Genomic DNA, 244,496 nt, shown 5'->3' with positions numbered 1-244,496 from the left:
CGGCACGGTCGCACAAGCTGTGAGACACAAAAGATCCTTTCCACATTCATTCTATCAATGTCGTTTATCCCTCACTCTTTCCTTTAAATTCTCATTAGCGTATATCGTTTGGAAACAACATGAAAAGATTTACTTGCCAACCCCCATGAAGACGTTACCCTCCCTGATGTGGCTCATTCCCCAATACTCGGCACTGCGAGTGGTTAATCGCTGTTTTCTTTTTAAGCCGTCTCTCCACTTTACCTCTTAAAACCTTCAGATGGTAATGATTTTCAGTGTCTGGGTTGATCTCGTACCTCTCCGGACCATCTGGAACGGTCTAGTCTAAACAGGTTTTTTTCTTTGATTCAATCCTCAGAGCCTTTCATGTCTCTACATTGAATTCCTGTCCTATATATTCAAGTAAACACTGTGCAAACAGAGCGCATAAATACAGTGTGAGAATCAAAACTATTTGACTCATGAGAACTGTGAGTGGGGTGAATAGGCAATGAAAGATTTTGAGGCCATTTCACGGGACCAAAAATAATACATGACCACAGGACATATCGGAATAGTGTCTGAACTAGCACCTCATGAGTTTGTTCCCTCTGACGGAAATTTCAAGTAGGGAATCATAATTTTCCTTCACATCCTCCTGTCATGCAAGAGGATCTAATATTAGTCCTGTTGTGGGCATTAACTGACTTTTAGGTGCTTTTACGTGACCTCATGGGTACAACCAGACACAATATCCTCTTTATAATAAATTATACAAAGGGACATTTCAACCAAAAATAAAAAATTCTGTCATCATTTATTCACACTTACGTCATCTGAATACCGTAAATGACTCTTTCTTCGGAACACAAAATGTATTTTAAGAAATTACACTGTGGTTTTGCGTCCACAATGGAAGTCAATGGAGGTCCAAGTCAACATTCTTCAAAATATCTTTTGTATTCTGCAGAAAGGAGGAAGTCATACAGGTTGAATGACATGAGAGAGTAAACGATGAAAGAATTATCATTTTTTGTTGAGCTGTACCGTAAGATAAAACCTCTGAAATATAGTGGATTGGGATGAAGAGAAGGAATTGGAAGGAAATAACACCCTCTACAACAATAAAACATACAAAGAGTCGCAAAAGTGAGATTCTAGGATGAACTCTTTTTGCAAACTTTAACAAACCAAGATCTCGTTTTACAGTACAAAGGGATAATGCCAAATATGGACAATTTAAACAGAAACCTTTAAAACAAGTTTTGTTTAGTCTTCATGTTAAATGAACAAATGAGCGTCAGAATTAGCCTCTCAGCTGTCTTATGTCTACACCATGACTTGGCTATACTATTCATAGCAACAAAATAAAAAACACCATTATACACAAGTGTATGTGTAGGATTCTTTGCTCTTTATAACAGGGTTCATAATAGCAGGCATAGAGAGAAAAGAGCGAGTGTCTCAGTCCCTCTTGAGCTTTTGTATGGTGGTTATGTAACAAGGAGATCCTGTATTAACAAGAAAAACTCTCATTCTTTTTATTTATCTTTCTGTCATCTGCACCAGAGGACTTTCTGCAGATGACAGAAAGACAAACTACTGTATGTTTCCGAGTCTGACATTTACTGTGGACTCATAATACTTGTACTGTACGTACTACAAACTTCAGAACCACACTTATGAGACCTGTTTGTTGGAACGCATTCCCCTTTGCCTAGTCACAATATAGCTTTCTACACAAGAGCTACTTCACAAAAGATTGTTGTTTTTACCCCACATGTGAGACTTTGTTGAATACATTCTACTCATAAAACTGAATGATCCAGCTGGAAAGAGGAGGATATTGCTGGTGCTTTGAGATTCAGCTTGGTATAAAAAAACACTTTTAAACCCATGCAAACCTTTTAACTAGATTTACATTCAGCACCAGACTCTTTGGGGTTGATGTTTTTAGATGACATGACCAATCAAATAGTACACGAGATTTAAACTTTAAGGGGCGGTTTCTAGGACAAGGATTATCTTAAACCAGGAATAGGCCTTAGTCAAATTAGAATATTTAAGTTGTTTTAAAAAACATACTTTAGAAAATACATAGCAGTGTGCGTCTCAAGACAAAACAATTGCACTGATATACACTTCCAAAAAAAATTAAGGGAACACCTAAATCACAGAGTTTTAACTTGAATATTTTGCACATTGAGATCTTATACAATTATACACTTTTCATGATGTATCGAGACTTAAATAATGTGATAATGGTCAATAAGAGCCAAAATCATAAACGGATTCAGGGAAGGAATAATAGTAAAATCACTGTAAAATAATGAAAATACTGGTTGATTGCATTTGTTTGAAGTACATCACAGTAACTCAATGTTAATAAGTATTGTGAATGGCCCCTTGTGCTCATATGAACTCCCAACAATGTCTTGAAATACTGTACTCCTGGTGAGATTGCACATGATGTCCTGGGGATCTCGTTCCAGACCTGGATTATAAGTGAGCTACTGGACAGTCTATGGTGCTACTTGATGCCTTCGGATATATGAGATCCCAAAGGTTCTCAACTGGATTTAGGTCTTTGGAACGTGAGGGCCAGTCAATGGAATCAATGCCTTCGTCATCCAGAAACTGCCTGCAGACTCCGGTTACATGAGGTCGGGCATTATCATGCACCAGGAGCGCTCTGCACTGCACCAGCATCTAACAATAGATCCGAGGATTTCATCCCGATACTTCACAGCATATGGAGGTCTGTAAGACCCTCCAAGGATGGTCCTCCCCAGACCACCCTTCCTGTTGCCTCTCCAGTGTACCTGTTGTCATTTTCATTTGCCCCAAAACAAGTAAAAATGGTTCGCAGTCATTTATGCTTCCTTACCGGGTTGATCGATAATCCTTTAGGTTAACTGGCTTGGTGTTATGCTGGGATGATCAAGTGTTCCCTTCATTTTTATTAGCAGTCTATTTTAAGATGTCAAGTTGTTTATGATCAAGACCTCGCCAAATTAGTCTGGGACTAGATTTAAGCCCTGTCCGGAACTTTTCCCCAGTAAATTTAGTTCAAAAGCTGATCAATGTCACTTAAGTTAGTTTATTATAAATGAAATTGTAAATATAACTTGTAAGAATACAACATTTTCAATATTTAAAAATCAACCTGAGACACCCGCAATCAACAAAATTGTTTAATGTTAAAAAAAGGCTTTTCTCTAGGGGGCACAAAGGGATGCTCCTTTCACAAGGGGGGCTCAGACTGAAAAAGTTTAAGAACCGCTAGATTACAAAACAGTCCATTAACCGATAGGTGCAGGCATATGAAACTGCTCTTTAACATGGAACATATTTCTTGAATTCTAAGCCAACTTGGACAAGGTTTTCTCATAAAAATACATCGAATCTCCCAGCCTTCACCACTTCAGAAGGCAGGAATGCACCGTTCCAGACACCCAAACAGCACAGTGTTCCAGCCAAACTGCATACTTGAAATGAGTGACCTCACACCAAAGCTCCAGAGCTCTGTGTATGCAAACACGTTGTTATGGCAACCAAGCAGTCAGAAGGACAGTGAGAACATTGATATGAAAATCCGCTCAATCACCCAAAGCACTTCATTACTTGGGCCCTAAACGAAGCTAGCAGAGGACCTCTGATTCTTTATAACCCAAAACAGCTGTCAGAGAGGGTCTTCAGAACATATGCCGTTTGCTTGGAAACCGATTGATCTTGTTCTCAGCTCTTGAGTTGTTATGTCTACAGATAAAGTTTCCGATGTTTATTTTAAGAAATAAAATGCTCACTGACGTACAAAATGTGGATTATTTAAGAGAATCTCGATCAAGCAGAAGAACAAACATGGTAGTGGGCTTAAAGAATAGTCTATTAGAGTCTGGCCTCTTTCAAAAAGAGCATTCATAATCAATAAAGACAAAAATCTGATTTTAATGAACATTTAAAACATTGGACAACGTTGGCATTGATGAGGAAATGCTGTATTTAGTGAGTTTCATTTGAAACAATTTATGATTTTCCAGAATTCTTTAAAAACGAATCCATGTAAAATTGTAATTTAAGAGGGCCTTTAAAATCGTTAAAAACAACTCGATAACAGGTCAATAATAATAATAAACTTTATTAGATAGTTACCAATATTATCTACATCACTTAATACAAAGAGAATGCTGCTTTGCAAGCAGTAAGGATTTAAAAACGGAGTCAAGAGATCCCCTCATGCCCAGCGAAATGACTGCCAAACATGAACTACATTTACACATCTAAAAGACCAGGATGAAAAAAATGGAAACAAAATGACAATAGTTGGCGATCGTTCTTCTCTGCATTAAGTCTTAAAAAGATGGTGACATCAACATTTCCCCATGACATCAGAGGACACTTAAATCAATGACACCACACAGCAGTGTCTCTATGCAGTCCCATAAACAGGTTAAAACAGTCTTTTTATGAATAAAACAAGCTAAATGTTGTTGTGTGGGACTTGGGGAAGCTAATCCTCTTGACGATTAATGACTGCTACATAGTTTCACAGTGATCACATTCTTTGATTTCATATAAAAAGGACTTTAAATCATGGCTTTCTTTTAACATACCAGTATCGTGAGACAGGCACTTCAAATATTGCATTGTGAACAGAGAAAAGGGACTTATTGACTAGTTGGACAATTATGAAAGCTAGTATAAATCACTAGCATTGATTGTCATGAATTCCACCCTCTCAACCTCCCACCTCATAGACAGGGACGTCAAATTTTTTTCCAATGCCAGGCGGTCAGATATACAACTAATAGCAGGCTATTTTTTATCTAGCAGGATTAAACCCATCAGCATATACTGTGTGGGTTGCTTCAATCTTTTTTTAACCCCACAAGTTCACCAAATCCAAAGTTGACTCCCCTACTACATTATACGGACCGGTAGGATATCATTCATAAAATTTTGCTACAAAAGGTGCCAATATTAATATCCAGATATTTCTGCTGGTTGTAAAGTCCAAAAGGTCCTGACAAGCTATTGTATTTTGCATTGAGTCTCAAATTAATGATGTGATACAAGAATGCCTAAAGTAAGCCAACAATTCTTTAAAATAAAAAGCTCTTAAAAAGACAAATATCTGTTAGCCATGATTACAGAGAAGGTTCTTGTTTTCTTCCAAGTATCTCCCACGGGGTTCCAACATAAACTTTCGGATTGAATTTCCAGGATATGAGCAAAGCAAGGAAAGACTTGCAAAGATTCTTGACTGTAGAAGTGTTAAACATGAGACGCCCTTGATTGAACTTTTTTGGTACCATACGCAGTGATTCAGAATGGCACCACACCAAAACGATTGAAATATTGTACTGAAACAGGCTTGCCAGAAAGAGTAAATCCCAGAGACAAATACAGGCGAATGCTATGCCTTGAACTGTTGAAAAGGCACTACTGTCATCATTGGTAGAGCAAGTAGTTCTTAAGGAGGCAGGTAATGGCAGTCCATGGATTTCACACAGTCGCTCTCTTCCCAGTGCCACCCGAACAGATCGTCTACAGAGGTCCATTAAGGGCAGAGGTTCAGCTGGAGAGACAAAGATATTTATTAGAAACAAGTTACAATCATTGTGCCAACCTTAAATAGATTTGTAAAAGTTTGTGGATAAAGAAAACTTTGGTTGGTCACATAGTCATACACCAAGTAACGACTAGGTTGGTTTCACATTTAGTTCGAATGCCTGGTCCAAACACTAGTTCGCTTAAATCAAGTTTATAAAGAAGTAATAATTTAAGAAGCAATAGGTTTAGCATTGAGAGAAAACCAGTATAGATGATTGCATGCAGTTTTTGTTTATATGAGCATGTTTGTCAGCGTAATATTAAAAGTCTCAAATGGAAGTAACAGTAAAATAAATCAAAAGTCTGCTCTAAAATCATGCAGTCGATGTAGAAATGACAAAATAAAAACATTTTGCTTTTGCGGGTACTGCAGACATGAGAAGGGATATAAAATACATTTCTGTCCAATTTACTGCTTAAATTTTTATTACTAGATGAACCACCGATTTTGCACATGAAGTCTCAAATTTCCAAGTAAATGCCATTTTCTGCATAGCCGGTTTATTTATATGCATGTTAACGCATGAAAAACTGGTCTCTTTGTTGAGCTGATTTATGATAGATAACCATTTATTTTGCGCGTGTAAACGCACTCATTGTGTCACATGTACACGGGGTACAAAACCTCCTTAAAACACTCCCTAATGAGCCGATTTGGAACATCAATATTCACACTGCCCTAGTTTTCAGCTCCAGGTGCTGTGCATTTCAGTACGCTTTCCACACACCAGCACCTGTTCGGACATTGAGGTCACTTCATAAAAAAGCACACTTTGGCTAACAGGACGCTAGGGAAACTAAACAGAATGATGTTAAGGATAAATTAGAGTGCCGTTATACCTCGTTTGAACACAAGCATGACGAGGAATGCATTAATGCGACTGACAGAAGACAGACACTCAAAAGGAAGCCAAAGCCTTGGAGTCACAAGGCTGAGTAATACTCTGGCTTCTCGTCTTGCTCTCAGACGCGATGAGAATTCTCAAAAAACTGGAACACCTGCATACTGAACTCATGAGTTATGGACAACAGTAGCGACACCTCCCAGTTTCAGACCTCCATTAAATGTTGGTACAAATGGCTTGCGTAATTCAGATGATAGAGGGCATGCAAAAAATTATCCCATGAAATACGTTGTTTTTCACCATAAGGCATCATTAGCAGCCAGGAGAACGTTTCTACGGACTGCGGCGAGTTACTCAACAGGAGTCATGTCTGGCGTTCTCAGGGACAGCTGCGAGTCTGGCCCCTCACCTGCATCCTTTCATTATTTGACCACAAAATAATACGGTCATGAAAAACATCTTTCGAAATTGATTCATTACGGCATGCTGGATTAGAGGATGGAGGGAGTCTCATGCAATCTGACCGAAGGCACATTATAAACACAAACCCTAGTTTTGAACAAAAAAAAGCTTGACTCTGCTCGTTATAATGGCCATTATAAAGTGATATTTTTAAATATCACCCGGAAAATTCTCAACGGTGAATAAATGTTTTATACCCAATAAAAATTCTCAAACAATGATTTTAATATTTAACAATGTAACCAAACACCCTAATGTACATAAAAATAAATAATTTCATAAATTAAACACTTTCTACATGGAAAATCTTTTTTCATAGTAAAATACCTGGTCACAATGAAATGAAATATAATTTAACGAACAACATTTCAGTCCCATGACCTTCATCGGGTTAAGGTCGTGGGACAAAAAAAACTTTAATATTTTTTATTTTTAATAGCCAAGTTAAACAGTGTGCCAGAAGTTTCCTGTCTTTTTTATTAATAAATTAAACCAAAAAAATCTATAAAAATGTCAGTATTTTAGGATATATGAAGTTTGTTTATTATATTATTTTTCTGTTAAATGGACAAAAAAAATTAACAGTGGAGTCTGCTTGTGAAATCATGTGAAAAATGAAAAGTGGTTAGTTTAATGATTAGCTTCCTGGATGTGAGATAAAGAATGATGTCATGGTCTTATCAGGTAAATAAAGCTGGCTTCATTTAATTAATGGATGAGAGAAGTCTTTCGCAGTTGCACAAGCTACGCTCGCTACGTTTAACAAACCACAAAGTCCACATTGTTATACAGAGAACTCCACATTGCTAAAAGTACAGACAGCACAATGCAAGTGTGAAATTATGGTACTTACGATCGAGTCCATTTATGTACCGGATTCGGATTTCACAGTGTCCCCACACGGCGCTCACTACAGGGTATAGCTTTCTTCCTTTGAGTCCCCTAAAAGCAACCCCCAAGTACTGCCCATCGACAATAAAGCTTAGCGTCCCCTCATCCATGTCCAGGACCACCAAAAACGAGTCTGGGACGATAAAGGTTTCATCTGGTTCAAGAAAAGCTGGATAGGTCCTACTGGGCTGGTTCTTGCCATCGTGATGGAGTTTGTTGCGTCCCAGGTCCCAGCCCCAGGACTCGTTATTGTTTCCTACAAGTGCAGTGTATCCTACAGAATGCAGTGGGGCCTCACCCGTCGCTACACCGACAATGGCATGTGTGCCCCGCTGGCGCATGGCCCAGCTGATCTCCCACACGTGCAGTCCCCGTGTGTATCCCACTTGACCCCGAATGGCATCTGTGCTCTGGGCAACAGGGTGCCGGTGAAATATGAGTTTATTCTCCTCTTTCACAAAAATGTTGAGCGACCGGTCGTCATTGTTCCAGGAGTGCTGGACTTGGACGTCCTGGGAGGATGGTGGCATATCTAACAACATATCCAGACGGGAAGGTTTGGTGTAATCCAGGGCCTGCAGCTCTAGTTTGAGAGGCCGAAATGCAGGGTCCCGCATGTCCACAGTTTTAATGCCTCCCGGAACCTTCTGCCCCATGCTCTGGGTGGTTCTGACAGCACCTCGTTCCCCCTTCAGTCTCAAAGTGCAGCAAATGCCCGAAAAGAGGTGCAGCTGGGGTCCACTCCTTCTCCTGTGCACCTCCACCAATCAGGAGGCCAAGGTGACTGTTTTTGTCAGAAGTTGCCAGGAAACCAGGTCAAAGCAGCTGCTGGTTAAACTCACCTGGGAAGATAAAAGCGATAATGAGTGCAACATATCAATTTTCCTATTGTTGCCTTTCCACAACACAACCATACATGCAAGTTATAAAAACATGAAATGTAGGTAAAGTAAAAAATATTTTGAGAAATGTCTCCATGATTGTTTTCATACAATAGAAGATAGTGGGCTCCCGTGTTGTATGGTACCACTTCAAAATATCTTTTGTGTTCTGCAGAACAAAGTCATACAGGTTAAGAATAACATGCAGTAAGTAAATGTACGAATTTTAAGTTCCTTTAACGGGACAGTTGACCCAAAAATAAAAAAATTGTACTAAAGAGTTCCGGCAGTCACATGACCGATTCGGTTTACACGGCCATACTGGCAGGCATTAACCAGGTTTCCGTCGCACTTCAAAATGCGCAAATTGAAATGGCACAATGACAAAACGCCCAATGGAAACACGTTAATTTCACCCCGGGGTGCTTTTAACATGCATCTATAAAGAAATGGATAGCTTTCGTGACCTGCAGGATACTTATAACTACAACTACCTCATCAACTTATCCTTCTCCAGCGACTCTTTAAAAGCCTGGAGTGGTGAAAATTTACGTGAATTTTTTTTATGGATATTCAACTTGGAGTCTGACGGATTTAACATGCTTTGTCTTCATTGAAAGGGTAAGTCAATTGTCTTGTTAGCTTCAATAATAGTCATGCTAGCTGTTCTTGTTTGTAGATAGTCAGCATAGCTATATCACTGATCTTGTAGGTTGAACATTCCCAAAAAACGAAATGACCCTATATTGAAGCCATGGGTGGTGGTCAGACACGATGGGGTTGTGTTAGGAACCCACTGTGATTGCACAGCTGGATTTTGCAAGTATTGCTCTCATGTGTCTCGTTTAGGATTAGGCATCATAGCGACCGGAAAATATAGTGGTGACATGCGTTTGTTAACACGTTATTGCAGTTAACCATTTATTCATCTATCGGGGATTCGGGATCCTTTGGAATAAGATAAAATAATTTGCCCTTTGCTCCCCTGCCTGTTCTGGCGTTCTAAGCACAGCAGCTGTCAACCAAGTTCAAACAGTACGATTTGTAAAGTCAAAACAACCTGGCTTTAAATTATTGTTTGACCACTTTTAATTCCAATACCGCTCGTGCGGTCCCGATAGCCCGCCAAAATGGCAGAGTTTAGGTTTCATGACGTCAACCTCCAGAGCTCTATTGACTATTCGCAATAGGAATAAAAATTACTATGGTCAAGTCAATTGGGACCATTTTGGGGTGAACTACTCCTTGCCCTCTCCCAAACGTGTGAACTACAACCCACAATAAGCATGATTTATGCATTACACAAGCTGATGTTTAACTTTGTATTAATATAAGCACAAATGTCCGCACATTATCTGCTTTCAAATGACAATGTAAAAAAAAAAAGTCGCTAGGAGGTGCAAGAAAAAACCTTGATTGACAAGGTTTCCTTGACCCAAGGTCAACCAATATCTTCCTTACACTAAATCTCTTTCCTCACAAACAGCATAAAACTGTTAATGTCACAAAAAATGTATTATCCTATCAGTCACATGCTCAATGGCTCACTTGTATTTACGGTCTACACTTATATTTACTAGGCCAAAGCTCTTCTCAGAGTCCTATTACATCACATGACAAGACTGAGGAGAACAACCTCTTGCTTCACCACAACCTGCTGCTGTCGACTGAATCACACAATGCTCTTTAAAAATAGGAAATAAAGGAGAGAAAAAAGACAGGGCATTTCCTTTTATAAGCTTCTCTAGTCTGAAGATAACAGGAAAAGCAATAAAGCATGGCTTTAAAAAACATAATATACAGTGGAGCTGTTCTCATGGATAACCACAAATTCCGGCCGGCAATATTAGACCAGACAAGGTCAGTGCAGGCTAGGTAAGAAATCATTAAAATGAAGAGAGAATAGACAGTGTTGTGCATGTGTGTGAAATCCCCTTCTAAAGTCCTGGTTTCCAACACAGATTTATATAAAAGACTGGATTGCATCGAGAACGCTGAACCAACGGCAGGAGGTGAAGCCACCAGAAGTGATAGCAGTGCCATTGCTTTTATTTTTGATCGTCCTTTCGATTAAGATAATTTAACCGTATAAGGCGTTTAGATATAAAAATAAGGCCTGGTCTCATTAATATACGACACTATCATTTTTATTATATATTATCATTAATGTTTAAAAAACTACCTCATTACTCATTCACATGTCTGAAAAACATTTCAAAAGTCTAATGTACAGCATGGCAATGAGCAAAATGGCTAGCTGAAAACAGGGTTCCAGAATGAGGCGCTGAAGGGGCCCAAGGGTAATTGAATTGTAGACAAGAGTTCATTGAGGAGCATCTCAGCTCTTTCTCTGATACAAGTAAACAACCTTTTCAAAGGGTCACACCTCTCCGTCACTGCACCACCCGAGCCAGAGAAGCACTAAGAAGTGGGTGGCAAGTTTGTGAATCCAAACAATATAGTTTTCAATGGCTGTCCAACCTTTAGTAAGTAGGAAACATGTTAATTTGCACACCCTTTATGCTTGGACCAATTAAGCTCCGTGGCGGAGGACCAACCCAGGCAGTCTTTAACAGAGCTGTTAGGACAGTTTTAAATGAGCAATCACGTTGTCGTGCGATACCCGGCAGAGAGGTGATGTCATTCTGCAACATCATCTCCACGCTTTGTCTGGTGGTTTTGCATGATGCTGTCTGGCGAGTCATATGGTGGTGACACCATGATCTGTTTTTGTTTTTTCATTTTGGTGCTTATGAGCAAGAGCGTTGCAGCTGGTTGGCGGTCTCTTCTCTGTATAGGGCTGATTGAAATGCGGAGGGGGCTCTGGGGATTTGTCAGGCCAGGGGAACAGTGGCAGCTTTTGTCTTGACCATCAAGATCACATTTAAGACTTATTCTAAACCTAGACTAGTCCTACCCACTAAAATCTGTGACCTCCTGAAGCCCTAACCTTTGCCCTACTTGGATAAGGGGTGACAATGCCAGGTCCCTTTTGAATGAACTATTGACACCTGGATCACAATACAACATTATTTTCACGCTTTACGTTTAGCCTATTCTTATTCACAACTGTGGTGCTTTGCTGAAGTACATTGATTTCGGAAACTGGTTAAATAGAATGTGTGCCTTGATTGAATGCTAAAGAACTTCATCTGTTCGGTGACGAAAATGCACAAATGATGGACTGTCTATGTACGTACTCCGTGCAAATTGACAGACAGAGCAGAGTCAGGGACATGATCTTGGACAGGTTTTAATCATGAAACTGAGGCATCTGGCAGCTAGCTGTGAGAGAGGGCAATACTGAGAAAGCCAATGACGACAAATCATGGTGTCAACCCAAATGCCACACAGACGCTCTATTCCAGGGGTGGGGAACCTTGATCCTGGAGGGCCACGGTCCTGCAGTGTTCATTAATTACTTCAGGATTACTAGAAACGTCACGAAAGCTCCGTTTGATTTAAACTCTGCAGGACAGTGGCCCTCCAGGACCAAGGTTCCCCACCCCTGCTCTTTTTAGACAGTAGGCATACTATGGTATGGTGTGTAAAATGGCAAACAAATAGAACTTTAATTTAGAATATAAAAAACTCCCAGATTCCATCTAGGTTTTCAAATGGAATTGGGCGTCTTCTATAAACACCTCATAGTTATGTGAATCTGAAACCAGCATAATTATACAGATCCATTTAATTTCACCTCAAAAGTTTGGTAGGTGATGGCCAAAAACCTGTTTCCTAGAATGAGTGCTTATATTCTACGGTAACTATATATCTAAATAACCAAGTTATGGTATGTAAAGTCAAACCATGTCACGCCACAAATGTCACATCTTTTAATAAGCCCCTACTTCTACTCGGGTTTGCTTGTGTCCTCTTGATCTGTGTGTTTCTTCACGTCCAACAACCAGAGATGCAGCACTAGTTAGTCATGCCTACTTATTTACATACCACAATACAAAATGTAAAAAATCTGATGCAGTCAACAATTTATTCCCTTAGTTGCAACAGTACATTTTACTAGAATGTAGTTCTAAGAAAACTAACCATTTAGTACAATTTAGCCATTATGCTTTAATAATTTGGATGCATTAATTAAAAAAAAAATTATCCTGTTATCTAATGCATCACTAAGCAATTATTACTAAAAAGGCACTTGAGATTCTCAATAGTTTATGACTCAAGGTCTTATGTTGAATAACTTAGTTTCTACATTTTGAAGAACAGGTTCTCAAACCCCAAGCAAAAATTGGAATAGCTTAGGAACGAATAAACTATGAATCACAAAACATTGTATTTTAGAAGAGAGTGCCAAAATGAACCGGACTCACCCAAGATAACACCAATAATATCATTCAGTTGTCTAACAGGGCTGAGGACTCGACAGACAGCTGTCGAGTCCTCAGCCCTGTTAGCAGTTATGAGAGAACAGGATCGCTCTGATCTATCACTCATCCACTTGACAAGTTCAACAGCCTTATAGGCCAGGCAACAGCAGGTGCCATCACGACAGAACTCAACCGCCCTGCTGCAACACCCATAGGACACACCAGAACCAACATATTCTAATAATATGTATGCAGTCTGACAGGAATCTCCTGAATGTGACTGGTTTGTTTGAAGAAAGTGATAATGACTGACTCAAATTTAACTCAAGTAGACATAACAGGCCTATGTGGAGACCAAAAGTGAAGTGATGCAATTCTTGGCTTGATGGTATATACTAGGGATGGGCATTGAGAGCAAAAATAATATTCGAAGATCGATGAGAACAATTCGAAGCCTATTCGAAATTCACACCCCTCCCCCCATTTAAGCTTCAAATCCGTGACGACACACTGCTTTATCGATTATGGAATAGGCAATCTTACATAAAGCCATTTATTAAGATAACGCGCTGAAACAGTCATATATTAACAACCGAATGACTGCACTTATTAACAGTAAGTCAATCAGCATCAACCGCTCATAATGCTAGGACATTTCCTTGTAAAATATGAGCATCGACATTTATACCAACTCTAAAACAGCAGTGTGATTGATCAAGGAAATATAATAAACGCGTTAAAACAACCGAATGACGTCATTGATGAAAAGTCCGGAACGATTTCATGAATTAATAGCTCAAAAGGCTTTCATTTCTATTGTCATGAAAGTTTCTCCAGTCTGGCAGTGATCGTATTTCTAGACTATCAGTTAACTCAGGCTGTACAAACTCCATAAGATTTTTAAAGCCCTCTCCTTCGACAAAGCCGATCGGAAGCATATCATTAGGGATCTTCTTCGTAATTAAAGCCGTTATTTGCTCCGTCCGTCTGGCATCCAAATTGGTTGGTCAGACCATAAAACTAGCAACTGATTGCTGACCTGTGTATGGACCTGCTGGGTGCTTCGCCCTCAAATGACTGTGCATTGTAGTTGTTGATCCATGATTAGCCAGCTTTGCATTGCACTGCACTTTATACGCATACATTTTATTAAAGGACACCCACACAGAACTCATTTTTGACAGTCTCAATTTATCGTATCCGTTATGCCAAGCATGTCTACAGTGTGCGTAACATCTTTAAATTTTTTTGTGAGAAAATGTTTTGCTCCACTGTCTCTTGACTGACAGCCTTTAGGTTTAAGGTGTGTCGTTCTTGGCAGTGCCACGCTTTGGTTACATGAACACGTTTCGCGTGAAAACACAGCGATTTTTCAAGATCGCACACACTATTCGAAATTCTATAATTAAAAAACGAATCTAATATTCGAAATTCGTGACTCATCCCTAGTATATACACCTTCATATCACCCCAGTCAACTTAAGATGTAGCATCTGCATTCATTTGCGGCTGTTGTGTCAACATTCACACAGGCAACTGTCCTGTAGATTTCATCCTGTACTCGGTCAACTGTGATATTTTAACCAGCATAACCCATCCAACTGGATTTACAGTCCTTATCTTACAGGTAAAAAGGTGAGGCCAAGACTTGCATAATCAAGTCTCGAAAGAAGTTCTCCAGATATTACAAGGAACTACTTCACTTGAAATTGGAAAAGCCTATGTCAGTGTCCAAAACTACCTACCACTATCCTGTGTAAAAATGAGTGTTGTGTCCGTGTGTGAAAAGCAGTGGATGGTCTAGCTACCTGCTTTAACCCAAATTTCTCTATATGCATCAGGTGGATTTTCCATTCCTTGATAAGCCAAAGTTAACAAATCATAATTTAAAATGAGCTGGGGTAATCATTTCTTTTGAGTGATATGGGAACAAAAACTTATTCTTAACGTAAAATTGTACCCGTTTAACAAAAATCTAGGTAAATTATTTTTGTTTGAGTACTAGATGTTTACTGCAGGTCACATGACAAAAACAATGTTGTAATATGTTACCCTGGATCACAAATCCAGTCTTATGTAGCGAGGGAACATTTTTAGTAAGAGCCAAAAATGCTTTGTAAGGGTCAAAATTATAGATTTTTCTTTTATGCCCAAAATCATTAAGATATTAAGTAAAGATCATATTACATAAAGATATTTTGTAAATATCCTTTTGTAAAAATATCAAAACTTAATTTTTGTGAGTGGATGACCAGTAACAGTGCCTCTTATCACCAACTTCAAAGGCAATTATCTCAATATTTTGATTCCTTTGCACCCTCAAATTCCAGATATTTAAACAGTTATATCTTCATTCTCCACCAGATATTATCATATCCTAAGAACCCATACATCAATATAAAGCTTAATCATTCAGCTTTCAAATGATGTAAAAATATAAATTTCGAAAAAATTACCCATAAGACTGGTTTTGTTGTCCAGGGTCACATATGTCCACATAACAATGTACATATATTGTGAACAAACACACAAAGTTAATAACAAGCAGGGCATTCTAGAGCCGAACAACTGAAAGCATGGTGCTGAAATACAAAACATTCACATACAGTAATTATGTTACATAAAACTATGTAAATCAGCAGGAATAAAAACAGATTGTGAAAAGCTCAGCATTCATTTGTTTACAGTTACTGCTGTGTCAGGGCTTAATGTATTGTAATCCTCATGAGTTATTTCACTAATTTAGCAAAGTTACGTAAGCAAATGAAACGCTCGATTTGACAAAGCCAACAGAACAACAGGAGAGCATGAGGTGCAAAGAGTCTCAAAATGATCCTAATTGACACTCATTCAACGGAGTATACAAGCCTTGCACTGCATCAATAATAAGATATCAAAGCGATTCACAGGACCTCAATCACCCTTGGATAAAATGGAAAAATAGATATCATCCATAACAAAAAGCTTTCTTCACAAAAAGTTGATTCTGGTCTGCTAAAACATGGGATTTAAACCAGATAAACATGTGCTGCATGACTTTAAAACAGCATAAACCAGAGGACTTTGCAAGTTCATCAAAGAGAGAAAGATAGATAACTAAAACAAACCAGTGGAAAAGGTTTCTTGGCAACCATACAAGATGCCTGAGCAAGTATTAAAAAAAAAAAAAAACTTTATTCAGCAAAAATCATAAGGAATGTCTAGTTTTACTCTTAACAAAGCCAATGATTTAATCTTAGCATTTTCAGTTCAAGGCAAGTGTTACAGACCCCACACAAATACATCGCAACCATTCACTGATGTCTGTAAAAAAAAATAATAATGTTTTAAGAACTTTAAAACTTACAATTTCAAACCCAGGCCATGTCATTAAATATTACTAGGGATGCACCGGAATGTTTGGCAACTGAAAAACAAATAATAATTGGTTTAAATTTTACAGATAATGACGTGTGATTTAAACAAGCAGCAACCAGCGCAGAGAGAGACATGCACACTTTATGCAGCAGACGTCTCCACAGTGTGTAGCGCATTTTGAAGGGACACAAAGACCCGTAACTTGTGTACTCTAAGAGAAAAAGTAATGTATTGTTTTCTAAGCCCACAAGGTGTTTTACGGTTTTACATCCAGACACACATAAAATTCAAACGCCCATATAAACGTTTCAATATACATATTGTCCCCAAATTCAACACAAGTTAGAAATTTTCATTTGAAAGCCCTGTACAGTGGTGGCGTGCACACAGTTCTCTGTACTAGACAATTTGTCAAAGTAAGTTCTCTGCATCCCGGCCATGAGTGCAAATTCGGAGTAAACAATCAGCTTTTGTGGGTGGAGCTTGGAGGGGAGACGTGAACTGCTTGTCAGTCAGAATTGCTTGCATGGATGCCGTTTTCGTTTATACCTTAAAATGTTGAATGACACTTTTTAATGAAATGTTTAGTTGTAGGGGTACAGAGTACAGAAGGCCTACATTATTTCAGCAATCAGTTATAGGCCTAATATTGGCCGTTTAAGGGAGAGGGCTCAATTTTGTGTATACATTTATTAATTTTTGCTCAATTTTATTTTAAGTTATATTGTATCATGTTGAAATGAACATGTGCAAAGGTATGCTCGCTTTACTCCTGCTCAACGAGCGCCAAGCGAGCTCAGCTTTCATGGGAATAAATTGAAAACGCTCGCCCTGCTCCGCAAACGATGCGAATACAACACTTCAACCGCAATAAACAAAGAAGAGACGCAACAAACATCTTGTTCAGTTTAATTTCATCAAGTTTATCGAAGTAAAACCAAGCATTGCTGTTCGCTTTCAATATGCTCTTCTCTGTGCTCCGGACTTGGACAGCAAACTCTCGCAACAACTAATCAAATCTCTGCCCAGCTAGCACATGTACATCAGTAAGATGTCTGCTAAAGATCCGGAAAACAGCAATGTCTTATTTGTTACATACAAGTAAAGAGTCTGAGGATTTTAAGTATTGGGTGGTGGGTCGCACACCAGATGCAAAAAGCTCAGGCGCACAAACTTGTCTAGGGCATCTCGGTTATTAGTGTGGACGAATCGAGAGGTATTCCCAAACAAATGCATCTTGCGGCACTTCTGCGTTCAGTGTGCGACCCCCTTAAAAATTAAGATAATTTCAGGCAGGAGCAAGGACCCTATTTTTTTATTATAAACACTTTCCAGCAGAGATAAGTTAGGACCCGTGGTACTATGGCAAAGGCTTTTAGCAGAGATGTTGGAGAGCAAGATTGTCTTAAAATCCCCCGCAAGGAGTTTGATGAGATTCAGATCAATGTGGGAGTAACATTGATTGTAATATTAGATCTGTAACAGAACAGTTCGAGTATCCTCGTTTATACGGTTTATTCCTTTACCCAATTATTTGCGAGGTTTAAGTTTTTATAAAGCATAGCATTGTATGCCTGTGCAACACAGCAGTTTGAGAGTGGAGCAGGCATGTTGATTGGCATTGTAGTGGGTTTGTTTGTCGATTTAAAAACATTTTTTTTCATAAATCGCTTACAGCACCTTTAAAGTGTTGGCCAGACATCTTAGTGATACAGCTGAATATTAGCGTTTCAAACTATTAACAAAACACAAACAAATCATTTGCATGAAGAAGTGAGTATCAACCACAGACTAATCTGAAAACCACAGGCCCAGAAAAAAAAAATGAATCAATCAATGAAATGTGACAAGTTTTGCTTGTTACAATAAAACTGTTAAATTGATAGAAGCCACCATTGACATTACAAAACCTTAAGGAGACAATAACCGTATTGGCACGGTATACCCCAATTTTAAAGGAGGTCAAACGCTCAATCTTCCTGAAAACATCACGCATCACTGCAGAAGACTTACCAAATCCGCGTTAACCTGTTACTCTAGTCAATGCTAACTAGTTGCAGGACAACAGGTTAGTATTATTACAAAAAGAATAGAACTTGTTTGTTTGATTGTTCAACAGAACAAATAGCTCCACGCCTAATGCTCCAGTTGTTAAACCGAAAGTAAAGCATTTGTAAGCATACGTGTTACTACCCTAAAGTACAACTAAAAACCTTACATTTAAAAATCACAATTCTCGTGCAACTTAGATACTTCAAACTTACGTGTGCATCGAGCTTATAGCGGCTAACGTTTACTAGCCTTAAGTACAAATATAACGAAAGGGGGGCACGCTAATCTCTTAATACTGCTTCCATTAAACTGGGTGAGAAATTAAGGACGACCACAAAACATCTTTGTAAGTTTTAAGAATAGAAATAGTAACGATTAAAATGTGAATATACAGCAATAAGCTCACCAACAACCACAGGAAGTAACATTAGTTCTTGTTTAGTGCACGCTAATGAATTATTTACATCGAGACACATAAAGAGGCGCGTGTGCATTTCAGTTCCTGCTTTAGCTTGAGAAACTTCAGCTGGTCGAACACGTCGACGGGATGTTTGCTTTTGACAAACCTTGAAGGGAAAACGCGTTGTGTATGCGTGTGAACACACACACACCGACTGGACAAAAGACATACACGTTTTATTAAACTATAAGAAAGCGTACCTGCAACTGAAGCACGCCGAAAAATACACCATTGGCGAAGGAGTGGAACCTCTTTCAGTCGATATTCCCGTGCAAATCCATGTCTATATATTCTCTTCGTGTCTTGTTAGCACAGGGTTGTATTTGAGTGAAATGATGGCTGCTACAGCGACAGAAACATCTCTCACGTCACGTGGTCAAATAGCTCCCAGCTGCTGCTGAACGTCCCTCCCAAATGAGCTGAGCTGTTGTTGTTAAGCTCATTTCCCCTGATAAAGCCTGCTAATTGTGCACTACGTAATGATGCTAAGCAATCTGAACGTGCATGTCGAACATGTGCTTGCTTGGGAGTGTGTTTGCATGTGCTCCGTTTTATTTTCATTTTAGATCACTCTTGGTAGTTGTAATTGCTAGAATTAAATTCTGAGTAGGCCTGTGAGGTTTTTGTGGATACCATTACGAAACAAAATATATAGGACTTTATATATTGGTAAAAGTAATGCTATTTATTAAATAATACCATCTCATATACTTGAACCAACCGTGTGCTTATATTTTTTTAATATATGAAAAGCAGCAATTACTTCTGTATTATTCTATACTTTATTATTCTTTCTGTATAATATATTTGGATATTGTAAGATAACGATGAATTATTCTATATGTTTTAACAGATGTTTCATTATTTAGTGTATTGGAAAATATAGTTTGTGTGAGGGTATATTAAGCAGTATAGTTGTATCTTGTATCTTCCCCTGTATTTGCAAGATACAAAAAGTGTGTGCGATGTGTTGTTGTGCTTTAAGCTCTAATAATTTTCAATCATGTCCGTGACCAAAATCGACATTGAGGGGCTATTTTAGTCAGAACAAGGGTTGATTATATGGGTTTTTGGGTGTTGGATCCCCCCACACACACACATTCACACTCAGCATATTGTTACCATCTTTCTTTGAGTTACAGTTATGCTTGCTTTCGTTTTTAGTTTCAATCTGATTGCACCCAGACCCTATCTGTTGCACCCTTTTCAATGGTGACAACATTTCCATGCTTGAAGACACTGATTCATGCGGCTGCTCTCTTTATGACTCAACAGACAGCGAGGCACCTTGGCAACTCTTACTGTCTGGAGAGTGTGTTCTCCTCTGTAGACCTTATACTATATACCACTTCTCTTCAACTCTATGTTTGCAAGTGTCTATCCTAAATTGTTTTGTTGGTATTTGGGTTGGATTTAATAATGACCTTAAAGAATAGTTCATCCTAAAATAAAATAACTATTCTTGTGGCCGTTTAAAACCTGTATGACTTTCATCTGTTGAATACACGATGAGAAAGATTTAGGAATGTTGATGGTCTTATACAATGAAAGTGAATTAGAACAGAGGCTTTCACCCACATTCTATCTAAGATCTTTTGTTCCCCATGTGTGAAAGACGTGATGTTACATAAATTATACACAAATTAAGGTTTTCGGTTGAAGTATTCCTTTATTTCCAAAACACACCAGGGGTTTGCCGCCCCTCAGGGAGTTGTGAAATATGAAAGTGTTGTACTGTCCCCTTGTGTTCAATCTAGCTACTGACGTATCCAAATTTGCTTAAAAATGCCAGAAATCATTTTTTTCAATCGGTAAATGTAGACCAGAGTTTGCTTTAGCCCATGTTTAGAAAGTTTAAGTTTTTTGTGTAACACAGCCCAAAAATGTTAGTGAGTCAATGATTACAGAATTTTCATTATGGGGTGAACTGTCCCTTTAAGTAAGGTTGGATAATGCCAACCAAAGCTGGAAAAACATTGACTGCATATACTTACCATGAGCCTCTGGTACCTTGGCTCTTAAAAATATAAAAACGTATTTATCTTGACTCCTTCTTTCCTGCTCATAAACTAATACAAATCATACAAAATCTTAGTGGAAGAAGTTGCTGTGATCTTAGAATAATGCTGCCAGCTGTTAAAGGGAGTTTCCTTAAAATATTTAGTAGATTGTTGCCTAGAGGAGCAAAACAATAAGAAAACAATTTGAGTTCCAGTAAGTTAATGATTTGTGCATAGGAAAAAAATAATCCAAAATGAAATGTTACGTGTGAGTGATTCAATACTGAATCCATTTGGAAACTACTTACATAACAAATTCTCCTGCGTCCTTGAAAGCTACTTTAGATGTTTAACACCAAATAAAATGTTTTTTTTTTCCATGGTCTGATTCGCTTTTCAACAGCAAACATACAAATGTGTCTTGGCGCTGTGTTCCTCACCTGCTGTGTTTCCTCAGCAGAGCACCAAACATCATGCACAAGAACCTCATTCTTTTTGGAAGTGGGCTGAAGGAATGCATGCGTGAGTTACATTTCTTAAGGAAAAGGAAATTTACTGTGAGCTAATTCTACAGACACACAACGTTCTGACATATTCACTCTCTCTGAGTCATTCCTTCTGCAGGACAGACACATTTTCTCCTGCACAGATTCTGTTTATTTTATGTGCAAGGCATAAGTGAAGCCATGCTGTGAATTGAAGGACTGACATGATGTCAAATACGGATACAGTATACTGTAAAACAAGTTGCTGTGATGTGTTGTACAAAGGGATTTGTTATCAGCCAGGTCACGCTGAGATGCTTTTTAAACAGTATTGAAGTAGTTACTGTGCTGGGCTCTTATTGGCTGCCCTTCTTTTTGTCCAAATTATTCATTTTTATCCATTATCCCTATTCTTTATTAATTCATATTTTCAATTGTAATGAAATGTTTTCAAAGTTATATTTATTTTTACAGATAATTTCAAATAAATGCAATTGCAATTACATCATATGATAACAAGAGATATATTTCAGTCAAGTGATCCTAAACTTTTGAATGGTAGTGTGGTTAAAACTGTAATATTTTTTCAGTCAACATACATTCAGATTTTTCACATATTTCACATATATACACATTATGTAGGAATAATTGTTTACCCTGCATCTCAAAAGGGTGGTGTGAAGACTTCATATTTTCCTAGTTATTAGCCTCTATATTCATTTCTATATAGTAGTTATTAGCCTTGTGGCCCCATTAGTCAATAAGGCGTTAGTCAATAAGAAATTGTATTGTAAGATGATGAAAATGTGCTTTGGTTGTAATCAGGTTCAGGGTAAGCAACAGAACATGGATTTACTTTCAGATCCAGGTTTAAAAAAGCTCTTTTGTGCCACCTTGTGTTTAATTTTGCATGGTACAGCAGAAGAACAAATATAAGTCTTTCCCAATGTCTTATGTCCTATAGAAAACACACAGAATACATGTGTTGGTGTTTTTTTTTTTAATTAAAACTACAAAAAACATTTGTGACCCGCACTATCATCTAAACGTCTAGGCTTTTTAATGATAAAAGTATTTGAAGTATAAACTGCTGTAAATAATGTACACTTTGCCAGAGACGGTCCTTTTACTTCAGTGCATAAAACACCAAATGTGTTTCTGTGTTATATTGTCTGAAAATAGAGGAGGTAATGTTAGATTATTGTATACAACTTGCTACTCAAGGACAGGTGATGATGTTTAGATTCACAAATGTTGACGGAAGTAAAAACAACACTGTTCTTCAAAGTTGTGTAGAAATACAACAAGTGTTGAATTATTAGTTTAAAATCATTATTTGTTGTTTTAACATATCTGTTTTTTGGTGGCTCAAAAAATGCTCCCTGACTTGTAATAGAGCCTATAGCTTTAGATAGAAGCATCTGCTAAAAGAATAAATCTAAATAAAATACAATAAAGTGATACAAATTTGAAGGGCCACAAAATTGCACTTAATATGATCGAAACAGTTAGACTGTAACCATAATATAATTACTTTGGGTGATACATTCTGAATAAAGTTTCTGTCAAATGCATTAAGGTAAAAGCCGTCATAAACTGATCAAATTTCTGCTTGACTCCAAAAAAGACAATTTTTGGAGAATAGTTTTTTATGATTCTACACACTTAATATCTTCAAAGGTTCATTTATCAGTCATTCATGATGGGATGAAAGGTGCTGTAGTTTTGAAGGTTATAGGGCTCACTTTACACCGCTGGCCGACAAAGAGGGAGTGTGTGTGTGTCCTGAATTAAATTACCCAGCACTCAGCTGTCTCTCAGTGAAATTCACATTTTCCTGTGCAGTGCTAGCACAATATGCTGAAGATGCTGATTACTGCCTGAGAGCATGCAGACGCTGCTGCGTACAGGCCGCTTACACCTCCTCTTTTTCGCCAACCTTTTAAAACCTGTAATTTCAAAGTAATCAATATTAAGTCCCAGCAGGCAACCCGCAAATCACCCGCTCTCTAAAGCAGAGAATGTGTGTCTGACAGCGGCATTGACAACCTACACTAAACTATCAACCCAGGACCAAAGAGAGCGATTGCACCATAGAATCATTTGTTTTGTGCAGTAAGAGGCTTCTCTCTGCAGAAAGCACTTCAGGAGCTCAGTAGTGCATAACCGCATGTTATTAATCCAATTAACTGAGTTTAAATAAATGAATCTCCTTTGTTTACTAAATTCCAAAAAGGTTAAAAATAAGAAAAATAAATAAGCAAATAAATTAAATGTAAATACAATAAAACGATAAATAATAAAAAATAACCAAAACCTTTTCTTGATTGGTGTTTTATTTTTTTAGTAAAAATATCTTGACATCCTTAAAACAAGATAGCCTGGGAAGCTTGGTTTAGAAAAAAAAGATTTGCATTGTGCATTGTGCATTAACTGAAAATAACCTTTAAAACATTTGATTATAAAAATGTACTTGTACAGTAAAATGCTCGAATTAACATAAACTAATGTTAATAAAAGATGTAGAAGTATGTTCATTGCTAGTTCATGTTAATTTATGCATTAACTAATGTTAACAAAAACAACCTTATTGTAAGAGTTTCAGCAATAATTAATGATTTAGAATTTTTATTGCAGTGTATTTTCGTCTTTATGTGATTGAATTAGAGGTTAATATCTTATCCTTGAGATTGAGGACAAAGTTCTCCAGTAATGCGTAGTGATGGTGCTCAGTGCTGCATTGTGGAGGTAATTATTACCGCCTGCCCAAAGCAGATACTTGAGCTTTAGGCTAAAGCCAGTACAGCACTGCAGCTGAGTGTGTGTGTTTGTGTGTGTGTGTGTTTGCGTGCGTATGTGTATATGTGTGTGCGCCCCTGCGCCCCTTCCTCTGTGTGCATGCAATGGGACAGTTGTATGTACTGTGTGAAGCGCAGCAGTGCTGGTTAAGGGCACGTGTGCTCTGGGACATGCTGCAGTGGAGGCATCCCCCTCAGTTCAAATCGTTGCTCATTTGTCAAAGTGCCTGCAGGACCTGAATGCTGCATTGCTGCTGAGAGAGAAAGGCAATCAGCTTTTCACCATGGATGGGGGTGGAGGATAACAGGAAGGCCCTTTCCAGGCAGCCTGCGTTGAGCAGTATCCTTACTTTTACAGTATGGACACAGAATTTTTTGGAATCATGTGAAGGTCACTGTATAAAAGCACAGCAAATATTATGTGCAATAGATTGTTATTTCTTTATTCCTATGATAAAGATAGGACAACTTTTTTTTTTTTCTTATCTCTTATTTCTCATCTCTAATTTTTTAATCTCTTTATCTGGCTTATCTACTTATCCCCATATCAGCAGATTGAAGACCCGTTTACAGCGTGTCTTTAGTACCACCGCCAATAAGGATTAGTATAAGAGCCGCTCTGTGGATACAGTCCCAGGTGCAAGTGTGCTGATCAGCTCAGCTTTGGTGTTTTCTCTATACAGCAGCTGGAGCAGGTGCCAAGTGTGTGGTGCAATATAGCCCAACGTTCTGATATAAAGATCTTGGTAATGTATAGAAACAGACAACAAATTATTTTTGTATCAAATTGTTATTGGTATTGTAATCATCTTTCATTTAAACAAACAAAATGATAAAGCGAAAGGTGAAGTGAGCATTGCATTTTTAAGGACTGGTGGGGCTTATGCTTTTATGTGATATGTCACTTCCATCTGGAGTAACTAGTTCATGGTTCTTTTTGACTTTCTTTCATTAGATACCTTTACATCATTCACCATTGAGTTGTTTTGCTATGACCAAATTGGACAAAACAAGTATGTTAGACCCAGAGGTGTCATAATGTGATGTATTAATCATATTTAAATAGCGTTTATTGAAATCTGAAGTTCCCTGTAGATATTTAATGAGCTTCTTGCAATTTTCATTATCTCATTATGTGTCTTAGTTGCATTTAACTCCTGTCTCAGTTGTACACTCAATTGAACAGACATGTGAAACGCCTTGTGCACCACAGGTCCATCGACAATGCAGTTTACATACAGCTGATCATGATCACTAAGAGAGATAAGATCATTGATTTCGGATTCCTTTAAAAATGACACTTCACCCAAAAATGAAAATAATGTCATCAATTATTCTCCTTCGAGTTAAAAGATACGGACAAAGATATTTGGAACCAAACAGATCGTGCCCCATATTGACTCCCACAGTATAGGAAAATTTACTATATCGTCTTTTTTTGTTCTGTTGAACACAAAAAAAGACATTTTGAAGAATGTAGGACAGCAAACAGTTCTGCAGTTCACTATGGTTTATGGGGCGCAAAATCTGTTTGTTCATGAGCATTCTTCCAAATATCTTTCTCTGTGTTCATTAAAGCAAAGAAAAGTATATAGATTTGGAACAACTGGAAGGGGAGTAAAGAATGACAGAATTTTCATTTTGGGTGAAGTATCCCTTTAATTCAGATCTGTCTTTATGAATTTATGGATAAGTTGTAAATTAGTCAAATTTGTTTTGCATCATCCTGTGATGAAAAATAAATAGATTTGTAAGTCCTTGTAGCAAGCTGAACCCTTCCCTTATTATTGTAAAATACCACCGAATAGAACAATAATAATAAACAATACTAAAATAAACAATCAATAGAAAAACCACAAGGTATGATATTCATTAAAAATTTATTTTTCTAAATGCACCTAAAGGAGTGCATTTATTTAAATCTTAAATGTTAAATCTGTCAGTCTCAGAATATTATGAAAAAATCCTTAAACGGCTTATGGATTTTGACTGACACATTTTCCTTCGAAATTAAAATGTAGCCTACTTACTGTGGCACATTTATGCAAATCTATTCTTTGCAGGTCATTTCGGGCAATACCGTACTGTCCCTTTAAGTATTGTACTGCAAAGTGTTCTCCCTTGATATGTTCCGCAAAGCAGCAGTTCTGTCCTAAGCTTCTTTGCAGTACTAAATTAGAATGTACGTAATCTTCTTAAATCTTATTCATTCTCATTTATTCAAGTACTAAATATTATTCTAGGTTAGTTTAAGCACAAAGGTACAATAACGTCTTTTAGTGTAAGTGGTATTATAATGCTATGTTTTGCATATGACCTGCTTTGTGATTGAGACAGAGTTCATCTGCACAAGCTGCATCAGCCACGACCCCAGGATGACTGGCTGCTATAATAAAGGTCAAAGGAGCCCCGATGCTTTTACCATTTCACGCGATCTGAGAAATAAATGTTCAGTCTGGAAAATTTAACTTCAAAAAGAATAATGTTGCTTGATAAAAAGATTTTTCACCCTAAGACTGATGCTTTTACGTTTAAAGACTAGAATGACATTTAAAGGCCTATATAAAACTGAGCCAAACCAATTACTCTCCCTTAGATAAAGAAAATTCTCATTTAAAATCAAATTTATATGAACACTACATGTAATTTTATTCTAAACTCTTAAATTTTACGTAATTTCTACACCACCCCTAACAGCAGCGTCAGCACTTTTTCTTCGCTTCTTTTCATTCATTGACCGCTGTAGAATTTGATCCGGCTGAGGTCTTCCTGCTACTCCTCCACTGTCCTGTAGAGGGAGTGAGAATGTTGTGTGACTGATCATATGAGCAGCTTCACAGTCTAGTGAGTGTGATGCTGTTTTCCTTTGGTCAGCAAATACGTAATTATCATTGACATTCGTGCATATCGTTTAATTACACATGCATGCATATGTATTGCATCTATGCATCAAATAAGCTGCTTTGTAGACATGCTTTATACTCCATCTCCATCTGTTTACTTTAAACACTGACTGTGCGGAAAGTGCTGAAATGCAATTATAACTGAGAAAAGCCGCAGTGAGAAATGCGAGTGAATTGAGGAATAACTCTCTTCTTGTTGTGACTACATCAAAAATAGCAGCGTGTTTATCTTCACTTAGTTTACCCTGTGCTTTACACAGATCATGTGTCAGACTGATTTGAGCATGTAACATCAACTTTAAAAATCAAAGTACTGCCTAACAGATGTAGCCTAATGAGAGGTTTTAAATGAGGGACTCACTTTAACACCCTAAAAACACATTAAACGGATGGAATGCCAAATATTTTGCCGTCGATATTAAAAACTCCCCCCAGCTCAACCCCTGGTCAGTTATTTGGACTTTGCTCCAAACATTCCGAGATCATGATTGGCTAACATTAGGCATGTATGTGATTGAAGCTTTGATGGCTCAAAGGGTCAGACTTAATTTTGTGGCATGAAGCAGTCATATACTTAAATCCACCTATTGCGGGGGGAGGCCAATCCATCATTAAGCCGTTAATCATGCCGACTGCAGGCCGCCATTCTTCACTGCACACATGACTCTGACACCATAACAATCCACTCCAGCCGTCCACCTCTTCGAACATGGCAAATGAACATGTTGTCATTATGTTTTCACTAAGTCAGCGTCTCTTCGGACATTGAGACAGGCCACGTGTTTCTGACATCTTTGCCGCAGACATTCAAGCAATCACAAACTGGTCTTACCCTGCAGAAAGTCATAGTTTCAGGCTCTTGTTTTAGTTCAAATATGTTAATATGCTACAAACAAAATGTATTTAGTAGAAACTGCAGAGAACAAATAACAATATTAAAAGTTATAGTTATCAAAACCTAATTTTAAAATACATTGACTAATTGTAAATGCATAAAGGTCAAATGAGGTTTTTAGTTTTTTTACTTAATGTAAATGTAACTCTGCAAATAACACACATTATAATATTCTGAATAATATACAAAAAATCACTAATACACTTCAATCAGTGGTTCTCAAACCTTTTCTTGTAGAGTGCATTGCATTGCGGCCCTCGATATAAAAACTTATGATCTTAAACTTAGAATTTTAATTAAAACCAAAACAAATTCTGTTCTACAATGTTCGAACATTTGGTTGGTGGTTGATTCTTCTGATGTTTGATTGCATAAAATGTATGATAAATTTATATATTTCATATAATGTAATGCCACAAAATCTGTGGCCCCCTGGATCCATCTTGGGGCCCCCCGGGGAGGCCACATCCCCCAGTTTGAGTACCACTGCATTAAACAATTGACAGTTTCTGACAACCCCAAACAGTATTTATTCCAGTTAAATTTCATCAATGTACATTGCATCGAGAAAAACACAAATAAATAGATAATATATGCTATGTAGTATTGCACGATGTATTTTAATAGCATATATTGTCTATTTATTCATCTATTTTTTTATTATAATGTATGTAAAGCTGCTGTGCAACCATGAACATTTATATAACTAAGTTATTATAAAAAATTGAATTGAATTGAAAAAAACAACAATGGTTGGTGTTTACCTGCCCTCATATTGTTTCAAATATGACTTTTATTGTATGAAATAAATTTGTAAGCAGCAAATTTACTTTGTTTTAGAAAGAGCCTCTGGAATTTAAGTATATTTTTTGTCTGTACTGACAGATTGATTTAGCGTTTTTAAGCATTAAAAAAGACATGAAAATGTCTTGCATGGAGGATATATTATCTGTAAATGAGTCAAAATATTTAATGCGGCTTTAATGGAAAACAAATATACTGTAAAATAATATATTATACATAATAAACTTGTTTTATTTTTAGTAGATTGTTGCAGTTTTCTTTGACAATAATTTGAAATAAAATAACCTACAGTATTTCCCATAAATGCTCTTCAAAGCTGTTTCCTCAGCTCATGTGTCAAGGTGCTTAGCAGTTATAGCTACGTAAGATCTGCTGTAGTTGAAGCCTTGGAGATATCTGCCCTGTTTTAAAAAAGATGCACAGGCTTAATAAATTCATGGGTGGGGTGCATTTACTAACCATGACGATTAGTTAATCCATTCAGCTGGTTGTGAAAGGAAAACATATAGGTTGAATAAGATAGGGAGAGGTGGAGGGAAGATTTTGGTTGAAGCTCTGCTGGAGGACAGCTGGTTCTGTCACAGTAAAGTGGAGCCACAGATGGGGTTTTCGGTTAAACTTTCAATCTGGCTGGAGAACACCTGAGAGTTTGTGGGAGATGAATATTAACCTCTGTGATCTAATAGTAAAGTAATCCGAACCAAATGTGCATTTGTTGGAGTAATACAGACCCCCTGACCACACAGAAGCAATGTACTGCCAAGAATGGGTTTAATATAAAACTAATTTCACCAATTTTGTGAAACACAGAGGAGCCTGAATGCAGGCTCATAATACTCTTTGAAAATGTGAAAACATTCTGCCGTGAATATTGGAAACAGGATATGATGTCATGCTGCAGAGAAATATAGAAATTAAAATAATACAAAGGACGTATAGCATGGAAGTAACACATTTTTACTGGAAATCAAAACCCTTGACCCTGGTGTTGCTATCATGATGTACCAGTTTTACATATTATAAACTCATTAACCAATCCCATGGTTTTACTGTGATCAGTGCATACCTGACTGAAACCGTGGTGATGTGATGCTCTCGTGGGTATCATTCCTGAGACATGCAGGGGCGGAAGGGCACACTCTGACAGCTGACTCAGAGCGTCAGGTGAGGTGTGGGGTAATGTGATCAGCCATGTAAAAGGGCCCTTCACTCATGTTTTTTTTATCAATGGGATGCCATTACCCAAATGTACTGCTCATGAAGGAGATGCTGGTGAAGGAATTTTTCTCCGTGTCAAAGTCAGCAAAGAATTCTCAATGGATAGATGCATGGAACCAGAAGTGAGCAAAAGGCCGAGATGTAGTGGTTAACCAATGTGGGTTTGTAGTGGCTAATGATGAAACCAATTTCTAAAGAGCAGATTGGCCAATGTAATGTGTGCACAATTTTGTGTGCACAATTTTATTTAAAATGATATTAAAATTAATTGTTTTAATGTATTAACTTTTTCAATTTTACTGTGTGTATGTATATATATATATTTATATAAATATATGTAGGCCTATGTATATACTGTACGCATGTATATGTGTGTTTATATATATATACATAGGCCTACATATATATATATATATAAAGATGAAATATATATAAATATAAAATAACATATTTATATTAATATAATATAATATACATATACATATTTTTCTTAAACATTTTTAAAATAAAGTAAAATAATTACAGTGTAACTAGATCAATTGTTGTATGCTAGAGTATTTATATTATAGTTATAATCTGTTAGTGTACTACCAAATGTTAATTTTTCTTTAATTTATTTGACCTCAAATTCAATAAATAAAATATTTTTAATTGCAATTGACAAGCCTGTAGCACACAAGACAAGAAGCACAATGGCACATCACGTGACCACGTTTTTAAATATCAAACACATTGTTTCATATCAGGGTAAATACTGTACATCTATGACACCTTTCAACATCTGGTGGCCCTCCTTTACAACTCTGAAAGCTATTGGCCTAAACGTTGCGAACTTACGCAAAGGTACCACATTTGCTAACTGACCAATAATGCACAATCGTCAGCCTGTGCCAATAATCTCAAAATATATTTTCCTCTGTGGCATCACCAGGAGTAATCATCCAAGCGTTTCGCCCATGATGCCCCTCTTTATTTGATGTAACCGAAGAGCTGGAACAAAATAAACACCATAAATAATTTGAATGGTGCAGTAAGAATGTAAAAACACAATTTAAGCCAAAATAGCATCCATAATCAAACATGTTTCATTTTAATACCATCCCTTACTCCCCTTAGTATGATGTTGCGTTTGTAGGGCTTCGATGATTTGCAGAACAGAATGAAAAGTGCATTCGCAGTCAGACAGATGTGCAAGATCAGCACAGAGCTCTTGCACGATCCTTCTCTATTCCACTGGGCTATCTCGCAGGTCACCAATCGATATGGTTATGATGACATCTGCCATTTCTACAAAGACCCCTCACTGCATGCGGTCTACATTTGTATATGATCCAGAAGTCATGCACCTGACAATGCAGTCTGAAATCATGCATTTCCCAATGTTACATGATCGCATGAGAAAACATGTAATCTGGTTGCCTTTTGGTACAGAATGGGATGCGCTAGTCATAACTACAGTAAAAGCTGTTGGGCTCCAATCGTTGAGCTTTATAGAAGAAGAGGGAGCACGTAGAAAAAAAATCCGCTGCTGGGTTACAGCTCCAGCTTTGCTGATGCAAAGAGTTGAGATTGATTTATTGGACATGCACGGAGAGGGCCGGACCTCTCAATACAACCTCTCTTACAAGTTACGGTAATGTCAGATCTTGTGATGTGTAAGGATTCAGAATGTACGGTGGAGGACCCTTCTGAACGGAACATGATGCAAGTTTCAATCATCTTGATTGTCAAAATGCTTTGTGGTCTTCCTCCGTCCAATATAATGTTGCACACCGCTGGTAATGTATCTCTCTCACTCCCAGACAGTTGACCTGCTGATTGCAATGGAAGCAATGATACACCTCAAACAGCGCCAGATCTTGTTTCTTAAGATTCTGGTTAACAAGGGTTTCAGATGTCTGTATTTCTTTATTTCTTTTTTCCCCTTTCCGTTGGAATAAACATTTTCTTACCTCGCTGTCTGGAGTTGCCTTATAGGTTTTATGTTTCGCTAAGAAAAATATACAGGGAAAAATGACAAAATAGATCCCTCGACATCTCAGTTGTTTCTCACAGACAACACGAAGATGCAAAGTTGACTTTTGCTTAAAGGGATAGTTCACCCAAAAATGAAAATTCTGTCTAACCCTCTGATCATTTCAAACTTGTCTGACTTCTGCAGAACACAAAATAAGCTATTTTGAAGAATGTTGGTAACCAAACTACGGAGGTGACCGCTGACTTGCATTGGTTTTCTCTCAATACAATAGAAGAGAATGAGTTTCGCCATTTGGTTACCAACATTCTTCAAAATAGCTTATTTTGTAGTCTGCAGAGGAATGGAAGTCATACAGGTTTGAAAGAACAAGAAGGTGAGTAAATGATGACCAAATTTTCATTTTTGGGTGAACTATCACTTTAACCAAAATTCTAGATTCTCATAATTATTTTTTTTGGAATCTCAAGAAAACATAATAAACTTTATATTGATACTTTAATACTTAAGTAAACTTCAAATAACTATAACCATAAAGTACAACATCCCTTAAAAAACATCCCTTAATTCATCTGTGATCATTTTAATATCTACCTCACAAAATCACCCATGCTCACACACAAGTAGCCTCATAATGTGTAATCCAGTGTCGCCCGTGAAGATGGATGGTCTCTGCACAACGAGTAACACACTTTAGTTTCAAAAAGGGTCACCCCTTTAATCCGAAGGTATTGAGGTAGATAGATTCGAACCCCCCCTTCTTAGAGGAATGTCTTTGCCAGATGCTGCGGGGGAGGAGGGGGGGGTCGTCACAGTGGAAGTGGGGGTGGCGACGAGGTGTACACTGACCCTGGAGGTTGCGTTCCCCTTTAAAAGTCACAGCACACTCGGATACGCAGGGCTCATGCAGGAGCTGCTGCGGCAGTGGAGAACACTGCTGAGCGGTGCAGTTTGTGCTGCCAGTGAGCGTGCAGAGAGGAGGAGGGGGAGAGAGATAGAAAGAGAGAGAGGGCAAGCGAGCAATAGAATGAGACGCGGTGAGAGAGCGAACAATGTCATTCCATTCGGCAGCAATGCTGCAGTCAACTTTACGCCACGGGAGGAGAAGACACAGCGGGTTGTGCATCCCGAGAAGAGGAAGCTGAGTGAGTATGTGGAAGTTTGTCTTTCTCTACAGGGCTAGAGCATGGATGTAGAACTTTTCATCCATTCGTGCGGGGGTTTAGACTGTCGGGGTGTTTGTGTTGTTTTATATGTGGGTGGAAGAATTGTTTGCTCACCTGCTATCAACACAGTATTCAGTCTTAAAGGAGCCTGGCTTCTTCGACCTATACGATGCATGTTCTTCTGTAGTGTTCTGCAGGGGGCCGATGCCGGCCGGTCTCCCCGTGTGTAACTTAGTACTGTAACACGCAGGGGTTTCTGCACAGCAGGTGCATGTGGGATTCCATCCAGCGAGAGCACTTAGCAGAGGAAGCAAAAGACGCATGAGCCCGAATTAGGATCTCTCCAAGTACAGACGCCTATACAGGCATAAATAAAAGATGTAGGCCACACGGATTCAGCTGCGGGGACAGGTGTCACTCATAGGCTACTTTGCTGCGCTTTCATGCGTAGTATTGTCTGCGCCTCAAAAGTGTCAGGGCTGCAGTCCGGTATGCGCGGAAGAGAAAGAGTTAAAGCTCTTGGAGCAGATGGGAAAGTGGAAGTCACATTTTAGGATGGCCCGGGGAGGACCGGGCGCTGCGTGAGTGCGTAAGTTAAGACTGTCACCGCTGCTCTCGGACAGACGATTTTGACAGGAAGTTTTACAGACAGGTGCATGAGGAAAGAACCTGTGTGGTAGTGAAAGTACGCTCGTGTGTTTGCTTGTGTGAGGTGCTACAATTTTCACTCTACAGTGATTGCTTCACACTCTCTGTGGGACGTTGCAGCACTTTTGCTAACTGTCCCATACAGGAAAGAGAGAGAGTGAGGGAGAGGGAGACTAAAATAAAGCAGCGAGGGTAATCCATAGACTCATAACTCTTTCACTGCAGGTCTTTCTCTGCTTCAGCTCTCTCTCTCTCTATTCAACTCTGGGCTTTAGCTTTTTAAAGAAATACAAAATGATCTATTGTGTAGCACTCTTTAACAGAAAGGGGGTTTCCTCTCAATAGGATAGGTTGAAGTTGGACGTCGTTCCCAACAACCGTTTGGCACATGCCACTACTCCACATGCTACACTCGTCATTACCGGCACCGTGAACCCGGTAATGATGAGTTCAACTCAGGTAACACGCACGACTCGGACACCCCCGGTGAGCGTTGAGGAATGGCGTCGGTTGCGTATAGAACAGGATTAGATCTGTATACAGCAGGAACGCGAGCAGTGATATACATCACTGTCAGATCCGCTGCCTGACATCATTAGCAGAAACTGCAGTTTCTCTCCGCTCTCACCGAAGCCGGGGGGAGGAGGGGGGGTCTCTGCTGCTCAGCCAAAAAGCATATTGCCGCACTCACCTGATGTTCTCAACACCCATCCTCCCATATCTTCTCCCTTTTCCTCCTGCCCCTCCACCTCCCCCACTCCTCTTTGCATCGTTCTCTCAAGAGATCAGCCGCAATGTGAACGTCTTCCAAAACAGCGGAAAAGCTACACATGCAGCACTTTTTTGCCATCGCGAGAAGTTAGTGAGGGAAAACGACAGAGGGGCAGAATCGCTCCCCTGCAGTGTCCTGCAGCAGAGTTCCTGCAGTACTGCTGAAACATGGCAGCAAATGCAGCCGCAAGAAACGCAGGCAGTGCGAGAGTCACGTGAGAGAGAGAGATAGAGAGAGAGGGAACATTGCGAGAGTCTGTTACACTCGACTGGCCGTGTAACTGAGTTTGGCAGAGCGAAGTGTGGATATGTCCTCTGTCCACACAACTCTTGATAGAAAGGGAGAGAGAAAATAAGAGAAGAGATATATTAGACGGCTATCCCCCATCCCTCCCCCCAGCCCAATGGTGCATTGTCCCGTACTAGTGCTCTAGTTCCGATGATGTAATCAATGCAGCAAGCTTTGATCTAGCTGGAATAGGAATGGCACGCTTGCCCTCCGTTGACTTTTAACCTCTTATACTATGTGAGCATGGCATACATTTTTTGTCATGTTTTTGGATCACCGACCAAAGATGCAACGAAGAATAGTTGTAAATGGTTTTATGGTGACGCGATTAAAACGAGACACCAATGCAGCAGAGAGTAGGCCAGTGAAAGCCCTAAGCTAAATGTTTGGTGTTCTCTTAACAGCCACTGCAGCAAATGTTTTCAAAAAGCCGTCACTCAGCCATCACCCTCTTCACATGCTCTGGCCTCAGCCTGTGGATGCTACGTGGATGCTGCATGGCACTCTATAGTCAATCATTCACAAATACTAATGAAATGGGTTAGAACAGACATCACAGCGTGGGGTAAATGAATCCGAGGAGGGATAAGTGAGAGATCTCAATGAAAGAATGAAGGTGAGTCACAGGACACAGCGTGCTGATGGAAATGGAAACGCTGGCGTTTGTGACTCTGCTCTTTTTATTGGTAAGGTCATCAGTCTTGGACTGCTGCAATCCGGTGAAGTGCAGCACAACCACTGTAACATACAGTGATCCAGACTGCAGAGAAAGAGAGAGAGAGAAAGAGATAAAGAGAGAGAGGGGCCACAGTGTTACATTTACTGTAATGGTACACTGCAACTCGGGCTGCTGAGGAACTTTATCTGGAGCCGTGTGCTTATGGAGCGTTATATTGTAATTTAAGGGTTTGGGTTGCATTACTGCACAAATCAAAGTGTGGTTGTGTGTTCAAAATTCAACTGAGGATTCAGGTAAGTGTATGATAACTATTTGATAATCAACGCTTTATTGATAATTTCATGTAAATCAGATCAAAAAATTGCGGAGTTGGCATGTTTTTGCAATGGAAAGATCGTTCTTTTGGAACTTATGCCTGAAGTGTGAGAGCAGGATGTACGGTTTGGTGTAGAACTTTGGTGCAGTAAGACCTTCAACACCAGAGGGAGCAGTATAAGGTCCTGCGACGAACTCCCTCGAGTCGAGATGAAGTTTGACATTGACTAAGCAGCGCTGTTGTATTTCTTTACTTAAAACTTTACATACTCATTGTTCACTTGTATCTTTAGTTGGAAAATTACTCAACGCTGATGCTTACTAAAAATTATGAACAATTATGCTGTGACCTTACATTTATTACATGAATTATTGTTTAGATAATATAGATTCATTTACATTTGACACACAGTTTTACAGTATACATATACAAATGAAATGTTATGCTGGCAATCCCTAGACTGTACCAAAACTACATTCATTTCAAATACTATGGCTAAAATATATAACTAAACCAAACATTTTTCATCTAAAATTTTAAAACTGAATATTCACATTTTGGAAGATTGAAATAAACTAAAAAAAATCTCAATTAAAAAAAATGTATACGTAAATTCTATCATTGAGTTGTAGGCCTATATTCTGTTATAATTAATAACTGAAACTCAATTATAAATGAATACATTAATCATAAATATGTGACAAACATTTGTACATTATCATAGTTTTAACACTTTGAATAATACCATTATACTACTTTGGCATTTTTATACATTTAGAAAATACTGTCAAAATGTACCTATTGAATGGACACAAAACCAATTCAAGTGAATGGATGCCGGTTAACAACATTCTTCAAAGTATCTTCTTTTGCAGAAATAAAGTCAAATTGACATGAGGATGAGTAAATGATGAGCAAATTTTTATTTTGGGGGTAACTTCATACAAGTCTGTCGCTGTATTTTTCTATTGGACAAGTGACTCTCTAAACATGCTCATAACAGTCAGAAGAAGGTGAGATGTAATGTGTCCTCTCAAGCTTATTTCTCTTCTGTTCTTTATGCTCCTCCTCTTTAAAATTCTCAGTTCTGAAGCAGACCAGAGGGCGCTGTGCAGAGCAGGAACATGCCTTGACTTGTACTGGCTTGTCAGTAGGAAGTTGGGGCTTGAGGTCAGCATCAGCCGTGTGTGTTTTCTCGTCCGTCTGACCTGTGAAAGAGGACAGTACCATACTGAAGATACCGGCTGGAGAATATCTGAAAACGACTGAAACATCTTGAAAAGGTAAGTGTGTCACTCCCCAGGTGTAGCTGGTGTAAGAATAGAAGTGCTTTTATGTCTTATTGTATTTCACAATGACAGTAAACTTTAAATTGCACTGTTAATGGAGTACGATGGATTTATTTTGATTCATGAACTGCACTTAAAGTCATTATCTGCATTGGTGTCTCTGTCTTAACAAACTTTGACATAAATTAATTTCTTTAAAAAAGAGTTGTGCCTGTCCTGCATCTTAATGTAAGCTGCTATGGTGGTTATGCACATATTTTATCGATGTCTTCTTCAATGACTCTGCACTCATCACATTCGGTGCTCTGGCCTCCATTCGTGAACAAATACTGCTGACCTTAAAAATAGAGAAGATCGATCTGAAGCAATGGAGGGATCACAGGCTTTTATGACTCAGTCTTTTGTGATGTTCAAGCACATATATGGACACTGTTGACTAAAGGCATGTGGATTGTGTTTCTGATTAAACAGTTTCCTCCGCTTTGGATGTCTGGACGATCCCCGTCCTCGCTCAGCTCTCTGATGGTGTGACCCCTGAGACATACGGTGAGACAGTTTGTCAGATTTGTTTTATGGATTAGTCTGTACGTTTATTTGGTGGCTACCAAAGTGGTTACTTCCGTGAACAAGTGGTTAATTCACATAAGCACAGCTCCTTTTGCCAGCATCTGTGTGCTGAAAGCAATGTATTTCTATGGCTAAGAGGTGGGCTGTTTGAATTATTAATGCTTTTCAGCTCTACAAATAGAGCTTGCATTGATCAACAGTCTCTTGAGTAAACCGATATTGTTTAGGAATGCAATGTTTGCACTTTGTCTCCCCATATAGGTTTGCAAAGACTTTAGGTTCGTTTTTTTTATTTTTTCACCTGTCAATACTTCGAGATGATCTTTTCGTACAGCATCTCTTCATTTTCTCCCCTCAGTGTCGGGAAAACTACTGAAATTACAACAGCTTTCCAACCTATAAGCTGATTATTTTAACTAGTTAACATTAAGGCAGTAAAAAGTAGTTTACTAAACTACAAGTAACTAACAAACACTAGCTATAATTAGATTGAAACTACTGTTCTAAAAGGGCAATATCACTTATAAATTAAAAATAGGTAATCTATATATATCTATATATACTTAGAATGTTACCTCATCCTTATTTATACGGGGGTCAGTGTAACAGCATTAGAGTGGAACACGTACAGTTTAAAACTACAATACATCCAAATGTATTTATATTTAGCGTATAATTTAAAATAACATTAAAGAGATGTATCTTCATTGTTAGTTTTTTCTTCTAAATATTTGCTGTTACACCATAGGACACATGTTCATATTTGTCAACTACACATATACAGTATAAAGGGAATATCCTATATTTCCATTTATTATTTTTTTGACTCATTTTATGTAAACGTGGACGATAACATCAGCAACATATAACTAAAATCCTTATAAAAAAGACGACTTGAATTGCCGTGCAGGGACTTAACATGCACCATCCAAACATACCAATTCACTCGAATGGGACTTTCCAACATATGAGAGCATTTAGCAGAGCCTTTGGTTATTGCCGCAGCTTCCTCGGATATAAAACTGACAAATAAAATGTGATAAATACGCAGCTTGTTACTGGAAATCTGCACTAGTTAGAAAAAAATGCATTACTGTCGCTCAACTGAGAAAATGGAGTTTTAGTACCATTAGTTCTAATTAGTTATACACTGACGCTGATCCTCTTCAGTCTTTAGATATAAGACTGAGAAATGTAAAATATTTAAGACAATTCTAATTTGATATTCATCTCTAGGTCTTGTTATTTAGTTATATTAAATATGAGTTGATGTAAAGACGACATTTTCAGGTTAAAAGTATACTCATTAAGTCATACAAAGTATTGTAAGTATTTAACATTAAAGGACGACACAGCCTATATGGATAGCAGACAAATATACCATTGTGTCGTATTGTGTGACATAGCAAAGAAATTAAAACAAAATGTTATATTATTTGATATCATTGATATTTAAATTTAGCCTATAAATAAGAATAACATTAAAGAGATGTATCTTCGTTGTTAGTTTTTTCTTCTAAATATTTGCTGTAACACCATAGGACACATGTTCACATTTATTTCTCAACAACCCATGTACAATATAAAGGGAATATCGTTTATTTCCATTTAATAGTGTTTTGACTCATTTTACTACATAGATACACACTCTGAGGTTTCCAATGACTGAATTGAAATTTGAAGTTAACAGTAATGCTACATCCAATATTGAAGTTCTAGGTACTTTTCTAAGAAAATCGCGGAAGTTGGGGGTTTTTGGTAGGTAATAAAGTAAGTGGCCAAACAAAGGAGCAAACATGAAAAGATTTGCTCGGTGACATTCAGCAGTATACTTTCACTTTAAGATGATTAAGTCTGAGGAATGAAATGACTGCTGTACTATAGACAGAGTGACAGACCCACGTGAGAATGAGAGAGAGAGAACAGCACCTCAAAACAAAGTATTTATTTTACAGAAACCTATTCAGATGTCCCGAGGACGGGTAAAGACTCAATGTAAGCAGTAAGGTGATTGTCTGATTAAACTTATTTTACTATTAATTCTGTAAACCGTCCTTCCTGATCTATTGCAGAGTTCCAGACATTAACAGTAGTTATGTCCTGTCCAATTCCCAATTCAGTTTTATAAGACTCTAAAGAGCGGTTTCCTGGACAGGGCTTTAACCCAGTCTCAGACTAATTTAAATGTTGTTTAAATGAAATGTCTTGATCGAAAACAACTTGCACTTGAGTATCTTCAAATATACCATTGCGATTGTTTAGTCTTAAACTGCACATAGTAATGTTTGTTTGTCAAATATGCTTTGAAAAACACTTTAAATATCCTAATTTAACTCAGGCCTAGTCCTGGTTTAAGATAATCCCTGTCCAGGAAACCACCCCTATAAATTTAAACATTTTATTTTACAGTCAGTTGAGCAATTGCTCTACGAAAAAGACACACTTTGTGACCACTAAGCATATAGAAAAACTCATTAATCTGATAATGTAGTTCCTGTGTGTCTTTTTATTCTTAAGTGTGTCAGAGGTGTACAGGCAAAAGCCGCTGCCGGCCGGCAGGTGTGTGTGTTGCTGTGTGTTTTCCCCCATGCTTCCTGAAAGCCTGTATTAGAGATTACATCAGGCCCAAAGCAGACAGGAATTCCTGCCATCATGTGGCCTCAGCAATATAGACACAGGGACACAACACTGCAATTTAGCAACTGCGGCAGAAACCGGATCACGAGGCGTGAGTTTGTGTCTGAGCGTGGATAAGCGGGGGTCTGAATGCTTTAACAGAACACTGCATGTGATATGATGGTTTAAATCAGGCATTACCTCCACACTGATTTTAACAGCACATGTGAATCATTCCGCTTCGTCTAAAGATTGGTAGACAGCTGTTAGGCTGTGTTGTACATGTTTACGTTTTTCTGTCCAAGCAGCCTATCGTATTTCAGCAAAGGAAGGCATCAGATGTGGTCTAATGACAATTTTTGGCTGACAGGATTCAAAGACTTTAATCTGATAACACGCAGCAGACTAAAATCAGGTATGGATTACTGACAGGGCCAATGGGGCGAGTGCCCAGGGGCCCTTATACCATGAGACCAACGGGGACCTGGGCTTTAAGGTTTTGCGCTATCCAGTTTGGTATAGAAAACCCAACAACAATGAAAACAAAAGTTTATCTATGTTTAATATATGGGTCCCATAGCCTTTACAACGCCTCAGTAGATACGTCGTAAAAAAATGAAATGATCAACAAATCTGGCAACATACCTTTTTGTTACTTTAATTTATTAAATTAAATTTAACTTATTAATAATTAACGTATTAATTAAATTACAGCACATTCAAATAGCATGTGCTAATTTGCTTGATGATTTGATGTTTACAGGGACTGTAATTGATTTGATTTGACATGTGTCACAGGGACTTTATGGTGAGAAATATTTTTTATTTGTGTGATGCATTAAATACGTCTATATTTGACAGTTTATTAAAGACGTTTGTTTCAAACGCCATAATTTGTGTAGCTGCAATATGTGTTGCCAATATTAGACTTCTATAAACCCTGTACAGATTATGTTTAGCGTATTTTTAGGCATTTGACGCAGAGCGAGAACGGTTCAAATATTCTTTATCATCTTAACTTTCACTTTCTATAACTGTGAATGCGCAGCTAAGGGAAAGAACGGAAAAATTGCGGGAGGGGGCCCTTGGAGGTAACTGGGCCCGGGGCCCTATGAAGTCATAATCCGTCCCTGACTAAAATGACAATCATGATGTCATTTGGCGTGCCTCCTGTCATGTGTTGTATTGCACAAAACGCTTTTGGTGCAATGTACACATCAAGTAACTATGAGCCAGCCAAGCAGGACAGACAGGTTGTCAACCCTTTAGAAACATAAATGATTTGCATATTATAAATCTGATGCACTTTGGTCATTCATTGTTTGTCTTGTATTAAAATAGAATTGAAGAATCATTTAAATATAAGAGGAAGCCTTTGCATAATAGTTAAACGTGACGTATTTTCAAGATTTTAAGAATGTTTCAGTAGAGAGAATAAGGAAAGACAAATATGTAGGTTTAGGATAAAGAAAAATTCATATAAAAACAATGAATAAAGTAATATTTTCCGTTTGGGTGAACTGTCTCTTTAAGTCTTTGGTAAAATATTTAACAGCTTTATTTTAAACCCACTAGGCAGGTGGAAAACTTTTGATTTACTGTTTGCTTTTCTGTGTTAACAATAAACAAATACTCCTCTTTTATATTACTTTTAGCTTTTCAAACTTTTTCTAAATTTACTTTCTGCCCCTCCCCCCCATCCCGCAGTGACATCAGCATGCATGCGAGACCGCAGTCAGTGCAGGGCATGTGAAAATAGTCTCACTAATTACAGGTGTGTTTGCTTAGACTCAGATAGCACTGCGGACGCAACGGAAAATTATATCAGTTTCTGCAGAATAGAAACGAAGATAAAACACAATCTCTTGATGTTAAATTGTTTTAGGCAAATGTATAGTTCAAGGGTTAACATATGGTACATTCGGTTGACAAGCAGTCACTACATAACACAAAGGACACTAACGTGGCCGAGTCACAATGCTCCTTATTGCTTTAGTGTGCATCTAAATACATGAATGACTAAACCTGGTGTAGATTAAACTAACCTACTTCATTCCAATATGCGCTGATAAAATTTTACCGTCATGGGCAGCCAGCCACACAACCATTCTTTCATTAAACCCTTTCTCCCCTTCACATATTCGTTGTCTTTAATTGTGCATTCTCTTTATCGCTGTTCTTCGCTTCCGCTCGCCCACGCATATGCTGACTCTCTCCCACTCTGTTCTGTGTGAGCAGAACAGCCTTCGTCCTATAACAGCGGAGGCCCTTCTTCTGTGGCATAGCCCTTAGGAGAGAGGCTGCCTGCCCAGAATAGCTTCACTGTGGGGAATACCAACAGACAGGGCCTTCACAAAACTTCCGTAGGTGAACAACAAATCACGGCCAGGGCCAACTCCCACCCTCTTATCTCACCAACATATGACACACTCATATGTTGCTCTTTGGCACACATTCGTTCTATAGGCTGAACCCTTTGAACCTGGATTCAGCGGGTATATGAGAATAAGTGAGTCATGGCTCTATTTACGGTTCGGGGGGGTGAGCATAGGTCATATTAAATAATAAAAAAGGTGTGCTCTCCCCTCCCTGGGGTGTGGCGGTCAGAATTATTCTAAATGGATCTTAGTTTTTACGGGATGTGTCTTCACTTTTGGATGTGAGATTCAGAAGCTGTTTATGTGGTAGCTTAAGCAAAATGAAAAAACAGGTGGTCTCCAAACCAGGTAACAACAGCCAGACCAGTTGAACAGCAGCTTAGACCAGCAGAAAACAGTGTGGACAGGCCAAAAGACCCAGTTCAGAACAGTAACACCCTAGGCTGGTTTAATATGTTTTTAAGTAAAGCTTGATCTTGGAAGGTGTCTCGTGATTTTAAAGGTAAGCGAGTTTATTAAAGGGACAGTTCAACCGAAAATGATAAAACTCTTGTTATTTCAAACCTGTATGACTTCTTTCTTCTGCAGAACCCAAAAGAAGATAATTTGAATAATGTTGGTAACCGAACAACGACGATACCCATTGACTTTCACTGGTGTGGTCTATACAATAGAAGTAAATGGGTACCGCCGTTGTTCGGAGGGTGTGTAAATAATAATAGAATTTTGGAGTGAACTATCCCTTTAATCTTGTGTCTGTCTGTATGATCCAGACGTCTATGATGCTGAAAATTACATAATACATTTCAACTCAGAGACTGAACATGTGATATTTGGTACTTTCTACCCTGAGTCATACACAAAGGAGTCATTCCTTTCAAGACTTGCGGGAATCGGCAGGCTCGGCAGAAAATATGAGAATGCTACTACACCCATACTGGTAGTTGAAAACATAGTAAAAAAGTACAATATTTCTTACACAGACACACAAGACGTGAGCTGTAAATGATCATCGTTCCAAATCTCACATTCCACACGGGCACGTGTTTTATTACACTTGTTCCAAAATGTCATTTGTCTGTTGAACGCTTCAGTTACCTTACACAGTATGTTTGGGAACTCCGTTCTCAGGTGTATTGTAATAAACTGGAAGTATTGGATGTTTTCTCTGTTTTCAGGACTTTCACCTATCACCGTCATCTCTTGGAAACAGAAAGCAGAAGTAAGATTTATCATTAAAGGGAAATCTGCAACCCTACCCAGCTGTAATAAAAGGACAGTGGACATTCCACAGAATGGAGTGTTAATGTACCTCGAGCTGCGCTGCGGGAGAGTCATATCTAAAGAGCCCCTACAGATCATTTGGATTGAGGCAGAAAGATGCTTTAATGATGGAAGGAGAGACCGTGAGAGATGGGGGCACTGCTGTGAGTGGTTCTTTGGCAGTGTCTTAGCTGGTTGTTGTGTGGAGTGAGAACGAAGCAATCAGCAAGTATACTGCCGCAGAAACTCGTCACCTTGGGAGGCCCATCCATCCGACCTCGCTCACGCACTCAGCCGCCCACCTACCAGCTCAGGCTGAGGAGATACAGACAGAAACCTCTCTTCTGTCTTCAGTCATTCCATCCGCTGTTATTGTGAGAGCCAGTTTTGGTTTTGTCAATGCTTAACAAAATTAACAGCTGACGAATTTCACACAGAACATTTTAGAAAGCGAAAGATTGATGGTTACAGTATGTTTTGTTTACACAGTTTAAGATTAACTTTATCCAAATGCAGTATTTGTTTACTTCCTCACAAGATAGACGTGTTGATCAGGGGTGATTTAGTCATATGTTATTATGTATATCAGCTGACCAGATTTCGCAGTTTCAGTATTTCTATGTGCGTGTTTTATCCTGTTTGTGTCTTTGGCCTATATTTAGACTTCTGTCTGATGACATAGTCAGCTGTGATGAGTTCATCATTAAATCTGCTAATGGACCAAAACATATATTTTCACCCTAATGGCAAAAATAGCAGCAGACAATGCAGCAAAGTACTTTTCCTTCTGGTTTGAAAATATGTTTGTGGAATAATTAGGTATGAATATATATTTTATTTTTATATGCACCGTGTAATTGTATTTTAATGTCCAAGAAATTGTCAAATACTAGTTTTTTGATGTATTTTATTTTTATTATACTGTATGTTCTGTGGCTTGACATTTTGTGTGAAAGTAAAGATTTATTTTAATTCATTCATCAGCATTGGGTTTTAATTGTTGATCATAAAACATCCGGTTAAGAAAAATATCTTTAACACAATTAAGATTTTAAATACAAAAGTGTGTCAGTAAGTCTACGTGATTCCAGAACTCATGAAATCTGTTTATAAACACTACCTTTGTATTAAATCTTGGTTTATAAAACATGGCAATGCGAAAGAATCATGCCTTTTAAAAACTATGTAAAACATATACCATATCAATTATCTTACTGTAAAAGTAACATACATTAATCTCTATAGTATAAATATATATACTGTACACACATAACTAGTCAATCCAAATAACAGTACGAGTAACCTAACATATTGTCATTTGCTGAATTAGAATTTAATTCAACAGTATTTTGAATCGTATTTGATTTAGTTTATCTTAAGGTCTACATATGTCCGTGTTTTTAATTTCCATGTATCTGTGATAAGAATCTGAAAACCTAACTGCCTTGTTAAACCAACCTTCTCATCCCTGCAGGCACACGCATATCAGAATACAAAACAGATGTTTTACTTGTGTATTTTGTTCCTTCTACTCAACACCAAATGTCATAAAAATATATTAGCCACTCGACACATTTAAATAATAATGATGCTATTGGCCAGAGGCCTTAATTTAGGAGCAGTTATGAGAATTTACATAAAATACAAGCACACATGCATTTTTTACTCACTTTTTTATCTTCTCAGGAAAGAAAGCCTCTTCCCAAATTGTGTATAATGTTCAGTATTTTTGGTATCAGTACAGGGTTTAGTTTTCGATTCACTTAATAGGACCAGTTGTTATAAACTCACTATTTCAGCACAGATGAATTGCCCAATAGGACATTTCCCGCGCCTTATGCAGTGGGAAGCAGTCAAGAATATAAAAAGAGGAAAGGAGGCCTGAGGTTTCGCTGGTTCTTTGGGACGGCATCCTCTGTGTTTTGGCATAAATGATTCATAGCATACTTACATTTCCTTGACATTGTTATAGGGACATCTCATGAGTTGTGTGTCCCCATTTTGGGACACACAACCTGAGTGAAAGATGGCTTTTGGTGCTTCTGATAATACCCGTTGTATGGTTCCCATCAATGCGACACATCGTCAGTTGTGCGTCCCAACCTCATCGGCCCTTTATCACAAGACACCCTCAGCCAAGGGAGGCCCTGGATGTGTTTCGCATTGTTACAAGGTCATGTGGCAGAAGCAGTGGGATGCTATCACTGCAGCTTAAAGGCACCACAGTCGTTACCTTCCGGCCCTGAGAATCAACCGGCAAGCTTCTGGTCACGAGTCCGACTCTCTAACCATAAGGCCATGACTACCCAAACCATTAATTCTCTCGGTCTCCCCTGTCCGGTATGGCATACCATCACAACACATTACCAAAATCAACGCGACCACACGTGCCAACCAGTTATACCCCCACTGTCTCCTTTAATGCATGCTTTGATTTTATTACCGATGCATGCCAGAATGATTCTTATGCATAACGTGCACTAGAATAACAATCTGAGTCCACATCATCAAGGTACTGATAAGAAATCTAAGCATGGTCTTTCTCAGAGGTGAAGCATTGACTTTCCTTTGCATTCACAGTCCAAAAGATGAACCACACTGGAACTGTATGCAAAGACAGGCTTGGAAGTGTACATATCGCCATCTGATGGTGTATTATAGTGATTGCAGATGTATTTAATTTTCAGTCGTTTCAGTCATCTTTCACACTGCTTATAAATGTGAGAATAATAGTCTATTGTATGCCGGTATACTAAAAACCTCAAACTTGAAAACTTCAAGCACAGCATTTTTTCTGTCGTTTTTGTGTAGTGTGAGACGCAAATGTATGATCTCTCAACACAATAATAAGTTGAACCATGTTTGCAATACAGCTATGGTAAGTCGAATAGCAATAAATCTGCCAAAAAAATGAAATACAATAAAAAGCATAATAATAAAAACTTAGTTTGTTATAAACTAACAAATCTTCGTCTACAGGTGGCGTGTGGCAGTCAGTCCTCACCTTAAAACTTCAGATTGAATCTTCGACAGTTTAGTAACGTATATAAGTGTTCAGTTTACAACTTAAGTGTTAAATGCCATTGATTTATAAGAGGAACGAGCTACGATTACAACAAGTCGTTAAAAGAGTAGTTTAACATGTTTTTGACTTGTCATCGTTGGCAGTTTCACCGTCTCAGCGGTGGCGATGTAGCTGACAGACCGGTTTTGTTAGTGAAGATTGTCACGCCGCTGGATCTTAAAGTCCGCCTGGTTTCGCTTCTGCATAAAAGTGGTATCTCGGCAACAAGTGGATTTAATACTTAAGTGGATTTAATACTTTTAATAAGGCTACATTTTGACAGGCATTCCGTAGGACGAAACGCTGATAGATGAATTAAACAGGACTGTATTGCAACACACCGAAAGTATGGCCGAGGCGAACCAGACGGAGGTGTATGTTTACGAAAAAGTGCTTATCTTGCTGTCATGTGCGCTTTCCTTCCTAGGATCACTTTTAATCATATGGACGTATGCGATATGGCTCGATCTAAGAACTCAACCGCGTAAACTGCTCGTGTATCTGTCTGTCGCTGACCTGTTGTCCGCGCTCTCGTACTCTTACGGAGTTTGGAGGGATTTTGAGACGGATTCGGTAGACTGCATTACGCAAGGAGCGATTTCCACGTTCGCAAACACGAGCTCATTCTTCTGGACTGTGGCCATCGCCATCTACTTATACATTTTTATAGTGAGGTCCAGCCAGAGGCAGGCCGATAACTTGGTGCTCTATTTTCATCTAATCAGGTAACAGAAAAAAGTCCTTATGATGTCTATTTCAACTTAGGAAGGCGTATATTTGCTTTGTCATTCTCTGGTAATTTTGTTATTTTTAAAAACTATTAGGCTAATTATTTACTTTAATGCTCTTTGTTTACATTACCTTGCCAAGCTGGGGTTTTATTTTAGTTTACAGTGCTTTTATTTTTGTGTATATTTATCTGGATGAAGATATGTTAGAATAAAAGTTGAAAAGGATTTATGCTTTCATATGCAATATTTACCCTTAAAGTATCCATTAGGAATATATTACATATACATTTTAGGCATTTGGCAGACGCTTTTATCCAAAGCGAGTTACATTGCTTTATCCTATGCATTTTACATAGGTATTTGCAATCCCCTGGATCGAACCCACAACCTTAACGCAATGCTCTTACCACTGAGCTACAGGAAAGATATATATATATATATATATATATATATATATATACAGTGTTGGGTGTAACTAGTTACTGAGTAATTAGTTACTGTATTTTAATTACTTTTCCCTTGAAAAAGTAAAGTAAGGGATTACTCATATGTTTTCTGTAATTTAATTACACTTACTTTTGATGTACTTAAACTAAATACTTTGTGAAATATATGCGTGTGCAATAGTGTAATTGACATCAAAATTCAAAGTCTTACTTTAAAATCTGTGCTCACATTTGTAATATTTTGGTCAGTTAATAATATTATTTATTTGAATGAATTAAATAAGCCGTTTCATGTCTATCCTTGAATCACTTAACTAATCAAGGTCGATGTAGGATATAGAAAGTAATTAGTAATGAGTAACTAAATACTTTTTGGACAGAGTAATTTGGAAGGTAATCTAATTACACTATTGAATATGTAATGAGTAACTAGTAATTAATTACTTTTTCAGAGTAACTTACCCAACACTGTATATATATATTTGTCACTATATATATATTTGTCTCTTGTTGTAATCGTAACGCATTCAGTGTTGGGTAAGTATATATATATATATATAAATCATGTTTGTATTACGTAATCATTGTGTTTTATTGTGTTTGTTAGCTCTATTATGGCTTAAATCAAAACAAGCCAACTGCTGTTTGAAATTTAATGCGTTTATGAAAGCTGATGTTTTTCTATGATTCTCATCAGCTAAGTGATCTTGTGATTTGTCTGTCTGTCAGTTGGGGTGTTCCCTTCGCCATCACTGTGGCAGCTATCTCTCTGCAGAAGATTGGTTATGATGCCTCCGAGGTGTCTGTTGGCTGGTGTTGGGTAAACATCCAGGCTGAAGACCATGTGCTGTGGATGCTGCTCACGGGAAAAATCTGGGAGTTCATTGCCTATGTCACTTTGCCAATCCTTTACATCCTTATAAAGATGCACATTCGCAAAGCAGTAAGTCCACTTTCGCTCATCATATGCTTGATCTTAGGGCTTAGCAGAATTCCTTAAACTTGAAAAAACATTTATGTCACATAAATGAGTGCAAATAAATAATACCACACATTAAAGCTTTTTTATAGATTTACTGGAAACAATTTTTTCAGTTGCTGATATTGATAGGTCAAGTAGTGCAGGAGGTTAAGACATATGGATGTACAGTGAGGGAAAAAATTATTTGATCCCCTGCTGATTTAGTAAGTTTGCCTGCTTAAAAAGAAAAAAAGGGTCTATAATTTTATGTGAGGTTTATTTTAACCGATGGAGACAGAGTATAAACAAATCATGGGAAAAAATGTTATATAAAGGTTATAAATTGATTTGCATTTTAGGCAGTGAAATAAGTATTTGATCCCCTACCAACTAGCAGGAATTCTGGCGCCACAGATTGGTTATGTGCCTATATGGACCACAGATTAGTCCGGTTACTTTAAGAAAGTACAGCTTGTTATGTATATAACATAACAAAGATGTCTGCCAACAGAATCTTTATCTTCCATTTCAACCTCTCCACCACCATGGATCAGACCAAATAGGTTTTTAAGGATGTCAGGGATAAGATTGTAGACCTGCACAAACCTTGAATAGGCTACAGACAGAAGCTAGTGAGAAGGAGACAATTGTTGGTGCGGGTATTTGGAAATTAGAAGAAATACAAGTAACTATCAAATGCCCTTGGTCTGGAGCTCCCTGCAAGATTTCCCCAGTAGAGTAAAGATGATCATGAGAAAGTCTAAAGATCAGCCCAGAACTACACGGAAGAAGCTTGTTAATGATTTCAAGACAGTTGTGACCACAGTAAGTAAACAAACAGTTTTATCGCTATAGTCTCAAGGTCCCAGAAGGTCCTCCTGCCCAAGAAGGCTGCCTGGCTCGTCTAAAGTTTGACAATGAACATCAAAATGATTCAGAAAAGAACCCTAGTCATATAAAAAATCTGTGAAGGAGGCTAAAACTCCAATTTGCTAAGCGACTGCCAAGAAACTTTAACGATCGACAGAGGAGCGGACTATAACGTATCCTGACAAATTTGCAAACCTGTTGATCCCTATCAGAATTGTTTTACCTCTGTGCTTGCCAACAAGGGTTTCTCCACCAAGTATAACTTTTTTTTTTCTCGGGGATCAAATACTAATTTCACTGACTGAAATGCAAATCAATTTATAACTTTTATATACAGTAACATGTTTTCCCCTGATTTTTTTTACATTCAGTCTCTATCAGTTAAAATAAAGCCACCATAAAATTATAGGCCCATCATTTCTTTGTAAGCAGGCAAACTTACAAAATCAGTTAGGGATCAAATAATTATTTCCCTCACTGTAAACACAGCCATTAATAAAAATTGAGAGACCTCCAAAACTATTTTCTAAATTAAGTATTTCTTGGCAAGTGTTTTAGTAAAATGAAATTTATTTTGATACTGGTAATTACATTTCTTCCAAATTCCAAGTAGAATATTTTTTATATGCAATTATTTGCAAAAGAAATTAACAGAACAAACGGTTAAAAAAGATGCAGTTTTTGCAGGTCTTTAAAACAACGACTTAAAAACTACTTTTATAAAGTTTATAAAACAAGTTTATATAATTCCTGAGGTTTGTTTCAGTTTAAATTCAACAGATACTGCACTGGAATTTCCATAATAAATGCGGAAATGCAGATTAAAGTCAAAACTGGAGTGATCTCTTAAACTTTTCTGCGCCTGTATATAATCTTCAAGTTAATGATGGCCAGTAATTTGTAACCAAGTTGGTACTAGGCTGATAATATCCAAATAATCACCAATTGAACGGCCTGGTTTCTATAACAGTCTATCATTAAATGCCTTACCATTAAAGCTCAAGTTTATGTGTTTAAGCAAAATTATAATAATAAAAAATACATTTTACCCACGGAACACATTACGTTTTTGCCAAATATTTTTTGGAACAATATAAAAATGCTGCCGTGTCAATGTGATCTCTTTTTAATGTCTCTGTGACATCTTTAAGCATGCGGCCCTGTCTGAGTACCGCCCCATCCTGACAGGCAGCCCCGTCTCTCATTCATTGTCTTCAACGGCAGACAGGAAGCTCACCATCATCCCCATCATCTTCATCCTCCTCCGCGTGTGGAGCACCGTCCGCTTCCTGCTCCTGCTAACCGACTCCCCCGCCAGGCAAAACCCAGTACTGGTGACCTTGCACGTGAGTACGGGACTCTCAGTCGATTGTGCTCGGTTCCGCTTAGTTACCCCAAAATTAACTTAATTTTCTCCTGTTTGCCTCCTCCGCATAAGTGTAATGTATTTTTTTTGTGTACTTTATCAGTGTAATTTATCAATACTTCATTCCTTTCAGCAGTCCAGCTGCTCTAATGAAGTGTTCTGGTTTCTCTATAGGGAATAGGGAACACCTTTCAAGGAGCGGCGAACTGCATAATGTTTGTTGTCCTCACTCCCTCGATTCGATCACGGCTGGTGGCTCTGCTGTGCTGCAGAGGTCAAAATAGAGTCTGGAACCCCGACTCCGTGTCCCAGAACAGAACAAGCGCATATACTGCAAATACGCCTGCAAACGCTGAGGAGAACATCAGCCCCCCAACCTGTGAGGAAGATGGGGAGTAAGAGTCGCTGTAATGGCATCTATTTGAAGATGCTCAAGAAACACTTGAAAGCTGGATGAAGCGGAGTGTGGAAATTTATTTTGAATGGTCATCTGTAACCGAGCCAAAACTGAACCTTCTTGTTTGACCAAGTTCCTAAAGGGATAACAGGGGACTGCGGTCACATGCACAAAACCCGCAGAGCGCAAAACACAAACGCACTTTATGTTACTGGTTTAGCTCAGCACTTTAGACGGGAGGCTCTCTGTCTCCGACAGCCACTCGAATCTGTTTTCATATTGCTGCCGCAGATGTTTCGTGTTCATTTAAATAGAAATGAGATCTGTAGCTCAGGGGAAGCGAGGATACAGCAATTTATTATCTTGTGACCAAAATGGCAAATGTACTGTGAAGTGTTTTATACAAGAGATTTTTTTTCTCCCAAAAAAAATACATGAATACTGCAAAGATGCCTCAGATTTCTTTATATTTACAAGGTTTATGTGATCAATATTTAAAAACATGATTTATATGTATAAAATACAGTTTTTATCTATGCATGAAGGCTATAGTATGTCTTCCCTTTATACAAGCAGACGCGTTCTTTGTCAGAAACGCTTACAGTATGTACTGTATAATATATTACCTGTATTTTCTTTGTGAAATACCAATGACAGAGTTTCATGTCTTGATTCAGAACACATGCCACAACATGTACTTTTGTTCACAATGCCTTTGAAAACGAGCAGGAAGTGAAAAGGGGGGGAAGGAATGTTTTTTATTATTGCACTTAATATGTCTATACTTGGCACTACATGCACACAGTTGTTTAACCAACGTATTTTATTTCAATAAAGTGATTGATGTCCATATTTGGTTGATGTCAGATTAAAAATATTGCATCAGCAACATTTAGATGTGCTTTACGGATGATAATGTCTGAATGGGTATGACGTATAGTCCACCAAGTAAATTATTCAAGTATTGGTCCAGTATTTGGCCTCATCTTTGGCATGTAGCTGTGTAAATGCAGATGTGTCATGGCATTGGCTTATATGCATTTAAAATGAGCTGAGCTGTGGCTGAGTCTCTGTAAATATTTGATAATCCATGCATTGTAACCTACTCGATCTACACCAGTTTCACCACCGTCAGGGTACAAGTGAAACTTCTCCATCGCCTGTGCATGATACCAGGTCTGCTTTCCGTGTGTAAGAACAGGAACCATTCTGATAAAATCTAGCAAAGGGTGCAGGATAAACACAATAACAAATCATGTTTCACTGGTTGTAGAAGGGGATGTAGCAGCGCTGGTTATATATTGTGCTATCACTGACCCTGAGGCAGCATCAGTTGACAGCCTGATCTTATGACTCCCTCCTAACAACAGCTTATTGAGGGGGTGGAAAATAGCTCGACAGTCGGTTTGAAAACATTTGTCATTATTTGTGGTGTAAAGACAATTTCAGTTGTGGTAAACAGTCTGGAACAGAACAATCTCTTGATCTACTTCAGTGTTTTTTTGGCTTGTCACTCAGATTGTCAGATTATCAACAGAAGTGTTTTTATTCTGCAGTACATTATCTGACAACGCTGTCAAGTATTTATATATTTTTATTGTATAAATATACATATGCATTTGTACTACGTTTCCTACTTAAAACTTTTCCTACTTAAAACCATAGTAGGAACCATAGGAAAACCATGAAACAAATTAATCATAGTAGGAACAATTATTATGGTGCTCAAAAGTGCCTTAGAAGTGATTGCTTTCCCACATTCTTCAAAATATCTTCTTTTGTGTTCAGTAGAACTAGGAAATTTATAAAGCACATTTTCCTACTATGGTTGTCAGTGGTGGCCAAGAACTGTTTGGTTACAAGCATTCTTCCAAATGTCTTTCTCTGTGTTCATCAGAACATATAAATGTATTCCGATTTGCAACAACTTCAGGGTGAGTAAATAATTACAGAATGTTTGTTTTTGGTTGAACTGTTCCTTTTTGGTTTATTTTGAATGTCCAAATTATCAAAAAGCCTACAAATAATACAAAAATTATTTCCAATGTACATCAGTATCTTATATTAGGTTATGTTAGACCCCATAGTACATTGGTGTGTGCATTGACTGCAGAGCACAAGCACCTAAATTAGAGCTTTATAGACCTGCACAGATCTGACAGCATGGACACAAACCCCAGCGGGGTGTTCAGCCCTCGACCTGCTGAAATAAACAGCTGAGGATCTCTGTTTAGCTTGATGAGGTACAATCAATTTGATTAATGAGTTGCTGAAGGAGGAATAAGAATGGGAAAAACTGCAGTGCTGCACTGCAGGAGGGACTGGATGATAGTCGGACAGAGACCCCTACTGTCCATGTCATGCTCTTGTTCTTAAATGTGGCCTTTTTGGTTAATTTTAAAGAATGTACATAAAAATATACCTTATATATATGTTTCAGTTTTTTTAAATTTGATTGAAGAGTTCATCAATAATGGTTGGTAAAGGCTAGTTTAGATATATTAGTGTGAGCATGGTTGTAAAAAGTCCCAGCTAGTAGAAATTATGAAAGGTATGAAACAAAATAGAATTTTGACTTGTCAACTATATCATAAATACATTAGCTGTATTTACAAATTAAATTATAATGCAGCCAATATGAAAATTTACCATCAGTATTTATTTGCATCACTTGACATAAAAATGTACAAGAAAATATCCCGCATATGATTGCCAAAAAATATCGTATTCATTTAGTCCACAAAATGTTGCATATTCTATTCACTCATTCTAATAATTAAAATATATTTATGTTGCATTTATGTTGCAAAATGTATGGATGAATGTTCAGAAATCATTTTTACTTGGCTTAAAAAGTTTATTTTTAGTAGATGACATTGAATAATTATTCAATTACTTACTCCAGCAATTCTTTTTCTGCATGTATAGGAGTTGATAAGTTACTAAGAGTTTCTGCTATTATTTTCATAACTCGGGTGTGAACCGGTGATCAATGGGGTCTTAATTAAAAATATGCAAATATGACGGGTGATGCATGCCCAATGGAATATGAAGGTCTCCTGGAGGACAGTGATAACCTGAAAACATCCCATTCAATTTTATATTAATTACATCTACATGATATATATTTAGTAGACAAGCATAATCCTACAACTATTTACCAACGGCATTAACACTTCTCACCTATAGATGGCGCAAATGTTCTTTGTATTCACAACTACGAAGCCACACAATCATCCGAGTTGTTATCGAGAGACGGATGCTCCCTGATAGTATTAACTTATCCTTAAGTTCTTTAGATATCTGCTGCCAGCAATGCAATCTTTTATTTACAGGAAAAGACAAATTATGCCAAAACTAATAATATTCTAACAAGTTTTAGTTTTATCGTGCATAACATTTGAAAACACAAATTAAAATATTTTTGGGTTCATTATTTCATAAGGACCTTACCAGTGCCAGCAGCAGACATGATTACTTAAATTATTTCTACCTGGTTATATGACTACTTTATATATCGCTTTAGTAGTGACTGAACAACTATAACCTTTATCAGGGTTGGATCCAAAGTCCAGGGTACAATATAAATAAATAACGACAGTCAGTCTTTTTCACTAAAGTTATTTTAACTATCCAGGTTTGTTTAAAGCATGGAGAAAGAGATAAAAGCAGAGATTGTTGAGAGGAAGGGGGTGAGTACTGCATTTTTCTTTTGCAAAATAAAGCCATTCTTAATTCTGTTCTTTCTATTTTAGTTTGGAAACAGCAACCTTCACCTTTGGTCACTTTCAACATACTGTAGCAGCTTTCATATGACTTTTTGTATATTGCTCTATTTTAAATCAGGAATGTTTGTAGAATTTACAATGTTTTTTTCAAATGTCTATTATTTTACAGAAGTTGACACTGGTCTTGGCTTTAGCTTCTTTGATCTCTGCATTTGGTTCATCTTTTCAATACGGCTACAATGTTGCTGTAATAAACTCACCTGCCCCGGTACTGACTTTTTCTATTCTATTCCTATTTTTGTACTGCTAAATGTAAAATAATAGTCTAAAACGTTATTCTTTGATTAAAAGGAAATGCAGATGTTCTACACCCAAATATACGAGGATCGGTATGGTCCAATGACAGACAATTTTCTGACGCTCCTGTGGTCCATAACCGTCTCCATGTACCCACTCGGTGGGTTTTTTGGATCTCTCATGGTAGCTCCACTGGTGAACAAATTAGGACGGTAATTTTACAGAAAGTAAGTTTGTTTATGAGCTGTATCGGGCCTTTATGTTGACACATTTGTTGACGTGTTCCATTATAGAAAAGGTACACTTCTGTTCAACAACGTCTTCTCTATCGTTCCTGCTGTAATGATGGGTGTGAGTGAAGTTGTGAGGTCTTTCGAAATCATCATTGTGGCACGCTTTCTCGTGGGCATCTGTGCAGGTCAGTAGATCTTTTCACCCGTCAGACAGTATGGATCATGTTTATGTGTGCTCCAGTGTGCTTTCTCCACTAGGCCTATCCTCTAATGTAGTCCCCATGTATTTGGGCGAGCTCTCACCCAAGAATTTCAGGGGTGCCATTGGGATCGTGCCTCAGCTCTTCATCACTATTGGCATCCTGACTGCCCAGGTGTTTGGCATTCGCAGTATCCTGGGTAACAAAGAAGGTAACATTATTTAAGTATGAATCATTTGGGAGCTGTATTTATGTCAATCTGTATTTAACTCGAAAATGACATACTAATATTCAGCTGTAATACAGTTTACTAAAGTAGAGATTTTAGACTCACTCTTTTGTTCATGGTGGTGATGTGTAATGTTCTCTCTTCAGGCTGGACCATCATGTTGGGTCTCACGGGGATTCCAGCTGTCATAGAACTGCTGCTTCTGCCCTTCTTCCCAGAGAGTCCACGCTATATGCTCATACAGAAGGGGGATGAAAAAACTGCCAGGAAAGGTACAGAAGGAGATATTCCGTTTAAACACACAAAAAAAAAAAACATCTCACAGCAGAGTTGAACCAACAATGAGCATAAAGAGAGATGCAGATGATTTGTAAATGAGAATCTTACAGCATACAAATAGCCTATGTGTAAAGAGGTAATTTAAACAAAATGATGAACACTAACACTCTTAAATTATAGTGTAGCGTTGCTTTACACATCAACATGAGATATGTAGCCTAATTGAACCGGTTGCATTACACACCAACATGAGATACTGTTCTTAAATATTTAATCTGTTATTTGCGATGTGTTTTGATCTAAATGCTTCAAAAGCATTAACACTTTGATGTCTTCTGGTTGTGTTGTAGCGCTCCAGCGGCTGCGGGGTTGGGAGGATGTGGATGAGGAACTGTCTGAGATGCACGTTGAGGATCAGTCGGAGCGAGCAGAAGGCAGGCTGTCTGTGCTCAACCTCCTCACCTTCCGCTCACTGCGCTGGCAGCTGCTGTCTATAGTCATCATGAACATGGGTCAACAGTTGTCAGGCGTCAATGCCGTGAGCGCAGCTTTGAAACAAGCAATTTACGCAACTAGTTAATTTCAACACATTACCCTGTTGTGAAATCAGTTTCCTGAAAGCTTCAACAGAATTCAACAAGTTGGCTTTTATCTTGCTTTTCTATCAAAAGATCCTCCCTAACAGTACACGCTGGACATATAAGTGTATATGTCACAACAGGTTTCAAATATGTTTTGTTTGACTGAATCCCTATCCCATATTCAGATATATTACTATGCTGACAGCATCTATAGCTCAGCAGGAGTGAGGGAAGATCACGTTCAGTATGTGACTGTCGGAACAGGAGCTGTGAATGTTTTCATGACAGTAGCAGCTGTAAGAATCTTCATTTATCATATAAATTGTTATGACACTTAAAAACCTGATAGTGATGTTTATAAATGTGTCAGTAGGTGTTTATTGTGGAGAAATCGGGCAGAAAGCCGTTGCTACTGATTGGTTTTGGCATATGCTGTGTAGCCTGTGTCCTTCTGACCGTAGCTCTTCACTTTCAGGTATAACAGTACACCCAGGTTCAATAAAGGCCAAAGCATAACATTATGAATAATAAAACTAACTAAAAGAGTACTTTTGGCATGACCTCTAAATTCTTGTTCTCTGAACAAATGAGTATTTCAAACGTATCTGGATTGACAAATTTTGACCTTGAGGTCAATGTGAAATGCAATTCTATTAGCACGGCAGGTGTACCGTACAATAACTGCTTTCAATGTTTCACCCCCAGACAAAAATGGATTGGATGCCTTATGTCAGCATCGTTTGTGTCATTATTTACGTCATCGGACATGCTATTGGCCCAAGTGAGTTCACACCCATAATACTACATCAGTCAGTTTGCTCACTACATCTCTATGAGTTCGCTCTCTCCTCAGCCTGTTTTATTCCTTTGTGGGGAATGACAATAGATTTATGCTGCAGTTCAGAGATTTTACATTAAAATGCTAGAGTGAGCACAAGAGGTTGTGCTTTAAAGTGGCTGTAAAACAGATTGTAAAAGCAGCAGTGTGGTTCAAGCAATCTTTTCTCTCCTATAAAAAAACAGTGAAGGTGTTTGATGACAGAATTTCGGGTTTTCACGGAGTGTTTTCTCTTAACAGGTCCTATTCCTTATGTTATCACCACTGAGATGTTCCGGCAGTCATCTAGACCACCGGCGTTCATGGTGGCTGGCTCCGTTCACTGGCTTTCAAACTTCACAGTCGGCCTGGTCTTTCCCTTTCTAGAGGTCAGAGTTCAAACAAAGCACTGATAAATATTTATAGTACCGCACTGTATTGGAATCAGTGTACAAATGAGGTGTTCTGAAGGTCCTCTTCTTTATAAAACCTGCAGAATAATCAAAGCACATGAAAGTGCTAGAAGGAAAAAATGTGTTCCTCATAGCTTTTGTGTATCTACAGAGGGGTCTGGGTGAATACAGCTTCATCATTTTTGGCTGCATCTGTCTTGCCACACTTATCTACATTTGGTTGGTCATCCCAGAGACCAAAAACAAGACCTTCCTGGAGATCACCAAGCTTTTCGCTAAGAGAAACAAGGTGGAGACTGTAGTGGAGGCTGGAGATTCAGCGATTAAAGAAATTGGAGCGGAAAGCGATGAACGTGAAATTCACAGCACATTCCTATGAAGGCTGATTGGTTAAAAGTAAATTCAACTCAACTTCGTTGTGGCGCTGGTCGCTTCCGGTGTAGACACTGCGTCTGACCTGACCATGTTTTGCTTTAGTGGGGTTTTTTCTTTAATTGCTAATGCGACCTTTTTACATCATAGACTGAACAAAATGAAGCAGTGCTTTGTAATTGGTTGCCCTAAATTGGTATTATCAAATTGTTTACTTAAATTTAACGCCTGACAGCTATTCAACCTCTATTATATACCTTTGTATTATAGTTATATTACATTATCAAGATTAATTTGTTCTGACACAGTTCTTGTCAGTTTTATTACCATTTTTCTAAACTATACCGATTAAATTGTGATCATTTGAGAAATGTTAAAGGTGTCTTAATAATTTTGAGTTTGACTGTATACAGCTGAGAAACAAATGAAAAGCTCAGTCCAGTTTGCTTTTAATCAGCATTTCTAGATGTATTGTCATTCCAGGGTCTGTTGAATTTCCACAAAATCAAACCACATGAGTGACAAAGTCATCCAACAGCAATAAAGACTGACACGACAAGACACATGAAAACTGTGATAAAAATCGAGGTTTTTACAGTTGTTTTACTTTCTTTAAATACGTGTACAAATATTACTGTTGCATTTCTTAAAAGTGAATATTAACTTGTTTTCTGTTATTTGTACCTGTTTCTCCAGTTTTCTGCAAATAAATGCAAATAGAAACAATATTTTTATTTGAAATTTGGGAGTATTACAGAGTATAATTTTACCTTAACACCTTCGATTTGTTATCCTAATTTTCTCTCCAGCTGTGTGTGTGTATTTTTTGATGTTATATATTTTATATTATGTTGTATGTATTGGGTGTAAAACATCAAACACAATTGACAGTCTAAAAATTGTTTTTTAAATGTTTTAGATATGGTTTACATTTTTCATTTGAGTAAGAATACATTGAAATGAAAGTACAGAGCAATACAGAGCAAATCAAATATAATCTTCTATCTTTCCATTGCATTTGAATCCCCTGGGTACCGAATACAGTACAAGTTAGCAAAGCGAGTCTCACTGATATTAACAGTCGTTTAAAAACAGTTCAGAATGTGTTTAGCAGTGGGGTTCTCTCTCAGTGGCAAACCTGCTCAGCAGACAGCTGAACTCCTCCATACAGACTGAGCTGTGTAATACCCCAACTCAAAACATTCCCTTTCACCTTTCCATTGCTACACAACATTTGCTCTTTGATCTCTTCCACAGTGAGCACATGATCCCACACGTTTACATCCGTCATGTAACCAACGAAAGAATCAGTAGCCGAGATACCTAAAAAGCCATCCTGGTCCTTTCCCAAAATCAGGGTTCCTCCAGATGGAATGGTATACCTTGTTTTGATATATCGCTCTTCACCCACTAGTCCGTTCACCCACAGCTCAGCCCCCCCGGTATGTGAGGCCCAGGTGAAGCAATAGTGTGTCCAGTCATGGGATTGGCGGTCGAAGGGTAAATTAACAAACTCATTGCCGATCCAAAGACCCACTTCAGATCCCAAGGAGATCATGAGTTCGTTGTCGTTGCGCGAGGTGGAGTAGGACAGCACCGTTAGGTCGTTTCTGGGGGGCGTACGGACGTTCATGCAGACTGTGAAGGACTGAAGGGTCATGGGTTGGGTCAAGTTCACCAGGGCATAAGTCTCCAAATTCTTTTCCGGGAAGTACAGGACCAGCGGGAATAGAGTTTGCAGGTCTTAGAAAAGATAGCAAATTTATGTCAGAACATATTTTACATTTTAAATGAAAGTGTTTGACAACTTTTATAATGATAAAAAAAACTCACCCCTATCTGGAAATGGTGGCCCTTAAAAGTAAACAATAAATGCATGTCAAATTTTGTTTGCATATATACAAAGACAGCTTAAAATTCTAACTTGAGGATGTTTAGTTAAAGGGTTACAGCTTTACCTGTCTATGCATTATAATATGAGATAAAACTGTTTTAAAGGGGTCATATGGCGCGAATATGTGTTTTTCTGTGTCTTTTGTGTGTTATAAGTTGTCCATGCATGTATTAGAAACGTGAAATTGCAAAAATGTAATTGTCGGAACAAAAGATGCATTCTATCTTAAAGCGAATGCTCACCAAGACCGTGCTGAAACGGCAGACACAAATCTACGTCAGTTCGTGGTATGATTTGATTAAGACCGCCCAAATGTATAGAAAGTAAGGTGGGCGTACCTGTCAGTACAATTGCTTTGGAACCTGATGTTCAAAATATGGTAAGAGGAGTTGAATTACCGTCACACGCTTGCGGTATTCGACCAATCACTACGCACTGGCTAACTGGCCAATCATAGCACATGCACCACGCTTTTCAGAGCGATGAGCTTCATAAAAAATCTGCGTGTTTCAGAGAGGCGGAGCAAAGAGGAGATACAAACATGCATGGTATGTGGAAAATACAGCGTTTTAACCTTCAATCGTGTATACAGATTGCATTACATCTAAAACAAACTATAATATTTGTTTTAGCCGTGTCATATGACCCATTTAATATCAAATATATTACACACTTCATCTTTATACACCTGCTATGTCACATGAAAAGACCTTGATATGTTTATACCTGGAAGCATCTTTTTGTCCAGCGACACAATGAGATTCTCTATCTTTTTAAGCTTAGACTCGATCTCCTCCTGACGGCAAAGTCCTGCACAAATCAAAAGAGACGGAGATCATGCTCAGGCAACGCACACCTGACACTAAATATTTCTCAGAGCGGCTGGAGATCTGCCCTCACCTCCTTTGCCAAGACGTGGGAGGAACGAGGACTCCACCACTCTGTCATTCAGAGGCTGAGCCATGCGGTAGTCATTCAACAGGGTTTTGTTTTCATGGTCCATTAATGTGCTCTCTAATTTCCTGATCTAAAGGTCATCGCATTCACAGTTAAGGGAAGTGAAAAAGAACACAAATGCTTGTGGACCTTTTTAAGGGGGAAAGGGAGGACGCACCTGATTGTGGGAGAGGGTGATGGGGGTATCAAACACAGTCCACAGAATGCTTTCATGGCATGGAGGTGTAGTGAGAGAACCCTGATATCGGAAAAAGTGGTTGAGGTTCTCTGGGAGCATGGAGCGCACATTAAGGTTAGAGATGTTCATGGACTGGTCTGTAAAAGTGATAGAAAAACACCGTTCAAATAACAGAGTACATATAGGAACAATATTTTTATTTTGCATCAGTATTTTTGTTAACTGTATAGTTCACCCGAAAATGAACATTTTTTCAAACCTATATGACTTTCTTTCTTCCATATAGAACACAAAAGTAGATATTTAAAAAAAAGTTTGTTTTGTGCCCATACAATATAAGTAAATGGGTAACACAGTTGTTCGGTTACTGAAATTTTACAAAATATCTTCTTTTGTGTTCTGCAGAAGAAAGAAAGTTATACAGGTTTTAAATGACAAGACGTTGAACTTTACCGTAACCTTAATAAAACATTTTTTTCAAAAAATTGTTTAGTATTTCGAGGTTTCAGAAATGTTGTCAATATGAAGATTTTCAGATTTAAGCAATTTAACTTGGGGATGAAAATATTAAATTACTTAATAAACTGAGTAAAGAGGACCTTAGTACATATTAAAAGCAATGGAATAAATTACTAAATAAGTTAAGTCACTTTGATATTAACAGTGTATGGGAATACAAGTGCATGGATGTTACATTAAAATAATTCATTGAATTAGGTACTTTAGAGATGTTTAACACAGATGTTTTACATTACCTGCATACTTGACTTTTGCTAGGTTTGCAATAAAATCACTGTAGTACGTGTTCTCAAAATGCCCATCCTGAAAACAAACCATGTATGTGAATTGTATTACTATAGGCAATGCTCACACACAAAAACGTACATAGAGTACTTAACAATGCTTTAAAAAACACACTATGCCACAGAGTTGAAATTCGTTTTGTTATTATTTGCATAAGCAACTGATTGAGACATTTTCAGATTAAATCTCATAAACAGGTTTCAAGAATACACCATTGATGAAGCCCAGCTCTTACCCAAGCAATTCCAGAATGACATATTTCAATTAAACTTGATATGACAGCATAGAAGAATGCCTGTGGGTGTGTTGCTAAAGCACATGGGTGATAAGAGCACAATGCCAATGAAAGCTTCTGGCCTGCAATTTTGTGGCATCAGAATTTTACCCAGTGCTCCGACACACAATAGTCTGATCAATTAACCCATTTAGTTCAGAGAATGCGAATGTCTAACTTCACTCATGCTGCATGCTTCGGGCAACATGGGGTCATTGGTCCTGGCCCAGCTCCTAAAAGACCTCATGTGATAACATGAATAACATTCAGAGAGACTCTTTGACCATTTCAATTTTCAATTTTAATATGTTGTTATGTAATTATTTGTGGATCATTTTCAATCTCATGAAGGGCAGCATGGCACAAAAATGATCTTTAATTCAAAGGATGAAAACCGTTAGTGTATTTTTGAATACACTTCCCTTTGACAGTCATCTTACCTCATAGAAAAATGCTAAAACTGCTAGACCATCTGGTTTATCTTTGGCTTCTTTGAAGCTGCTGTATTTCTCAGAGTTGTAGTGAACGATATGGAGCTGTCACAGAGAAGTCAAACAGCATCATATAACAGCGCTGTAAATTGTGTAATGTGTGGTTTAAAACATATCGCAGATCTAACATTATCTTCTGTATTGCTACAAGGAGGATTTCCTGTTTGAGTAACTCAAAAAAAAACATTCTACATATAACATGGTATACCATTAATAATCGTATATTATTTGCAAAAAAAACTCTTTTTGCAAATTAACTCTTTAATTTCACATTGTAATTTTAGAATAGGAGTCTGCACTTGATTACTATGCATATATAGGATAACTTAAGGTGTGGGGTACAAATTCGGTCAAAAAAATGTTTACTTCTGCCATATAGCGGATGCCATCCACTGTATGCTCTGATCCACTTGCTTCCATGTCCCAGCCTCCCCAGTGCAGATGCATTTGGACAGCAGTGTAGCGGCCTGGAAATCCCTTGGTGATCATCATTGTGTGTGGCAGCTCAATTTCCACTTGTTTCAAAAACAAGGAAATATTAATGGAGAGAAAACTAGCCCAGGCTGTAAGCCTCACATTAAATCAGCTGGAGGAAAGCATGCATACAAAAACAGATGCTCCAGTAGTAAAAAAAAATGATATACTGTGTGTGTATTTTTGCACGTTTACTGAAATGTTTTAGCAACTTTTTGTCACTAGAGGGCGATAAAAAAGGTCGAAACAGACGCATCTAAGGCTCTAAACGCAAATCTTTTTTAAGCATTTTTGACTGAAGGTGTAAATCTGATCCTTAAAAGCTTAAATCTAAAAATACTTACCTGAATGTCCGTTGTTTGTCATGACAAACTGACCGTGCATCTCATCATAACCAGACAGCTCGAGCTTCAGCATCCGTGGATTATATCGAACTTTTCGCCGCTGTATGTCAATTGGAGACTGTTGATTTTTACCGCAGTCTGGAAACTTTTCTGCCCAGTGTTTCTGATCCAGTTCTCCGTCTGTATAACAGTATAATTCACGTATATTCGCCACCAGCAACGTAAATGTTATAGACATGAAAAGAATGAGAGAAACCCGATCCGTAATTGCTACTTTACATGTGTTTTACATATTTTGCTGCAAATGGTAAATGAATGAAAATTGTGAAATGTAATTAATGTAATAAAAACGAACATTTTTTTGCTTTGTTACTTTTGTGTACAAATAAATTTATATTCTTTTATATTAGTAATTTAAAAACTTTTTTATGATTTTACCTGACAAAAGTATTATCTAATCCTTACAAAAAGATGCATAACAGAACTCGTAAGGTAGGCTTTATTTCAAATGTATTTTAGTTTTTATTTTGCTTTCTATTTAAATATGAAAACAAACACTTGCCTAAGTATGTCCACTTTGCTCCATCTATTCCAGCCGATGCAAAATTCACAAAAGTGGCATATAAGAGCACTTGAAACAGCTCCATTCTGACAACAAGCCCACACTGTGAGTCTGAATGTGTTCGCAGGATTGAAAAGAAGTGCTGAGAGAGTGTCACATTGATCCAACGGTTTACACCCAGAATGCCAAAGGCGTGTAGTAACATGGTAATGTACGGAAGCTTTGACGTATTGGAGTTTGTTGGAGTTGTAGTGGCTCTCAATACCAACAGGACTAGTTTGTTCAGTAGGCTACCTCTCAAATTCCTCTTTCTTTGTTTACTCTTGAGAGATAATCCAGACCCTTCTTTGTAAATTGTTATTCTTTTTTGTTCTTGTGTTGATAAATGAAGTCACTTTGTTAAAGCTTTTACCCCACAGGACTGTCAAACAAATCCAGACGAAGTGCTCAGGCTCATAATGTTTTTCTTTATTTACGAAGATTTATATGTATCATTAAAATTGAAGAAACTAAACCAACTTGTTATGTCAAGACATGTTTACTCTATAAAGTGATTGTTCACTAAAAAATGAAAATTCGATCATCTTTTAATCTTTCAATTTAACGGGTGGAGGCACCGTTCGGTTTCTAACTTTCTTTAAAATATCTTTTGTGTTCTGTGGAAGAAAGAAAGTCATACAGTTTTAAAATGACAAGAGTAAAATGTAAATGATGACAGAACTTTTTTTTTGGGTGAACTATTCCTAGAGTAAACTTGAGAAAAGAAGTTGGTTTATACCACTAACAGTTTTGTGACATGCTGAGAAAACGTCTTTTTAAAATATTTTAGAAAGAACAGCACTTTCTCTTGTCACTTTAAACAGACTAATAAGCTCTTTGCATTGCCTTACATGCACTGTTGTTTATTTCACTGGTTTGTACTACATCTGCCATTACCGATCTTCTTATTTGTTTTTTAAATATCCCTGCTTGTAATAGTTGTATTTGACATATATGTATAATCTGTATTTATCTGTTTTTTTATATATATTGGTTTGAGAGTTACGCAATTTCAATCAGCTTTATGTATGTACTATACATGTGGCAGAATTGACAATAAGCAGACTTTGACTTTGAATATTTACTTTACAAGTTGTTCCCGGGAAGTAAAGATATATAACTTAGAGAGGAGGAGAGTTTCAATGATAAACAATAAATCAGCTGACAAATCTGACATGACTATGAATATAAAACTTTTCTTGCATACATACATGTATAATGTGACAAATGAACACTTAATTACACAGCTTTGCTTATAGAGTTTGATGGTAAACATTCAGTTTGACATTCGGTTAAACTGAAATCACCTTACCTTCTGTTTACAATAAAAACATGCTCAAAATAATGTCTATGTGTACATGTAATCAATTGGTTTACATTTATTGTTTACCTAAAATATGTTGAAGAAAATCAAACAAAAAGCCTAGTGAAAATACAAAAACCCAGAGTCAATTGTTTGATTAAACTCATACAGAAACCACATTAAACAAGATTAACTTTTGAAACATGTCTGGAATTTGCAAAGATAACAGTAACACGAATGCAACTTCTAAAAACATGTTGTGAGGCTAAAATTCAAGACAAGACCCTGTAACCTTTATTCCGCGTGATACGAGTAGAAATCTAGATCTACTATCCACACAGTACCAACAGTGATCTATGATGGTGGTACTAGCGTCATGCTTTAGGGATGCTTAACATCAAGATCAACATCAAGATCGAGAATGACCCAAAATTCATCAACAATGTAAAAAACCATGTTATTATTTTACATTTAATTGACATTGTTGTTGATCTCACAGATAGTCTGTGATACTCTTTAGTTTGCTGAACGATTTCCCAGAAAGGAAACATGTACCTTTCATCAAAGCTGACAGTTCATAAATGTAAATAAAAACATTGAAAACTTCAGAATCTATAAATCTTCTGTACACTGTACAGATAAATAAGGGTACCCGGTGCACATGAAGGTACCCCTAGTAAAGATAAAATTGAGAAAGAAAGCAATGTGCTGAAGAAAATACAAAACATCATTGTTTGATGTGCATGTGCAAAGTGTCATCTCATAAGGTATTGATTTTTTAAAGCGGCCATTCCCCACGATCGCATTTTTCAAACTTTAGTTAGTGTGTAATATTGCTATTATAGCATAAATAATACCTGCAAAAGGATAAAGCTCAAAGTTAAACACCAAGCGAGATAGTGTCTTATACAGAATTCACTTTTCAAGGACTACAGAGAACGGCTGGAATTGACTACAGCTCTCTACTTCCCGGGTACATGTTGTCAGTATTCCGGGTAGTGTTGTCAAAAAAATCCATATTTCGATACGTATAGATCCTGAAAGTCTGAGCGAAGAACTAACTATATGTGTGTTTCATCGGACCAACCAGTTAAATTCAGGTTTGTTTTTGGCAAGTGTATAACAATATAACTATTTGTATTAATTCATTTAAATTGATATTAATCTATTTCATTTTGTTATTGTATAATAATTGTATTGAATAAACGATTTGTTGAATTTTTTGTATGTTCCTCTTATTAAATAAACAATTTGTTGAATGTGTCCTGCAAGTGTTTTACACAGTGTAGCAGTGATTATTTAAAATGATTTATCAGTGCACATCATTATTTTTTAATTAATCTGGAGTTATAATCTTTATTCAAGAACGTTAAGTTCCTCTCCCCCTCTCAAGAAGAACTCTCCACCACATGACGTCAGCAACAAAAAAGAGGAAGGACTATAGCCTACTGAGTGCCCAATGGCCAGGCCTTTTTAGCCCTCCCCTCTAGGCCCAATTTACAACAAACAAATCAAGACGGTTAAGGCAGAATAAAGCCCCGCCCTATATTTTTATTCTAATTTAAGAGGCTTTTTCACTCGGATACACGATACGGGGAAGTCAATTTGAACTTCCGTTTCATCATGGTGACTTTAAGCAAAACGTATGGTACATTGACATCTAGCGGTTGAGCTTGGTATCGGAGTCTAAATTCAAATTATTTTAGACGAGTTTTGCCAAGAAACGGTTCTTCTCGGTTCCTTTTGTTTTCAGAATAAATTACGGGCACTCTTTTGTTTGTAAATGTGTACCGGAAGTAAAGGTGGGGGGTCCCAAAAGTGCGCATGACAGTACCGCTTGTTTATGTAAAATGAGATGAAACTGAATTTATAATAAAAATGGGACATTTCTCTTGGGTGTACATTTAAAAAAAAAACTCTAAAGTTCTTAATACTTCCACTCAATCTATATGTATGCGATCGTAGCATAAAATACTCAGTGGATAGCAAACATATTTTTTGCATATTTGCTGTAGGTACTTCTTGGGATTTGAAGTAAAAACGTCTTACGTTTATGTCATTCTATGAACAAACACCAGATGGCGCAATAGTCATCTTTCTCAAGGTCATTCCTTGATGTGAGACCGCCATAGTCGATGCTAGAAGCAGCACAGCATCACTTGGTCCATCGTATGTGTTGTAAAATGGGTAGATGACCAGGGGATGAAATTTGCTGTACTCGGTGTTGTTAATAAATGATGTGTCTCAATGTTCTAAACTAATGCAAAGTAATAATCTAGATCTAACAGGAAAATTAACAAAGAATTATGTGCATAGTGTTTTTAAATATTATATAATATTAGTATATTATAATATAAATATTAGTATTTTGGTAAAATGAAGAAAACAACAAACCTGAAATGAACTATTATATTCTGCACCATGATGCCCAATTTTACAATTTAAACATATATAATATATATATATATATATATATATATATTTATTTATTTATTTATATATCATTATAAACTGATGTGTGATGGAAAAAGCCAAGTGAATAAATGTTAAAAGAATACTTCAAAGCGGAAAAATGCCCAGTAATCGTCATTGATGGAAAGCTCTCTATGACGCGTCACTGGCAGTAGGTGATGCTCCGCACGTACTCCACATTGCAGCATTCTCCACTATAAAACATGAAACTTCTTCCATTACTCTATTAAAACCACTAATTCTAAACATACACCCCTTCAACCCCCAATAACTGCAAATGTATTTATTTTATAAACTCATGTCAACTTACTAAAAGCTTTTAATACATAAATAACATTTTTCCGCATCCCTGTAAGAAGGCGGTGTCGTCGTGATCGATGAAAACGTGCCTTTCGCCATGCGAATTCATTACGGTGCCACGTGATACGCGTCGGACCAATCAGAATTGGAGAAATGCGCAGCGCTTCCTGGTGTCCTACACTTAACTGCGCTTGAGACTAGAAGCTTCTGCCCTCTCTGCTCTGCACGATTGCACCACGGTCAGGATTCGTCTGCCCTCGCACTGGTTAAGGTACAGCGAAAACAAGCAAACTGTTTATTCTTTTGCCCTTACAAACAATTAGAAGTATTGACGTTACCTCGTAAACCGGAAAATATGTTACATGTCCATTTTAAATCAGTGGTATGGATGGTTGACCGTGTTATGTAATACTCAAGGTGATGCTTTGGTTTGGCGATACGCTTTTGAATCTTTTGTATTTTTGTGCGATAAACTCATTTTCACATTGTGACCGCGTGTTGCTTTATGTCATAGTCATGCGAGTTATTTTTAAGAAGAGCGAGAGAGCTGGTTTGGTAGCCAGGTGTCGTGTTAAGTTACGTGATTTAAACGTCATTTAAAGCCAAAAATCACGTTTAGTGTAGACATTGCAATATATGTACGTTTCAATTCGACTTCTGTAAGTTGGGGTTTTATTTCCAAACTAAATCTACGGGTGCTTTGACAACGGATATATGAGAGGCCTGTTAGTAGAGGCTGCACAATTTTTTTTTAACTGAAATTCGCTTGTCGATTTTATTCATTTTGTCTATACGTCACTAAGCCTTTAAAATCGGATTTTTATTAGAGTAAATGGGTTAAAAGTGTCGGAGTCGGTAAAAATAATATTGCATAACTAAAATTACGAAATAGTTTGAATGGTCATTAGATTTTCATATTTTAGACTCGGTTAAAACTGAGCACATTCTCTGCCACAGACCGGGTTGTCATTTGTGACTGTCAGTCTGAGTTAACCCCGCCCACTGTGTTGATCCCAGTAGGAAGATTCCAGACATTTAAGGCTACAGGATTTTCCATTGGTCTAAATGAAGTGGATGTCCAGTATCTTGACAGGGCAGGAAATGGTCTTGACTTGTGAGCGGTTATTGTTTTCCCATGACAGCGTAGTTACACACAAAATATGATATACATGTTTTATCTGAATGCAACACCATAAGTGTGAGAGAAATCATCTGGATCGTCTTGTAATGTTGTGTGTCATCATTTGGCAGATGAAAAATGACTAGGATGAAAGTAAAATGTATGCTAAAGAGTGTTTGAGTCTTGGTGCATAGTTCCCAATATAGTTGCATTTTTGGGTGAATAGGTGCTGACAGCTGAAGGATTCGGCTTTTTCTTGGCTCATAAGTGACATATTCAAAAAGCTACTCTGTTTACTCCGCTCCCACTGCCCCGTTGTTCATCTTAACTGTTTAAATGGAGTCGATTACACTGTTTGGTCTTCTTTTGACTCCTTCAACCGAAACAATAAGTCAGGGAAAGAAAGAATACTGATGTAACATGGAGAAATACTAGAGGTGAATGTGGAAGTCCCTACTTGTATTTGACTCTGTTTAGAATTGTTGAGTCATTTCCGTCTGGCCTGCATTGAGATTTTTCTTGAGTTGTAGATAGCGAAGTCCTTTAGCCTTGTTCAGTTTTTCCTAATATCAAAACGAGCTTTGTCCAGAGATGCAATGTGAATGCAAATGTAAAGTGTTTTTTTTTTCCTCATAAACTGTGTTCTTGTATTCTAAAGGCGTTTTCCAGATTTGTGTCATTCTACGGCTTTCAAAGCTCTTGTTTTATCCTTTTTTTTTTTTCTTTTTTTCTTAGAAACTGCAACATGTCCATCCTAAAGATCCATGCTCGTGAGATTTTCGACTCCCGTGGAAACCCCACGGTGGAGGTTGATCTGTACACCAAGAAAGGTTTGTAAAGAAAAAATGTTAAAATGTACAAAAAATATTTTCTGTTTTTCATTATAATAGTGAGTTAGTGGAAACAAATCCGAACCAAATAAAACTATCAAAATAAATTTATTTGTATGATCCATTCAACCTTTTTGTAAAATATGACAATCTGCCAAAATGTCATCCATATAAAGCACTGTTCAGGATGGCAGAGCTGCACATTACATGTTTAACATCAATACAAAGCGACAGTAGTTGACATTGCGTGCTGTGTTACTGGAGCGTACCAGTTCCGCATGGGTGAGCGTCAAAGCTCTTCTATGCCTGTGCCCTCATGTTGGTGTCCAGTAGCATGGAGTTGACATATAAGGTGGAAGGTGGTTATAAATAGACAGCGTAATGTATACCACTTGGATAGCATTGCTACAGTATGCACAGAAACAGGGAAGTATAGAGATCGACCTCTTGCAAATGGTTCTATGATTTTTTTGCAGATTAAAAAATTCGCTGATGCATAATATGCAACAAATCAAAGGAACAAGAAAACCAGGATTTTGCTTTTGTAATTCCCTGCACACTAGTCTGCAAACAAGCTGATAGTTTGGCCTCTAACACAAGGCCCGAATTTTAATGAAGTTGAACTGAATGGCTGGTTTAAAAGATTGCGTCTGGCAAGAGAACAAAAATGTGAAAATGATCTCTTGCCAGACAGAATTAAACCGAGGGAGGGAGCTGGCATACTGTCTGCAGTTAAAATGACGGTTGTATTTTATTAAAACCAGTGTTTGTAGTGTACATGTCATTTACCCTCTGGCTGGCATTACTGTACTATTCCCTTTGGCCTCTAACTGGAAAAACAAATGGGGACAAGTCACCCAGATGTGTCTGTGTTTATTTAAGTACAGCTCAATGGATGTGTTTTGGTTAAACAGTGTGAAATGGGGGATGTTGATTAATAACCTAAGCATGACTTAAGTTACATTAATGATGGTTAGTTGAAGACTTATAAAGCAATAGTTGATGAGACTCTGGTTAAGCTTTAAATCTAGTTTATCTGCAGGCTCTGGCATTAAATATGCTTAGTGTAGATTTAACAAAGTTGGACAGTATGGCACACAGGTAGTGTCTTAGTTTGGTGGATCATGACTGAAAAGCTCTCTTCAGTGCGTTTACATGCACAAAATAAACAGATATCTATCAAAAATCAGTTAAAAAAGAAAAAAAATTCATTCGTAGTAATAAACCAGCTACGCAGAAAACCGTGGAAGTACATGGACATACATGGAAGTTTGAGACTTGCTGGCTTTCTCGCGTGCAGTGGCGTCATCGTCGATAGTCTGTTAAGTAATAAAAAATGCAGTGGGAAAACGGTCCGAAGCTGTATTTTCATATTTCTTCTCATGTCGTAGTACCTGCATATGCAATAATAGTACTTCATTTTGACATTTCTACATCAACTGCATGATTCGAGAGCGGACTTTTATGTTATTTTACTATTACTTCCGTTTGGGAGTTTCACTACTGAGCTTTCAGACATGCGCACATAAACTAAACTGAGATAAAACTGGTAAAGGCATTTACATGCAGTGCGAAATCTGAGTAACTGGCCAAAAACTACCTCTACCCCTATAAAAGAAAACTTTCACGCATTTACATGACCTTACATATATCAGCTTATTCAGCATAATCGCCGTAAGACTTTGCATGTAAATGCGCTCAGTGATTCGAGTAGGGAATTGTGGCTACTTATTCGTTTTAAGCGAAACGTGCAGGATTTTTTGTATGTGTTATGGTGTGAATGGTTAATCATGATAACTGCTCAACAGGACTCTTCAGAGCTGCAGTCCCCAGTGGTGCTTCTACTGGCATCTATGAAGCCCTTGAACTCCGCGACAATGACAAAACACGTTATATGGGCAAAGGTTTGTATTTTAAACATTCCAGTTATATTTAGTATTAATATACAAGCATATTGAAGAATGTATATGTGTAATACTATTTCTTTGCCCTTTTTAATTGCTTTTAAAAAGAATTAAAATCAAGCATAATTCAATAGTATACGTGCAAAGTGGAATTATGTTTGTTTAGAAATATACACATACATAGTGTCATGTATATTTCAGTTATCCTCATAATCTTTTAATAAAAAACTCTAAATATTCTATATATTTCAAAAACTATTTTTTTCTTCCTTCTTTTAAAAAGTGTAAATCAAAATTTTTATTTGCTTATTTATTCTAGCAGCACTTCAGTGATCTCCTCATCTTTTCTTTTTTCCTGTTTTCATCTGATTCTTTTCTCCTCTGTCAGGGGTGAAAAGAGCTGTTAAATATGTAAATGAGTTCTTGGCCCCCGCTTTGTGTAATCAGGTAAATTAGTGTGTTTATTAACAGAAATGAGGAACTTGACCCTTTTGATATAGCACAGAAGCATGAGCCCATGGGTTTGTTTTGGCGACTAACCACGGCAGGTATCTGTAGATGATCACAGATGGTTTCCTGGGGTTTTATTGATAAAACTATATTTTGCCTGCTTCTATGATCATCTAGTTATGTCTGCTTTGCATGCACTTCTCCTCCTCGGCCTGGGTCAGTGATGTTTTGCTTGTTCCCTGCAGGTGTCTCAAAAGCTGTTGAGCATATCAATAAAACAATTGCACCTGCTCTGGTTAGCCAGGTAGGAATATTTGTTTTTTGACTAACGTGATAATGTGTATTGTTGCTCAGCAATAGTAATTTTAAAAGGAAGTATTTTTAGTTTATGAGCGTCAGATCAAAAGTGGTAAGTCAGACTGAAGTGTCTCACTGTGATTTGATTTAATTCTATGCACTAATGTTTGAGGGAAAAAGCACATTAGTATTAACTTTACTATTCTAATCTCACAATGCTGTGAATGCTGTAATGTTGCATTTGTTTTGTGCTTTATATATGTGAATGAATTTCATCCAGTCTGACAAATGATTGATTTTCAGTAATAAATCTTTTGTGCTAACAGAGCGTGTCAGTCGTTGAGCAGGAGAAGATCGACAAGCTTATGCTTGATATGGATGGCACAGAAAACAAATGTAAGCATATCTGATACATTTTATTGTTTTGATTGCATTAGTTGGTGTAACATAATTTATTCAAGGCATTAAAGAAATGTATTACTGTTTTAATGAATGTGCCTGCTTGAATCCACAGCAAAGTTTGGTGCCAATGCCATCCTGGGTGTTTCCCTAGCTGTGTGCAAGGCTGGTGCTGCAGAGAAGGGCGTCCCCCTCTACCGCCACATTGCAGACCTCGCCGGCAACCCTGAAGTCATTCTACCAGTACCTGTACGCTCCTTTTAAAGTCATTTGAATAACATTATTGAAAAACATTATTTTTCTATTGTTACAAGCAGGAGTGAAGACTTCACAGATAAATATATATATATATATATATATATATATATTTTCATAATAAGTGCAGGAAAGGCAAAATAATTCTGCCAGGGTATGCTGTGCTGAGTTGTTTGTTTTAGATAAAGTGTCCCACACGGCAGAAAAAAGGATTATTGAATGCAAACTCTGGCACATATTGTCTGTTTTCAAAGGCCTTCAATGTTATCAACGGTGGCTCTCATGCTGGTAACAAGTTGGCCATGCAGGAGTTCATGATCCTTCCTGTTGGCGCCAGCACCTTCAAAGAGGCCATGCGCATTGGTGCTGAAGTGTATCACAACTTGAAGAATGTTATCAAGCAGAAGTATGGGCAGGATGCCACCAATGTTGGCGATGAAGGCGGCTTCGCTCCTAACATCCTTGAAAACAAAGAAGGTGAGACGGTCTAGAGTTTTAGAAACAACAGAAAAAAAATGATCCCGAATGCCACATGCATCAAATAATGTGAATACTGCAGTACTAGGAGTTGATGAAAATATATCCATACTTCCATATAGATATAAATGGTTATGAAAACAAACCTGAAGAATTACAGTTAGATCTGATAATTTACAACAAATTCACAGTTTTTATATCACTTAAGTACGGATTGCATTAGAGATTTCTGGCAGAGTCATCTTATCTTGGCTATTGTCCAGTACATGAAAACATTTGTTTTTTCCAAAGTTTTATGTTAAGATCTGGTGCCTTGGTTTAAAATGAAATTGATTGGGACCCAGTGAAGAACTGCAGCTGTGGCACACTCTGTGGGGAATGCTCATTGGCTCGGAGCATGAGACGCTGTCCTAACATCTGCTGATTTAGTCAAACACAATGTTTACAGTTCCTCACATGGTTGATAATCCCTCTGTGGACGTCTAAATATTTCTTATATTTGTCATTTTAGTTTTAATTTATTTGTCTATAAATATTCTGCAGGAATTCACATGAGGATCTTAAAAGGATTCATACGATCATCCCAAGCACTGCTTTAGGTTAAAAGCATATGTATATGTATAAGCTTATGCGTAAAACCATGTACCAAAGATTCAATCTAAATAAATCTGAAATTATTGCCTCAAAGTGTAATTTTGCTGTCACCTATATAAGATTTAGAAATAGTCATGGTTTGTTTAAAATGCTTACAGCTGTACAGTACATGGCTAGTTGACGTAAATACTATGCAAAAGTTAAAACAGTAAAAGATTTGCAAAGTTGCTGTCTTGCACTATGATCCCTTAAAATTATTTTAAATAATATCAATCAAGTAAAATATACATTTTTTCCTGATACATTGATTAACATTATAATGGTATTGTTAAAAAAAGCTTTTTTATGACGATATTGTAGGCTAAACTAATGTATTTTTGCAGCTCTTGAGCTCCTGAAGAACGCTATTGGCAAAGCTGGCTACACTGATAAGATCGTGATTGGCATGGATGTGGCCGCCTCAGAGTTCTACAAGGGCGGCAAGTACGACCTGGACTTCAAGTCACCTGACGACCCCAGCCGTTATATCACCCCCGATCAGCTGGCTGATCTCTACAAGAGCTTTGTCAAGGATTATCCCGGTCAGTTGCCCCTCATTGATCTTTAGTGCTGCTGTGTGTGTGTATATGATACCTGACCATACCGTGAGAGCAGCTAGGTGGACAATATGTTTTTAATGAATACAGATCCAGAATATTACTTAAACCGGTTTATTTTGGATGTCTTAAAAAGACTAAGATGTCTTTAAATAGGATTTACGGCATAATAATTCTACAGTGAATGACACTGTAGGGGGAACTTGCAAAGCAATGGCAGTAATGATTTGACCCTCTTGTGGCTAGTTGGCTGTTCCCTTGATACATAATGGATACAGTGTATATAAATAAACTTTAGAGTATTTATTAAACTTTACACAAACAATCATTTTATTGCACAAGCTGTTGTAGCACCAGCTTATTCATGATGACAGTTAAAGACAGACATTTCTCGCTTAAATAATTAGAAATGTCCTAAATCTTTATTTAATGCATAGTCAGTTACGCTTCTCCTTTTTTTTTAGTGGTCTCCATCGAGGATCCATTTGACCAGGATGACTGGGAGGCCTGGTCCAACTTCACTGCCAGTACCAACATCCAGGTGGTGGGTGATGACCTCACAGTGACCAACCCCAAACGCATTGCTAAAGCCGTGTCTGATAAGGCCTGCAACTGCCTGCTGCTCAAGGTCAACCAAATCGGATCTGTCACCGAGTCTCTGGAGGCGTGAGTATTTCTAATATCTAGAGCTAAACATGCGTGTTTGTAAGTACTAAATAAAATAAATGTTAGCTTGTCTTGAGTTATTTGCTTGATTTTATTTAGATGTAAGATGGCCCAGTCCAACGGCTGGGGTGTGATGGTCAGTCATCGTTCTGGAGAAACAGAAGATACTTTTATTGCTGACCTGGTGGTCGGACTCTGCACCGGCCAGGTAAAAATATACCACTGTCTAACCTTTTTTTATTTAAGGAATAAAACTACAATTTTTATTTATTTTCTCTTTAGATCAAGACTGGTGCTCCCTGCCGATCCGAGCGTCTGGCCAAGTACAATCAGCTGCTGAGGTGAGCTTAACTTCTGTTACATTTACATAAATGAGCATATAAAACTCTATATTTTCTTAGTCGTTAATAAGTTTTTAAAATACTTCTTTCTGATTGGTCAATATAGAATTAATAGTGCCAGTCAATACTTATTGCTGAGTTTTGAGCAAAATTTCATTCCTGGATTGATCTGGTTATTGCTTTTTCCTCGCAGGATTGAAGAGGAGCTCGGTGATAAGGCTCGCTTCGCTGGCAAGAACTTCAGGAAGCCCATCTGAAGCAGCACCTTTAATTGGTCTTAGTGTGTTTATCATGCTTAGTCTCCCACACATAACGCCAAGCAAAGTCAACTGCTGTAGAATGGAGACCAGTTGGAAACGCAGTGAATTCAAAGGTCCAGTTCTGTAGTCTATGACACTGAACACTGCTCTCTGTGTTAACCCTTCTTGCTATCCCATCTATGCTTTGTAATTCAAATAAATTAAGTCATTTAATTGTGTCTCTATGTCGTGTGAGAGATCTTTGTTTAGCTTCTTGTGAGTTGTAGTGATTCTGGTGCTCCACTGAGTATTTTAGCGCAGAGCTACTGTACGTTGTTCACTGTGGTGCTATGTGCACTACTATGTGCATTGTATTGCTTTTGAGAAGTGTTAGTTCTATATGCGTGGCATAACAACAAATAAATGATCCCTATTTAAACAAAAGTGTGAGTGAACGTTGTTATATTATATGAAGAGGTTTTTACATAAAACGTACGACTACATGCATATGAAAGTTTAATTAGCTGTTGTTTCTTCAGGGGATGGGATGCACATGAGATTTGCATGATGTTTTGATCATCATTATTTTCAAAAAAATATATGTCTATGTATATATATATCACACACTTATGATTAATTTAAATTATATTTGTCATATTACTAAAGGGTTTACAACGGCAAAAAAGTAAAGTTGAGGAGAAATAAACACTAAACGATTCATCCAAATAAAACAAGACCTCATAAGCACGGATTGTGTTTAAGAGTCTTAAAACTCAGAGCAATGACCACAGTAGAATATCTGCCAGTAGCCTAACATTAACACATATATTATGTTTTCTATTTTTGTCCTGGCAATATAACCAAGAAAATTAAATTTAAACAAACTATTCTTAAAGTGTGACCTCATAATGTTTATGATAGAAAGCACACTGCACAATATAAATTACTTTCTAATTTATACTTCATTCCTGACATTTAACAGTGAATCAATATTTACTGGTGTAAAATTACAGTAGGCTACTTACATTTCTAAGATTTAAAATTATAAATGTAAATGCCATATTGCATTTTTCTGTTAATGTTGTATTCTAGCACTCAGTGTATTAAAATATTCAGTGAAGACTCTTTCCATGCTGTAGAGCTTCCTATTATAGGCTTGACTTCTCTAAGCAGCTCAAGGTTTAGCATGAAAGTAAATATCACGATTTTTCCCCAAAAATAAATGTTGTATTTTGTGGAATATTACAAAAAAAGTTAATTAAATGTTAACTGTTGCTAAATAATATGGCATTAATATTTATAGTAGTATGTTGTAGTATGTTGAATTGACAAATTTATTGTGAAAAGTGGATAAGCCAAATTGAAAGTACGCTTTTGTGCCACCCAGTGGTCGTATTGCCAACATGTTTGTACGCATAAACAGATTTTATAGATTTGAGCACTTGTCCTCTGAGAATAGCCCTGTTTTTTTCCACGTGTGATAAGTTTTGTTCAGAGTCTCTTTCAGTATGTACATGTACATGTTATAAAAATGTCTATTGAAAGTTCTTGCCTTAATGCATGACTGAAATAGTTTTGCACGATGTGTTGTGGCACACTGCCCTCTGCTGTTACTTTACAGTATTGCAGAATCTTTCACATCATGTCACTTCCTTATTACTCTGATGCCAGGGAGTCTCTTTGGTGTCACGAATAAAATACTGTTGAATCAGCATGTATATATTTCTCACAACAATCTGCACAAATGCTTACCTGTATTAAGATGAATGCTTTCAAACAAAAACTCTTATAATAACTAACAAATAACTGATTAATCTTGTATTTCACAAGAAGTATTTTGCAAGAGTATGTAAAGCATCCTTTATATTTAGCATGTTGCTAAACAAACAAATGATGTTGTAAAACCAACAAAATAAAACAAATATTCTGAATTATCATTTAGGCTAGTGAATATGTAAAAATGTACAAATTCACCATGCAAATTAAAAACATTTGCAACTGAAAGGTTTGTAACTGTTCTACTTTGACTACACAAAATAAACTTCAAGCTCTGGCGTGATGAAAGAACATTCTGTCTTAGTATTTGAATGCATTATGATTGTTACTTCTTATCTTTTTATTTGATTACCGCATATTAATTGAATAATTCTCATCTGCATAGCACGTGTGGTTTTTCCTGCTTGTGTTCATGAGCCATATATGTCCCACTGGGAGCATGAATCCGCCCACAATATGATAACAATCAAATCACTTTTTACAAATCACACTGCTTTATTGTCTCCTGTACTCCAACTCCTCATTATTCTACTCATCACATTCATTCAGTTCCCTCAGTTCATTTATTTTAAAAGCATAAGGACATTTGCCCGAATAAAGTCAACCTGTAATGTACATTATATCTTGACAGTATGTAAGGGATTACTAATAGCAAAGCCTTAGATGAGCTGCCAAGACAAGGTAGACCAGCAGTGGAAATGAGATTCAAGCCATCTGCCTTGTGCTGGCAGGAATGATGGAGGTCTGGTGTTCAGTATCAAGAGAAGCCATCGAGCATTCATATTTCAACTTACAAAGGAAAAGGTGCGCCGTTTCTTTTTCTACCCAGGAACCTGTCTCTTAACCGCACTTGCACGTTTGGCTTTGTCTCTCTGATTACAGACATCTCCTGAATCCACGTTTCTTTTTCCACCCTCTCCTCCTGAAATCAATCACCACGTTCTTCTTCTCCTCCAATCAAAACACCAGGTCAAAAATTCTCTTCCTTCCCCCATTTTTATTGTTCATTCAGTCTGTCATCTGCAACAATGTCACAATCGAATAACAAGCCATCCGTTTCCCACACAATATCTTGGAGTGAGCCTCTTGATACCTTTATCATAATGAGAGGAGAAAACCGCCAGCTGTTATCATTACACCGTAACACAAAACAGTTAGACTTCAGCCTGTTTTTTTTCTTCAGCACAGTGATGCCACAGCGCTTCCATTTATCATTTCTCTGCTTTCTTTCTTTCTTTGTTGGACAATGCTGCATATGCAAAACATCCGAAAATCTGCATCCTCGGAAATTTTCATAAAAAAATGAATGCTCGTGCAAGCATTTTTTATTGAAACTATACATTTTTCAACACATACATTTAATAATTTTGTTATGTATCTCATTTTCAGCGACTACCTCAATCGAAGGAAACTATTTATAATCCATATAATGCATAATTTCAGGATCCAGTTCATTTAACCTTTACATAGCCTATGCAAAACGTGCAACACATTTACACTTACAATCTATTAAAGTGCAAAACAGGTGCCATTTACAGTATTCCACTAACCCTTCGATAACCTTAATTACAATGTTATTAAAAGTAATGAGGGACTGTACAGTCAAAAGATACACACTGTTACTGACTGAGAAAAAAAATGTTGGACGTAAAACTCAACGACAACCTCATTCGAAGGTTTACATTCATAATGCATATAATGCATAGTTAATTTACCATTTACAAAGCCTATGCAAAACGTGTAACACATTTACACTTACAATCTATTAAAGTGCAAAACAGGTGCCATTTACAGTATCCCATTAACCCTTCAATTAAACGTACGAGGGACTTAACAGTAAAAAAAAACAATGTTACTGACTTAAAAAAAATTGTTGGATGTAAAACGATATGATGATGTTTTTGTGTGTTGATTGCATCCATGACAGAACAGCGTAAGGTTAAGTAGAGCATTCAGGGCTCAGCGGTCGTGTTCAATGACTCACTGTTGAATAAATCCTTTGGGACTGACTGAAGCACCCTTTCAGAGAAGGGTGAAACACAAAGTGCGGGAGACAACGATATAAACCAATCATTTCCACAGCAGGGTGCCACACACTCGGTGTGCTTATATGCACACTGGAGAGAAATATTCTGCTTGAGCGTTTCAAACATAACGCGGTCCCTTTAAGACCGGGTGTTTAACGCAGCGCCGCACGGAATATATATACACAAACCCCCTTGAGATTTGAGATGAGTGGTCCACGAATAAAGTTTTTAAGGGCAGATTCTTACATCTTAGCATCCTCAAAACTTCGGTTATACTCTATCATTGGATTAAAGGTCACGTCGATCGTAACAAGGAATAAAACATGTCTTTGTTAATGAAAAATTATTAAAATATTGTGAAAATGATATGGTGTAAGACTAACAATTCCCGTTGATGCAAATCTGAAAAATCATATTTGATTGTGACATCGCGTGCATATCACTGTTGTCTGACACATACACGCAACGCTTATCACACGTAAAAATGCACTCACGCGGGTTTTTAAATCACAAAACGATCACTCTGATTGGCTGGAATGTCTCGCTCTGCTCGCGTGTAGCCAATCGCGACTCGCGACACTAGAAAGTGGGCCGAGCGTCTTCACGCGCACGCTATTCTCCTCGCAGGAAGAGCGGCTTTTGCGCGAGGGGGGGGGGGGTTGTATTTTTCTTACTGAAGAGAAAAGAGAGAGAGTGAGATAGAGAGAGAGAGAAAGAGAGAGACAACACTGTGTCCCAACACTGACCCGTTACCAACACTCCTCACCACCATAAATATTGATGACTGACAAGCATATCATTAATATCGGTGCATTAGGTTTGTAAAACGACTCCAAAACACTTGAAGCGGCACTTGACTGTCATCCGCTAATCGCCGCTGCTGCTCAGTTACAACCTCTCAAAACACAAAATCTCTGATGTTGTAAAGAAGGATTCCAGGTAAGTTCCGCCTTTGACCGTCTCTGTTTACGAGAGATGATCGTATTTGTTTGTGGCTCGTGTAATTAGCCGAGTGTGTTAATAATCACTGCCGCTGTGAGCTGCTGCTGTTAGGGAGTGTTATGGTTTATTAACACGGGAGATATTAGCTAGCAGGCTAACGCCATCATCATCATCACCATAATTCTCATAATCTGTATGTTCCAACGATCACAGTGCCCGATAGATTCATGCATATTTGAATCATTCACGTATCGTTAGAAATATAACAGCGCGCCAGTCAGGCAGGTTATGACAGCAGGTGCAGATGCGAAGTGTTATTGGAGAGTTTAGACAGAATTGAACTTGATAGTTTGTCTCGTGTTATATGATGTCTTGCATCCGAGTCACGAGCGCTTTGTTGGCAACTTGTGCGCGCGCTTAGGCACGCACGCACGCACCTCTTATAGTGTGCAGGTTTTAATTGCACTAAGCATCATTAAAGCGGTCTGCTGAAAATTGTCAAAAGCTTTTATTAAAAAAACTGAGGTTGACCGAAAGAATCAGCCTTGCCTGTCGTGTGTTTTTATCAAGAGTGGTTGCTAGACCACATAGTTTTATTATCAAATATGTCCTGTGGGGTCAGGTGCCTGTATTTGCTCACTGTGTTTGCTCTGTCTGGCTTGTCAAAGGTGGGATGTGTGTGATTTTTTATGGCCGGGGTTTTTAAAAGAGTTTTTGTAAGTGTAAAACAAACTGTCTGTTAATAAGCCAGTTTTTCGAAACAATTATAACAGGTGGTTGACAATTATAACACGCTTCCCTTATGTTGGGGTTTTTATTTTGTATGTTTGCATAAGAACAACATTTCTGATGTAATAGTGTTGTTAATGAGTTATATGTAGTAATAACAAAATCTGTAGGAAGACTTGATAGCACATGTTTGCATTGTCAGTAAAGCCTCCGTATGTTGGATGATGTCATACGTTATTCTGCTTACATTCTGGAATCAATAAAACCAGCTGATTATTCAAATGCGAGGCCAAGTTGTTATGTCATCATGTCCATTGTCCCCATGGACATGATGTTTCAGATATAAAATAATTTTTGCTGATGCTATAGACTGTTTAGCAACAATATAAACAAACGATACTGCGCATGCACGCTTTTGTGGCCTTAACTTCCAGTACACATCCACAAATAATCGAGTCCCTGATTATTTCTTAAAACAGGCACAAAAAGTTAATTATATTAACTAGCAAGTTAAAATTGTGTCTAGCCAGTATTATTTTGGGAGACCAGACAAACCGTTACTTGGCTAAACTTAAATGCGGCAAAGTTACACAATACAATCCCCAAATTGTTTATAGTTTACATAATAAAATAAACAACAATACATTTCAACAAATTGTTTATTAAATACATCTTTATATAGAAAAATATGAATATAAGGTGGTTATAAAAATAAATAGTTATATCACAGCCACTGGCCAGAACGATCCACACACATGGAATGGAAGTTAACTTTGGACACTTGGACCTTTCTAAACCATCTTTAGATGCTAACACTCATAAAAGGATTGCTTAGTAGGTTAAGTGTGGAACGGTTATAAATATTTGTCTCAGCTGTTTTAATAAACATAAGATGTTTTCACTAGAGTTATTTTTTCAGTAGTCATACTTAAAGCACTGCTCACTTAATTGGAAGTGGGACTGAATAAGGTCATAATCATGTCATTGTTTTCTTGTCTATTCAATGTGCAGTAAACACAGGCTGAATTGTACAGCCACCTGCCACTGTGAAGCACTAACACCAAATGGCACCCCTAACAGTTTGTGATTGGAGGAGGGAGAAGTATTAAAAAGTATTTTTTGTAGTGATTTTTCTCCTTCCTGTCATGAAACAATGAGTAATTTCTTTCATTGAGTTTGTACAAGGTTGGATAATACAGTACAGTACTTAGGCAAATTGCTTTATTTTGCTACTCCGATTTAATGTGTGGGGCTGTTTTTCATTTTTTTTCCATGGACTTGTTAGTATGCATGGCTTTTTTTCTCTATCGTTGTTTTTAGTGTTACTTTTCGTTCTCACAGCCTAAATGCAATTGAGGCTTGTTGGTAATTCATTTATTTAGTTTTATGGTTGGTTCTTAGCTGTGATTTTCAACACTTTTCTGCCTTGGGTTATGTGCTTATCTAGCAGGCAGAAAGAAAGCAAAGCGAAGCAACCAGGCTAGGATTATCACACTTGGTCGTTTTGCTTCCAGTAATAACTGACACCTAAGGCTTGTGTGATATCATTTAACAAAACCCGCACGCTGCCTTTTAATGACAAATTTATTGACCACACGACCGCAGGTTCCTGTTTGTAGCTTCTAAAAGCGGCATATTAGTGTTTTCTGCACAGGCATTCACAGGCTATGCTTCACCGCAATATAAATCACATTTTCTCTGTGCTTGTGGTCTGAATTGAATGTGATAAGTTAAAAGGCCTGGGTACCGTGAAATAAAACAATAACAACATGTCTTTCTATTACATTGTTTTTGCTGGGTGCACGCAAGAGCTAATAGTGCCTACAGCGTGACTAGTCCAGTTCACAAGCGTGTACTGATGTAATAACGTAGTTAGCGTTACACATTCACGACATGAAATAATTCACATTTTTTGTATATTGAGTCTGACTAATACATAAACGTTAATGTGGTTAAAGAAGCTTGGGAAAAATGTGAAAGCTCAATTGCCTGAATAACGTTGAGCCCCCTTAGTCAAAGATTCGGAGGAGAATAAAATCACTCATTTTGCTATTCTCTGAGTGTGGGAGTCTTAACAGTGTAGGAGAAAGCTATTAGTAATCATTCTCTGCTGGCTAAAGGGCATGAGAGTACTCTCAAGGGTATCACAGAGCAGCTATGTAAACTGTTGAACAAAATCAGTGTCACACTGACTCACAGCTGTGCTCATTTTTCAACCCTAAAGGCGACGGGGCTATTGTATTCGCCATCCGTACAGGCCTGGCTCGGCTTTTGAAAACAGGTTAAAGCGCAGCACATCCTTCTCATTGCAAAGCGGCACTCAATTCCGCCGCGTCCCGCCTTTTGAATCTTGTTTGTCGAACACCTTCCAGTCAGATTGCCTGTCATTTTCATATTTCACCATAATAGTGATGAAGATTCACTGCAGTGCAGTGCCTCCGCCGTTGGCTTTTAACAGCTGAGAGGGTTCTCATGGATGAATAGCTCAACAGTCACATCACTGCATCTCCTTCATTAGTATAGTTTAATGCCGAAGATTACCGCTCATTGTCGAGTGAAACGTAGCCCGCTGTGTACAGTTGCACCTTGCTGTAATATCCACATCAGTCAAACTGTCTCGTGCAATCTTAGATTCTTGCATTTTCTTGGAATAGAGGCAGCAATCGGAAAAAACGCTGACAACAGAAGTAATCCAGTTAGTCTCTTTGGCATCGCATGTATCCATCTTTTGAGCAAGAGTGTGCTCCGAATCCACCCGAGAGGGCAATTTAGGGCAGCTGCTGCCAGGGCCAGTGTGAAGCAATCAGAGGGAGAGCAGTAAATAATGGGTTGTAAATGGAAGACATTTCCTATGAAGTGTCAGTCAGGCGACTGGAGGGGAGATCCCATGTGGATGCTGCTGTGCTCTTCTCTCTGAGCTGATTTGTCAATATTTAGGCAGGGAGAGTCTGCATTTACATAATGCTCCATCACACTGACACATTCGGTTCCTCTTGATCCCAGACTTGATGCGTGTCAGATAGTTGACTGACCCTGCGTGAAGCTCAGCACAGGCTTGAATGTGTGTTAGCATTTTTCCTGACAGTTTCAGAGAAACGAATACAAATGTTTTGAATACGAATGATTTTTCTTCTAGATAGAGGAAAGAAAACATGTAGGCTAGCATTTTATTAGCTTTCATTTTTAACGGGATAGTTCACCCCAAAATGAAAATCCTGTCATCCTTTGCTCACCCTCAGGTTATTCCAAATCTGTATAGATTTCTTTGTTTTGCTTAACACAAAGGAAGATATTTGGAAGAATGTCAGTGACCGAACAGATCTCATCCCCCACTGAATCCCTTTTATTTATTTATATCCCTACTATGGTAGTGAATGGGGAATGAGATCTGTTTGGTTACTGACATTCGTCCAAATAACTTCCTTTGTGTTTAGCAGAACAAAGAAATGAATACAGATTTGGAGCAAATGATGCCAGAATTTTCATTTTTGGGTGAACTTATCCCTTTAATTCAACATTGAACATTTTGCTTTCCTGTAGCTAAGTGGTAAGAGCATGGCGCTAACAATGCCAAGGTTGTGGGTTCGGTCCCAGGGGATTCACACATACTTAGAATCAAATGTATAGGATAATGCAATGTAAGTCGCTTTGGATAAAAGCGTCTGCCAAATGCATAAATGTAAATGGAATGACGTGCTGTTAATGACATTCAGAACCATTAGTAGAGCAACAAAACTAGCAATGTCTTCTAGCGGTTAAGCACCACAGCGTCTGGTGGCATGCAGCGATAAAGTCACTGGTGATGTGAATGAGATTTTTAATTAGTGATATTTTTTACTAGAGAAATTGCCTGCATGTTTTTTTATTTAGATAAGGCAGATTTTGTCCTGAGAGATGTACGGTAAAATTGTTCTTTAAATTAGATAAACCCCTAAAGCTATACTCAACCTCTTTGTTTATTCAAAAGAAAGAAGTCGCATCAGTTAAGGCTGTGAGTTTTCTATCATTTTTCTAAAGATGCGCCCAGTCAGTTAATTTAGCTTTTGACCTGCTTGCCATTAATCGTGCTTGTTTTTATGGCGTGTAACTGATCGCTGCCATCTGTGTAACCCGGTAGGTCGTTCTTTACACTGCCGTTGTTTAACAGTAAGGTCTGCTTTGATTTTCAAACACAACATGACTGCAAATCACTGTTGTTTGCCGAAAATCCACAATTCCTCCTTGAAAGATCTGATGCCCTGGACAACGCTGTCATAGTCCTTCCAAACAGCTCCTGATAGGCCATTCAAATGCTGTGTACTCATTAAATTTAACAGTCTGACAACACACACTGACAGCACGCATAACAATCCCGCTCTTTCATTCTTCTCAAAAGATGTTTTCTGGCGCGCGCGTGTGTGTGTAGCACAAATGCCAACAGCAGGGTAATTGGCTGCAGCACTGCTTTCTGCATCTGTTGTTTTAAGATATTACGCTGACACTCAGGGCAGCCTGGCAGAAATGAGACAGGCCTCCTTTCTTCCTCTCTGACACCGAGAGGCTCTACGTGTCTTGAGCGGGCCTGATTGTCTTGTGTTTCTTGACAGTTCTCGAGAGAGAGTCATGCAAATCTATTGCATGTCATTTTTCTTGTATGTAAGAGAAAAGACAAATAAGTAGCAAGGCCTGGCGAGATTATGTTGTAAATAGATTTTTTTTGTTGCTTAATCATCATCTCGGCACATGTAGGAGATATATAGTAGTATGTTTACAATATGTAGAAGATACAAATATTTAATTGCACAATAATTATAGGAGCGTCAAACTGTCTATCCCACTAGAATTTTGAGTGATATTTTCGGCACAAAATGAGAAAATACAAGATAAACACAATTAAAGATGAATTTGACTAATAGCATTATTTCTCCACTATAAAAGTAATTGATACCAGGATAAAAAAGCTGCCGTGTATTGCTTTGGCCACGATAACCATGAAGTGAAAACCTGATATCGTGGAAGCCATAAGTGGATATTAAAGAAATTTGTGAGCATTACCCATCCCATATCTACCATACTGACATGAACTATAAGTGATGCATATGTTGCTTGCAAAACATTTATTTATTTTAAAACAGATTTTATATATATGCAATTTTAACATTTAAATTAGGAAAAAGGGGGTAGTTCCAGCTTCCACCAGCAGGGGCTAACAGGACCATGCCAAACCTTCAACCTTTGGTGAATATGATGTGTCTCTACATATTTATATACAACAGCCTAGTTCCCTTGTTATTCACTCAATAATGTAAAAGCTCATACTACAGTTTCAATCAACACTTTTTGATGTGAACGAATAAGGCTCACATGTAACAGAATGACATTTGCTTTGGTTTTATTGCTGCACTTCGCCGTGGAGTTCATACGAGACACTGTTTCACAGCACTGCTTTTCAAACGCCCGTCAGCTTAAAGCAACATGTTTAAGAATTATAGGACCCTTATCCAGATTTCTCCAAGATGTCCTCCCAGATCAGAACTGTGCCAAAGCAGCTGTTAAGGAATGAAAGAACCAAAGCATTACTATAGACTTCCATGACGTATAGAGAGAGCGCAAGGGAGGGTAATAGCAAACTGCTGTTTATGTTTTAACAGGGAACCTCATGGCCGCTTGGCTGCTGTTAGTAAAGAGGGAAACTAAGATGGTTTCTTATAAAATAATGAAACCTTATTGGTTTGTCCCTGCTGACTGGAGACTGACCCTGCTAATTAGACAAAAGATTGGTCGCTGTAATGATACGACATGGAGCTAACACACTTCATACCTGTGCTTTATTGCCTGGGTACTGTGGGTGCCGTGAGCGGATTATGTGGTGCCTCCTGGAATATTGCACATAGTTTGGTAATGCCCATCTTTCAGAGCAGTCATCTACAAGAGCAAAGCGTACACACACTCCCACAGTATACACATACACATGCTCACTCGAAGTCTGGTTCCAGTCTGGTTTGTCCATTTGTAAGTGCATTAGTGTGAGGAATGAGAGAGGCGGGGAGGAGAGGATGTATTAGCAAAGCCATACAATTTTCTCTGATGCATTAGCCGCAACAGCACGGACCGGGGGAGGAGAACTCGGGCTTCTGCACTGTGTTTGACATGTGCCTTTTAGTAACATCCCTTATAAACCTGCTGGCCCATTAACCAGCGCTTTTAAATATTGAACCAATTTGTTCAGCAAGACGTAAGTGTCTGGATCACCTTAAGCGCATAATGCAAAGCTAAAAGGACCACAGTAGCCTACACTATATTTTTACTATATACAGTTTTCTTACTGAAATATGAATTTTACTTGATGCTTGAAATTGCCTACATTTTTTTAATGTGTATATATAGTTACGTGTGTGTGTGTGTGTATATATGTAATCTATATAATCTATCTAATCACAAAACCAGTCTCAAGTAGAACGGGAACATTTTATTGACAAAAATACATTGTATGGGTCAAAATGATCGATTTTTCTTTTATGCCTAAAATCATTAGGATATTAAGTAAAGATCATGTTCCATGAAGATATTTTGCAAATTTCCCACCTTAAATATATAAAATCTTTATTTTTCTGAGTGGCTGGCCTTCCACAGTTCTCCAGATTAACAACTTCAAACGCAATTTTCTCAATATTTAGATTTTTTTGCACTCTCAGATTCCTGAGTCTTAAAGGGTTGTATCTCTGTCTCTTGTCATATTCTAACAACTCATATATCAATAGAATTCTTATTTTTTTGCTTTCAGGTTATGTAGAAATCTCAATTTAAAAAAAATTACCCATTAGACTGGTTTTGTTGTCCAGGGTCACATATATGCAATCTTATGCTCTATTAAAAATATTAATTGTATAAAATAATATATTATTAATTCATAGGGCATTTACAGTATATTTGTCAAAACCCAAGTGTGTGTACATAGAGTATATACACACACAAACATATACAATATACGTGTGTGTGTGTGTGTGTGTGTCTGTATATACATTACATATCTTTACATACATATAATATATGGATATCTTTTTTGGCCTACGTGTCTGTTCTATGGGTGTTCAAATAAAAGCCATTTAGTGTGAAAACAGCAAATTAAATGTTAAACAGTTCAGAACTGAGGAATTCCATGAATATAAGATGAAAATACTACTTCATCTAAAAACTTTAGTAAAAATGCATCCTACTTCAAATGTCAGCTAAAATAATGAGTGGGACAGGATTATTGCTTTATTGTGAGGAAGAGTTTGCTTTTGTCATTAGATACATGACAGTAACTTTGTTTTCATTTTCCACCAAGACATCTCAAGGAAAGCAAAATCAATATTCATCAGCTATAGGTTGTGGCTGACCTCCTTGTACTATTGAGTCAGGCTGTATACACAATCGACTGGTCCTATAAGCAGTGATGGATGAAATGAACGTATGTGCGGATAGTATACATACATGTGTAGGTCAAATTGGTTGAATGGAGATCTGATGATTATCACAGCATTACAAATCCAAATTCTTCTTCTCTAAGGTTGCTCAGAGATTCATGTGGAGCTCAGTTTATTATGCAACACGGTGCCTTCCTACTGGCCTTCATTTTATCCTCTTTGGGAAGAGCCTAACGTCAGATGCCGACATAAAAGCCTGGCATTGTTCATGACTCTGCCGTAAAGCAGGTCTGATAGTCATTTATATTAGCAGACCGGAGCTGGATTTTTACTGCTGTGCCCGCAGACCAATGATCAAGTCTTGTCTGATGTTTTAATGGCGAATGTGTGAGGATCTGAAGGTGTAAATTATGTGCTTGAGAAAGGGGGGGTAGCCTGCTGTCTTTGTGCTCTCTAATCAGTCCTGACTCATCAGAGAGCGCCGCGTCAAGATTCTCCTTTCCCTTGTCCTTCATTTACCCTTGCGACAACCACTTTCTCTTCACGACGTGACCGCTCGAGGCACATCGTTGTCGGTTAGACAGCACCTTTTTCTAAGATATTTAGCTTCATTTGCTTTGTTTTGAGCTGTGCGTGACGATAGCTTTGCACCTGTAGTTTTCCCGCTTATTACGGGAGAAGACAAGCAGGGAGAGAGGTACGGCGTAAACAATAAACCGCGGCAGCGCTATCTAATGGATCAATTTGTAATAAATCTGTTGCCTCGAGCTGTTGAGAGATTCAACACTGCAAAGGTGACTGCATTTCTCTGCCCCGAGGAAGGCAGCTCAGACGAGGTTGACAGATATATCAATGCATTTAATGAACCCACTGGTTCTGGAATGCAGGGAAATGTAGTGAAGGCCAGTAATTCACTTATCAAAACAAGATTTTCTCTCTTGCTTTTATCATTGAAGCGTTACCCTGGAGCTCTCTCACGCTCCCTCATCCTGCCTCTCTCTCGTGCTCTCGTTCTTTGCAGCCCTCTCCTTTTTCTTCTCTATTTACATCTTTTGCATTGTGGGGCTTTAATTGGACCGGATAGATGAGACGCAGTTAAATAACAAATATGCACACACACATGTTGAATATAGATTGATTTAAAATGTCCGCCGCTTCCAACGGCTGTAATGATTTCAGTCGTCATTCTGTATTTCTAGAGCGAACTAGCATGCTATCTGTTTTTATTATACTGAAAAGCTTCGCCATAAAATTGATGGCATCTACTCAAAATTTAGTGCTGTAGATGTAGCCGTAATATTTCTTCATATAATAGAAGAGCGTAAGTGGCGACGGTGGTTGTTTTGAGAGCGATGACAAGCTCATTCGACACCCACCGTTTTATAGGATACTCAAGGGATTTCATGTGTCACAGGGCGCTGCCTCATGAAAAAAACATTAACGGGCGAAATTAGACGAGAACGCTTTAAAGTCTAAGTCAACAGAAGTATTGATTTTATTCAAATGGCAGCATTAGTCTCGGTAATAAGTGGAAACGAGTCAGAGGGTCAGTTACGCCAGCATCTATAGATCTCTCGGTACGAACGAGAGCGTTGTGGCTAGTTAAAGGTTTTTGTGAGTTGTAGCATTCACATGTTTTTAAAACCATAACATTTCCCGTGAATGATATGGGTTATTGATGCTCAACTTTTGGGAAGAAACGAACAAGTGAAGACTGAAATGATTTCTGACAGGGAAATAAAAAATCGGTGTGAATTACAAAGGCTACTCATATCAGATTTCCTTGTGTTAATCAAGAGGATCATTATAGCATGACTACTTGATTTGTTCTGTCTTGTTTTGCAACAGCAGCAAAGCAATGGTATTAAGCAAAGTATTTTGTGATTTTTAGGCCGTGTAATTTGAGCCTTAGCCAAATTTAACCATCGAGTACGTCGTACTCCATTCAGACAGATGCACGGTTAGCACCGAGGTGTTACATTCACACGTTGCGCTCTCACATATTTTTGCTTTATTTTTCACAACATAAACTCTCGAGCCCTCTTATCTTATTTACACACCTCCCTTCGCTTATTGCAGTTATTACAGCGTTCCTCTTCACTTCGAAAGCACCTCTCTTCTCCATTCATCCTCCAATTTGAGGAACGACTGGCGCATCCGCGTGCGCTTTTTAACCGTTTCTGTCGCACGTTGTCATCAAGGGAAACACGGCGGTACGAACGGCCGCGGGCGATCGCGGATGAGCGATGGCTCGTGCTCTTGCTTGCACTTTCTTGTAATTATTGGAATTGATGTTTGCAGAGACGTTTCACATCTGTACGATCTGCAATAAAGAAGGAGGGAGCGCAGAAGCTGCTTGGCTGATAATAAAAGGCAATCAACCTTCCACTTCCCGCCTCTCTCGTGCAAAACCAAGCAGCAAAAATCCTAATTAACCGATCGGCCGAAAGCACCCGGCGTGTTCTAAGCTACTGCTGCTTGTTCTCAGCAGGCAGCTCTAATGAAGACACCCCAGCCAGACTGCTACTGCACCTTCTCTTCCATCCACGTCCTAATTGTTTCCCGTCTCTGATTACTGTTAGTGTTTATTTACACAGTGGGCCCAGAAATGTAAGATGTTTTTAGACATTTAAAAATGAATGAATTTCTTTGCACAGAGAACAGAATATGAACTTGTATATGCAAATAAATAGTACCAGAGCTTTCCTAAGACCTTAAGTTTCTATGCCACTTTTGTTATTGCTTTTAAAACCAACTGGTTCCAATTTCTAGTGATGTGTCAAACTCAGACTAGAATTGTCCTAAAATTATTTTATAAAATAAATTCTTTCATCATTTACTTACACTCATCATTTTAAACCTGTATGGATTCTGCAGAACACAAAAGATGATATTATGAAGAATATTGCTAACCAAACAACTTTGGTCCCCATTGATTTCCAGTGTATGGACACAAAACCCTGACATTTTTTCAAAATGTCTTCTTAAGTGTTCTACAAAACAAAAGTCATATACATGAAACGTAAGGGTGAATAAAAGAGGGCAATCTTTTTATTTTTGGGTGAACTATTCATTTAATGAAAAATGATGCTTTAGCGGGCGATCACATAGAAAGCACTTTTAAAGTTCGAAAACGCGCTGCTCTTTTGGTTGACTCTTTCAAAAAGAGCAGCGTGCAGCGGTTTTTTATGTTGCTAGGTAACCACCGAAACAGCTGTCCTGTCAGTCAAGGATTATAGCGCGAACGCTCTACTTGCTATTTACTATCATATTATCGGAGACATTAAAAGGTACAAGCAGAGGGCGCTTGCTCTGACCTTGCTCGGTTAACTCACGTTTTCAACTGACATTTCAAGTAACTGTAAAGTATTGTCACCACATCGGAAGGTCCGCCTCTCCTTTCATTCGATTGGACAATAGGAGAAAATGCACATGACCTCATGTGCTTTTCTGCTAAGGAGTTGAGTTTTTTCTGAGCGCCTGCGCGAAACGTTTCCCTGCCAACTGAAAACGATTCAAAAGATGCACGTCTAACAGCAAAAACTGCGTTCTGTCTGATCGACCTCTTTTTTATGCTTTACCTGTGACTATATTTACAATACAGCAAATATACTCACAACAGTTTCTTGCACTTTATTGCTTAAGTAGAGTGAATGCATGATTTAAATTCTTTCCGACTGTGTGTCTTTTGAAGATGATTTTGAGAAGGTTACAGTGATAGCGAATAAGAGCGGCTCTGCCACCTGAAGGTGTCTCCGGGGTCCGGCGCAGTAAATCAGCGAGCAAAAGCCAGCCTCCCTGATGGTTATCAGTGCTTATGTAAAGAGCTCCTTTCCCCCGCTGTTCTAGAGAGTGATGCAGGTGCGCCATTGATCTCTCCATTGATTTCCCACATCGCTGCCTATTTCTGATGAGACCAGAGTTGTCTCTCCTTTTTGTCATCGCCAAGTGTTCTTTGAATCCAACCCCGTCTGTTAGCAAAGGCGGAATCGTCTTGTAATTGAAGCGGCTGCGTAACCTTTTTTCTCTCCGTGGCGAAATTAATTATTGTCTAGTCGCAGGCAATCATTTCTCACTTCTAAAGCAAATTACACAGGGGCCGCATGTTTGCGCTTTGCCAATGAGTGGCATTTGATTCGTAGGGGCTGTTGTTCCTGGGTTTGGGAGAAGGGTTTGTGAGGTTTTAAGACGGCGAGTTTCCAGTCGGCCTTTTCTCTTGGTATTTACCTGTAATCCTGTTTTTATCTGCCTGTGGTGAAGGAGATGAGCCCAGCACCTCCCCACCAGCAGCATCGCTCTTTGTTTTAGGAAAGACTGAAGTAGCTCTAGGGGACAGCCAGACCGAAGAGCAGAAGAGGGGCTCTGCCACTTAGTTTCCCCCGAGAGCTTTCGCTACTGCCAGCCCGACGGCTGCTGCTGAGTCGCCCGGTGTCACCTGACCTGGGCGTAACCCACAGAGAGACCACATGCTCCTCTGAGCAGAATGCTAATTAGCAGGGAATTAAATTTCTCCCAGTCTCATTCATCTACACCGAACAGCAGGAGGTCTGTGTATTCTCCAGCGCAATCAGTTTATTGGTTAAAAAACAGAAGTCCTCTAGGAAAAGCTTTATAGCACAGCTTATCTGTTATTGAGCTTTAGAAATGCAGTGCTGCTACATGTTTTGGCTGTTCTGCTAGCTACTGTAATTAAATATTAGGAATGAATAAAACCATGTGTTTATAGACTAGTCTGTGGGTTGACCGTGACAATGATCAGATGTTTGTTTACAATATGGTGTGTTCAAAACAACTAGATGAAGCGTAACAGAAAGGTACAGAATGCTTTTACCAGTAACTTAGCAATGCAACTTTCATGGTGGGATATTTAATGCCTAAATATATCTCTATAGGTATATGCACATTTTTGTGCTTTAAAGTGACGGTTCACTTAAAAAAGAAGATTCTGTCGTAATTTATTCACCTTCATGTCAATTCGAACCAGTATGACTTTCTTTCTTCAACAAAACGATTGTATAACAGTGGCCCAATGAATGGAGAAATTTCTCAAAATATTATCTTTTGTGTTCACACGAGAAACAGTCATATACATATTTTGAATGACTTGAGGGCAAATAGATGATGACAGAATTTGTATTCTTGGGTGAACTGCCCTTTAAAAATAATTCACATCTCTAAATAGGAATAAACTAGTCAACCTAGTTGGATTACTAGACGATCATCGTTGCCCAAGATTCTCTGTTTGCCGCCATAATGTATTTTTTAGTTTTTCAGAATTTCTGCGCTGCTTACAGCATCAGATGTGATATTATTAGACATCCATGTTTAAAGGTTTAGTCCGCGCTCTCATCTATCACCTCTGTGTCGACTGTCAGTACACAAAGCCGGCTTTCTGTCAGTAATTATCATGTACGAGCTCATTGCGAACATGAATTAATAAAAGGGAGGCGAGGTGCCTCTGCCTCGTTTGCCTCACGTAGAGAGCGGCTTGTCTCAGGCAACCGGAGCAGCACGTCGTAATGAAAGCCAAATAATGCTCCTGACAGCAGCAGTTTAAATTTCACTCCTCACCCAGGCAGCTTTTTCACATTGCAGCCATCAGTCACTCCACAGTGTGCCCTAGAGTAAAGAAAAAGAGAGCGAGAGAGATAGTTCCTGTGCCTCACCCAGACTCGGTGTCGCAGTCTGCTTTGCTAATCAACGGCATGCGCTGTGAATTACAGAGTAAACAATACACAATGCTTTCTCTCGCTCGCACAAACACAATCACTCTCGCTCTCTCTTCCTCCTCCCGAGAGCTTTTTGTCTTGCCTCTGCAGCCGTGGAAACGGCAACAAAAAAGCGGGGGAAATAAATGGCAGATTTCTTTCAACGTCCCTTCTAACCTGCTTTCTTGAGCTCATGCCAGAGGAGAGCTTGTCTGCCTTGTAAATGGCAGCGTGGCGATAAGAATGATGAAAGGGGGCAGTAAGTGTGACCTTTCCTCCAATAGAACGATGGTCATAAGCGAGAAATGGAGAGGAGGAGAGAGGGCAAGAAAATGTTCAGAATAACACACTACCCGTATGGGATATATTATGAATACAGTGCGCTGTTCTGTATAAACGAAATACCCGGACGACCTACTACATTTGACAAAATGAGCAACGCACTGTACTGTGTGAAATGCTGTATCCCACAATGCAATACACTTTAAACTTTCATTTGCACAGTGATAGATGAACTGGGAGTGATAGGAGAATGATTTGTAACATTTCTAAGTCTTTTTCTGCCAGATGTTGAAGGGATTGTTCAACGAAAAATGAAAATTCTTTCATCATCTACTCACCCTCATGTGATTAATAATAACCTGTATGATGTTATTCTTCTGCAAAACACAAATGAAGATATTGCTGCTGTCCTTCTGAAAGCTTGTATCTCCATATTTCATGATTTAAATTTTTTGCCATAATCACCCTTTATGTTTTTTATGCAGTGAATTTGAACATACAAGGTTTTAGAAGCACAGCGGCGATATTTTGAAGAACATTGTAACCAAACAACATTGGCCCAAAGTGACTTCCATTGTGCTGACAAAACCCTCAAAGACATTTTTCCATAGAAGAAAAAAGATTTTAAAAGACATAAGGGTGAATAATTGGTCAAATTGTTTGCTCAAAATTAAATCCATCTCTTTGAATTTAAGCAAAAGTCAACTAATATAATATTATAAAAATAAGTCCAGCTTTCCTGTGACTCAGTTGTAAGAGCACGGCACTAGCACTGACAAGGTCATAGGTTCGATCCCAGGGGATTGTTCATTAATCAGAAACAAATGTGTAAGACAATGCAATGTAAGTCACTTTGGATAAAAGCGTCTCCCAAATGCATAAATGTATATATATATATACTGTCTTTGATGTTGTCATGTGACAAAGAACGTAGCTGTTTTACAGTGTCAGTAAATATTATTTAAAATAACCCGTTTTCAAAACACTGCAGTAGATCCTTTTCTATTCTGTATTGACTAAACTAGTATTTAATTCTGAACAGCCTGTGTCAGAGAAAGAGCTAAGAGTATTGTTACAATGTGTGCGCCTTTAATTGTATCAGATGCTGGAAATGAGAAACAATAACAGGGTAACAGTTGGCCTGTGAGATTATAATCTCAGGCTGCAGAGAAATCAGAGCGGCAGAGGGGGGCAAGTGTTTTATATTCTCTCCCAGGCTGTGATGGTGATGCTCACAGATCTGGCTGTTTTGTGTTGGTGTGAGGCGAGCTCTGCAGCACCACCTGATTTGACTTGGTAATGCGGCATTGATGAGTCTGGGGGGAAATCGGCCAGGGGAGCACAAATGTACTGCAAAACTGCAATGTTAAATATGCTGTCAGTTTTCTCTCAGCCGCTGATAAAAAAAGCGAAAATCGAGTGAGAGGAGAGAAGGGGGCGATATAGCCGTCAAGTGCACATGCCCGCAGCTGCCCGCGATTCCTAGCGGAGGCGAATGGAACGGCTAAAAAGTGTTGATTAGCCCCATCGTCAGCGCTAGGCTAGTAATGTGTTTCCGCAATAGTTGAGAAGTAACGGTTTCTCCTTGAGAATTATTTACAAGTTGATCAGGCAGGCCACTTCGGAGCATTGTTTAAAACATCATTGCGGAAGAATATTGAATGCGTTTAGGAGCCAATTGGAAATAAGGCCACGCTATTAATTCCTAGGATGGTTTTTAAGAACACGGTTTTATTGGTGTTGTGGCCTTTCTCTGCACTCGATCACACATACACTGTAGTTTTCCGAGGACGTTGGTGGGTGAGGGTATTGGCCTTGACTAAAGGTAATTAACTTAAAGATTAGGTGTAGTCAATTCCCAACACTTAGTTTATAATGGATGCACAATCCACCCTCCCACCTGCCACTATGCTAATGAAAGATTCTCTCTCTCTTTCTCTCTCTCTCTCTCTCTCTCTCTCTCTCTCTCCGTGTGCTATTCCAGTGTCTATGGCTGCAGTTATTATTAATGCACTCTGAACTGAAGAATGCTAGCATAGCTTTATCCCCGCGACAAGGTAGAAGAGGAGCAATAAAGCCCCGTCTGGATAAGGATCAATACAGGATATGACAGTCTTAATGTGATGTCTGAGCCCGAGAGATAGCGAAAGATAAAGGATTTGGGTGGACGGAATCACAACAGTAATAGCAGCACCAGCCAAAACATCACCACGGTCGCAAACCGTCCTATTTAGTCCTTTGATAATGATGCTTGACCTTTCTATTTAAGTTTGCCTTCGAGCATTCACATAGCCCTCTTGCTCTTCAGACCACAGCAAATCTAGATCTGTGCATGTGGTCTGAGGCCAAAGAATTTGTTTGTTTGTTTGTGTGTGTCGATGTCCCTGGATGTTAGCATCTCGGTTCTTTCGGCCGGTCCCTTCATGCTCTGCCAGTCCCAGGAGTGGATTGTTTCAAATTAGTATGCATTAGGTGGTTAGTGCCGAGCGTTTCATTATGCAAGATTGCACTAAACTGTCTATGTTATGATTAGCCAGTTTCCCCTAAATCAAAGCCAGGCACATGCTACAGCCTTAATCTCTTCATTTTCTCACTGGGAGTCGGTGCTGTGGAGGATAAAGGAGGGAGGGAGAGAGGATGGAGAAAAGCGAGGGAAAAAATGGTTACTGGAGGAGAGACAGTAAATTATCCGGCGTTAGATGAGCTTGCATAGTCAATGCGGTTAGTGGGAGGCGTCCTTGTGTTTAATGAAAAAAGGTAAAGAAATATTTTCAGGTTTTGTTCCAAGCAAATTTGTGCAACAAGCTCTTTTTTCTTTTGTGTTGTATCTTTCACACTACAGAGTACCCGCACCTAGGAGCCCATTACACAGTATGGATATCAAACCATGAATCATTTACGCAAGCCACACTCCCCTTCATTTTTAATGAGATATTATAGCATTTCATAAACAGAGCTTTAAAAAATTCTAATCGTATTGATCCGTGCAGAGAAGAGCCAACCTCGATTGTATCTCAGTCGTTCGCCTTTTCCCAAACCCTCATTCAGTCCCCCGCCGGGTTTGATTGACAACCCCTCCCGTCCCGCTTCTTCTCGTTTAATCAATTAATTCGGTCTATCACGGCTTCATTTTGCGTTCTGTAACCACGTTGGCAGCCTCCATCATCGCCCGCCCACATGTAATGAGAGGACATTTTAACAATTAGCGCAGGTGAGAGACGGCTGTGTTTAAAATGGTGCCGGCAGCAGCGTGCCTCTCTTGTGGAGGTGTGTTTCTAGAAGGTGTTTGAGGTTAATGTGCTGGAAAAGAGTGATTTCGGTCAATGACGCTTTCTACATTTGTCACTAAGGGAGCACAGGGAGAAAGAAATGAGAAAAGAGGGAGCCGGTGTGGGAGAATATAATAAGCCGATGCTCACGGCGGTGTTTTCACAAGCTGCAATGGAAACAAATAAGCATCTCTTTATAAGGCAGCAGACTGTTAAAACCATAGCAAAAACAAACGCACATCTCTCTTTCCAGCTCGCGCACGTTCTCTCTCCTTTCTCGCTTCAGTTTCTGTGTAAATATCATACTCAGTGATGAGGAAAAACTACTTGGCTCTGCACAAGGGGATTAGAGGAGCTATTTTATAATTTATTAATGCATGTCTGTGGCTGACACTGACTCGTGCTGTTTAACTTTCAAAACCGGATTGCGTCAAAATGAAATTCAGAAAGCGTGGTATGATGTGTTGTTGCGAGTAATTGATGCATAGGAGATAAGTAAAATAGAGATTCAGACTGTGTCAGATTTGTTATTCCTCTTTTTTTGTGTCTATTAGAGTGTGTTTACAATTTTTTGGGAATGTAAGAGAAAAGAATTAAATCACATAGCTGTTTTAAAAGCCAGATTAGACTCTGTAGCAAGAGGTCACGGCGTGACGTTTTGACGTTCTGTCATGCACTCACGTGACGCAAATTCGAAGCAAAATGCAAAATATCTTCGGACTGGCTTGCATTTCCGGTCAGTCGCATTAGCATGCCTATGAATGGAAGTCATTCGAGGGAAAAGTCAAGTGTGACCGCGCTTTAGGCCAGTCATTTAAAGGAACAGTTCACCCAAAAATTCAAATTCTGTCATTATTTACTTACCCTCAAGTTGTTCCAAATCTGTATACATTTCTTGTTGTAATGAGCACAGAGAAAGATATTTGGAAGAATGCTTGTAACCAAACAATTCTTAGCCACTGTTCACATAATTTTTTGTTTCGTTGATATTTTGAAGAATGTAGGAAAGCAAACAGTTCTGGGGCACTTTTGTCTACCATTGTCATTTTTCCTACTATGCTTGTCAATGGTTTTCAAGAACTGTTTGGTAACAAGCAATCTTCTAAATATCTTTCTCTGTGTTGTTCAGAACAAAGAAATGTATGCAGATTCGGAACATTTAGACTTTTTTTGTTTTGGGGTGATCTTTCCCTTTAACACAACCTCTCATTTGAAGTAGCTCACATGAAATATTTTCTGTAGCTTGGCATTTGGGTGCCTTCAGGGAAAAAAACTAAGTTGAATAATAATTTGAGAGTATAATAGTTGCATTTGGCTTGTTTTGCACGAAAAAGCTAAAATGTTAAACACAAACACACGTCCCACACATCCAAATTATTTCATATAATAATCCTGCCTGATCTCAAATTCACAAGCGGATGTTGCCATTTGTTTTTTGTTTTGCCGTAGTGTTTTCACAACAGCGTCAACAGCCTTAGTTGTGACCTCTTCCTCTCTGATATTTTCAAGGCTGTCTCTTGAGACCGCCCGTTTCTGACCGTGCCAGCGGTGATTAATGGGGGCACGGTCTACGCCGTATAAAAGTGGATTTACATGGAAGCTTATGGCACACAAGTGGATTAGCTGGCTTTAGAGGTGAACATACGTAATTGATTCTGATGTGTTTTTTTTGGCAAACAGACTCATAAAAATAAGCATTTGACCAGGTGCATTGACCCGTCCTGCCTTTCTGCCCACGTCATGTGGTCCTGAATGCAGCGCAGCCCTGAGGGGTAGTGGTCGTGTTGTCTAACCTCTGTGTTTGAATTACATTTGTGTGTGTGTTTGTTGTGGGTAGATGGTGAGATGGTTGCATACAGAAATGTGACTGGACTAGACTGCAAGTGACAGCTGTGTGGGCTCAGAACAAAAAGCTGCCTTCTTCCCACAGCATGTGCCCTACCCCCTTTCTTAACGTGCAGTGTCACATCTGTAGCACGGGGGAGGGGGGGGGGTTCGTGGAGACCTTTCAGCTGTCACAACGCTGTTCAGATGAGGATCCTCTTGGGGTTCTGCGATTGATGCATTTATTTATCTCTTTATCCTAATCAGAGATATTTAGAGGTAATTAATTGGCTTTGATGACATTGGACAGGACGTGATGAGGTGTCTGCGTGCGGCCGGGTGACATGGAGTCCTGGGCGGGGCGGTCTGCATCCTCCTTGTATGTAATTGGCTTTGACATCTGGTAGGTGTAGTGATGCCCTTTTTAAGCATTGTAATACCGTCTTAATGTCTGGAGGCGTTGGCTCTCTTGAGTACGTCTGTTTCACTGTTGTCTGTTCGTTCTTCCCATGTCAGATTAATTAAAGCTAAATACTTATGTGAGCGATCTTCACTGGCAAAAATAAATAAAAAAACTGCAGAATGGAAATTGTAGCAGGAGCAGTTATCTTAAGATAAAAGTTTATCATCACCGGAAACTTTGACAAGGAGAAAAAAGCAGCGTGCGTGTCAGCTGATAGGGATTTAATTGGATTTAATGTAAATGTCGGCTGATGATGGATGATATATTAACAGAAATGAGCTCGCATCTCTGCGTAATGAGACTGATGTAATAAGACAAAAGCATTTTACAGACAATTAAAAACAATTTGCACAAAGGTGCAGCATAATAAATACATACAAAACAAAGAAAGATCATAGTGAAATCACCTTAAAGTACATTACAGGATTAACAGTTATTAAAGGTCCAGTGTATGAAATGTAGCGGCATCTAGCGGTGAGGTTGCAAATTGCAACCAACGGCCCACTCCACCCCTTTTCTGAGCACTATGGTAGATGACACAGGGCTAAGATTTCATCATGTTTTCGCTCGTTTGCCGAAAAAGATACCGTATTTATGAAATGCGTTCTGTATAGCAGTTTGTCCGTTTGGGGCTTCCATGTAAGGGGACTCGTGTTGTATGTAGATAAAAAGAGCTAATTCTAAGGTAATGAAAACATAACGCTTCATAATGTAAGGTCTTTATACACCTCTGAAGACATAGTTAGGTATATTATATTTGCAAAAAACTACACACAGCACCTTTAAATTACCAGAGCAAAACTTTGTTTGGCCCAATGCGTCTAGATTTCATTTTGCTGGATCACTAGTTACACATGCTGTATGTTTGATTTTTCTTTGCCGTAGCAAGAACTGTCATCTCTTATAAAACGATTTCCTCAAGTTTGCTGCTCAGCATCTGTGTTTACTCGTCTGTGCACTGCAAGCGAAAAGAGAGATGAGGGGGCGAGAGACAAAGAGTTTGAGCAGAGGGCAGGACATCTCCATCTCTCCTGGATTCTTATCGACGAAGGAGGAGTGGATGACTCTCATGAAGCGCAGAGAGTATTTGATACCCTTTGATCAGATCAAAATAGTCAAAATTGTGAGCGTGGCCTGTCATCGGAGTGAAGTGCTCATCGTAGATGAATCATTTAATTATCCTCGCATCCTGTTTGGAATATGTTTACCTAAACAGTTGCTCTCGTTGGGGTGGTACAGAAGCCACCTGTTACGATTTCTTGCTTCATGAATCGAGTTGGATCCGAGCTGAGCGAGGTAGTGGAGGTTCTATTGCTGGGACTGATAGCAATTCTAATGTTTCCTCAATGAATTATGCCAAATAAATGCCACAACATCCGAAACCTAGAGGGTGCTCTAGTGCAGAAACACTGAATATGGGACAGAAGAAGAACGATTTATACACATACAAGGTGCGTCCCAAAATGCACTATTCTACGCCATTTTGTATTATAAATCATGTGAGCTGTGCGTTCACATTGAAAATTCTCAAAAAATAAGTGCACTTTAAGTATCCGGATGAGGCACTTTTTCAACCGAAAATATGAAGTGTGGATCTGTGGACACTTCACACACTCGACGGTCGTAGTTTCGCTAACGTAGCAGAAGGGAGAAGGGGATATTAGACGCTGCTCGAGCAAAACTCCTACAGAGTTATATCGCTTTAATCTGATGATGACTAAAGCAATGCTTGGCAAGACAGATGAAAGCTACATTAAATGTACAATGTAGAAGTAGATTTTTATTCACATGCATTGTGCCGTGCAATTCGTCTGGGAAACCGATATACTTCCGTTTAGTATAAAACCGTTTAGTTTTCCATTTGGGAGGATAGTGCCCTTCTAATGCCCAAACACTACATGGTTGAGTGCATAGTTCATTTTCTGTCATTTGGGACACAGCTACAGTTTTCTCTTACGCTGTTCTTCCAACCTTTTCAGGTATTTTTATGTTATAAAGTATATTTATTATGATGATGTTTAAGGAGTGTTGCTTTCACAAATGCACGTTATAAACAACTCAATCTCGTAGTGATTTGAGATCGAGCAGTACTTCCTACTGATCAAAGATCTGTAGTTCCCGGAATAGCTATGCATAAAACACAGAACCGGTTTCAGTATCGATGTAGACATATATAATTAGTGTGAGTCGTGATATATGTCGACAAACCACTTTAAAACGGGTTGGAAAACAAGTTCACGATTTTTGTGAGGGAGGTAAAGAGGGTTAAACACTTGAAGTACTTTATTTGTCCATTGAGAGAAAGCGATAAGTGCTCTGGAATAGTGTCACAGATGAACCTGTAATTTCAGAGGGTCATTGAAGAATCCAGGTGATGCGTTTGGCTTCTCCCTCAAGCTTAATGGAGAAAAATCACTCGCCGCCATTTTTAAGCACAGCACTCGGTAGATGTATAATTTTGCACCTGCAGTTCCTACAAGAAAGAACGCCCTTCCATCAAATGCAACGCATTTCATTGCAGAGTGATTAAAGGTTGGTTGGGATGTATTCACAAGCACCCCAGAACAGGCATTACTTAACCTGTGCTTAATTGAGGGTAAACTCCCCCGAAACAGCCTCAGCCCAGTGCTCTGCACGCTGATTCCAGGCAAAAATAAAGCTACTGAGAGGAGACCAGAATGGAAGCGGTTGTAAAAAAGAAATACAGAGCATGTTTTCTTTATCATTTTTACCTAACCGAAGAGTCTGAAAACCAAACCCTGGAGCCGATCTGAAATAGATGTGCAGTTATCAGAGAGAGAGAGACAGCAAACATCTGAGAGCAGAAAGAGAGGGGGGGAGGCGATGGAGAACGACAGCGGGCAGAAGGTTTCGACACTCATTGTTTAGGTGGAAGGTAGGAAAACAGAGAGTGGATCTAGGGCAGGAAGGGGCAGAGCTCTCATTGGTCCATGCGGTGATCTCCCTCTCCATATTTGTCTTCAGCTGCCTGTCTGATATCTGAACAAGCTTCCTAGTTATTATGAAATTATTGATGTTAGGCTTCGCGCTCCTCTCTTGTTGCGTAAATATTGATCTGACGAATATAAAAATATTATTCGCTCACCTTCCGATAATTATATCAGCGATGATGTGGATTTATATTTAGCAGTTTAAGGTGGAGTGGTTGATTTGGAAAGGTGCTAACTTTAGCCTGCTAGCACTGAAATTATAATCCCAGCCACTATATAATTCGCCATCCAAAACCACGCCTCCTCCAAACATTTGAATGTATTACGTAAATCCATGTAACTTATTGCAAACTAAATCCATTAAATTCTTCTCGAAGCATGTACATACCTGTCCAAAAGAAAAAGAGCAATCATAGTATTGTCTTTCAGACTCTTTGCCTGCCGGAGCTATCTCCATCGTGTAAAAACTGAACTGACGTTAAATCAAGTTTTTCCTCTTTCATCATCCAGACGATTTCTCGTCACTGCTTTTTCAAAAACTGACTTTTGTTTTGTAGATTTATTTGTTGTCGGTTCCGCAGGAAAGTTTGTTTGTTGCTGATCCTCCCTACATTGACACAGGGGACGTGAGCGCGCTGATGATGTATGATGTCTACGTGAACAGGGTGCGCAGGGGTATACAAAGTACGTTGGCTGAAAATTTACACATGACCAGTCACAGTGTTCGGCCAGAATGTTTTGTTTGGGCGAATGTTTATTGGCCCTACGCCTTTCACAGACGTTATATAATTATTAAAATATGAATTGACCACTATACTTCTTGATTGCTATCAGGATGTAATGAGATTTTCAACCAGCATGACAAAAATTGTTTCTGGACAGGATCACCTATTCTACGTTTAAGTGAGGGATGATGGGAGGCGTCATGACAGGTGCTGCATTCTCCTTCAACGCTTACTGCTGTTTTTTAATCAAGCCGGACCCGCTGGTGCCGGCCTCGGGCCGCGGCTATCCCAGCATCCCTCTGGAGAGTGCTAGATTAGGTGTCAGTTGCAAGGATAGTGTGGCACTGATGAGAGAGCACAAGGGATCATGTGATTGATGCGATCATGTGGTTAACCCCTGAGAAAAGGGTAAATACACTTGCTGCATTTTATTCTTTGTATTGGTCCCTATTGCACATTAAGATTTAAGGCGAAGCTATTTTGTCAACCGGTTCGATAAACTGATAATTAAGAGTTGATTTATTTCCACTTAATGTTAAAAGGTTTAGTTTTGCTTGCTAAAGCATTTCTGTTGCATTTTCCCTAAACCTCCTGTGTTATAGAAAAACTTTACCCAAAAATGAAAATTCTGTCATCATTTACTCACCCTCATGTTATTCCAAATCTGTATGCCTCTTCATAAGATATTTAGAAAAATGTTGGTAACCAAATGTCACAATCCCAGTCTGTGTTCCCCTGTAGTTTTTGGTGTTTCAGGTGTGCCTTGTCATCTTGTTAAATTTCCTGTATTTAAGCCCTTGTGTTTCAGTTGTCTAGTGTCAGTCATTATTTGATGTTTCAGTGTCCCTGCATTTTGGTGTTCTTTGTTGTTGCTGCTTTTGTTTTGTTCTTTGTTTTGTTTTATATTAAAATATACTGCATGTGGATCTGCTTCTCTGCCTGGATTATCATTTGTTACACCAAACAACGCTATCTGCCATTGTTTGGACACAACACCACTGAAACATTTCTCAAGATATTTTCCTTTTTGTTGCACAGATGAAAGAGTCATGTACAGGTTTTGAATGACATAAGGGTGAATAAATGATGACAGATGTTTTTATTCTAGTTTATACCATAAACCTGAACTGTTCACATACAGTTTTGCATCCTATTAAAAAGTGGTGTGCCATTCCTTACTACTTAGCAACTGAATTCATGATTATTTATCACTATTATTGTGTTGTAATTATTAAAAATATTATTATGTTATTATTATCAAAACTATATTAAAAAGTACATTTTAAAGATTTACATTGATGTAGGGACCCAAGTTGTATACAGGACACTTTGATCTCAGCAACCATCCACAACAGATTGTGATAAGCACCACTTAGTTTTCATTATACAATAGAAAAATCGTATTTGTTTCTAACAACACTTTTCATAAAGATCTGCATGAAAGCAATGAATAATTAAAGGCATAAGGTACGAGATGGTGGATTCTCTTCAGGGATTCTCTTCACGACGAATTATTCCTCTCTGCATTCAGAGCAATTTCCTTCATCATCTCTGTAACTGTCTGCCACTCTTATGCCTGGATTACGCCGGACGGATTTACGTAAGAAGTTTGTCATCATTGCCTGCATTAATAAAGAATTCCTTGGAGGTGACAGGTCCAGTGTTTCGGATATTTCATTGAAGTTTCAGGTTCCTTTAATTAGCCTGCTGCAGTATGTTCTCCATCTGCCACTGTGCTTCACCCTTAAACATCACTGGCGGGTGGGCAGGGGGGATGAGGAGGAAGTGTATGTCTCCTGACTACAAGAGAAAAAAGGGGGAGGGTGGTGTACAAGGGCCAGAGTTGTAAAGTAAAAAGAGAGTGACAGATAGAGAGAGAAAGAACCGGCAGGGTAGGGGCGTTTGAATGGGAGGAAGTATTTCTGTAGATGTTTTGTGGAGCTCTCTCCGACGCTTCCGAGGAGAGGTCAATGAGTCGTGCGAAGAATCAGGGAAGCAAGATTAAAAGAGCCATCCTGCGCCTTCATCGAGAGGATGAAGAGCGTCTGTGCTTGTGGCTGGTCTCATCCAAACCCTCAGGGCAACCATCTTATGCTTCACATAAGGGTGCTCTCGCTCTCTTTTTTGGTTTTGTGGAGGAGTTTGATTCGCAGGGATTGTTAAAGGGATAGTTCACCCTATTATTTTGTCATCATTTACTCAGCCTTATGTCATTTCAAACTGATATGATTTTCTTTCTTCTGCGGAACACAAAATAAGATATTTTGAAGAATGTTTTTAACCAAAAAACGACGGTACACATTGACATGTATTGGTTTTGTGTCCATACAATAGAAGTAAATGTGAGCCAATGTTAATTGGGTACCAAAATATCTTCCTTTGTGTTTTGCAGAAGAAAGAAAATCATACAGGTTTGAAATGACATGAGGCTGAGTAAATGATGGAAGAATTTTTATTTTGGGATGAACTATTCCTTTAAAGCACTGTTACTGCTTTAAATCATGCATCATATTTCTTCCTCCTTCCCACATCCTCTTCCTGTTGCCCTTCACTGCCAGCTTTACCGCCTATCACAAAAACCTTTCTGTTCTCTCAACACAGATTAATGCATAATGATGATCCGGCAGGAGTTTCGCTTTGTTTGGTGTTTGTTCTAGTCTTTAAAAGACTGGAGTTAGAAAAATTGGCTTTGCAATGTGTAACTGAAGTTATGTTAAGTAAGCGTTATGTAGCCTAAATGTTATTTCCCAGGGCACTTTGAGTGTTAACCTAGCGTGAAGTACTCTTGATGACTCAGCCGCACACACACATTCAAACACAGCAACTGCTCAACCAAGCAATCAGCAAGCTCACCGCTCAGCATTAATGCTGTTTGCTTGTGAGATTTGAGCCGAGCACTGCCTCATTTTACTTAACTTGGAGAAAAAATGTCATTTAGTTCTTTTCCACGTCATTTCAGGGTAAGAGCATGCTCAGTCTGCATTGTTTTTTAACCTTGACTGCGTATTCAAATGTATAAAAAAGTATGTAGCGGGTTTGATACTCCCTGTCCATTAGTTTGCATGCTAACCCCATCTTCATTTACGTAGCCGAGTCAATCGCTCTCATAAAAGACCCTGAAGTGGTTCGCCTTCTGCACCGTCACACAGATGTGACATAAGCGTCAGTGTTCCAGCCCTCGCTCAGCGATTGCGATAGAAAATAGCACGGCGAGGAAATGGAGCTGACCTTGGATCAGTCTCCGCTGTAGCCGAGGTGATGTATAGGCTCAGCTCACCGTCTGGCAGTAAGTGAAAGCCATGTTTTTATTTTCCTGCAGAGGGCACCGTGTCAAGGCGCATAAGCGGGTTCATTTCACCCCCCTCCTTCGGTATCTACTGCCGTGGAATGTTAAATGTCAACCGTTGGCCTGATTTGGTAGAGCACCGATATTAGCCTGAATTGAATAAGGGTTGGCCGAAAGATGATTTGAATTTATTTGCAGAGGGCTGTGCTGAAGGAGCGGGTCAAGCTCGGTGGGAATATGTTTGAATGACTTGAGCAGATCTTTTCTGTCTACTCTTTTGTGTATGTATCTTTGAGGGCTATTTGTAACTGTCAAATGAAAATTTGGCCGCCATCTGTCGTAGCCATATTAAATAAAAGGAACAAATCTGTCAACGTAAGTGCACTCCGTTCTGTTCCTCGTGTGTAATAGAAAGGAATTTGAATTTGATGACATTTTGTCATAAATATTGCTCATAAAGGCCTTCACCGTCGTGCTTTTTAGCATAGTTATAAGTGTTTTTATAACAGATCAATTTTGTTTGACTAGTGGTGCCTGCTAAGGCAAGCATCACTGTGACTATTGCTCATATTTAAGGTCAGGTGTTTGTTCAGATCGCTAACCTAAAGTATTTGATTTTAATACCTATTAAGGCACTGTTTGTGCTACCCATATTAATTATACTTCAGATAGAGAAGATGGGTGCTATTCATTTTCTAAGCAGCCAGACTTAAAATGTTCATCTGGCAGACAATTAAACAGGCAATTAAACCAAAAAAGGAGCAAAGCTTTATCAGAGCACCAAGATATTGTAGCTCTCGGGTTGGGGTCTTTTAAAGTGGGCCAGTAAGCATCCACCTAGCAACCACACAGAACACCTTAGCAACATGCAAAAAACAATGCACCGTCCCAATTCGCCTACTTATACTATGTACTGTATTGTTTTTGTGACGGAAAAGTATCTATATTTTATTGCCTACCATAGCAGTATGCACGCATTTGGATATACCTTCGAAAAGGAAGCGACTGTTGTTGCCTAGACGACATTGTGATCATTAACAGTCACACACATTAAAATACAGTTCTTCCTTTTGTTTAGGAAGCAATTTCTTCATTCATTATTTCTGATGTAATGTTTACTGAACACTTACATGTATTAATTCAATTAAGCATTACTTTCTACTACTGTTCTATTTTAGACCACTTTGTAAGATGTAAGTACTGGTCCGGGAGCACTTCATTTTTTATTTTATTTTTTAATCTTACATATATAATGAAAAGAATATTAACTTATCATTCGGTTATAGATGTTCAGTGCATATTGTTTTGTTCAAACGTTCGTGTAGCGTTAAAAAAAGGAAACAGGAAGTAGCGTTGTTTACCTCTTTCAAAGTGGTCTTTTACAGAAGGGCGTCACTAAACTTTTCCCTCTCGCTGTGAGTTGTGGAAAATCAGCCGTTTGAGTGTTTTGTTCATGGATCTATACTTCAAATTTTCACCGGTCATAGCAGACCAGCTGGGCACTTTGATAATACTCATTTCAACTTACTATGATTTGGGACATACTATTCTAGTTTCGAATACTATTTAGGAGGATTAGTACAAAATGGGACGCAGGGTTGGAATCAGGCCTGGCTCCAGAAATGAGATGAAAGGTGGGCCAGGATTCAGGAGGGGGGATTTGGGGGTTAACTAACTATATAATTTTTTTTTGCCCCAAACTATTTAATATAAACAAACTATTTACAAAAGAACTATTTAGCTTTTTGAATAATTTTTATGTGTAGTATTAAAATTGTATAACATTTTTATTTTTTCATTCTTATGTACATATTTACATTTCCTTTACATTTTAATATTTAGTTGCTTAAGATTTGATGAAATTTTTCAAAGAGCTCTTCTATCATATTCACAGCATTAACTAACTTTAGAGAATTCAGTCACAGACTCATCAATGTCCATTGAGTCCATGTGTTATTGCAAGAACTTAAAGTACACGTTTTTTCCTCTCAGGAAGCATTGTTTCGAAACCATCCCCCGTCGGGTAAACCGCTAATATTTTATCTTAGGGGTGGAATAATCCTTCATGTTTCATTTGGGGTTCGGGTCGGGAAATAATGCGCGCAGGAGGAACACGGATCCAGTAGCCAAGACTATTTCGACTCACCTCAGCTGATACGAAGCTGCTTTTACACGGTCCTGTGCTTATTTGTGTTCAAGCTTTGTCTGAAGAGCTGGTTTCTAATTGCAGTGCGCTTTGCAGCGTTGAGCATTCTAGCCAATCGTGTGCAACTGATGGACAGCTATAATGAGGACTCCATACTCTTATCACAATTTAAATAAACGTTTTCTCATCATGCTCCTGGTCCCTTTTCTGCATTAAGCTTTATTAAGCCTTGATGGCAGCTTAGTCTTGAACGGCTTTGGTATAATTTTACAGAAAAAGGTGAAACTTGTTAATATCACATGAACAATATAGGCTATTTTTAACAAATTTTGCTTAATTTAAAACACATTTCATAAATCACTTATCAAATATAGAATAGCTTCTATTAGCTAACAATATTTTAGTGTATTCACTAATAGTTTCTCTCCCGAAACTCTGAAATATTTAGTTACTACAGTTACTAGTTACTAAATATGCATTACCCAGGAATTCCTAATATTTTGTTGATTGTTGCGTGAGAAAATAACAACCTGCAAAGAATTAATAACGAGTAATAAGTTTAATCTAATTTAATAGATGTGTCATAAATGAAATATTAATATAAATTAGTAGTAATATAAATTAAATAGTAAAGCATATATAACTAGCCACTAGCCAACCCGAAAGTTGACTTCGGTCCTGGTGTGTCCGTCTGATTTCCAAAGACCATTTTGTACTCTGTAAAACATTTGAGCATCCGTTCTGAGAAAGATGAGAAATGAGTTGTTTGTTGAGAGTGCTTTATTTTTGCTTTGTGAGAAGCCAGCATATCATTTATTATTTGCATACATTTTGGTTTTAAGTATCATCAGGCGTTCACCTCACTGCAGTTGTGTCTGTCAACAGGGCTTATTTGTATTTCCAGTGTTGATTATCATCTCACAGCCTTTCCAGTCGCCACCACTTAGCATTCTGAATAATATTAAGTTACCATCTCACAAAGAAGAGCTAAATGAACACAGCACTTCCGTTTTTTAAAGAGAGACACTAAAGGGAAGACTGCCGTTGCGGATGGCAGGACAGTGTGTCGTTGCTCGCTGATGGATGTGCAGGGCTGTCTGCTCAGCTCACTTACTTAATAGGGAGCGGTAGGCTTGTCACTGCATTTTTCTCTTTCGGCTGGAGAAGATGAGCGCCATGCTTGGCTAAGCACAGAACAGGCAGTCCATTTCACAAAGGTTAGCGCTGGCCTATAATGCAGGCTAATCAGCAGGTAATCTGTTTTCTTTCTGTTAGATTTCCCAGGTCAGCAGTGACCGCAGCACACGTCTTGTGTAAGTGAAGCAGGGATCATGATTTCTTATTTTCCAGGCTTTTGCCTTTCTGATTAGAGCGTCAGGATGTTGGGTCAAGTGGAGTGAGGTGAAGGCAGATTTGTTTTTATTTCTTGGTTTTGATGTTTCTAGTTTTCCCCCAAGCATGGAAACTACATTTCTATCGAGCCGACCGTTCCCCTGAGATGCTCGGCAACCTGTAGGCAAATGGAGTGCACTAGTTGGGGTTCTAGAAAAGCAGCCGGCAGCTTTTGTCCAAGAGCGTTTAGCATTAAATCGCACTGATCTAGTTAAAACAGGAGCATTTAAACCTCTAATCTCAGCCGCCAGCCTGGAAAAAGCACCAAGCTTTTTTTTTGTACAATCTAGATTGCATTTTTGAATAATGTACGTTTTCTGATGGCTGCCGAGTTGATGTAAGAGGTAACATAGACAGTACTACAGCACAGCTAAGTGCTTGAAAATGTCACTAAAGCAGTGTTAAGGGAATGAATGGATGGCTGATATAATGGTGTTTGACATGAGAGCCTTAGTCATGAGAGCTGTCAGTAGAGTTTCAAATCAGCCAGAGACTCGGGGGCCGCGGCAGGCGGGAAGTGAAGAATTTGTAACGCTGATTTTGAAGAGGAAGCGAAAAAGGAGTTAGAAAGAGAGAGAGAGATGAGATGTATAATGAGAGTCATTTTGAGTCATTCACAGACTCGTTTATCTCTGCACTTTGTCAACTAAGATGCAGTTTAATTCATTGTGCTGTTTGTTTCTACAGTATCCTGGATTGCTCTCTTTGACATGAAATCATAATTGACTTTTTTAATGAACGCCCTTAGTCTCTTTGAGCCTCATTGACGAAACGTGAGCAGAACGGATTTGCAAGTAACAATTTCTCTTTTGATTAAATGAGATTTGTTAATCATGTGATTTATTTAAAGCGATAGTTCACCCTAAAATGAAAATTTTGTCATCATTTACTCATCCATCTTTATACATTAATTTGTTCTGCTAAACACAAAGGAAGATATTTGGAAGAATGTCAGTAACCAATCAGATCTCATCCCCAATTTACTGCCATAGTAGGGAAATGAAATACTATAGGAGTCAGTGGGGGATGAAATCAAGAGGTTGCTTTAGACTTTTGAACAAATCCATCATAATCTATTATTTCCCTTCACTATGGTGCAAGGTGGTGCTATGGCTAATTAGCATGTTTACTCTCTGAACTTACTATATTTTAATACCGTTTAAAATATTAATTACAGACAAATGTTTATGTTCATATGTCCAGTCAGTAACAATGACAGGTGCCTGTAAACGTTTTTTTCGATCACTCACTTAAGCTGCGGTTTGGTCATGAATGTGCTGCTTCTGCTGCTCACCGAAGAGAGGAAACGGCGAGAGAGACATTTTTCCACTCACTGAAAGCTAATGTTTATCCAAAAAGACGCATTTTTAAGGGAAAAAAACTGTGTAAAGACTGCACCACTGCTCGCCTGTGTGTTAACAGTACCTCTGATGAGATCTGTTTGTTTGCTGACATTCTTCCAAATATCTTCCTTTGTGTTTAGCAGAACAAAGACATTTATTTAGGTTTGAAACAATTGAGGGTGAATAAATGATGGCAGAATTGTATTTTTGGGTGGTCCTTTTAAGTGCCTTTTTATATGTATGCATATTGTCTTCAACAAGGTTTTTAACTCTTTTCATGCCTCTCGAAACATCTCATTTTTTGTCTATATCAGGCTATGTCCTCTTTTTAGGAACATGTATGTGCTCGACAGTCACGTTGCTGTGAAGTTTGTTGGTTTATTCTCATTCCATACTCACTGAGAGAGAAACATGCGTGTAGACAGAGAGCTATAAACATGCAGCTGTTTATAAGGAGAAAGCCCAATGTTTTAATACAGTGATCTAATCCTGGGAGTTAATAACCTTTATCTGGAGTAATTGCAGAGAGGGCTAAATGCTCTCATTCTGTGGAACAGATGTCCCAAAGGCTCAAAAAAGGTTCACCAGATCCGTGGACATTTCGGGTGTCGTGGAAACAATTCTTTTTTTTAAGTATTAAATGAAAATAGACCATATGTTTGGACATGCAATGGATTCAGAGGTTAGGCAAACAGCAAATGTTGTTTTCCTCACACTCTCTGCAGCGCTTCTGATTTGGATCAATACCAAAATGTCGGCTTTGGCATGATAAAATCCGCTGGTACCTCATTATCAATACTAAATCAATATTTTTTGCAGCAGACAGATGAAATGAAACTGGGACTGTAAACAGATAATTTAATAATTAAATGTCAACTATTCATAATTTTCAAAATCAGTCACTGAGCAAGAACATAAAACATCAATGTTTGAATCAACATTCAAACTGTCTCTTTTCCTCTTGATTCGCAACTGTAAGATTATCATTTTAATTTATAAATTGAGATTGAATTTCGTGAGTAACCCATAAATTCATTTGACTTTATATGCTTGTTTGTAAATTAACATGCAGTTTAATGTTTTAAACAGAGATGGCGATATAGAGGCAAATGTCAAGCATTGCAGCTTCAAAAAAATTAAATGCAATATTTGTGCTTAAAAAACAAATATAAAAATGCATTTTTGCACAAACTGATAACGCCCGTTTTAAACATTTTCAAAAATCATGTTTTTATTGTGTTATCGTTTTGTTGTTGGTCTTAGTTAGCTGTATTTGATGAGTTATTATTACTTAATCAAAACAACCCAACTGCAATTTAATTGATATTAGTTGGAATTCACATTTTTTTTAATGTTTTTGCAAATGAACTCTTAATTGTTATTATTAGTTGAATCCAGTGTTAAATTGACAAGTTATTTATTAATTAATAATAACTATCATTTATTGTTTCCAAAGTCAATGAGCAATCGTGTTAAATAATCTCAACATTAGGCAAAATAACAGTGATTATAATTTTTGTCATAATCGAGCAGTCCTACTTACACTTATAAAACAAAGATATTTATTGCTGTCGTCTGCAAACTTAAACGGACATTAACAAACATTTGTAATAGATCTCAAGCAGTAACACCTCTATTTTTAGTTGTTGAACGTTTTTATTCTGTGTAGCCCTACTGCTGATTGAAAGCTTGGTTTTTCTACATTTCCACAATGAAAACACACACACACACACACACACACACACACACACATGAATGGAACAGTCTCTCCTATGTGAAATGTTGAGGATTAGCAGTAAGTGTGTTTCAGCCCTCATAAATCAAGCCTTCCAGGTGCTTTCTGGTTTCTCTCTGTAAGGCTAATGACTGCTGTGATGCTCGGCTAACGGATGCCTCTGAATGTAAAATGTCACTGTTTTCGAACAGGTGCTGCGAGGCGAGGTCCTGATGTTTTTATTTGCACAGCTCTGGCCGGGAGGCAAAGACAGAATAGGCTACTCGGGGAGCTGGATTGGGAGTTAAAGGCTTGTAGGAGGGCTAGAAATCCGTGTGTGCGTGTGGTTTTTTTGGGGTGGGGGAAAACCGCGTCTCTAGAGAGAGTTTATGTTTGTATTCATTTCTAAAGTGTAGAACCAAGCGACTGTGAAAGCGGCCGTTGCTTAGATCTTACGTGCTGTTCTTTTCTCCCGTTTTCCCCTCGCCACATTGTTTTTGACAGGAATAGACGTTTTGAAATAAATCATCAGTGTAATTCCAGGTGACTCATTAATCTTGCGTTTGTTTCCTCGTGTGCATAGAGCCGCAATGGCTGGATGCTGTTTCTTCATTTATTGCCTGCATTTACTCACTTATTCTCTCATGCATTCTTGATTTATTTCCTTCCTTTCTTTTCTTTGAACTTCTTTTTTTTTGCTTTCCCCAGAGTGTGGTAGTGTGAATGCTTGTAAAGAGGGCTGCGGGTCCTTGGAGACGTCGGGGTAAAGGCAGTCGAGGTTAGTAACAGCATTACAACTGTAAATCCAGCTGTTCCTGTCCTAACATCTTCTTCTTTTCCACCCCTTGATGCCAACAACACACCTCTGTGATGTTTTCCAGAAACCCCCTTTGTTAGTCTTTCAACAATCTGTTTGACTCAATTGCTACATGCTCTCTTTTCTAACACATCTACTGAACCATAACATGGTGATAATATCTGTTTATGAAGTAGAGCATAGCGCTAGCCATGGTCTTAGATTCAAACAAAAAAGACCAAATGGACAAACGCATAAACCTTAAAAGCACCAAATGTCACTTTGGATGCATAGTTTTAATGTTTTAAATGTGATCGTGTTAAGCCCCGCCCACATTTTTTAGCATCAAAACATGACCACGTTGCATGCTGACCAGCATCTGTGACGGGTGCATGTGATTTTTTTGATGTCACCCCTACGGCGATATTGATAAAGTCCCATACTGAATCATTGGAGCAAATTGTGATAATAAATCCAGCAATGATATGGAGGCAGCACCTCTTAAAGCACCAGAGTGGCTTACTTAATGAGTTTGATAATTGGCTTTCCGTTGGCTAAGTCTTCTCCCTCTCCTTCTTTGTCCCTGTGTTTCCCTTCGCCGCCTCTTTTTCTGCCTTTATTCCAGGGATCCGCAGTAGTATGAAGTGATGGGAACGATTGATCTTGAAAGAACAATGACGACTCACTTTTTAACTCCGCAACGTGACAAAATGGGACTTTAACAGTACTGTAACAGTGGCACTTTGGGTGGTCCAGTTGGTACATAGTGATTTTTTTCTCTTTGGGGAAGCTGCAACATTCAGCACTATATGGAGAGAGGTGTAGCCCACACGTTTTGTTCAAAAGCATGCAGCTAGACGAAGCATAGCTGAATGGAGTAGAACAAAGGAATGCAGTTTTTTGCTATTTTTACCTTGACGCACCACCTTCTTGAGATGCTTAAAAAACATCAAGATGCAATGCAAACGTTTAACACGTGTAAGGAGGCTCGACATTCCCTAATACTTTTGATTTATGGTACCGTATCGTATACGTGACTTAAGGTCCTTTGCATTCACCATGCACATCCATATAGGTCAACATAAAATCAGAAATGATCACATTTACTTTCGTAGCATCAAATTTTCATGATCCAATTGACAGAAAAAGCTGTTGTTTCTCATTGAATATCCCGTTTCACTCCTCGCAAAACTGTAATTAAATGACCTGCGAACGCCAGTTCACATCGAAAGCCACTCAGTGTCATCTCTCACATCACCGCAGCACCTTCACATGCAATTTTATAAAGCGATAGCACGCAGATACGTGAGAAATGCCTTCTGACATGAAGACAGGCTACGAAGACAACTGTCATGATGTCTTTGCTCGAGATTTTCGCAATCGCTCACGAGCCCACACACATGCCTGTCCTAAATACACGCTGACTCCGGTGTTAAAAACATCTCTGGAAAGATGTCAGCATTCAGCATGATTCAGAGCCCCAGCGGAGTCACTGTGACACTTTTACACTCAGCTAGGCTCGTGTAGATGGTATTGCTGGGTTTGTTTTTCACCGTCTGGAGGAATGTACCTGCAGTGAGGGAGAACAATGCTCCCTCTGTACTTCCTGCGAGCATTTCAAGTGCTACAGACCCGACCTTCTGTCATTTTGTTTGCATTCCTCGTCGTGCGCCAGCAAAATCAGCTCGACCCTCCATTTGGGTCAGAGGGGTGAAACTTTGAAATCTTAGGACAGGGCGACAAAAGTGTGAAACCCGGACCTTGCCAATTGAGTATGATCTCATCTGCATTTGAATGGTTTTCCAGCTGGTAGGCTCAGTCTAGGGTATGATGAGTTCTGAAACAACAGTGTGAGATACTGCTGAGAGCATTTACTGTTTGACAATAGCCTTAACGCTCTGCTTTAAGCTCTTTGGCTTTAAGATGTTAATAGAGCGGCGGAATGTTTTGCTTTTTTCTTTGCTCTCTTCGTTTTTGTATTTTCAGCAAAACAGCAAATTTTTATATTGCTGGAGAACATTTACATTGTTAATTGCTTGGTAATCGATTGAAAATTTTCATCATCTCGGGCCGAGAATGGTATCTTCGAGTAAAATATGATTTATTAGTCACACAAAGGTCTTGTTTTGCTTTGGATATGGTAGAAACTTGGCTTCTAGAGCGAGAGGTAAAGAATGAATCACCAACAGCAGCTTCTGAATTTCCCGCTGCTGTGAAAGTCATCAAACTTCACATTCAAGCTCGTCATGAACACACAGCATTCTTTTTATAACCTCTGGGAGATTTTTGTGTCTTTGTATTTTTCAGGCTGTTGTGTGATTCCTCATTCTGTCCATCGGGTGGCAGAGTTAGAGACTTTAAACGTGTTTCTCGCACAGCAGACACTAGCAGTGTGATCTAATGGGTCTAGACATCAGCTTAAAGCAACGTGCTCCATTCACTTCCTTTTTCTTTTTAGCCTTTAAAATGAATGGCATCCCAGTGGTGGCAAGCACAAAACACTAAAGGTTGAATTTGTGAGGCATTTTATATGCATCAAACCAAATTTGCACTGTATCTTGGATATTTTACAAGGGCTGGTCATTATAGCAAAAATTTTAACATTTGACAAAAAGGAGGTATTTGTTACCATTAGTTACCGTGATAGTTCACCCAAAAATGAAGATTTTGTCATCATTTACTCATACTCTTGTTCTAAAGAACACAAAAGAAGATATTTGAAGAAAGTTGGTAAACGAACAGCGCTGACACCCTTTCACTTCTATTGTATGGACACAAAACTAATGTAGGTCAATGGGTGCCGGTTAACACCATTCTTCAAAATATCTTCTTTTGTGTTCTGCAGAAGAAAGAAAGTCTTACAGGGTTTGAGAGCATTTTTGGGTGAACTATCACTTTAAAGCATTAGCTAACATGAACTAACAATGAGCCATTTTAATTTCTCATCATTTATTAATGTTAATGCCAGTGAAATTATGCTTGTTTGCATCAACTAATGCAAAGTTAAAAGTTTTGATTTTAAAATTGAATTAGTATATGCGGAAGTTAACATTAAATTAATTTTATACAGTAGAAGAATCGCGCATTGTTGTTAGTTTACAATAGGTTTGTGTTATTAGTGTTACTGCTAAAATAGTTAATTAATCAAAATCATAATTAAACATGAATTTGTTCAGAAATTTAAATTGGGATTTGATTTCTCAACAAATGAACCATTGTAGCCAGACAGCTGTTATTGATTTAAACATCAGTAAGTAAAATAAAGTAAAATATAATAACAATAATTAAGGCATATTTTAAGTAGGGTTTAAATATTCAATAACTTATTGAATCATTTAATTATTAAGTATTTGGTATTAAAGTATTTTCATTAATAAGAATCAATATAACATTTTTATCGACCTGTGTTTTTACTTCAAATTTTATTTAACAAAAAAATCTTGTGTTATTTACTTGGTTTTAGTTATTAGTGTAAATATTTAAAAACATCTTTGGCCGATTTAATATGTTTGATAATGAACAGTAACAAGCACCCAGGTAAGTGTTTTTAAGAAGCTTAATTTTTTTAACTGTGACAAATGCACCGCAGTTCTTCCTGTGAAACAGCATGCTCTGAATACATGTGGAATCAGGGGATGAGTAAGTAGCACCTGGGGAAGATTCTGTGTGTGTGTGTTGTATCTGTCTTGTGAGTGAAGTAAAGAGAATAGAAGAAGGAGGGGTCGATACCCAGATGGGCTATTTACCACCGGCAAACAAAGAAAATTAAGGCATTCAAATAGAAGCTTCACAGCCACTTAAAAAGCAGCGCGAGCCCGCGTATGAATTTGGCCGAGCACTTGTGTTTATTTTCAGAAGTAACCGCTCGTTTGGATTTAAGAACGAGTTTATGCACGAGGCTGAAAACTAGTCCGCCTGTCAGGCATTTCGTCACTCGCTCTCAGCGAGGTCTGTACTGTGTAATTACGTGACAAGATACACGAAAACCTCGCCTTCATGTCCTGATCTGATTTGTTTGCGGGTGATCTGGAATTGTAAACGTGAATGTTGCTTTTTCCTAATGTGATGGTTTTTCAATCAATCTGTCCCCTGAAAGATTAATTTTTATGAGTTTGTGTAGCTTGGCAATATGATAAATAAACCTTGCTGAAGTGTCACAGGGTTTGAGGTTTCGTGAGCCTGCCAAATATGGACGAATGGCAAAGTAAACAATATAACTATGTAGGGCTTGCCACAGGGTAATCTTTCAATGAAATTGAGCGTTCCTGCCTAGCATCAAAGGAGGTTTGCTTTGCTCTTTGTTACGTTTATGATGGTAAATACCGGGTTGGAAGGCAGTTATCTCTTTAACTACTGTTTAAAAGAGGAGGGCTTTAATGTTTTGGTATTTTCTCCTATAAAGTATTTGTCAGTAAGTGCAGAGAATCTCAGAATACCTTTGATGACACAGTTTGAGAAAATGTTTATGTGCCAAGAAGCACATTTCTTTAAACTGTTCCAGACCTCAATCTAACAATATCTTAACAGATTCCATGGAGATTAAAACCAGTTAGGTCTCCTTTATGAGCAGAAAGCTAAGCTACACATCCTGTAAAAAAACTTGTAAAAATATAAAACGTTTACTATCCTGTGGGCAGTGGACAAGGTTGCTTATTCGTATGAATTTGTACGATCTTATTTGTATGTTTACGTATGTTTCGCTTTCGCACCAGTGACGTTAGGTTTAGGGGTGAGGTTAGGGGAGAGGCTTCCATATTGCTTTTTTCCTAATAATCGTACATTTTAGTACAAATTAACAACAAATAAGCCACCTCGTAAAATATTTACAAATTCTCGTGAGATCATATTGTTATGTTTTACCCCATTAGCCCCATTACCCCTCCTTCAAGCTTCAAAACTTGCAAACAGTCTCATCCTAAAAGTGGCCAAAATGGCACCCGATGAATTGAAGTCAAAATTGTCTCACGAGTTTCTAGGAGAGAGGCTGTCAGCAGATGAAGCGCGCAAGCCTGCATGTGTTTGTGTTTGAAAGGAAAAAGGAAAATGGGGGTGGAAGTGGCTGGTGTCTGCTGAAGGGAAGCACGAGTGTTTGTTCTTGATGGCAGACATCTGAGTGTGAATATGACCTCTGGTGAAAAAAGTGGGCGAGAAAAGAAAAAGCAACGGTGCTTGCTGAGCTCACCCTCCACTTTCAGGCGCTCCGGACCACTGTTATTTTGTACAACTTTGAAATTGTCTGTTGTAGGCAGTGTAGTTTCCTTAAAGACACACGTTTTATGAGTGGGGGAATAAATCCTGTCTATCCCTGAAATAGTGTGAAAGATTAAGTTTAATTTCTTCATGCTGGTTTTACTGCTCGATAACTCGCTGAACCTTATACCGGGAACGTTGCTTTGAATGTTTTTCTTTTTTCGGTTTCCCTTCCACTTGTCTGATGATCCCCGGCGAATGCATTAAATGAAGTTACTAGATATGAGTGCTTAAGGGGCCAGGGCCTCCCAGGCTTGCCAAGCGCTCAGAAGCTTGGCTCACTCAACCATGTCATCTTTTCTTTCTCCTTTTTTGTTGTTCCAGCTACTGGCTGACTTATTAGTATCGCACTGCATTTAAAATCAGGGGTTTTCTATAGTCTTCAAATACCTATTGAAAGACAATCAAACAAGAGGAAGCGTAATAAATCAGTCATCTACAGCTAATGCGATGAAGCCTCATTCTGTTATTAAAAGGAGATCAGTAAAGACGGTTGTAACAAAGAACTTTCCACGTGCTCTTACCTTTATTTTTCTCATCATCACAGAAGATTTTTACTATTAAAATAAGTATTAGTAAGTCATTCACCCTGGCAGTCTTTCGTTTATTCATCGAATTGTCATCTCAAGCCACCTTTGTGAGGGGGTCAGAGTACAGTAGCTGAGGCATTGTGATGCGGAATTGAATGCAGGGCAGAACTGAATAGACACAGTCAGCTTCCCAGATACATGCTTAGGCCTGTAGAATGCAGAATGCTTTGCTTGTAAATGCACCGGTTGTCTCCTTTCATTATCGGTTAATGGTGCCCAACTTGACAGGGCCATGTGATAAACAGAGGAGCTGTGAAATCCTGGAGGTGGAGTTCTCGTCTGCCTGATAATGGGATCTCATCTGCTGTTGCGAATGCGTGTGGAACAGCCATCTGAGTGCATGAAATGCAAAGCATTCACCCTTGAAATAATTTTGCTTCTCATAAACCAACTCGAATGGCTTACATTTCTCCAGAACGCCCTGCTCGTGTTGTGCGTGCTGCTCGATAAATACGTCGGAACGGTAGGTGTTTTACAGCATGCGTTAGCTGAAAATGTATTAGAGCCATCAGGGCGATTATGTTACCACTGCGTTTTGAGAATAAACAGTCGAAGGGCTCTGCGTTCACTTTAGTGATGTAATAACGAATGTCAGTCGTCCAGACGATGTGTTTCTTTGTAAACAACATCACAAAGATTTAATATCCATCAAATAAGCACAATCTATACATCGTTCTGCTTTCCTCTGGAACACGCACCCAACGTCGTGACTCATTTGTGAGCCGTAATTAACTCTCCGCCACCATGTCAAACGCATTGTTGTGTATTTTTCTCACGAGGCACTGGCTAATCTCCCATTGGCTGATAGCACCGATTGGTATCTCTTTGAAAACTGCATTCTCTAAATATCTTACTCTTGCACAGCGAGGATCTCGCATAAGCAAGTGACTCAGGTTTCCTGTTGGGCACATTGTAAGTGCTATCAGGGCGGCTCGGGGAGATAAATATGGATGCACTTGAGTAAATGTAATAAATACGCCTGAATGTGAATCTCAAACGCTTTCCAGGAGGGGCGGAGGAAGCCTGCTGGGGTGTGAGCGTGTGTGTGTGTGCGGTTGCAAGGCAGAGCTAAGGATTGTCAGGAGAAACAGAAGTCACACTGTCTGTGGCTTCCCTGGAGCTGGAAAACGTTTGCCAGCACTGGGATCACTAGGGACACCTCCTCCTTTTGAGAAGCTGACAGGCTACATGGTTTGCAGCACAATAAAGGGCCCGCAGTACACCAAACTCAGTTCCTATTGATCTTTGGCTGCCTCCGCAAATATATAACGTTGATGTTGGTTGGGGTGGAGAATATCCTGCTCTTTTGTGTGTGTGTTAGATTGTTACAACATACTAATGAAATGCTGTACCGTATTTGTTCTGTATGCAAACATAAATCAGTTGTGCTTCCTAAAGCACCAACAATGAAAGGAGAACGCATGCTCATCTTTGTTCAAATGCACAAATGTGAATAGGCCTACATGGATCTGACACATTGTCGAAAAAAAGAGTAATTAATTCATTATGTGAATATGCAAATGAGACTGTCAACCCAGCGCGCAACGTACGCGTGACACGCACTGGTTGTTTTGTTCTCAAGCCCCAATCGTTTGGCTTTTTACAGCGCGACAATTAAAACAGCGCGTTCATTATTGGTCACCAAAAATCAATAGGGGAATATGTGGTTTGTTTAAACGGTAGGATGTTGCTACTTGGGTGTGTTTATTTCCGATCATCTGGAAGGGTGGAGGTGGAGTCGCCCGCGGCATTAATATTCCTCGCAGCGTTCGTGTGAATGCGCGCGGTTACACCGGATTCAACATCTTGCTTACCGATGCACTTTCTTTACCGACCGTATCCCTACGGTTCGCGATCGATCACGACTCCCGCGCACTCGTCTGTCTCCGACGTTCACTTGAATCCAGTCCATGTTTTTGTTTTGTTCGCTTTTTAGAAGTGGTGTGCGGTGGAGGGGAGGGGGTAATTCTCCTTCACTAGTGCCTGGATAAAGAAAGACTAGGTCAGCCATGTGGATGCGTCTGTTGAACAGCTGAAGAGGAGGAGGAGGGGTTACACAGAAAGAGAGATAGAGAACGTGGTGTGTGCATATGAAAGAAAGCGCGAGGGGGAGAGAGAGAGCGCGCGCGCGTGCGTATGTGTGTGTGAAAAGGAAGCGGAGTCTGTAAACGGCGAACTCAGTGATTTACCCTCCACAAACTACCGCACCGTATCAAGCTTTACTTCTCCGAAAGCGTAAAAGCTTTCGGAGTTATCGCGCGGCTGAAGGAGGGGGAACCGCGCGCGTTCAGAAAAGAGTCCCCGGGCGGTGTGAACGCGCATAAATTAGTAAAGCGAGGTCGTCTTTTGTTGAGGCATTTTCCCGGTTTCTCATGTGTATGGACATAGGCTCTCTCGGGATAAAGTATCAGCCCTCGGGTTCTTGGATTTTGGCCCAGGCCAAGAAGTTCGCGGGGTCGCCTTGGAGGAATCAGACGCGGAATCGTGTTTGAAGTTGTTTGCAGCGGTCCGATCGGAACTTAGATCATCATACTGGCGGGTGAGTAGCGCCTCGGCGACATTGACTATGTGGGGAGTGAAAAAAAGAGAAAGATAGAGGGAGTTTAGAGGGCTCGAGTGGGTGGGAAGGTAAATGGGGGGATAGAGATGGAATGTTGGCAATTGCTGGAGGCTTAGAAGTTGAAAGCAGCCTGTTTTTTATTGCGTGTTTCGCTTTTGATTCCCCGTTGAAAGACAAGCAGTGTGTAATATTTTAAGGATGCTTTATGACTTCTAGTGAGCAGTCTATCAAGTTGGATACATTGTTGTTTCAGGCGTTTTTTCTTTCTTTGTCACTCGTTTTTCTTTCAAATTGGCCCAACCAAAGGCGGTTTTATAACCATCCTCAGCTATTTCAACTCTTGAAAAGTTTGTGTCCATTTTCTATTTTATGAAGTGAGGAGCTGGTATGCATTAAGTGCATTGTTGATGCTTTGGGTGGCAGCTTTAATGGTGCATTTAGACATGGAGGTGCTTTTGCTGTGAATCATCCATACATTAAGCGTGGCGTTTATCTCAAGTCTTTAGCATTATCAAGCACAATCTTTATTGGCATCCAGACTTACAAAGTAATCCACAATATAATCACAGCAGTGTATCTGGAATGAACCCCCACCAACCCCCTTTGCTTTCCTTTAGAGATTGGAAGTGATGAGTTAAGACCTTTTGTTTACTAAAAACCCGAGCAGAGCTTTCCGTAGACTTGCCTGACCAGTTGGTGTCTGGCGTGGGATAGTCAAGTAAGCCTTACTTGTCTTTGTTAACTGAAACACAAACTAATGACAACAAACAGGGTTGTTCGAACTCACTGTGTTATGTCGGTGCTAAAGACTAAAGGGCCTTGTCTGTTACTGGGGGGTAACTTGGGTGGTGGTTGGAAAGACTTGTCTGAAACAGTTTTTGTTTCACCGCCTGCCTTATCTGATCTTGTTCTCCATGCTGTGCATGTGGAGGAAGCAGCTTGGATTCCCTCTTTGGTTTAGTTGTCATACTTTAAATTCATGTGACTTTTGAATATGTTCATTTCCTTAGGGTAACTTGTACAGAGGCCAACATATTTGGTTACTAGCATCTACAAGAGATGTAGCTATTTATATTAGAGAAGGCCTACTCTTTTGTGCCATCAACCCATCCCCCACACAAGCGTGTCTTTTTCCTTTTCACTTGTTTATCATTTAATCCCAAGCAACAAGATGGTAATTGTTGAATCTGAGCTTTGAGGTTTCTGGGAACAGAACTGTTAGTTTTGTTTAGGGTTCCTGATAAACCCAGGGTCACAGACTCGTGTGGTCACAGCGGTCTGTTTAATCACAAGGATAAAGATTAAATGTTACCAAAAGATGAAATTGACCGGTATATAGAGTAGACACATTGACATCATTAATCTCTTATCAAAACATTATGTATAAAGTGTCTGTCCTAATCCTTCGGTTTATAGAAAATGGAGAGGAGAGAAGAAAAGCTTTTATAAACCTTGTTACACATGCCATGGCTTTGAGGGTAGCCTGAGGTGGAAGAAATCAAACATTTAGTGAAGCGTCTCTCCTGCAGAGGAACTAAAGAGTACAGCGAGAAACAGAATGTTTTTCATTGTCTTTTGTTACACTCAGGGAAACCTGTTTGAGCTAGATTACGTCCAAATACACATATTTAAATTCAGCCTGCTGTTAATTGAAATCTTTCACGTTTGTAGTGGCGCGTGCTTGCAAAGCATTTGTGATTTCTAAGCCAAACAGTAGCATGTTTTGATTAAAATAGAGAATTGTAAATAAGGAATCGTTTGGCGTTTTGAAACTTCTTGTGTGAGGTTTCTGTCATCTTTAGTAGATGGCTCTTTCTTACTCTCTTTTTAAACGACTTCTTTCTAACAACGAGCAGGCTGTATATTTTAATGTTCCCATTATGATACATCTGGGTGCCGGGCCTTCGTTTTCAGTGTGTGGGTGTATGATTAACTGTGTCATCCTTCTCCCTTAATAACTGCTTGGCTCTTTGCTTGAGCAGTCGAGAATGGCTGCTAAATGTTTAATGCCTAAGCGCACAATAACATTTAGGCTGTGTGTTTTCAAAGCAGAACGCGCACCAGAAAAAAAGCAGATTTGGTGTTTTGCGCTTAATTGAATCGAATCATCTTGGGTCTCGTTTTTTATTTTTTAAGAGCAGAGATACAATTTCGTCAGCAAGTGTATCTTAAGCATTCTTAGCATTGATTTGCCTGTGTGTGATCCCCCGCCTTTAAAAGCATCAAACGGCCGATAGCTGGATCAAAGACCGTGTGGCGGGGCTGACGGAGGGGTTTCTTCACAGAATGTGTTGTAGCGGATCAGTTGATGCGCGGCGCATGCTGAATGTTTGACAGGGCTTGGGCAGGCATGTTATTTAATCTGCTCGCATGATGGAACTGGCTGGTATTACACTGCACATCTACTCTCTAATGGTGTCGCATCTATAAGCTCAGTTGTGTGAGGCAAGGCAGGGTAATGTTATGCTTAATGAATTGGAGAAAGGGCAGAGGTGATTAATGTCATGTTTGAGCTTCCTGTTGCTTTGTGTTGTCAGAAAGCTGTGGTTATCACAGTCAAAACCTCAATAAATCTTTATCCGAGTTGCATTGGTAACGGCTTGATTGACTAAGAGCCTATTAATTTAAAAGTGTTTCTGGAAGATAGTCCAGAACGATTGTTACGATGGGTCGCCCCCAGCGTTTATAGGTTGGGCTTTGTGTCTTGCAGGTAGACTCTCCTTTGTTTACAAGAATGTGTTGGCACTTTCCCCTTGATAATAGATACAGTAACCACAGGCGCCTGCTCATAGCCCTGGTGACAAAGAGACCTGACACTGTCAAACTATAAACAGCCCAAGCAGCTGAGTCGTCTGAATGCTTCTGCAGCAGCAAGTACTAGCGGCAGATTGATATCGGTCTGGTAATAGGCTCGTCTTTGTTCGACTCATTCCTCAGGCTTCACGGGTACACGATACCGTTTTTCAGCAACATTCCCTGTGACTTATTTGTTTCTATTTCTCTTCTTTCCATGATGAGTTTAACCCGATCAACCTTTAGCAGTTAGCATACCTCCAGGACCGAATCGGCTCATTTATACGTTAAACATATATCTTTGCGGAAAGGAGGCTTGTTGATGTCAAATAAATGTAAACGCGAGGAGTGAGAGAAGTTAATGGGTATAATTGAAACAGATATTTTTTTAATAAGCCCTAAAGCAGCTGAGCCCTTGCTCGAGATGTCTCACACATGTTAAGTGAGAGGGGACATCTGGACCTGTTAATTCAGCACATGGTCATAAAGTGAGGTTGGGGTCCCACAGGCCCCACTGTTTTCCTGCTCTGTTAGGGATGTCAGATGGAGTCTTTACGTTTTTCTGCCTGGACACCCCTCCTTGTATTAACTCTGTTCTTGTCATTGAGACTCCGATGGAGAAAACACCCCTGAAAAATGGGCTGGGTTGGAGCGCTTCCTGCTTGGTACTAGTTCCAATATTATCAGACAATTTTTTGCATCAGTTTTTAAGTTGCTTAAATTTTTCCTCTTTTGTACTTTATAAATGTAATGTTTTTTTTTCTTCATCCAGCTTAAAGCTGATAAATATGACACTCAAAAGCAGAATCTAATTTCTGTGATTAGTAATGGTGGGTGGACAAGCGTTCATCAAGATCACTACATTACAGTCACGCTACGCTATGTTAGCAAGGGCCAATTGACATAAACATTGCTAAAAGAGAACAGAAACGGGGATTGTTAGCCAAAGAGACGCAAGAAGCCAAGATAGGTCATCTGTATGCAGAATGCAGGCATGTTTATTTTCTTTCAGAAGAATTGTTCATTTTAAGGGAGATACTGATTACTTTTCAGCTAGATTGCCACTTTTCAGCTAGATTGCCACTTTTCAGCTAGACCGCCTCTTCTCGGGCAGGTGATTTATTTATTTAAGGTGGTGATCTTTTTGTGACACTATACACATTGTTCTGAACAAACTAGGCCGGCTGTTGTTGAATAATGGCACAGTTGATGTATCTCTTATCAAATAAATCTGTTGGGCAGTCTTAGCTGGCAGAAGAAAAGACATTTTCTCATCCTAATAATGTGAAAATAGTTTTATGAAGTAGGTGAAGAAGTGCCTTGAAACATTTGTGGCTGTTAAAAAACCCTCACCTACAGCAATATGAATTCAGACGTGAAAAGGTTAAGCTGGATTTAAGCGTAACCATATTTAATGAAAGAACATATGATGGAAGTCATGCGCTCGTATTTGGTTGACTGATCTTATTAAATGCTAGCGTTCTGGGTTTTTTGTGTCAGTGGTTTTCCTCAACATGTAACGTGACTTTCTGTATTGAGTAATGGCAGAACTGTATGAGTTTAGGTCATCCCGAGCTTGGTGCCCTGCATGGGTTTGACAATGTTTTGGGCACCGCCCCTCAACCTCACACATACCTCTGCAATGGTCCAAGGCTGGAACATTGTATTGAATGCAGCTGTCAGGGTGGTTGAGGTGTGAACTTGTGAGAGCAAGGCCAGTTGCATGCCACGATGTCCCAGCGGTGCAGAGTGTGACAGTTTATCAGATGTCTAAGCTTTGTGCCTTCTAGACAAGAAAACAATGGCTTTTAGATGTCTCTGCTTGGCCCAAGGAAGTTTCTTTTCTTTCAAGAACTTCCATCGGTGCAGAAACTCAGTCTGTCTGTCTGGGGTGGCGGTGCAGAGGTTAAAGCTCTGTTCTTGTAACCCAGATGTTCTAGGTTCAAACCACATGGGTGATCTATGAGCAGGAAATTTGCTGTGCACCGTTATGAATATTTTGCCCTTGAGAAAAGGTACTTGTGTTATCTGCAGTGAAACTGTCCTTGTAGAAAGTGTAGCGAGTCGGTGTCAAAGTTATTTGTCAATTTGATGACTTGTACATCTTTTTGGTATCTGTTTCAAGTGCGGGTATGCTTTTTAAGTCTCCACAGCAAGAGCAAAATGGGATCAATATTTACATTCATAGGTAGATTATGATCGTGATGGGCACGTTTGTTTTTGAAACGCTTTCTCCACAAGGTGTTTTGAATTGCAGTGAGAAAACGGTCTGTCTTTCATCACAAACTTGAAAAAGCAGCAGACGCTTTTCTTTAACTAGGCCAACCTCAGCGCCAGGGTCAATAGCGCAGCCTTTAGGGAATTGTGGCTGACATGTTTGCCGTCAAAGATTGTTCGCTGAATCTGCCTAATTAACCTTTTTACAAGAATTCTTTCGGCTTGTTTTGCATTCATAATTTGTTTGGCAAACTTTCCTCAGAAATTTGACATGCGGTGTTCTGAAAATTCAATGTATTTTCAAAATAACGTTTAGTTTTGGGCTAAATATTTTCATGTGAACAGTTCATCAAAGAAATCGTTGAGTAACAGAAACCTTTTAACTGGAACATGAACTTCCTTATGTCACTGTTTGTGTTTGAATAAGCGAAACATGCTACTAATTAAGATCTTGTGCTTCGACATCAGAGTTTCTCATCTCTGATGTTTCACCGAGGTGAACAAAGGGGGCTGCGGGTCTCGCCACCTGCAAACCATTTTCACATTTAGCACAAGCCACTAAGACGGAAAGAAAACGTTTGACAGTTTTGAAACTTTCAAAGGCGGCGTGCTGACATGCTTGTACTTTCAGATCTTATTTTGGTGAGTAAACGTTTAATGCGAGTGTATCACAGCTTTATTTATGCATTAAATCTGCTGTTGCCTCTGAATTATACATTAGCCAGTAAATAATACATCAGCCTCCATTTCTCAATGATTACTGGCCAGGATACAAACGGCGCGTTTGCTGATATCCTTGTTGATGTTATAACTGGTTTAATGTCAGCGCTGTTTTCTGTGTCACTTCAAGATATTTTTTGCAACCGTTGTGATGCGCTTTGAGTAATAAACACATCATTGCATTGTTTTTATCTATTGCAGTTGAATGACCCCATCAGTCGATTGCTTGCACGTCTGGATTTTCTTCAGGTTATTGTAGTGAGACAGAGCGAGAAGACTGGAATTATGATCACCTACCAAACAGTCACTTAAAGAGGTCCGCTCGTAATTATTCGGGGAGAGGCATTTACTAGTTTTCCCTTTTAGCTTGACCTCCGTTTTAACCTGCGCGACTGGGCCGGTGTCATAAGAGCTACTGACACCTTTGATTTGATCCACTTCATTTGTCATCTCTTGCTCGGGAATAATTAAAGCGGTGGCAGGCTGTGCCCTGGGGAGCGCTCGAGCCTGTGACCTTTTTGTTCCCTTAAACATGAGCCAGAGACAAAGGCGCAGAAGAGCCAGCGTTGTGATTAGGAAAATAATGGCTCTGACAAGTTAGAGATTAAATTGTAAACAGGCTGCGAGACATATCGATACTTGCTGAGGTAATTGATTTCGCTACTACGGCTCCAGCGGCCGTAACCGGCTGTTAACGCCGCTTTAATGAACGTGAGGTTTGTGCACGAAGACCTTTGCTGTTTATTTACCCTTGTCGAGCGAGCCGTGTGTTTATCTTGGCCTTTTGCATCATGTTTGTTTGATTACAATAAATCGATGAGTCTTGAATGGCAACATTTGAAAATGACAAGCCTGTTGTGTGTTTGTGAAGGGGTGGGGGGGTGTAGGTGTGTCATTGAGAGGACAAAGAGAAAAGCTGGGGGGGTGAAACAGAAACTGTGGTCATAGAATCAGCTCAATGGTCGTGTTCTTCATCAGAGTGAAGTGGCTCCATCAGAGCGGGAGGGAAATTATACTCTATTGTTGCGATACACCACAATCCCACTCCAGTCGCCATTAAGCATCGCAGAGCTATTGAATATTTGCTTTCCCACTTGTCATCACCACTTTGTGTCAGGGCTAGCGTGTGGAAGACATCCATTTGGAAGCTCTTGGTTTATTCTTATCAAATCTCAATCGGCTGTGTTCGTGTGTAATTTGTACTTGTTTGTTTGTTTGACAAAGTGGCCTTGTCAGATTTCTGTACATTTTGCTTCTGTATTTTTTCGAAGGAAGTATTGTGCGCCAGTGTGCCACAGGGTCATGTGGAAACATGGCTGCCGCGGGGTCAGGTTATGGTTCGCCGTCGGGCTTGTGTTACTCGGCTGTGTTACGCATCGGTTAAGCACACATCATGATCTTGCCGTTCATTTAAAACACAGGTCGGACTGCGTTATAGTGAATTACAGACGTTTCTCTGAATTAATATGAACAATCAAAGCAATACAGGAGTGTTGTAATAGTTATTTGTATTGTTAAGCACACAAAAGCTAATTATGTGCTTAAAGATAGGGCGCAGTTCTGGGAACTGTCAGGTGTGTGTGTGTGTGTGTTTGAATTTATGTAATGTAGGGCTGGCAAATGATTAATCGTAATTAATGATATAAATGTTTGTGTAAATATAATATATGTCTGTGTACTTTGCATATTAATTTTGTAGTTATAAACCCATATACATACATGTGTATATTTAAGAAAATTATAAAAATAAATGTTAATATATAATTTAAATGATATGTTTAGGGAATATTTGCATGTATGTGTATGTGATAACAAATACAAAAAAAATCACAGTATACTGACATACATTATGTAAACAAAAACATTTATCATGGTTACGATTAATTGTGATTGAACGCTGAATAGACAAAATTTGATGTAATGTCAAAAGCATTTCTCTATAAATAAATCTCATGAAGAGGGTCCGTTTTGTTTTCCGTGTACTGCGTAGAAGGAAGCGCCGCCTGTCGCTGAATATCTTGGCTATTCAGTAAACGTTTATAAGATCTTTCTTGTCTTGTAGAGAGTTCCCAGCCGGTATATAGAGGCTCCGTTTGGAATTCAGCCTGTTCGCTTTGAGCAGCCATTCCTCTGGCAGGCCGTTCCCCATTGAGCTTTAAAAATATGTTTTTGTTGTCTGTCCAAGAATACCTGTGAAGTACCGTAGGTCGGCCTGAGGAGCTTTTGAAGCACGCAGGGTCTGCTGGAGATGCATTCGCACCCAACAGTAACCACCCACAAGGCTGAGGCATGAAATCTTTTCATCATTATACGCTCTAAGATGCCAAATTCAACCCGAGCCAAACGCTCACACAAGCAGCGGCAGCAGCCCTACTTAAATTTATGTTCGATTCACAATGAAGATCTTTTCCTTATTTGGCGAGGGCAGATCTCCTATTTTGTTTCAGCCCAGGCTGTTTAGATCATAATTTGGCGTGTTATGGGTACAAAGGGGCTTGGAGATGTCGAATTTGATACTGTAAATTCCCCCAGTCTGACTTTCTTTAGAAAGCAGGGAGTCTTCCTTATAAAAAGTTATTTCATTCCTTTGGTATTTATGAAGATTTCTCCGATAAGACCAGCAGAAAGCGTTTCCTCTTGGAATGTGGGCACTGGCTCGCGCCGATTAAAGGAACACTTGTAGGTAATCCGTCCGAATAAACCTCTCTCTGTTGCACGTCGGGGGGAAATAGAGGGTTACAGACATGGGAAATGGGTGCGCTGGGGAGGGGGCTTGAAAATTTTGATTTCTGAATGCTTATCACCTCTGTACAATCCGCCACTCTGCAAGGATAAATATTTAATGATGGGGAAGCTGAAATAGAGCCCTGGCAGACTGGGTTGAAATGGATCTGCTATTTATATGCTATACAGTTCTATAAAGTAATGGAATGGTTAGCCCAAGGTTATTAGTGTACGTGCTGTTGATTCTCGTGTATATTTGACTTTCTCGGAAAGGTAAAGTTTTACAAATGACGGCTTTCATATAAACAGTCCTAAAGCCTGAGGCAAGCTTGTCTGAATATCTGTTTAGATTGAAATGATCTATTTTCAGCTATTTCCTTATTGATTCTTTTTCATATTGATCCATTTGTCTAATGCACAAAGGCTACAGTCTTGAGTATTATTAAGCAGTGAATGTATAATCTCACACTCTCGATGGCTTGTATAGTGTTGCTAATGAACATGGCTGTTGGCATCTGTTTTTACTGAGCTGACTTTATGTAGGTTTTTGTCTTGCAGGCATAGCACTAGCCACCAGGGATCCACTAAAGTAACTGCGGACGGCCATTAAATATTCACCCGTATGATATAAATCCAGCATAATGTGAGTTTTCAGCTGACGCATAGAATTGTGTGGAATGTTTTGGAGAGCGGCAGTGTTTTGACAGTTGTGGGTCACTATTTCAACGGGTCAGTCTAATGTCATTGGAACTGGAGTGGCACGGGACCTCAGGCCGCTCCGGCCTCGTTCGTGAGCCAAGCTGAAAACGGATCCTCCTTACGTTCCCTCTCGTCTTGTTTAGACCCGCGATGATTTGGGCCGTTTTAGTGTAATCGAACGGGTTCCAGAACGCTGCGTGCTCTGTTAGCTGAATGAACACAATGGATTACATTGTGGACAGAATGTTTCCATTGTGGAGATGCAACTCTCCCCGGCACTTCCGAACGGGCGGATTGGATTACCAGCCCCTTTTCATAGCCAGTTTAGATGAGAGCTGATCAATGGAACTCTTAGCTCAAATCTAATTTGTTTTTCAGACCTACTTGCTAATGCTGATCAGAGATTATTTCTATATAAAATGAATCATTGATGTTAGTGTGTTTCTCAGAGCGCTTGGATTCTCCCAAACATTAATTGCAGCGAATCCACATTCATTATTGAATTTTTGATCTGCTGTTGCCACGCAAGGTTAGAGATGCGGTGGCTCGGTGGAGCGAGTGGCTCATTAAGATGTTCCTCTTAGTAACAAAGACTGTAAATATTCATCAGATCTTGTTTTAGGGAGATAACGGGACAAAACGCGAGCAGAAATTGCTGCGTAAGGCTTTGGAGCTACTTATTAATAATTATCCGAGCGACACAGCCGTTTAAAAGGGATTTCCTCTCGTTTTTCGTAGCAGAAATGGGTTTCCAGTTTGCATCGAAAGTCTGCTCGTTGCAACCAAGCCTCTGTCGTCTTTCATTAAGAGCGGGCTTGTCCTGCAGTCGCTGGGTTCTCCGTCATGCTATTAGCACAGCTGAAATGTGCCCGCTCCCTCTTAAGGGGACACAGGTTGAGCGGGGGAGAAGGGCCCATTTAACAGCATGATACATGAGGGGTGCTGGAAATCTACGTAGAGGAACTGCTAAAAGAAAGATCCGAAAAGGTCAGGCCACATTTCATTTCAGCCAAGCTTTTTATTAGCTCTGCATGGTGTGCTGTTTAGAGAAAATACAGTTGCTCAGCAGTCAATGGACTACTCATTTAGATTGACACATGTGTATACACTTGGATGAATGTGACTCTGTGCTGAACATGCTCGCTCTGTTTATGAGCTTGCCCATGCATTTCCAAGCTATTCTAACTTGGATGCACACAAACCTGCCCCTAGAGGTTCATCCATTGCCATTGCAAAAAATGCTATCGGCCGGTGAATGTGCTGCTAAATAATACGGTAAAATGTTTTTGTTAAATCCAGTGCGTGGGGTTGGCTCCCTTGAGAAATGGAGGGTTAATGCACGATATCGAATCTTTATTCTCCCGCCTTAGAAAGAAACCCCAATTAAATTTGTAGTAGCTTTATTTACTCTTAAGACAATTTGTAGCTTTTATTTTCTCAGACCTCCATTAACTACTTGTCACAGTCAAGCGGTTTAACCCGGTGCCTCTGGAAAACGGTTTGTCTTTAAATGTGGTCGCTTGGCTAGAAAAGCCACGTTGCATGAGCAGCCAGAACCCCACCACCCCACCTCCCACCGTGCTTTGTTGTAAAACGCCGGAGTATTTTCAGAGTCTGCATTGTGCGGACGTACCAAAGGCTGCGAGCGGTAATCTAATATATTACAGTTGTTTTACAAAATGATGAAAAATGGTCGGGCCTGTGTTTGCTGGAAGCCCCACACGCTATCTGTGAGGGATAAAGTCTCTATTTCACACATGAATGCGTTACGAGTTAATCTGCCGGCTGCCACTGTACACGGCTTTAAACACGACCCTGAACCCATTGTTTAGGTGCCTGCCGTTTATTTATCTTTTTTCTAAACGGGTGCTCTTACGTCACAGGACGCCTTTAAATAAACCAGGGTCTGGTTTGTGTACGGGTTGATAAGCACGCTCTCTTCCTGAGAGCATGCACGGTGCAGTAAAATGGCAGAATGGTAACGGTTCTAGTCAATGTATGTTTTATAAGCTGAGAGGAGAGAAGCTCTGATACTGCTTGTTTCAGCAGTGTTTTCATTACCCTCCAGTCACTTCCCCTCCTGCCTCCTGTTCCAGGGCACGGAAACAATCTCAAATCATGTTTACAATGTGGCGTGCTTTTAATCCGGTATGGAGGTAATTCTGATGGTTCTGTGCTTTATGTTGAGGACTGAGATTTGACACTAGTCAACACCGTCGGTGCCATGGCTTGCTCCAGACTTGCCGAATGTAAACAAACAGCAAATGCGTGTTTTGTGTGGCCTGCGTTGGAAATAGCACTGGAGAGCTTCGGCCTCTAAAATGTATATTTATATTGAAGCATAGAGTTGCTTTACATGGAGGGGTGGATTATCAAAAAGGGTGTTATTCACAGCAGACTAGAGCTTCTCAAAGACAGTCGGCTTGCGGTTTTAGAACACGCAGGAGAGGTGGCTGATCCAGAAACAAAAGCCTCTCCTAATTAGAGGTAATACCGTCCTGTGGTATCTGGGGTGGAGGTGCTTTTGGCAGGTCTGTTACGCGTGTTCAATGCCCTGCTTGTTCACTGGACCATCTGCCGCCGGTTTGCCAATACTGGGGGAGAGTGCCACCAGATAACTAAATAATTTAGTCTGAAAGCGATTTGACGCGTTGACCTAATGGCATCGGCGCTGCATCCTCATCATCTTTAACCTTATGTTCTCAAAGACGTGTGCGGAATAACATCGCAGTGAGAGAAGATGAGCTCCCGAACAATGAGCCTGAGCAGAGATCACTCCTCCAGGCCTTGTGTTTCATGTGATGATGGGGGGAGGTGGGCGACGCAGAGCTGCCCACCCATCCTCCTCCCATCTTCACCCTTGGTGAAGCGCTGGCCCTGACAGACAGTCACGGAGACCTCCCTGATCTCCCGTGAACACAGCTCAAGCTAAGCCCCTGCGTTTTTGATCAACTGGCCACCCTTAAATCTCCTTTAAATATTCTTTAAACACAATATCAGATCATTTTTTATTCCGTGTTTTTCAGCCGTCACCATGCTAACAGTCTTCCTCTGCATCAGCCATTATGTTGATTGTATTTTGATTGAGGGGGATGCACAGGCGCTGCTACATAATCTCAACCCATTGAAACGGTGAAAAGGCTTTTGTAAACGGCCGCATTCACGTCACAGTCATTGTATTGTGAATCAAAGTGGATGAGGGGAGGTGGGAAAAGTGTAACGTAATATCCTCTGTATCTAGGAGGGATTTAGAATGTGACGTGTGTGTTTATCTGCCATTGATTGGTTATTGATCCGGTTTGCTTGGGCAGGACGAGGCATGAGAGCATCTGCCGCAGAATGTGGGATCAACAATTAATATTTAGTTTACTACTTTCTTTGTTTGTTATACATACCTTCACCGACTTGAATTCTCTTTTTATTTTTATTCCTCCAGTGATATTACATTTAGACGTGCTTTTTAGCCGCACAACCCTAAAACCAGAGTGCTGGAATAGCCCCCCACCACCATACAGGCAAACTAGTCTGAGAGTCCTTGGTGTGGTTTGCTGTGTTTTTATGTTTTCCAGTGTGAAATTAAGTTACTCTCAGGCCCGATGCTGATAATAGACACGAGTGCTGATGGGGAGCTGGCCCCTCCGGGAAAAGTGCAGTGGGAATACACATACGCATACATATCCACTTACTGTGTATATACTCGGATTGCTTGAGCTTAGCCTTCAGCCTCGGGTTTACAGACTCGACCGGCGTTAGATTAGCCTTTTGACTCCAACCTTGATTTCAGTATAAAACACATCAACCTCTGCATACCTGTAAAAGGCACAGCAGTTCCACCACATTACATTAAGGTGTCGGCTGAATCATTTTAGTACTCTGGTTTATATAAAAAGTTTGGTTCCAAAATGAGAATGGTTTAATTAATTGTTTTTATTATGTCGTCATGTTATGTGTTAGGTAGCTGTATTTTTTTTTATTATAATTGGTTAAATCAAAACAAACTAACTGCAGTTTGATTGATATTAATTGGAATTAGGGGTGGGCGATCTAGAAAAAAAATTCAAATCACGATTTTTTCCAGATAGATCACGATTCACAATTTTATCGCGGTTCTTCTTCAAGTTGGTTTTAAGACTATTTTGCAAATTAAAGGGGCTTCAATACAGCCAAACTAAGTCCCCATATAAAAATATACTCTTTACCATTTATATTATGAAGAATATTTTAATCAAGTTAATATTTAATGCAAGTGCAAGACCATAAATCAGCTGTTAGCAAAAAACTTTACATTTTGAAATTTGTTTTTCATCTTGTTGCGGCACTTGGAGTAAAGCTGTGGAATGGACGTGGAGGATAAATATTTTTGGCTGGGTATTTCGTAACGTGGATCTACGACTTTGAGCAGTTTTTTAAAGCCCTCATTTTCCACAGTCTTTATGGGAATCCTGTCTTTGGCCAGGTAAAATGCGACCGCGTAAGTGACATCTTTCCAGCGCTTGTTCATTCTGTCATACGGATACGTGTTTTTTTTTTCTCAAATGGTTCTTTCGCTAAAGTCGTTGTTTAGGCCTTTTAGTTTCCGTATGCTTGGTTGTACCTGATTTACTCGCGTGGGATCCCTTTATAATTTGACTGTCGGCATACTCTTTCAGTCCCTTTTATTTTGAGGTGGTTAAAAAGGTTCGTTGTGTTGCCTTACGACGCTCGAATCTTACCATTGCCACATTTGCAAATAACTGTTGTTTGGGCCGTGTCAGTTGGGGAAAACCCAAACCATTTCATTATTACTGATGGAGAACTTTTTTTAGGGACCAAGTCCTCCGTTTTCCCCTCCATCTTCACTGACCGCGTCACTTAATCTTACTGAATTCACAAGCAACGTATACGAGCTTGTTTACATGGCGCAATCTATCGCAAGTATGTTGACGAATTCTATAGAACAGCACTATATAGGACGATTTAACGATTTTCCCGAAAAAGTGGATCGTGCAGTCATTTTAATCGTTCGCGATCTAATATCGTCATATCGCACACCCCTAATTGAAATGCACATAAAAAAAGAGTTTTGAAAATAAGTTTTGCAACAAAACTGTTCATATAGTGTTAGCATACTTCATGTTGTACAAGTACGATTGTAGCTAGCACAACTTACAATGTGGTTACCAGCTTATTCTATGGATGTGCGCTGAATTTATTTAGTGAGTATGATTCATATTTGATGATGGATTAAAGTGCCATGTTTATTGGAAAATATGCATATGAGCGTATATTCTGTTTTCCATTTGAAACATATGCAGCACTCAAATGAGAACAGTATTTGCTCTCATATGATGTCTCTAGGGTTTAGCACCTCCACTACACATTGTTTGTTTTATAAAGAAAACAAGACTTGTTTCAAGTATTTTACAAATGTTTATGATTTGCACTCGCTGAAGCTCTAATAGTCTAACAGGTAAATAAGCAGAAACCAAAACAACACATCAAATCTCATACTGCTAAAACAGGAATACAGATACATCTGTTCTAGGCTTTCTGGTGCCACACATTTCGTTCGTTTTGGAAATGTACTTTGTTCGTCCTATAAAAGAGTTCTTGATTTTAAGTTTTAAATTGAATTTGTCTGTGACCATCTGTAACTCCAGATGTAATTGTTAAAAGAGCTTATAAGAAGTGAGGAGCATTGGCTTGATCGTCACTAATGCAAGGCTTCAGTACCGGAACAAAACGCATAGATATTAGCGTGTGCATAATGTGAGCTAGACAGAAAAGTCTGCTTGAGAATTAGGCCTAGTTTTTGATCGCTTTTTCTTACTTTATTTCACTTAATGGATCAGACATGGGTGGCAATGCTTAAAGATCCAACAGCGTATGAACGCAAATTAGAACTTGATAAAAACAGTTGCTTTGGGTAGTCATTTATTGAGAAGCACTCTGTAATTGTTGGAAATAGTCAGTAGTGGCGGGTATGTTTTCGAGCAGGATGTGATTTATTCAATGCAATGTTTTCATCATCAACATGTACATTTGGACAAATGATGTTGTAAATCAGTGTATACAGTAGGGATTTACAGCGATTGTGATGTTTCATCATGTAAAACTTTTGCAGTTGAACTGTTCCAAGTTCACAATTAAGTGTTGGCTCGGTCTGTGCGGTGCTTTCATCAGCAGCAGTAGCAGAAATCTGTTTTGATTACTCTCCGCTACTGATGTTTTTTGGTTGTTTCTGTTGTGCTGGACCTCTGCTACAGAAGTCTGTCGTTTACTTTATTTATTTATCGAGCTTCGCACCGTGGCAGAATTGATTGATTTCAGCAAAGCCGTTTTCAGAATACCTCTGTTGGATAAGATTTGACGTTTGTCTGATAAATCTGAGTCGCTCATATTGCAGATAATGTTTTGTTTGATATGTTCTGAGGCTAATCTCCCTCGCAGAAAACAATCATATCTGACACTTATTTCACAAGTTTCCGTCCTTTCGCAAAGCCTCCGGTAATCCTCAGCAGGCAAATTTCTACAGTTTCATAATGAAAACTAATTCCTCGCATCTGGGATCTCCATAAATGTACATGTATTGTAGTGTGCTTTTTTCTCCTCGATAGAAAGATCTCTCTATTCTCTACTCGTTCATCGCTGACTTGGCGTTTCGAAAACTGTCTCCGAAATGAATCACCTGGCGGTTTCGCTTTGTAAAATGGCATTTGTGTTTGCATGTCCTTTCATTGGCTTTCGCCTCAAATCACAGAGATGAATGCGTCGTCCTATTGGCGTAATATGAGAGTGATTTAGGATGAATAAAACATGGAGCATGAAAGAATAATGTTGAAAAAGGAGTGTGTTTTGTAATAGAGTCCTGCTGCGTGCCCATTGTGAGGTGATGTGTTAATAGTGAGAGAGCAACTGTGTGGTTGGAGGGGTGAGGAGGTCTAATTTATCCGCCCGCTGAAGGAGAAATGTATTTTTATTTAAAACCTCCTGGCTCACACCCCTTGACTTCATTGCTGTAATGGAAATGGTAAAATAGGTGCTGTTGGCCGAGACCCCTGAAGCTTCTTTTTTTTAAACCAGCTTTCACAAATGGCTGATTTCTCTCCCTCCCTTCCTTTTTCTCCCTCCCTTTTCCATTAAGACAGCTGGTATCTTTCAAAAGGTCCTGCTCTGGTGATTGATGTGTAATGGCTTCAAGCCTCACCTGCCCCACAGCGTGTTATTCATCTGTGGGTACTGTTGAGAGGAGAACTTGCCACTGCTTAATTGGTCCCGGTCACCATTCAGAAGCCACATGAACTGCTGCATTTTCGCTGCTCGGTGCTATGAACTGCCTTGCAGTGGCAAACATGAAGCTGTTTGTCTGTTGCTGTTTGCCTGGTTATTCTCCTGTTGGTATAAATGAGACGCTCTTTGCAGGTGTCTTCAGAAGGTGTGGATTGCTGACCTTGCTGCGGTAGCAAGTTATTTATTATGTGTTGTGGACCGTCTCATGTAGGCAGTAGGGTTGTCATGATAGTCAAGTTATGTCGCTATACTGTATGTAAAGAATAGATTTTTATTTTATTTAATAAGGAACGCTAATTTTTGGTAATTTCGCTTGGTTTGTTTGTTTAAAGCATGCTAATTCAGATAATTATTTTGTATTGTATTGTTTTAGTTATTTTTATTGCCTTATTTTGTTTTGGCAGAAATATATTGAGTGGTCTCTGCTCTGACTAATGATACTACCCTAGCTGTGGGTGCCTGGGGTGTAATATAACATTTTGCCTTTTCCTTCGGTGTTTACTTATTTAAACCGTGATGTATTGAAATCTTTTACATTTTATCATCCTTATTGGACTTCTGCACTTTTATTACACTGAATTTACATTACCTTTTTTTATTTCTATGCTGTGAGTATATTAATACATTGTTGTGATGTAAAATATCTATCCCCACACTCTCCCCTACTGCTATATTTGCAAATTTTCTTCAAGACTAGTGTGTACATTAACATTTAAATTATTTAGCAGATGCTTTTATTCAGACCAGCTTACAAATGAAAATAAACAGAAGCATTTTATCACACCCATGCATTAGTGGTGTCACAATTACGAATTTCAGGAGTTAGTTGTTTTAGTTGCTACTATTGGCTCAATGCAACTTATGCATTTACAGCCTGCGCATGTGCACATGTTTAAAGGTCCAGTGAATTAAAGGGAGAGGCATCTAGGGGTGAGGCATCTACAGCTATCTCCATCCCACCCTTTCGAAACACTACGGTGGCTGACACAGGACTAAAATGTAGGCACGTTTTCGCTTCTTTGCCGCTTCCCTGTAGAGCAGATTGTGCTGTTAAGGTTACTGTACAAACATGGCGAATTCCATGTAAGGGGACCCGTGGTGCATGTAGTTGGAAATAGCTCATTCTAAGGTGATGAAAACACAACGCCTTATTTTGTAAGGTCTTCAAACACCTCTGAGGACATAGTCATCCATATTATATTGCATTTCTGTCCATAGATCCTCCAAAATATTACAGATTGGACTTTTAACGGTTAGCGCGGTAACTCACCATGAGGTGATTATTCGAGCCGTGACGTGGCAGCATAGTAGCATGAGCGTCGAGGTTAATGAGGAGAGCAGCACCCATGTCATTCGACATCGGCTTTCAAGATGACAGGCCGCCAACGACGCTGCGTGCCTGTCATAAGGTATTTTTTTCTTTATTTTGATACCTGCTCCATAAACACACCTTTTACACCGACAAACAGCCCAATTCTGTCCCGCTGCTCTCCTCCCGCAGGCTCCCATCATTTCCAAATTCACTCACCGTAGCTCTTTCTCACAATTGTCAGGTTTAGCTGCACCAGAGGCTGCAATCTTTACTTTCCGGTTTATCTGAAGAGGGGGATGCGGTGCGAAACCTTTCAAGTGTAGAGCCCTCTGTTACACAGCCATTTCACGCGTCCATGTTAGACGCCTCATTTTGTTATTTTGCTTTAGAAGATTGAGCTTTATTTTCATGAATGTTGATTTAAGAGGGAAGCGGTGAGCATCGTGAAAGCATTGTAAAAACAAGATTTGATCCAGAGCAGAGTTTGTTGCCAGGTTTGCTTCTCCATGCCTGTCTGCTCTGATTTCCACGGCTGATGGCTGTGCCAGCTGAGGTAGAGCCGCCTCTGGCCAGGCTGTGGTTAGTCTGACCAGCATGCACAACTGTCAAACGCTTTAGCCCTGAGGGATCTTCACAGGAAAAGCCTTGCATTGTGCTGGAGAGGAATTCTCGATGGCTTGAAATGGGTAGTCGTGCGAGGGTTTGTATAAGCCTAATACCCTGTAAAACGTGCAGCTGAGCCTATTTGATAATGCAGTGGGGAATCCTGTTTAGGTCACTTTGTGGGGAAACATAGTGGCGCTTTTCATCGCCGGGCAGAAATGAGCTGGGGAATAGAGCGGGCGGCTTGAAGTTAGGGCTCTTTTGATATAGCTGTGCTCGAAGCTCTCCCGAGCACACGCGTCATTGCTGCGGAGAAGACTTCCGATTGATGTTCCTTTTGGCACGTGGCGTCACAGCGCTGCTTGCGGGCTGTGACTGATTCAACTGATTGCATGTATATCAACAAGCCCTTCTTTCAAATATCGCTCATGGCTTGAAACTAGCATCAAACATCAAGAGTGTCTTGCATTAGAGATGACGTGTAATATCTGTATTTTTAGCATCACCAGAACACACCCCGTTTTTCATTGGTTCAACAATTAGTCCCGCCCCAAATGTATGATTGTGTATTTGCATATTCGACTATTTTCCATTGTTTAGGTTATTACGATTACCCGTCTTACACTTGTCATTTCCATTTTCTCCCTTCAGCTCTCCCGAAACACTGGGGTTGTTGGTGTGGCCAAATTTTCCCTGGATTTGATTGGTAAATTCAGAAGACTGAAGCCCAGGCTCACAGTCTACCTTTCACGGAGGCCCAGCCGTGAGAGGACAGAAGAAGGCACGTGGCGAATCATGACTGCCGATAAAGAGAAGGACAAGGAGAGGGAGCGCGAACGTGACCGGGACAGAGACCGCGACAAGCGGGACAAAATGAGAGAGTGCGAGAGCTCAAGGCCCAGGCGCAGCTGCACGCTGGAGGGAGGAGCTAAGAACTATGCAGAGAGCGAACACAGCGAGGACGATGACAACGAGACGCCTGGTGGCGCTAACGCTGAGGAGGCCAATAAGAAAGGCAAGAAGAAGTTGCCTAAAAAGAAGTCGCGATACGAGCGAATGGAGAACGGGGAGATCACTTCCTTCATTACGGAGGATGACATTGTTTACAGACCTGGCGGTAAGTTTAGTTTGTAAAATTCTTACAGTTGTGTTATGCTTCGTTTTTGTCTTGCTGTTCATAATGTATTATGAAGAAGAAAATGACAGAAAATGCATTTACCGCGTAATAAAATGTCAACCGTAAGAGATTTTTCTATTCCGTGACCTCCACGGAACGTAAATATGTAGGCGTGGTTAACTTTGCTCTCTGCAAGCTATGTTGAAAAAAACATGTAAATGAATTCACCCATGACAAATTATTAAATCAAACATTCTTTTGACCTTCTTTCAGTCTGTAGTTTCGTGATCCGCTCCAGGTGCAGGGATCTGTGCATGCATAAAAAAGCTCATTCTTGCGTATTTCAGAAGTCAGGAAGCTTTGTAAAACTGTTAATAGTTTAATAAAGTTTACCTTTTGGCGTGCCAAGGTGAAACCTTTAAAGTGGCGCACTGCTACCTCCCGTTTTGGAAGACATGTGTGGAGTCACCAGAGACTAGCAGTGCAAAAGGGAATGAACAAACCTAAAGACACTAAAAGTGCGCATCTATTAGAGAGTGAAAAGTAATGAAGACACATACTGTACTCTCATTGTTTGTGCATAAATTCATACTTCATTGTTTTACATGTTGTCTATCTTCCCACTGTACCCTATATATATATATGAAATGGCCAGAAGATAAATATAAATAATATGTCTGTTATCAGAACTTCATTTGATATCTTTAGTACATTTTCATAACATGCCTACATTTTAGCTATGGTGAGCATTTAAATAGTCAGTAAACAATAAATTAATTAAATCAATCAAAGAAAAATTAGGTATAAGATATTGAATTCTAATAGGAAATTTTTACTGTGAAATAGTGTTACCGTGAAATAAAATGACTATTGAAATCGATTTTTGGCTATTCCACCCACCCCTATTATGAAGTCTGCGTTACAGTATGAATAAAAATCGTTTTAAGTGAAGTTTGTAGCTTGACCTGCGGAGGAAAATTTGACAATTCTGTCTAGGGGTGTCCTCGACTAAGGATTTACATAGTCTAATCGCACAGTGTGTGTGGGTGGGGATGACAGTAGGTGGTTAACAAGGCTACACCGCAAAGAGCAGTGCAACACCGATGAACAAAAAAATCAAACATTAGTTTACAGAATTTGTTTTGAAACAGAATGTACCTGTATAATAAATGAAAAAATGCCAGAATCTAGTCACAATGTACAAAATAAATGTGTTTAGGTAAAATGTCTGAAATGCAGGGGAACATAAATTCAAGCCATAAGCCGGAAATAGTCAAATTAATAGACATTTCCCTGAAACATCACGTAACAATGCTGTGCCATACAATACTAGACCAGACCTCGCCTAAAACTTTTTTCTACAAACGGGAATACAGCACATTCATTACCACTGAACTACCAATAAAGTTACCGCATGTAAAGGAGGAATGCAATAAAGCGTCTCGCCATTTAAACGGCCAAAAAGTCCCTTTCTCCTTTTTTCCGGCGCACTCTTTCTCTGTCTTCCTGAAGTGCACGCTTGCTTTCAGTGCAGAGATTGCAAAGTTCCAAAAGTCTGCACCGTTTTTGCTATATGCTGTGATTTTGGTTATATTACTTATTTTGTTTTTCATGCAGCGCGAAGTTCAGTCTAAGAACTGAAGTATGTGCATTTACCGACAAAGTGTTCATTTATATTTATATGCCCAAACGTTCAGTAAGTGACAAATGTTTGGAAACTGTGTATACATTTATTTATGAGTCATCTGCGGGTGCGTCCAGAACAAGCTGTTTCTCTATACCGCTCTCGCAGCACATAAGAAGCAGAGAGACACGATCCTGCATTGGGTCATAGCCAGACCTCGCGCTCATATGCGCCGGGGGTTTCGTTACAAACCTTAAAAATATCCAATTTCTTTACATCATAAATAATATTTTTTTTGTGTAGCAGTGTGTACATGATCCCCATTGCATAACACCTCTGCAAAGATTCGACTGTGAGATTGGTAGTTGAATCATGGTGCTCCCGTCGAAGCATCGAATCTTTGGCTGTACTAATATTTTGGCCATTTAAAAAAGTAGTGTAGTGTAGGATAAACATGCCTCCTAAGCCCCACAAGGCTTTACTTATTAAATGTAAAAAAAATTGAGAACAAAGACAGTTTTATATTGGCCGCAGGGCTTGGCTATGTTCATTTACTGCCTCTTGATGAAAATACACAAGGAATATAGGTGCAAAAGCTTATTTTTCCTTTTTATACTTGGCATGCCAAAGCACACATGACAGTATTCTTGGTCTTTGCTGTGCAGGGCAACAATAAGTAAAGTGGTCCATATTAGGTCTTTATTAGGCGCTAAGATTGAGCCTAGACCAGAGCAATAACCTTTTCCTGGGTTGTAAACATGGCCTCTTTTTCACCTGCTGTTTAGAAATTGGTTGTACATGAGACTAGGGGGAAATGTCAACACTACAGCATCGGGTAAAGCACGCCTGCGTAGCGCAGCTGCCAAGCGTATGTAGTTCTAAATCATCCCTGCCATATCTTTCATTTATTTAGCAGCAACAGAAAGGTCAAGCAGTAGCCTGCTGCCAATGCTTAGTTATTTAATGGGAAGACAGCGAAAATTATAGTCAATGTGTAATTTCCAGTCTCCTCCTCCTAGTGTTTGCTTCGAGGGGCAGAGAGGAGAATGTGCTGATGGTTGCCCTCCTCCTCCTTCTCTTCTAGCCGTTGCCCCTTTGGAATTGAGTTGGAGGCATTATCTGCTGAAGGTCCTTGAAAACACAGTTGCTCCAACTGAAGCTCTTTCTGAAATAACCCTGCCGAGCCGCCCTTGCTCTGCCTTGGAGAGCGCCGCAGCTCTCTTTTAGATAAGAGTGAATTGAATCAGACATATCTGAGGCATGTTGTTCGATGTTTGTCAGTGTCGGTGAGGAGAGGAGAATATAAAGGTGTATAGATGTGAAGTCTACGTGTTTTAGGAGACGGCTGTAAAGCATAATAGCTTTGTCATTCAAACACAATAAGGAAAAAGATTTGGTTACTGCATGACCATATTCTACATCCCCAATCCTACCCAATACCTAAACCTAACAACTATCATACTAACTATTAATAAGCACCATATTAGGAGTTTATAGAGGCAAAAGTCGTAGTTAATGGTTTGTTATTAGCGAGAATTGGACCTTAAAATAAAGTGTAACCTTTATATCCTATATAGAATGGCTAGCACTGTTGATGTGGATATTATTTGTTTTGCACGCCTTCATGTAGATGCATTTTATGCAAATGTGCATTTTTGGCCATATATAGTACTGCGGTCTGTTGGCGGTCAGTTGCTGCAGCCTTATTGCAATCAGATTTGATTTGAGAGGCTTAAGTAGACACAAAGCTTGTGCTGGATTAAGCCCTGCTAAATGTTAAATCCTTTTATGTTTGTCTAGCGACACACAATATGTAAAACTGGCCACCCTTGGAGTGGGTATTAAATATGCCGAGAAGCCAGCGAAAAATGAGAGCGAGTGACCAAAGCCGAGAGAAAGAAAAGGGAGGAACTGAAACAAGACACAAATTGCTTTTGTGGCCGGAGAGAGTTCGCCGCACGTCGGAGACTAGATAAGATGGAGTAATATTAAAAGCCGACATCGAGATCCTCCGTTCCCCCTCGCTCTCTTTGTCCACCGACGTTTTTATAGCAAGCTTTAGTGTGCATTGATTAGGATGGCTCCCGGTGAAGGATACACGGCCGTGTCATTTGAGAGATCAAGTGTGCTTGAATGAGGGAGAGAGAGGAAGGAAGGAAGGAAGGAGAGGGCTCAAAAAAACGTGGAGAGAAGACAAGAGAGAGGTATTTGTATTGCAGGCAGGGCTGCTTGGATGGAGGGGAAGAGTGTAGCGGCTGAATCGATCAGGCCTTTGAGTGGCGTTCTCGTGTCCAGGCTCCCTGTAGCTTTGCGGATATTCGCTACACACAGGCAGCTTATGGATCCAGCCGGGAGATTATACACACATGAGATCAATACTCAAGCCTGGACTGTGGCTCTCCGCAGTCCGTCTTTACAACACAGAGCCGCACCAATGTCCTTGTACTGTGACGGCAATTTGTCTCCTCTGCTGCCGTTTGGCTTTTAAAATGGAGAGCTCATCAAGAAGGAAATGCCGCTCCCACTAGTGTGATATGAAAACTGTTAATATAGGTGGATGTCCATGGTGGGCTCTGCTGAGGTTGGGGTGGGCTTTATGGATATCATTATAGCTGTGTTCCAAAACCTATAGAACTGCCTACCTTTTTAGCCGTCCTAATGTTGAAAGCTAGGGCAGTGTCGCTTTTGTTCTTGGTGGCAAAGGCAATCCCAGAATGCATTTTTCCCAGCTCAGTGAAAATGATTCAAGATGGCCGACAAGCTAAGATGCTAGTTATAAATGTATTTTATTCAATACCAAAGAACAGGTTTCACTTTGATTTTTTTTTATTTTGTACCAATATTGTGTGTGGGGTGGGGAACATTTCAGTTTTTGTTGGAATGCAGCTTTGGGGGCTTATGTAGGCTAAACATGTCTGGAGGTGTTTGGGGTTGTAAATGAGGTGAAGGTGGAAGTCATTTTTCTCTCTTTCTGTATTTGTTTCTCTCTTTTTCTCCCATCTGCCTCTGGGTGACTGGACAGCTGTCATCTAATTACGTAGCCGGCCAAAGCCCACAGTCCTTTCAGCGAGGCTGAGATCTCCACCGTGAGCTTCAACACGTCGTCCTCACCTCCGCTCAGAGCTTTGCGGTTCCTCATCAACCTGCTAATGTCATTTCAATTCCGCCTTTTTGTCCGCTCTCAATTTTGCACGATTAGGATTAGCTCGGTGTTTGTCCGCGGATACAGTTGTTAGGGGTTCTGGAAACCCGCTAGTCAAACACACAGTAGACTTTGCTGGGTGAAAAGGGACAGACACCACCTTCGCAAAAACAGTTCAGTCCGTCGGGCAAATGAAGTTCTGCTCCTCCCGCGTTTGTTGTCCAGGGAAAAAAAGACTGCTCTCTTTTGGCACAGAGTCATGTATTATTCAGGGAGGTGAGACTAACAGCATTTGACCACCTGAGTGAGTCATCAAGCGGCAGTCTTCATCTTCCTGTTGCTCTTCTGAAGAGACACAGTAACACCCCATGTAGGGAGACAACTTTTCCACGCGTGTCTTCCTCTATACTTCCAGCTGTCTTAAGGTTTAGACAGACAGAACGAGAGACGGAGGAAGAAAAGCAGGAGTGGGTAGAGCGGCAGTCAAGGACGCCGTCTCCTCTGGATCAAACGGAAGCTCTGCTGTCTGAATCGAATCATTATCAACTGGTTCTATTCATGGACTGTGTTTTATACTTGTGTAGCATTTATTTTCTTGTAGTTCACAGGAAATATAAAATGCAATTATTTATTCACCCTCATTTTGATTGAAACATATATGAGTGTCTTTATTCAGTGGAACGCAAAAGAAGATCTTTTGAGAAATGTCTGTGTTTTTCGTCCATACAAAGAAAGCCATTGATGTTTGGTGACCAACGGTCTTGAAAATATATTCTTTTGTGATCCGCAGAAGAAAGGGAGTCATTTAGTCTCCCTCATGTCATTCCAAACCTATATGATGAAATAAGTTTCATTTTCGGGTGAACTATCCCTTTACGTTTTCGTGTGCCCTGAATTCTAATAAAAAATATATGAAGTGTTCATTTTGTGAGCAAATTAGGCAAATGCTGTTTCACGTTGACATAGAGACCTCGATGCGAACATGAATCGGTGTGATCTGCCAGTGTCAGCAAAACATCACATATTTATACCCCAAATAAAAGATTAAGTGTCGCCAAGATAAATTTTCCCTTAAGAATACTCTTCAGGGATTTCATACAGTGGGCAAAGAAATCCGTAGCTAGTCGATAGTTGGAAATAAAAGAGCCAGATCTATTTAGAAATTTCCCTCTGTGCGGCATTGGATGACAGGGAGACTGGAGAAGGCTTTGTGAAATCGAACCACCTGCCAATTACAAATTAGAAAGCTGCTACACACTAAGTGTGCTGTACTCGTCAGGCGGCTTCTGTTCCCGGCCCAGGGGAGTCTGCTTTTCCTGCCTGCTACTCTCAGGACAAGGCATACAAGGTTTTATACAATTCGGGCCAGAGGTATTAATCTCCTGGTCTGAGATGGGCCAAAAACGTGCAGGGCTGATATGGAAAGAACGTGTGTGTTTGAAGGGGCAGGTCTCAAGGCAAAGGAAATGAGCGCCAGTGTAAATTGGATGGACGAGGTTAGGACAGAGCCGTTCTTCCTAACTCAGGGCACCTGTGCCAACTGAAGCACCTGCGCCAAAGCACTTCACAGCACCATGAGACAAGAGCGAGGCAGGTTGAGGTGTAGGAGGCGAAGGGTGTGAATGCGACACGTGGAGTGTGAAGTCAGTACCATCTCCAGGATTTGCGTGTCAAATGACCCCCGCTCCTCTGCCCAGAGGTGAATTGGATTAAAACAGCAACTAGGTTGGAAGGGAAAGCAGGGCAGGTCGGTTTCATTGGTAAAGGTGTGTTATAAATTAGGCACGCTTCATTGGTTGAGAAGAATGGCTTAGTGAACAATAAGCCTCACTGAGGAGGAGGAGGAGGAGGTGGAGGAAGGGTGAAGCGCTGCCCCTCTTCCCGCATGAATATTCATGTTGCTAAGTGACGGGGACAATACATTAGGAAATAATAGCTGCAAACAGATCAACTTCGAACGTACTGTCATTTTATTTAAGCACGGGTGTGTGTGCACGTGCGCTTGGCCGTGTGTGATGGACTATTTCTTCAGCTCAATAAATCTCAATCTAAGGATGAAGCCAGGCTGCTCTAGCGGAGTGGTCGATAATGGATCTGTGGTGTTTGCAAAGCCCCCACTCTTCTGTTATCCTCAGGCCACTAAAAGGGAGAGGGAGAGAGACAGGTAAAGAGATTGAGAAAGAGAGAGAGCTGGGACCTGTGGCCTTTGGGAGTCCACAAAGCCTCTAGAACAGCACACATCCCTGTACTTCAGCCCCTCAAATCCTATACACCCCTCCCCCAGACGCCCCTTCTCTTTTCTCTCTCTCTCTTTTTTCTTTTTCTCTGCCTGCTCACTCTCTGATGGAGAGGGGCTTCTCTAAAAGCACAAAATGGCTGGAACGCAGCTGAACAGATTGGAGTCTTAAAGGTCCGCTCTCGAAGAGCACATTCGAAAATTACAGCCTCGCAACTCTCCAGCGAGGGCCGTCATTATTGTAAAATATTAAACGCAATTTAGTTCACGAGGACCTTTTTGTTTGGAAAAGAGTTTCACAGATGGTTGAGAAAAGTACCTTTCGGATTAAATGTTTTAAAAACACATGGGAACGCTGGTTGGATTTGATGCTGTTCCCTGGTCTTACTGTGAACGTCATTTCAAAGTGAAAAATCGTCTTGGCTGTCGTGAAAAAAAAACGTTATTTGAAATGACTATCCTTATCCACCGAAACTACATGGGCTTCGCTGGATATTGGTTCACGTTAACCAATAGCCAAGTAGGTTTGAAGGGATTGTTTTGGCAAATAAATAGGTTCTGGCTCTGTTTTAATATACAGTGCTTGCTTTCCATCCAACCCATTCCCAGTGGGTACAATCAAAAGTCGTTTTGTTCATTTAGTTAAAGGGATGCTTCACCCAAAAATATTGATTTTGTCATTATTTACCCTGTATATGACTTTCTTCTATGCAACACAAAAGAAGATATTTTGAGAAATGTTTTGGTGGTTTTTTGTCCATACAATGGAAGTCAATGGGGGCTAATGTTGTTGAGTCACCAACATTCTTCAAAATGTCTACTTTTGTGTTCTGCACATGAAAGAAAGTCATACAGATTTGAAATGACATGAGAGTGAGTAAATGATGAAAGAATTTTCATTTCTGGGTGAGTTATCCCTTAAAACACCACATTTAACAGTTATTTAACGTGGATTTGAATTGCTTCAGGGACCACTTGTGATGTTTGTGGTTGGATACTTTAGTTTCCAACTGTCTATTCTTCCAGCAACATGGATTCCAAGCAGAAGGACATTTGAAACAAAAGTATTTCTTTCACAATTAATCAAATGTAAAAGTGGAAGTAAATGTGGCTTATCTGAGCGCTAAAGTTGAGAGTCATATACCAGATTATCAGTCTGTTGAGATATCTGCATGCCCTCATGCTGAGCAAATCATTTATTCACACTTCTTGGCTCATAAACAAAGGCAATACAGTACAGTAAAACATGAGTTGTAGATTAACAAGCCACAGCAGCGACTCCATTTTGTCACCGGCTCACTAATTCAGGAACCAACACTCGTGTGTTGTTGATGGGGTTGAGGCTCACCGTTACCCAGCAGCCTGAACATACAGCTCCTGGAGCGTGACACAAACACACTTTCGCAGACCAGCGAGGACGGCTGCTCACGCCTGTGTGTGTGTGAGACCCCTTTAAGCACTGATCACAAGATGCTAAAGTCTTTGTGGTGTTAAAACCGCATGGAGATAAATATTATCTGAACACTTATTCCAAGGATGAATTTGCACGGCGTAGGCTGAGGTGGCTAAAAGGGACTACTAACAAAAGAGCGATTCCTTTCCACCTCTGTTTGTGCACATCATCTTTTATTTATTTGTTTGGCTCGGTGCTGTTATTGATCTCGTTGCGTTTATCCGTTCAGTGCAGCAGGCTGAATAAAGACATTTAATAGGTTGAGCTCAATGTAAACGTTGGGGGTGGGAGGGGGTGTTAGGAATGCAGAAGGGGCCATTTTGAGTCGCAGGCTTGTTATCATAGCCGGTCTGAACAAGGTTTTCTGAGGCTTTATAGGTTGGTGAGGTAGTCTGGGCTCTGTCGTCTGCTTCTGCTCTCGCTCATCTTCTCATTTACAAGATAATGTAAGTGAATATATCCATCAGCGCCGTGACTGACCTGTGCCGCCACCTTCAGATGAGGAGGGGAGGGGCAGGGGGAGAACAAAAGATGAATCTGAACGATGACATATTTCTTAATGTCTCGCGTCGTGTTATGGGATTTACCTTTGAGAATTGCAGCTTATAGTCTTAACGCTGCTGGTGGAATCATGTAGAGAAAATAGATTCCTTGCGTTTTGGCTGGCCAGTAGATATCTGTGTTGTGAGCCATGAAGATAATACAAAAGTATGAAGCTGGGGTTTTAAAATCAATGTTTTCCGCAAACGTTACGCTATGAAGCTGTTTGAAATGTGATATTCAACAAGAAAGAATGTAGTACAGGATTTTATCCATCAGGAATTGGCGGAAAGTGGGTGATTATACCAGAATTGAGACAGACCTTAAATGTAAAACAATATCAGAGTTTTTTAGGTAAAGGGGTCGTTTACCCAAAAGAATGTTGGTAACCAAAGAACGGCGGAACCTAATGACTTGCGTTGGATTTGTGTTCATACAGTAAAAGTGAATGTGTACTGCCATTGTTCGTTTTCCGACATTCTTCAAAATATCTCCTTTTGTGTTCTGCAGAAGAAACTTAAGTCGTACTGGTTTGAAATGATTTTTGGATGTTCTGTCCCTTTCACACTATCCAATAGCATTTGCAGCCTTGGTGACATCAGCAGAAGTGTCATTTTAGAGGTGGAGCTAGTTATTCCATTTCGACTTCTACAATAAGACTGTGATGAATTGTAAATGGTGAGAGCAGGACAGTATATTAAGAGATTAAATAGGGTCAATTATTTTGATTTCACATTGTCTTAACTTGAAACCACAGCAACCCACATCTCAACTCGAGCAAGCCGGCTAACACGCATACCAACTTGGGTGCCAACGTTAAATGGATCTGTAGTGTGAAATAGCGGTGTAATGTAATGAGTGTTTTGAATGGAGCAATGGCTGGCACCTCCGAGTCTGACAGAGGGTGATCCAAGCAGCCAAGCACAGCCCTCTTTGTGTTGCTAACGCATTTGAACTATCAAAGAATGCTTGTCTTCAAACTGGAGGCTTATTCTTCCGTGTAAATAAGATTCTTATCTAGCAAACACTCCTTTTCTTTTAAACAGATGTAGTTTTTTTCCATAAATCGCAATTTTGATGTCGCTACACCACGGCACTGAAGTATTTTCCATTTCAAGAGAGGCTCAGATTGTCTCTCTGTGGCAAAGCGGGTGGAAACAAGAGGGTGATCTTTTCATCCCCCGCACTCTACAAATGTTTGGCAGATTGACCGCAGAGGAAGGAAGTATGTTTGCATGTGTGTGTGTGTGTGTGTAGCTCAGCTTAAAACTGCTTTCTCTTGTTGGGGTTGTGCAGTGTGAATGTTTTTGTTAAGGAGATGAGGGTTCATGACCTGGCCATACCACCAGTCACATTCAATTTAAGCACAGAGCCCCTCCACTCAGCTTCTGTTAGGAGCAGCAGACTGGAGAAGTTATGTAATTCGGCACTGTTTGGATTTTATAGAGTTTGTAGATGCATTTTGCATGGTCATCCACACTGCCTTTTGTTTGTTTTTACGTGTCTCGACTCTTTATTACACAAAAAACCCTTAACATCACGTAATTGTGTTGGAACATTACTGGCCTTTATTCTCGGACTCCCCTAGATGTTTGTTCTGGAAAGGGCAGACTGCCCTGCATCCAAAAGCTTTTTAATCCTATTACTCACATTCCACTTGTATTTTACAAAGGAAAACCGATTTTATGCAGGTTTGACTTTGGGAAGATGAATATAATAGAGATCATGTTTTTGCATTTGGTCTGTGCATATGATGCTGATAATGCTCTCTCTGTATTTTCGTTCCCAGATTGTGTGTACATAGAGAGCCGACGGCCGAACACGCCCTACTTCATCTGTAGCATTCAGGATTTTAAGCTGGTGAGTCGAGTCTTTTCCTTCCTCCCTGCTGTCCAGATCACTGCCCCCTCTCCGCATGCCCTCATCTCACGCTATTGTGTTTTATTTGTTATTTCTTTCTGTACATCGAAAGCTAGATCAAACGGGAGGTTTGATGTGGATAATTGCCTGCATTCATTTCCCTGTAGGTTTGTCCGCCAGCAGTTGTTCAGAAGCAATGTTGGTGTTGAGTGCTAAAACATTAAGACACAGATATTTGATTTGCCTTTGCTTTAGATTTCTACGTAGTCTTTCTGGCTCATGCTTGTTTAACCAAACTTGTGTTCGAGGTTTTTTGGAAGTGAAATGTGCTGACAGTTGGCGATTTTACTTTTAATGCCTGGAGTTGTTCATTCTTTTTGCTCGAAAGGAAAACCAGCCTCCAACACAGAGATTTACAAGTTTAATTAGCCCGTGTGAAGCACAGCACCAGATATTTTCTTGTAAAGCCTTTCCTAGCTCGCACATGTTTACGTCATTGCGCCTGCTTGGTTTTACATCCCGTTAATTGATCAATTAAAAATAAGCGAGAGAGAGGCAGAAACTATAGTTGAGGATCACAATCCGCACTGACACTTTTTGCATAGATCATTAATCAGCTGCTTAAAAAGCTTGAATCTCCAAAAGACGTGTTGATCGTACAGCAAAACTATCTTGTATTGAATCTTATTTATTAGGCCAATGACATTCCTCATTTATTTCCACCCTCCTCTCCTCGAGAGCTGCCAAAAGCATCCACGCCAGATTTCCCGATCTCAGGGTTGAGATAAAGTTGCGTCACAAGCAAATAAGCACATTACGACCGTTCTGATGGCTACTTCCCCACAGCAGGAGGCAATTAGCCCAGAGGTCCCTCAGCTTGCCTGTCCGCCTCCCCCGTGGAGTGTGTGGAGGTGCCCCAGGAGGCTTTGTTAATAGTACTGAACAGCTAAGGTGGTGATGGTGGGGGGTTGGATGCAGGGCAGGCTATGACAGCCACGGGAGCTGAAGGGGGGAGGATGGGGTGCAGGGCTGAGTGAAAAGGATGGGGGAGAGCGAGTGCATGCCAGAGCGCGGGCATCCAAGCAGCCTGTAATCGGATTGCTGGGAAGAGTGCTGAGGGCAGCAGAAGTCTGCTCTTGCCAAGAATAACATATAGTATGTTTTGTGATTATCTTTACCTAATTAAGTGCAGATCATGAGGTCTTTGTCTGATGGCAGTAAATGTCAAGAGTGAAGACAAGGACGCCAGTGGCCAATCTTACTCTGTTTTTTCTTTCTCTTCAACTACTTTATCCATCTCATCAATAAATGCTCATCGGTGTTTTTGCTTGTAAGATATATTGGATTCCGATTTGTAAGTCCAAGGAATGTGCATAGGTGATCAATTAGTGTTGTCATTTATGCATTTTTTTCTTTTAAGGCTTTTTTAAGCTTATTTTTGAAACCATTATTACAAGGATGTGGATGGGGCCATGCCATACGGCTGAAAAATGTATCAACGATATAAGGATTCGATATCGATAATTATTGATATATTTTAATAGCCTTTATTAAGACCAGTAAGAAATGGTGGTTTTGAATTTCACCACTGTATTATTCACATTTTCCCGATTTCTTACTGTGTTATTCTAAAGTCTTTTGGTAATAAATAGACTTATTGTAGCAGAGGTTTATTAAAGGGTTTATTACAATCAATTAACATTTTTTGATGATGAATAACTGCTATGTCTGCAATGGAGATATATACGTTGTTAAATAGTGGATGTGAATGTGTGTGGACACATCGTTATATAGTTATAGATAAAGTCCTATTGTTGATACATATCGTCATCATTTTTTGCCCAGCGCTAGATGCGGACTGTTTATAGAAGTCGTTTTGTTGACTGTGTTGGGTTTAGTATTTTGCATATCCGTTCTTCTATTTAAATAGTGCTGTCAATCTATTAAAAGAAATAACACTTTTTTTTAAATAATTGAAACAATAATAATAATGTAATTACTAAACAAATGTGCTTACGGGCATATCCTTTTTTTTTTATTATTAAAGCATGAAAGAACAGATCTTTTTTGCTTCTCCACAGCTAGAAGTGCCTGAATGTATTGGATGCATCAAGGACTTTTCAAATCGTGCTTAAATGGTTTAAAAGCCTTTGCATGAATAACAGTGATAATATAATGCTAGCCAAAGGATGACAGAAAAACGGATGTTGTGTTAATTGCATTCAATATTTGTAATACGTTAATCTGAAGAATTTTTTTGCATGCACAATTTTTTAACTTTTCATATTTTTATTTTAAACTAGCTAATTATTTTTTAAGTGCGTTTGGTTGTGTGTTTTAGTGTTAAAAAACAGAATTGGTCAAAAAATCTGTTGTTGTGTTTGTTCTTGATTTTTTTATTTCCCCAAAATAATCAGGGAAAAAATTCATTTTATAGCTCAGGTGATGTCACCCGATCGGAAACAAGTGTATCGGACACGTGGTTAGACCCCACGCCCTCACCTCTTTTGTCACCCCTCTGTTCTTAATTGGGACACGAGCATCTGTCCACTAAAAGGGTAGAAAAGCCTTTAGGTCGATTGCCCTGACCCCTCCTCAGCCCCCCCATTGACATCCCCTCTCCTGCATTCTCTCTCTTTCTCAGCCTCAATTCATCCCAGGCTTTAATTCATCCACTTGTATAGAGCATTTGAGATCTCTGAAAACAGGAGAGGCCATAATGCTAAATGAGGGTATCGGCAGGTTCCAGCATTAGCAGATTTACAGAGTGCTTCTACATAATAAAGTCAATTCATTACATGCGTGATGATCATGGCTCTCTGGAGGATGGGTTTCTCCTGCGGTATTAAACACTCGTGGCACACTCGGCTTCAGCTGTGTTTTCGCTAGCTTGCGTCGGAGATCTTCTGTTGTGTCACGTGAGCCTCGCTCTCAGCAGCCGATCCCAGCGACCCTCTTCTGCCACGAGCCTCGGAAATTGCCTCGCTTCTGACAAAACAACCTCATTAATATGGTTCTCCTCTAGTCTTAAGGGTTGTACAACGTCACCCCGTGTACTTTATCTAATGACCTAGGAATCCAGTTAGCACCGGAGACCAAACCTGCATGCTGCAATCCCTCCGCCTTCTCTGAATCTTTTTGTGATGTGTGTGTGGAGCAGATCTTCACACAGTCACAAAAATGTTTCCAACCTTCACTCAGTCAAAATCACTCAATTAATCAACACGCTTTTCACTCAACCCATTCCTTTTTTTCCCCTGCGCTTGTGTTCATATCTTGCAAGAGCCTCTCTCTGCTTGAAAGGCTTTAAAGATGTACAAGGACAGGTGCCTCCACCCTTGTTTGTGAGCACACATACTGTGATTAAGACGCAGATGACTGAGCTCCTCTCCGCTCGTGTAAACAGTTTGGTGGTAAAGACAGAATAATGGAGAGACTCAAGAGGGTGGAGAAAATGCATCTTTTCAGTATCGGCATTGTTTGAGGTGGAACTAGCCTGTGCCCTCAATCAAGCGGCTTTTACAAAATACTCCACAAACGTAACACTTGCCAAACTCTAAATGCAAGTACATTTTGGTCCGTAAATAAAACAGTTCTTCATCATTTTGCCTGTAAATGCAACTGCAGTGTATTGCATGTATTGCAAAGACTCCAGCATCTACTAATGATGCTCATTGGTATAGGTACAATACTACATTTTTAATAATCAAATGTATAGTTCTGTCAAAATACAGATATTGCAGGTTTGCAGCATATACGAAGTCATTGCTGTGATCAGAATGATTTGTTGCATTCATTTCATGTGTGATAATGGACCGCTGTTAACCCAGCACCATTTTGTTCCTCAAGTCTAGCGTTGCATACTGATTTCAAGGACGCTGACAACCTCAGCGTGTTTATTTTTCAGCCTCAGTGCGGCGCGTAACACGTACGGCGTATTAATGCGATGAGAACAACACGTTCGCTTAAGTATCTGTTGCTAATAAGGAAACAGGTATTGTGTTATACAGTGATTCAGCGAGCGCGAATCAAAAGAGTCGTGTTGACACTCGATTGGCTGAAAATAGAGCCTTGAGACATAGGGAAGAAAAAGAGAGGCAGGGACAGAGAAAGAGAGGGAGAAGGATCTCTGAGGGGATGCTCAGACACAAAGACAATTCACCACCGAATCGATCATAAACAGCACGAGTTTTTCTCCTCGAGTCAATCTCGGTCTCAATGTCCTGCCTCTTTGTCTCCGCCTGCCTCTCTCACTTGTTCCTCCTGTTAATTTGGGCTGGCTGCATATGCCTGATGACTGACAGTCTTGTTGTCGGTGTGTTGCCGTGGCACCCTTCCCCCATCCCCGTGGCTAAACTAATTTGCTGATATTGGCCAGCTCAGCTGCAGCACAGCGCTGCCTCTAATGGAGTGATTGCTGCTCGCCTCTGGGGGCTCGGCCGCGGGCAGAAATGCCCTGCTCTTCTTGCTGTATTGGTGCTTATGGACATTTAATTAGGTGTGATGTACAATACAATTATGAGAAGGAACTCATGATTTCGAGTGAAGCACAACAACACGGCGGAGTGAAGGATTGTTAATGCATGAAATCCCAAACAGTTTTTTTTTTATTGTCTTATGGTGCAAGTTCCTGTAGGGTCCTGGAAGTCTTGACATGAAGTGATGTGGCTAATGCGCACGTCCAAAGATGTTCCAAAGATATGCAGTTTTCTTAAGCATCAGAACGGCCATTTTTCCTAAAAAAAATACAGATAGGTTGTGTAATCCACAGGTTTTTATCCTATGACACAGACCCCTATTCTTCAAAGCCATTTGTCTTCTGTGAATGCCTGATTTTATATGCTGAAAAAGAGTTTCTGCTTAGTTTCATTATTTATATATATATATATATATATATATATATATATATATATATATATATATATATATATATATTTTCCCCCTCTCTATTGCAATGAACTGTTAAATGTATTGGTTATTTATATATGTTTAATTTTAATATAACTTTTATTAATATTAGTCAGTTTTTCAATTAATTTACTTCAATTTAATTGTATCTGTTTATTATATTAACATTTCTTATTTGAATCATTTTATTATTAAATTATGTATTTTATTTATTTATTTTTATTCAATTAGGAAAAAAATAATAATAATTGAATAAAAAGAGATTAATTAATTTATTTTAATTGAATTTCTTTTTTATTTAATTTATGTATTTTGTTTATTTTAAACACTCTGTTTAACACATTGTAACATAAGTCCCCTGGTTTGGTTTCAGCCTGTTAATGCAGGTTTTTACCCCTGCTGTTCACTCACCTAGCCGAGTTATATATAGCCCCCTAATGATTCACTTGAAACAATAGCCCAGCGTATGGCAGAAACACTGCAATTTGAACTGTCCCTGCATTGACCCTTGCTTTAGTGGTCCTGCTTTGAAATGTCAATTAGCACAGGCTATTGATTATCGGCAGTGCGGATATTGTTGATTAGGGTGTGTGGTTTAAGTGTTTGATAAGCCCGGTGCCAGCCCTCCTGAAGCTAAATTAAAGGCATTAGATACTGCGTTCATGAGATGCAAATACTCTCCCTGCGTAATTCACTCCTGATGGGTTCCGCGCTTATCTCCGAGCCCTCAAAAGCTAATGATTCAAAGCCTTAATTAAAGCCCCTTCATGAAGATGCAAATATATGTGCATGCATGCGTCAACCATCGTAAAAGTGGGTTTACGAAAAGATGCACGTAGACCCTGCACAATAACCCCCTGGATATTTCTCCAACCTGTACGCCAGTAGCACCGCTGGCCACAAATAAAAGCATTACCGCTAATGTAGATATACAGTCGTGCGCAAATGCATCCGTCACCCCTCCATCCACGCAAACAGGAGAAGGAATTAAAGGGCCTGTATAACATTAGAACTGTAATAATGGCCAGCCTCCTATATTAAATACCCGTCGCAGGCAGCTCTGATTAAATCCCCATTCGGCCCAGGGTGGGTGGGATACGTAGGTTGCCTCATCAGTCCAAGACCCGCTACCTAGCACGCGTATTCCTCCTTTAACAGGATCTCCTTCTCTCTCTCCCCCTCCCTCCTCAGCTCCAGCATTTTGAAATGCAATTATGGATCAGTGAGCAGCACCATCAGTCGCTGCTCTTGTTAATATTTATTGAGCGAAGCTGCCATCTTTACATCAGAGAGCCTGCAGTCATTAAGGCTGCGTGGACATGGGTGGTTTTGCATTCTCTATCTCCCTCTCTCTTTCTTTCCTTCATGCTAGAGTTACACTTGATATGTTCGCCGCCCACCCCCCATCACTCCTCTGCCCGCTCAGCTGATGAAAACGAGCGGGTGCATTTGCATGTATAAATATGCAAAGGTGCATTGCTCACAAGTGGCCCCCAGGTTTTTGTTGTGCGGTTAGTATGTGTGGCTCCTCGGTCCTTCTAAAAACAAGCCTCCAGGGCAGCGGACTCCGTCGGCAGCTAGGGAACCAGCACTGTACACCCTATGCTCGGGGAGTGAAATATCTCTACTAGCCGTTTGGAGGGCAACGTGTTTGGGGAAAAAGAGTGAATGTCGGTTCGGTGTTGCTTTTTGTCTAGCAAGCAGGATGACATCACACACACTTCTAAATTCAGCAGCAGCATCATGGCTAAACATGCTAAAACATGCACTTTTCCCCAATGGCCTTTTGAAATAATTAGAGAGACCAACGGCAGTCAGTTTTTTTGTGCGTGTGTGCGCGCCACATGCCCCCTCCATCCATTTTTTTTCTTCTGAATTGACTTTTCATTGTTTTGATGTTGCCCTCCCTCTCGAATTATTCATCGCTCCAGTTTATTTCGGCGAAACATGACTGTAAATCCCCAACGCATTGAGACACTAAGTAAATCTGCTGTGAAATGCTGCAACTTAATGGCCGTTTTGATTAATGTTCTTGAATGAAGTGTGGGGCCGGTTTTCTCTCCCTCCAGTACACTTGAAATTCCACTAAAGGAAGCATTAATGCTGCTGGTGGTAATGACATTAGGTACTTAGCACTGTGCAAAATACACATAGCCCTGCCTGTCGCTACTTCCAAATGGGCATCTCTCCAAAACCAATTGAAGCTTGCGTCGGTTTGTCTTTTGGTGCTGTTTTAAAAAACACTTTCTAGTTCATCTCCATAAGAGAGCGTTTATGCAGATGGTAATTGTAGACACACCAGAAAATGTATAAAGCAATATGTATACTTGGTAACAACGGTATCCCAATAACAGAAGATGTAGAGAGAACGAATCTGAAAGAATACGAATTGTAGTATCATCCAATCAAAAAAAGATCAAGGACCTTTGTATTGTTTTCTTTTTCATACTTGCTCTTTTTTCGTTTTCTCTCACACACATACACACTCTCTCCTCTCTTTCCCTTATCCATTTAACAGCTCTGTGCTTTCAGTAAACGCTACTATGGAAACCAGCTGTGTGGCCGAGGGGAAAAGGTATAAAGGAGAACAAGAGGTAAAATCAAAATGGAGGCGTGTGGGGTCAACAATGGGGTACGGGTGCTCTGGGTGGTGATTACAATGCCAGATGGAGCTTGCGAGAATGCTAGGCAGGAGATAACATTTTCATAAGACACCTGAAAGCACAATCAATAGCAGCTCCTTGACGGCGAGACTAAATTATTAAACCGAGCCTTTCTCGCCACATTTCATTATCTCGGCTTTCCCTTCCCGGACCACCACCGCCGCCGCGCTGGTGATGGGGTGGGTATTTGTCAAGTATTTTTATGCATTAGAAATCATTTGGGTCTCGGCGGAGCGACTATGTTAATTTCACTCTCCTTGTTTCGAATCGGCGGAATTCGCCGCAGAGACACAATGGTGGTTTTTGGCACATCACAGGCAAATTCCCTCTTCTGATGTCTTCACTAGCTTCTGAAGCTGGGAACGCAGAGCCCTGGCATTCAACCCGACTGTTTCATCTGGGAAAAAGGGAAGGCAAGCTGCTCTATCTTTTGTACGCTTTGATGTCAGAGAGAGAAAAAAATACAGATACCAACACGAAGGGAATGTTTACACTTTGACAATCACAGTGTAATAAAACAACGAGTGCATTGATGTAATCCTCAGCATTTTAATTATTATTGAATGCGTGACTTGATGTTTTGGAATATCATTTTTTTCCGCCCACAAAGATTATAGGGCAGATGAAATTGAATGGGTTTTTCTTAACGCGGATAAATTGTATTTCTGAACCCCCACCCAAACACAGGTGTGGTTTTTATTCCCCAGCTGGATTTCCTGTTCTTGTTAACTAAAACACTGTAATTGATATTTGCCCCAAAGTAATCCAGAAATTTGGTTTTTGTTGTGTATTAGCCAAGTGCCTTACACAGTCTTTGTGCGGCCAATATTTATTGCAACAATCCGGTTCTCCAAACACATGTGCTCGGCCTGACTGCCGTGTAATTGGATCCTCCCAAGTCTCTCTCTCTCTCTCTCTCTCTCTCTCTCTCTCTCTCTCTCTCTCTCGCTCGCTCGCTCGCTCGCTTGTACTCGCTCTCTCCGGCTCGCAGCACCTTACACCATTTCATTCTCATCTGTCTCTTTCTCTCTTGCTTTCTTCCTCGCTATTCTAGAGTGTCTCAGGGCTCCTTCTCAGTTCACCTAGTGTAATTTCCAGCTTGTCCAAAGTGTGACATGCCAATAAAAAAAGCTGTGGAAGTGCAGATTTACAGCGCTATCGGGTTCACATGCTTCTATCGGGTGGCTCTCTCCATTAAAGAACACATGTTGCAAATTAGCTCTCATAGAAGAAAAACACTAGAGGGAGTGGGAGGGCCCTCTGGCTTTGGGAGGATGGGAAATATAAGGCGCTAGAAAATTCCACAGCCCTACATCCTCACGCCTCTCAGGTTATTCCTTCCTCTTCGGTTTACTATGTTTTTTTCCCCCCGTGCATTCGTCATTGCATTTCCAACACATTTGTGGTTTGTAAGGGATGTGCTCACATGAATTACTTTGCTTCCACTTAGTCTGAAAGGTAATATTGGTGTCTGTCTTATTGGCGTGTTTTGGTGTAGCACATTTTTTGGTTTGCGTGTTCTCCTGTTGTGTGAGCGCCTTGCAGCGATGATGTCAGGGCAAGCATTCAATTGTAATTTGAGGTACACATTTTAATTGACTGGTGGGCTTTTTAATGCAAATTATTTGTAAAAAGGAATTTGTAGAATGATTTCACAATCTTCAGTTACAGTAGGTTCCAGAACAAGGCTGCAAGGTTGTCAGATGTTTTTATCAAGGATTAAATGTTTTATTTGTTTTTTCTTTCATGTTCATAAACATATTTAGATACCGCCGTACTGTGACAAGAATAACGCGGAGGGCAATGAGATGCTCGGGCCCTCTCCCGATTCTAGCCTTGGGCTATTGAACTTAACATCCCATTTATAGATTGCAGTTATGCCTCAGCCATTTGTAGCAGAATAGCTCTTTATAGATTGAAGAAAAAGTAATGAGAAAGATAGAATACCAGATCATTTTCTGCACACTTACGTGTCGGGAAGGTTTGTTTTTCGTACGCAGTTTCGTTTTCGAAAGCCTCTGCCGCTGCCTGGTGGTGTTGATAAATGTCTGCCTGTGGGCATGCTGGAAGATGAAGTGATGGTCTCCATTTGTAATGCAGTGGACACAAGTGTCCGGGGTTGATCTGTGCTGCTGAGGAGATACATGCCGCTCTTCCCTGCTGGTGAAGATGAAATGGCCTGATTTAATGTGTAGACCTGCCTAGAAGGTGATATGGAGTTTGTGTCGGGGTGTGTGGTGTGCTAGCTGAGACAGATTAAGTATGTCTGTGTGCGTGTTTCTCTGCTGTGACACATATGCTCTCCGACATCTCCAGTGCCACTCAAAAACAAGCGGGCGCATAGATGCATGATACTGAAGCGGAATACGGTTCTGCACTCGAAGGAGAAATCCTTCACCTGCTTTGGCCTCGAACTGATGGTTTAGGAGTGAGTGAGCTGAGGTTGGCTGCATGTTAGGAAATGCCAAGCACATTATAAGACCTGGATTAGTGCTTGATATGGAGGAAAAACCAGGGCAGAGATCAGGGCAGTGGTGTGTGTGAGGCTGAATAAGATTGCCATTAATACTAAACTGCTGCCTTTTATCAACAAGCATTAGCACCTTATCAGGTGACGGGTCCTTGGTGATTTCAAAACAAAATTTAATAAATTGGGATGTGATGGATTTCTATCACAGCTTGATGTGGGACAGACGGAGTCCAGCCTCTTTTGGCATGGTTTGCACATTCAGGCAGATAAGATGAATCTGTTCTCTCAATAAATCACTATTGAGCAAAATAATTTAGCTAATGTTTTAGTTCAGCTTGATTTCTTACGAGGGCTGTGAAAAAACAATCATACGTTGTACATCACAGATTAGCTCTATTAATCTATACGGCATCTCAATACTGTTATGCATTACATTTTTCTACATTAACATAGTTGTCTATATAAATTATCTGTAGTTTAATTAATAGAAGCACGTCAAAATCGGCAATGATGCTTATTGGATGGATGCCATACTAAAAGATAATTCAGTTTTAATAGTAATTAAATTTGCATACAGTATCTTGCATTTATTATCTTGATGCATATAATATAGATATTAAAGGGACAGTTTACCCCCCCAAAAAATCAGTCATTTATAGTCTATTCAAACCTGTATGACTGTATGATCTTTCTTCTGCAAAACACAAAAGAAGATATTTTGAAGAATGTTGGTATACAAACAATGGCATTACCCATTCACTTCTATGGCACATAACCAATGTAAATCAGTGAGTACCGCCGTTGTTTTGTTTAGGTTATTTTAGTGTAAATGAATTCATTGAAATTAAATATTGACCCTTAAAATTATTGGAGAAGCATTCTTCAAAATATTAAATGAAAAACAAAGACTAAGGTTGACAGAATTATCCCTTTAAGCAGTAAATATGAATTGGTGTTATTTAGTTTGCTGCAAGAAATATAAAATGAGTTTATGAAATGTAAAAAAATAACACTGAAGTTATAAATGCGACAGTTTTTTATGATAATCTCTTATGTTTGATGGAGTTGGTGTGTATGGCCGGGGCTGATATTAGTTCATCGAATGACACAGGCACAGTTGTAAACTGCTGTCATTTAGATTTTTTTCTATTCCTTTACTGTCCCAAGGTCAGTTCAGAGTGATAGTGGCACAGAAACCTTTGTAATGTCTCTGTGCAGCACACCATCCAAGCAGGTTCACAGCTCAGAGGTGGCTTCTATCTATGCTTCAGTGTCCCTCACACACACGCACGCAGTCAAAGGCAGATCTCATGGTGCTGTATAAAGGCCAATTGATTATATCCACCGCTGGGGCAGCAGGACAGGCTGATGGTGGAGTGTTTGAAGAATGGAGGCGCTAGCCAACATCTCAGAAGCCGGGAAACCCTCGCTGAGATGTTCTGAGCAGCGGGCCAATTTAGTATTTAAAAGGTGAGCTCTCTTTTAGCGGCATGGGAAGTTGAAAGGGCTGGTGCTGGCGGCTCAGCTTGCCTCGGCGTGGAAAGGCTGGCCGCTACAGCTGCCTGCCCGCTGTAATTAAGTGTGAACTGTTTGCTGCCACAAATGGCATTTAAATGCCAAGTGGTAGCCAGAGCAGGCATAATATCAAGGGTTTATGGCTTCAACCTTGCTTTTTTTTCTTGCACTATATCTCTTTTCTTTGCACTACTGTTGAATGGATGGTAGGGGTTTACACAAAGGTTTACGGAAGAGAAAAAGAAACACCGAGAGGAGAGAGTCGAAGTGCATCGACACATCGTACCGATCTGTGCCAGAGCTGTCAAACTGCTGTCACCGGCAGCCATTAGAGAACAGTGGCTCTTTACCATATGTGGGAGGCTGACATTTAAACATGAAAATGTAGACAAGGCATGAGAATTATGTCATACTGTTGGATATACTCCTGGCCAATGTTGTCTTCTGTTTGCGGTGTGATTGATTTATAAGCTGTGGCATGGAGAGCATGCATCTCATTGTATTTTTTAATGGCGTATTTTATGTTTCGAGTTCTGATGTCCTACAGGGATTTTGTGTTTATTCTGGTTTGAAAGAACAACTAGATTTTAAGAAAAAAGATGTATAGTCAATACACATGAAATGGTATTTGTGACCAATTGAACAATTATTGCATATGATGCAAGGAATTTGTAAATAGTCCATTTTCATTTCATTTTGAGTTTAAATATTGTGTCTGATCATGTGTTGCCTAGTTTTCTGACCAAATATTTGTCCAAAACATTTACTGCAGACTGTATATTTAAGTAGTTGACAAATAGACTGTACATGTGTCCTAGGGTGTGACATGGAATCTAAATAATATACAATAGTATACTATAAATATTAATAAAAAGTAATATTATTATCTGTTTGTTTTCTAAATATTTACAGTCTGTCAATTATCCATTTGCACTAAAACTTGTGTTTTAAAACTACAATAATAAATATACTAAAGCATGTCAACCACCATTATGAGATTTGTAAAAATCTTTGTGTGTGTTGAAATTACACATAGATGCAGGTGTAATGAGAGAGCATGCGAGCTCTATTGTGGAATTGTGGGTAATGGCTGTGGCAGTACATTAGGGTGGAGTGTGAGCAGTAAGATCAGACCCATTGTGGAGAGCTGAAACAAATGACAGTGATCAAAGCATTTCTTACTGCCACTTTTCCTGAGCCAGAAGAAGTGTTTGTGTATGTGAAGTATAAAATTGTTTCCAAAAGTAAGATGTAAGAAAATAAGAAAAGCAGGGACATGTACACGCCGACTGTCAATGACCAATGGACCCCATTGTGCAAATGAGCAGGAGCTGTGGGCTTTTACACCCTCCATGTGGAGCATTTGGATGTGGGGCTTGACAGCGTGTTATCACTCACACAAACACACACACTTTGTGTGTCATGCATGCGTGTTTGTTTGCTTCTCGGAGAGCCGGATGGCCAATACTTCAGGGCTGCAATCAGGGGAGGCTGTGCAATCAATACCATCACAGTGGGCTGGAAAAGCTCCTGTACAGGGAGAGAGAGAGAGAGAGAGAGAGAGAGAGAGAGGGGGGGGGGACGAAAAATACTGCAAGAAAGAAAAACAAATGCAGGGAGGGGCAGTTCAAACGGTTGTAAATCTCAGCAGGCTTGCAAACAAACAGTTATTTTCAGTCATCATACACAGACACCTCTGATAGTGGATTATCACCTCACCGCCGCTCCTTGCCATTCAATCACTGGCTGTGCAAGGCTGTCAGCCAGCTGGATGTTGATTGGTCGTCACGGTGAGAGTGGGTTAGCCAAAGTGTAAAAAAGAAAAGGGATAATTCAACGACCGCTGCACTAATGATGCCGAGCAGCATCACCGAGCCAGAAGCTATCAATAACCACACCCCCTCTTTCTCGTGCACATGCACATAGGCAGAGGACCGCACTGAGCTGTCACCCCCACTTTGTTTCGTCCTTCATCCCGGCGGACATTAATACATGCAGACGTTTCATTTCTTGTTTTCATTTTAATCTAGCATGATGTGGCGAGCCTGGTGCGCTTTCCGCGCCAGCTTGAATCGATGTTAAGCTTAGCGGTGGAGGCCAGTACCGCATTCAGCCAATTTAGATATCAGTTTACTCCAAATGTACTATGGTACTTGATAAAAATGTCGAATGATGTCTCCGCAGCCCACCCCCGACCATATGCTCGCGTTTTACTGCAGAACTAAGTACGAGAAATTGTCAGTGTGACTGTACGACTCCATCTAACCAGTTGTGTATGTGTAACAACCCATTACATCTAATTAGATTGACCTGAGCTCTTATCTGGCTGGACTGTGTCGCTCTGGATGACAAAGAACCGAGTTGGTGACTGCTGGTGTATAGGTGTACGGATTGAAAAACGGCTGAAAGATGGCATGCTGGGATAGAAACCACAGCCAGAGAGTTAGCCGTGACCCTTGAACTTCAGCTGCCAGTCTTCTCCTCTGTCCTCTCCTCCACAGAGAGATGCTTATCTCCTCTTCTCCTCGACACAGAGCTGAGGCCAGTAACTCCCCGTCTGAGCCGTCTCTCATACACACGTCGACAAGGAGGTCTGCTTCGTTTCCTCTCCGTCGATGTTAATTCATTGCGCGCGTGAATACTCGTATGTGCTGTGAGTGTGTAATTAAAGAGAACAGAGAGGGATTGGAGGAGGCAGATGATCTCTCCTCATGCCTGTAGTGCACGGCTCCTCTGGCAGATTGACAGTCTGGAGCACAGACAAGCAGCTCCCCGTGGCGCTTCTCTTTATTTCTCCCCCTCCGCCACATAGGGGGCTGTTTCAGCTGCGTACACACGCTCATTAAAATCTAAACGTATACGGAAATGTCTGTCTGCGAGAGGATAGTGATTTTAGATGTATAGTGGAGTCTGCATCATCTTGTGTGTGTTTGTATGAACGCTTGTCACTGGTAATCGCCACGGATGCTGTAACCGCAGTAAAGCCAGAGGGCGGGGCTCCAGCTGGCATGTCACAGGCCGGTTAGTTTACCGTCTGCCCAGGCACAAACTCTCTGAATCATCCTAGGGACCTTGCACGGCAGTTTCTTGTAGATTGTTGAATGTTTGCCCACGTCAGTATGCGTAATGCTTTGCCTCCTTTATGTGGGAGATAATACAAACTAAATATTTGCAGAGGTTTAAGTGTGTGCGCATACGTGCATGCTTGCATGTTTTCTTGACGTGATGTTTTTGCCCACTTAAATTTATTTGGTGATGACCACTTCCTCTGGAGTGGCATTGTAAGGAACCGCATATCTGTTTCTTTCTCGGTGCCTTTTTGAATCAATTTAAACTATATTGGAATATATAAAAAAAACTTTTCAACGTACTTACATGTTTCACATTCCTTCTAATTATTGTTCAGGCACAGTCGATCTGTTGTCTGAATCAACTTAGTTATATATATATATATACATTTATATATATATATATATTTAGTTTGGGATTTTATCAAATGATCTACTTATCTCAAACCATTGCGATATGGACATTGGTGATATTCCGATAATTCCCATATATTTTGCAGCTCTAATAGCTCTGTAAAGTATATAAATAAAGATTGATTTGTTGATTTTAGTATAAAATTAAATATGAGCAACTGCTGTAATATGAGAAATTGCTTTCTCAGCTAAGGATTCATGTCATGATGGCTTAGAATCTTATTTTAATGTAGCATGTTTTCTAATTACTTTTTTGACCGGCTGTTTTTTAAGAGTGTGCTTACAATACCTTACAAAGCTGCCTATGTAGGCAGCTCACTAGGATTTGAAACTGAGTTAGCTTTCATAAATATTCCCATCAGCTGCCGAGTACTTCTCGGCTGATTTGACTTGGATCTGTTAAATCAGATCTCTGTCTCACCTAAACCTACTTAAAAAAAACTTTCCTGTACCTAATCCAAGACTGCTGAGCCACATGTACACTAGCCAATGAAAGGTGAGCGCTGTAATCAGCCCAATCAAATAATCAGGCCTCAAGTGAGTCACCAATGCAATTAGAGCTTGAGCACACAAGAACAAAGACCATTGTGTAAAACGAAGGGATTGCGCAGCGTCTGCCACCACAAGCCGCTTTCCCTGCATCAGCTTGGCTCGCTCCAGCCCGAACACACTGATCGATTAGCCGTGGCTTAACCAAGACTTCTCATTTCCTGCCTTCCATTACTGTGCTCCATCACACCCGGCACTGCTCAGCGGCCCATGCCGTAGCCTTGATACTGGAATTAACCAGCCAACCAGGCCTGGTTCACATTTAAACAGGCACACACCCCATTTTTCTCTCTGTGTATTCTGTATAGTACCTTAAAGGCTCTACAGCTTGTTTCATTTATACGTCAGTCTTGTAAACACACGCTCTGTTCCAAAATCTAGTGAGCTGTCTACAAATCCAGTGTTTTATAGGCGTGTTCCAGACACAAAGACTGTTTTAAAGGGGAAGGCAATCCAAGAATGCCTTGTGACACTGTTAAAAGCACTTCAAGAAGAAATAGAAATATTGATGATTGGTTTCATCTTAACAACAAACAAACATTACTGCGCACGCACGCTTTTGTGACCCCAATTTAACTTACTGTACACATTAACAACAATAGAGTGACTGTAGATTATTTGTGATAACACACAGAAGAAACCGAGAAGAACAGTTACTTGGCTAAACCTGTCTCTCCAATATTTTGAATTTAGACTCCGATACAAAGCTGAAGCGTTAGATGTCAATGTACCATACGGTTTGTTTAAATGCAACCATCCAACAAATTGATTATTTAATACAATTATTATACAGCAAAACAAAAATACAAATGAATATTAAAAGAAATTACATTTTTAGACACTAGCCAAACACAAACCGGAAATTAACTGGTGTCAGGAGCGTGTGTCCGTTGAAATGCTCTAAGTTAAATTAAAAATAAATTTGTTTAAAATGAACAACTGACTGTCCCAAAATTTTGGTTTGCCATTTTTATTATTCATCTTGCGTATTAAAAATGGTTGTGCGTCAGTTTCTCCATTAAATCTATATAAATACCAGTGGGCATGGTGCAACCACTGCCTGTGGATCAGCCCTTTTCACCTCACCATGATCCTGTCTGTGTTTATCTATGAATGCATGGTTGCTCCCCTCCCCGGCAAGTGAAACGACCCAGTCATTAGACCACACTAACAAGGCAGCACATTGTCTCTCTCTCTCTCTCCTTTTATTCAGGAAGTGCAGAGACATGAGCAGCGACTCAAGGCTAAACCGAGCCTGGTGCTCATGCGACTGATCCGCCGTCGCACTCTCTACAGATTCAAGACTGGATAAGCTCACCGGCTCATGTGTTTTGCCTTTGTGCTCAAATGTTTGGAGATGTTTCACATTTCTGCGAGGCTGTTCCAGCAGCCTTGTGCTCGTGTAGTACATTATCTTACCGGCCGTGTGACAAGGTTGTGTCAGGGTAGTCGTAGAATTATGGAGTAACTCTATACTGCGACTGTGACCGTGGAGGTCAGAAACACAGATCTGGGGTCCCATGAGCTCACAGGCATTTTCCTCTCTCAGTCGCAGTGCTTCAGTCTATAAATCTACACTGTCAGCAGACATTTAAGGTTGGCACAGTCAGGTTTTAGATAAGATGTTACCCAAGATGAAGGATCGGGTTGAATCTAAAGTCAGCAGTGCATTTTCAGCAGCTACAGTAAAATTTTTGTAGCACGGCTGTGATGTTTGTTTGTTGCCTCTTTGTTATTTCATAGTATCCAGTGTTTGTCATCACATTCAATTTAGAATCTGTTAAACTATTTATTGTTCTTTAATTAAATTCGATTTAGCAGTGGCGTAGTAAAAACCAGCTTTTAAAGCTTTTGTGTGGGGCTTTGTTATTCAGTGTTTTTGAAAGTTGTATTTATAACGGTTTATTTCCTTCTATTGTCTGGATTACTCTGAAACAACAAGGGCGAATAGAAAATAGTCAATTTATGTTTTTTATAGACTAGGAGTTTATCAGTCCGCTCATTAAGGAGATTTTTATCATTGGATTATTTCCTTATTAGGCAAGCATCAGTTTTCCCCTTTCAGGACAAAATATTGTTTCCTTTGATTGTTACAATAACAGCCATTTAAACATGGACACTTTTTCCACCCATTCTTGTCTGGAGACTGCTGTCAATCATGTAGCATGTCTACCCCCTTCCTTCATGTCCAGCCCCTAGCATTTCAGTCAATGGGGGAAACGGTTTTTAAGGAGGAAATGGGGGAGGGGAAATGAGGCAGACACACCTGCTGTGTGTAGCAACCCAACACACGCTGTGATACACATCACAGCCACTGCCTGCTCATATCAAACACACCTGATGTGATATCCCCCGACGTCCAGGAAATAGCCTGCAAGATCAAGGATCTGGGCGAGGAAATAGACACAGAGATTATGTGAACAGCCACCAGTCGAGTGTTTTAAGTGCTTTGTTTTCGAGTGCGATTCGAGCGGCAGGTCTAGTGGATGCGGCAGAAGCAGGGAGATCTAAATTAGCATTATTTGTACACCTTGCGCGGTGTGAGTCACCTGGCAGTGTACGTCTGGAGGTCTGGATTTATGCTAAGCATATATGGGGTTGTAGAAAGCTTGGTTACAAAACATAATGTCTGCTGCTTACACTCCCTTAGCAGAATGCTAAAAAATGAAAAAAAAAGAATGACCCGTTATAGTTAGTTCCTCGGAGCCTTGAAATAGTACACAGATGATTCCAGCAAAGTTTGGCTATGGTCTCGAAGCATAAGAATGCATAGTTATAGTTTACATTTTCATATTTCAGTGTTGAATAAATACCAAATAGTAAATTCATAATCAACATTTCTTTCCTCTCTTATTATGATACGCTTTAGTAATTTGAATAACTGCATAATGTTTATCTGCTTTTGAAACACTGTGATGCTTTAAAGGGGTCATATGGCTAAAACAAATATTTTCATTGGTTTTAGATATATAATGCAATGTGTACACACGATTTAAGGTTCAAAAACGCTGTATTTCCCACATACCATGCGTGTTTGTATCTCCTGAAACAAGCAGATTTTTTTTACATCACTCTGAAAAATGAGGTGTGCTATGATTGGACAGTTAACCAGTGCGTAGTGATTGGTCGAATACTGCAAGCGTGTGACCGAAATTTAACGCCTCTCACCATATTTGGAACATCTGGTTCCAAAGCAATTGTACTGACAGATACGCCCAACTTATTTGTGTATATATTTGGGCGGTCTTAGACAAATCATATCACGAACTGACGTAGATTTGTGGGGGGGTGGTTGCTTGAGGGGTTTCAGACAGGTCTGGGTAAGCTTTTGCTTTTAGATAATCTTTTGTTTTTGAAATTTTACGTGTCTTTATACATGCATGGGCAACTTGTATTACAGCAAAGACACAGAAATACACATATTCGTGCCATATGACCCCTTTAAAAGGCTGTTAGGTAGGCAGCACACAAAGTTTTGAATCACAGCCTTCTGGTTTGGATTTGTCTCTCATGATGGGGGTGCAGTTTTATCCTGGTTTTGTTACACTAAAAATCTCCCCCTTTGAACCGCCTAATGCTCATCGAATCCAATATAGAGAGCAGATGACAGATGGGCAGACTTTGTTCAAAGTGAGTCGAGATTTAATATCTAAACAGCAGAGGGAGAGAGAGAGGCGCCCGGTGTTTAGCAGCATAAAGGTCCTGACTGTGCTGGCATCACAGCTGTGACTCCAGCCCGCTTCTCCCACCCTCCCTTCCTCCATTTGTTCTTGTAGACAGGCGGAGGAGTAATCTGTACACAGGCTTTTGCAGGGGAGAAACATGTCATCAGCACTTGTTTACCATTATTAGTTTCAGTCTGACAGTGGCAGGGCAGCACCATTGCTCTCCTTAAAAAAAAAAAGGCTTGCGCCAGAGGGAGGATTGAACTTCAAACTGGATTAATTGAGATTTACACTAGACACATTCTTTAGGTTGTAAAAATTCAGCATCAAAAACATTGTTAATACAGTTGGCATGTTTATTTGCTACAAATGTGGTTGCTATAGAGGAACATTAGTAAAATTGTTTTTTTTTTATTGTGGTTTTAATGCAAAATCATAGTCGAACGATGCTATTTTAGCAAAACCATAAGCTTGGAGCAAAATGCAGGTGTGTTGAAAGTGAATTGCGTTGATTTGGCTTTAACAAAGCAGTAAATTGGTCAAAGATGTCAGTCTGGTGCACCCTTACATATTAAAGCAATAAGAAAGCAGCACTGAAAGCGGATGGAGGGCACTGCAAATGCTCTTAAGATGTTCCTCTGTTATGCTTCTGCTGATGTTTATGTGTTAGCTTCATAAAGACATGTTTTCTTTTTATTATAAAGAACGCCCACACAAATGGCTACATGTTTTTCCTCACACGAGACGTTTTTGTTCAACAGAGCTGTTTAAGGGCTTATAGGGATGTGTTTTTCTTCTCTTTGTCGTTCACGCACATACAGCTGTGAGCCGAGGTCCAGATGGAAGTGCTTGTGTGTGTAAGGAGAGGGCCGTGTCTGGTCTGTGTCTGAGAGGCAGTTAAAGAGAGAGCTAGAGAGCATTGGGCGGAAACTGTATCGGGCACATCCATCATGCGAGAGAAGAGTGAGCCCTTCCTGCCTGCCTGCTCCTCACTAATCATATCATGTTTGAAGAGAAGATTAGCTTGTAGCTCTGTCCCTTCAATGTCACAAACAGAAAAACATCTACACTGAGAAAAAAGCGAGCGTTAGTGTCCTGGTTTTGCAAGAGGCAATCAATTGAGAAAGTCAGAAAATGAGATTCGTGGGTGTTTTTAACCTATGAAACATTTCCAGAAGGCTGAAGAGATTGAAACCGACCGGTTTGCTATGAATTTAAGCACTCCGGACTTTCAGATGTTTCACATGCTTGAACTGCCATCGAAGCCTTAATTCCGTCCCATTGCAAAGTTTAAGAAACCACTTCCACATTGCCACTTTCTCGAGGAAGCTTAATCTCTGCTTTTCTTCAATCCCTAAGCTTCAGAGGAAACAAAATAGCGTACTGGTGGTGCATGACAGAAAACACAACATAAAAATTACAAAATAAACACACATTTCCTGTTAATGTTCGAAAGGTGAATAGCTGAGGGGTCTGGTTTTGCTTAGCTCTGGGTTGGTTATATGAGAATAATATGAGAGTACTGTTTCTTTTTTTACCTGTTAACGTTGATACCATGTGTCCACATCATGCTGCTTTTGTTAACAGCTTTTGCGGCGGTCACCATATTTAATGATAATGCCAAACAGAAAGAGACTAGCCAATAGCATGTAGCATCCGGACTCAGAGGTGGTAGGTTTGGTCGCCATGTTGATACCTTCAGCAATGGCACGTAATAAACCGTGACTAATTCAAATGCCGTGTGCGCAAGCATTCAGCTCATGTAATTGTCCTCTCATTACCAGCTCGGTTCTTTGTCCAAGCATGGCTCAAGAGTCCGCTTCTGTGCGCACCTCTTTAATTCTCACATCACTAATGAATAGTCCTCACACTCTTTACTCTTTGATGTGTGCCACACATGCCGCTATTATTAGTCTGGCGGCTCCCTGTAGAAACCCCAGCTGTTGGAGCAGAGTAACACCCCTGGAAGAGACTCCACCCTCCCTGTTCGCCCTCTGGCACCGCAGTCCCGACCAGACTCGTAAAGTCCAGCTTCAGCCTCTTTTAGCATTCTCACTGGACCTGCACACTGACTGCGCTGTAATTAGTGATGCCCAGTGTGTTCGTCTCACCCTGTTTCTTCTCCCGTGTTTCCACCGTTTCCCTGAGCCTGGGATTTTGTCCTCTGTACAGTATCTATAGGCGGGTTTGAGCTGTGCTGGGATCAGCCGCATGCGGAGAGACTCGGGGAGGGAGGGAATGCTATGTGAAATGTCACTAATCAATTCGGCATTGTAACTGTAATGTGCTCCTCGCCTGTGCCTCAATTCGGCTGCCTCTCTCTGCCACAGACTGCTTATCTTGATAATTTGATTCTGTGTGGTGATCTGCTCAGTGTAACATGCAAACATAATTAGGGTCTGAAAATGAAAGAGTCATTTCCAGCTCTAGAGCAGTAAAAGGAAAGGTCGCAGGATTCTGCCGCATACACTCATTGCTGTTTTATGCGTTTTTAAGCCAATAAGGATCTGCTTGGACGTCACAAATATCTTAAATAGTGTAAGTCTGTGAAGCCTTTGGAGGCATTATTATTCACGTTAACATCCTTCTAAATGAATGTGTGCTCTTTAGATCATTTGTTGTTCTTGGAGCGTTTTTATAGGGTTTGTGTTCATTTTTGTAAATGAAGGTGGGAGTGCTGATAGACACTCCCTCATGTTCTGCTTTCCATCTTCAGAGATAATGGTGAATTGTGCTCAACCAAGGCAGGAAAAGCTCTGAAACGCCCTGTGGGAGCACAGGTTGTCTCTCATCTGTAGTCTAACAGGCAATGACAACACCTCTGTTGACTCCGTTAGAGGCAGACTAGTGAAGAGATGCTTTTTAGTCTCATTCGAATGGGTTACATCTCATCCGTGCGGATTGAAAAAGATCACAAAACATGCGCTGCTTTTTCTCTCTCACTTTTTGAAATCCAAACATTTCTCCCCTTTGGCTGGATCGAAAAGCCGCTGCCTGTTTGCAAATTCATGCCGCTCTGTTTTCCTTTGTGGATAGTGTAGCACAACACACGTGTACGCTCGCACGCTCCCAGTGATTTACGCTGACCTCAGTGAAGGTAGCAGAAGACTTGGAATTTTTTAACAATGAGCTCACTGCAAGCCCACCCCCTCTTTGACAAGCCGGAGCTCTGCATCCAATACAAAAAGATGTGTTTGGCAGTCTGATTCACTCAGGATGTTTTTTCCACTAGGCCTGCGCGGTGGCACACTCGGCCTTTGTGGGGAATGTGGTAATTTGAAGTCGTGTTAAAGATGACTGTGATTTCTGGCAGTAGCTCTGGGGATCTTGTCGCCAGCGTCTACTGAACTGTGGTTTCTTTAATGTCCTTTTAAACATTTGAATGGCCAGTTGGGTTTGTGTGAGGGGATAATAAATGTTTCATGTCAGGGAATAAAAAACAGTATTTTGCCCTTTTCTGTTCTCCTGCCCCTCTCAGACGTGCCTTCGGGAGGTCTGGATGCATCTCAGTGCTGCCCCTTGGTGGACATTGAGGGGTATAGCAGAGACTAGGCACTGCATGCAGTCCCCTGGTCGGACAGCGGGTGGCATTTCAAAGTGCAGCTGTAAGAGATCTGAGCTTCATTTGAGGTTAAGACAATGCTGGCCTGTTTTTTATAGTCGTTTATAAAACTTGTACATATCATGCGTTTTAAACAATAAGACACAGCTGCCTAAATTTGCACTCTCCATGTTTCCTCACTTCCTACCCACACATGGCCATCGAGCTGTACTTCATTAAAGAATTAAATGCTTTCAATCCCTTTTTAATTGACTTTGTTCCACCCTGGGCTTTTGGCATAGAATCGGCTGGAACTATAAATCCAGGCCGTGTTTGCCAGGGGCCAATTTGTGATGCTATTAACAAACAAACAACGTCAGTTCATTTTATCAAATGTTTATTTTTCTTCCAGAGTAAACGGGACCATCTGTTAATGAATGTGAAATGGTACTACCGTCAGTCTGAGGTACCTGACTCCGTCTACCAGCACCTGGTGCAGGACCGCAACAATGAAAACGGTAAGACTGCGCCTGTGTGCGTCTGGCAGAAAATCCATCAAGAACTTCTTTTAAGAGTCTCTCTCACCCCCATCATTTGTGTAACCACCTCTGGTTATTGGTTTGTAAAGTTTCATAGAAAACGGCATCTAGCGTAAATGAGGATTCCGGAAAAATGCAACCCTCCTGCCCTTGTTTCCCTGGTAACGCTCCCTCAAGAGCGACAGCGAGGCCGTGAAGTGCAAATAACTTTCAGTGTAATGTGCCCTCGGAGCACTCATTCTCCTGACTATCAGCAGCAAATCTGAGCTTGATACACACATCAGGCAGTAATAACAGGCTGGGGGCTCCACTGGGCAGAGGCTTTGGCACTTTGATTCACACTGCACTCTAATAAAGCATTGAAGAAGGCTGGCATACTTGCCGGCCAGCTGGAGAGGAGCAGCCACCACCTGCTGCAAGAGTGACCAGAAAATGTCCCTGCTTTAGTCAGAGATGAATGCTCAGCTTTTTGGATCCAAGAATGCTTTTTAGTCGATTTTTCAGGAATATTTAGGATTAGCCAAAAGGTATTGATCCCACAATATGTAACTAGGACTGTCGCAACACTGAAATTGCAATACCAGTGACATTATGCAATCATATATACCACAACAATACATTTTCTGTTTGTTGTGCTTATTTATGCACTACGTTGTATACTGAAAAATATTGGTATTAACATTTTAAAGTGATAGTTCACCCAATATGGAAGATTCTAACATCATTTACTCACCCTCTTATCATTAAAAACCTTTATGACTTGCTTTTTTCCGCAGAACACAAAAGAAGATATTTTAAAGAAAGTTGTTAACCAAACACCATTCACATTTACATTTAGCTTTTTATGCATTTGGCAGATATATTTTTAATCCAAAGCGACTCACATCGCATTATCCTATTTATTTGTATCAAAGTATGTGCAATCCCCTGGGATCGAACCGCGGTGTTAATGCAATGCTCTTACCACTGAGCTACAGGGAACTTCTATTGTAAGGACACAAAACCAAGTGAATGGGGTCCAGTTAAAAACCTTTTTCAAAATATCTTCTTTAGTGTTCTGCAGATGAAAGTCATACAGATTTGAAATGACAAAATGGTGAGTAAATGATGACAGTTTTTCTTTTTGAGTGAACTATCTATCTATATCACTAACTATTTTTATGGGCATTTGTAGGGTATAATTGCATCTTTAGTTTCTACGTTTTCAAAGAGCAAGAATACTGTTGGTTGATGTCGTTATGACACTTCAGCTGTCATGCAGTTCCATAGCATGTCGGACTGTGTGCATCTGTCTTGTTTCTTTTGTGTCTCGCCTGCAGTTATTGTGTGTGCACATTTTTATTAAGGATAGTCTGGATGCCTCTCATGCTCTGTGTCTGTTTTCTCTCTCCCAAGACTCTGGTCGAGAGTTGGTTATTACCGATCCCGTGGTTAAGAGCAGAGAGCTCTTTATCTCAGACTATGTGGACACCTATCATGCTGCTGCCCTCAGGTAACACACACAAAAAGTTGAACATTGAACTGTCATGAGGAATTTATGAATGTACCCGCAGTGATTTACAGTTATTAATAATAACTGCCCGTACGCATTATAGTAGTATAAAAAAACCTCATCTAAAGACACTAGCTGTTAAGACCTTTAACAGATGTTTTGATCCTCTGTTTAGAACACAAGTGGCCATCTCAGTACAGGCTACCATTTTACAGCGATTCTGCATGCGAAGCATTACTGAAAGCAATTACGTTTTTTTGCGATGAGGCTCAGGAAAAAGAGGACAGGCATGCTTATTGTCAAGAAACCAGATCCGCTCGGTCTGTCTTTACCCATGTGATGTATTTTTTCCCCCTTTCCTTCACTCTCTCTTAACTGAAACCATCTGGAGGCAGCACACTAAGCCACAGCACTGAACCACTGATTTCAGGGCAAATTAGCTGCAACTTCTGCAGCACAGAAACTCCTTTGATTTGACTTATTACAGGGCTTTAGATAAACTCTGTGAATTCCTCCAGCATGTCGTAATGCCTGCTCCAAACCTCATGTTCTTTTCATCTAATTAGGACGCCATTGAGCCACCTTTGAAAGTACAAACAGTGATGCCTATTATTTTTATGTGCCCTGATGTTGAAATGTAAAGTGCTGAAAAGGGGGAGAATATAATAGAATATCAAGATTTGTGATGTGGCATGGCACCCATATCAACCGTCACCTTTAGTTTGTATAACGCAATGAAGGAAAGGGTCATTAAATGTTATCATTATATAGCAGTACTGGAGTCTTATTCATAATAGATACAGATTAAAGAAAACTATAATGGTGTTTCAGATGCTTTAAGTACATGTGGAAATGAATTTGCACCTTGAAATGAGACCGGTTTGTTTGCTTGATTTTGCTTTGCAGGGGGAAATGTAACATTTCACACTTCTCTGACATATTCGCTGCCAGGGAGTTCAAAGCACGAATCGACTCTTTCTTCTACATCTTAGGATATAACCCAGAAACCAGGTGAGCCGCCGCTGACATCAATAATCATTCCTTCTCCTCAGGCAAATGCTCTTTTAAGATCTCAGCGTGTTGCTTATATTGTACACATCGAACTCTTATGAAAACCATTTCTGGGTTGCAGTTGATGGTTTTGTTTTATTTACTTCAAATAGTCTTGTAGGGGATGAAGGGACGTTGATGGTAAATAAGATCAAGGCAATATATTGCAGGGCTCTAGACTCATTTTTCTCCGACACACTTTGCTCAGATGTTAGCACCAACTTACAATTTGGTCGCACCAACTTACAATTTGTTTGCACTCATCATGATGACCTTGCATAATGACCTCAGTTAATGAATTGTTCTGTGGTATTTTGTCACTCTGCCTTTTACAATAGTTGGATATAGAACGCTTTAACACTCGCAAGCCCAAATAATCTTAATAAATGCAAAGAAACTTTGTATTTGTTATTTTATACAGTTTTATATTCAAGTGATATATTTGCAATGAAATGATCTTGACACAAATATATCCTGTCACTCTTCACAAACCTCCTTTATTGCCCTTTTTGAAAAAAGCTGTGTTTGTGCCACTGGCCCTCCTTTATTTTTACAACATGAAATTTTATTAAATTATCTAGCTCAAAACTCAAAAGTAACTCTGAACTAAATTATGATATATGTCCTTTATTACTACACATAAACTTTAATACTAAATCTTGCAAACCACTCTTGTTAAATGGTCTAAGGGGTTTTGATTGAATGATTTGATGGGTTTAGACCAGGGCTATTCAAATCTTACCCTGGAGGGCCGGAGCACTGCAGAGTTTTGCTCCAGCCCTGATCAAACACACCTGAGCAAGCTAATCAAGCTGTTCAGTATCGCTAGAAAATCACAGGTGTGCAAGTTTGATCAGGGTTGGATCTAAACTCTGCAGTGCTCCGGCCCTCCAGGGTAAGATTTGAATAGCCCTGGTTTAGACAGTCAGTCTTGTGAGTTCCGTGTTTGACATAAGAGTTGTTTCAACAAAATTAATCTGTTCAAATGAGTCATTACGTCATGAATCAGACATTAGCGGACATTGATGTGCTGTTTGTTATTTACATCTGTAAGGACATCGCAAAGTTAGAAGTTAAAAAGGAAAACACTTCATTGGATGTCGGCTGAATGTGCGGAACACTTGTCAGGGAAGAAAAGGCAACGTGTTTTAATTTCAGCACATTCACACCCAGCTGTCATTCGGGTAAAAATATTCTCAAAATGCGCCACGTGAAACATTGATTCTGACTTCCGACCTTGCTTTTGATTAACGTGTGAAGGAGAGAGAGTTCAGAAACCGATATGTTCAACTTCATTAATCGCTGCGGAGAACGATCAGAATATGTCATCAATGTTCCCTGAGAGTGTTTTAAAAGCATAGGGAGCACTCTGTCCCGTAGTGCTTTTATGCCGTTCGGTCAACGCAACACCGAATGTAGCAAAACACACACTTTAGTTTGGAGGCAGAGCGAGTGCACAAGCTCTCTTCTCGCTTTGTCCTGCAATTACCACAAGCGCGTCATTCACCACTCTTAAACCACAATAAATGTTAAATAAATCTTTGGCGGGGCAAACAATCATTTTACCCACTCGCACAAATGCGACCCTGTGGTCGCATTCTCAAGCCCTGTATTGATTTTGTGTGTTGACGATAGCACTCCATTTCTTGCATTTCATGTATTTACAAAATCATCAGTAAAGCATCAAGATTGTTAAGTGTAGCAATTATCTAGATGTCGTTCAGAATGTCTGATGAATATGGCTTATTGTTGATTCGTTGTGTTTATAGTGACACTTTTATTGGAAGATTATACGGCTCTGTTTATCTTTTTATAGTCAATGGACTGTTTTTCCAGAATAAAGCCCAATCGTTTTCAGAAGGGATAAAAGAATAGATAAATGCTCATGGTTATGAGGTTTAGTTATCTTCATTTCATTCAATAATTTATTGAAGTTCAATGCATATCTTTATTAAAGCGCTATTATTTGACATTACAAAGTTTAAATAAAAAATAGCAATGCATTCATTCTGCTAAATATTTTTTGCTTGTATACCCCCAGAAATAACTGCATTGAAAAGACCAGAGCAAACATAAATATATATCAAACCGTATGCAAAGGTTTGGTTATGCCTTTAATATTTAAATAGATTTGTTCAATTCCACATGATTTGTAAATATCAAAGGCATGTACATAGTGGTTTGTGTATTCAGATCAGGTTCTATTGGTCATGTTTGCATGTTAAATTACATTTAAATACATTTATTTATATATCATAAGAGAACAAAATCAGCACCAGTATTGTTGTGTGACACATCTGATGTCCATGCAAAATGGAAATGACTAGTTCCTTTGTGTGTTCGAATCACTACTGGTGTCAGACAAAAAGAGGGATTACAGTAGGAATCATTACAACAGTCATGTGATACGGCAATAATAATGTGCATTAGGTGGACAGGGTGAGCTCGGGGGGTGGAAGATGCTTTGGCTGATACACAGGGCGCAATGCTTCACGGTTGCCTGTCGGAAGCCTCCCTTCATGGGTCCCCCAGTCTCGACTCCCTCCTCCCGCTTGTTTGGTGTGCAGCAGCATGGTGTGTGAGAGCGGGAGTGATGGGCTGTGATTCCTTTGCGCGCGCGCGTGTGTGCTGAGGTCGCGGCACATGCTCAGTGCTGTCTGTCGGTACGGGAAAGCTGAGGTCACGGCACAAGCTCAGTGTAAAAGCTGCCCGTCTGAATGCACGAGCCTCCATTTTGAGTACCTACAAAAATAGGTGCGGGAGACTTTATTCCTCACACTGTCAAAACAAAACGGCAGCTCTGGCTCCGGTATGGACGACCTGTTCAGTCCGCGCAGGTACGTTTGCGTGCTAGTCTTCATACGGAGTCACTCGCGTGTGTGCTGACATGTTAGAGATGCGTTTATGTTAAAAGTAAAGATGTATGTGCATTATTTCGTGCTGACAGCGCTGACCGGTGTGTTCATGTGTTGCTGTCAGTAGCCTTAGCCGACTGTGCTATTCAGTGTGCTAATGTAAATAACGTTACTCGGATTCGTGCACAAACAACACGCATCTGCAGTCCCGTGACATGTCTGTTATCTCAAGCGATTTGACTTTGTTGTAACGGGTCAGATAAACATGAGAGAGGCTGTCGTGACTTCGTTTTGTAATACGCTTTATTGCGTTGTGTGTTTTATGTGAGCAATAGTGGTGACATTGCCCAGAGAGAAGCCTTTGTGCGTACTTTAAGACACTGAAAGCAGAGCTTTTGTGGTGATTTTAGTGGGTGTGTGAATGAAGTTGGCACAGTCCGGTCGTTGAATTTAGCCACTGTTATGACCGTCTAAGAGCAGCGCAGGGATTGGATAATATTGATGGAGGGGGTGGGGCCAGGCTTGATTGCTGTACGCGTGGTCGAGTGTAAATATGCAGGATGTTGTGTTGATGTTGACATGTGCTGGAGGTGCTGTTGTAATTAACAAAGTGTGATAGGAAAAGTATTCGCTTTATCTTTAATAAACTATTAATTACATCCGAAGTTCTGTCAGTCCGGATCAATTTCTTACAATAATGCTGTGCCTACCACAAAATATGACCACATTAATGTTGTTTTATGGGTATGTGTTAGGAACCATAAAGAATTTTCACAAGGATATCTTTGTGTGATCTTAGACGTTCTAACACGCATCGTAACACGGGATCATGCTGATATTTTTCATTTGTCCGTCCAGTGCGATTTTTCTGAACTTTTGGTTCAAAGGATGTCAAGCCAGGAAAGTTGCTTGCGTGATAAGTGTTTGCACATGTTGCTGTTTTACTTCTATGTTGAGCCAGACTCCACTCGAGATAAAATGCTGAATTATAGTTTGCTCTAGATGAATGTATCACTTCATAAAAGCATGTTAGATTGGATGTCCAACATTTTTATGTTAGGGTAAAAAACGTAATATTGTATGTAAATTTAACTGTTAAGACTAAAAAACCTATAAAGGATTTTATAAGAAATAACTTTTTACTTTGATTGTTTATTTTCGAAGTTATTTTGATTCTTGTTCTAGTTATTTCAGTTTTATTATAACAATGTGTAATAGTTTACAGTGTTTTATTTAAATGCTTCTGAAAAGTATAGTTTCATATTTGTCCATTTTCTTGAAGTAGGTGAAATAGTTTTTGCCTTGATGCAGGCATGCAGTTTAACTAGCAGTCCTCTAAACATTCCCTTCAGCTCTTATGTGTTTTGCTCACTTATTCAGACCCTTTAAATAAATGCAGAGCCTTCAGAATGTTTGGGAACCTGGCCGAGAGATTTCTCCCCCTCCACTATCATCTCACAGCAGATTCAGTTTCAGTCAAGATGCAATATTGCTTGCCCGGCTATTTATTTGACGTGGATGTCTTTCATCGTCCAGGTCCTATTAAAAAGCCTGCATTAAAAGCCCCTTTCAGCCTGGGTCTGTCTGCCATATTTGTTTCAGTGTGGAATTTCCTCCATTGACAGATCTTGTGTTTTTTGGTCTGAGTCGAGAGGATCGTGAATGAGGGAGAGAGCGGTTGTTTATGAAATATACCCAGAAGAGGGGGATGTGATTTGAGGCCCTCACCTCTCCTCCCTTTGCAGCCAGGTTTGGGCAGCCAGCCCGGCGGTGGAGTGAGAGCTGCTCTGGACGCAAATCATAGTGACAGTTTCTGGGCCCTGCTCTGTGGCTAGCTATATGAAAATCGGCGCTGTTGCCATGGCAACAGAGCGGTGAAGGCTTTTCAAAGGGAACATCTTGTCATTTTCTTTAATCCATTGCAGCTGGAGATCGGAACACTATTATTAAATTGTAGTTTCCATGGTTACTGCCATGGGTTTGTAGCAGCAGCCATTTCAGAGTTCCTCTCCCCCCCTTATCATCCGGCCTTTTGGGGGCTTTTGTAGTGCACCTCAACAGCTGAACAACTGAGTCTGTTGGTTTATATCTACACCATTTCCTCCGTCTCTATTGTGTTTTCATGTGCGATTTGCATTAATGAATATTGTATTCTGATGCTAGAGATGTATAATGCACTAAAAGCACAGTCAGGGCGTTAATGTTTTTAGACACTGTAGAATCTGTAAATTAAAGGGATGTTGTAGTACAATAATAAAAAATCTGGGCTTTTAATGATAATACAGTTTTAGCTCCAAGTAACCACAGATTTCTCTTATGAAGCAAGGAATTCAACCGCAGTTGCATGTGGTGGTTCTTACGTGAAAAGAAAACAGTAATACACCACTCTTGATGGAAAAAGTTGCTCATCAGTTACATGACTCAGTATTTTCTTTCTCCCTTTTTCTCTCTCAGGCGATTAAACAGTACGCAAGGGGAGATTCGAGTTGGCCCCAGTCACCAGGTATGTCTTCACTCTACAAATACTCACCGTGTTACCTGAAACCTTCTCCCGCTGTTTACAACCATGCTTATTAAAAGCTTGTTGTGCGGACCTTAAACTTATATTAGGCAAATGTTTTATTGACAAGCGCAATGACTGCTGTAATTTGGTCGCTTGGACGTTTTACATAAACCGGGTCTTTTAGTCCATTCAAAGAGATGTTCGATGGTTAATGATTTTTCCGGGCCTGTATGGAAATTGGCTGCTCTGATGGTGTGGGATTTATTAGACACATTCAGCAGTGTTTTATGGGAATTAGGAATGGTCACAGCGGTCTGAAATAGAAAACCAAAAAGGAAGGTGGCTGAAGTAGATGGCACATGATGAAATAGAACAAGCACCACCAGCTATTAATGTCAGATTTTTATAGTGTATTTCGTGCCGAAGATCCGTTAAGAGTTATCATGTGGAGTGAAACCAGCAGCAGGACCTCTGCTCAGGGTTACTTAAAATGGCTTTAGATGAAGTTTGTGGTGATAAAGGCTGGCCACCACAGATATTGATCCAACCCAAGATGGAAGACCTTAAGGACTTATTGAAAGAACTGAGAGTTAGTTATATTTTAGAAAATTACTTGTGGTTTGCTCTTTTTTTTCAGTCAGAATAAGTGATTTGGATCACAGAAATCGTCTTGTTAACCTAGCATCTTAACTGTGAGTTTAAATATGTGGCCTGTACACATTAGGCGAAGCGGAATATTATTCAGTCACCACCTCATTTATACAAGCGAGGTCTTTTAGGATATTAATCACTCATGACTGTTCGCACCCCTCCTTCGCCCTGATACATCAGAGAGATTAAATGAATTTGAAAATTGATATTTAGCACTCATCGCTGGTGCTATTTTGGTTGTGACAGCAGCTGACTCTCTCATCTTTGCCAAATTAGGCCAAGCTGCCAGAGCTCCAACCCTTTCCCTCTCCTGGAGGTCAAACAGTGACAGAGAATGAAGAGCTGGTTTGGATGCCTGGGGTCAACGACTGCGACCTGCTCATGTACCTGCGGGCAGCCAGGTAAGCCCCACATCCATCATGTTTCTCACAATTCAAGTGGTGCGCTATGTGTAGTTGCCAGTGTTAACTTTCTCAATCTTCTGGTTGTCAGGAGCATGGCTGCGTTTGCGGGGATGTGTGACGGGGGTTCAACAGAGGACGGTTGCCTCGCCGCCTCACGGGACGACACTACACTTAACGCATTAAACACGGTAAGTTTACACGCACTTCCTGCACTGTGCCTCACAAGACCCCAACGGAACTTTAATCTAGCTGCTATATTTTTGTTTTTTGATAAGTACTATTATTAGTGTTAAGAAACAGAACTGAAAATCACGAAGAGGAAGAATGTATGCTTCCTTTAAAGAGCTAATCTAACATTTCGCTGCTGTCCTTCTGAAACCTTGTATCTCCTTATTTCATAATTTAAATATCTCTTGCCATAATATCAAAATCTTTTGTCAGCCTCTATGTTGTCACTGGGTTTTGCAAATATCAAACCAATAATAAGTAAAAAGTGCTGTGCCGACTATGACAACACAGTTTTTGATCATTTAAAAAAATACATTTTTCTGAGAGATGAACTGTTTATGAGAAAGGTGATTGGCTTTCATGCCAAAACATAAATTTTAAACAGATAATTCTACTTGTTCGTTTCAACTGAATATATTAATTATACGTTTTGGACTTTGCCAATGTTTCAAACTGATTTTGGTAATTGCTTTTAGCTGATTGAATTCTTTGAAATATCTACAAAACTGCACAGCATTATTGATTCACAGTGTGCACTGACAATGCCATAAATTCAGTCAACATAGCCATAATAAGTTATTTGTTTATAAGTGAGTAAGTCTCACTATTCACATAAAGTAGTCTGAAAGCGTTGCATTTGTCATGTAAATGATTGTAGCTAAATTTCCTGATGGCATCTAAAGCTTTCAAATGATGCTTATTACAGAACACCACTGTTTAAATCTAGCACTACAGAAAGTACTGAATCCCTGTTACATGTTAAAAGAATTATAACGTTTACGGGTCATGTTTTATGTCCTTCAGTCACCTTTAGGAGCCAGATATGAGTTAAAAATACTCAGCAGTGTAGCTTTAGGAAGTCTATGTTAAATTGGAGAAGCAGTCTCATCGGTATCAGATGACTCATTCTTATCCTCACAATAAAACACAGCTGCTGAAGAGATTCAGCCATCTTTGATCAGCCCCTTTTATAAACGGCGATAATTCAATCCTAGTGCATTTCTGTTTCGCTATCATCAATATTTATTGTTGTTTAACTGCAGTTATTCAGCAAAACGCTAAGAATTTCTACCGGTCACATTAGTCACAGTTACAGAAACCATAAAAAGTCAAGGCCATAAAAAGATCCAGGCAGAGCCCAGGGACTGGAGCACTTTAACAGAGAAACCACAGGCTTCAGGAAGAGCCATTTTCTAGAACTAATCTTTGGGCAGTGAAACTCTTGAGGAAATAGGTTTAGCAGAACTCTGTGTTCAAACTGAGATTATTAGGATGATTTTGTGGCTTGAAAGTCTTCCATTAGTTATTTGTTCTTTGGTCTTCACTGTATGGTCTTTCGTGACCTTAAAAGTAACTTGTGTTCCCCAAGTGCACAATACGTCAGTGACTGTACCTGCTATCATTATAGCTCACATCAAGATCTTCCGCACATAGAAATTTACTTCTACTCAAACTTAGCACTGCTGATGAAACCCAATTGGTCCTGGCCAATTAAACCTGGAGTTCCAAAGAGACACAGAGAAAGATGTTCCAAGCAGGCTTCATGGGTAATTGTCAACGATGAAAAGAAAGTTTTTGACTCGCATTTCTTCACATTCTCTGTGTGCACCACAGGCTGTGGCTCCATGACGGTGCCTCGTGAAGGACAGGGCCACCAGGAGCCATCAAAACATATTTGTAAATTGGTGTTGAAGAGCTCCTCAGTAATGTCTGAGGTGGGAGATGTCTGAACGCAAAGGGTGTAATTCATAGCTTTATTAATGCGTGGCAGACTTTGATAGCTGATCTTTTTGCAAAGCTGCTGGTCAAGTAACAGTACAATATACCAGTGGACACGGGTTTGAGGAACAGCTAGATATGCTAATGCCACCCTACAAAAGGCAGACGGCTTGTGAGTTATCAAACAGATTCTTCCCTTTGTCTTCGCTAACCTTACAAAAGCATAGAAAGGGAGAAAAATCTGCAAACACATTCGACAAATGAACCTGAAATGCAGTAAACATGACATTTCCGTTCTGAGGAGGGATAAGCCAAGAATTAATGCGATCGGCGGTTCAACGTTTCCTGACCTTTTTCTGCTCATCTACAATTCCAATGTGTTCAGACTGACTCGTGCCTCAGTCAGGTACCTGCTTGCCTTTGACAAGCTGCTTTGTTGTAGCCTTGTTAGCAATGATTGTTGATGTTGAATTGTACGTTATGCATCCAATGAGAAACTAGACCCAATATGTCTCCAGTGGAGGAAAAGGATTTAATGCTTCACTTCAGCCAGATGTTGTGAAGATTAAAGATGAACGAATAAATTCTGAATTCGTATTTATAGATAAATAAAACTCATCTGGGAAATGTGAAGCTTTTGAATGGTGATGGCTCTTTTTTATGACAGAATAGCTCATTGTTAATGGGGTCATATGGCACGGCTGAAACAAATATTATTGTTTGTTTTCGATGTAATTGCCATCGGCATACACGATTTAAGGTTCAAAAACACTGAATTTTCCTCATACCGTGAATGTTTGTATCTCCTCTTTGCCCCGCCTCTCTGAAATGCGCAGACTTTTTACAAAACTCATCGCTCTGAAAAGCGAGGTGTGCTATGATTGGTCGAATACTGCAAGCGTGTGAGGAAAATGTAACGCCTCTTACTATATTTGGAACATCCATTTTACGTGTCTAATACATGCATGGGCAACTTATAACATACCAAATACACAGTAAAATGATCCCTTTCAGTGCTATTAAAACAAAGAGCTTGTCTGTTGAAGAGCTGGTGTTTTTGGTGTCTTCATCTGGATGTTTGGATGCCTGTTTTTTTGGAAGAGTATTGTCTTGAGGTTATTTCAGTTCACTCTGCCTGCTCAATACTTAATGGCTTTCAGATTTCCAGCCCAGCTGTCCAAACTCACCCTATTTGACACATTTATAGCGAGATATTCAAGCTGTCTTTACACGAGGGAAAAATGAGCCCAAAATGCTTTGTAAAGTCATCCCACGATTATTTCCCAACATAGATTTTTAGTAACTTAACTACATTTTTCAATAGTAACAAGTACTGATGTAGCATAGCAAAATGTTGCGCGTTGTTTACACATTTTTGCTATTTGAGCCAATGAAAATTGCACTTTACAGTTATCCTCTTTCTTGTCTATGTTGTGTTCGAAGATTGATAGGAATGTAAAATAGACTTTGTTTCATCTAAAGAGTCTGTTTGGGTGGGTTATGTAAATCAGCGATTCCTTTTTTTGTAAATCATTTTATTTTTTATAAATTCTTTGATGCTGAATTTCATGACTGGTTTTGATAAAAAAACTTCCCTCATGTTTTGCACAGCTTCACGAGAGCAACTACGATGCCGGAAAAGCCCTGCAGCGTCTTGTGAAGAAACCAGTGCCAAAGCTCATCGAGAAGTGCTGGTCTGAAGATGAAGTGGTGAGTGAAGGAGTTAACTTTGTCTTTGTGAAGTAAGAGGCTATAATCCCTCGCGTTTCTGGTTCTTGAATGTCCAGTGAAAAAGCACTAGAGTGCCAGCTCGTCCAGAAGAACAGGGCAGCTGCATCCTGTTTATGGCCTCTGGGATAAATCTTCTCTTTGAGGGAGAGAAAGAACGAACAAGCAAAGGACGGGAAAACAAAGTCTTGGTTAGCCTTAGGAATTGAATTTCATCTGGGAGGCAGAAAGCTGTGTGTTGCAAACAATAGTTGAAAGATTTACAGTGTCGATAACTGGCTGAAAAGCAACTTGTTCACTTACCTTGAATCTTCAAAGGAATTGACGTAAAGCCTTGAAGTCCAGTTTTAAAGCCCTGGGCAAACATTTACTCGCATAAGATATTATAACATGTTTTCACAGTCCACGCCCGGTGTCCTTAAATGAACTATGTTTCTCAACCTGCATTATGACTTTTAAAAGCACATTGCAAAACTCATAAATATTCCAAAACTTGGAGATACCCAAATATTTACTAGGCTGTGGTATGTAGATCCCCTTATTTTAAATAAATGAATTCTCATGTTTCTGTTTATATGTATATGTTGTATATATACATTTGTTTACAGACTGTCTATCGGTAGAATTGTGAAAATAGTTTGACATAATGGTATCAGCAAACGGTTAAAGATCCGTATGATTTAGTATTGATTCGCAATGGCGAGTTTAACTGAGTGCACTGTTGTTTTGTAACATGCGGAGAAACACAAATTGAAGAGTGTAGCATAAGAACAGGGTTCTGTTACAACGCTGTTTGTATTTGTCTATGTGATGCGCATGCACCCCAAAGGAAGTAGTCTTTAGGTGCCCCCTCCTCCCCGTCTGTAACCCAGCCAGGCCACCGCAGCACCATCAAGGACACCACTCTCCCCGATCTGATTTCAAGTTGTGCTTTCACAGCCCTGAAGCCTTGAGGGACAGGTGTAAATGTACCCCTGACCTTGGATGCCCACACCGGCCCCGCTGCTCCTCATTTATTTATCATCTCTCACTTTCCCTCTTTCTTTTCTCCGACCGCTCGCTCGGCCCTCAGGTCCGCCGCCTCATTATTCCTGCACTTTTTCCAGCGCTCCTTTTTGAAATGTGAATAAAAGTGACAGCGACTGTCACAGAAATGACAGAATCATCCTCATTTCAGGGTCACTTGTCACCCGTCTCCCTCGGCTGCTCACCACTCTTCAGTGCCTCTTTCCTCAAGTAGCCTGCGGCTGTTTGAGCCGCAGAAAGAGCGAGCCATTCTATTTCTTCACCCGTTTTAGAGCGCAGTCTTTGATTTCTTTTGCATAACACTGTTAATGCTGTAAAATTTAAGGGATAGTTCCAAAAATGCAAAAGTTGCCTTCAAGTTGTTCCAAACCTGTACAAATGTCTTGGTTCTGTTGAACACAAAGAACGATATTTGGAAGAATATTAGCAATTTTTCAGTTCTGGGGCACCATTGAACACCTTAGAAGAGAAAATTATTGTACTTTTTGTGTTCTAATGAACACAAATGACGATATAATGAATAATGGAGTAAAGCGAACAGTTCTTTTCTGCAACCATTGTTATTTTTCCTACTGTGGTAGTCAATGGTGCCCCCAGAACAGAATATCGCTGACATTCTTCCAAATATCTTCCTTTGTGTTCAGCATAATTCATACAGGTTTGGAACAGCGATGAACAAATTAAAATTTTTGGGTGAACTATCCCTATATATGCGTAGTGTCACGCTTTAATCTTAAAAGATGACTGAGTCATGCAGTTCTCATTTTTTGATAGAGAATACTTTTAACTATGAAAGGCTGTCTTCGAACAAGCTTAAACTGTCCAAAAATGCTGTTAAGACAGCTAACTCACTAGGTTGTGAGACATAGCCAGAGAGAAAGAGAGCGCAATGAGTGTTGTATTTCTCTGTGTCTGAAATATGACCACAGTAAAGGTTGCTATCTGCTCTACGGCCCTCATGCGTATTATCTCTGGCCGTCACAGGTTGACGAATGACGGCGTGATGCTCATGATAGCTGGGCGCCCAGGCAAGACTGCGGCCCCCCAGTGGCGAGCAAAGAAGCCTGCATGTTATCTCCAACCAAAAACCTCCCTTCTCTTTATTGTTTATCCAAGTGCATTGAAATAAAGTGCGGTGGGGGCTGAGAAGAATGTATAACAGCCCCCCTAGTATAGATCCAGACTCTTTCCTGCGGACGGCGCAACCGGCTGCCCACGATGAAAATAACTTGCTTATGTTCTCTATCGCTGGACTATTTCAGGGTTATTGTGTGCGAAGTTAAGTCATCGGTGCCTAGATTAACAAGACTGCTTTATAGTTGTGTGAGTCGAGCAGGCAGGAAGGGTGTGTTGGAGATTTCCTGTCACCTTTGGTTTTACTCGGAGCACGAGAAAAGCTGTGGTTTTGTGGAATCGATGCGTATTTATAGCTTAAAGCACTAAGCAAATGTTTAAGTGGCAGCGATGGCCTGATTTAGAACGATTTTTGAGAATGTGCTCACATTAATATGACTATTATTATGTCTGGCCTTTTGCTAGTTTTTATTTTTTCTGTTGTGGTTTTGATGTTATGTAAGGCTTAAATGGACAGGATGTGGGCTGGCTCTCATCTCGTTTTGTGGTTGCTGTGTGTGCGAGAGTGTCACAATCGTTGCCTTCATGTCAAATCATATTTGTGAATATATCACTGACTGTAATTTTATACTCCCCTCCATTTTGCTCATAGCGGATCGGCCACGGCAAAAGGCCAAGCACACTGATTTCATAAGACCCCCATGTGTTTGTACCATAGATCTAAATGTTAGGCATTCTTGGTATTTGAAGTCTGCCAGTTCTCTGAATGCCTGTGTGTGCGTTTGTGTTGGACACGCTTAGTGTGTTTTGTGTGGAGTGGCCTGACACCATCTGTTTGTACATGCTTCAATGATCTTAACCAGTTTTACAGCTTTTAACAATTATGATTTAAGCAGGAAGTGTGCATGTAACAATAGCCTTTTCAGCTTTATTCCCTTCTCCCCTCTCGCTATTACAATGGCGTACTGTCGAGAGGAAGAAAGAGAGAGCAAAACCAGCTCACTGGAACAATTTTTGACAGAGAAGAAGCCTGTTGTTTCGGTAGAGCGGGCGGCTGGTGACTTGGTAGCGCTCGCCTCCCCCTCTCACCCCTCCTCCACTCGCCCCTCGCTATCCTCCCCCTTCCGTCCCTCCCTCGTCTGCCCTGTTGCCTAGCAACGGAGGACCGGAGCAATCGTAGCAGAGGCAGAGCAATTCAGGGAGCAGATTGGTGGATGATTTATTAGTCGCGCTCAGAAAGCAGTGAGCCCAGGCAGCTGAAATGGAGCCTTAAAGTGGAGCCGGCATGCGGAGCGGAGCGAGCACGAACCAGACGGCCGCGCACGTAGCGCCTGCCCGCAGTGCACTGTAAATATTACAGTGGTGGAAACATAATTAGGGTGACATAATCAGGCCGCTCTGGCAGGTGTAATTGATTTTTGTCCTGCCGTTGGGTTTGCAGACCTCAGATAATTAAGGCAGGCTATGATCCCGACGCAAGTTAATGTGTTAAAAAAAAGATCGGGTGTGGACCTTAGATCTGTGGTCATTGGGCTGAAGATTCATTAACACATAATCTGTGTAAGAGGAAGTTTGTTCTATGTGGTCTTGTTGACTGGCGGCTGTTGTCACCCTTGACCCGCACTGCCATGTTCTCTTTGGTGGAAACATACATGCTTTTATGACTGTTTTCAGATTTTGTACAAGGTCCATTTTGTCTTTTTATGAACTGCAGAAGATAAAACAATAAAAAAACATTAAGTAAAATATTTGTTATATTTAGAAAGTGAGATGCGTCTAATTCAAAACTAGTAGTGTGGCCACATGTCTATTTTAAGACTATCTTACACTCGTTTTGCACATTGCACCACCTACTGGTTAATCATCCGCCTCTTTATCAAAGCAGATGAAACGTGCCATCTGTGGTAGGTTTTTCCAATGCCTTCTAGTTATATTCCGGCATCTTGACCCATCTGATGTTTTCTTTTACAAAGGCCTCATGGAAGTGATCATCTAGTCTCCATTTGCTCAACTCGGGTTTTTATTATGCTCAAACATCTCATTACAAGTTTTAGGAGCGCTTTGAGGCACAGATTTTGTAAGAAGAAATGAGTAATAATCGCTGCCTGCCTCACCACAGATTGTTCTTTTAAATGCCATGTGTAAACAGTTCCCGGTTACATAACCGTTGCATACAGTATCAATCCGAGAAGTTTGCTTAAACGGCTGGAGAAACTCCATGCCTGGTTTTCAAGACGTCTCGTGTCATTTAACCATCCTCCACAAAGATCGCCCCTGCTTTCCTCAGCTCGCTGTCTCCCTGGTGTGGACGTTTGCAGTTTACGGTTTCATTAAATGTATTCATGGTGCAGTTCCCTTGTAAAAGCCCCTAGGTGGGAGGGGAATTGATGTTGAACTAATGAGAAGCACAGGCTCGTGTGTGGTACACTCGCGCACACATACAGATGCACGTTCTGCCATGCAGCGCTTAACTCCACTCCAGGTTTTCTAGCCGACCGCAGACCAGAGGCTCTCTAGCAGAAAGATCACATGTAAAGCCTTCCCCTTTGTAGTGGAGGAGCAGAGAGTGACAAGCTATCTCTTGCTCGTAAAAACACGACGTACCTTTGGAGACTTTGTGGATTTGCGCCTCGTTTTTTTGTACAACCTACGAGTGGACGTAGAGGTTTTGATCGTGTGCCGTGGGCTTTCGCTGGGTTTTAAAACAGTTTGCTGTTGAGGAGCGTTGAGTGAGATTACTGTGGAGCGGGGCTCGCGCTGGAACAAGAAAGTAAATCTGCTGCTTGTCTGCTTCGCTGGTTATGAATGTTTCTGCCTCCGCTTTTTATTGCTCACAGTCTGTGGCTCTTAAAGGAAGAGAAAAGCAGTCGTGCTACACAGACTCCTTTGTATTACAGCGGTCTGTGTAAACACATTTTATTTCGGGAGTTAACTCTTTGCTTCGGGTTGTGAAAGTTATTTTCTCATGGTTTTAATTGGTGAAGGGTTTGTTTGATAATTGTGCATGTTTGTTGTTAGAAAAAAGCAATCATTTACAGATTGATAAACTTGATTTATGTGAAGAATGTCAGCTTAAGTTGTTTGTTTGCATTACTGTATGTAACCAACGGGTTTTGTAATTCTCGTACTTTGCACAGGAATGAGGCAGTTGTGTGAAGTGCAAGAGTGCGATTGTTGTGATTCTTTCTAACTTACTGAAGTTTTAGCTTTGAACTTGATTGTTGTACAACCCTCGTATGCATGTTGTGAAACTTTCACTAAAATATCAGACGTGCTGCCATTGCGTTTAATCTTGGCTTCTATTTTTGCTTTTGTTGTCATTTCCTGTCATTTTGTCTGCGTAAAAAGCTGTGCTTTTACTTTGGAGTATAACCAACCCGAGCAGAGATTTTCAGATTAAAATCAAAACATTGGTTTCTTGTGGTTGTATTTTACGTGTACTGTAGTCTTTCATGCATACAGATTGTCACAGTGTAATGTTTGTTAAAAAAATGTTGTTTCTTGTTTTCCGACAGAAACGGTTCATAAAGGGTTTAAGGCAGTACGGAAAGAACTTTTTCCGGATTCGGAAAGAATTGCTCCCTAATAAAGAGACGGTAAGTCATTTTTTGCTCTTTAAAGTATTTTTTTTCCTGGGGCACTTGAAAGGTTATTCTATTTGACTTGTCTGTATTGAGGTTGAAGTTGCATTTTATTGCTTTGAAAATGGGGAAGATATAGAAGGGTTTAAAAGCCATAGCTCACATGTGGACTTGAGTGCATGAATATTAGATTTAACTAAGCATGTTAGGTGTTTGGATTGGGGCCATGAGACATGATGTGTTTAGTCAAAACAGAGCCATGACTGTTTATATAACATTATGCAGATTTTGGAATACAGCTACACACCTGATTACTAAATGCTTAGGCACAAGAATAACAAACTTTGTTATTGGAAAAACAAATAATATAACAGTAGTGTTTTAGAAAAGAAACTTATATAACTGATCCTATTTTAAGCTTTAAATTAAATCTGAATTTTTGTTAACCTATTTTTAATGCAAATGAATTTTTTTTTGTAAATTGAAAAGTGATGTGTGTTTTTTGCTTAATTTTTCACATGTACTGAGCACATTTATATTTATATGCTTACCTTGTATTTGACATTATTTTTTGCATTTTAAAATATAATTTTAATTGTACTTTTTTGTGAGTTAGGAGAACTTGAGTATAAGAGCTAATAGCCATCTTGCACACACCTAAGCACAAGTATAAGCTTAATAGGAATTTAGAGGACAATTTCTCTATTATAGCCTTAAAAAATATCTGAGATTTATTTTCACTTTCACAAGACTTTTGCTCAGATTTTGCCCAGATTTGCAGTCTGTACTTGTTGCAGAAAGTCTGTGCCAGTCTACAAATTTGATCAGTGGGTTACTATCTGAAACTTTCATAAAGTCTGCAAGTATATGATGTTTAGTTAAAAAAAATCTATCCAGATTTCAAAAGTCTTCTGGTGTATAAGAATTCTCTATTCAATTACCATATTATTGTATTTATTGCTTTTTGTTTTTGACATATTTTGTTTTTCACCTATGTAGTACTTATAATTGTGTAATGTTTTTTTATTGCCTAATACTTTAAAAGAGCTAGTGGACTGCTTTTAATACTTCTTCACACTGTAACAAAAGCTGAAAATTAAGCAAACCTCTTAACAACAAATCTGTTATTTTAATGTTTTTCTTTAACATGCTTGTGTCATGTCTTGCATATCATTCATTGTTTTAAACAATGTTTTGTCAAAGGTCAGATGTTAGCTTTGCTGTCCTCTGTGCTCTGTCAGATAAACTCAAACACAAGCTCCGGTTAAATGGTCGGTTATGAAGTGTGTGTGTTATGCTGTATTGACCACACTCAGTGATTAGTCAATAAAGAAAATAAAGAAGCTGTGGTAAAATCTGTCAGCCTTAATTTACAGCAGCACTAAATAGTTTTGTTTGACCGCTCATGCTGAACGGCAGATATTCTGCCTACCAGCAACTTCAACTTTGAAATAACCACATTTTAATTATAAGTACTGTATGACCCTGTACGTGAAACAACAAAGAGTAATTCAGGACAAATAATCATTAACTATGTAGTGTGTACACACCCAAATACCTGTTTGACAAGTGGAGCATTTCCCTTTAGTCTTCAAATGTTACATGTTGGTTTTATTTGTTCAGAGTCCTCCTTTTATTCTTTAGTAACTGTAGATAATCCTGTACGCATATGTTTTTGCACATTTGAAAGGTCCTGTTTTATTGTAGGCTATATTTAAGGAATAACAGTTGTTCTATTATTTCAATAAATTATTTTCCTAATTTTTCTGTATCATCCTAAAATGTATTTTGGTATCCTGAATATCCGGTTAGGCAGATATTTTAGAATAATGTGTGTTTATTTATAACCAAGCCCAACTCAAAAGTAACCATTTTCCCTGTTTAGATTAGTAATTATGCATTCATTCATGTAAGTTTACAGGCTGCCCCCTAAATATTGGACAGAAAGACGAATGCACGGCAGTTTTGCTGAAGGACATGATTGATGGGTTATTTTAATATACACTATGAAAAGCGAGAGTTCTCGTGTAACTAAAAGGCCCCACTTTGCCCAACATTAAAGTCTCTTTTGTGCTGGAAGCCGGCTCTCCGTTCAAGTCAATGCCCTAAGGAAAGCTTGATTTATTTTCTCTACGATCCTTCTGCACTCTTTCTTGTTTGGAGTGCTACATTTTGTAACTGGCAGAATAAAGAGATTTTGATATTTCATTCCGTTTTCATTTCAACTCGAAACCCTAAACTCTTTCCTGTGCATTTTATCCAGGGTCGTGCTCTCTTTGATATGTCAGGCGAGTTAAGTTACCGTGTTGTTCTTTAAACTCTCCGGCTCATGGCCAGAGCTGTGGAGTGTGATACAGTGCAGCTTTTTGCCTCTCCCTATTTTTTCCCCTCAGCTCTTATTAGCAGAGTTTCTCATAAAGAGCCAGTGCTAAGGCTAAGAACCCACTGCTGTGCAAACACACCAGGCCTGACTAGCTCTCTGGAATGCTTTATATGAAGGCAAATAAAAGAGGAAGCCGGGGAAGTGGGTGTGTCGTCTTACTGTCTGTGCTCTTTTCACTGCCACCATTTCCTCCACTTGTAAGACAGCGTCATGGAATCATTCAGTGCAAGTTCCCAAACAAATCCGGTGCGACGAGTGTACAGATGGCAGATAACAGTGTTTACCTTTTTATGGCTTTATAGTTCTCTCCGTGTGTTGTTGTGGAAGGATTCTCTCCAGATGACTGTAAAAGTAGTGAAATCTTGTTTAGCGGTGATGTGTTTTGGTTTGTACTTGCAGATAATCACATTTGACCTAGAAAAACCTTATCATACCCCTGATATGTAGATCTGGTCTTGTATCATCATGAAGAGTTTCTGATAATGACAACTGACTATCCTGCTTATTACCAAAATCGACAAAAAAAAATGTTTATAATTTTTTGAAGTTTCATACAATTACATTGTTTAGAAGTCCTTAAAAAATGAAATTAGATTGACGTATTTCAAAGTGCAATGTAGTTTAAAAAAAATATCATTTTGTGAGTGCTTGCAGATGCCTTTCATATTAAAAAGGTGCATTGGGCAGATGCTGGTGTATTTGAACGTGTTAACAATATTCGGCTGCGGTCTGTGGCTTTAACCATTTGGAAATTTGCCTCTGTCTTTTAGTGCCAGGTAGACCCCCGGTTTCAGGAGGTGGCAGACTTGCTGGTCTCGCTCCAAAGCTTGATTGTTAAGTTGCACCTGCAGGAAGAACGCAACAGAGATGAAAATAAAATGTTTAAAGAGAAACCTGTACTGCAGGGAGAGATTTACAGAGGAAATTTTCCGTTACGTTGGAAAAACAGCCGTTACCATAAAGCAGCCGCGCCGTAATCCAGCTGTATCGCCGGTGTTGCGGGGAGGTGAAGATCCAATTGTGTGAGGAGGCAGTCCTAGCCCTCAGGCCCTGTAATTTTCAAGCTAAGATGGCCAAGATGATAGAAATGTTCTCGGCCGACCGTGTGGCAGATGTTTGCCCTGGTGCGATCTGTATAAATGTCAAATTGAATTCATTGCAAAGACATTAGCCCCGCAGCCAGTGCCCTAGAGAAGCGCTAGCGTGATCAGATGTATTCAGGGCCGGGCGCTAATTAAAATGGCCAAAACTGGCGGCGTGCTCACTTTCTTGCAGCTGTCCAAGCTTGATAAAATAGTCTGCTTGTTTTGGTAAATGATGTTGTTTATGGAAACATCGGAAATGTTGCCCATTCCTAGCCTTTTTTTTACGGTTTAGACTCCCGTTCAATAGGCTGTGCAAATAACCAAACGATAATATATTAACGTTGTGCGTGTGTATGTGTAGCCCATGCGTTGTGTTCTCTGTATTTTGGGTCTGGCTGTCTGAACAAAGCTGTAGCTGTACAACTTGATCTTTCGGATTAAAGAGATCGACCCCATCAAAAAGCCTCGCTGCGGCATTCGTTCGCCTCCAACGGCTAAAAGCGCTTACAGCAGGGAAACACAACTGCTGATTCCTCTGCTTGTGCCTTGTTGACCTGCGTGCAAAAGAAAGCGGCGGCGCAGCAGGGATCTGCTGTCTATTTAGCATCCTTTTACACTCCGCTCCGTCAGCCAAGGCCAGTGTAGTGCACATATTTCTCTCCAGCTTTGCCTGATTTAACCACAAGGTTGGCCAATTGTGTTGAATGGTGGCAGGTTTTGCAGCTTGGTACTTGGCTTTGTTGACTTTGGGGCAAGGTTACGGTAACAGACGTCTCCTTTCAATGCGATTTTAAATGTTTTTTAGACTACATAATACAGCATTTAGTTTAACTCTCGATAAGTTGGTTTAAAACTCATCATAAAGATAGTTTAAATTATAGAGAGGTATTGAATGAAATCACTCCAATCTCGTACTTTGTAATGGTTTTATTTCTCATTTCTAGTCCTGTTGCATATGCGTGTAGTATGATAGGTATTTAACAGTCCTTATAAAAGTTGTGACTGTAATGTGATAGGTCACCGAAAAGTTAAAATGGTTCCTTCCACCATGCATGTACACAGGAACCGTTGCTCCCATGAAAGCACACCAGCCAACTCCTCTAATTAATGTTTACAGCTGCACATTGCATGTTTGCATGTACTGACCAAATATTCTTATGTTAAAAACCAAGCAAACTCTCTTGAGATTTCTTCAGGCAGGGTTGATTCGTCCATTTCTGTCTTCCATTTTCTGTCTCGGTCTCTCCCCCTCGCTGCCCTCCCTTGCATTCTCTGCCGCTATCCTTCCCCTATGTTTGCCAGCTACAGCCTTAACCGTTTGGCTCGCTGTCAAAGCAGGGGCCTTTTGTGGCTTCGTCACAAATCTGCCAGGAAAAACAGAAACCATCTGTTCAAGTCCAGGCCTGAGTGTGGATGAGTGTATAAATACAGGAGTTTAGGCCTTGCACCCGTCCTACACAGAGACACACGACTAGAAAGTCCAGATAAGACTTTCTCCCTGTTGGTCCACCGTAGTTTCATCCTTATTGCAATAAAACGAAGCCAAATCTGTTGGAAATTATACAGCCATGTACATACACGCCCACATTACTTTGGGTTGACGGGTTCTCAAGGCGTGGAGATGCATTTTACTGTGCCACGATAGGAGGTAAGCCCCTTCCTTGTCAGATAATCCACTCTCCAGAAATAAACTGCAGATGGAAGCAAACTGAAACGTCTTATAATTCCAAGCTTACGTTGTTGGTATCTCTTGCTTCCTGGCACAGGCTCTTCATTTCTGCTTAGAGATTCAGGGCTAATGGAGGAAATTCCAAACACGTGCGGAGCTTCACGCATTTATCATGGCTCTAGGGGGACAAGATATTTGTAAAAATGTATTTGTTTTAGTTAAGAGTATTTTTATGTGGTACAAAAATCTAAGTGGGAGCGTTTATCACATAAAATGGTGGAAGCACAGCCTAGCTTCCAACATAAATGTGTGTTTGTTTTCTAAATTGCCTTTCATTTTTTTATTAGAAGAATGTCTTCCATTTTATAGCACAAAAGGGAACAGGAAATAAAAGACTTCTCAGTTTAGTATACTACAAAATACAATTTGAAAATCTGACATTTTAAAGCCTGAAAGGTTTTGAGCAAAATCGTTGTTTTGCTTACAGCAAATCCACCTTGACACACAAACCCCGGTTTTGTTATTCATCCTGTCAGTCTTAGCATTTGACTCGCTATGTGCATCCAGCTTCACAGACCTGCTCAGAAAACAGGAACTCATGGGACACATTTCCTCCCCCACATGTCACCTTTTATTTTGCTTCACAGTAGGACATCTCCCTATATAAAAGACTAATAGCATCTTCCGTGCCTGTCCTGCGTTTCCGTGCAGCACCTTGAAACATATTGCTTTTTTTTATCTGCTGCGTACAAACCATTCTCGTCTCGTCAAAAAGAATGGGCAGCGCTGGAACGGGTGAGGGATGAAAAACTTAGCGCAGCCCCTCCACGCTTCTAATCAAATCATATTTCCTCCACCATCTCCTCTCCCCGTGCCTGAAAGGGGATTTTTCTATAGCTCTCCCTCGCCCAGTTATCGCCCGAGGAAAATTTGTCATCATCACGGATGATCCTCTCAAAACATTTCATCACTCTTTTGATCCTCGTTTCCTACTCCTCTACATACTGCACCGGCAGATTGCATTAAACATCACCGCATTATGGACAGCCCATGGATGTCGGCTCCACCCAAACCTGACACCTGTCTTGATAGCATGTGGACTAAATTACTTTTGAATGACCACTGCAATTCCTTTCCCGCGTTATTATGCAGAGCATGAATAAATTTTTTGCCAGCCTTTCCTCCAGAATGTTCAAGAACTGTGAAGTGCTCCAGCAAAATAGAGGGCTAAAATGACCTTTTCTTTTTATCTCCAGTAGGATTAAGTTGAGGTTTCATGCTCAAAGCTCACATCAAATAGAGAGAGGGAAAATAAAAAGCATCGGGGCAGCTATGAGGATGGGAGGGGTGGGTGGGATACGGCGAACAGTCATTAGGCTGTAAAGAAAGCCAGCCTGCTGTCCTGCTGAATAGTTTTGATCTGCACATTTCAATTAAATTTCACATCAGGACGCCTGCCATCCTTGGCCTGCACCTGCGCCTTGGCCGCCTCAGTCCCCTCATCATATCACGTAAATAACCCACAGGAGCAGAGCTTGCTATTATTCTAAATAGTAATTGCAAGTTATTTACTCATTCGTGTTTTCAAATAAGATTCGATGACATGCTGCTTTTAAAGCATGCCAAGAAACAGACGTGGCTGGGAAACTTAAAGTTGAACGTATGTGATTTGTCAGCCTTGTGTTCCTCATTTGGCAAGCGTTTTTACCACCCACAAGTAATTGATGTAATTGCGATAATTGATATTCTTTGTACGTGCGTCCATTGGGCCGCTTAAAGTGGAAGCTGCTTGTTGTGCCGCTGATCGGTAAATTCAACTCCGATGCATCTGGAAGCATTTAGTAAATTCTGTCCATCTCCTTTAACCACAGCCCAAGTGTGCTTATTTGGCAATGCGTGCTATGTCTGCTTTCACTTTATTTTCTCTCCAATAGTTAAATGAGCATACATTGGAATCCCAAAGATATTTTATAGCTATACAGTGGATTTAAAAATTAAAACATTAAGGTTTGTTTGCCTTCCAAAGCAAAGTGATGCTGTACCTTGATGGCTGGTGAATAAGTGGCAGGCAAAGCCTTTAAGAGGCTGTAAGTGCCAGACCTATCTCCTGCGTTTATCCATGTCAGACGTGGTAGCTTAGCAGACCAGCTTGATTAGCTTTTCTTTCAAGCCCAAATATTTCATATATTGTCATATATACATGCATTTAAAACGAATGTATGCTATCTGGTGTAAAATTCTCTCAAGCCAAAAAAATGTCTGAGTAGTCTGATAAGTACATGTGTCCCTGCCACAAATAGTGTCTAGTGTTTGCCGTAAAACTGTTAATGTGCTGGGTACAGCAATGTTTTAATGACCAATTGATGTCAAGAAAAACAGCCGAAGCAAAGAGAGAAAGCAATCAATACGCATTAAAGACACCCAAGCCCCATTTGCCCAAGTGTAACAGACCCTGACAAACCCCGTGACTGTCCTGTTCACTCAATCCCGGCACCATTAAAACATTAAGGCATGTTAAAAGCTCTGGCATTGACACGCAGACCTCTCCAATGCAACGCCATGAAATGCATATCAAAAAAACAAGAGGAACCGCTCTATAATTGCTTCCCCACCAGACAACAGTTTTAAGGCATTTGTATTATTTTGAGCGTGGCCGGAAAGCGACAGTTAATTTGCACAGGCTGCCTCAGCAAAGTGTCTTCTGATCCGTGATTGCATGTGTTAATGTTTTAGTAGGGTATTGATTTCCTGGCTGGCTTTTGTGCTCGGGATTTATATGCCTTACTCCCTGGCAAGCGCGCCATCTGAATGTTTGATTCAAGTTCAATTGACTCTTCTAGCGCAGGGGCTTGGAGCCATTTCACTCCCTATTTGTAGCGCCAAAGCTCTCCCTGACATGTCCTTTTGTTTCCATTCAAGCGTCTGCCACCCAGGCAGCCACAAATGTACTGATCCTAATATCCCAGCATTCAGAGAGCTTCTCCGCCTAATCCTTGGACAGACACAGCCGCAGCACAACAAGCTGGCGTGCTGGTAAACCCGGCATGGAGTCTTTGTCGGGTCTGTGCGCTCCCACGCAGAGTCATCTACCTCCCCGCTCGAACTCTATCTGTCATCAAAACTAAACCAGTTTCATCAGCCGGCTACTGAAAAATGTTCAGTGTAGCTGCCCTTATCAGTTTGACATTTGAAGTCTTATTTATGTAGTACGCCTATCAAAACAACATTTTGTCATGTACCATAGTTCAACGAATTGTATCATTAAATCAGATAAAACACCAAACGTCTTTATACTTCTGTTACCCGAAGACTGTTGGACTTGTCTTAAAAGATGTTCTCATGTTTCCTATCTCACAGGGGGAGTTGATCACCTTTTACTATTATTGGAAGAAAACCCCAGAGGCTGCGAGCTGCAGAGCGCACCGCAGGCACCGCAGACAGCCTGTCTTCCGTCGGATCAAGACCCGAACCGCCTCCACCCCCGTCAACACTCCCTCCCGTCCGCCTTCCAGCGAGTTCCGTAAGTGCAATCTGCCCGTTTCTCCCAAAGATAGTGAACAGACTCTCTTATGGCTAAACATGACATCCCTGAAACTCCCCGGACTAATATGGCTTTCCAGAGCACATATCCCCCTCTGTGATTCTTCAAAGTAAACAGCTGAAATCTCATATGCGATAAGAGACAGAACAGAGGAGGGATCAACCTAATTATGTGTACTGTACTTGTCTTCTCAAAGCACTACTGATAATGTATTAATAAGTGCAGTAGGCTTCTGTTATGTCTTACTGATATAGTTGTCTTACAGGCTTTAGATATGAAATGGAATTAATAACCAGTGTGTTTTTCTTATCCAGTGGATTTGAGTTCAGCCAGTGAAGATGACTTTGACAGCGAGGACAGCGAGCAGGAACTGAAGGGCTACGCTTGCCGGCACTGTTTCACTACCAGTGAGTGTTTTTTTGCCTGCTTTTCAATCCAATGAAAATAAGTTTTGGAAATCCATCCTAAAGCTTTTATAAGAATATAGCTGTAATAATGATTACTTATTGTCTGAAGCTATAAGAAAAATAATTTAGGAATTGAAGGCAGCTCAGAGATTTAAAGCGTCAGATTAGACAACTATTAAGGGGTGTCCCTAGACTACCAGCCAGAATAAGTTACAAATACAACAAATACAAACGTATAAAATGGAGGGCATGCACCCTTAGGGCTTGTTCAGATCATAAAATTTGTTTTCTTCGGTGCTTCAGATATTAACCTTTTTCAATAATATCAGAAGCAAGGTGAAAACTTGCAAGTCTTTTCCTTTAAAAAGAAAACTTATATTATATAGTTTAATAGACTCTATGCACGGTCGCTTCCACGTTTACATCCAGCTCAAGTGGCGTTCATAGGGAACAATAGTGGTTTCACTCAAGATGCCTGCACATAGGCCTACCGTCAACAATGTAAGTCAAATTATTCAAACACTACATCAACAACCAAAGAGGAGGAAAGTCTTCAGTCTATCCGTTTCAAGCTACATTCACAAATATGATTAAAAAAGCAAGTATGATTTTGCACTTACTTGAGGCTTGATCACAGAGACACTCAAAAATGCTCAGCCGTCAGTTTGCTGAAATGTACACTTTTTTTGTAAACGTATCCTAATCACTTGATGACAAATTACCTCCGCCCTATGAGAGTGGAAGTGGCTCAGCCTGTTGAGATTTTACCGGACGTACATCATCACCCTGCGTGCATAGAGTCTATAGAATTATCACCTCACAGTGTGAGAGCGCGCTCCTGTTCATCCTGTCCCTCTTCTAGCAGATGGACACCAGAGCATGTCATTTCTAATTTGATCCAGTCTGACAGAGTTACCCGTTTGTTTTTTGCTTCATTAAATCCTCTGATCTGTTGGAAGCAGTTGGCATTCATATCAAACTAACATCTGCTGTTTTGTGAGCTTATTGTGTCCATGAAATGCGACTCAAGGATCCATGCTAGTCCTAGTTCACGTGCTTCTGTGTTACTGTAGCGCTCAATAAGTTGAACTCAGCCGAACCTAAATTGTGTTTACAGCCTCCAAGGACTGGCACCACGGGGGTCGTGAGAACATCCTCCTGTGCACGGACTGCCGAATTCATTTTAAGAAGTACGGAGAACTGCCCCCCATCGAGAAGCCTGTAGACCCGCCGCCGTTTATGTTTAAACCCGTCAAAGAGGAAGAAGATGGACTCAGTGGAAAGCATAGCATGAGGACTCGACGGAACCGCGGCTCAGTAAGTCCAAACCACTGACATTTTTAACCTTTATTTGTTTTTTGTAGTCAGATTTAGTTAGTTTTGCACCGTTAGCCATTTTTTACATCAGATGTTATCTCGTTTGATTCAGATGTCAACGCTACGAAGTGGCCGCAAGAAGCAAACCGCAAGCCCGGATGGCAGAACCTCACCGACCAATGAGGACCTGCGCTCCAGCGGGCGTACCTCACCTAGTGCAGCCAGCACCTCCAGCACAGACAGCAAGACCGACTCCATGAAGAAACCCAGCAAGGTATGATTCATTACAAAAGCCCTCACCGCACACGTGCGCAGACTAGAGCATCAAATCAAACTTATATTTGACATTTTTTCCTAATAGAAGATAAAGGAAGAGGCGCCATCGCCTATGAAGAGTGCCAAACGTCAGAGAGAGAAAGGAGCATCTGACACAGAGGAGTCGGAGAGGGCGAGCGCAAAGAAATCTAAGACGCAGGTGAGCAGAGGATTGTGTTAAAAAATTTTGAAATCTTAAAACCTAAATCGTATTGCTAAATAACATCTTGGAAAGATTTTGTTTTACATTTTGTGCTACCTTAACAATTCTGATATATGTTTTTGAAAAAAAAAATAGATATTAAAAATAGTTTGAAACAATGAATGCGGTCCACATTTTAGAAATTAAAAGTTTATCATCTCTTAGTCTAGTCAGTATGTGTAGCCGATTAATGACAAGATGTGACAAATATAATGTAATTTAGTTAGTGTGCGTACAGTTGTGCAAAGCTATGTGATCAGCAGGTAGATGCGACACGTCGCATCTGTGGGTTGTGTATACGGTTATGGGAATCAAAGTGTTTACATGTTAAAGACACAAAGTGGCGTGTCACTTGAAACTATATGTTTAGTAATTAAAGAGGCGGCGCAGCATTTCTGTATGGTTTGTGACGACCTTTACAGGAAATCTTAAATATTAAACATTGTTATTAAGGGTGCCTCCAAGTTTATTGACCTTCTCTCATTTTCCACAGGAGCTGAGTCGGCCAAATTCGCCCTCCGAGTGTGAAGGAGAAGGCGAGGGGGAGAGCTCTGATGGTCGCAGTGTGAATGACGATGGCAGCAGTGATCCTAAGGATATTGACCAGGACAACCGTAGCTCCTCCCCTAGCATTCCCAGCCCACGTGATAACGAAAGCGACTCGGACTCGTCTGCACAGCAGCAGATCCTCCAGGGCCAACATCCTCCGGTCATCCAGTGTCAAACAGGAGCTCTACCCCCTGCCCCACCTTCATCAGCTTCAGCATCCACACCCCCCACCTCAGGCGGCCCTTCACAGCCATCCCCCTCAATCCCCCCCACCTCCTCCATGCCACCTCAGCAGATACCTCCAGCAGGTCCACTCGCCCTCATCCAGTCAGGGGTGCAGCGGCTACCCTCGCCCCATTCCCCTCTGCAAGGCATGCCTCAGCCCCCACCTCCCTCTCATTCCGGCCCTCAGTCCCTGCAGCCTCCACTACACGGCCCCATGCTGCCCATGGGGCACCCTCTGCAGGTAGGGCCATTGCACATGCCTCACCCTCACGCTTTACCCCCTCAGCCATTCCCAATGGGACAGTCTCAGGTTCCCCCTTCACCCCTTTCTGGTCAGACGCAGGCCTCCCCCTTGACGCAACAACGACCTCACACACCCCCATCCCAATCTCAGACCTCCTCACAGAGTGGCAACCCGCCTCCCAGAGAGCAGCCATTACCACCTGCGCCATTGCCGATGCCCCACATCAAACCACCGCCAACCACCCCTATTCCACAGATGCCAAACCCTCAATCACACAAACATTCAAACCACCCTCCGTTCCCACAAATGCCTTCCAACCTGCCCCCACCGCCAGCCTTAAAGCCCCTCAGCTCTCTATCCACTCACCACCCTCCCTCCGCCCATCCACCTCCGCTTCAACTCATGTCACAAAACCAGCAACTCCAGCCACCGCCAGTGCAACCTCCAGTGCTCACCCAATCCCAAAACCTGCCAGCAACGGCAAGTCAGGTTCCCCCTCCTGCTCCTCCTCTTCCTTCCTCCTCGTCTCACTCAACGCCTTCTCAATCTCCTTTCCCTCCCCACCCCTTCATGCCAGGCAGCTCACCCGTCTTATCGCCCTCCACCGTTCCCTCTTCTGTGGCGAGCTCTATGTCTACGCTGCAACAGCCACCACCGTCCTCCATATCCATGCCTCTGCCTGCTTCGGTCAGCACGCCCTGCCCGGGACCCTCCACTGTGCCACCTGTACAAATTAAAGAGGAGCCTCTAGATGAGACGGAGGAACCGGAAAGTCCTCCACCTCCTCAGAGGAGTCCTTCACCTCCGCCCACCATCGTCAACACTCCCAGTCACGCCAGCCAGTCAGCACGGTACGTTATCCTCGTCTGCACTGTTTCTTAAGCAATCTGTTGACGCCAAGGAGACTACTGAGTTTGCTTAGCATACAAAGTAATCTCAGCTTCATCTCTGGCTCTCTGCAGTCATCAAACGTACAGAACAGGGCCTAGATTAATGACTGCATCATAGCGGCGAAAGCCTCCATCAAAAACCAAGCTCGTCATTGTCTCACACTAGCTTGCAGTGAATAGCAATAAGCTCACTAATGCACAAAGGGAGCAGCTCATTATGGCACTGGCGAATAAAAAGACTGATCGAGTGGCTTTACCGTAGAATAAACAAGAGCATATGCCAGAGGTTATTTATTTGGTACAAAGTAATTGCATTATCTTTTGAACAGCCTGTGGGAGGATTTCTGCACAAGTTGGGCAGGGTTACATAAAAAATGCCAAATGACTTTGACATGTTAAGTTCAGGGGCACTGCTAGGTGCTGTTTTCCCCCCTAGTCTCCGGGTCCAATCAGCATGATCCCCGCATGGGCCCCCAAAAGTAGGTGGGACCTTAAAATCGTCCTAAAAGGTCCCCTTATGGCGCCCCTGGTTACAATTATTGTCAAAATGCTGTAGAGTTGTAGTAACAATCTCTCGTCCATCTTGTTTACAGATTCAATAAGCATCTGGACAGAGGATACAACACATGTGCCAGAACAGACTTCTACTTCACACCTCTTGCCTCATCGAAACTGGCAAAGAAAAGAGAGGAGGCATTGGAGAAAGCCAAGAGGGAGGCTGAGCAGAAAGCACGAGAGGAAAAGGAAAAAGAACGGGAGAAGGAAAGAGAGAGGGAGCGGGAGCGAGAAAAGGAAGCAGAGAGATCTGCTGTAAGTTTTGGTTTTGTTATTTTGACCATAATTCTGTTTTGGCATTATTCTAAACATCCTCTTTGTCTATGCAGAAAGCGTCCAGTTCTTCCCATGAGGGTCGCATGGGAGATCCTCAGATGGCAGGATCGGCTCACATGCGGACATCCTTCGATCCACCTCCGACCACCATCGCCACTGTGCCCCCGTACATCGGCCCTGACACACCCGCTCTGCACACGCTACGGGAATACGCCCGCCCCCACGTCATGTCCCCCACCAACCGCAACCATCCCTTCTTCGTTTCACTCAATCCCTCAGACCCCCTACTTGCCTACCACATGCCAGGCCTGTATAACGATCCGGGCATGCGCGAACGCGAGATGCGTGAGAGGGAAATCCGCGAGAGGGAGATGAGGATGGAAAGAATGAAGCCAGGCTTCGAGGTCAAACCTCCAGAAATGGACGGCCTACATCCTTCCGCCAACCCGATGGAGCACTTTGCCCGGCACGGGCCTATTGGTATCCCTCACATGGCTGGCCCTCACCCGTTCGCCTCCTTCCACCCGGGTCTGAACCCTCTGGAGAGGGAGCGTCTGGCTTTGTCCGGGCCACAGTTACGGCCGGAGATGGCCTACCCTGATAGGCTGGCCGAGCGGCTACACGTTGAAAGAATGGCTTCTGTGGCTAACGACCACATACAGCGGCTGCAGATGTACAATGTGACGCCGCACCACCATCAGCACTCGCACATCCATTCACACCTACATCTGCACCAACAGGACCCGCTGCACCAAGGTGAGGAAACGTTCACTCTGTACTATGTTGTATGCTGATTATTACTGTTTAAAAAGTAATGCGTGAAGCTTAATGTCCATTTTAACGTCAATGCTCTTAATAATAAGTATCTGTGTTTTAATATAATATTGACTGTGAACCATTACAAAACGCTGCTGACACGGAGTAGGTGGTGGTGAATGCCTTGTATGTCCTCCAGGGTCTGGGCCACATCCCTTAGACCAGCTGGCAGCTGGACCGCACCTCGCCAGGTTCCCGTACCCGCCTGGAGCCATCCCCAACGCCCTGCTCGGACAGAATCCACATGAACACGAGATGCTACGGCACCCTGTGTTCGGTAAGACGGCGTCATGTTCATTTATGACACGTCAATCTTGCTAGCGCTTTGTTCAGCCAATAACAGACCAAACTTTGTGTTGTGTTTGATAGGTGCTCCATACCCCAGAGAGCTGCAAGGAGGGCTACCACCACAGATGTCAGCAGCACACCAGCTGCAGGCCATGCACGCGCAGTCTGCAGAGTTACAGAGATTGGCCATGGAGCAACAATGGCTCCACGGTCATCATCACATGCACGGGGGACCTCTACCAGGACAGGAGGACTATTACAGGTCAGTCTTTATTGCATGATGTGAAGTCTTCGCCATTGCTTGTGTCCACAATGAAAGATCGTGCTATGACATAATCACCAATTAGAAAATATTCATGAAAAGCTATTTTCTTTCCTGTTTCAGTCGGTTGAAGAAAGAGAGCGACAAACAGCTGTGATCAGCCGAAGACTCCCAGAGTTCAGCAGGACACAGGAGGTCATAGAAGAACAGTCACACACAGGAACTCGCATGTCCTTGGAACATTTTAAGTTTGACGAAGCGACAAGGATTGTCCGAGGAACCTTTTTCTGTTGTCAGCTTTCTTCACTATTACGGACCTTTTTTGTTAGGACATTGACTGTTTTTGCGACGGGGGGCGGGGGGTTGTATATCGTTCAAGTAGTGACAGCGTCCACAGGACCGATCGTGACTTTCCTGCATGAACATACTCTGAGTATCTTCCCTGATGTTTCTGTAGGTGCTAGAAAACCAGATACTTTGTCACTGTGCTAAACGGGGAAAAAAGGAACAGAACAGCTGGGCCATTATATCTGAAAAGTGCTATCTTAAATTCAACGTTTATTTTAATACATTGTAGGAAGTTTTCATAATGTTAAGAGAAGCTGCAGCATGGCGTTTTTTCGAGTCTGTAAATAGTATATAAATATATATATACATATAATTATTACTATTATTATTATAATTATTATTAGGTGTGGATTCCTAACCAAGTTGGTAGACCTCCGATATAATAATTCCTGAAGTGTCATCCCTTGTTTCAGAGGGGAAGGAGGTGGCACTAGTAGAGCAGGTAACCATGTCAGATGGTTCAGTCCATTAAGCCGGGGATGCTGGGAGAATGGTACCGGACGCCTCTGAAGGTCAATGCTCAAATGAAGCCTGTTTTTTGTTTTGTCTGATTTGGTTTTTGTATATTGTCAGTCTGCAACTCAAACATTCATGACCGTGTTTTTCCTTTAATGGCTGAACGCAGAAGACTCAAAACACTTGAAGCAGAGAAGGGGGAGAGTTGTGTAGCTTTCACCATTTGGAAAAAGAGTATTGCACTGAATAACCTCAAAGACATTTATGTTTTTAAACTCTAATTGGCTTTTTTATATGAGCAAGTGCATTTTAAGCGTCGTTTTATTTTGATTTTTGTGTACCAAAGCGAAATGCAACGGTTGTATAAATGAAGTTCATAATCCAGCTACTCCCACGGTTGTAGTATTACACATTGCAAAACCGATTGTACTGTTTTAAGTAACAACATGACATCTTGATGCTTTTTTTTCTGTTTCATGTTTAGCTTTACACATTGAACTGTTGTTTAAGGGTGCTGGTAAAGATAGCAATGCCCCCTCATCCACTTTGTGTTCCTAAACTCCTCTTGCAAGCTGCTCACACAATCATTTTCCAGATCTCTACTGTACAAATTCATCAAGCCATTCTCACTGTGAAGCCTGGGGGAACATGGTGACCGAGAAATGTAGAGCTTGGATTCGAGTCTGTGTGCATGTGTTCACAGTAGTGAAGACAACTATCTGAGCTTCTCTCTCTCTGCCTTGCTGAGACTGCATTACCCATGATGCATGAGGCCTCCTTAGTTTCTCTCCATCATGTTGAGGCTGATAGATAGCACTCATTGACTGTTACATGCAGTATTTGTTTTTGTTTTGTTTTTAAGATTCATCACAATAATTTCTATTTCGGTTTTAAAAAATCATTTTATTCCAGTAATATTGTTGCTGGAATTTGGGCCTTTTTGAGCATACAGTTCAAAGTAAAGCGAAAGCTCACAGTATCATTTTTATTTTTGTCCTTGTGGTTTTAAAAAAGCCATTCTGCATCCTTGAACCCTAAAGATATTTTAACAGTATTTTCCCCAAACTGATCATCACTTTTTGTAATTGGACTGTCGTCTTTTTTTATGTCTATGTGTATACGGCATTTTTCTTTGTTTTAAACATTTTCTTCTTTCGTCCCTCTTTTGTGTCTTAAACCTTTGATGTTGAGTGTTGTCAATGGTTTAGCTTCTTGTTTCAAAGCGGCAATAGCAGAATGTTCATTCTGACTGCTAAGATTTATATATACTGGTATCTTGAAGCTTATTGTATATATTAGTAGTCGCCATGGGATGACACAGTGTAAACAAAAAGTAGAGATAATTAAGGCAAATTGTGAGTCCTGTGTTCTCCCCCATTTGAGTATTTTGTAATTTTTTTGAAAATTTTGTGGAATTAAAATAAAACTAAGTTGCAACACATGGAAACTTGATTTCTAGTTAATATCACACTTTTTGTTATATGACATGGAAAAAGTAAATGTTCATGCTGACAAAAAACATGTTTCAAGTCTTTTCTTTTGTCATTGGGTTGAATGAAATCATCCTTATAAATGCAGCAGGTTTATAAGAGTGTTCATAAAAATTGTAGTCACAATAACATCAGTGTTAAGCTTACAGTACATGGCTCCAGAGCTATAATGATGTCCATTTTATAAGCACGAGTCGTTCTCAGAAATGGACTCGCAGTGAATTCCAAGAGAAAGTCCACAAGCAACAATAAATGGAAAAACACGAAACAATTCTCATATTGTACATGTCTTAATCTTTAACTCAACCCATAAACCGCAAAGTTAAGAGATGTCTTAAAGCATTTCTTAACACTCAAAACATTTTCATACTCAACCGAGTAATTCGCCAGATCAAAGAGATGTTTAAATGTTGTCGGTTTTTGCATATACAGTTTCAAACTATGCTTGCATACACCCAAGAAAAACAAATACATTTAATAAGAAGTCAGGATTATTTAGAAGCTCGCACTTAATGTAAAACTTACATTGCAGTTGTGTATTGCTTTAATTTGACATCACTTTGAACATTAAAGCTGGTCTCTATTTGCTTAACACGGTACTCATAGTTATGACCTGTATAAACATGTATATTTTATAAAATTATATGTACATTGTCGGCAACTATATAGCTTAGTGGTTCGCATTGATACTTTTTCTACCCAGTGCTTGCCTGTCAATCTCTAATAATGGACAAAAATCTAAAATATGTTTTTACGTTTAATAAATTCCAACAGTTGGTTTAAATTAGCATAGAAAATTCCATATTTGACCCAACCGTGAGTTTAAACAACACAATGGTTGGACTTGTCCATGTCTTACCCAACTGTGGTACAGTTAAAGTTAGGGTTTTGGTAAGCGTTTAGTCATTATACGTTGCACAGTAGGCCTAGACGTCACCGGGTTTTATTGTTTTAATTTGCAAAAATACATTCGAAAGTTATGTTCTCAAAAATATTGCACACTGCCATTACTTCTAGTGTCCTTTTGGAAATCTGAAGTGAAAAGTCATTTCTATGTGATGTGAAAACTTGAAAGACCTTCCTGATCCAAGAGGAGACAGAAACAGTAATGATTTCTGCTCTCTGCCTGTGTTTCTCTCGGATGTGGTGGCACGGTGTTCTCTATTGAGGCCAGCGTGCATCAGTGAGTATTATTAGGCAGCTGTTGTGTAAGTCTCTGTGTGGACGGCAGGACTGCTCCCTTACTGTTTAATGATATCCCACTCTTGCATTCCTGTCATAACAGTTCTCTATTCCCTCATCTGCTCTACGGGACTGGATTCACATTTGGCCAGCCCTGTGCATTCCACACCCTCTCTCTCTCTCTCCCTCTCTTCACCCCTCCCCTCTCCATTCTAGTCATCATCTTTTTTTCAGAGGTTCTGTCTCTTTGCTGGATTACATTGTTATCCTCTGAGATATATGAAATCTCCATTTCACACTTATCCCCTCTGGCAGGTGTCCAGAGACTGAAATATTTGCTTTGTGATAGTGTTGGTAATAACTTAAGCTTCTTTGGGCCACCTACAATCTCTCAAATGTACATTATAAACGTTACCATCTTATGCGTGTTAGAAGTGTATGATTAGCTTTTGTAAAATATCACGGTAATGGCAATATTTTTGGCTACTTAAGTAAAGCAGTTTTAAATATTGTCAATCCCAGTATCATGTACCAGTATTATACCAATTAACATCATTTTAATCATATCTCTCAATAAGGCCTTTCCTTTTTTAGTGTTAAACTTTTTTATTAAAGGGACAGTTCACACACAAAAAAGCTGTCACCAGTTCCAACAGTTCTTGGCCTTCATTGACTACCATAGTAAGAAAAATACAATGGTAGTCAAAATTATTTTGTGTTCATCAGAACAAAGAAATGTATACAGATTTGGAACAACTTTAGGCTGAGTGCACCTTCAATAAAAATGTAATCCTATTAAAAGCTGTTAATTCTCATTCCTTCAGCATAGAAAGATTGTGGACCTCTACTTCTAAGGTTATCTGAATGTGTCTAAATGCTATGTACAGCATCACAGTTCAAATATTTTCTTAATCCATAATTTTATGATGTTGCCCTGCGGTTGTCCGAAAGGTTTTCAGGTGTAACCACATGCAGCATCATGATGTTTTCTGGGGCCATGGAAAGAGGGAGCACCCTGACCTTGTGTGTAATGAGCACCCTGTGATAGATCGCCGTGCCAATGAGCTCACTCGCCTCTCTGTGGGGCTGTCCGATTTCCCAGACACAGATAGATTGTTCTTTGTTTTTCTTCGCACCTCCATGGTGCAATTAATCTTCTCTGAGTCCGTCTTCATGCCTGACTCCAGCACAGCAGACACCTCTCGGGCCGGTAGGTGATAAACTCACACGCCGGGGTAAATGCAGTGTACTGCTGAAATATAAGAAGGATGATGTTAAAATGCATTGCATTTCACATTGTATTTTAAAAAAAAACAGTCAAGAATAATTATTTGTCAAGAATAATGTTTTTTTTATTGTACTGCTTAAAAATATTTTAAAGTTGATGTCAGCAATAAACCTGTATCGCAAAAAAACAATATTTCAACGAAACAAAATCATTGCTTATAATTCAAACAGTAGCAATTCCTCAAGCAAGATTCAAAAACAACTAGTTCGAGTCAAAGCTGAAGTGCCATGTTTGTGGGCAAATATTATATGCATTTATACTGTATAATCTTCACAGTCTGACAGTTTGTCAGTGAACATATAACAAATGTGATTTTTATCCTACATGCAGTACAGCTGCTCTTTATATAAAACACTTAATACTTACTTAATTAAAAGTGCTAAGACTGCAAGACATTAGCTTAATTTCCCTAAAGAGTGTGGTAGACACTGTGTCTCTGTAGTGTTTTCAACATTGCTCTGAATGTCTGAATGGTCCGACAAAGAGGTCCGGAAAAAGCAATCCATTACCATTCCTATTTGTCTTGATGGCAGTTGCTTGGCCGGCTCGGGGCCCTCTGGATATATGTGTTTTAAACTGTGCCGTCTTTGCTTATGGGCGCCCAGGTTTGCATAAAGGTTTTATTGAGATGTAAACACCATGTGACAAATCACTCCTGAGCTGCTAGAAAATGACCTCATGACAACACTGGTTGGGTGATGGTAACGAAAAACATGAATAGTCCCAAACGCACTTCATATGGTGTGGTACAGTATCAACTATCAGAAGCTAACTAGGCAATGCTGATACTCCAATGCTGATATTTTGTATATTATTTCTTTCTTCAGACAGTATGTCTTGATAATATGTCTTGATAAGACTGTATCATGAGTTGCCTGCCACAGATGTGTGTTGGCCCATCAGTGATGATCTAATCAAATGTTTTTTTTAAATGATCTAAAATGATTCGGACTGAATCCAAAAAGGAGTTTGTAGTGGAGTATGCTGGGCGAGACCATGGTTCGAGAATCACGTAGGAGATCGGGAGCTTATAAGAGAACGAGCGACCGGACCGTCGAAGAGAGAGGACCGGGCCCAAAAATGTTTGTATTTGTATTTATTGTTTTGTTCACCGGCGGTCGGCCGTGAGGGGCCGCCGGCTGTTATTACTTAATTAAATGTTTAAATGTCTTCAGGTTCCCGTCTCCTTCCTTCCTTTTATTGAACCTTGCTACGGAGTTGTATTGGCGCTTTTAGCACTATCAAATTAGCAATAAAAATTAAGTCTCAAATGATTTTCAGTTTTTCTAAATTTACTATTTATACATATGTGTTTGTGTAAAATTATCACTTTTTTCATTCAATGAACTAGTAACAACATTTCAGAAATAAAATTCCCCAAAATATATGTTTCCCACATATACATTTTTAATTTGCACTTATTTGCAGAAAATTGTTACACGACCAACAGGTCAAAATGTTTGCAAAAACGATACTCTTTAAACAACATAATACTTTCTACATGCAGTGTAAAAGAAAATCTACCGTAAAGTAACAGTTTTTGCATGTAGAATTACATGTTTTTCGACGATGTCTTGTAAATTTGTAGTGTTTTTCTGTAATTTGATGGGGGGCTTACCGTAATTTAAAAATCTGTACAAAAATGCTGTAAAATTACAAGTATTTTCACCACTTTAAAGCTTCTTTGCATTTACTTAGTCTTTTACCTGTCAGCATTTGAGACCAGTAATCACGAACCGGACAAAAGATCACCGCGATCGCGGGTCTCAAATGTTAGGCCAGTTTCCATGAAAAATAAACAAACAAACAACGTAAGACTCTCGGTAACTTATGGATATCACCCAGCACCCAAAATAATACCCAAACACTCCAAAGCAGCCTCCATTATTCGCAAACGGTGTATAAAACCTTGAAAAATTATATATGAGCCCACCAAATCACAAAGATGGCGATTTGCAAGGGTTTAAGATCATAGACAACCTCTGCAATAAATATAAATGACTAGAGATCCCCATGTAATACTAATATCGTGCGAATAGTGCTCAGGGCACATCAAGCGATCTCTAACAAAGCCACAGTGACGCATAGTACGAAAATTATTAGTCGCAGAAGATTGCTGCGCCATTCCTATCGGATCCAATATTGAAGGCACAGCACTGCTTTTTAATTTTAAACTCTACAAATTCAGTGTCGACCTGTGCCTTGTTCACAAAAGAATCCTCGGAGAAATGAAATGAACAAACGCTCCATGTATTTACCACATGAGCTGGAACTTCTTTAAAAAAAATTAACCCTGCATTCTTATATCGGAATCCGGAGGAAGGTTATATAGCGACTGTATTGTTCCACAACCAGGGATTGCACAATATTAAGCTATCTTTAACTGCTTGTTTGTTTATTGCTCGCTCGCTGTATCTGGTTTCGGCGCCACTGGTTCTGTCATGCGAACCAGTGGGCGGGGCTAGAGAAGTAGTCCTTGATATTTTCTTTGGAGGCGGTGTTCAATCTATAAATGTCATCATAGATAGGTGCATTCCAGAACCTGCCGTTTGCTGGGCCTGGTGTCAATAACAAATGTAATCTCAGTAACAAGGGCGTTTTCAGTTCTAACACTAACATGATGTTCGCCTGAATACGATTCCCTTTTATATAACAAAAGCTCGGGTTAAAATTGTGATTTTGATTCATGCCTCCTTTAATTTTTCGGGCAGCTGTATGCAGAATGCATGGACATACATTTTTTATTACATTTTTAAACAATATTTGTGTTCACATACTAAATTTGAGACATACACATACTGAAAAGGGCTTAATTGCGTTTTCCGAGAAACATTTAACTAACAAGTACATTTCAGATATGCCTTTGGTAAGTAATCTCATTCCACACTCTTACAAAAATATTGAGTGCTATCAACTAACAACACTTAATACTTCAAGTGCTTTCTAACGCATCACAGTATTTCAGTTTAATAACTACATCATAAGATTACAGATGGCTACATTGAAGTGATCATATGCTGTGTTTAATCCTTGAGATGAGGGGCTTTTCACAGCCTCGCTGTAGCAGATATGTGGCCACACAGCCCCAAACCCCAGAAGACGTGTGAGTCAAATCTCAACAGCTTTCTTAAATTTTGAGTGGAGGGAGGATGGCAGTAAGGAGACGTCTCCTTTTGATATGTACACTGAGCTCTGTGCTCCCTGTAGAGAATGTCATTTGAGTGAGTGGATTCAGATTTTAAATCCATCCAAGCAGAGACTTGTAATGAGAAATACCAAAAAAGACCATAATCACTAATCAAGATAATCTGCATTATAGCCATGTTTAACTCATAAAAGAATGAAACAGGGTTTATTAAAATTATAGAAAACTATAAAAAACTATAAAAAACTATCTGGTATGCTATTTTGCAGAAAATGTTGTTTTTATAGTTAAAACAAAGCTAATTGAATTGAATGCTATTGAGATAATAACATGACTTTATAGTAATATATAAAATGTTTAATTGAAATATTATGAAATTACCACTTAACTATATTTCTGATATAGTAAGGATATTTCCAACTCTCTTTTACAGTAGGCTAAACAAATACTTTTAATGCTTTAATGTTACAGTACATCTTCAATAACATTAATGTTTTAATGTCACAACATACATTTGATGGTACTAAATCCAGACGTTATGTTTGGAGTTGAGGTGGAAAAATCTTAAATCCGAGGTGTCTGGAACTGTAGTAATTGGATCTATTGTGGCAAATACTGTGGTATACTTAAATATTTACTACGATAAGACTCTAAAACACTAGTATCTATGAGTTTTAGTAGTTTAATGTATTAAATACTAAAGTACACTAGATTATTTTTCACATAGGAACTAATTCAAATGTTGGACAAATTTAATTGATACAGCAGTCTTTATAAAGGGAAATATTAGGCTTACTTTAAATGCAGAACTAAGACGGCCAGCAGGTGGCGTCAATTTTTCACTGAGTTAGTGAATCATTTAACCAACTCGTCAAATTTGAATCCTTAACTCGTCCGAGACATTCAAAACACACATTCATTTAGGAGATTAACACCGCAAGATGTAAGTGTTCAAATGAATATTAATGCCCATAAGCAACATTAACTACGGTACTACGATACTTACGTTTAAAAAAGAGGCATCGCGGGTATTTTGAAGCTTTAGCATCGCGATGCTACCGTAGCACCGCTTCACCGTGCAACCCTCAGTGGAAAATTAACGCCACCTGCCGGCCGTCTTAGTTCTGCATTTAAAGTAAGCCTAATATTTGCCTTTATAAAAACTGCTGTATCAATTAAATTTGTCCAACATTTGAATTAGTTCCCACGTGAAAAATGATCTAGTGTACTTTTGTGTAAAAAAACTACTAAAACTCATAGACACTAGCGTTCTTGAGTCTTGCCATATTGAAATATTAAAATAAACTACAGTATTTGCTACAATGTATCCAATTACTATAGTTTACTATTATAAATACAAAATGTTTCATCCAAATCGGTGTTATTTTGTATAGATTTGAATTATGAACATGGCACAGCATCGTGATACTACTTTGTATCGAAATACTTCAGCTGGTATAGTATTATAAGACATGTTTATGGTACCGTGACAACCCAGTCTGACAGAAAACATAACACAACATAGCAGCAATTTGACAAATAATCTTGAAAATCGTACAAATGCTGCGGTTTATTTAATTTCTAACCATAGGAACGAAATCCGTGATCTTTGCTTGTGTCAGTTCCCATCAACTAGCCAAAGTAGGATTCTTCCCAACGTTGAGCTACGTCACGTGACTGCGTTGAAAATGAACAGTGGACGCCCTCTAGCGGATAATAAAACGCACGACAAATGGATTTATTTGGACGCAATACATTTGTAATAAATATCATTATTTTTTGGACGGCAGACGTACAGTTCTAAGTAAGATTGTAATGCTAAAGCTTTAGCCAAATGTTGCTGGATATGTAGTGATTTAACATTACTTTCTCTAAAGCAATTTGCTCAGTATCACAATTGTAATAAAATTCTGTTTTCCACATCAATACTCATCACAGTTTGATATTTGAATACTGTTAAAGCATCATTGTACGTTTTGCCAGACTGTAGAAAAGAGTTTAATCTTTTTTATTCAGCGTCGATGTTTGTGTTGTGTAAACTGTTCTGTACAAGCATTAATACAGCTCTGTCACACCTGGCCAGTCTTTGAGCACAGGTGTGTCAATATTAGATGAACAGAGAGCTTGTAAACAAAAGAATTTGATAGCCTCGTTTCCTCCTTGTAGCCTACATTTGATAGGAAGCATTACCAAAACAGTCTCGAACACTGCACTTGTTTTGGCTTCATTGAATATTTAAATCTTTCTTCAGTCTTGTAATGCCTCTCAGTGATCTCTGTCCAAACAACAAGCTTGCGAGCAAATTTACTGTGCATTTGTGTTAAAGCTTAACAGGCATGTTAGTGATGTATTATAGAGAGATGAGTGGATATAAATGGTGATGATTAAGCTCCTTACATGACTGCATCGGTCAGTTAAAAGCGGCTTGTGTAAACACTGATAATGGCTTCTAGGTTGACTAGACCTTGAGCAAACAGAGTTGAGATATGTGCACTGTGTGGTCAGTCATCATGTAGATGTGATCTTTGTGTGGGAGGTTTAGAAACATGCTCCTCCATTTTGAATGGGCTGACTACTAGTGTCTGAGCTATAAAGAAGATTTACTTTGACATGCTTGTGGTTTGCTTTGTCTTCTGTCACCAGTTTTCATACATTTCATTACACATATATGTTATTCTGTTTTTTAGTAAAATAAAGATGTTTATGTGATTGCAATGTGATATTACATCATTGTCTTAGCCCGTGCCATAAAACACAAAAGAGAAGGCGGGCTTCCCACCCATCTTTTCACTGAAAGACACACACACACGCACACAAGATATTGCATTTATGTTCAGTTTGTGTGTCTGTCAGTGGCAGTGTATGAATATATTTGACGTGAGTGTTTTTATTGGGTTATTTCCCTGGCTGGCTGATTTGATTTGATATCGGAGGGTTTGTGCTGGGTGAGCAGAGTGCTTCAGGGAGGATGAGGTTGTAATAAGAAAGTGGTACGGGGCGGCCCTGTAAAACTGCTCCTGATGGGTCTTCTCAGCACCTTTAATGAGGCCTGGGCTCCATCGGTTCCCTAGATGACACGACTTGCTGCAAAACCTGGAGAGGAATAGAGTCCTGCTGAGACAAAATACTCCCCGTCTCCATGTGCCTATTACAGCCACTCATCCAGATGTGCTGTTGTGGCAGTACCTGCACATGGAGGGATGTGGATTTTGTGATTTTATGGTCACTATTAAGGGATATTTCATTTATATATGGCCATATAGATATAGGCCGTGTGGTTCTGGTTGATTGTATTTTCTCTGTGTGAGGCAAGGTTATTATATTTTCCTAAAACTGAAACCAAAATGAATTCAATTCATATAGAAACATAAAAATAAACATTTACATTTATTCATTTAGCAGACGCTTTTATCCAAAGCAATTTACAAGTTGGGTAAACAATGGAAATAAAAATAGGACAAATAAAAGCATAAGAGCAATAAAAACATGCAGTGTGCAGAGCCAAGTTTAGTTTATCTAAGCTTAAATAAGCATGCATTTTTTTTTAAACGTGAAAACAAATACATTAATTTATTAATACAACTGAACTGAAAACAAAACTCTTGAACAGAATCTGTGTGTTATGGTGTGTAGGGTTGGGAATCGAAAATCAATTCCGATTTTGAATTACATTTTGAATTCTTCATCAATTCCTCTGTGCATATTTTCAGAAAACTACACGTATTGCATGTATCTTGTTGATATCTGCTGATGTCTTAATAAAAGCCCTTATGAAAATTAACAATATTTGTACTATAGTAAGCATAGTTTAACTATAGTATTGGCATTAAAAAGAACAGGAACCACAAATTAACCATAGTTTCATTATAGTTACTACAGTTGAACCATGATGTAGTTCAGGTACGGTAATCAAAACTGGGAATGGCTTATAATCGAAATCGATAAGCAGATCCCAATCCTTATTGTGTGTGTGTTTTGGTTTAATAATGTGACTTGGAGGTGGAGAAGTGACACATTATTGGACAAACAAATATGGTTGAAAATAAACACAACCATGATTGTACACCATATTTTGGACTGCATGAAGGATCCTTCACATAAGTTTAACTGGATAACTTTGTGTAGTAATCTGCTGAGTACTCTACATCCATAATAATTTGGTGTTTGAATCACAGAATACAAGTTTATCTTTATAGAGATCCAGGGTAAACAATTTTGCATCAGTTAGCGGTGAGGTTGTGAATCGCAACCAACGGCTTACCTCACTCAATATATTTAAAAAAATATCTTATTTCGCCAGTTTTATCATGAATAAGCGTTTTTACAGTTAATGTCAAGCTTTAAAATACTTTATTTTTTAAATAATTTTAAATAGTTTTTGTGAGGGGGGAATTTTGAATATTATCAAATACGATTGTGGCCTTAGAGTCAAGAAGATTGAGAACCCCTGGAATAAATGTAATCCGTATACCTGATTTATACAAAACTATTTGTATTGTAAGAAACAATTCCTTGCTTTTCTTTCACTTTCTTAAAAGTTAATTTTAATCATAATGTCATTATGAATCTGTGAACCTGTGGTGTTATGTCCCAGTAAAGCCACAAGATGGCGACATATCCGATCGATTGAGTGAAAGTTTGTTCCTGCTACACCCACACAGCAGACAGAAGTTCTGTACAGCTGAATGTGTCCTCACATGATCTTTGACCTGATTCTCTTCCTTTCTTACTGTAACCTTTACCTTTCTCCTGCTACTCTTACCAAGAACAACACGTTAATAGAACATGTGGAGTACAGTACAGCACTAATTGTATTTCTTTACATTACATTTTAATCTCTGATTTTTTTATATGTCCAAATAGTGCAAAAAGTGGCGAGAGTTTCCAACACATTTTTTTTTTTTTAGAAAACGAGAAAACCGAAAAGAACTTCTAAAAGTATTTTTTTAAAGTAAAAATTCAGAAACGCAAACAATTGTGTTCAAATTAATTTGAGAAAACTGATGACGTAGCATGTTTTAAAACTCTAATAAGACTTGTTAGAACCGTTTCCACTTTTGTGACCCTGCACAACAAAACCAGTCTTAAGTAGCACTGGAACATTTTTAGTAATAGCCAAAAATACATTGTGAGGAGAAATCATTACAGATTTTCTTTGGCCCAAAATTATTAGGATTTTTAGTAAAGATCATGTTCTATGAAAATATTTTATATATTTCCTACTGTAAATGTATAAAAACTTTCTTTTTGTGAATGGATGGCGACATTGGCAACTTTCTCAATATTTTGCTTTTTATGCTCCCTCAGATTCCAGCTTTATAAACAGTTGTTGTTCCGCAAGAAAGTGTCCTTTCATTACAAACCATTAAAACTGGTGTTGTCGTCCGGGGTCACATTTTATCACTAGGTGGTGCTAGAGTCCCATGCCGCGTCTTGAACGCTTCATCAACTTGACGTTATAAATGAGAGTCGTCTAAATGATCTCGGCTCTCTCGTCTGTGATTAGAACATTTAGAGTTCATTTAACTGATTACAGCTGATCATTTGCAAGACATCACTACAGTCATTATGGCTCTTACGGTTAATTGTCACGTTCATGCAAGAAATCAAGATGAAGAACTAGAAAATTGTTTCCTATCATGTACTGTGTCCAACAGGTGCAGTTCCTGGCCTTTTAGAATTGTAATTCTCATCGAGTCGCCTCATGTAATAAAACGCTGTTTGATTTCATACATAACGCAAAATGTTTCCATACAATGAAAGTGAGCAAAGTTTGTCCAGAAAATCATAGTAGTATCGTGATGTGGACTGTTAATGAGGCTGTCCATATCAGTGGTTAATTCTGGAGAATTCCTAGAATTTTAGGATGACGTTAACCTGATGAAGACAGGAGGAGAGAACAGAGGTAGGCAAAATAAACGAGTGTTTTGGTTGGTTGGTGGGTGTGTGCGGGACGGCTGGATAAATGAGGCCTGAAACACAGGTGTGGGGGTGTGATTAGGCTCTCAGGGCAGACCGTCTCTCTAACGGCTTCGTGTTGTTCTTCTTTTCGCTTGTGTGAAAGTTGTGAGGGCACCCTCTGGATTGCCTCACTGCCGGAGCATGCCGGACCCTGTTATCCGGCCATCCATCTGTGCTATTGATTTTCTTTTTTTTCATCTTTTCCTCCCCAGGCTGGTGTTTGAGCACAGAGATAGGTAGCTAGAGGAAGGTAGGGGAGATCTAAGAATGTTTGCAGGGGGTCAGGGGGCTGAGGCTGGCAAGGTCTGCCCGGCTCGGCCGAATCTCTCCAAGCAAAATTCTGTGTGTGTAACTATGTGTGCGTGTTAGCCCATCTATGTATGTATCTATTCCCTCAGTTTCTCTCCATCTACCTCCAGGGAGCACCCCCCTTGCCTTTCATAGGCGCCCACACCACACACGTTCCTGGCGGCGCTTCTCTCCCTCCCCCTTCGCTCTCTCTCTTTCTCTCTCCCGCTTGCCTGCCTGCCCGCCCGCCTGCCTGCCGTCTCCTCTCCCGGGGGGCATCAGCAGCGCTGCCGGCTCGCCCCGTGATTTGCAGAGATTTGTCTAAGTGAGAAGCAATTAGTGTGGAAGGCCATTAATGTATGCATGCCTGGGCCGACCTCCGGCTGGCTCAGGGAGAACCGGGGCGGTGTGACCGCAGGGCTCCGCAGTCCGCTCCCCTCGTTTCCTCGGCAGAAACATACCAAAATACCAGCGTTCCCTGCTGCCACCTGCCTGCTTTGACTTCTGTTAATGAGATAAATGCTGTGTCTTTTGCTCTAAACTGTCATGTTCTTTAAAGCAGTGGTTCTGAACTATTGAGTCGCAACCCACAAGTAGGTTACAGGGGTGTTAAGATTAAAAAACAATGCTAAATGCATATAGGCCTACTACCGTTCATGACTTATTAGGATAGAAAATAGTCAACTTTTAAAAGAAAGGAGAAAACTATTTACATATATTTTGGTGTTGACGCCAAAGGCTGTGCATGAGTTTTAAATGTTATTGTATCTTAAATTCATGTGTTACTTGGTAGAAGATTTAACAGATTAGAAGATCTGGTAGAAGATTCACCAAATTAGGCAGATTCAATTAAATACCGGATCATTTGTTAAAATGGATAACGGATATAAAACATTCAGCCTATTTTCCAATTTACCATCATGTTAAAATTGATAATATGTGACCCTTACAGTGATATTTGAGCGTCAAAGTGGCCATAGTCTAAAATGACAAAAATAGTTAATGATAAATTATTAAAAAAAAATGTATTGACACATATTATTGTTTTGTGCAAAAATAGTCAATGGTGCCCTGGAAATCTCAGTTGCAACCATTTCTTTTTTGTGTGTTCAAAAGAACAAAGTAATGTATACCATTTTGGAAAATCTTGAGAGTAATAAATGATGACACAATTAAAATTTTTGGGTGGAGTATCTCTTTAAGTACACTTGTTTACTATTCTACATTACACACTTTTGGTAGTGTTTGGCCCTCATTTTAAAGGTCCAGTGTATGACATTAAGTGTCCTCTATTAGGTGACACAAGGCTAAGATGTCCAAGTTTTCGCTTCTTTGCCAAATGAAATGATGTATTTACAAATCACGCTCTGGCTACTGTAAAAGCAACATTTTGAATTTCATGTTAGTGGGACCGACATTGATGTAGATAGAAAAAGCTCATTCTAAGGTAATATATGCATAATGCTTGATTATGTAAGGTCTTTACACCCCTGGACACACAGTTATGTATATTATAATGCATTTTTGTCAATAGATCCTCCAAAAATGACACATCGGACCTTTAATGTCTAATGTTAAATTTCCTGAAGTGACACCAGTTAAGATCTTCTGAAGATTGACTCTGAAGATGGACTTTTTCGTGAGCATCCAGTAAGTTGTGTTTTTATGTATGTTTCAGCTTTAGACTACATGGCACATTAGTTGAAGGGTTTCCTGCAAGCCCCCACACATTTCCATTGCAGCTGATTATCATCAGTAAGCAAGAGCATGGAAAAGCAGTAGGTGTGGACTTTGTTTGCTCGTGGGAGGGTTCCCCTCTGAGATCCGCTGTGGTGGTATGTGCGTAGGGTGTATTCTTAGATCTGCTCTTACCTGTCTGTAACAATGAATAAGAGGCTGACCTTAAAGACCTCAAATTAATACTGGAACATCACACTTTCACATATATCCGGCGAATTCACGGTTCTGAAGAATCTGTGAGAGGCCTGCTGCTGCTGGGCGCCCGAGCTGACGTTTTGCTTAATTAAAGATAGAGTAATTAGAGACAGTTCTTACGGCAGCTTTTACGAGCTTGATAAGAGGCTAATCCTCTGAAGGAAGGCTGAGATTGAACTGGTCCCTGGTGAGGCTGTTCTGTACATGCTCAGCTGGAAGTACAATCTCCTCCAAAAGAGCAGGATTTAGAGGAATGCCATAGAGGCAGTTCTGCCAAGTAGAGATGAGGTGTATTCTTAAAGGTATATTCAGTTCTTTTAAAAATGTAAACAAATGTTTTCAAACAAAGGTAATAGTTTTTAAAGTGAAATTAGGGTAATGTTAGTTATCAATGTTCATTTGTAACTAGAAATCTTACATTTGAGTTTTTACATTATTGTAGTTTCTACATAAGTTTTTAAAAAAACATTTTCTAATGAATATTCATCAGAAACTGAAGTTATTCAGCTCAAAACATAACTTTTCCGCATTTATTTCACTAACCAATAACTGTTTGTCTATAAAAATAAAAAAAGCTTGTTCATTTTCTCGTTTGCTTACTCCAGCTTCAATCATCCTTGTAGCATGGCCTTGTAAACTAACGGTATGCTAAGCATGTTGACAAAATGTTTATATGCTCTCCTACTTGTAAGTCGCTTTGGACATAAGCGTCTGCCAAATTAATAAATTTAAATGTACCTATGAACTATAAGATCATTCAAAGGAGCAGTTCATCCAAAAATGAAAGTTCTGTCATCATGTACTCACCCTCAAGTTGTTCCAAATCTGTGTAAATGTCTTTGTTCTGGTAAACACAAACCCCCGGTTTCACAGACAAATATCTTAAAATATGTCAGTGCCATTGTTTTGTCTCGAGATGCACATCTGTGCACATCGGTAATCAATAGTGTCCCAGAACTGTTTGGTTACATTATTGCAAATATATTTCTTTGTCTTCATCAAAACAGAAAAGAGATTAGAAGTCAAGGGTGAGAAAATTATGACAGAATTTTTATTTTGGGGTGTACTGTCCCTTAGTTTTGTGACAATTGTTCTCGCATCGTTTATTACAGATTATTTAATTAACAATTGCTATTACACAATTGAGCTTATAACCTATATCTAGAAATATGAATAAGACATATGAATGATGATATTTCTGAGTATTATGAGACATGTAAAAACGCAATTTGGAATTTATAATAATTGACCACTTTTATAAATCGTCCAAAATAATGTAGCTCTGTTAATATTACACATACAATGATTTTAAAACTTTGAAGCATGTGTACCTTTACTGAATAATTATGAGCTTTTAAGCAGTCACTAATAACACGTTGGGAGTGTGTGCCCATATGTTTGACTTTAGGTCATCTATAATTCAGTAGTGGCAGGTGTCTCTTTTAATCATTCATAAATGAACCGTATGTGCCAGTCTTGCCATCCCAAACAGTTTTCTGTCATCCACCTGCGGGGGTCTTATCTGCCAATGACCTCAACATCTACTGTACATTTACTTTATAATTTTTACAAACCCGTGGCGCAGTGGGTTGTGCACATCCTTGATACATATAAGAGCTTATGGCCCACTGGGTCCCATTTTAAAGTCCGGCAATGGTCATGGCTTGATCCAACACTTCACCCCCTCCCCCTGTAATAAGTCGTAATTTGCCTCCAGGTGTGTTGCAGGTGGTTTTGCACCTTGCTGGGTTTTCTAATTCTGCTGTGCCTGACGTTTGCTGGTCTTGGTGGGGGATAAAACATTCCTCAGAATGGAGATAATGCCGCCGCTTCTTGCCGCCAGCCCTCACCGGCACTAGCCGTAAAGCAGCAGCCGCAACATGACACCTCCTCTGCGGGAGGGATTTAATATAGTTCATCACATATACGCATGCAGGAGAAACCAGAGATCTAAGTGTACACCGCCAACGTCTTGCAGTAAGAGGATCTGTGCGTGCCGTGCCTGTACATGTTCACCCGTGCAACCATCACCTCAAACACACGCATGTGTGAAATTCCCAAATGCTTGCACCCTACAGTATGCACTAAGAATATATATAAGGGTTAATGCCATTGAAATCCATCTGATTAATTTCTAATTCAGCTGAATACTGGATGGTATGTTTTGGGATGCTCTAAATTTCAGTCGCACAGTCCACATGGTCAGTTGTTGGAATAAGTGAAGTGAGGACCAGAGCCTCAAGAAAAAAAGACCCACCAATTTGGCAAAGTGATCATCAATTTCTAATTAACACGTACTCTTTGAATATATCATATAGCATGTGATATTGTGCTGAAGGTCATGTGCATGTTCAGTAGAAGCTACAGTGCTGTCCCAACCATTGAGGAGGTTAGCGGATCCTATAAGGGGTGGCGAGGCGGCCCACCGCACCACGCTATATTGACAGTTTTGAACCCGAGGGCTCCTGCAGGATATGAACATCGCTTGAGGGGGTAACTACCATTCGCCATTTCTGCATGTGTGTACGGAACAGAAAAAAAGGTAGAGAAACAGCAAGGAAAGCAAACCTTATGCAGTGAACTGGATGGCTGGCTTGTTATATTTGGGTTACGGGCTGGTAATGCATTTGAGAAGGCCGCGTGGATGTGCATTGTGCAGGGCTTCTGCCATGTAGGCTTTACATTTACATTTTGTCATTTAGGAGATGCTTGTATCCAAAACGAGTTACAGATGAGGGAAACAATGGAAGCAATTGGAAAAACATAAGGACAACAAAAAGCATAAGTGCAATATATGAAAACTGGTCTCATATAGCCTACAACAGTATACAGAGCTTTGTTATTTATTTATTTTTAGAAATGAGAGAAGTCAGAACAGGTCAGTCAGGTGTTGACGGAAGAGATGTGTTTTCAGACGATTCTTAAAGATCGCAAGAGAATGTGCTGATCTTGTAGCAGCGGGCTTGAGTTGGGATGCCGTTTAGGCTGCAGATAAGCTTGAACTGTCCCTGATATCCCCTAAATTTTCATGTGGCCCGGCTTTTTTCTGATTTATTTTGAATGTTGTAGGTATATTGGCAACAACAAAGTATACAGACAGAGAGTACCACCTGATTGAATTAGTTCACCAAAAAATAAAAATTCTGTCATCATTCAATTACCCTCTTGTTATTTCAAACCATGACATTCTTTCTTCCCCAGAACACAAAAGCAGATATTTTGAAGAATGTTGGTATCCGAACAACGGCGGCGGATTAATAAATGACTAAAATACTCAATGTTTTACTACTAAAATCAACTATTAAAAACTTAATACTAAAATCATTCTTTAACCAGTATTGCTCATACAGTTTGACAGTTGTCTACGAGGCCACTGAATCATTTCAAAGCCTTTTAATTTCTCGTTCTGTCCACGGTGTTCCGGTCTAGGTGTTGCAAAATGATTTTCCATGTGCAAGTGAAGATCTCGACATGTTTGATAAAAAGGCTTCTCGCTTCAGCAGAAGGCTTCGGTGAGGTGTGGGGCAGACAAACAGGCTCCTGAATGATCAAAGCAGAGCCGAAGCATGAGCGGGGGTGTTAAACATCGCCACCAACGCAGGCAAGCCCTTCTGCGACCGCCTCGTGTGCTATATCTAAACTCCTGACATTTTCACTTTTACGCTCATCTCTCCTCTTCATTCTCACTTTTGTTACCCACAAACCCCAGTCATGATGCATGCAGCTTGTTTGTGTATATGTGTGTGTGTTCGTGTGTCTGTCTGTACAATCACCCACAGACTGCCGGGTTTCCCTCCAGAGTGTGTGTAGGTGCAGAGCACATTTTGCATTCCACGCCCCACGTTCTCTAGGGTCACACTTTTCCACTGCTTATCACCTGGGTAACTCTTTACGCAGAAGTGCGATTGCTCAATTACAGCTGAAGTTGCAACATTCAACGAGTGCAAATGCGCCGAGCTATGCTGAGAAGAGAGGTGTTAAAAGTTTTTTTTTCATTACTTATAAAATGTTAATTGTTGTATGCTGTTGGAAAGGTCAAGATAGAGGTCAGAATCACAATTTTCATATGGGTGGTGGAGTTACAAACTACCTTAAAGGTAAATTAATTATGTTTGATTATAGTTTATCTAGCATATCTAAAAAACACTTTTGTGCATCTTTAAAAAAACATCGAAACAAGCATATTTATATAACTTGCTGCTTAGAATCCTTCAATGTGTAATAAAAGATAACAAAAAAAGATCAACGCTTAGCCACTACAAAATTCTGCATTCTACTCTGATGACACGTTTTACTGGCGTTAGAAATGAACAAAAACATTCTTCGCAGGTGGTTCAGACCTCATGACCACAAGCACACATGCAGAGGATATTAGAACAAGTGCCCTAAATGTGTGTGTCTGTGTTTTCTCCTCAATCTTCAGTGTGGCGTTTGACTTGTGAACCGTGGCCCAGGCGGGCAGGAAGCACGTCATGGTGCTAACTAGAAGCAGATGTCAGAGGGTGCTGGGGATTCTCACAATGGAACATGCTCGTCAAAAGGAAACTTTTTTCTTCTCTCTCTCTCTCTCTCTCTCTCTCTCTCTCTCTCTCTCTCTCTCTTTCTCTGTGAGTATCAAAGACCCTGTTTCAAGGTGCTGATTGATCACTAAAGGCCAGAGTTGTACACTGTTCTGATCTGAATAAAGAATGCCTTTTAATTTTAATTCTTGAATTTGAGAGGTGACAAAATGGATTTATTATTCTGATGTGAATTTAAGGAAATGTGTCAATTTTTTTTAGGATCTATTGACAGAAATGCAATATAATACACATAACTATGTCTTCAGAGGTTTGTAAAGACCTTACATAATGAAGCGTTATCTTTTTATTACCTTAGAATTTCTATCTACATGCAGCGCGGGTCCCCTTACATGGAATTCGCCATGTTGTTCTAGTAAGTGTAGCGTTTAAAGGGGTCATATGGCACGAATATGTGTTTTTCTGTGTCTTTGGTGTGTTATAAGTTCCCCATGCATGTATTAGACACGTAAAATTGCAAAAATTAATGTGTCGGAACAAAAGATGCATTCTATCTAAAAGCGAATGCTCACCCAGACCTGCCTGAAACGCCTCGTCTAACCACACATGATTGACTTGATTGAGACCGCTCAAATGTATACGCAAGTAAGTTGGGTGTACCTGTCAGTACAATTGCTTTGGAACCTGATGTTCCAAATAAGGTGAGAGTTATATTTCCGCCACACGCTTTGTATAAATCTGCTGGATGTTTTGTGCTTCTTTATGTTAATAACCGTAATAATTTGTCTAATTGGTTAATACAGTGAATCAATAGGCATAAATAGTGTTCATTATAATTAAACCACATAAAATTTATTTGAATTAGAGTTTAATTAAATACGCTGTCCAGTTTAACTTCCAGTGGGTGTGGCTGATTAAATATGGTTTCAAAGATTGAAAGCGAGCCAATCATGATTTTTACCCAATCGTGCTAGATAAATGATCACCATGATTTGCTAAGAAATATAAACCAAAATAAGGGACAGCCAAAACTTTGTTGCCTAGGAAACTAGGGTAAAAAACGATCCCGAGTCTTTTCAGTGATGGACCACGGGCACCAAGCACCTGACACTTGATTTTAATTATTTATCAGTATGATTTGTGGACGTACCAGACAGGAGAGGGTGAGAGAGGGTGTCTTGAGTATAGTGGCTCTGAACTGGTGGGTCAAGACCAAAAATGGTCTGTTCTGGAAGGGTCACTGACAGCTGTAAAAAAATGAATGCTAAAAGCAAACGATAAAATGCAACTATTCCTTTTATAATGCATGAATTAAATAGCCAAATAAACATGTGAATCAACTTTTGAAAGGGAGGTGATAGTGTATCCTATTCTTTTGGTTATTATGATGAATGAAAGTACGTCAAATTAAACTGCAGAGTTTTGGAATAAATGTATCTGTCAAGCTACTTTTACAAACAAAATACAAACGCTTATTAATCACACTATATTCAAAAGGGCGTTAAGTTGACACTTTACATAAAATCTGGGTCCTAAAGCAAAACCAGCGTATTGAACACGTCAAATGTGATTTATTTTACTTTGCTTAACTATTTATGTCATCTTTATTTTCATTCCTTAATCACTCAGCTTTTGTAATTGGCCTTTAATTTTTTTATAGCTTTGAAAGGTTTGAAGTTTTCTTCGAGTTTTAATTTCTCCATCATTTTCTCTCTCTGTGGGCCTGGCTAGTCAAGCAGAGAATTGGCCTCTTCTCAATGCCCCAAGGCATGGCCTGCCTCCACTCCGCCTGAGTGCATACACAGCCGAGCACAGGCACGCTGCCAACTGTGTCCTCGGTTTCAGCCTCACCATGCTGCCAACCTCTCTTAGCTTCTCTAATGTCCTGCAATGCAGTTTCCCAGAATTAAGGCCACCAGGAAGATTTGCATTTTGACACAAAGATGATTATATATAGTCAATATGCGAATTTCTCAAATAGTAACAAAAACTTGTGTGAATATTTCAAAATGATCACGTCACACCTGCCCTTACAACAGTTTACTATGGTGACTATTTCTGTCCAACATACGTATTTCATCCACAATTAAAATGGGAAATAAGCTAGCCATGGTTAATCTTTAATCTTTTTTAATTAAATGTTTCAATTTTCAATGTTGTTTCAATGCATCTAATTGAAAAGACATTTATTCCTAAGCGTATAATCGCGTAAATCTGTTTAGCTTTACAGTGTACTGTATAGCTTACAGCAAAATTTTGGACAGTAGGTGGTTAAGCCCGTAGAGTTTCTTGAGGTGTTAGAAGTTCAGCATCCATGAACTATGCTATCTCTACCCCATGGGCTCTGCCTCCCCCGTTTCTCTGCCCACGGCTGTTCTGTGGATCGCGTGGCCTGTGAAATGGTTCAGTCCCTGGTCCCTCAAGATCGATATTCATCTGCCTACCATGAGCTGTGCTTGACCTGTGAGTGACCTCACCGTGTGTTGAAGCCGGATCTGTTACGCGAAATGAACGGAAAACTGCAAGCCATCTCGCTTGGCTTGGTCTGTTTACAGGTCAGTGTAAAAAGAAACACAGTGTCTGTGTGTGTGTGCAAAAGTGCAGGTATTCTGATTGGCCAACTATGATGAGCATGGTTGGCCAGAGAGCGCTGGATGTTATTGACTATGTCAAACGGAATAAAGCAAACAGTTAGAAAAAATCTGCCTTGTCCAGGGACATTTGGTAGCATCACGTGCCAATGAGAGGAGGGAAAGAGAGGATTAGAGGGAGGGGTTAGTGGGTCGATGTAGTACGTAGTACCACCTTGCACCAGTCCTTCAGCTAAATCCTCTAAGACTGTTTCATGGCATTATAACGGTATGGAGTTATTGTTTTATAACTATTTAAGGCTTCTTGAATGAGCAGATGGGAGACACAAAGATGATTTTATATACAGTATGTAGCAAAATTCTTGTGGGAATATTTTAAAATAAAATATTGAGTCACACATGTACAACAATTTACATTGGTGATCATTATTTCCCACATTTTTCTTACTACATTAAAATTATAGTAAGTTATGATATTATGGTGGAAAGAAGTAAATGTCCTATTTTTCACCTTTGTGTTTTTCAATGCAACGGAAGAGACATTTATGCCTACAAGTCTATAATTGTTTAAATCTGTTAACAGTGTACCGTAAAGTATTAAGCATACCGATCAATTTTGGACATTAGGTGGTTAACCTCGTAGAGTCTTTTTTGGCACTCCATAGTGTTGGTGCCATTCAGGGATAAACATTAAAATGTTTATGCGTCTGTACATGTTTGTTGTTGTTTTGTGTGTCTTTATTTGGTAACATGATGGTGAAGATTTATAAACAAGTGAGTGTTTTCATTTTTGCATGTAAGTGCATGTAGAGTAACCAGCAGTAGGCATCCTCTTCCAAGCATATTAAATATTTATGCTGGTTTAAGATGGTTCAGGCTGGTTTGGTGCTGGTCTAGCTTATCGACCTGTACTTTTTGCTGTGTTTCTGTCGCTAAACTTTTAGAGCATTAGCTTTAGCTACACTATATATGTTGGGTTCAAAGGGAATGCACAAAAATGTATAGCTTAAAGGGATAGTTTACCCAAAAATGAAATTACTGTCATCATTTCAAACCTTGTCTTTTCTTGTGCAAAACGCAAAGAAGCTATTTACCAACATTCTTTGAAATATCTTCCTTTGTGTTCCTCAGAAAAAAGAAAATCAAACATGTTTAAAATGATAAGGTGGTGAGTAAATGTGGGTAAATGTGTCTGCTAATTACAAATGGTTTACAAACCTGGATACCAGTTTCTAAATCACAATACAGAGTATGTCAGTTCCGCCCATCTCAACATGGGAACTTAGTATGGTGCAGTGATTTAGACTCACCCAGTCCTCTGCTACAGGCTCATGGTGCCAGTTACTGTCACCACTAACTGAACCCTGAAGGTGCATTAAGGATGGAGGGAGCCAGCTGAAGAAAAAGAAGGTGAGAAAAGTCAGGGTGAGACTGAAGTGCCCCTGGGGTTTAGGTCCCTGGATGCTGACGACTTCCCTTTGTCTAAATATCTGGCCTGGCACTCTAGGGCTTCCCTGTGTCTTATCTGCTGACAATCGGGTGCTGTAGCTACATAGCACACTTATAAAATATAGATTTCTTCTATATCTGTGCAGAAAGTGCATGCAAAAAGATCCCGGAACTATTAGGTTTAGGATAGAAGCTAAGCATTCCTTGCACTTTGCTTGCTCATAATTCTGCTACACAAAATAGCAAGATTGCAATACAGGACAATGCAGACAATATTGTAAAGTTGTTTCGGTGTATGTAGTGGCGCCATTCGAGTTTCTTCTTAGACTATTTGTTGAAGTCAGATCTATTACATGGAATAAACAAAAAAACTGTAAGCCATATTTTTCGGCTTGGTCTTTTTGCAGGTCAGTGTGAAATACATATCTGTGTTTAATACGCATTTATTCGAATGGGACTCGATCATGGTTCCCCAGAGAGCACTGTATGGTAATGTAAACAAACCAACCAGCAAAGTTTGGCTTAAAAGGCACCTGCAGGATATCAAACTCTATATGTTTGTATAGGCTAACACTTCCATGGCCAAGGTCCAAAATTAACACTTTCCAAATGCAAGTAAAAAATTGTCTTTGGTTACCAAATTATACATTTAGAGCAAAAGTTACTTGGCAGTTGGTTGGTTACTTTATAAGTCAAACGTTTAAAATCACTTATTAGTTATTATTTTTTCTTCTATGTTTTAAAATAATAATATACTGGTAAAAACTCTGGAATAACATAGATAAAACTATGGAAATTTTTTATATTTATGCTGTTCTAATTTATCTTCCGTGTAGTCATCCTTTGCCTAGACTTTGCATAAATGTACTCCTGGCATTTTATCAACCAGCTTCTCGAGGTATCACCCTGCCATGTTTTTTCAACTTTCTTGAAGGAGTGCTGGGCTCCTATTGTCTGTTTTTCCTTATTTCTCGTTCATGGATTAAAAAGAATAGACATGAAAGTGTATTAACATATTAGTGTATATGCATTTTTATAATAATAATGAAATTTCATGGACAGTAATGTCTATGGCCAACTCACTGACCATTGGCATGAAGTTCATTCTTGATCCTGGTCTTCTGCCAATCTTGTCTGTCTATGCAGGATGATGTAATGGGGGAGCACATCCCAGGACCTATAAGCATATGAAAAAAGATGTTTAAATTATATGCATTAAAGAGCAAACTACAGTGTAGATTATTTGAACATTATTTGGTAACAAAATGTTAAACTTTGCACTTGATGTAAAAAAGAATTACTTGAACTGAACATCTCATGCGATGATAGCCTTCCAGTCCCAAGGTATTTCTCAGGAGTGGACAAAACCAACTGCTAGAATAGATTTTTCATTAAAAGTGTCTTTTAAGTTCATTTTAATGCGTTTCCTTTCCCATAAATCCACAGCATTAGCCACTTGGAGAATCAGATGGCTCATTAGCATCCGCACGCATGTCGGGCATAGCTCTCTACCTCTTCTCATTGGCCAGCAGTGCGAAGACTGTGTCATTTAGTGATGTATAGACCTTACAGTGGACAGTCTGAATACATTTTCTCAATTTCATTTTCTATGGACCACCAGGGCTTTGGTCAATATCAATTGCAATGCCCGGCTCCGGGCAGACAAATTCATTTCAATTACATTTACCATCGTAGCGACGTTGATTTATAGCGTTGTTTTCTTTCCAGCGCCTTCCCACTCCCATTAATCACCACTTGCCTACCCGTATGATCCGCAGTTCATCTACCTGCCAAGCGGGATTGCTCCGCAGAGCATTCCTCCGCCTTACCCCCGCAAGCAGCTCCCGAGACCACGGGGAATATTAGTGTCCTTAATTTACACTCCATCTTTCCACATTTACTCACAACAATGCTAACTTGCGGGAATGCTAACGTGACGTGGTTCCTCGCCGCTTAATCTGGAAGAGATATTAACAAAATATGATGCAGAGATTTAGTGAGGCTAAACCGTACATCTTACCAATTTGATTCTGTTTAGCTCGTTCTTTGTGAACAAAGCACTGGCACCGAGAACAGTTATGGGGCTACATTTATGAATATGTTGGGATTTCTCCAAATGGTACACACAGGTACACATATTGGCTTTGTCATGTGGTGTTACTGTTTACTCACACACAATTCCCATTCCCAATCCAATAGCTATCCAATGAACAACTACATTACATATTTATAAGGATTGGCCATTTTCTTTGCCTCATAAATACTGTAGATCTTGTTATTGTGGAGACGCAAGATGCGGAAAACAGCCCGCAAAGCGCAACACTCTCTTAATTCACCATTTGGTTACAATCAATCTGGTACAAACTGTACCTATTTTGGATTGTCTGGAAATGTTAAAGATGCTGTTTCTTTATTTGTCAGCACTTCCTTCTCTGTATTTCGGGGTGAGTCAGAGGCTCAGACGTCATCTAAATATGTGAAAGAGTGCCATTCCAGGACGAGTGTAGCCGAGCAGGGCAGCCGCTGACAGTACTTTGTTTACGGAGTTCAGACTTGTCCCCACGGCTTGGCAGTTGCCGCCGGATCCTGCCGCGCTCTCCCGCTGTCATCCTGTCTCAAACGTCACGTGCGGACTGGAAACTGCATACACATTTGCCGGCGCCCTGACAGTTTCCAGAAAAGGCTGTGATTCAGGTGTCCAATAAAACTAAATACTGCGGTTCAGCCTGGACAGATTAAAAGTCTGTTTGGACAACATTTTGATTGTCGTGTTTTGGGTGTTGAGGGAAATGGATCGGGTTCCAACCAACATAGAAACCTAAACATTAAAAAGGAACTGGAGTAATTTTTCACTAGAGATACAGCTACGGGAATCGTTTAAGGTGAATTGAAGCTAACGTTTTGACTGTTCAATGACAGCAGATAAAGAGGCATGCTAAATTTATGGTTACAAAGACCTTGGATCATCTTCCAAATAGAAGTTCAATGGTAAATATTCAAAATAATTTTTTCCTGGAACTATCTGTTAGCTTACTTGCCAAACTTGCCTCTTCTTTCCGATATATTGCTTCCTTGTCAACTTAAATCAACAAAATTGATTCCAGTGAACTTTGAGCTGCGGATAGGCCCTACCTGTTTTTTTCTTTCTTTGCTACCGGGATTTGAAGAATGTACAGTTGGATCAGGTATAGCTCACCTAAACCGAGTCTTTAGAAGCTAAATCTAAATCGGAGCTGAAATCTCCCAAAACATAATTAGATGTCAGACTTTCATCCTTAATAATAATAAAATCAATGAGAAGAACTTCACGGTAATTTACAGAATTTAACTGTTTTTAACAGATCTGTCAGGTATAATGTCCCTAAACTGTAATTTTACGAATTTTACGATTTGTTTTCCAAATATTCTTTCAAATGAAAGAAAACGACATCAAATTTTCCAAAAAATGGGAAAGTGCAATTTTACAGGATTAAAAAAAAATAATGGAATATTTCTGGCACGCCATCTACAAGAAAACACATTTTTTTTACGGGTTTTTTGCCTATTCTATTGTCTCTTATTTTAGGTAACCGTGGATTTGTAGTTATCACACTCTAGGCTAGATTGGGGTTTCTTCTGGAAGTCTAGTTTCTCCACAATGCCAGATCACAATGTCAGATAAAACATGCTGTATCGATCAGGTTCTCGGCAGGGGGTATAGGACGGCTTGTGGTGAGAGTAAGGCAGAACTGGAAGGGTTCTTCAGACCTCTAAGGCAGATGAGGAGAGATGTGTGGGAGACATCAACCTCTCTTCTCTCTCGCCTGCTCTGGTCTTCTTCCACAGGGCTTCAGTGTGTGCAGTGTAGTGTTGCTGATGACCTTAGGGATTTGCCTACACATGCTGGCCTCACACCAGAAAATACACACACACTGCCTAGAACCCAACTTGGGAAAAGTTCCTTAATGAAATTTGACTTTTATTCCTTACATAAACATGCAATTTCAGTGAAGTGTGCAGTCATGCAGCAATATAGACATTGAATTCAATTTTTGAGCTTGTGAATCAGACTGATGCTGGTTTTGCAAAACATGATATTGTACCAAAAATCAATAAAGAAATACCTAAAATGTTGTTTTATGTACATTGATCTGTTGTGTAGTTCAACTTAAAATGTTCACAATGTGCGAATACTGTATGTATATGTAATTTGTGTTAATGCTTATTATTATTTGATGCGGTGAACTAAGATGTAGGCTCCATTACACACAGTACACATTTGTGCGCTTGAAAAAGCAGATAATGAGTTTTCATAAACGTCTCTTGATATTACCTACTATGATAGCATATGTCATTGGTATATTGTGCAGTAATTAGGGATTCTTTATCCAAAAATAACAATTGTCTGATCATTTACTCATTGTGTCTTGCAGAATGGCCTGGTTGCACTTTTCAATATGCTTAAAAGCATATCCACCAATTTGATAAAGAAAGAGATATTTTTCATTATGCTAAATTTCCATTTGCATTTCATGAAAGAAAAAGTAAATGTAAATAATGACAGAATTTTAATTTGTCAGTAAAATAAAATAAACCCAAGTCACCGTATGATAGATCTTCATTTTAAGTTGTGTGGAGACTGCGCAGATCTTACGAGTCTCCACTGTTTCTCCATTACCCGCTTCAGAAATTTAATTAAAGAGAGAGAAATGATTGAGTTGACTAGAAACCAAATTACCTCACCCTCTTCTCTGTTGCAAAACCAAAACATCTCATAAACTCAGACACATTGTGAATTTAAGTGCAGATTTACCTGCATTGCCCTTTCTAATATTTCCCAATATCACGTACCTCTACGGAAGATCTCTCCTGGCGTGACCGACCTGCGGAGCCAATGCGCCCCAGGGGACAAATCGGCCCGGGCGGCACGCTAATTGAAACGTGTCGGCGACTCATTGACGTCTTGGCTCTAGTTTCAGGGCTATTTCAAACCACAATGCTGATTGCTGGTTTCAGATCACGCAGGGAAAAATCAATACGGCCTGAGAGATCAGGAACTACTGTTTGCAGGCTTAATTCTTGCCTTAGAATACCAGAATACTGTTTTGTGCCAATAAACAATATGTTTACGGATATTTTTCAGTCATTTCCTATTAAAAACAGAATGCTTTGATTTGCTATTAGAAATGTTTTGTAGTTTATGTATGTATTTGGAGTTTAATCTTAAGTGTTGAGTTTTCATAAATGATTTGAATCAAGGTCTTTGTTAAATGGCTAGTTCACCCAAAAAGAAAAAATCTGTCGGTCTTTCTTTCCTCAATTCTTCAAAATATCTTCTTTTGTGTTCAACAGATCAAAGACATTTATAAAGCAATCTTTCCTAGTACGGCAGTCAGTGGCTGGCCAATAACAGTTTGGTTACAATCATTCTTCCAAATATCTTTCTCTGTGTTCATCACAACAAAGTAATTTATACAGATTTGGAATAATTGAAGGGTGAGTAAATGATGACAGAATTGTTATTTTTGGGTGAACTGTTCCTTTAAGAGTCTGTGCCCAGCTTTTTCTGACATTTCGGTCATCAGTGGGCCTTAATAAATGGTCTCTAATTTGCAATTTTGGTGAGGGGTAACCAATGACTTTTCTTTAAAACCCTGAACATTTTGTTGGAAAATAAATGGCAGATGAGATAAGGAATAGTTTATGTCCCTATCAGAACTCTGGACAAACATGGTAGGAAACCGTTGTCAATAACTCCCACAAACTCTGAGTCATGCAGCTTAAGGGAAGATAGCCAGGGGATGTACACAAACCATGCGTGCGAGTCTTTTTCATTAACTTACTACAGCTGGTATTCAGGTTGACTCTTGACAAGGTTATGTACACTGTTTATACAATGCATCACTAATTTAAACAAAATAAAATATCTCAGGCATACGTTTGGTAGTATACCAATAATGGCAGTATTCTTAGTTTTTATATAGGCTATATTGCAATGTGTGAGGGTGGGTATTTCGTCTTGTCCAAGAGGAAGAAGGAAAGTCTTTAGGTATGGCAGGGGCGGAGATGGCGTTGCTTCTTTCAGTGTTGACAGCTGCAGACTCTAAAATCGGTCTCCTCCTGGGCCGCCTGCCCGCCCGTCGTCCGGCAAGGAAATAAATCCCATGTGGTAGCCAGGGCCGCCGGTTGGGATCACAGACTGCCTTCTGGCCTCTAGATCTCCAGAGAGCAGCGGAGGGCGCCGGCACGACAGTCCAGACCTGAGGAGACGCTCAGGGTTTTACATTACACAGCATCACTTTACCGGCGCTGGCAACCGCACTTCTAAAGGTCCCTCTGGATAGTGCATTTAAAATCCAATAGAAGCCTCCTTTTATAAGAACGTGTAGAAATCACAGATGGAGGAAAAGCATTATGTTACATGCTAGTATTTACTTTAATGGCCTTAAAATACGGGCATTATAATAATGATATAATAATGATCGTTTATTAAATAATACCATGAGGAGAAAGTAAAATATCAATATATTTGAAGTTGCAACTAATTCATGATAAAGAAAATTCGTTTGAATGATTTGAGTTAGGAGTAAGTCCAATAAATGAGTCCCGCTGACTTGATGAGGAACGGCGGAGACTGGAGACGCCGTTTTTTCAGTATGGGCAGGTCTATATATTTTTCTGCTCATGTCTGAAAGGCTGGCTCCAAGCATTAGGGGTGGGCTCACGCTCTCTGATGGTTTTCCAGTGAGTATTTGTCAGGTCAGACTGTGCACCGCCCGGCGGTCTCCGCTCCTCTCCCCGGGTTATTTATTACCTCTCTCCCCCGCCGGCAGCGCTGTGGCTCCGGGGCCGCTGCCAACAACGGCGCGAATGCGGGGATGACTACAAGGAGGCTCGCTACGGTCGACAGGGCTGTGGACAATGAGAGAGTATGAGGGAAACGTAATAAAAAAAATACAATATAATAAGTATGCTGAGAGGATATTTTATTAACCATGGGGGTAAAAAACTGCTAATGAAACAGCATTGTTGCTTAATAATAATGATATATACACACACACACATATATATATATATATATATGTGTGTGTGTGTGTATATGAATGTATGTATATGTATATATATATAGTCATTAGTATAAAGTAAATCAAATATTCTACTGTCTTGCTCGCATTGAGTACATATAGGCTACTTCTTCGTTCTATACAGTAATCCTGTTTTATAAGGCACAATGGGTTTCAACCACAAACAAACTGGTAGGTGGTTTCTTGACCTGCTAAATTTCTCAGTTCCTCTCCTTCAGGTGATATTTAGCATACCCTGGTGCTAAATTGTAAATAACCACATTCAAAAAAAAAAACCCAGTATGTATGTTGTGTGCTAGAGGCATTAATGCTCATACCATTTTTCTCTCAGAATAGTGTGAACTGTATGAGTTTAATAGGTTCAACACCTTGTACATAATAGTGGTAGTATAAACTTATTGTCTGTATTTATGTAAAAGCCTACTAACAGATTCAGATTGTATAAAGGGCATATGAAATCAATTGATCTATAAACATAATTTCTGTATTGGCAACTAAATAAATCATTGTAGTCATGGTGACATGGGAAATACCCTTCAACTTCATTTAATTACAATAACAAAGGTTGCTTCAAAACCCATGTTGTGAGATGTAAAACTATTATATAAACAGTTTGAGTGGGTGGCACTTTCATTTTGTTGAGCTAGAGAAGGATGCCACAGGACTTGATCTACTGTCGATAATGTGGGGGCTGAGAGTTCAGGGGAAGCCGTCCTGAACCCAAACCGTGGGCAGCATGATACGTTGTCATCTGTAAATTTAGGGGAACCCCTCCTTCATAAATATTGCACTTTGAGTCATCGTGACTCACTGGTGATTATGATGTAGAACCGAGTAGGTGTGTGGGGGCAGGGTATCCCCGTGGGGATCCTCAAACTTGGGGTTGGAAGGATCTCCCGAGGTCTCTGAGAACCTTTGACCTTTAGATTCTTTCCAGTTTCCTTGTGATATGTCTTTGTGGGGGCGATTTTGATTTCCAGATTAAAATAGTGTGAAAGTGCTTCAAAGACTAGTGTCGATCATCAGTGTACACAAACATGAGACATGAGTCCTACTTGCCGCTTCAACCGGCATTCCTTTAGGTGAGTAACATAGTTGATTAGCATTTTCTATCGTTCCAACCCAATATTGTTCTGTTTATTGTGGTCAGATTCAATTAGTTTATTGTGATAAATAAACAAAATTGATTTTATTTTGGAAAAACAGCTGAATAGCAATAATTGATTAATATTCTATTAGATATTTAGATACTTAGAACAACAATGGGGTGTTGTAATGCGTTTGCAATGTTTGCCATAGATTTCGTTTATACGTTGTTCTTTTTTAAAAGATTGTTTCCATCGCATGACTTCAGAATGCAATATCTTTTATATTACATAACATCAAGTTTATATTATGTATTAGATTATGATTCAGACTTTGCATTTGTTTTATTAGTAAATTGCTGCTAAAATATGAATTGACAAGCCC

General features: G+C 39.7%; 6 protein-coding genes and 1 long non-coding RNA gene across 13 annotated transcripts; 4 read left to right on the top strand and 3 right to left on the bottom strand.

Moving 5' to 3' along the window:
* Positions 1-5,288: 5,288 nt before the first annotated feature.
* Positions 5,289-19,303, bottom strand: spsb1 (splA/ryanodine receptor domain and SOCS box containing 1). Its single transcript, XM_056733971.1, is given in 4 exon segments — positions 5,289-5,459; positions 5,462-5,557; positions 7,753-8,632; positions 19,069-19,303. Coding segments are annotated over 3 exon segments (819 nt in total). The 5' UTR covers positions 8,447-8,632; positions 19,069-19,303; the 3' UTR covers positions 5,289-5,430.
* A 17,253-nt stretch (positions 19,304-36,556) lies between these two features.
* On the bottom strand, positions 36,557-47,058 carry LOC130409783 (uncharacterized). The gene is made up of 3 exons (XR_008904898.1): positions 46,933-47,058; positions 43,764-43,867; positions 36,557-37,023 (listed from the first exon to the last, which is right to left on the bottom strand). It is a non-coding gene; the product is annotated as an uncharacterized LOC130409783 (long non-coding RNA).
* Positions 47,059-47,141: 83 nt separating this feature from the next.
* Positions 47,142-52,613, top strand: gpr157 (G protein-coupled receptor 157). The gene is made up of 4 exons (XM_056733981.1): positions 47,142-47,717; positions 48,899-49,112; positions 51,152-51,346; positions 51,541-52,613. Exons 1-4 carry the CDS (start codon positions 47,341-47,343, stop codon positions 51,763-51,765), a joined length of 1,011 nt encoding a protein of 336 aa, XP_056589959.1. The 5' UTR covers positions 47,142-47,340; the 3' UTR covers positions 51,766-52,613.
* A 2,696-nt stretch (positions 52,614-55,309) lies between these two features.
* LOC130408865 (solute carrier family 2, facilitated glucose transporter member 5-like) lies at positions 55,310-59,473 on the top strand. The gene is made up of 12 exons (XM_056732329.1): positions 55,310-55,455; positions 55,661-55,759; positions 55,843-56,000; positions 56,082-56,206; positions 56,280-56,432; positions 56,597-56,722; positions 57,080-57,267; positions 57,496-57,606; positions 57,684-57,785; positions 58,016-58,091; positions 58,389-58,516; positions 58,692-59,473. Exons 1-12 carry the CDS (start codon positions 55,414-55,416, stop codon positions 58,917-58,919), a joined length of 1,536 nt encoding a protein of 511 aa, XP_056588307.1. The 5' UTR covers positions 55,310-55,413; the 3' UTR covers positions 58,920-59,473.
* Positions 59,474-59,796: 323 nt separating this feature from the next.
* ca6 (carbonic anhydrase VI) lies at positions 59,797-70,447 on the bottom strand. Its single transcript, XM_056733562.1, has 13 exons — positions 70,433-70,447; positions 69,141-69,171; positions 67,261-67,293; positions 64,891-65,145; positions 64,329-64,508; positions 63,877-64,025; positions 63,460-63,555; positions 62,697-62,763; positions 61,921-62,078; positions 61,707-61,833; positions 61,533-61,616; positions 60,746-60,766; positions 59,797-60,655 (listed from the first exon to the last, which is right to left on the bottom strand). The coding sequence occupies exons 1-13, from the start codon at positions 70,445-70,447 to the stop codon at positions 60,039-60,041; spliced, it is 1,833 nt and encodes a 610-aa protein (XP_056589540.1). The 3' UTR covers positions 59,797-60,038.
* On the top strand, positions 69,118-77,411 carry eno1a (enolase 1a, (alpha)). The gene is made up of 12 exons (XM_056732330.1): positions 69,118-69,275; positions 70,860-70,954; positions 72,763-72,858; positions 73,554-73,612; positions 73,932-74,001; positions 74,120-74,253; positions 74,514-74,736; positions 75,714-75,911; positions 76,391-76,592; positions 76,692-76,800; positions 76,875-76,933; positions 77,127-77,411. Exons 2-12 carry the CDS (start codon positions 70,870-70,872, stop codon positions 77,188-77,190), a joined length of 1,299 nt encoding a protein of 432 aa, XP_056588308.1. The 5' UTR covers positions 69,118-69,275; positions 70,860-70,869; the 3' UTR covers positions 77,191-77,411.
* A 4,239-nt stretch (positions 77,412-81,650) lies between these two features.
* Positions 81,651-213,554, top strand: rerea (arginine-glutamic acid dipeptide (RE) repeats a). Of its 7 annotated transcripts, XM_056732855.1 has the most exons (23): positions 81,651-81,914; positions 115,846-115,915; positions 143,322-143,787; positions 154,572-154,642; positions 177,848-177,953; positions 179,370-179,466; positions 180,373-180,477; positions 185,826-185,874; positions 186,802-186,926; positions 187,018-187,117; positions 190,488-190,586; positions 196,220-196,300; positions 204,780-204,942; positions 205,278-205,370; positions 206,488-206,687; positions 206,800-206,961; positions 207,049-207,162; positions 207,698-209,073; positions 209,706-209,922; positions 209,997-210,699; positions 210,869-211,036; positions 211,129-211,309; positions 211,433-213,554. In XM_056732855.1, the coding sequence occupies exons 3-23, from the start codon at positions 143,466-143,468 to the stop codon at positions 211,464-211,466; spliced, it is 4,566 nt and encodes a 1,521-aa protein (XP_056588833.1). In that variant the 5' UTR covers positions 81,651-81,914; positions 115,846-115,915; positions 143,322-143,465; the 3' UTR covers positions 211,467-213,554. The 7 variants fall into 7 exon arrangements, with proteins under 7 accessions (XP_056588833.1, XP_056588834.1, XP_056588831.1 ...); XM_056732856.1 differs by lacking the exon at positions 115,846-115,915; XM_056732853.1 differs by lacking the exons at positions 81,651-81,914; positions 115,846-115,915 and adding an exon at positions 105,626-105,664 and having other exon boundaries at positions 210,899-211,036.
* The last annotated feature ends 30,942 nt before the right edge of the window (positions 213,555-244,496 follow it).

Source organism: Triplophysa dalaica, chromosome 20 (assembly GCF_015846415.1).
Source record: "Triplophysa dalaica isolate WHDGS20190420 chromosome 20, ASM1584641v1, whole genome shotgun sequence".
Lineage (NCBI taxonomy): Eukaryota > Metazoa > Chordata > Actinopteri > Cypriniformes > Nemacheilidae > Triplophysa > Triplophysa dalaica.
This window is presented reverse-complemented; position numbering and strand designations above follow the sequence as displayed.

Bases quoted from the DNA above. Each gene is read 5' to 3' on its own strand.
- gpr157 (XM_056733981.1), top strand. From the start codon at position 47,341: ATGGCCGAGGCGAACCAGACGGAGGTGTATGTTTACGAAAAAGTGCTT. The intron at 49,113-51,151 runs GTAAGTCCACTT...GACATCTTTAAG, and splicing joins AGATGCACATTCGCAAAGCA to CATGCGGCCCTGTCTGAGTA. The intron at 51,347-51,540 runs GTGAGTACGGGA...GTTTCTCTATAG, and splicing joins CAGTACTGGTGACCTTGCAC to GGAATAGGGAACACCTTTCA.
- ca6 (XM_056733562.1), bottom strand. The intron at 64,509-64,890 runs GCAAGTGTTTGT...ACTGTTATACAG, and splicing joins AGCAAAGTGGACATACTTAG to ACGGAGAACTGGATCAGAAA. The intron at 60,767-61,532 runs GTATAAACATAT...TTTACTTTTAAG, and splicing joins GGACAAAAAGATGCTTCCAG to GGCCACCATTTCCAGATAGG.
- eno1a (XM_056732330.1), top strand. From the start codon at position 70,870: ATGTCCATCCTAAAGATCCATGCTCGTGAGATTTTCGACTCCCGTGGA. The intron at 76,593-76,691 runs GTGAGTATTTCT...GATTTTATTTAG, and splicing joins GTCACCGAGTCTCTGGAGGC to ATGTAAGATGGCCCAGTCCA. The intron at 76,934-77,126 runs GTGAGCTTAACT...TTTTCCTCGCAG, and splicing joins AAGTACAATCAGCTGCTGAG to GATTGAAGAGGAGCTCGGTG.
- LOC130408865 (XM_056732329.1), top strand. From the start codon at position 55,414: ATGGAGAAAGAGATAAAAGCAGAGATTGTTGAGAGGAAGGGG. The intron at 55,760-55,842 runs GTACTGACTTTT...TTTGATTAAAAG, and splicing joins TAATAAACTCACCTGCCCCG to GAAATGCAGATGTTCTACAC. The intron at 58,517-58,691 runs GTCAGAGTTCAA...GTGTATCTACAG, and splicing joins TGGTCTTTCCCTTTCTAGAG to AGGGGTCTGGGTGAATACAG.
- rerea (XM_056732852.1), top strand. From the start codon at position 105,641: ATGTGGTTAACCCCTGAGAAAAGG. The intron at 179,467-180,372 runs GTAACACACACA...TTTGCTTTGCAG, and splicing joins TATCATGCTGCTGCCCTCAG to GGGGAAATGTAACATTTCAC. The intron at 209,074-209,705 runs GTACGTTATCCT...TCTTGTTTACAG, and splicing joins CACGCCAGCCAGTCAGCACG to ATTCAATAAGCATCTGGACA.